The following is a 288,358-nucleotide window of genomic DNA, read 5'->3' as shown; positions in this document are numbered from 1 at the left end:
AGACATTTGGGGTGAAGCTAGGGCTCCTCCTCATAGCTTAGTCATTCCCCCAAAGGATGAGCTATCCTTCCCCATGCCCAGCATTAACTGGGTCGATACACCTTTAAAGCACGGTACCTTATTGAGCCACTGTTCTATGCCCAGGCAGTGTATGATTGCTCCTCCAAAAGAGCTCATGGCCAAAACAGGAAACAGAGAGGTAAGTGAATAATTGCTTTCACTCAAAAACCTTTTGTTAAACAAATATTTGCCAAGGACCTAGTATGAGCATGGGAAATAGGCCACTGCATGCCCCTGAGCATAGTAGCCTTTCTCCAATAGGCTCAAAGAGTAGACCTCTTTGAAAGTCATGTTTCGTGACCTGAAATACAACGATGAACAATCTCAAGGGAAACTTTTCAATTCTTTCCTTAATCAATCAGAGCTGCACACCTAGAATCCTGCCTATTCAAGTTATCTATTGCTGTATAACAAGCCACTCCAAAACTTAGTGGCTTAAACCAGCAACAATTTATTTTTTCTCATGATTCTGTGGGTTGACTCAGCTGGATGGTTCTTCTGGTCCATTTGGCATTGGCTGGAGTCACCCACTCAGCTGTATTCAGTGGGTATCAGGACTCGGAGAGAAGGCTCAAGGTTTCACTCATATCTGGCGCCTAAGTGCTTCTTCACATTGGCCCTCTGTGTGGTTGGCTTGGGCTTCCTCACAGTGTGGTGGTCTCAGGATAGTCTGAATTATTACATGGCAGATAGCATCTAGAGAGAGGATGTCAAAGTGGCCATTCCACTCAAGGTCTGGGGTCAAAAGTCCCAGAATGTCATATTCTCTATATTCTATTGGTCAAAGCAAGTCACAAGGCCAGTTCAGATACCAGGGCAAGGGAAACAGACTCTGCCCCTTGGTGGGTGGAGCAACATGCACATACATGGAAGAGAGGAATTTATGACAACCATCTCTGGAGACTATCTACCCTGCTTCCATTTAACAGAGAATAAATTCTGCCTTTTGCTTAAGGTCATCAAGTTACACCATTAATAATAATTTCAAAACTGTGTGCCAGGTTATATAAGAAAGGTAAAAATTTGTTACCATGTTGTCAGAAAAAAGGAAATAATCAATACTACTTTTGGAAGAGTATATCTGGAAATTCTTCATAAAGGTGATAACTCTTTGTGATAATCTTTAAACCCCTCAGCTTTAGCAGAGGTATTTAGGGCACCTAAAAATCTGCTTCATACAGTGCACATTTCTTAAGGAAAATAAACTGTGATTGGCTAAGAGGTCTATATTAGGGTAGGATAACTACTACAGTAAACAACTCCCAACTCAGATTCAAAGTATGAGGATAGGATAAGTGGAGAAACATTCTGGTGTGCTTTCTTTAGGATTCAAACTAAACACACGTTAAACATCTATTTCTCATACATGTCACAGTTCAATGCAGACTATCAGGTAAGCCATAGAAAGAAAGGCAAAGGTTTGGTGCAACTAATCAGACTCTGTTGCAAACTCTTACTAATCCATCGTTACCTTTCTAAAATGTAAATACCCTCTGTTATTTAAAAAAATGCTTAATTTCTATTTAATGCTTATTAGCAGCCATTTGAGAAGAAATGGATACAAGGTACATTCTGAAGAAATATCTGAGCAGGGTCCTATGAAGGGCTTTAGAGGCCCTAAGCTCTAAAAGATGTGACAGAAACTTCATCCACATCTTACCCCTTTTCACAACCTAAATAAAAACAGTACTGAACCACCCTCTCCCTGAAAAAATGTGAGAAAGTCTAACAAATTTCTGATTTTTTCCATGAGTATTGGTTTGTTTTTAAAAAATATTTAATTGCCCCAGAATGATGTGTGTGTGTGTGTGTGTGTGTGTGTGTGTGTGTATGTGTGTGTGTGTGTAGTCTGCCTATCAGATAATCAAATCTAGCTTAGTACCTAAAGAACAAATGCCAAAAGATAAAGGGCAGGAATACAGAAAACTGTTGCAAATGCACAATTTTCCATAGAGCTCCCCTATCCCCACCCCATCAAGGACATTCCTCAACACTTCATTCAGGCCAACTCTGACCCACCTTATAGATAACTTAATATTCCTGAAGAGATAGTGTTCCATAGTTCCGCATTGACAAACTACATAACTTCTAGGATCCTAGGTAGTTTGGAAGAGGAGATTATTTGAGCAGAAAACTTGAGTTTGTATTTGCTTATTTGTTTTTATTTACTTGTTTAGTTTGAATCCTAAAGAAAGCACACCAGAATGTTTCTCCACTTATCCTATCCTCATACTTTGAATCTGAGTTCTCAATATCTTTATTATATTTGTAATGAGTTCATAAAGAAGACTATGTATTTTTACAAGAATGTGGAAATAAGGTTTAGTCAGTGTAAGATTGACTATGCTGCAGTAACAAAAATTTCAAAGGCTTAGCACAACATAAGTTTACTTGCCACTTATATGAACTCCAACGCAAGTTGGCCAGATCTTGCCTCCATCTGGTGACTCAGGGATCTAAGCTTCCTCTGTTTGGTGATGCTACCATCTCAATGTGTGAATTCCCAGGTTGCCATGGTTAGGAAAGAAAGGGATGGAAGAGGCACACCAGCTCTTCACTTCCTTGGTTTATGAGTGACACATGCCATTTCCACATACAATTCATCCAGTAGCAATTGTCAGATGACCTCTACTTCACTTCAAAGGAAGCTGGAAAATATAGGGGAACACATTGTAAACTTGATGAATATTAACCATCTTTGCCTTATTAGGGGAATAAGGTTACTTTCAGAAAGTTAAACAGGCAACATTCACATATGTTGGGTGAAATTAGGAAGTCAGGAGTGTGCATGTGAATGGGTGATGTAAGAGTTTGGGAGGGATCCATGAACACCATGCTGCTCTGGAAAATTGTTGGCTAATCTAGAGATTAATAGGCATGGTGCTCTAGGTTACTGACAATGTGTCAAGTTTTCCTCCTCCTGGGAAAGAAGAGTTTTCTAAACTGACAATTTTGTTATTACAGCAAGGTGCTGCAAGACTCTTATTTGAACACAAAATATAATTTAGACATACTGCAGAAAGGAAAAAGAACTGGAGATAGGATTGTAAAATTACTGAGATAAAGCTTCCTCTGTTCCGAAATTATAACTCACTATCTTAATGATGCTATTAGAGAAAAGGGGAAGAGTGCCTGCCCTTCAGTGCTTCCCATGACGAGGGTAAAGTCATAGCAGATGACACCAATTGCCATCATTTCTGCTCCAGGTAAACAAAGTCACTGGGTCATGCCAGCCAACCTTGACTGCTGGCATGCCTCCATTTGCCCAGCTCTCCATTTCAGAATGGGCACCCTCACCCCCAGCTCCAACATTTGAAAAATAAAGAAAAATCTCACCAATTGAGGGCTTTAAAGCCCAATGTAGTTAATATGTGATTATTACTTGATACTGTCACGGGAAAAATAAGAGAAACTATAGAAAAACTCCTCTTATGTTTGCCTGCCTCTTGGTATTTTGAAGTGTCTGTCCAAAAACTTTCAAAAGCCACTGAGATAATTAGGACTATTAAGGAGAAGAAGTTATCCTTGATCTTGGTAAGATCCAGAATAACACCAGTGTCGTCTTTGAAAGGCAGCTCTGGAAAGTGATTGTAAACTATTCCATTGTGCTATATTAAATATTATTTCTAAAGGAAAGCTATTTTTTACATGTGGAATATGCTGGTTTACCTGTAGACTAGAAAAATATGTGGAAAATATGTTGGTGTTTATCCAGGAAAGAGGTAGAGGCTGAATCTGACACATATAGTTCTCTTATTCCTTAGAGATAAATACCATTGAGAGAGTTGTGGGATTTATCAGAGTCAGCATGACCTGGATGGAGTAGCCCTGGGGACCATCCACCAGCCTCAATTCTAATTTCTTGCTATTCACCTCATTGCTATTCTTCTCATTTCTATTCTCACTCCCTGGATATCTGGACACCAGGATAGAAGGCTTCAGGGTGGCTGGCACAAACACTCCAACCCTGCATAACGTTAGAGTTTGCATTTGTGCTCTGTATAATCCCTCAATCTTTTAGGTGTTTGACTAGCTTGAGTTGATTCCCAAGAGCCCAATATCTCTGGTGACATTAATAACATTTCCTTTCTGTTCTTGAAAACCCAAAACCTGGTAGCACTCCCCTGCATTGCCTAAACTGTCAGCCTACCACCTCACCTCGATGCCCCCATCTCTCCAACTGCACCAGTAAAGACCTCTGTCCTGGGTGCACCTACACCATCTCACAGCCATGGGAAAATGTTTTCTATATCTAAAGAAAGAAATAGCCTTGCTTTAAAAAGAATATAACAATGGAATATTTTGCAATCGCTTTTTAGATGTGCCTAAGATGACGCTGGTGTAATTCTGGATCTTACCAAAATCAGTCCAACTTTTATATAAAAGTCATTCATATATATGTCAACATTTATATAAAAGCTAAGTCATTCATCTTTGTTGTAGTTTGTGATTTAACAGGAATAGACACAAAAAGAACTCAACTCTTTAAAGTACAAAGTAGTAATCACATAACCCTTTGCTTGTTAACTTTTTCCAGCCACAAACATGATTGTAATAGTGTTTGCCTTAAATTTGCCCCTTAGGATCATGAAAAAAGTTTTATGACACTGCCAACAATACATACCACGAAGGGACCACAGAAAACCATTATTATTGGTATTCACATCAAATCTCAGAGATCAGAAGTCAGATTGGTGAACTAGAACTTTTATTTTGCTCCCTTGCATGTAGAGCACAAGAAGTCACTATGGGAATGCATTCTGATTCCTGTACACTCAGAAGAATACAGATTTTGTTCATTTTTTGTTTTCCTGCCAGTGAAAATAACAGCAATTTCAGCTCAGTTTCTTCATACCATATGACTTGGAATTTATGCCTTTTACTTGGCTGGCTTACGATGGCCATTTATAGAGCTATAATTTTATGTGCCACCTTCCCATAAAATTCACTCCAATTTGTAAACCCAAAGCCAATGATGCACAAACCAGGTGTTTGGAGACACATGAGACAGAGACTCAAGTCTAGGTTAACGTGTTTCCTTACTCTTTCTTGGACCTTGAATTTTCAGTTTAGCAAGTCCGACCCCCACATAAAGGAGCTCCATTCCCTTCCCCAGTGTACCTGTTGGCAGAAGGCAACTTATATGGAGGGTAATCTTTGGAATTCATATGGTTCTTCTTGAGGTTATATGCAGAGGCAATGCCTCCATGACGAGAAGCTGCCTTGGCTCCACATGGGCTTGCCTGAAGAGTGTGTGCTCTCTGTATTTATCTCCCTGGCTGTGTGGAGCCCACTGTCTTATGAAAGTGAATCCAGCTGACAATATAATCTTATATCTAGGAAATCCCAAAGACTCCACCAATAGACTCCTGCAATTGATAAATAAATTCAGCAAAGTCTCAGTTTACAAAATCAATGTACATAAATCAGTAGCATTCTTATACACCAATAACAGTCAAGCTGAGAGTCAAATGAAAGACTCAATACCATTCACAATAGCTACAAAGAAAATAAAATACCTAGGAATATACTTAACCAAGAGGGTGAAAGATCTCTACAAAGAGAACTACGAAATATTAAGGAAAGAAATCGAAGATGACACAAACAAATGGAAAAACATATCATGCTCAGGGATTGGTAGAATCAACATTGTTAAGATGTCCATACTACCCAAAGTAATTTACAGATTCAATGCAATGCCCACCAAAATATCAATGTCATATTTCACAGATCTAGATAAAAAGAATTCTACGCTTCGTTTGGAACCAGAAAAGAGCCCAGATAGCAAAAGCAATCTTAAGTAAAATTATATAGTTTCTTTTTTCTTTCTTTCTGTGGGGTGTGTGTGTGTCTGTGTGTGTATGCATGTGTGTTTACACTAGTTTGAATTAGGTCTTTTTGATTTGCACCCAAAAAAGAACTCATCAACAAAAACCCATTTTCCTCTTCTAAGTCGCCATCACCCCCATCATCATCTTCTCAACATCTCTCCACTCTCCAGTAAGGTGAAGTATCATCTCTGACTCCTCATCTATCTGCTTCCACAGGTATGGGGGTGCCAAATCTCCTTGGAGATGCCAAATCTCTTCCAAATATCAAATCTTTCAACCTATTGGTGTCTTTGAATCTAAAGTATGTCTCTTGTGGACAGCACATTGAGTGTGAAGTGCCTGAGGAACCTTCAGCTGCATTCAAACAGGAAGTTAGAGAAGCCAATTTGGAGTCCTGAAGATAGACCAAGGCCAGAGATTGGGGAGTGACGGTCAAAACCGAGAACCTGGATAAGGTAGCTGAAAAAGCTTGTGCAGATGAAAAGGCCAGGGCTGGAGCCCTACAACCATATTAATGGGTGAGAGGAAGACATTGCTCATTTTTACTCTCCTCAAAGTTACAGCCATGTTACACAGGCCCAGAAGAAACCTCAGCAGCAAAATATCAGGCCCTACAGAGGTGAAGAAGGATCCAGGAAGTAGCAGGACCTTCACTGAGTGCACCTTTCGTCACACATGGACCCCATCTGTCTGGACATTGGCAAGGATCTAGATCTGGGGGCACAAATGAGCCATTTTAGCATCTTCAGCCACGTCTCTGAGTGCCAAGCTTCCTCCAAGATACTTCCCTTGTCAGCATCAAGCAAATCACTAAAAGCTATTATTGACTGAGGCAGGAACACGGTTTTGGAGGTCTAAAAACCAATTTCTTCTCTCTTCGCTAGATGCAAATCTCTAATTTGTTGTCTTAGGTTTCCCATTTCTCCATTAAAAACCTCTGTTTCTGGTGGTTATTGATCACTTCCATGGCAGAGTGGCAGACCTGAAATTTAGTTCATTCTCAATTGGGGCACAATGAAGGATTCTGGAAAGGTCCTCAGGCTTTGCAATCAAGCTCAAATTGCATCAGCAGGAATGTAAAAGGGGAGGGGACACGAGCTGACATTCCACCAACCTAATCTAACTTGGCTGCGAGTGGATCAGTAAGTATGTATCCCATGGAGGATACAGTATGAAGTTAGCTGAATAAAAGGAGAGGTGACAGCTGGTTTTTCAGAAGGCATTTTGATGAAGTTTCTAAGCAAGGAAAGAATACTTGCTGACAGACACCAGTCACTACTGTGATAGCAGACAATTTTCCGGGGCTTTGACTTAACCAAAGCGTCCATATTGCAAATGTCAGACAGCCGGTGTGTGTGCGGCATGCAGTTCGTGACATTTGAAACTTTAGATGTTGGAGTTTGCTGCTCTTTTCTTCTTTCTAAACACACTGTTTCTAATCTTTGTCTTTGAAGATTATGTGGTAGAAGACAAGATAAATTCATTGGTCAACATTCCCAAAACATTAGTATGCCAAAACTAAACTATATATCACAAGAATAAATAGAATTTGATCCCTGGTGCTTGCATTTTTGCAGGATTATGTACTCTAGTAAGATGGTGTGGAAGGAGGAGAGGAGCTAAACTTCAAAATGCAAAGGGCAAGAACATTCCTTTCAGCTCCCTGATCCTGATTATTTCTTTGGCCCACATATTAATCTCCAAAGAGAAGCTTAGCAGTGCCTATATTTCTGAGCCTTGATGTGTTATCTATAAAAACCCAGGGACTAGCTTAGTACAGGGGTGTCAGGTGGTTCCTACTGCTTCAACATTGTGCTTTTGCAAATGAGTCATGCAGTTGGTCAAGCCAAAAAGGACTAATTGAGTATCTGCCATGTGGTCAAACCAGGGGCTGGCAAACTATGGCCCTCGGGTTAAATCCAGTATTTGTGCAGCCCATAGACCTTGCTGGAGCAGGCTGCCACTGTGAGCCGGGAGACCAGCCAGGGCATCACCCTCACCCCCATTTCCCATTCTGCTCCCACAACCTGCCTCCCAGGCCAGTGGCACTGCTCAGGGCCCATCCTGGTCACCACCTACATACACATTGAAGTCTCTGCTGTTGGCAACTGCTGGGCATTGAACAGTCCAGGACCCTCCAGTCAGCTGCCCAAGTTAAGAGGGCCCAGCTCCCCAAGAGGAGAGGAGGATTTGCCAGGACCTGGGTGTCACCAGGGCAGAGAGTGAAATTGATCAAGGTGGTGAGCCTCACCCCATTCCAGCCCCACCCCCTTGCTCCCAGAGCCTAGGGTCAGGACCCTAGGGCTGGTCTCTCTTCCTCTAGAGAAAGTATGCAGCAGATGGCAACTGGACACAAAGTTGCCTGCCACCCAGGACTAGTCAGTTATTCTTCCTCTACAGAAAGTCTACAGCAATGGCAACTGGACACAAAGTTGTTTGCCACGCCAGGAAAATCTGGCAGGGCACCGCAGGACTTCTCTCTCTTGTTATCTCAGAACCCACATCAGTGTTGCCTCTTGGCCTGCAAAGCCTAAAATATTTACTATCTGGCCCTTTACAGAAAAAGTTGGGGACCCTTGGTATAAATTCCCATAAAACACTGTATCCCAACAGATTAATCATTAAGGTAAAGAGGGTGCCAGAGAAGGGGGAAGCCTTGAGAGCCTATGTTGGAAAATCAAAGGTTCTTAATATTCATTTAAGAGAGAGATGCAAACTATAGATTTATATACGAGAATCCACTCACTTCTGAAAGTTGCATTAATTTCTTACCTTTTGTATCGTCTCCACACCAGGCTTGGTTATATGGGGTATTTGAATGCCACCTACTGGGCACACATGGCCTCCATTCACTGGAAACCATCGTTCACATTGCAGAAAGATGGAAATAACAGCCGGCATCTGACCACATTGCCTGCACTGGGTCGCACTGCACGGAGGGCTTGAGGTACAGGAAGAGGTGTTCTGTTCAACAATCAAATTTCTCACTCAGGGCAGACCACTTTGCCAACCTCTTTGTTATAGGGGCTGTCCTGTGCATTGTAATATGCTTCGCAGCATCCCTGGCCTCTACTCATGTGGTAAGTTGAATAGTGTCCTCTGAAACCATATGTGCAAGACCTAACTCCCAATACCTGTGCATGTAACGTTATTTGGAAATAGCATCTGTCTTTGCAGATGTTATCAAGTTAAGGATCTCAGGATGAGAGTATCTTGGATTTAGAGTGGGTCCTAAATCCAATGGCAGGTGTCCATATAAGAGAAAGGAGAGGGAGATTTGAGACGTAGAGACACAGAGGGGAAGGCCATGTGGAGACAGAGGCAGAGGTTGGAGTGATGCTGCCACAGCCATGGAATGCCAAGGGCTGCCAGCAGCCGGCAGAACGCAGAAGAGAGTCTGCCAAAGGGACCAACCTTGCTGACACCCTGATTTCGGACGTCTGGCCTCCAGAACTGTGAGAGAATAAGTTTCTGTTATTTTAAGCCACCAAGTTCACATAGTTTGAGATGTACAGCAACATCAGCAAACTCATACAACCCACTAGATGCCAGTAGCATCCTTCCCCAGTTGTGACAATTAGAAATGTCTCCAGATATTGCCAAATGTGCCCCGAGGAGCAAAATCACCCTTGGTTGAGAACCACTGTGTGAGAATTATGTCCTCCAATCTCAAAGGAGGGGATTCTTGAGCTGTGTGAAGGCTACCCAGCCATCACACACACTGAATGGCAGGTCGAGACCATCGACGTGTGAGGTGAATGGGGAACACAGTTAAACTGGGGGAGTGGAAATGCAGAAATAACCAGTAACCTCTTCTTCTGTTGATTAGACATTCTCTGAACCACCATGGGACATAAACAGGAACCCTCTCTAATCCGTTTTGATCACTAAACATCTTCACTTCTTTGTGAGGTGGGAGGTGAAGTTTTTTCTAGGATGCTGGACTTCAGTGACCGTCACACATGCAGGGAGTCCTTCCTGTCACATAGCTTGTGTTCAGGAGAAAGTACAACAGTCAACAGAGGGGTTGTGTTTGCCTCCCAACTCTTGACCTATTCCCCTGCCAGTTAAAGTGAGATGCTCACTTCAGCTCTGTTTCTGGGAATAAACTTGGGCCATTTCCAAAAAGAGTGCAACAGAGTTGCTGGTGAGAAGTGTGGGCTTTGGAGCAGAGCTCTGCCGGGCGCTGGCTGTGTGAGCGTCCTCAAGCCACAAAAGTTCTCCAGCCCCCATGCCCCTAATCTGTAAAATGGAGGCAGCCATGGTGCGCCCAGATCAGAGCAAGTATTCAAAAATATGGTGGACATACAAATAGGTTCAGACTAGAGTTTGACTGGCATAGTAAAAGTGTACAGGAAATATTTGCTATTATCCAAACTGAAGCACATTCAAGAGTTAGCTAATCAATCTGATAAGAATGTAAAAATTCCTGGCGCTTTGAAGGCACTACCAGAGGAGCGGAGGTACAAAACATTTGGATTTCAAGTGCCCAAAAACAGAGCATGTTTGGGCAGAGAATTTTCGATTATCTGGATGAAGGATTAGCCACACACAAAAAAATAGTTCAGGTAATCAAAAGCAGTAGTTAATCCAGAAATAACCGACCCACAATCAGCGGGTGCCATCGGCAGCAGATTTCCCTCCAGGCGATAGCTAACCTCCCTACGTGCAAGGTCAGGGTTTCTGCCCTGAGAAGCCACCAGCCGATTAATGAGAGCAGGTCTCAGAGAGTAGCCAACCCTGACCCTGATTTAGTTACAGGTAATCCACAAGCTGATTTCTGAAACCAACTGAAAAAAAAGACAGCCAAACATTACAATTCCGTTGGATCTCCAAATAGCAATTCAAAGATACATAATTTTCAAAACTTGAATGTGTGGGTGTATTAGTTTCATATTGCTGCTGTGATCAATTACCACAAACTTAGTGCCTTAAAACAACACAAATTTACTACCTTGCAGTTCTAGAGGGCGGAAGTCTGAATGGATCTTATGGGCTAAAATCAAGGTGTTGGCACAGCTGCATTTTTTCCGGGAACTTTAGGGAAGAATTCATCCTTTGCTTTTTCCAGCTTTTAGAAAATGCCCACGTTTCCCAGCTCACAGCTCCACATCACTCTGGTTGTCACATCTTCTTCTCTGACCCCAACCCTCCCACCTCTCTCTTCTAAGGATCCTTATGATCCCAGTGGCCCACCCAGATCATCCAGGGTCATCTCCCCATCTCAAGCTCCATCGCATCTGCAAAGTCCATTTGCCATGTAGGGTCACATATTCACAGGTTCTGGGGATTAGAATGTGAATGTCTTTGGGGGCAATTTTTGGGTTTAGCACAGTGCAGAAATTCCAGTAAAACATGTCTAATCCAAGATGGTCATGATCACATTGGATCATGAGAAAAGAACCCTCCAGTTATGTCATCGTTGAGATTGTGATCCAAATCATTCTTCTTATACATGAATGCACTGAAGGAAACTAACTGCATAGAGGTCAGGGTGAATATATGACTGAAGTCATGGTTAAGGGCAGCTACGAGAATACATGTGAAGTCCAGACTGAGAGGTCAGAATAAAGGAGTCAGCTCACCTCTGATGAGCACAGGAGTCTTGGTGGAGTACAGAGATTCTCAGGGACTAGGTAATGACAGAACAGAGACAGTCTGGTTGTCTGGACAGGTGATGGACATCCTAGGCATATGGCACTACACTTACCAATGACCAAAGAGAGCTAATAGATAAACACCCTGTCACCTTGTCCCTTTCTGGAGTGATCACTCTAAGTCTCTCGTTCTACACTGTCTCCCAGTGTCTCCAGCTACCCATAGTGGCAACTTGCTGGGTAGCGCACTCTTTGCTGGCTGGCTTCCCTTCTCTGCTTCACTTCTTCCCTATTTCTTCATGCCATTTCCTGGCATCACCTTCCAAACAAATGATGTGCACTTGAATCCTCATCTCAGGGTCTGTTGGGGGACCCAAGCTGAGACAGCCCCTGCTGTACTGGCCATAGCCTCCTGGACAGGAGAACAAAGAGAATGAGACACTTGCCCCAGTGCCTGTCATTCTAGAGTGCTTGGGAGTGAGGGAAGAATCACTGGGCTTTGGAGGACATCCACATGCCGATGGACCAGTGACAAGCGGTCCAGACAGGGGAGAGAAAGGAAGTTGAAGATCTGAAATTTGTAAAGAGACCCAAGACACAAAAACATATTCCTAGGCCCAGATATCCCTATTTTAGAATGGCAAAGAGTAGACTGCTCTTCCCCTTCACCGTATGCCCCATCTAACCCTAAGTATTAGCTTTCATCCTTTTATAATTTCTCCTTTTAATTTATTCAAGCCTGATCTTGAGTAATATAAATATACAATGCACTAGGTTATGAGGCTTTGGGATAAGGTAAAAAGGAAAAAGATATATTCCTAGTCAGTGGTGTGCTAGTAAATGTTCCAATGAGAGGGAAAAAAACATGGTTTATAGTATCTGCCAATTTTTGTGGTGTAAGTATTTCCACTGTGGCTGATTTCAAGCTAGGAATATGACATCAACTGGCTCACAAAATTCCCGCAAATTTAACCATCAGCTCTTATGAGCTGGTATAAGCTGGCTTCAACACACCACTGTCCAGCCTTCTAGGAATTTATAATGGTAATACCTGTGTGGTCTGGGTAGACTATGTGCTTTATCAAATTGACCCCAAAGTGGAAAATGGCTCAATACCATAAAGCTTTGTTTCTTACTCACATCCCAGTACTGGGAAGATAAATAGGTCACTGAGAAGTCCTCCACAGTCATTCAAAGGCCACATTGACAGCAGAGCTGCTATCTTCAACACATGGCTTCCAAGGTCACCCTGGGTCATCTCCATTCCAGCCCAGGAGACAGGAAGACTGCAGAAGATTGCACATGGGATCTATGGGCTTCACTTCTGCTCACATTCCACTGACTAGAGCCAGTGCATGGCCACACCTAACTGCAAGGGAAGCTGGGAAATGCAGTCTAGCTGTGGGCCCAGGGAAAAAAGGAGAACATGGATGTGGTGAGCAAATCTGCCGCAATCATATTTTTGAGCATTTATTCTATGCCAGATACTGTGCCCAACAAGTTTGTATGGGTAGATGATATATAAAATTTGTATGGGTAGATGATATATAAAATATATACATATTTTATAGAGCTTAGAAAGGTTAAGTGATTTGCCCAAAGCTATACAACTAGGAAGTAGCAGAGACTGGATTCAAAACCATGTCCATCCTACGACAAAGTAGAGTTCTTCAACAGATAATTTTTACCTGGTTTTGCCTCTATAAAAATGGTGGCCAGAGGTAATAGGCTCCTAAATCAGACACCAGCTAAAGCAATTCTCCTTTGGCAAGACACAGTTCTCAGTCTGGCCCTCTCAGCCTTCTAGCCCCAAGTGGGTAGGACTGGAATTTTAGCAAATGAACCCATCCACATGAGTCATGAGAAGTGAAGGGTTTTAGCAAACAGAGAATTATTTAACTTGTAGTTGCTTCCCTCTAAAGAATGTCAGAATCAGAGGTGACTGGGGACACTTTGGCTGGCACAGACTGGAGGGAAATTGCATTTTCTATCTCCAGCATAGAAGGGATGGTGGGGAGAGAAAAAAGGAAGAGAAACTAGGAGAGCCTGATGTTCTGGCTCAGGGCAACGAGGGGGAACATAAATGAAATGTTTGTGCTGCCTTTTGTCTTTTGAGCCTCAAGTCAGGATGGATTCCTCTGGGTACAAGATGCCAACACGAGCCTTGGCAGCCACTGCAGGACGCGAGAGCAGACATCCTCCAAGGCAGCTATGTGTCAGCAGCTGCGAAGTGGGGCCCAGGTGGTTTGTTAACAACATGAAGGACTCAAGTGTACAAAGCATTTTTTCTTTTTATAAAATATAAATTAGGACATTTATCCCTCCAATATCATTCCCTAACATTTTGTTTTTAACCTTCCTGAATCCCCGAGAAAGGAGCTGTAGGGGTGGCAAAACTGTATCTCCATCTTCTCAGGGCCCCGGCTGAGTCCAAGAATTAAATTGACATTAAGATAGTTTAACAGGAGAAAGGCATACAAATTGATTTAATGCAAGTCTTATGTAGCACGAGAGCCCTCATAAGGAAACGAAGACCCCAAAAAGCAATTAGAGTCAATCACTTAAATACTGATTTGGACAAAGAATAGTGAGTTATGCAAAAGCAAGTAAATTATGCCCGGAGGCTAAAAAGATAAGAGTTATTTTAGCAAAGTCTGTACAGAATTCTCTTGGTTTCAACTTCCCATCCTTGATGATAAGAAAGTTATTCCTTTTGTATAAGAAGGGTGTCTTTCACATGGGAATTTCATCTCCAGCTTTTAAGAAACAGAACAACAGTCAAAGTGATCTTCTTGCACCTGCTTTTTTGTTTAGTTGCCTTTAATTCAAAATAGTCCACATGACAGAGCAGCATATTTGGGGGTGGCATATTCTTAACTCCTTCAGAGTCAAGTTGCAAATGGTGTCCCAAGATTTTACAAAGCTGGAGTCTACCCATGGAAGTGTCTGCACTGATGAATTTCAGCCATCTTGGATGTCACAGCTGAAAATAATTTTTTGAACCACTTCTCTAAAGATTATGATGCTTTCTCTTATCTATAGTTATGTTTTTATTCCCCTTAAGGCCTGGTTATTACATACACATTTTGGATATTTTTCTACTAAGTCAGTAGAATCACTTAAAGTTCTTATATTTGGAAGACAGAGAGAATCTATTAACCAAATCCAGAAATACTAAAATTTAATCTCATTTCTATTCTCTCTCAACACTGAACACCAAAAGAACATTCCAGTCAGTAGGGCATTTTTTCCCTTTGATGTGACATGTTCAGTAAAGTCACCGGCATGGATTTCCTGAGCAGTTAGTCTCTACGGCATTTAGAGCCTGCCACACTTCTTTGCAGGTTCAGTTTGATCAAAGATACAGCAGGGCACGTAGAGTCTTCAGACTGCACTTTTATATTCATTCTTTGGAAGTTCAGGGTCTCTGAACTAAGCAGCTCCTCTCAGGCCATGAAACACCAAGCCGATTACCATTTTCTTTTGACACCTAGTGTTTTAGGTGACATTTTACACAATGGCAGACGGGTCTCTTTAGGGAAAATGCTCCATGTTTCCAGAAAACTCAGCCAGGATTATTTTCCTGATTTATTCTAAAAGGTCACAGCTAAAGAACAGGTTTTCAGCATTCATCCATCATTGAAAAGCATACAGTATATTGCTCGTCATCAATATACAAGATACTAGATCTGACACTGAAGCAAGATAATGGTGATATAGCTTCTTGACCTTGAGAAACTCATATATTTGATCAAAAACCCAACCCTAGCGTTTTTCCTTCAGAATTCCCACTTTAGAATCAATACTCTATATTAGTTCCAGGCTGAGGAAAGAAAATAGAACCACAAGTTACCCCATCTGCTTCCACAATTCCAAAGTGTACTTTGGAACTTAAAATTAAGCTACTCTGTAAAGCAGGGCCTGCTCTTGTTAACTCTTGGAGCAAACTTGAATGTCAAAATGCAAACTTGAAGCCATCAACGAGCTTGCATGGCCCCACCCATTTTGGAAACATCACATGCTTTGCAGTTACATTCTTTAGGTCCAGTAATTACAAAAGCAAAACCCAAATCAGATTCTGTGATTTTGCCCCACAACAGCTCTGTCTTGCAGTTTGTAGTCATTGTTTACACTTTCCCATGTCAGTCTGCCCTTGGCAGCTGGTACTGTGAACGTTTGCTTGAAACCAACATCCTTTCCCGAGCATACACATCTGTCCCCTTGCTCTGGGCGACCAGTGCACAGCCTTGAATTATGTATGTCTTGGTGTGGTTTTCAGATTGGGAATGGCAATGCCACGGAGGGGGAGACTCCAAGGGAGACTCCAAGAGAGACTGAAAATGAGGCTGGACTCTATCGCCCATGACACACGGTGGTATCCTTTTCCCTTGATGAGTCTTGACTAACGATGCCTCTCTGCCATCAGGCTCAGGGACAATTTGGAGCTCGCATTACAATATGACTTCTGGGGCCTTTGAAGTCCCAGCTGCAGGGGCAAAAGCACTGTAGTGATTAGGGGCCCTCCCTCTCCAGGAAGGGGATGGCTGCACAGTTGAATATGAAATGCAATTAAAAAGGAGCACCTGGGATGAAATCGAAGCAAAGAATGTGACTTTGGCTCCAAGCAGAAGGGGGCTCATTTAATCACACAAGAATGTTCATCTCAACAATGTGCTTGATTCAGGAAAAAAAAACAAAACTTCGAAAAACAAAAATGAAATGAAACAAAACAAAAAAACACCCTCTGACTTGCCACAACAGCAAAGGGATGCACGAATTCTTGTTAACACGTCCAAGGCCACCCATGGGAAAATGAAGTTCACGGAGCCTCACCTTGGGAGATCCTTTTTCTGTTTGCGCTACCCTGGTGTCTTCATACCTCCTGGATGCACATGGAGTCTTAGTTTTCCAAGCACTACTCACCCTCATTCTGCTCCTCCACACCCAGGGCTCATTTGCCAGAGGCAGGGCCTGTTCCAGGTGTGTGTGTGTGTGTGTGTGTGTGTGTGTGTGTGTGCACAGGGAGATGTGTGTGTTCTGGTTTTAGCACCTACCTTATCTCCATCAAAACGTATCTATCCTCTTTCTTAGGACCTTACACCAGTGGTTCTCAAACTGGAGCTGCCTCCAAACCAGCTGGAGGGCTCGATAAAGGAGGGGTGGCCTTTCCCCCTGACTTTCCCTTTCATTAGGTCCAGGGTGGGGCAGAGAATGTGCATTTCTAACAGATTGCCCCATGACCCTGATGCTCCTAGTCCAAGAGCCACATTTTGAGAATCACTGGGTTAGACCAACCAGCTCCACTGGGAGACTAACTTGAGCTAAGGTGTGTTGTCCTGTTGTAGGAACATGCTCCTAGACTTGAAGTCACCAAGAAGAGCTGAGTTTGAGCTCCCTTCGACCAGATCACCTCCTAGCTACATCAACTTGGGCAAGTCCCTGGAGCCCAGAGGTTCGCAATCCAGACCCCACATCAGAATCACCCAGTGACCTTTTATAACGCTGATGGCAGACTGCACCCAAGATGGACTTCATCAGAATCTCGGGGCAAGGCTCCAGGGCATCAGTATTTTGTAAAATCTCCACAGGTGATTCTTCTGTGCTTTCACATTACCTTTTGAACAATGGGTATAATAATTTTTACCTAACAGGACCATTGAGACAAATACACATAAATATTAAAATCCCTTTGTAAATGACACAGTACTATTCAAATGTTAACCGTCATTTTCCCTCACAGAAAACATATTTAAACGTGGACAGAGCCTATTAACACCTCTGCTAATATCTAAGTCAGGACAGATATTTCTGGCACAAGTTAAGCTCCTGGAGAAAGTTGGAGAGAAAAGCATTTTAACAAAACCATCTTATTTAACCAACACATACGTCTCTCCTTGCTGCTGTTTTTAAAGCATTCCTTCATGTTTTCCACCGGGTGTAAGAAAGTTAAATTACTCTTGGTGACTATCCAATGGTTTGGTGACCCCAATTTACTCTAAGCCAGAAGCCAGCTAACGTTTTCTGTAAAGGACCGGATAGCACATACTTTAGGCTTTTCAGGCCACAAGTCTCTGTTGCAATTATTTAACTCTGCCATTGTTGTGCAAAAGCAGCCACAGACAATAAGTAAATGGTGGGCCTGGCCATGTGCCAACAAACTTTATCAACAAAAACAGGTGGCAGGCTGCATTTGGCCATGTGCTGTAGTTTGCCGAGCACTCCTCTAAGCTTCCAATAAAGACACAATAATGTTCAAAGTCAACTCAAGAAAGCAGCTGGGAATCTTTCCAATGAGATGTAACAAGCATAGAATGATTTCTACCAATGTGCTAGCGTGCATGGTCAGAGTGGGGGGAGGGCAACTACGGAGGAAGACGGGGCGATCACAAAGACAGCATAGGGTGAAGTTATTCGCTTTAAAATCGCCAGTTGGAGTGAGACTTAAGCGAAGAAAAGATGACTGCACTCTTCCTGGGCTCACCACTGGGTTCTCAGAAAGAAGCGCTCCCTTCTGCAGAATTAGAGCGTAACGGGGGAGGGGGGAGGTTGCATATTTGGCGACGTCTAGAGACACTTTTGGTTGTCACAACTTGGAGAGGGGTTGCTACTGGCGTCTAGTGGGCAGAGGCCAGGGGTGCTGCTCAACATGCTACAGAGTACAGGACAATCCCCACTGCAAAGAGTCGCCTGGCCCGGAATGTCTTTAGCACCGAGGTTGAGAATCCCTGAGCTAAGAATGCTGCAGCAGGCCAGCTGAGACTGGGAGAGTTTGGGAGCTGGGAAATCCGGCCCAAAGGCCAAGTCTCTCTCCTCCTTGTTTCTCCTTCAGTGGCCTGATCACTGCAGCCAGTCCCTCTTCCTTTGGAAGTGAGAGAATCTTGGAGAACACTGGATCTTAGAACTGGAAGTAAACTGAGGAGATCATCTGATTCAGACCTTTGTCACCAAAGACAGTGCTTCTCCAACTTTGCACACGAATCGCCTGGGGCTGGTAAAATGCAGATTCTGACTCAGCAGACGTGGGTGGGACTTGAGATTCTGCCTTGCTGACTGGCACTGGCCCCCATCACACTGATTATCAAGCCTAAGGAAAGGTCCCTGCTTTACAGATGATGTGGTTGCAGTCCATTGAAGTGGTCAGTTCTCGTATGTCACTCAGCTAGAGATTCTGAAAAGAAACTAAAAAGGAGACTTCCTAGACCCTCCGACTCTGGCCACCAATTTAGGTAACCACAGAATCCACTTTTCTCTGGCACCTAGCAGCATCCTACAGAAACACTGTGCCTGGCACTTTGGGAAATGCATGTCCACTGCAGGCAGCCCTGCTCTTTCTCCCCAGCTCTTTGATAACCGGTTGAGAGTCTTGCCCCATGGAGCATCTCTGCTGGGCAACTCCCTGGAGAAAGTTCCTTGCTGATCATGTAAACCACCCCACAGCCATTCCTAGAAATGTCTTTCTGGGGGCCAGGCTAAAGTTTGAGAAATATCTGAAAAGGAAAACTGTTCATCAAAAGGTGGCTAGCTCCAATTTCTGCCTAGGCTCATATTGGCTGGAAACAGGTGGAAGTCCTGAGAGAGTGAGTGTGAATGTGCGAAATGAACATGGTGCCCTGGAGAAGGAAGGAATGTTCTATTACCAGAAATCGTCCTCTGCACCCAACCTGTTAGGAGGCTGCAGGACGAGAATTTATGGATGTGTTTTCAATTTCTCTGACAGAATCTGTTTGGACTGAAGACGGCTGTTTAATCTTTGAAATATGTGTTCCATAACAAATGCTGGAATCACACAGCTCTCTTCGTTCTGTGAGCCAAACCCTGACTAAAGGGGTTTGGAAATCCCCACAAGGTGCTCTTTGCTTATTGTTCATTCGAGAAGAAAAAAAACATTTCTTTAATGAAATGCGATGTTGAGGAACTGCCAGAAATAGATGCTCCCTATCTGCCTTCACATATGGTAGCTTCTTTCTGGCCAATTGACTGCCAACGAACTGGGGAAGAGCTGTAACAATGGGCACGCCAGGCACCCCACGCTCAGCCGGAGTTTGCTGTCCCGGGTGGAGATGGAAGTTTCTGGTCTTGTCTCAACCCATGAAAGCCTAGGAAGCCAAGGCATGACCCAGACGTTTATCTGCAAGGCCATCCTGGTTAGCTCTAGCTAAGCCCTCAGAATTAAAACTGATGGGTTGTCACCTTTCAGACAAATCCTATTTGTTCATTCTCCCTCTCTGGCTTTTAACTACATCATGTCGAAGGGAAATATCCAAGGCCCACAAAGGCTGTTCATTCATAAGTTTTACTAACAGACATTTCTACGTAAACACCATGCTGGAGAGATTTTTCTCTGGAAGTGTAGTACATATTGGGTTTTACAATGTCTGAAAATAAGCAAGTTACACACACTCTTGTGTTACATGAATTCTTGCTCCCAATTTCAAGCTAATCAATAAATAGTTCAGTATCCATGCATATTTATGCTTTCCTGCTCTCCAAGCCAGTATCAAACTACAGAGAAATAGAATTTTCTACCAAGTTGCTTTTCTATAATTTCCCATCAATTTGGAGTCAGCAAGAAGTTGTTTGACATCTCTTAAGAGATCTGAATTTTTGTTTATTTGTCTTGTTTCTTTGGAAAGAAAAGCAATTGGCCTATCCAATCTGTGTTTACTTTAAGGGGCCTTATAATTAAACTAAAGTGTTAAATGTCTTTTCATTAAGTGTTTAACAAAATTATTTAATAATTAATTTCCAATTACAGCTACTTTAAGGCTTTATAATGAGGAAGATGATATCTACTACCATCTGCATGGTTATATTCCATGCCAAGCACTTTGCAGGGATTAGCTCATTTAATTCTGATGGCCATGCTGCTGGGTCAAGAGCAGTAACTCACTCTACAGAGATGTGGAAACCCGGGCTCAGAGAGGTTCAATCCATAGGACAATGTAACACAGCCAGGACTCCACGGAGCTCGAATTCAAGTGCAGTCCTATTGGCCTTTGGTGTGACTCCTTGAGGATTCAATATTGAAATTCTGTTGGAAGTCAGTTCTATTTGCTCTTAGGATATCATTAGACCATGGACGTTTCCAGGCATGGCTTTAAATTCCACTTTAATTCCACTCTAAAAGCCATTGACATTTAAATTCAATGCCAATGGATTGATTTATTTCTCATACCACAATGATTCCCCTGAACTCTGAATCTGAATGTCCAACAGACATCTCTCAGTAGCATTTCCAAAACGAAGCCCGTTGCCTAGTCTATTTCATCTCAGTAAATAGCAGCTTGGTTGTACCATTTTATATCCAGTCCACTGGAGAATCTGTTGGCTCTGCCTTGGAATGCAGCCCTCCGTATCCATGAGTTCTGCATCCATGAACTCAACCAACCTTGGATCAAAAATATTCATAAAAAAATGGATGGTGGCATCTGTACTGAACATGTACAGACTTTTTTTTTCTTGTCATTATTCCCTAACAATACAGTATAGCAATTATTTACATAACACTTACATTGTATTAGGCATTATAAGTAATCTAGACATGATTTAAAGTATATGGGAGGGTGTGCATAGGTTATGTGCAAATACTATGTCATTTTATATAACTGTGCACCCGTGGATTTTGGTATCTGTAAGAGGTCCTGGAATCGATCTCCCAGACACTGAGGGACCACTGTATACCTGGAATTCAAGAACTTTTCTAGGGCAAGCCCCCACCATCACTCACCGATTTGCAATAGCCTCTTAGCCAGACTCCCAGCTGCCAGTCTTGCAATCCAACAGCCAGATGGTTTGTAGACCACAAAAGTCAAATCATATCACTCCTCTGAATTCTAGGTCTTTATGTGGCCCTTCAAGACCCTTAAGCATCTGCTTGCTGTCTACCTTCCCACCAAAGGGAAAACAAAACCAACTGTAAACACCCTCACCCCCACCCTGAGACTACAGCCATTCACCCCTGGCAGGCAGGCCCCCAGCAGGCTAAACCCATTTCTACCTCAGGACATTTGCACTTGCTGTCCCCTCTGCCGAGGATGTCCTTGCCCGAGTCATGCCCTTAACTAGTTCCCTCCCCTAATCAGCAGGGACTCCTCTTACCACCCATATTAAATAGCACAAAGCAGAAAACTTTCAAATTAAAAAAAAAAAAACCTAGTTGTGAAGGACATCATTCTAACCCTTATGGCTCCCAAAGTAATAGATAGAAAAATTTCTGTTGAAAGACAGGATGAAAGAATGAATGAATGTTAGCCCACTGCCCAAGCTGTACTCCCAGCTTCCACACGCAGGGCAGAAACACAGATGGCCTGGGGACAGAGGTCCTATCCCAGCCTTGGAAACTGATAGCCCCAGTCGCCTACCCAGCCAAGTGTGAGGGATTTTAAAGCCGACCAAATTGATGTCACAGTCTGCGTGACAATCTTAAGGATGGGTCTTTAACTTTGCTGGATATTTTGGCCAAGTCCCCAGGATCAGGTTTCCGGAGGTTCTATTGGGTAAAACATGCTGTGAAATCAGCATCTCTTCCATTTACAATATGCCTGTTGAGGACTCTGTGCTTGTTTTATTTTTAAAAATAGAGTTCAAACATTTAATTTTTAATAAGGTGCCAACGTTTACACAGAACGTTACAATAAAAAACCCAACACATTGCTATGTGGTCGTTCCAACACCAAATGCGAATATATCTCATAAAAGTCGCACGCAGGCTCATTCCCAGCACCTCTAGGATGGCAAATAAATAGTTATTACTGTGCTGGTGAAAATGGGGTCTGGTTAATGTTTCCCAAGTCAGATATACAGGCTCCCTCCTCGTGTAAATCATTTCAAAGGCTAGAAGCTCAGCCTGATAAAACACTGCCCATGCGAAATTAAAATGAAAGTGTAATATTACAATTACGTGTAATTCAATCGTTCTCCTTGGGTTTCTCATCTTCTCCAGCTCAGCATCTGATAATGAATACTAAGCAGAATTTGCACATGTTGATAATTTAAAGTAATCAGCTCTCACCTAAATGAAACAAACTGCCCTAAAATTTTCAGTTTCTGTGACTTATTAGGGCTCAAAATCTATCTATTTACACGTCTTCTCCTGTGTAAGGCCTTTGGAAAGGACTGAATAGAGAACTTTGAGACTGCCTGGTTCCAAGTAACAGCGAGCACTGAATACCGAATGGCTGACTTCTAGCACATTTACTTTTCCCTAAAAGCCACGCAAGCACCCGTATTCCCAGAGGATGTGCTGAAAAACACTTCGAAGAAATGCACATGTCACTTCCAGGATCCCGTTTATTTGGTGTCCTACTACAACACATTTCCTTAGTTAATAGCGAGGGAGAGCAAGAAACAGGCAATGGGCCCCAGTGGAGAGCTCCTCTCCACAACGTACTGATGGTTTTATACATTAAAGACTGGCTCAGAAAGAATCCAGAAAAGTTCAACAAATGTCTAAAGCCTTTGGTTCTGGAAAAGAAAACAATTATTATGAAAGATGTTTATTTTCCCTTCATGCCCCAGTTCTGTTCATCACATTACCAGGTAAAGTGGACTGAAGTTCTGCATTTGGATACAGCAAATGCCCTCAGAACCCCTACCCTTGTACAAGAAAGAGTGACAAAGAGCAAGGCAGCATGTTCCCCATGGAGTTTGAAAGAGACCGCAGGCCGCGGGGTGATGGACCACATGGCTGGGTCAGGGCCCCATGTGAGGAAGGCGATTCACTGCAGTAGTCTCCACTGCCGACTCCCCGCCCTTGACCTTCATCTGCCCACCTGACCCTGGCCTTTTGTCGAGGAGAGTCTAAACCCCACAACAAGCTAGAGGCTCAACTTGCAAAGATAAGTAAGCCTGGGTTATTTCAGTTAAGTAACTCTTCCAATTGCTTCTCACGAATTCATGGACATCTCTGCACTAAGCACTGGGGAGGACACAAATGCCAAGTTCCCCCTCGGTGACCTTGGCCCAGAATAAACTATCCCCTTGTCCCCTCCATGGCTTCAGCAGGATTAGAAGAAAATTCTGTGGTTTCACTGACCTTTGGCTATCTTTTCACTGTTTCGTGTTCCCTTTTGAGGCTACTAGCTTCAGCTAAAAGGACCTCCTGGCCTCGATAAAGCCAGGCTATGACTAATACTTTCTTTCTCATTACAGGCGGCTCCGAAGGGACCACACGGGAATAAGAGGAGGACTACACGGAGCAATCTTTAAGACTTTTTAGGATTTAAAGTCCAGGAGAATCCAGTTTCACTTGCAAATGTTCCGTGGTAACCCCAATAACAACACTAACATTAGCAGCTGTTATTCAATGCGTATGTGCTGTAAATGAGACAATGAATTTCATTCTATTATAGGACCAAAGATTAAATTCTCTATGATTGCCTGGGTATTTCCATGCTGGCATGGCTATTTTATGTCACTTTGAAGGAGGCCAATGAATTACAGAAACCAATTTTCCATAGTGTGTCAGCATGATCTGACTTAAAATTTTTTAACTCAGGGAAAATATATTTTTGCACATTAACTAGAAGTTTCATAGAAACCCACTTGGAGCTAGGTTTTTATCAAAATTGAAAATCCTTATTAGGGCTAAGAAATTATGGATTCTGATAAGGAATTTTAGGTCAAATCTGAGAGAAGGGGTGGGGAGCGGGCAGGTTAGAAGAGCATTTGCAAGGGTTTAGCAAGACAGTAGATAGGAAGGGTGATGACAGGGACACAATGATGGCCTCCAGTACGGCAGAAATCTTCCCCTCCAAAGGACCCACCCCCCCTTCCTTTTAAGAGTACTTGAACTTTGTTCAGAGAGTAATGTGCCTAGCTAAAATTTTCCTTCCCACACTACTGTGTGGCCAGGAGGAGCCACGTGACAGATTTCTAGCCAATGGACATGAGCTGAGCGCCTGTGGGAAAGCTTTGCTTTCCTGATGGAGACACTGCATCTTGTGGCTTACCTCTTCTTTCCCCCCACTTAGAAAGCAGACATGACACCCAGCAGTTCAGCAAATATCTGGCGACTACGAGGCAATAAGCCGAAGGACAAAGGGTAAGGATGGTGAAAAAGAAATACCAAAGGAGTGTGGATCCCTGGTGACATAGGAACAGTCCTGGAGTGCCCACCTCCCACACTTATTCAGCCCTTCACTCTCTGTTGGATTTTCTGCTACTTGCAGGCAAATGCACACCTAACCGATACACCACTAACCAGTGACACTGAGATCGGAAAGGATGAGGATGATTCTGTGAAAAGGAAGGGACAAAGACAAAAGTGAAAGGGCAAGTGGGATCAATCCTATTTACACAGATCACACAGTGGACCTAAGCCATAGCTTAACTCCTTCCTGCAGAAAAGACAGAGCTCTTGACTAAAAGAACACGTGTCATTAAGTTCAAATACAAAGATGCCCAATGCTCAAATTGGCTGTATAAAAGTTAATGCTGTCCTCCTGTGCTGTGATTGCTAGTAGGAAAGTGCATGCTCATACATTAAAACTGGACATTTTGCATCCTATAGAGAAGAAAATGGAACAGATAGAGAATCGATTTAGTATTTCTCTTGCAATCCACTTGGAGGAGTTCCCACTGAGAACTCGTATGCCTCACCCTCTCCACAGCCGTATCTGATAAGACCTGAGAAGAAAAATAAGTAGTAACACTGGCAGCCTGTTTTGACTCTTGCATATGCTACTTGGAAATTAAAGCACGCTTACGGCAGGCTGGGGGCACACAGGCTGCGGCCCATGGAAGTGCTGAGCTGATCAGTACTTAAGAATGCATAAGCACAGCAATAAATAAATGAAGCAAATGCAATGGGAATGCAAAGCAATGATGGGGTGTGTACACCCTCAAAATAAGGACGCGTTCCTTTGTACAGAAGGAGACAGGGCAGCACTACACGCTCCAGTAGTTCATTGTGCAGTCCCAAGATGCTGGTCTCACATAGAGAAATGATTTCTTCACACCCATCATGCCGGGTGCCCCTGATGTTGGTTCAGACACTGACGGAGAAGCCAAATAAGGGGCTAAGAACAGGAGCAAGAAACGGGATGGTCGTGAGCGGACCCACTGGCATATTTACAGCTTTCACCGTGTTCAAATTTAATTTCTTTTTCTTTTCCAACAAAGCAAGTGTAAATGTGTTTCTTATGACTCAGTAACGTAGCAGCAAAACTTTAGGAACCAATAAATAAGGACACCGACATGCTGATACCCCTTTGCCTTTTGGACTCAAAGCTTCACGTGTGTTCGTAAGTTACAAACATCAGCCTTGAGCAGAAAGGGTAAAAGTTTCCCCGCTGGGCATTCGTGTTCCGCGTCCTTGTATAGACCACAGCACCTACACCCACCCACGGGCCCCCCAGCAGTCAGGAACACATCAGGAAACACAGTTTGAAACTCATATGGGGTTAAAGCTATAAAATGCCTATTCATGGATGTTTCTGTTTTTGTAAAAAAGATTTCATCCTTCTTCCCCTCCTTTCAAACAAAACTTTTGTTTCTGCTGCCCTCAGCGCATGATTTTTCATTGGGATAATGATGCATCATTTGTTTATTTCTTTTAAAATGACATAGTCAGTGTTTTCCTCAAAATAATTGCCACCTTGTTGTTAATTAAACATGATGGATTCAGGGTCCTGGTTTGCCATCTGGGCCATATGTCTTAGAACATCCTTTTTCGTGATGATGCCAAGAAGTCTCCTAGAGAAGAAACAAAATAGGGAAAAGAGGTCAACACTGCAATATGGCTTCATCCCTGTCCCTAAGCCCTCGTGCCTTTCCCAGCTGAGCACAGGGACAGCGACAGACAATGTTTCCTAGCTTCCCTTGGGGTTGGGCAGAGCCAATGGTGTCAGTTCTGGCCAATGGCCTGGGGGTGGAGGTGACAGATGCCGCTCCCAGGTCTCCCGCGTATTTTCCCACACTCTCTCTCATCTGGCAGCCAGGGCCAGAGGAGCCAGTAAAGGACTCTGAGGTCACAGAGGATTGACTCAGGAGCCACCAGATTCAAGGACCTGGGTCCCCTGAATGACTGTGTGGTCCAGAGCCCAAGCCTGCTGCAACTCACATTGGATGTGACCTGTGAGAAAAATAAACCTTTACTGCGTTAGGCGACTGAGATTGCAAGCTTGTTTACTACAGCAGTAAACCTACAATGACTAATATAGTCTCTTAAATTTCAAGACTATAATTAATTTAAAAAGTGTTTATGAAAGCCACTGTCAAAAATTGACCACACCACAGAAATTCCAAGTATAAGGTATTTTATGTATAAAAAATTTTAAGTATAAGGATAAAAATTGGTGCTATTTTTCATTCTATCTTTACTGGAAGGATAAATTTTGACATTCATCTCAGACCCTATATGTAAAATTGCTTCCTCTTCCAAAATTCCATTGCTTTCAACTTATAAAAAACAATGACACTTACCAGGGTCCCTTGTATAAGGCCACCTAGACTGTACGTCACACAACTCCAGGGAACACTGTTCACAACACTGCAATGTAAATAGTGCCCCCTGGAGTGCACATTTATACAACCTTTCACAGCAACTCTTCATTGTTTTATTAAACGACCACCTTTAGGGGAACAAATCATGCCCCTTGGGTAAAGTGAAAGGTTTAAAAGAAGGGGATGTGCACAACTTCTTTGGAAAAAATGAAGTTCCACTGCCAAGAAAGTTTGCAAAATACTGTTCACTGTATTGTCCCCATATCCAGGAAAAGGGGAATGGGGACCCAAACAACGGCAGTGTCACTTTGGAATACTGTATAGCTATTAAAGTGATGGTTTCCACTCTGTGTTTATGTAAAAGGATATACAAAAAAATTAGAAAACATAATTGTAATACACTGTCATTTAAGCAAAGCCAAATTAGTCGAATTTAGCTCTAACAGGTAGTGACTACTAATAGGGGATGTAAATATTCAAAGTGGTATTCAAATCAGTTACACCTGGTGAAATGGATGCTGATTAGTGAAACAGGACAGAATTCTGACAGTTTTGTCTCTGACCACACTAGACCTTAAACAATCTTGGAAAGTTATTTATTTCTTATGCTGCCCCTTCCCCTCCACCTCACAGGAACATGTTCAGGAGGGAGGAAAATAGCAAAAGGGGTCTTTAAAAGCAGGCAAAACAAAAAGATTAATGATGATATGGATCAGAAAAACATTAAAAGAAAATGTCCTGACTCTACAGTGATTATTTTTTTTAAGAGATAGGGTCTCACTCTGTTGCCCAGGCTGGAATGCAGTGGCCTGAGGATAGCTACACCGTAACCTTAAACTCCTGGGCTCAAGTGATCCTCCTATCTCAGCCTCCCAAGTAGCTGGGACTATAGGCCTTCCCTGTTTTTTTTTTTTTTTTTTTTTGGTCATGACAGGGTCTCACTCTGTTGCTCAGGCTGGTCTTGAATTCCTGGCCTCATGTGATCCTCTAGCCTCGGCCTCCCAAGCTGCTGGGATTACAGATAGGAGCCACTGTGCCTGGCCTATAGTGAAAATTTTTTAAATGGGAAGGAAATAATAAACATGGAAAGAAAGATAGAATTAGACAATCAACGTTTTGCAACCTCCAATGTAATAATTAGTTTAACCAATAATTATCAATGGATACCCTAACTATTGAGTAAACAGCTGCTGGAATACAGAAAATTCGTAGTCTCAAAGTACTGCTATACAGATTATGCACAAAGAGAAAAATGTCCCTTTATGATGGAGGGATCTGGCTATCACCATCTCATCCAGGTGATGGGGCTTACCATCAACAGAGTCAGAAAAGCTGATGCTGTAGTATCTCCTATGTTGGAATGCTGCCAAAAATTACTTAAACGAGATATTAATAGAATCATGAGGGAGCAACTGAACAGATCACAAATGCAAGACTACTGGTCTGGACTCTTCAAAAAAAATCTATGTCATAAAAAATAAACCAAAAAAGGCAGGGAACCGGCCTACACAAAAGATCAAAGAGGCAAATCAACTCAACACAATTCATGAATCTTGCTGGAATTCTGGGTTGAAATTTGAATAGAAACTGGATACTGAATGACATATTGGGTTATTGTTAATTTTATGTAATTAGGGGCTGGTGGTTACGTAAAAGAATGTCCTTATTCTTAGAAGATGTACACCTCATTCACAACTGCCAAAACTTGTAAACAATCAACACGCCCTTCAATAGGTAAATGGACAAATAAACCATGGAACATCCAGACAATGGAATATTCTTCAGTGATTAAAACAAATGAGCTAGCAAGTCACAAAAAGACATGGAGGAACCTTAAATGTGTATTGCTAAGTGAAAAAAGCCAGTACTGAACCATTCCAACTACATATATGTGAGATTCTGGAAAAGGTAAAACCATGGAAAGAGTAAAACAATTAGTGGTTGCCAGGGGTTGGTGGGGAAAAAGGGAGGGATGAATAGGCAGAGCATAGGGGATTTTTAGGGCAGTGGAACTACTCTGTGTGATACTGTAATGGTGGACACCTGACACTATGCATTGGTCCAAGTCCACAGAAATATACAACAGCAAGAGTGTATTCTAATGTAAACTGTGGACTTTAGCTTATAATCATGTATCAATATCAGTTCATCAATTGCAATAAGTATGACACACTAAGATGGCAGTGACAGAGGGACTGTAGGGGAGGAGGGGATATATGGGAACTCTTTGTACGTTTTGCTCAATTCTTCTATAAACCTAAAACTGTTCTAAAAAATTACAGGCTATTAAAAAAAAAAAACTTAAGGAGAAAAAAGTGGTTGCCTGAAGGGAGAAGAGAGCTAATGAAAAGGGACAGAGCCAGGAATTACTGGTGTTCACTCAAGCTCTTAGGCCCACTTGACTTTAACCATGCCCATGCATTACTTTAAGTATATTTCTATAATAAAACTTATCAAAATGCAGTAAAATTGAAGATGCCCCATAAAAACAAGATGCTGTTCCACTAACCCTACCAGGCAGAGTCTGCATCCTTGTGTCAGTCTGCTGGACTGCCATAACAAAGTACCCCAGGCTGGGTAGTTTAAACCATAGACACTTACTTCCTCACAGTTCTGGAGGCTGGAAGTCCCAGATCAAGGTGCCTTCTCACAGTGTCCTCATGTGGCCATTTCTCGGTGTGCACACACCCCTGCTGTCTCTTCCTCTTCATGTAAGGACACCAGTCCTATTGGATTAGGGGCCTGCCCTTACATCCTCCTTTACCCTTATTATCTCTTTAAAGGCCCTATCTCCAAACACAGTGACCTTGGGGGTTAGGGCTTCAACACAGGAATTTGGGAGTGGGGGTCACTCAGTCCATAATAATCCTCACGCTCCCTCTGCATTGCACAGTTGCAGTAAAACCAGCCCTCTGCATGCCTCACTTTGTACACCATGCGAAATTCGAAAACATATAGTAAGATGTATAGAACTGATTGAAATAAACCTAGTTTGTTCCCCACACATTGGTACGATCAAGACAGCAAGACACACCTAAAGGAGACATGATATCACTCTTCTTTGCAGTGAGACACTCGGTTTCCCTGGGAAGCCCGTCTGCAAGTATGAACATGGCAGATGGAATCAGGGCCCACGCAGGAAAGTGGCTGGGTCCAGCTGGCAGATCCTAGAAATGCTTCTTTCCATCCCGATTTGTCTTAGTTGCTTGGGGGGCAACTGTCATAACAAGGACCCATCACATTCAATCAACTAGAGAGAAAAATGTTCTCAAGGGCACTATTACCCAACACTTGGCCGAATCACCATGCTTCTACGGCTGCAGAAGCTTCAGCGAGGCCCTGTCTCGTTAGAGTTGCCCTTTGGCCTTGGCAGCCACACATGGCTGCCGCGAAGGGCAGCCCAGGCCTGCGGACCTGAGGCATGCTGGGGGCTTAGAAGCCCCGTAAGGAAAAGAGGTTTCCTCCCAAGGTCAGAGGGATTTTGTTCCAGCTCTGATGATTCTAATTAATTGCAAGGAAGCAGTGATAGCATGGAGAGGTAGCTTCGTTACAGGGCGGGGCCTCTTATTTTGTTCCACCTTGGCACTAGTGACATTGGGGCTGGATAATTCTTTGTTGTGGGTGGGCTGCTCTGTGCATTGCAGAACACAGAGCGGCATTCCAGCCTCCACCCACTAGATGCCAGCAGCATCCCCATGCCCTACTGCAACAACCAAAATGTCTCCAGACAATGTCAAATGTCGCCTGTGGACTGCGGGCAAAATTGTCCCTGGTTGAGAACCACTGCCCAGATTAAAAAGTACTGAAATATTTCTATGCCAGTTGGTTCACAGCCACTGAGCTGGACACCCCAGGATGTCACTGCTACCCTCACGTGACTTCTAGAACTCCACTGAGCTCCCCAAAAGTCATAACTGGCACAAACTGGTTCCAGTTAATATCTGGCACCCCTCCTTTCACTGTCAGTCCTGGCTGGAACTTTCAAACAAGAGTAAACCTCTGTGGGTGAACAACACACTATCGGCGTGGAGCACAGAAATCCCAGTACGTGGCCCCATCCTCAGTATTTTATTGAGCAGGTATTGCAAAGTGCAGACATTCCAGGAACCTGTAAATTAAAAACACTGCTGCATAACCTCCATCACCCCCAGACCCACTCTTCATGGCTGTTGGCCCCAGCGGCTGCAGTGTGGAGGGTACTGAGTCCTTGGGGGCCAGGGTCGGCTGGCAGGGTGTCCACCAAAGGCCCTTGATGGCACTCTCTCCACACCACTCTGCCCCGGTGCCTGGCAGCTGACTGCATCTCAGGAAACAGGAGACCTGGAAGCAGCCCAGATGGGCCTGGCTCTGCTGCCCACTTCCTTCAGCCCGGAGCAGTGTTTGGCCTCCTCAGGTCGCATATCCGCATTTGAAAAATAAAGAGAAGCCAAAGGTCCATCTGCTAATGAGCTGACAAGCAAAACGTGGTCTATCTAGACAACACAGATTATTCAGCCATAAAAAGGAATGAAGAACCGACATATTTTCAACATGGAAACTTGAAAACGTGCTGCTCAGCAAAAGAAGCCAGACCCAAAAGGCCACACAGTGCGTGACTGCATTTACACGAAAGGTCGGGAACAGGCAAGCCCGCAGAGACAGAGTACACTAATGGCTACCAGAGGCTGTGCAACAGGAGGTAATAGCTAAGGGGCGCAGGGTCTCTTTCTGGGGTGATGAAAATGTTTTAAAAGTTTGGTAATGGATGCACAAATCGTTTTCCACCAAAACCCACTAAATTGTACATTTTTAAAGGGTGAATTTACAGTATGTGAATTATTTCAATAAAGCTGTAAGATAAATAGATAGCTAGATAGGGCCGGGCGTGGTGGCTCACACCTGTAATCCTAGCACTCTGGGAGGCCGAGGCAGGAGGATCACTCAAGATCAGGAGTTTGAAACCAGCCTGAGCAAGAGTAAGACCCCATCTCTACTAAAAATAGAAAGAAATTAATCAGCCAACTAAAAATATATAGAAAAAAAATTAGGTAGATATCCCAGGGTTCCGCGCAAGGCCAGCCCTTCCGGCGTGGCCGCCATCGGGGATTCCAGCTGTCAGCAGCCATGGCTTTGCGCTACCCGATAGCCATGGGCCTCAACAAGGGCCATAAGGTAACCAAGAACGTGAGCAAGCCGAGGCACAGCTGCCACCGCGGGCACCTCACCAAACACACCAAGTTCATGCTGGACATGATCCAGGAGGTGTGTGGCTTCGCCCCTTATGAGCGCTAAGAGGAAGCGGGAGGAGCTGAGCAATGTCCTGGCAGCCACGAGGAAAGCAGCCACCAAGGACTGAGCTTCCCCCTCCCTGCACAAAATAAATCTTTCTAGACACACACACACACACACAAATTAGCCAGGCATGGTGGTGCACACCTGCAGTCCCAGCTACTCGGGAGGCTGAGGCAGAAGGATAGCTTGAGCCCAGGAGTTTGAGGTTGCTGTGAGCTAGGCTGACACCACAGCACTCTATCTAGCCTGGGCAACAGAGTGCGACTCTGTCTCAAAAAAACACAAAAATAGATAGCTAGCTAGATAGAGGATAGACAGAATAAAGATAGTGCCCTATATGCTATATAAAGTTCCACTCACCATCCAGAGGCTAAGAACCTGGTGACAGGAACGAAAGTGACTTCACTCTCAGAAAGTATCACAACAACATGAAGGGCAGGGGAACAGCAGAAGGACGTTTAAAGAAATGAGCATGTGCAAGTGTTGAGATTTCAACCGACCTTTCAAGTAAAAAAGGAATAATGATAAGGCCGGCAGCTTATACCTTTTAAATGCCACTAAGAAAGCCATGATCAGAAGAGAAATCAAAGCAGGTCTGAGCAGTTCTGTGCACACGGGCAGAGCGCCGCAAGGTGTGCTCGTCTCAGGCGGGGAAGGGCTCTGCTGCTGCCAATGAGCGGACAGTCCCTCAGCTTAAACCTCTCTTTCGCCCTCTGACATTTACTTTCCACCAGAAAGCCTAGCTCAGGATGTTCCCCTCTAGAGCGCCCGCCTTGGGTAACACCACTTAAATTGGATTACGTCCACGTTTCTTAGTAGATGACAAGCTCCTTGGCTTTTTTAAAAACATGTTTGGAACCTTCTCTAGTTCTCAGTCAAAATAGATGCTCCGTAAGATGTTGGTTAAACTCATGTCACTTTGAAAAAAATAAGACTTGTTAGTGTTTGCAAAGTGATGAGAACACTACTGAAACACACACACACACACCCCTCCCATATCTATAAAGCCTGGGTTTTGTTTCCTTATCTTCACCCTGGAGACAGTATCAAAAGATCAGGCATTTGCAGTTCTGAAAATCTGCTCCAAAAGCTCTGTGACTGTAATATCTAAAAGTTAAGTTGGTTACCCCGGCACTGGGGAAATATGAATTCAGGAGCTGCCTTGGGTTCATGCATAAATTGTGGCCTGGCCTGCAACAGTAATTATCGCAAAAGAAGAAAGCCGAACATCAACCCAGAAGGAGGCAACATCAAATCCAGCAGGCTTCGTTAGTGGCATGAAATGTCCTATTTGATTTAAATCAAATGTTTAAACCTCCAGCCCCTCTGGGTACCAGTTCAAGTGAATCCATTGAATTATAAACAGCCAGATCAATGACCAGGAACATAATTCAGATTCGAGCAACTGGGCTCTTCTGAGAAAGCTACTCAGCCCAGGCCCCTGCGGACCACCTAGCAGGACTTGGGGAAAATCTGACACCATTTCTCCGACTCACTTTTCCTTTCTAGAACCTTCATAGGGAAAATCTCACCCAAATTCACTCTTAGCCACTGGAGGCTTCCTAGACTCCAGCATTCTGGGGACAAAGAATTCTCTGGTTCCTGGTCTAGGTTTACGATTATCCTGGACCCCAGGCCCCGAGAAATCCTGCAGATGATCCAGGTCATCGGGACGAGCTCAGGCTCTAGGCCACCTCGAGTGGGAAAGGCACATGGCGAGAGAAGACATGAAAACAGCAAGTTGGCCAGAGACGCGCCTGCCCTGGCAAAAAGCCCAAGGAGATGAAAGGCCCCGCGAACGAGGCTCCCTTGCCAGCACTAACGTACCAGCATCTGTGTTTGTTTAAAAGATGCAGAGCGAGAAAGTGCGATTTTGCTTTCTCGAAGAACATTCAGAGCCAGTTTCAGCACCCAGATCTTCACAAGAAGATCTCATGGGGCTCTGTGAGGTGTGAGCGGGCGTTAAGGGCAGAATTTCCTGCCTGAACTGGAAATTCCAATGATAACTGACACTGGGTTGTTGTTTTAAAGGAAAGGAGAAACTGCTATACACATGAGATGGCACAGGCGATCACAGTGGTATTTACGGCAAGCACGGGAAACTCAAATGTATAAATCGACTTCAGTGGTTCCCAAAGTGGGGTCCCCAGACCAGCAGCAGCAGCATCACCTGGGAGCTTGTTAGAAATGCACGTTCTTGGGCCTCACCTCTGACCTCAGGAATCAGCAGCTCTGTGGTGGGCCCAGAAATCTGGATTTAACCTGGAGGTTTAATCCTTCGGGACATTTTGATGCATCCTCAAGTCTGAGAAGCGATTTGAGCGCCTTTAAAAGTCACCAGCAGAAATGACCTCTAGCCTCAAACACAAGGACTCATTTATTTGTTCCCTACTGGTTGCACCTCCAGTGTGCGAGATATTGCTCTGGCTGCAGTCAGAGCTAAGGAGGACACTGGTCCTGCCAGCCAGATACTCTCTGGGTAAATGTGCAAATATAGTGCCTTGCAGGCCTCATACCCCTGTGCTCATGTTACCAGGATAGCAAGGAGAAAGCTGAATGAACAGGATTGTTCATTTAGCTATACATGGACATCTAGTTTGGGGCCACTCAACTGCAGCACTAGTGACATTCTGGGCCTGATGTTTTATGATGGGGACTGTCCTATGCATGCAGGACGTTTAGCAGCATCCTGGCCTCTGCCAACTAGATGCCAGGAGCACCCACTCTCCAGTTATGACACATAAAATTGTCTCCAGACATTGCCCAATGTCTCTGGGAAGTGAAACCACCCTGATTGAAAACCACTGGTTTAGCCGGGCGCGGTGGCTCACGCCTGTAATCCTAGCTCTCTGGGAGGCTGAGGCGGGCGGATTGCTCGAGGTCAGGAGTTCGAAACCAGCCTGAGCAAGAGCGAGACCCTGTCTCTACTATAAATAGAACGAAATTAATTGGCCAACTAATATATATATAGAAAAAAATAACCGGGCATGGTGGCGCATGCCTGTAGTCCCAGCTACTTGGGAGACTGAGGCAGAAGGATTGCTTGAGCCCAGGAGTTTGAGGTTGCTGTGAGCTAGGCTGACACCATGGCACTTAAGCCTGGGCAACAAAGTGAGACTCTGTCTCAAAAAAAAAAAAAAAAAAAAAAAAAGAAAACCACTGGTTTAACTATAGTGTGCTGGCTGCTGGCTCTAGAAATGTGAACGATGTTAGATAGTTAAGCCTCTGGAGTCTATAAAGGCCTAAACTGTATGGGTTATCAATGTTCCCAAAACCCATTCCCCATCTCCTACCCCCAACACATAAAGAAAAACATGAGCAGATAACTCTAGGTTCCAGGGTACCCTGACTGAGCCAATACCCGAGCTTCTGAGGTTGTGGAACTTGGGACATGCCTCAGAGCCCAAAGAATGGCCTTCAGGGACCTGCACGCTGGTGCTGTCGTAGACCCTTGATCATTGCATTGCTGGTTTCTTAGTTTATGATAACACAAAGCATAAGGAATATAGTGGCAGTACAGACAATACCGTGGGGTCATCAAATCTCTCAGTTTTCGGCTGGGTGCGGTGGCTCATGCCTATAATCCTAATACTCTAGGAGGCCAAGGCGGGAGGATCACTTAAGTCAGGAGTTCAAGATCAGCCTGAGCAAGAGCAAGACCCTGTCTGTACTAAAAATAGAAAAAATTAGCTGGGTGTGCTGTGCATGCATGCGCCTGTAGTCGCAGCTACTCAGGAGGCTGAGGCAGGAGGATCACTTGAGCCCAGGAGTTTGAGGTTGCAGTGAGCTATGATGACACCACTGCACTCTAGCCGGGGCAACAGAGCGAGACTCTGCTTCAAAAGAAAAAAAGTCTCTCAGTTCTCCAATAGTGTTTGTTTAGAAAACATAAAGTTGTTTCAAAAAGATTGCTATATTAAGGAACATTATGAACTAAACATGAGTTTCACCTTTGCTTATGCATTTTATCCATAAGAAACTCTAGGTGAATGCAGAAAACTGCACCCAGGAGAACCCAGTGGCATTGGAATACACAAAATGGACACATGCACACCCCCAAACATCCACGAGCTCCCTCCGTTCACACGTGTGTGAGCAGCCACATCCGTCTACACCTGCAGTGACAACTTCCCCTCCGTTTTCAGATAACCCTCCTTCCAGCCCTTCCCCGTAACTCCCATACTGCAGCTCTGCTCATGCCCACTCCACAGCCAACCTTGGGCCTTTTCAAGATAAAGTGATATATTTATTGTTGTGTTCATGTATTTCTTTTTTTTTTTTTTTTTTTTTTTTTTTTTTGAGACAGAGTCTCGCTTTGTTGCCTAGGCTAGAGTGAGTGCCATGGCGTCAGCCTAGCTCACAGCAACCTCAAACTCCTGGGCTCAAGCGATCCTACTGCCTCAGCCTCCCAAGTAGCTGGGACTACAGGCATTCGCCACCATGCCCGGCTAATTTTTTTTATATATATTAGTTGGCCAATTAGTTTCTTTCTATTTATAGTAGAGACGGGGTCTCGCTCTTGCTCAGGCTGGTTTCGAACTCCCGACCTCGAGCAATCCACCCGCCTCAGCCTCCCAGAGAGCTAGGATTACAGGCGTGAGCCACCGCGCCCGGCTGTGTTCATGTATTTCTTAACCATTTAGCATGTGTAAAATGGCACTACCATTCTTATTAGGGTCCCATCTCTTTTTGAAATGTAACACTGAGGAAGTTTTTGAGTGTTGTGCACTTAATCCTATTTTTCCCAGAAGTCCTGTGGTTTGCATTGCTCATTTTTGTACAGTGCTGTGATTTTGAGGAATGCATGTAGCATGTTATAGGAAGACTGGCTGTATCTTCTCCCTGAGCCAAGTACCATCTGGATGGAGGAAAGAAATGCCAAGCCTTTCTCTGGCCCCCTTTTGACTCAAGTGTCCCGGCCCAGACAGCAGTCCAGCATGGAAGCCTCTCCCCTTTCCCAGGCTGCACCGCTGCCATGCTTTTGGTCCAAAGCTTCCTGTATATTCCTTCTCGACACATTCACCACAACTTACTGACATCATTTGTCAAGGATTGGTCCGCCCAGCAGACCTCAAGCTCCTCAAAGGCTAAGACCGTGTCTTCTTTGTCTTTTTCTCCCCAGAGTCGCCACAGGACACATTCTAGCCACACTGCCCAGCTACTCACCCGCTCCGCGTCACCAGGCACTGCCGGAGCCCCAGCTTCCGGAAGATGTCCACCACCGTCTCCATGGGGGTGTGGTCTGTCACCGTGAAAGGGCTGAGGTTCAGGATGCGCCGGAGCTTCAGGGGGTGCGGGCTGTTGGCCGGCAGCTCGGGGGGCTCCTCCGTGAAGTACATGATGGAATTGCTCACGATGCCCTCCTGCCTCTGTCTGGCGTTCTCTAGAACAGGGTGAGCAGGAACAATGAGCCACACAAAGTCCCTTGCTGAGCAACTCCCTCCCAACCCCCCACACAGCATCTAGAATCCCACAGAAGAGGGGTTCAGAGGACAAACCACACATTCTTAATGAGGGGCTTCAGCCGAACATCTGTGAAATTGGCATCTGTCTTCAGCTAATGCCGTGCAAGAGTCCCCCTGCTGTGGCAAGATCATGTGTTGCTAAGTCTTGCAAGATGGGCCTGAGCAAGATGGTCCTTTGGGGCCCCTCCCTGCTTCACCCGGACTCCAGAGCACCCAAGCAGCCCAGGGCCTCCTAACACTCTTTCACCTCATCACCTCATCACAGGCTGGAGTCTGACGTGACAAGAAACCCACTTAGCTGCTCAGTGACCCTAATCCATTGTTTTTCTTTTTACAAACTAACTTCTAACTGGCCCGAATGGTATTATGAATCCTGAGAGGAAGAAGAAACCAATACGACCAGCCCCGGCTCACAGCCCAGAAATGCAGCTTGATTCCGAATATGATCCTCGAGAGTGAAGAAACAACCCCAGAAAAGCTGCACCCCCACTCCCAGGATCTCCCGCCTTAAAAATGGGCCATTTTGTGGATGTCTCAAAGAAAGATAGTAAAACTGTTATGGTAGCAATTAGCCTATTTCTGTCTGTCGAAAAGGCCGTGTGAAAGAAAGCTGAAAAAAGTAGGGTAACAGGAACTCATTAGAAATACAGCTTAGCACAGTGCTAGAAACCCAGGCTATTTTAAGTCACACGTGAAATAAATCCATCGGTCTCAAGATATTTCTCCAAGGCGATTTTCCTTCTGTTGGAATTTTAATCTTTCTTTTGGTTCATGGGAAAAGGTTAGGAAAAATGTACAGCAAAGCTTGCCTTAAAATGGATCCTGGTTTCTATAATACATTTCTTGCCTTCTCAAAGACTACTATTCACCTATATCGTTCTTTCAAAAATAAAATTCTAACCGCCGCCTCTAAGGCCGTTAAGTGCAATAGAGTCCTCTAATGGAAAACTGGTGGCATTTGGGGTCAGGCTGAGTCTGAAAAAGGGTCTCTGTTTAAGAGAGGAACGGAGGGCCTGCTGGGCAAATGTGCACATTGTATGGGTCAGGTTAAATCCACTTACATCAAATGGGATATGATTCAACCACAAATACCAGACGACACTGATGCACATCATGTTTTCAAATGTGGATTCTGCATGATACACACTGTACACTTCTAAACCAAGATGGTTCTGTCCTTGAGCACTAAGGCAGGGAGGCAACAGTCAACACATACTTATTTGCTCATTTTCATAGACCGATTAATTCTCTTAAAGTCCCATGTAATAGGATTTCCATTCATTTCAACAATCAGATTGCATGTCAAGATGGGATCATCTCAAACTCTAATCAAGAACTGAACACATGGATTTGCTGAAACCCTTATAAAACCAAATACAACTTAGTAAACCATCAATCCACTTGCTAAATAAATAACAAGCTTGTACCGCCCCCCCCAACCTACTGGTTAGGTTAGCCCTGATTCTAACCACCACTAGCTCAATGAACTCTTGCTCACCAGTGCATTCCCACTGCCTGGACAATGCCTAGCACCCAACAGACACAAAACAGATATTTGCAAATACACACATGAATGAATGAATGAATGAGTAGGTCTACTAAATGTCAGCATATCTGGTTCTGTCTGCCATGTAGAACAGAGAGCCTATTTCACTTAGGCATTAGGACAGAAGGCCCCATGAGCTATTCACTGCCAAGCAAGAACCATAGCCATCAGCTGAGATTAGAGCTACAGATCTGAGTTGTTGCTCCTGGCAACTGCTGCTCTCTTCAGAGGGGCTCTGCTAGGCCACTTTAGAACTCTTACTGCAAAGACATACATTAAGGCTTTAAACTTTGGAAGTGGAGGTGCTATGTACAAGCCAAAAGCTGATGAATGGAAGATGAACCAGCAAGAAAGCTATTTGCAACTCTCTACTAGGGTGAACCATCTATTCCCAGTTTGGACCAGAAATCTTCATCAGTCACTAAAATGCCTGCAACAAAACTACTGCAGGTAAGTTCACAGAGGGCAGAGATAGTATACTGTCATCCCTGGGCTCCCAGCTCCTAGGATGGCACCAGTACATGGTAAATGCTGAAGAAATACTTGTTGTATGAAAGAATAAACCAAATAACTCCTCACCCATGGAATGAGCCAGTACTGTGAAAGAACAGACTCACAGACTGCAGGAACACTTGGAAGCCTGTGTTGGAAAAGAAACCAAAACAATACAGCCCCAAATCTACCTTTTTAAAAGACAAAAAGGAAATGCACTAAATATTAACCATGGCCTTCTATGTTGATGAGAATGTGGGTGCTTTTTTTATTTTTCCTTTTGCTTCTGATTTCCCCAATATTCTATGAGTGTGTATTACTTTTACTTTAAAAAAATGTAATAAACTTCACTTTTAAATGTTTTACAAGTAGTTAAACTGTTTTTAAAACTGTCTTTAATATAGGAGGTTTGTCATATATTCTACTATAACTGGTCTCCGTGGCCACAGCTGCTGAAAAATAATGTAGATTTTGTGAGCACCTGCTAAGGTTATTCAACTTGACATTTCACTTCCTAGCAGTCATACATTCATAATGCCAAATACAGAGATGATAATTAATAAAGTGTTGGTAAGAGGAATTTCACAAACTATGATAGGCCAAGACATTTTAAAAGATTGGAAATCATCACATATCCTATAAGCTACTGAGTAGCTTTAGAGCAATGGTTCTCAACTGGGAGCAATTCTGCCCCCACCCTTGGGGGGGCATTTGGCAATGTCTGGAGACATTTTGGTTGTCCCAGTAGGGAAGGGCAAGTGCTCCTGACATCTAGTGGGTGGGACAAAGGGATGCTGCTCAACACCCTATAGTGTACAGGACAGCCTCACCACAAAGAATGCTCCAGCCCAAAATGTTAACAGTGCTGAGGTTGAGAATTCCTACTTTAGAGTAATTGTGTCTTTATGGAGGTAATACTCCATTATCCTGTTAACTAAAAATGCTTCTGTAAGACAGATGTAGTAAACGAGAAAAGTTAAAATGGAAAGTTGGAAGCAATCATAATAGTGGTTAATACAAAGATAATATAATTAAAAAGTAAAGACTATATAGAAGAAAGAGCAGACTATTTTATGACAAGTTATTGTCTACTAAAGCATGGGGAAGTCCCTCTGCATATATATTTACATATATTTTAACATCCCCAGCAGAATAAAACAGATGACACCACTGTTCTCCATGACCTAGTCCAGTAATTAACAGCCCTCCCAGGCAGAAACTTCTTAGTCCCTAAATAGCTCATCTGACAGAACTGACACTTTTCTTCATGTTCAGTCTTGGTTGTAGATCCCTTTCTGCAAGTAAGCATCTTCCACATGCTGGAGAATCATTATTAAGTCATCCGCCAGACAAAAAACCACCTGTGAGTTCCCTTAACTCTTCCCTGAAACTCTAACTTGCCTTCCTTTAATCATCTCTGCAGCTCTCCACTGAGTCCTCTCTGAACCTCTACTGGCTTGACTGCAGAACTTAAAACAAGAGCCTGGGCCCTGCTGAGTACAGAAGGACCCTCACATTTGCAAAGAGCAAGGTAGGTGAACGCCCATTCACTGGGAACCAAGAACCCCACGTGCTATCTGTGATAGCTAAGAGGGCCGCACTGCCTAGGTGGGGCTCTTTAACGAAGACAATGGCTATGTTTTGACATTCCAGAGATGGATTGAAAATAAAACATTTTCAGCTTCATGTGAGCAGTTGCTGCAATTTTAAACATGATGTGTATGAAAAATCTTTATTTACCTCACTTACCATTCTTTTCTTATCCACACTATCTTGGCTCTATTTATAATCTTTGCTTCTAGTTCCCTTAAAAAGTGAAATTGGCATGGGATAGTTTCTAGCTAAATGCTGTCATTTTTCTATATTCATAAAATGGCATAAAATTCCTCACATGCAAGTCATGAATTTCTCCACCAGAGTACAAGGACCCTTCTATTTCCACAGACCAGGAAAACAGCTTTTTTGATTCCTCAGAGCAAAACACTCCTTGCCTTTCTACAAACCACATAAATAGCAGCTTCTATACTATTGTCGGTCTGATTGAAAGTATATGGGTATTATTTACACTGTGTGGTGCCTCTTCAGACATTCCAAACATAGCTTCTGGGAGAGTGCTCGGCTGGCAAGCTTCAATTTCTTCTCTAACCAGTTGATGACAATTACTGCTTCCCACTTGATTACAGTAATGGGTTTCAGCAAAATTAGTAAGCTCTTAGCAGGTGTGCCTGGAGCTATACAATAGATAATGGATTCTGTGACATTTATTCCTTTAGTTTTTAAATTTCAACCTTTGCTTAAAAGACTCTAGGGATTGAATAAATTTTTTAAAGGCTGCTGATTACACTATTTTAAAACAAACCTAACCCTACTTAAACAACTTAAAAAAACTCACTATTTATTAAGGCAATAATTACACCTAAAGGCACCTACCTGTTAAGCAACAGGCCCTACAATAAAAAGAAGTATCACTAAACACTTGAACACAAACTTGCTATGGTGTCTAAAATATTAAATCAATTTTGCTTTGGAGGAGGTAAAAATAAGTGTCAAGCTAAAATTGGAGAACATAGCTTATCTAAACTTATAAAGCCTTTGATCAAGATACTTTAAAGATATTTTGAAAGCTATTTAACATTGGCAAGAGGTTTTAGAAATTGAAGGAAGGTGCCTTAAAAATGAGAAACAAAGAGCAGGAAGAAGCAAGCAGTTGTCTGCTGAAGATGTGTTCATGTGGGGCATTCCACAATCAGACTGGGGAAGGTCCCACTGACAAGCTTCATGAATACTCTGGAAGATGGAATGTATAGCAAAATCATCACATGCATGCACGAGCCATGCCATAGGCCCTGGTCTGCCACTGGATGCTGGGATGTCGTGAGGATCGCGGAACAAGGATGCAGAGCGGGGTGGCATTTGCGTCTGCCATGTGCCAGAGGATGGGCTCTGCCAGTCCCTGCCCCTGCTGCATCTTGAGGTCCAGCGGGATCTCACCCCCTGAGGATCACTGCTCCTCCTTGCCTGGGGCTCTCGAGACTCACACCCAGGCCTCTGGCCCTCAGCCCCTCTGTCTTTGGAATCCTCCTACCTCCCGCTGCTACCCTTCAAGGCAGGGCAGCCATCCCTAGGCTGATGGGACCCGCAGGCTTGCTTCTCTGAGCCACCTGTCTTTAGGATCTCCCACCTGGGTAGCATTTCCTTCTCTCCTCCTGCAACTCAACAGCTGTCCCCATGCAGCTAGCTGTAGTTCAGACACAAGGAAGGAAGTCATCACCTGCTACTGACTTCTAGTGATGACTTCTCATTCACCCACACGGGCCTCTAACTGGCAGAATCAGACATGATGTCAGAAAGTGAAGCAAAAGACCTGCACGGTGGCAAGGGATTGTCTGGGCAGAGCCTGGCAATCTCGGCCAGTTGGTTAGTCTGCCTGAAAGTCTCTCTGAGATCGGCAACTCTGAGCCCAGGCAACTCCAGGGTCTCACACCGTCTCTCCCTTCTTAGCTTCGTATAATAATTCCCTAAATAGGCAGTGGCAGCAGCTCACTTCCTAGGTCAGGAGTCCCCAATCTACGGTGAGTTGTATAATTATTTCATTATATATTACAATGTAATAATAATAGAAATAACATGCACAATAAATGCAATGTGCCTGAACCATCCCAAAACCAACCCCTCCACCCTCAGTGTGTAGAAAAATTACCTTCCACGAAAATGGTCCCTGGTACCAAAAGGGTTGGGGACCACTGTCCTAGAGGGAGTGGGGCCCAGGCGGCTGCTTGCAAATATGCAGTCACTTTCCAGCCAACAATGTCTACTCCAAGACTTGGTTAAACCCTGTCCCTTGGTGTGACTTGGGGACTAGCGGCACCAGCACACATGGGGAGCTCGTGAGAAACGCAGGGTCTCAGGTCCCAGTCCAGGCCTGATCAACCAGAACCTGCACTTTAACCAGACCCGGCACAGATACATTAAAGCTTGATGTACATTCTCGTGAACCTCTTGGGTGATTTCAGGGGTACAAAGGCTGCCACTCGACTCTTAGGAAAGCCTGAGCACCCCACTCTTTACTCACTTATCGCAAGGATGAGCTCCCTCCTCTGCGCAAACCCGATGAGGCGCTCGGAGTCTCTGGAGACCACCACGGGGAAGCCGTTGTAGTCAGTCTCCTTGATGAGCGTCTCTACGTCCTCAACTGTCATGCTGTCCTGGGTGAGCACCGACAGCGGCGGCTCTCCCCGCCGGGGCCGCATGACGTCGGTGGCCAGCGTGCGGTGCGTGAACTCGTCCTTCACGTCGAGAAATGGGTACCCGTTTAAGTGGATGTGGGCCTCGTAGATACCTTCTTTCCCAAAGGCATCCGCCACCCACTTGCTGGTCACGGCCGCCGCCATCAGGGGCACAATGTACTCCAGACCACCCGTTAATTCAAACATGATGACCACCAATGACACCGTCATCCTGGTAACTCCACCTGCAAAGGAAGAGAGCAGTGGGATTCTGAAACACAACCCCCGCCCCTCAGGAGGGCAGGATTTAAGGACACTGACAGGCGGGCTGTAAATTCTCCTCACGTTGGTTCCAAGGAGATGTTCCCACATGCTGACCGAGCTGGGCCTCTGGAACTGTGGCCAGGCTCTGCTAAATGCGGCTTTGAGTGAGGGAGCTGTAAGTCGCATGTGACTGGGGGCTCTGCTCCAGTGAGGCACTTGGGCTGTCTATTCCCCCAGGCCACACGCCTTGCTTTTTGGCAAGTAGATCCTACGTGGGTTCTGCAGGCTTCTGAATAAGCAAGCATGGCGCTTTCCCAAAACCCTACACTCTGGAAAATTATAGTGATGCTTAGAACTATAGACAGGAGAGGGACCCACCTTTGTGTCCCTGAATGGGTGGAGAAGAGCCTTCTGCTAATCCATGTTCTTTATTTACAGACAGCCCCTGACTTACAACGGTTCAACCTACAATTTTTGGACTTTACGATGGTGCAAAAGCCATACACATTCAGTAGAAACCTTACTTCAAGCACCCATACAACCATTCTGGTTTTTACTTTCAGTACAGTATTTGACAGATGACATGAAATATTCAATACTGTAATATAAAATAGGCTTTGTGTTAGGTGATTGTGCCCAACTATAGGCTAATGTAAGTATTGCAAGCACATTTAAGGTAGGCTGGGCTAAGTTATGGTGTTTGGTAGGTTAGATGTATTCGATGCATTTTTTACTTTGTATATTTTCAACTTACAATGGATTTATCATGCTGTAACCCCACTGTAAGTCCAGGAGCACCTCTCTCTATATATATGTCATTAAATGTGAAATGTCCAATTGCAAATCAAAAGTTTAGTTTATTATATCTCAAACAACAAGAAGTACAATTAATCAAAGTATGTGCCTAAACTGTCAATACAATTTTGCCATCTTAACAGAAGCCTGGAGAGTGAGTGGTGATGAAATCATGAAAGGCATTCTCCACAGCTTGTTGAGAATTGAATATTTTTCCTTGCAAGAAGTGATCCAAAGCCTGGAAGAAGTGGTAGTCAGTTGGTGCAAGGTCTGGTGAATACGGTGGATGACAGAGACTTTTTAAGTCCAGCTTCTGTAGTTTGAGCAGCATTGTTTGCGTGACATGTGGTCGAGTATTGTCTTATGTGGTCGAGTATTGTCTTGCAAGAGGATTAGCCTGTCTCTATTGACCAATCTTGGCTGCTTAATCACAAGCATCCAATTGGTTGCAGGAGACATACACTGTAATCGACTGACCAGGTTTCATGAAGCTGTAGTGGATAACACCAGCGCTGGACCACCACACAGACATCATTAGCTTTTTTTGATGAATGTTCAGTTTTGGACTATGTTTCAGCACTTCCTCTTTATCCAGCCATTGTGCCAAATGCTTGTGATTGTCCATTTTTCATCATATGTAACACTATGGTGTAGGAATGGTTTGCCTTTATGTCATGGCAGCAAAGAAAGGCAAACTTCAAGACAATTTCTCTTGTGACGCTTGTTTAATTCATGAGGTACCCATCTATCCAGCTTCTTTACCTTGCTGATTTGTTTTAAATGATCCAATATTGCTGGAATAGTAATGTCAAACCTTGCTGCTAATTCACACGTAGGTTGAGATGGATTCGCTTCCACTACAGCTTTCAGCTCATCATTATCCACCTTGGTCTCAGGTCACCCACATGGCTCATTTTCAAGATTAAAATCACCTGAACAGAACTTCTCAAATGATCAACATACTGTGCATTCATTAGCCACATCCTTCCCAAACACTTCATTGATATTTTGGGCTGTCTGCACATCTTTAGTTCTAAGATGGAACTCATATTTAAAAATAACACAAATTTTTGACTTATTCATGGTTTCACAAAAATGGCTCTAAAAAAATTTTTTGAAAGATAATCACAAGCCAAACTGTGCATCTGAAATAATGAGGATGTACCTTCACAATAAAAACAAAATAAGAAGTGTCAAAGGGAAATGTCAGACATAACTGTCAAACTTGGTACTTAAGGAAATAGGACATTTCATACTTAATAATTACATATATTATATATAGAGAGAGAGAGAAAGAGAGAAAGACAGAGAGAAAAAACAGGCTATAAGCCTTGGTGTGTTAAGCCACTGAGATTTAGGGGTCTACTTGTTACAGCAGCAGTGCAACCTAGCCTATCCTGAGTAATGCAAATGTTCAAATTCAAGTTCCTTCTTCCCAGTCCTCTGAGCCAGATCAGCATCCCCCACCGCCTCCCTGGCCCCACCTGTGGTCATACCTAGGCAGGCTGCGGCTCCCACCATGGCATAGAGTCCTGGCGTGACACAGTCTGCCCCAGGTCTGCACCAGTTCCTGAAGATGATCCAGTCGTGGTGATGGTAAGCCAGCTGCTCCACGCCGATTCCCACCATCCTGCCCGCCATCGCTCCCACGGCCATGCTGGGGATGAAGAGGCCTGACGGGATCTTGAGGCACACAGAGAAAAGCAGTGTGAGGGACGGAGGCCAGGTTCCTGCTTCACAAGCCCCGGGAAGCACAGTCCCCCTCGACAAGCTTGCATTTTGCATCGGTCTTCAAAGGATGGGCACAACTCTGCAAAATAGGTCAGCTGGGAAAAGGTAGGACAAGTGATCTGACCTGCTTAGTCAGTTGTATATACTGCAAGTTGGAGAGAATGCAATTTTACAGTTTCATTCCCTCTCCTTCAAAAGCTGGCCCGTCTGCCTGCTGTGGATTAAAGAATGATAAGCCCCACTGCAAATCACATTCAAAGTGAGTATCTGTCACTTGAGACACCACTTTCTCTCTCCCCTTGCCGTGTCATTCAGACTGGCTTTTAAAATTAAATGTCAAGCCACAGCATGAAATGGAAAAGAAGGACCTGAGACTGCTCCCAGGTAAAATAAAGAAGCTGAATGTGTCACCGCAGCTGCCCTGGATCTTGCAGAAAGCTCTTCAAGGGCTCCCTGCCCTCTGTAGTAGGTGGGGGCGGAACACCTATCAGAGAGAGACGAGGGAGGCAATTCCCTCTTCCTAACAAAGTGCATTTCCCAAGAAATATTTTCAAGCCAGGGTAGGGGAAGCAAAGAAATAGACAATGCAAACTAAAAGATCTTGGTAGTAGCGTGTTTTCTACTTTGCTGAATGAAAATACATTTTTGTTTATCTAGTGACGATGCGTGTGCTGTAGAACACGCCCGAGGCCCTTGTTCACTGAAATTACCTGTGGCCACTGATGCTGAGCAGCTTCCCTTACCCCTGCCCACCTGGTCACCCATCTGAGGGTGGCAGTAGACCTTTAGCCTAATTCTAGTTAAATTTACATCCTCGCGTGTGATTTCTAGAGTTTAGAACATTCCTTAGGACATTGTTTCTTTCTGAGTTTCTCCTCATTCCACAGTCATTTAAACCCCTGTAACTCCAAAGTAGACTTTCCTCAGTAAGCACCAAAAGATGCTACTAGCATCTTCCTTGGACACAAGAATAAATCCCTCTGCTAGGAGATGATGGGTCAGAGACAGTGAACTGTTTCGTAAGTCCACACATCTTGTTCTTGAGGCACAAATTCAGGTTTGTGTTTGGCCACTACACACTCAGGTGCACCATTTCTTAGACTTTCTTAAAAGAGGAAATTAATAGAAATATCACACCAAAGTAACAGGAATGGAACACAACAGGGGGCTCTGGGGGTGGGCAATGTTCTGCTTCTGGTCCTGGGTGCTGGTTACACAAGCGTGTGTGTTTTGCTCAAATTCATTGAGCTGTACACATGTCTCCATGAATGATATACTCTAAAGTTTTTGGAAGTAATCAATACTAGCACTATTAATAATAGCCAAAAGGTAGAAATAACCCAAATGTCATCAAAGGATGAGTGGGTAAACAAAGTGGGAGACAGCCACAGAATGACATACTATTGAGTCATGAAAATGAAGTACTCACACATGCTACAATGTGGATGAACACTGAAAACATTGTGCTATGAATACAAGCAAGTCCCAAAAGGCCACACATTACATGATTCTATTTATGTGAAGTATCCAAAATGGGCAAATCCATAGAAACAGAGCAGATTAGTGGTTCTTAGGGGCTGGGGTTGGGGAGAAGGCAAGTGACTGCTCATGGGGAATGATCTCCTTTTTGGGGGGATGAGAAAGTTCTGACACTAGATAGAGGTACTGGCTACACAACATTATAATTGTAGGTAATGCCACTGAACTGTACACTTTAAAATGCTCAATTTTATGTTTTGTGAATTTTACCTCAACTTTTTTAAAAAAGCAAATAACTTAACGCCAGTTTCCATAAAAGAAAGCTCTTGAAGGGTAGGATTCTCTCTTGGATTCTAAATCCCTCAGACTTAGCACAGTGCCTAAGGTACAGGAGATGCTCAGCACACGTTACAGATCCAAACTGGGCCAAACCTGGGCTGTTTCCACCACCCGGCTTCACCCAGCCAGAAGGCAAACCTGTGGCTACGAAGTGGGGTTGATGCCAGCTCTGTCTCCCATGGGCTGTGGGTCTGATCAACCTCTATTTCATAAGCTTACTGTTTATTAAAAGAGTTGTTTCCTGTTAGCTAAAAGAATGCCAAGTGCCCAGCACATGAGAACATCCAAGAAAGGTCAGTTCTCCTTTTTTTCCCATCACAATTTTATTTTGGATAGTAGGTGCTGTGCCCAGAAGGACATGGGTCCCGACCCCATCTTCCTTCCCTTTCACTTACCTTCATGCCAAAGGTAAATATGGTAACAACGATTTTGAAGATCAGTGCCAAGGCCAGCTGCCACATGGCTGTGTAAACCCCAACTCCGGCTGGCCGGTCTGGAATGTCATCCACAGGCCGGGTCATGTTGGGGTCGTTGATGTAGTCACAGAGCTGGGAGGACTCAAGGGCCCCACAGTCATTGAACAGCTCGGAAATGAGCTCGCTGGTGCTCTGGCGCGTGTAGGGATTGGGGTAGGCGATGATGGCGGTAATGGCGGTCACCGCGATGACCTCCAGCACCGGGTACTTCCCCAGCCTGGTGGTCTTGCGCCTTCTGCACCAGGCAATGTTGCAGCGGATGAAGAGGGTTCCCCACAAGCCTCCGAAGACTCCAAGCAGGATGAAGGGGAAGAGTTCAGCCATGTACCAGGGCGTGTGATATTCCACGTAAAAGAGAACAAGGCGGCTATTCCCAAAGGGATTGATGGATCGCAGTGTAAAGGCCGCCACCAAGGCCGCAAAAAATGACCTCCATAAGGTCTTCAAGGGAAAGTAGTAACTGACCTGGGACAAACAAGTAGAAAATGAGAGGCTGGCCAGAAAAAGAGCTACTCGGAGCCCAGCCCCCTTGGGTCGGCAGCCACCTACTGGCACTTGGCATGAAAGACACATTGTGAGACCAAGAGTGGACACACCAACTCCTTCAGCCTGGGTTTAATATGACCAAGATGCACCAACAAAGATATTTAAAGGAATCTATGCCTAGAAGTAGAATAGATACTAATCAAGGTAGGTTTGAGCTATGCTTTTAAGAGGAATAAAAATATGTAATCATAATTCTGTTCATGGCACAGACTCTTCTAAAAGCAAATAAACCTCTGGATTTGATTCTACAGACAATAGAATAGATCAGGGGTTTCAAAACTCTGGCCCGCAGGTCAATTCCAGCCCAGCAAATGTATTTTTACAGCATGATGAGTTAAGAATGTTTCTTTTTACATTTTTAAATGGTTGGAAAAAATTCTTTTGACTTGATATATTCAAAAGAACCATAATACTTTGTAATATGTAAAAACTATATAAAATTCAAGTTTCAATGTCCATAAGGAAAGTTCTATGGGAACACAGGCCACACCCATTCACATACATGTTGTCCATGGCTGCTTTCATACTACAATGGTAGAGCTGAATGGTTGTAACAGAAATTGCGTGGCCCACAGGACCTAAAACATTTACTACCTGGCCCTTTAGAAAATGTTTGTCAACCCCTAGAATGATCCACCTGCATTACCAAAACCAAAAATGCTTAATTAAGTTGGTTATGAAAAAGAGAAGGGATACTGGAAATCTTCCCCAAAAGCTATATTGGAAATTTTTAAAACAATATTTGAAAACAGATATAGCTGGGCATGGTGGCCCATGCCTGTACGCCCAGCAACTCGGGAGGCTGAGGCAGGAGGAGTGCTTGAAGCCAGGAGTTTGAGACCAGCCAAGGCAACACAGGGAGACCCCATCTCAAAAACAACAAAAAAGAAAACAGATCTCTAACAGTGGAAATTGTGGCTCCTTAACTAACCATAGGGACCTTATTCAATACTTCTTTGACTCTAATCCTCAAAAGGCAGGAGATGTAAGCTTACTTCTATGCCAGCCACCCACATGTTCCCTCAGCTGCCCAGTCTCACCTCTTCTAGACTGAAAAGCACACCCCCAATCGGCGCACCAAAGGCGACGGAGACTCCAGCAGCTGCTGCAGCTGACAGCACCTACAAGGCAAATAGTTCTAGGTAAGCTCCAAGGCCTTCCATGAAAACAAACATGTGCCAGCATGTGCAGGTGACATGGGAGAAGGGGGCTGTGGGAAGAAAGCTCCACTGCACATGGAAGCTGAGCCAGCTCACCTCGCGCCTCTTGCCCTCGTTCTTGCTGTACTTGGAGAAAAGGCTGCTGAAGAAGTTGCCGCAGCAACAGGCCACGTGCACCAGCGGCCCTTCTTTCCCAAGGCTCAGGCCGGAGGACACTACCAGCACCAGGGTGACCGTCTTGATTAGCAGAGTCCACTTCCCCAGGTAGCCCCTGATGATAAAGCCACTCAAAATAGTCTTTATCTGAAACAGGATGGAGAACGAGAGGGAATGAACTGCTTCGATCCATGGCTAGGAAAATAGCTGCAATTCCTCTGAGAGGCATGTTAAAAGTTTAGATTCACTAAATCACATGGAAGAAAGGATAGTTCCACTTTTTAATTTATCTGTAATTTTATATTGTATTAACAGAATTTTATATTAATATATAACTTTATATTATATTAACAAAAACATTAAAATTCAATACATGGTAAAAAAAAAAAAAGGATACTTAAAGAAAAAATGATGATAAAGAGGCCTGAAATCATTAAATCATTATCAAGGTCTCATTTTATTTACGGCATGTTATCCTGTTCACTTTACCCTTTGTTGTACTGAGAAGAGACATATACCTATTGATCTTAATTGCTAACTCTTAACTCTTGAAATATATCCAAAACAAAGAGATGGCGAGCTGGCCAGCTACGTGACCAAGCACAGAGAGTGAAGGAGTGAAGAATAAGTGACCCCAAAACATGCCACTGTGGCAAACTATGTTGAGTTAAAGGAATCTGAGAAACAACAAGTACAAGAGTATCACTCTGACCTTCATTATTTCTTAAAGGCAGAAGATGAAATTCCCACGTGAAAGACACCCTTCCTATACTAGAAAGAATGTGTCATTATTATCAAGGAGGGGACGTCGAGGCCAAGGGAAATCCGTACAAACAAATGTTGTTAGACTAACCTTATCCTCCTGGCCATTCCTCCACCCGACTAACTGTCCCAGCCCAAGCCCCTGGGCCTTCTCACACTTGCATAGCTTACTCCTCTTTGTCCAATTCAGTATATAAATGTTCAACTCCAACTGCTCTTCAGGCCTCCATTTTCTTATTAGGGCTCCAATGTCATGTAAAACTTATATTAGATAGGTTTATATGTTTTTCTCCTTTTGATCTGTCTTAAGTCAATTTAATTCTCAGGCCCAGCCAAAATCCCTAAAAAGGTAGAGGTCATATTTTGCCTCCCCTACAACAGTGAAATGTCAGTTGAACCTTCAGTCAGAAGTTGGCAAACTATGGCCCATGGGCCAAATCTGACCCACTGCCTATTTTTACATGAACCACAAGCTAAGAATGGCTTTAACAGGATTTTTTTTTTCTTAAGTAACACGTATAAAACACTACTAGTCTTTTGGTGAGAACAGTTGCCTCATTTTGCCTCTTGGGCCCTGAGGCCTAAAATATTGACTCTCCCTCTTTTATAGGGAAAGGTTACTGACTCCTGCTGGAGGCAAATAAGTGGGTGTTTATTGTCCAGTTCTTTCAACATTTCTGTATGTTTGAAAATATTCTTACTGCAATGTCAGAAAACAAAGATGTTCAACTTTCTAATAATGCACCTTTGTGGGGGTATAAAGATGTTTGAATCCATGACAACCCCTTCTCTTCCATCAAATCCTCCCTTAGTGTATCAAAGAGGACTTTGACTATAGGGAGACTCGTCTTGCTCCATTTTCAGACCTGCTGCACTTTGTAAATGCCAAATAATGGCTTTCTTCCTACAGATGCCCTTGAGTCTTTGCCTAATGCTTTTAGAAATCAACTGGGTGCCAGTCTCACTGACTAACTTCATATACTGAGGTCCTCTTCCCCAAAATGGTGTTCTTTTAGATACAGAAGCATCACCAATGGCTAAATAACTTTTCTACCTCCAACCACTTCCACATTGGCTACAATGGAATGAATGCTCACTGCTGAGCTAGCAATAGATTAATCAGACACTGAGTGAGTTAGTCAATGAAATTCGTGGTCAGTTCCTCTTTTCCCAATGGTATTTCTTTCTTGTCAGAATAATTTGCATAACTTGAAAATGCCTCCTTATGCTCTGCCAAGTGCTCAATTTCCCAAATAGCTACTACAGTCCTCCTCAACCTTGGTGCTCGCTCATCAGAATCACCTACGGAATTAGGAAAGCTTTCGGACTGGCTGTCGCCACAGAGATTTGATGTAATTGGTCTGAGGTGCATCCAGGGTATGAGGATTTTTACAGCCTCCCCAGATGAGTCTAAAATGCAGCTCAGGTGGAGAGCAGCCACTGCTCCATTCCTGGAAAGAGTATTATAGATAATCCTAATTTCTTAAAAGAGTATTTAAGAGACAACCCTGAAATACTCTTTGTTCTTTCACCAACACCTGCTACTGAGCATCATGTCACCTTTGGCAATGTGGGGAGGGTCATGGAGTCAATAATTCAAGTGTGTGTTGGGGGGAGGGCACACGTGTGTGCTCTCAAAGGACTCAATGAGCTCCTTCCTACTGAATATGCATGAGATCTCCTAGCTACACAGTCAGATGGTTTTTCTTAAACGAGCCTTTAACTAGTGGCAGACAAACTAGCTGTGGTTAAATCTATCCTTAACTAGTGGTATTAATAGTTGGCCTAATTGAGCCTGTGCTCTGGGATTTCAGATCCCTTTATTTAAGGGATGTTTTATTATGCCTGCCACAATCCTGCCCTTTTGTGTTGCCTCGAATAAAATTATCTATAATTTTTTGTCAGTTAGTTAATGTGGATTTGGACCCCAGGGTGCAGTTTAAAAGCATAATAGCATTTAGAAAATTACAAGCATCTAAATTACCTGAGCCTTTGCCAGCCATGACATGTGGTGAATTGAACAATGTAATAGGTATTTTGTAATTCTCTAAAATGATTTTATAAAATTCTCATGATCAAATTAGGGACTAAAGAAGGCAAATTCATTCCCAGCAGATGCCAAAATCCAATCACTCACTTTAATTTGAATTCACAGAGACTGAAGTAAGCAGGGCTTTAACAAGATATATTACAGCAGATTTGTGACTTGCTGATGGTAACCTGAAAACCAGAACGCTTTCTGGTAAATAAATATTTGCAAGAGTGTTTGTGTTTTGTAATAAACTGAAACGTCAACACAGAGTAAGTTCTGAGAGGATGTGATTTCTTATATAGCAGACAGTGGGTCTACTGATAAAACAAACAGAAGTAGAAAGAGGATACCCTTACCCAGTTCTCTCTAAATCCCCAAGCCCAACAAACTATGAGTATTCTGTTTTATTTATTTATTTTTGAGACAGTCTCACTCTGTTGCCCCAGCTAGAGTATAGTAGTGTCACCCTAGCTCACTGCAACCTCAAACTCCTGGGCTCAAGCGATCCTCCTGCCTCAGCCTCCCGAGTAGCTGGGACTACAGGCTTGCACCATGATGCCCAGCTCAGGGTCTCACTCTTGCTCAGGCTGGTTTCGAACTCCTGACCTTGAGCAATTCGCCTGCCTCGGCCTCCCAGAGTGCTAGGATTACAGGAGCAAGCCACTGCACCCAGCCTGTTTATGGACTTTATGTTAATAGTATCATACGTTCTGTATTCTTCTGCAACTTTTTTCACTTGGCACCAATCACATTTTTAGTTTCATCCATGTCAATGTGTCCTTTGTACTTCTGTCACATAACAAATGCTCAAGTCACTATTTTATTCCTTTAAGCTCAGTTGCCACCAATAAAGATGCCTGCTTTAGGTATGGGCAGGGCTGTGCTCAAGCTGGTGCAGGCTGACAAATGCCACTGGCCACAGATCTGAGTGGAGTAGCTCTCAAGCTGGCTAGGCTTAATAATCACTGCTGCTTACAGAACTAGGTGGGGCATTCACTCACTCTGAAATGCAGGGACCACCAGTGACAACCACAGGGGAATGGTGAGGCAGGAGAGCAACAGTATTAAATGTTCACAGTGCATTTGCCCACCTCGGGCCAGGTCAATCCTCCATAGCAGGACACAAGTGTACCATCCAGGGACCTCTCCCCTTCTTTGCCTTAAGGAGAGTTCCCAGCAGAGGAAAACAAGTGTATTACAAGTTTATCTGTCTTGAGCTGAGAGAAGAGATTTCAGATGAGAAGGAACCAGAATAAGAACTCTGGCAACATGAAAAAACAAGCTGTTTCAACACCTCCAAAGGATCACAATACGTCTCCAGCAATGGACCACAACCTAAAAGAAATTGCTGAAATGTCAGAGAAGGAATTCAGAATATAGATGGCAAATAAGATGAATGGGATTGAAGACAAAGTTGAAAACCAACACAAAGAAGCCAAAAAAATGTTTCAGGACATGAATTAAAAAAATGAAAAAAATGAAAAACTCATTAAGGAGATAAACAATATAAAAGATATAACAGAACTTAAAGAAATGAAAGAAATTGAAAGAAAGAAATTCAAATTTAGGGGATTTCAAAATATAGCAGAAATCTTCAAAAACAGGCTAGACCAAGCAGAAGAATTTCAGAGCTTGAAGACAAGGCTTTCAAACTAACCCAGCCAATCAAAGATACAAACAAAAGAATAAAGAATGAACAATCACTCAGAGAGGTATAGGACTATGCAAAGTGGGCCAATATAAGAATTGTAGGTATTCCTGAGGGAGAAGAAGATAAAGCAAAAAGCATGGAAAACCTATTCAAGGGAATTATTGAGGAAAACTTCCCTGGTATCCCCAAAGATTCAGATATCCAGATACAAGATGGTCATCAAACACCAGGAAGATTCACAGCAAGTAGGACATCTCCAAGACACATAGTCATCAACCTGGCCAAAGTCAAAATGAAGGAGAAAATTCTACAAGCTTCAAGACAAAAGCAACAACTAACCCACAAAGGAAAACCCATCAGGTTAAGAGCGGACTTCTCAGCAAAGACATTGCAAGCCAGAAGGAACTGGGGCCCCATTTTTGGTCTTCTTAAATAGAACAATTGCCAGCCAAGAATTTTGTATCCTGCAAAACTGAGTTTCATAAATAATGGAGAAATAAAGACTTTTCCAGACAAGCAAACATGAAGCTAATTTGTCACTACCAGACCTGCCCTACAGGAAATACTCAGAACTGCATTATATATCGAATAGCAAAATAGATACCCATCCATGTAAAAACACCCAAAAGTTAAAGCTCATAACTCTAATAAAACAATAGCACAAGAAGGAAAACAAAACAATAGGTATTATCCAGCATGATGAACAGAACACTACTGCATACATCTATACTAACACTGAACATGAATAGTCTGAATGCCTCACTTAAAACACACATACTAGCTGAATGGATGAAAAAACACCCCCCAAGTATATGCTGTCTACAAGAAACACATCTCACTCACAAGGACTCGGATAGACTCAAGATAATAGGAGGGAAAAAATATTCCACATAAATGAAAACAAAAAGTGAACAGATATAACCATTCTCATATCAAATAAACTTTAAATCAACAGCGGTAAAGAAAACACAAAGATGGTCATTTTATAATGGTAAAGGGAGCAATTCAACAAGAAGACATAATAATCCTAAATATATATGCACCAAACACAGGAGCTCCCAGATTCATAAAGCAAATTTTACTAGAATTTAGAAAAGAAATAAATACTAGGTTTATAATTGCCAGGGACTTCACCCCAGTGACAGAACTGGACAGATTACTGAAGCAGAAAACCAATAAAGAAACACTGGACTTAAATGGAACTCTAGAACAAATGGACCTAACAGACATTTACAGAACATTCTACCCCAAACTACTAAATAGACATTATTCTCATCTTCACTTGGGACATTTTCCAAGATTGATTATATCTTAGATCACAAAAAAAGTCTCAAAAAATGTTTAAAAATCGAAATCATACCAAATACTTTACCTTCTCAGACCACATGGAATAAAAACCAAAAATCAATTCTAAGAGAAACACTCAAATCCATACAAAGTCATGGAAATTAAACAACCTGCTGCTGAATGATCCAATGGTGAAATTAAAATGGAAATCAAAAGATTCCTCAAACTGAATGACAAGGGAGGCACAAGCTTTCAAAATCTATGGGATACAGCAAAAACAGTCCTAATGGGAAAGTTCATAGCCTTAAATACCTACATCAAAAAGATAGGAAGGGCTGGGCGTGGTGGCTTACACCTGTAATCCTAGCACTCTGGGAGGCCGAGGCGGGCGGACTGCTCGAGGTCAGGAGTTCGAAACCAGCCTGAGCAAGAGCGAGACCCCATCTCTACTATAAATAGAAAGAAATTAATTGGCTAACTTATATATAGAGAAAAAATTAGCCGGGCATGGTGGCACATGCCTGTAGTCCCAGCTACTCGGGAGGCTGAGGCAGCAGGACTGCTTGAGCCCAGGAGTTTGAGGTTGCTGTGAGCTAGGCTGACGCCATGGCACTCACTCTAGCCTAGGCAATAAAGCGAGACTCTGTCTCAAAAAAAAAAAAAAGAAAAAAAAGGAAGACCACAAATTAACAACCTAATGTCACATCTCAAGGAACTAGAGAAAGAAGAGCAAACCAAAACTAAAACTAGCAAAGAAAAGAAATAACAAAGCTCAGAGCAAAACTAAATGAAATGGAGACCAAAAAAAGAAATGAAACAAAAAGTTGGTTCTTTGAAAAGATAAACAAAATCAATAGACCACCAGCCAAATTAACCAGAAATAGAAGAGAAAGGACTCAAATAAGGTCAATCAGAAATGAAAAAGGAGACATTACAACTTACACCACAGAAATACAAAATATCACCCACAAACACTACTACCAAAACCCCTATGCACACAAACTAGAAAACATAGAGGAAATGGATAAATTTCCAGAAACACACAATCTCCCAAGCTTAGATCAGGATGAAATAGAAATCTTGAATAAACCAATAACAAGCAGTGAGATTAAAGCAGTAATAAAAAAAAAATCTCCCAACAAAGAAAAGACCCAGACCAAATGCATTCGAAGCTGAATTCTAGCAGACCTACAAAGAAAAATTGGTACCTATCCTACAGAAATTATTTTATGACATCAAGAAGGAGGGAATCCTCCTTAACTTATTCTATGAAGCTAGTATCACCTTGATACCCAAATCAGGAAAGGACACAACAAAAAAAGAAAACTACAGACCAATATCCCTTATGAACATACATGCAAAAATCCTCAACAAAATACTAGTAAACCAAATTCAACAGCACATCAAAAAGAAAATTCACCATGATCAAATGGGTTTCATCCCAGGAATGCAAGGATAGCTTAACATATGCAAATCAATAAACATGATTCACCACATAAACTGAAGCAAAAACAAAGACCATATGCTCATGAAGTATGGAGTATGGAGATTCCTCAAAGAAATAAATGTAGACTTATCATTTGATCTAGCAATCCTACTACTGGGTATCTACCCAGAGGAAAAGAACCGAAAAGTCAAAAAGAACCTGCACTCAAATGTTGGTGTAGCACAATTCACCATTGCAAAGTCATGGAATCAACCAAAGTGTCCATCAATTCATAGGTGGACGAAGAAAATGTGGTGTATACACACACACACACACATTATGGAGTACTACTCAGCTATAAAAAGGAATGAAATAATGTCTTTTGCAGCAACTTAGATGGAACTGGAGACCATTATCCTAAGTGAAGTATCTCAGGAATGGAAAACAAACACCATGTGTACTCTCTAATAAGTGAGAGCTAAACAATGGGCACACATGGGCACAAAGAGGCATAAAGGACATTGGAAACCAAGAAGGTAGGAAGGCAGGAAGGGGCGAGGGGTAAAAACTTACCTATTGGGCATAGTGAACACTATTCTGGTGATGGGCACACTAAAAGTCCCAACTTAGGCCTTATATGAGGTATCCATGTAACAAAAACATTTGAACCCCCTTAATATTTTGAAATTAAAAAAAAAAAAGATGCCCACTTTGGATAATGACAATGTCCAGGCATCCCCTCAAAGACAAAGCTCATATTTGAGCTCCCTGTCTGTCCATAAGGTCACAAGCTGAGCGTATCCCCAGAAGGGGAAGATGGGACTGCCAGGCGTGCCTCTTATCGCTGCTTTCTATTTTCCACCATTGCCCTTGGCCGTCTCCTTATTCTGGAAATGTTCGACTCAGAAACGCCTACTGTTGGGCAACAGGATCGTAAACTGAAATGCCAACGATGGTCTGTTCTTTTCATTGTCCAGGGAGCCTTAGGCTTTAGATAGCAAATAAAATAGTCAGCTCTGCTATAACACTTGGTTTGAAAACACATATTTGTCCCAATGCCATTCATACATTAGGGAGGAATTTGAGCATAACACAAATTCTATGTCTGCTCATATACATTTCCTGTGGGAGAAATACTAGGTGAATGCATAAAATTGCACCCAGCTGAACCGAGTCATGTAGAAAAAGAAAAAACATACACATGCACATCTTGAACACCTACCAGTTCACACATGTGCCAGGGTACCAGGCCCCTCCATGCCTGCTGTCACAGCTTCCCCTTGATTTCAGACAGCTCTCCTTCTACCCCTTCATAATAACAGAAAAGCTGCAGCCCTGCTGACATCCACTGCCAAGCAAACTTCAAGTTCTTTTCAAGAAATGACACACTCATTGTGGTATTTATATGTTTCTTAGCCATTTAACATGTGTAAAACTGTGCTACTGTTTTTATTAGGTTTCTATCTTTTTCATATGTACCCTTGATGAAGTTTTTGCACATTGTGCCTCTAACTCATTTTCCCCTTAAGGCCCTGTGGTTTTTATTGTGCAATTCTGCATGACATGGTGACTTTTAGGAATGCATGTCGCATTTGGGCAGAACTGGCTGCATTGAGAAAACAAAATGGTAATAATAGCTTGTTTTTCAGGTTCCTAAAGCAATATGTTAGCATAAACCATCAAAAATTCAGCATGACATTTTAAGACTTCTTTTTTCTCTCTTTCTTACAAGACCATGTTGGATTTTGCCTTTGACCATCCTTCAATTACTCTAGCTCTTTCCATGAACTGTCTGGCCTAGTGTCAGGGTTGAAGGGCATCCCCAAAGGGTGTGCATCTACTGCCATAACCAGCCCACAACTGTATCTTCAAACTTGCTAGCTCACTGCCTACGGGTGTTGCTGAAGCAGCAACCTGAAGGAGAACTGAACCAGATTAGAGTGATATCAGAACTTTAAAATCACTTCCTGCTAAAATTTTTGCTATCCGGGCTTTTTGGGAATCAGCTTAATTATCGTTCTTCTGCCCTGCAGATCCTCCTGGATCTCAAGCCTGGTCTTCAGCATTCCCCTTAATCAATGAGGTGACTTCGCCTCATACTTTGGTTGGATGAAAGTCCTAAGAACTATTTATAAGAACTCCAAATGCACAGGGGTACGTGCACAGTGCAGGCACTGAAGGTGGAATTAAGTTTTTTAAAGATTGCTATTACCTTGTCATCAGAAGAGCAAGACATGGCAAGGGAGTTTAATCCTCAGCAAACTTTCTCAGCAACAAACCTCCACTACTGTCTTTTTTCACATTACATCATAGATGCACTCATGAGGGAGTACAGTGCCACGTTTATATGTGTGGTTAATGAACTCTGATTCCACAGGCTTTAAGAGTTATGCCTGGTTTACAAAGATAAGGCTTTAATCATCTGAGAAATAATAGAGCAGAAATCTCAAGTATAGAGTACAAATAAATCCTGAAATCAGACCCCTGGATTCAATTCACAGCTTACCTTAAGCTTGGTTACCTTAAGCAAGTTACTTACCCTCTCTGCGTTTTAGCTTCCTCAGCTATCAAATGAAGAATAATAGCACCGGGGAGTAAATGAGTTAATACATGTAAAATACTTGGAACTGTGCTTAGTACAACAGTGCCAAAGAAGCATTTGCTGTTCTTACCATTGCACAAAAGAACCCAGCCACGACTCACCTCTGGTATACCAGAGCCACAGGCATATGGCGCAAATACACGCACCAGGGAGACGGCCAAAAATGCAAACAGCAGCGCCCACAGGATGTACATTAAGTAATTCAGAATGTAAGCACTGGCACCCTAAACAACAGATATAAAACAAGAAAGGAAACATGAGCCATAGCAGAACTGAGCAATGTACCCATCCCTACCCCCTCTGTCGTGACAACAAAAGCTTTGATGGCACTGGGCAGGTTTGGTCCCCGTCCTATGTAAACAAAAACGCTGGTGTTGGTTTTATCAGCTGTTGCTATTGCTACAGTCAGTAAACACAAACAGCGCACTGGGTGTTTCTCCAGGAGCTATTTACACGTAGCTTCTACTAAGTGAAATCTCAGCAGTAATGGAAACTGTGAATGCTGCTTGGTTTTAATCACCACTTGCACCAGAGTTAATGAAATGTGGGATGCAGAAAAGTCTGCCTTCGAGACCCTGGCAGATTTGTTTTGTCTTGTCTGCGGTGGATTGGTCTCGCTCAGCTTTCATTATGACCACACCCATACCACAACAAGCAGCTGCAGTGCCAATGAACAAGGGTTGGAACCATATTTCAGAATATGCTCCTCAAAGTGTGGTCCGTGGACCAGCAGCGGCGGCAGCAGCATCGCCGGGGAGCGTGTTAGAAGTGCTGACTCTCAGAACTCAGGCCAAAGCTGCTAAGTCAGACACCATGGGTGGGGCCCACCTAAGTGTGTTCTAACAGGCCCTCCAGACGGTTCTGATGCGTGCTAACATTTGAGAGGCACTACTAGAGGAGACAAGCTTGATCTCCTTCAGAATAATTCATTGAACCATTTATTCCAAATTACCTGATGTGTGGAGAACGTTTCCTCAACCACACACACAGTCTGAGGCCTTTTAGGCCAAGGACCTAATCTGCTGCATGGAGGCCACGTTTCTCTGGGCCTTAGCTTCTCGCTCCCATCTGGATTTCCCAAGTGAGGGGGGAAGGAAAGAAAGGTCACCTACAAGTCAGGCCACGGCCGTGGCCACGTGTGTGCCTATTAAATGCAAAAACAGTTCCAGGAGACTGCGCTGCCTTTACAAGCACATATATTCACACCCTATGTGGTGAGAAATCAGACTGAGAAATACCTTTCACCCACTTAAATATGTACTTTTTTTGGGAGGCTAAAAATAACTTCTCACTCTTACTAACAATAATTCCTTGCATCAAAGAATAAATCTTAAAAACAGCTGAAAAGATGGACAACCATATTTCCCCAAAACACACACTGCAAGGAGAGAAGAAATAAAACATGGCACGCAGCCAATTCCGCCTGCCCACGCCCATCAACCCAAGTAGAGAATTTCTTTCTCGAAGTAATGGAGAGCACTGAGAACGTGTGAGATTTCAAGATCTCTGTCTATTTCTGAGATTTGAAGGAATTAATTTTCAATTCCACCGAGAAAGAGGTTTAGCAAAATGGCAAAGTGCATTCCAAATGTCTTCAGCTGTGGTAAGTCAGTCGGGCAAAAAAAAAAGAGCAGGGAAAGGAGGAGATGTATAAACAGATTACATACATCTTCCAAAAATAGTTCTAGCTCGAGCAAGCCTCACATTACCCCTAATGTGAAGCTTGGCAGCCCGGCTCCCCCTCACCTGGTGTTCTGATCGGTCACTGAGTTTGGTTAGAAGTTAACCCCTTCCTGAGTGAAGGTCTTTATAAAGATTGGAAATTCTAATTGCCATGAGGGCGGTCCCTACGTGTGTGGTTCATACTACATCTCCTGGGCCTGGGACATTCCCTTCAAGGAAGGCCCAGAACATCCTCTGAAATATGCTCATAAAATGCAATGGAAAATGATAACTAGGCCGGGCGCGGTGGCTCACGCCTGTAATCCTAGCACTCTGGGAGGCCGAGGCGGGCGGATTGCTCGAGGTCAGGAGTTCGAAACCAGCCTGACCAAGAGCAAGACCCCGTCTCTACTATAAATAGAAATTAATTGGCCAACTAATATATATAGAAAAAATTAGCCGGGCATGGTGGCGCATGCCTGTAGTCCCAGCTACTCGGGAGGCTGAGGCAGGATGATTGCTAGAGCCCAGGAGTTTGAGGTTGCTGTGAGCTAGGCTGACGCCACGGCACTCGCTCTAGCCTGGGCAACAAAGCGAGACTCTGTCTCAAAAAAAAAAAAAAAAGAAAATGATAACTAAAACCACAGTGAGGTAGCACTTCACACCCACTACGAGAGCTATACTCAAAAACAGACAATAGCAAGTGTTGGTAAGGATGGGAGAAATTAGAACTGTCAATCACTGCTAGCGGGTGTGTGAAATGGCGCAGCCACTTTGGAAACAGTCTGGCGGGTTCTCAAAAAGTTAAACAGAGTTCCCATCTGACCCAGCAAGTCCTCTCCTAGGTATATACCCAAGGGAAATGAAACATATGTCCACACAAAAACTTGGACACAAATGTTCACAGCAACATCATTCATAATAGCCAAAAAGCACAAGCAACTGACGAATAGATAAATAAAATGTGACATATCCATACAACAGAATGTTATTTAACCATGTACAAGAAGGAAATACTGATCCATGCTACGACGTGCAGGAACCTGGGAAACATCATGCTAAGTGACAGAAGCCAGACACAAAGTCCGCATATTGTATGATTTTATTTATATGAAATGTCCAGAAGAGACAAATCTACAGAGAAAAAAAGAAGATCCGTGGTTGCTTAGAGCTGGCGGATTGGGGGAGCATAGGAGTGACTGCTAATGAGTACAGGGTTTGGGGGGCAGTGATGAAAATGTTCTAAAATTAGATTGTGGTGATGGGCACGTAGCTCTGTGAATATACTAAAAGCCATTGAACTGTGCACTTCAAACGGATGAACCATATGAACTGTAAATTTTATCTCACTAAAGCTGTTACTTTTTAAAAAAGGATAACTAATCTTTTCTCCCCAATTAGAAGGTAACTAACCCTATTTCTTCAGCATGATCAACAAACCACCTTTGCTAAGAAAAATAAAGCCAGACATGAGGCTTTAAAAGACACACATTAGTACATACTGTGCACATGAAACAACAGGGAAGGGTTTTCCAGATGAGGTTTGAGGGGTAGCATGAGCTAGAGCAAAGAAAGTCACATAGTATTAAGTATTAAGCCGTGCACTATGACTAGAACAGACACTTGAAGGTGAAATGACAGACATTCCCAAATTGCCCGGCAGCATTCTAAAGTGCATGTGGAATGGGGACCAGGACCCTGCCTGACACCCACCTCCGACTGATTCACCAGCAGCTCTGACCATTTCTGCCACAGGGGACACTTGTCCCTGTCCTCAAAAGTGGTCTCGTTGGAAGTCCAGCAGCATTGCTCGTGGCTGTACCAGAAGGCAGATAGGCAAACCCCTTCCTTCAGATCTGTCATCCAGTCCACGGCGAGATCGATGACGCCAGCCAGAGTGCCTGGAAGAAGAGGAATTGCCCCATGACGCGACAAGGAGAACAGCAACCTGGTGGCCACACACGAGCACTTTGTCAATGAAGGCCCAGATACCAGAACAGGCAGTGAATGGGATGGGGACTGTCACTTACACAGGAAGTTTCTTTCATTGACCCCGAGTCACTTGAACCTTTACGGTGTGGCAAGGCAGTGCCAGCCCAGTGAGGGATGCGAAGGGCTCAGTGGCTTCATTCAGGTAGGAGAGAGAGACATACGGGTTTACACTCCGATCTCAGGCCCTGGGGCCAAGCAACTTTTGAGACTCGTCCCTTTCCAAATTTTTGAAACAGGGAATACACACCATAAAAGATACAACCCTCTCAACAGCTGGGACGGCATCCTGGAATCACACATGTTAATGTTAATATTTCTCAGGAAGTCACGATAATCCAGGCAAAGTGAAGGCATGACGACTGTGACAGCCTCACATCATAAATGAGTGAGGTCTTACCACCAAATGGCAACCACACTTGGGAAAACCCTGTTTATTAGAACTTTCTGTATTTTTAAAATTATGGCTAAAGGATTACGGGTCTATATAATAATTACTTTAAACGCCAACAAAAGTGGGATATAATAGAATGTGTGGTTGAGTGGGCCACAAAAGGCTGCCTTGGGTTTCTTTCCAGAATAACCCATTCTAGCTTCTTACAGGGGCAGGGACTGCTTTAGGGCTTCTTATTTTTTCAGACTTTTTACTGGATCTTTATTACAGTATCGGTCCTGTGCCCGCATTTCTACCAAAGGCGCCCACACGCCATCAGCACTCACCCTCCCTCCTCTCTTGTCTTTATGTGGGAAGCCACCCAGCTCAGCTCTAGATCAGCTCAAGATCACCTTCCTCCTTAGGCCGCCTTCTCCAAGTTCCCCTTTTTGTATCCTCAACCTCTCCTTTTTCTGATGGTTCCTTCCCATCAGCATTTAATCACTAAAAAAAAAAAAAAAAAAAAAAAAAAAAAATCATACCTTCCCTGGTCCCAAGTCCTCCCACCAGCCACGATCCTCTCTCTTCCCTTCTCCTCCCAGCCTCACTTCCCTCAGCCCACCAGGAGATGCCTGCGCCGCTAAGGGCAATGGCCTTTGCTCAGTTCTCATCTTCTAGAACAGGATCAGCAAACTATAGCCCCTGGGTCAAATCTGGCCCACTGCTTGTCTCTGTAAATAAAGTTTTATTAGAGTACAACCACACCATTCAATTATATGGGGTCTGTGGCCACTTCCATGCTGCGATGGGGAGAATTGAATAGTTGAGACAGAAACCACATGGTCCACAAAACTGAAAATATTTACTCTCTAGCCCCTTTTAGAAAGTTTGCTGACCCCAGTTCTAGACCTCTCAGAATCATTTGATACTGCTGACCACTTCATCCTTCTAAAAACACCTCTTTCCATGGCTTCCACAGCATTATACTCTCCTGGTTTCCTCCTACCTCTCCAGTTTTCTCTGTCTTCCCTGATCTTTCCTATTCCTCTCCTCAACTTCTAGAAGGCACATTTCCTCAAAGCTTGATCCTAAACCTTTTTCTCTTTTTACACTATACTCTCCACCCTGACAACCTTATTGATGTCCTTCTATTTGCCAATGAGCCTAGCTATGCCTTTTCCAGACACCTAGAACCCCCCTGCCTACTGCAGGGTAAATGACCACATAGCCCAGCTGCCAGCCTCCAATGCCCACGGCAGACATTACCAATCAATTGTGACATGCTCTACTGGATGCGTTTTCACAACCCTTTTGACATGTCCATGGCAGACACCACTAATCCATCATGACACAGTTGTGTGGACTCAGCCTCCCAAACCTTTTTAACCCAGCCAAGGGCAGTCAAAGCCCAATGAACAGGAATTGTCTAAGGACACGAGTCTCTTTGTCTTCTTGGGTCTCCTGGATTTCTCCACTCTAACTCATTGCATCCAACGCTGCACTAAAGTATCCAGCACTGTGCTAGCTGGGAGAGAGCCCACCATCTAAGTACAGTCCTGTGCAAACTAGAAACCTGGGTAGGCATCCCCCTTCCAGACTACCCCTACATCCCAGCAACTCCACCTCTGAAATCTCTCGACTCGCTCCACCTCCCACCTTCCCCACCTGGGCTGCCATGCAGACCGCCATCTTGGAATGGCTCCCTGACTTCTCCACGCTGTAGTCAGACAGGCTTTCCAAAATGCCAATCTGACTCGGGCTACTGCCCCATGGAAAGCCCTGCCACAGCTGCCCATTGATCTTGAGAGAACACCCGAATCCTCACCACGGCGCCAATTCCGACAGCCAGCCCCGTGTATAGCTCCAGCTTCATCTTTTCCCTCACTAACGCCTGCACTCCACCTGCTCCATGTTCCTGAAATGTGCCAGGCTCTCCCTCTCTGCACCATCTCAGCACACACTGTCTTCCCCCCACCGGGCACTTCTCCTACTTCTCTTCCAGATTCCAGCATTTATATTAATATCACTTCCTTCAGAAAGCCTTCCCTGATTTCCTAAGTCTGGGTTAGGTGTACTCCCCAGACATTCCTGTGGCTGCCTGTCCTTCCTCAACACCACACCTCTCATACTCTGACATCATTATTTGCTAGATATATACATTTGTACTTCCACTGGCCTATAAGTGGCAGGGGGAAAGTTTCATTATATAGTTTTTGTGCCACAGTGGGGGTCAGGCCAGGCATCCAGGCCCTGTGTCCAGTCTAAGTGGGCAAGGACACTATCTGCCTTGTCCACTGTTGTATTCATGTCAGGTACAGAGGTGGAGCTATATATCCTTGCTGAATGAATGAGGGCAATAAATAGATGACTGAAAAATCAGAAAACTCAGGCCCACTCGTTCATTCAAGGGATATTTCTTGAGCACATACTCACTCTTTGCCAGTTACTAGTCCATGCCCTGAGGATACAGCAGTGAACAAAGCAAACCCAAGTCCCTGCCTTTGTGCAATCATACCTTATAGCTGGGAGAAAGACACTAGACAAAATAAGCAAGTAAATTAGAGGCTCTGTTAAAAGGCGGTATGTGCTAGAGAGAAAACATAGCCCATTACATAGGTACAGTCACCTCAGAAAACAGTCTGGCAGTTCCTTAAAAAGGTAAACACAGAGTTACCATTTGACCAAGCAATTCCACTCCTCAGCATATACCCAAGAGAAACGAAAACATATATCCACATGAAGACTCATACACAAATGTTCACAGCAGCATTATTCAAAATAGCCAAAAAGTGGAAACAACCCAAATACCCATCAATGGATGAGTGGATAAATAAAATGCGGTCTATCCAAATAATGAAATAATATTCAGCAGTAAAAAAGGAAGAGGCACTGATACTTGCTGTTTAACACCACACAGGTGAGCCTTGAAAACATTATACTGAAAGAAGTTAATCACAAAGGACCACACATTGTAAGATTCCATTTATATGAAATGCCCAGAATAGGCAAATCCACAGAAACGGAAAGCAGGTGAATGGTAGCCTAGGGCTGGGAAGTGGCTTGGTGCGGAGCTGGGGCTCGATAGCTAAAAGCTACAGGGGTTCTTTCATAGGGGTGACAAACTTATTCTAAAATTGACAGTGGTGATGGGTTGCACAACTCTATAAACACACAACTCTAAAAACCACTGAATTGTACACTTTAAATGGGTGAATTGTATGGTATGTGAATTATTTCACATATATTACAACATTACAAAATATTGAATATATTATATAATTCAATATTGAATATATTTACATAAAATTGTTACATCCATACGGTCGGTCAGAGGATGAGATTCAGAGAGGGGATATAATTTTCTTTTAAATTTTGCATACCAGGCAGGTTTTAACTTTTTAAAAAGCAATTAAATAATGAAATACCTCACTACAAACACAGAAGTACATATAATTAGTTTCATTAAGGTAGATCTATTATTAGCTATTTCCTGATTTATTTTTATTTTTAAAATTGACAGATAACATTGTATGTTCTTATCATGTGCAACATGATGTTTTGAAGTACACACACCTTTTAGAATGGTGAAAAACATTTCCTAATTTAAAGTTGGAAACTAAAACCCAATGAAAAGAAATCACGCATACTCAAAGGGTTTTCTCCGGATCCAGAACGCCTGCTTCAGCCCAGGGGGCCTGCACAAAGGTAAACACTGCCCCCTAGTGGCAGCAAGCAAGAACGTAAATTTTAGCATTTCGTGAGTTTTTCCACAGGCTCTGGTAATGTTGAATTTAGAAATATCATCAGGACAAAGGCAGAGGGCTCATTATCTTGATCTCTTTTTACTTTCTGAAATTGAAATTGATAAAAGTGTCTATGGAGTACAATGTCATGTTTTGATTTTTGTATACATTATAGAAAGATTCAATCAAGCTAATTTACATAGCTTACTAATTGATTTTTGTGGTGAAAACGTTAAAAATATATTTTAGTAATTTAGAAATATACATGATTATTAATTGCAGTCACCATGCAATGCAATCGCTCACTGAAACTTATCCCACCAGTCTGAAACTTGTACCCTTTGATCAACATCTTCCCTTTCCCCATCCCACCCAGCTCTCCCAGCCTCTGCTAGCCACCTTTCTACTCCCTCTTTCTATAAGATCAGCTGCTTTAGACCCCACATATCAGTGAGATCTCGCAGTATTTGTCTTTCTGTGCCTGGCTTATTTCCCTTAGCATAATGTGGAGGGATGTAATTTTAGAGAAGGTGGTCAAGGAATGCCTTGAATGGAAGATGACATTTGAACAAAGGCCTGAAGAAGGTGAAGGAGGGGTCTTGCAGATATCCAGGGGCAAGCTGCAATGATCACCCAAATTCCATCCTTATCCATTCATTCACAATCCCACTGTTCCCACCTGATCTTGGCTGTTTCTGGTTCTGAGCGTGGCCAGCGGTCCTCAGCTTTGTTCCGTGGTCCAACAGTGACACCTAGTGGTGACTCCTGATAAACGCCCTGCCGAGGAGCTGCTGCTGGGCCTCTCCATGAGAGGGACTACATACAACAGCCATGGTGCAGCTGAGGGGACCCCAGAGCCCTTCCCAAGGTCAGTCCAGCAGGGAAGGGGAAACTGAATGGGGCCACAGCACGCTGGCTTCCCTTCAAGGTGCTTCCAGGTCGAGAGAACACCTGAGGCCGCTTCACACCATTCACGCCCTGCTGCTGTGCCCGAGGGCTCTCCACTCTCCAGTGGTCCTCACCCCTGGCTGCAGTTACAGTCACACAGGGGACGGGAGGGGGCTTTACTCAGTGCCAGGGGTCCTCTCCAGAGATGCTGTTTAAGTGAAGCTTGGGGCACAGCATATATTTTTTTGACAAAGAACTGATAGAAGTTGAGCTGCTAGTGAAGCCAGCTGGTCAAAATCACTTTGAAGTCAGCCCATTCGGGCTCCTGGATTAGTGAATAAATTTAAGCTGTGCCATTTACTCAGGCAAGCCACCAGAACATCTATTCCGAGTTTCTTGATCTACCCTATTTACTTCTCCTTCCTAGGAGCCAAGAATAATGATACACTGTAAGGTTTTCTAATCTGTTCTAAATGAGGACATTAAAATTCATAGCAAACTCCTACCCTGCCCACCTTCAATAGAAACAATCAAGCAAAATTGGTGACCGAACACCACCTGTCAGCAAAGTCGAATTCCCTGCCCTGGTTGCTGCCAGTGTATGCTGAGAAACGCCTGCCACTGGAGGAGGAAGGACAGAATCAGAGAAATGGGTGGACAGCTGCTGTGACTAGCAGGAAAGGACTCTTCCTCCAAGCGTTCCTCTTGGCTCTTTATGGGATGCCGAGGCAGGTGAGACAGATGGAGTCTGTCTCCTGGCAACCACGCCCCTCCTACAGTCATCTACGGAATAAATGAAACATCCTCTGGAAATGGAAATCCCCTGTAATCACAAACTTGTATCTATGCTCCATTAGTATTCTTTCTTGAAGTCCTTATTATACATATTCTGCCTAGATTACAGTCAATTCCATGATCAAATCTGCTAAGGAACTGAACTGCCACGTTCTTATACGTAAGGGCTCTCTCTCTGGCATGCTCAAGTTTTTATTCTTAGACATTAACCTTCACAGTTTTCTAAAAGGAAATAAGTTTCAGGAAACAATTTCCACTAAGAGCTGGTGTGTTTGATATTAAAAAGACAGGTTTTCCCTCTAGGTATTTATCCATTTACTCTGGAAACATCTACTGCTTGAGAACATGGTGTCAGCACTATAAAAAAGGAAGGGTGCAGAGTCCCTGAGGGTCAGACCGATGTAGGGACTGGGCCTGCCTCAGTCCTGTGGGTGTCTAGCATCATTCTGAGTGTCACGGGATATTTACAACTCATCCCAGGGCCTGCCAGTAGTAGTAAAAGACAATCTCGAATGTTATTTTCTTACTAGAGATCAAAACGGTCCCCCATTTTGTTGCCAACTACATTAACGGAGTACAGTAGAGTGTAAAATGTGTGCTTTCAGTAAAATGCACTGTGGTGATAAACCTTTGCCCCGAGGGGAAAGGGCCGACCAGCTTGATGATGATGACAGCTCTCCAGACGCCCGTGTGTGGCCCATGCCTTGGGTGTCCCTTACTGATGACAGATTTTAAGTTAAATATTACACATGGTCGTGTATTTTGCTCTTAGATATTTCAGGTACCAAATCCCTTGCATGGGGGTCAAAGAGCAACACTCCATATTGTGAATGTCATCGCAAAGGCCAGCGCCGTGGGGTTCCAGCATCTCCAGCCTGTCCCAGGAGCACCGCGTGCCCGCCCACATACCCGCCAGCAGGCCGATGAGCAGCATCACCACCCATCCTGACCAGGCATCCAGCAAACTCTTGATGAACTCCCACAGCGACTCCTTGCTCTTGCTGGTTATCTAGAAACAAAGCAGACACGGTAGCTCGTCTGAATACGTTTTCCAATTCATGCTTCTTTCCCTGAAACTGTTTCCTTGGGAAACAGGATAATTAGAAAATAAAACAAATGTAATCAAGCCACTGAATTATCCCATCACATCATTCTTTCAGTAATGTCCCACAATCATAAAATGCACTTTCTAGTTCATAGGGCGGTAAAGATGCCATAATAGTCCCCGAAGAAACAGAGCACAAAAAAACTTCACTTCATTAAAAAACATAATAAACGTGATTTGATCTTTGATTATTTAATAGCCATGCTGAAGGAGGACGTTGGTGTGGTGTCCCCATTTGGAGGACACCAGATAGGAGTTACTATCTAACTTACATTGTTAGGTCTGTTCATTAAAAAGCCCCTTCAACGAAGATTTCATCTCCTACTTTGGTATTGCAGGTTACATTTGAACAGCATGAATTTAGAATTAGCTAGCACAGATCATGCCTACCATAGACAGACACATCTGCACACACTCCGCACACTGTGAGAATAGCCCTTGCCTCCCTGTGCTCACAGACTCCTACTGCCCTGAGATCACCATTCCCCTCCCAGCCCTTTAGAGCAGAGGTCAGCAAACATTTTCTGTAAAGGGCCAGAGAGTAAATAGTTGGGGCTTTGCAGGCCAAATGGTCACTGCTACAACTACTCAACTCTGCCGCTATAGCACGAAATGAGCCCTAAAGAATATGTAAATGAATGGGCATGGCTGAGTTCTAATAAAACTTTATTTACAAAACAAGGTGCCAGCTGGCTCTGGCCCCAGGGCCATAGTACAGGCTGAGCCCAGCTCTGGAGTGCAGGCCACCCCACCCACACTGCCCTGGACCTCACCCCCTACACACCTCTCTTCCTCCTTCCCACCACCTTTCAGGAAATAACACAGTCACTCTCTCCTCAGCACTCCTCGTCCTCCTGGGGAGCAGCTCTTCCAAGGTCACCGACATCCCCTACCTAACCGCCCTGCAGAAGGTGACCCTGGGAGGAGCCCCTCCTTGACTCTCTCTCCTCCTTACACTGGGGACACTCTTGGCCGGTCCCCCTCCCCTGTCCCTCATAAATGATCCTAAAGCACTTGTTATATAAACTTTATTATGGCCCATTAAAATATATGTATGATTGCCGACTAGATGCCAGGCACTATATATAATGTGTGCTCTCATATATACACAATCTCATTTAGTCTTCAGGTATAATGACCTCCATCCTTATGGATGAGAAAACAGGGTCCAGAAATGGCACCCCCAAGTCCCCTCCTTGCCCTCCACACTGCACTCTCCCCATAAGACACAGCCTCCCACCCAAAGCGCCTGGTATCGTAATGATCTGCCCATATCTCTGCCTCTCCCACCAGCCCTCCTCTTCCTCAGAACCTAACCCAGTACACGACACACGATCCTAGGCCCCAGCTCAGTGACTCGAAGGCAAGCATGGTGTACCATCTGCAGGGATCCCCTTCAGCGTGTCCTCTCAGAATGCCACCTACCTTCCTGTGTCTGTCAGTATCCCGTGACTTTTCCCTTAGCCAGTCGATGGTGTGGAAGTCTTCATACGTCCCCACATCAGGGAACGGCTCATCGAGGAAATCCATCAGGTTTCCAGAGCCACTCATGGCTCCTGCACTGACCATGCTAGTTACACCTGCGGAGAAAACCGGTCATTAAAAAGGTAAGCAGCACACCTCCACGACGTCCTGGCAGAGGAGGAATCCACTTGCTCTATTTTCTTGTATAAGAAAAAATTATTTCAGCACAGGCATCTCTGCTGTGATGAAATACAGACACAGTCAATTCTCATAATTCATGGAAGTTATGTTCTATAAAGTCACCTCAAACACTGAATTAACAAATACTGAACCACTGCTCCTAGAGGATACAGGGTTAGGTTTCTATGAGCCGCTGGTCACATTTTTGTCAACCTATCAATACATAACCTTGTCGTCTGTGTTTCTGTTTAAAGATACCCTTTTAATATATATTGTTGATTCACTGACATTGAACTCACGGCCAACAGCACTATGACTCATGCCTGAACGAAGCTTTTCTAACACATGTATCTTCTCCATAAAACACGGCACACAGCCTTCTTACACGTAAGAACACGAGACAGCATTCCAGCACTGCGTTTGAGGGCCATTTTAAATGCAAAATTACTGACCAAAAAACCCCACAAAAATGTGAAAAATGTGGCACTAAATAGAACACCAAAAGGACATGCATTTACAGCCAGAGTGGAAACAAGGAGGCAGGGCATCGCCTTCTTAGACTTCAGCTAGGAACGTGCACGCTTCTGGCAAATCAAAACTTTTTGCCACTCTACACGTGCACGTGTCCATAAGTGACCTCAAAAGCACCATGAGTACTGATTTGGGCATTACAAATAAATTTTAGTAAGTAGGCCAATTTGAAAATACAGAATCTGCAAATGAGGATCAACTATAAACATTTCCGAAAAACCTCACATTCTGCAAAAGCGAGGCATTAAAATGAGGGAGTTGGAGGGACAAACGGGGCAAAGACGGTTCAGATTCAAATAATTGCAACAAAACTGATAATTGCTTCCCACATGAGATAACGCGGACCACTCAGGCAGGCAGCCTATGTGGTTGTGATCATGGATATTCAAGATGTGCAGCAATGGCAGAGTGAAAATGCTGGCAAGACTCTAAGTAGCTGGTGGGAGCCAAGGCAATCTGCAGATGGCAGCTGCCCTCTGCATCAGTGGGCCACCATGGAGATGGACAAGGGATGGAGGACAACCTGCCCATGAGCCAAGAGCCACGCAAAGTTGGTGGCACACTGCCCTGGGTAAGGAGCTCCGCATGCAGATACTCATTTTTAATTTATCTTAAAATATAGCCAAAAGGGCTCCGGCTGCCAGGGCAGTAGCAAAGTTGAATGTCTCTTCCTTCTTTGTCTAAGACAATTCTACACGCCTATTCCAGTTCCCCTTACCTGGAAAACAATAGCAAATGAACCGACACATCTCCCATGCTCTCCCGCCATCAGAGCTTGATTTACAGCTTGCATAGGAGATAATTTGAGATGTAGAAAATGCTTTTGCAGCAGGACCTGCGCTCTCCAACAGGTTAGCAGAAAAAATAATACACTCTGTTATAGAGACAAGAAGTTGGAATACGCACTAAATAAAAATTACTTTGGCAAGGAGCATGGAAATTTGAATTATAGGATGAGGACCACGAAAGTGCTGGAATAGATAGTTAAAAAGTTGAAGGGTGGTTATAAAAATTCAGGCTTCTGTCATTGCTTATGTATTTATGTATCTGGATGACTCAGCCATGAACTGATGAAACTGCATTTTAATCAAATTGAAGAGTTGGTATGGGCAAAGTAGGGTAATCACCTTACAAGCAATAAAGTGGCCACAGTGATTCATTTATTGACCATCTGTGTAACCCAGCTGCTTTAAAACTTTAAAAGTTTGAGCTGTGCCAAGACAAAAACGATACCCACTGATGAGTACCCAGGGAAGAATCACGTTGCATAGGTCAGTAGCAACCAATAACATAGCGAATAATATAAGGGAAGGAGTAAAATTAGAAGGCAAAGGCTTCATTTCTCATTTCTACACAAACAAAATGATAATAATCTTATTATATGTGACAAAGAAAATCTCTGATGGGAAAAACAAGACAAAAGGCTATTGACCCTCAATGCAAGCCCTCGTCAGAGAAAACAGAAGATGGAAGAAATGCCGAATCTTGGACAGTCCACTAAAAAGGAGTTGCTACAAACCTGAGATTCAACCATATCTCTAGTCAAGCAACTACTCCAGGCAATAACACTCGAAATAAACAGTCCCTCTGGAGAACAATTACATCTTTAAACTTTAATGGCATAGGTGGTGGTTCTAAGGCAAATAAACAGGAGCTGATCAGCAGAGCCTTGGGGCAGGGATTGGGGGACTTCCCTGGGATATGTCTCTGGGGTCCCAGAAGGAAGTGCTGGCATCCTTCTGAGGTTGGGGTTAAAAGATCATCTAGGTCCAGCTGACCACAGATTCAGGAGTGAGCCCAGCCAAGATCAGCCAGCCTTGGCCCAATCCAGCCTGTAATGGTTACTGTTCTAAGCCATTGAGTTTACTGAAGGAGTCATCATGCAGCAGCATCGTAACAGCGAATAACAGGTGGAATGTACTTGGGCTCTGAGGGAAAAGAGAAAATGGGTCTGTGGAAGACATGGGGCAGGGACAGCTAGGTCTTTTGTCCAATACCTCAAGGCAAGAAAGTATCTGTAGGTTTGGTGTGTAAGCATGAAGACCCCAAGAGGCCAGGGTCAAAGTCTTCAATAGCAGGTGGTAACAACAGATCCTGTCCAGTAAAACTCACTTCACCCAGGGCCCAACAAAGACAAGCATGTGTTAACTATGATAGTATCAATGATGCAATTTATGGCTTTGATGTTGAAAGCAACTCTGAATGGGCTGGTTCACCCTCAGAACAAGGATCTGTACCATTTAAAGGAAACCTAGACTTCTTTTTTTGTTGTTGTTGTTGTTTTCTAGGCTAGTCAAGTGAAACAGTGGGAGTGGAGAAGGAACAAAGTAACTATAACTGGTTGTGATCAATTAGTTGTAGACACCACTGCACTTGGACCAGCGGGAAACCTGGACTTTAAATAGTTGGGTGGTAGCAATAACATAATGGGTTCTAGAAGATGAAAGAAAACAGGAAATCACCCGGATCGAGATCAAGAAGGATGGATTCTAAGCATAATCAAGGCTTGACTGAATATAGAATAAGCCACCACAGCCTAATCATGGTTATCAGCATGTCTGACCAAAAACATCAGGCAGAAACCCCTACCTTTGAATGTGCTGTTCCTTCTACATTGAAGAGCTTTCCTCTCCTCTGCCTAGAAAGCTCCTATTCACCCTCCAGAACCTCGTTCTGTTTCATCCCACCTGTGCAACTTGCATTAATTTCCCCAGAGAGAGTCCTGAGGGCATCCTCCTTAGCCATCCCAAAGCACTCTTGATCAGAACTCCTAATCGCATTATGGTAACAAATATCTTCTCACTGCACTGTGACCTCTGCAGTCATGAACAATGACTTCCTCATTTTTACATCTCCATCGCTGTTCCGACATGTAGTCAATGCTCAATAAAGTGTTTTGAGTTCATTTAAATGTGTGCATATCTCTAAACCACTTGGGCAACAAAGGCAAGGCCCCCATTACAGAATTTTTATAGGCTTCATCTATATAACCACCAAAAACATGTAAGTCTCAGTTTTATCATAAATACGATAAACAGACTTTTTAAAAAGTGTAAGGAGAACAGACAGCCTAGAACAAAGGAGAGCAAAGCGAATGGGTTTGTCAGCGCAGCCCCTGCTCAGTCCAGGGCAGTCCCAACCAGTCCCCACAGGACATCCTCAGGATGATTTTTGAAGACTTCAGACTCCCAGAACAGGATGGCAGGAGCCACCAAGATGATCCCAAGAAGTCCCTGACTCTGTGCCCAGGGCCTCTGGGAACACTCCCAGGTACAGAAAGCATGGACTATAGCTTTCCAAAAACTCTAGTCTGTATCTTATTTTGAGTTAATAAAGCAGCTTTTGGGCTTACCCCAAAGTATCTTAACAGTTTTCAGTCTACCCTCTTAAGCCTGATTGGTTCTGCTTCCCAGAGAAACCCGGACTTCTGAACTAAGGACTAGGCCACATGCAGGAGTGACAGTCCCAACTTACGGCCCACCTCGGGGCTCTGCCTGGGCTTTAAGCTTTCTGTGCCAGTTTCCTTATATGTAAAACTGGTATAGTAATAGCACACACCCTTCACACGCATGTGAAGATTGAGTCAACATAGGTAAAGCACTCAGAATAAGTACTATGTAGCTATTCTTTTGACAGCGGAATTTTGTGTATTATGCCAACTCCTTTGAGAAGAGTCTAGGAGAAATATGGTAGGCTGTCTTCCCCTCTGCCTCTAAGGTCACAAAGTTGCCATTCTTTTCACCTGCAGTGCAGAAAGCTATTTGCCAAATCTCGGTTCCACAGCTGACTTTGCCTCTAACCAGCTGTGGGACAATGGAAAAGGGCCTCCTGACTGCCATGGGCCTCAGTCTTCCGATCTATAAAATGAGTGGTCCAAGGACCCTCCCAGCTCTGGAATTCTGTGACTCTGATTGTAAAAAGAGCTCAAGGGCTTGAATACACACTGTCAGTCAGGAGAAGGGGCTCAAAAGTAATCTTTCTCTGACTTGTGAGTCAGTTTTCATGATAGTCTATAATTCATCTTTCCAGAAAAAAGCAAAATCTGTTTGTACTTAAGGGCCCAGAAATCACAGGGCTCACCATATTGGAGTAATTATCAGGTTCAAGCTCAAGGAAGTAGCGATAGTAGCAGTAGTAATAGCACCTGACATATAAATAGCCCTTCATATTTCTCAGTGTTTTCTTACACTCTATTTCATTTCCAGAAGGCAGGAAGTAAGCATACAGCAGGATCCAATGGACTAATGAGGCATGTTCCTCTTTGCTGACCCCTAAGGTTTCTGGGTCAGTCTCTTGACCTTGAGAATCTGATCCCAGCAAGAGACCACTGTCAGCAAGAACATGTGTCATCAACTTGGTCAGAGATGTGGTACAAGGAGACCAGGGCTGGGACCTCCGCCTACTACTATTATCCGAATGCTCAGGGCAGGATGGCTAGGAGCAGCCAAGACCCACATGGATTGGGTAGAGACCATGGGGAGGAACCCTCGAGCTCTTAACAGCAGCCTGGGAGTGCAGCTGAAGGTCAGGCAGACTAAGAGCACAGCTCCAGGTCGAGCAGCTTGTTTCTCTCAGCCTGAACCAGCTGGGCTAAGCACAATTTCTCTGCCCTTTTTTCTCTACAATACCATTGTGTATGTCCTGTTATTGTAACCATAAAAATAACACAAGCTGTATCAGTTATCTATGGCTGACACCAAAACACAGTGGCTTAGACAATAACAATCATATCTTTATCTTTCCTGATACTGGGGTTTGACTGAACTCAGCTAGATGGCTCTAACCCAGGGTATTTCACGAATTTTCAGTCAGACAGCAGCTGGAGCTGCAGTCCTCTGAAGGCTTGTTTACTCACATATCTGGTGCCCGGGCTGGGAGATTCAACAGCTAGACACTAGAACAGCTGGGGCTCCCCGGGCATCTCTCTCTCTCCATGTGGCATCTCCATGTGGTCTCTCAAGCATGGTGACTTTGGGTGGCACAACTTCTCACCTGGAGGCTCTGGGCTCCAAAGCAAGTGCATCGAGAGGAAGCCCAAGTAGAAGCTGTGCCAGCCTCAGAGCCAGGCAGCGTCCCTTTGCCACATGCTATTCATTAAGGCAGTCACAAAAGCCCACCCAGATTCAAAGGGAGAAGAAGTAGATTCCGCCTCCTAATGGGGGAATGGCAAGGTTCTAGAAGAGCATCCAGAAGTCAGAAGTATTACTGTGGCTATTTTTTTTTAAAATGCAACCTACGACCAACTTACAAAAAATCCTGGCAAATATAGAAAAGTATCGAGAAGAAAACAAGGATTACCTGTCATCATACCCTAGAGAACTGCTATAACATGTTGGCATATTTTCTTCATGGATATATTGCACAACAAATTGGCAGTATAGTATATCTGCTTCTGTAATATTGTGCTTCTCCCCTCTACATTCCACGCATTTATCACAAGAGAGGCAGCACTGCATATTGGTTAAAAACAAAGACTCTGGAGCAGCACTGCCTGGGTTCAAACCTCAGCTCTGTCACTTTCTAGCTGTGTGACCTCAGGCAAGTTGCTAAACCGGACTGTGCCTCACTTTCCCCATCTATGAAGTAGGGATTGATGGGGATTATAAAAGCACCTGCCTCGGGGTATTGTGACAAAGACTGAATGAGCTGACATTAGTAAAGCACTTTGGGCCTGGCTTGTGGTTAGTGCTTCCAGAATGATTGTTAAAACAAAAGGCCTGTTTCATGAAAACACACTTTTCCTTCCCACCCTGCATGTTGCCTCATTATAAAGTTTATCTGATCACCCTGCTGGTGTCCGTAGCTGACACAGGGACCTGAAGGACTCCAGTTCTGCGCAGGGAGACCACAGTAGTCCAACTGAGCTTTTGGGGAACCTTCTGTGGGCTTCTGTTTACCAAGAATCAGTGAGGCCATTCACACATGAATCTATATGACATTTTAAATATCTTACTCTAAAAGCTCCTCAAAAGCATTTACATTTATTAGAGACTGTTTTCTTTCAAATTTGAAATACCTCTATTGAAAATGGCAAGACCAGTAACTGAGAGATTTGTGTGACTCCCCAGTTTGGCTGGCTGATCTCAGCTGACCCTCGCCACCCCCCTCTCAAGAGCCTGGGTCCTAGAATGGGCCATTCCTCAGGTGACGTCCAGCACATGACACAGAGACTGAAACTGAATATCAGCCCCTTTCACCTTCTCAGGGAAGAGCCAATCGTTTTTCATTAATCAAACTATTCGTCTCTGCCACAGATAATATTTAGGCCTGTGGGACTTTCCAGAAATTTCAGAGCTATCTTTGCTACCAGATGTTTTATCAGTCATTACAGAGCAGAAAATCATAAGAAATATACTCTGGGCTGGGTCCAGTGGCTCACGCCTTTAATTCTAGCACTCTGGGAGGCCAAGGTGGGAGGATCGCTTGAGGTCAGGAGTTCGAGACCAGCCTGAGCAAGAGTAAAAGCCCATCTCTACTAAAAACAGAAAAAATTAGCCAGGCATGGTGGTGTACACCTAGTCCCAGCTAGGTGGGAAGCTGAGGCAGGAGGATTGCTTGAGTCCAGGAATTTGAGGTTGCTGTGAGCTAGGCTGACGCCACAACACTCTAACCAGGCAATAGGACAAGGAAAGGAAAAGAGAATGGAAAGGAAAGGAAAGGAAAAGAAATATACTCTTCATCATCAGTGAAATTAAAACTTTGAGATACTCTGCGTGATCATCTCACATCCTCAAAAGGGATACCCTCAAAAGCTATCAAGATATCTGAGATCATTATTGCCCTTAATACTTAGAAGGGGGTGGGGGCAAAAAGTTTAATCCAGAAGAGAGTAAGTATATACAAAAAGCAACCTGGAGGTAAGCAATGGAGTCTCGCAGTCACCAGCAAGGAGCCGACAGTCCCTGCTTGGCCATGGGAACGTGACTACTACAAAGATTCCTGTTTCTCTCCAGTCAGACCAAAGGAAAACAGACATTAGGGAAATGGGGCTGAAGTTGGGCATAATCACAGGAAAAGTCCAGGAAGCAAGTTATCTATGATTTTTCAGTTTGTCCTGCTTTTCTGGGAACTGCAGTTTTAGTAAACAAAAAAGTAGCAAAATTAATAGCCCCATTTTAGCTAAATTCTAGAAACTGCTCTGCACTACTCAACTGGCCTGGATCCAGAGGACGGGTCTGGATTAGCTGGTGGAAAAGTCGGGCCTTTCCCTTGTCAACCTTTAAGTTACCTGCACTTGGAAGAGCAGCGGAAAGAGCAGTCCCAGAAAGAGCCAGACTGTGGCAGCAATTTGTTTATTTTAAGCATTTTTTTAGAGGTAGCTCACATACCATAAAATTCACCTTTTCAAAGTGTACAATTCAGTGATTTTTAGTATATTCACAAGGTTGTACAACTATCTTCATGGTCCAACTCCAGAACATTTTCAGCCCCCTAAAAGCAACTCCTACCCACTAGCAGTCACTCCCCTCTCTCAGCCCCTGGTAACCACTACCCTGCTTTCTGTCTCTACGGATTTGCCTGTTCTGGACATTTCATAGAAATGGAATCATGCAATAGGTGGCCTTTTTGTATCTGGCTTCTTTCACTTATAATAATGTGTTTAAGGTTTTTCCATGTTGCAGCATGGATTGGTGTCTCACTCCTTTTTCTTGCTGAATAAGACTCCATTGTGTGGCCATATCACATTTTGTTTATCCATTCATCAGCTGACAGCCATGTGGGCTGTTTCTATTTTGGGACTATTATGAGCAATCCTATTATGAACATTTGTGTACAAATCTTCATACAGACATGTTTTCATTTCCCTTGGGTAGACGCCTAGGAGTGGAGTTGCTGGGTCAGATGGCAACTCCATGTTTAACCTTCTGAGGAGCTGCCGGACTGAAATCACTTTTCTCAAGTAAGCTCACTGAAGTAAACATCTATCCATAAAAATGCAAAAATCACAAGTATACAGCTCCACAATTTTTTTTTTTTTTTGAGACCGAGTCTCACTTTGTTGCCCAGGCTAGAGTGAGTGCCGTGGTGTCAGCCTAGCTCACAGCAACCTCAATCTCCTGGGCTCAAGCGATCCTCCTGTCTCAGCCTCCTGAGTAGCTGGGACTACAGGCGTGTGCCACCATGCCTGGCTAATTTTTTTGTATATATATATTTTAGTTGGTCAATTAATTTCTTTGTATTTTTGGTAGAGACAGGGGTCTCGCTCAGGCTGGTTTCGAACTCCTGACCTTGAGCAATCCACCCGCCTCGGCCTCCCAGAGTGCTAGGATTACAGGCGTGACCCACCACGCCCGGCCCAGCTCCACAAATTTTTGCAAAGGGAACCCACCCATGTGATCAGCACCCAGATCAAGGGACAGAATGTGAGCAGCTCCCAGTCCCTGTGCCACCCCTAAGGGTGACCACTATCCTGACCCTCACACCATACATTACTATTGCGTTTCTCAACTTTAAATGAATGAAACCTTTTGTTTCCAGCTTCTTCTGTTCTACATTATGTTGGAAGATCTACCCATGTGGTTGAGTATAATTACTGTTTCTCTGTTTGTTCATTTTCTTTGCCCTATAACAGGGTCAGCAAACATTTTCTGTTAAGAGCCAGACAGTAAATCTTTGAAGCTTTGCAGGCCATGCGGTCTCTTGTAGGGACTGCTGAACTCTGCCATTGTCATTGGAAAGCAGCCTGAGACCATGTACACATTAATGATTGGGGCTGTGTTTCAATAAAACTTTATTTATGGACACTGAAATCTGAATTTCATATCATCATCATATGTCACAAAAATTATTTTTCTTTTGGTTTTTTTCAACCATATAAAAATGAAAGCACCATTCTTAGCCCACGAGCCGCACGAAAGGAGGCAATGAGCCGGATGTGGCCCGCGGGATGATGTACTTTGCCAACTCCTGCTCTACAGTACTTGACTGTGGGAATGAGCCCCAGTGCAGTTATCCACTCTACTGCAGATAGACACTTAGGTAATTTCCCATCTGGAGCCATTATGCAGTGTGTGGCCACCATCATTAACACATGCCCATAAAATGCTGTGGTTGAAGACCTTCCACCTGTTCCCTGCCCTCTCTGCCCAGCAGTGGCCAGGTGCCATAGAAGCCACCAAGTTTTATGCCAGTATTCCTCTCCCAAATCAGACCATGTCATATTATTTGCCAACTTGCTGTATTAGCTAATCCCCAGATGACTTGGGCAGATGGAACATAAAGTCATAATTCATAGTAAAAGATGAAAAGTCTCCAATGAGCAAGGAAGGCCAGCCACCCCAGGGGTAAGGACCAGCAGTGTCCTCAACCAATGTGGGCACAGTGGAAACTGCTATTAAAATCTCCTCCGGGTCTCATGAACCTTTCTGACAAGCTGTTCTTGCCACCTCCTTCTGTCCCCTCATAGTAACTAATCTAACTGATAGTCAGGAGCTAGTAAATATTTCCAAAAAAGCCAGATGGGAAATATTTTCAGCTTTTCAGGCTATACAGTCTCCCTTGCAATTACTGGACCCTGCTATTATAGTGCAAAGCAGCCGCAGCCAGTATGTAAATGAAGGGGTGTGGCTACGTGCTGATAAAACTTTATTTATAAAAACAAGCTGGATTTGGCATGCCGGCTGTGGTCTGCCAGCCCTTGCTTTATGCCACAAGCATTTATTGGACATCTGCTACCTGCCAGGCCACTGTCCAAGGCATGAGAGCTACCAGAACATTTACAATTCTCACCTCCCAACAGAACCCAGCAATCAAATCATTGTGATCCACTGGGACAGTACAAAGATAAGTAGCCACAGCTATTTAAGGGAAGGAATAAGATCCCAGAAATGTAACTAAGGACCTTGCTAGCAACATTTCAACTTTAAAGCTTTGGGAAAATAAAAAGTAGTTCCTATTACACATACACACACAGATACACTGAGGTTTCTATGAGACTTTACAATCAGAAATATTTCTCCAACTAGTTAGCTATCCTAATTCTTCAAGATTCCTGATGCTTTAGTTCAGGAATAAAAATACAATCAAGCAAGTGTAGTGGTGCACACCTGTAGTCCCAGCTACTCAGGAGGCTGGCTTGAGCCCAGGAGTTGGAGGTTGCAGTGAGCTATGATTATGCCACTACACTCTAACCCAGTCCACAGAGAGAGACCCTATCTCGAAAAAAAAAAAAAAAATTATACCATAGCGCTAACAAAGTGTTTAAGGTCATTATAGCCAGAGGTTACCATAGTGTTTACATGACACCGTGAAAAGCATAAGACACAACAGAAATTTTAGAACCACACAGCCAGAGGAGAGGACCCAAAAACATCAAGTTCAGAGACAGGCCTTGGTTAGGTGACATCTAAAATTAAACACCCAAAAACTTCATTTCTTACAGATTTTACAGAAGCTCCAATGACTAATCAGCCTTTACAAAGTTCCTTTTCTTACAACCTACATGAATTATAAGAGGCACTGAGCTCAGAGGCTGGTGTCTGCTGGCTGCCAGCCTCTTGGCGCTGTCCAATCCCCTAAAGGCCCCTGGTCTCAGAGGGCAATCCACTGCAGCACGTGGCCACCAGGGGCTGTACCCTGGAGTCCACTAGTTTAGTTCCTGCTGGTCCAGCAAGCACGTGCCAGGAGTGCCTCCGCCTTTGTCCATCTCACTCCAACCTGTAACTCCCAGGCCAACTCCTCCCTAACCTGCCCTGCCTCACTGCCATCCTCCCCTCAGTCTTTAGACTTTAACCAGAGCTCTAGTGCCAATAGTGCTGAGGTGGAGACATTCTGTCTTAATCCAAAATGGATCAAATGAGACTTTCAGGCACTTCTCTGTAAGGGATATATTTGGGGTGCCCAGAGCCAACTGGTGGCCTTTGAACTATGTGGAACCACAGGTCATTTCTCCCCAATAAGGATTTCCATAGTGGGAAAGCTTTGTTTTAGAACTGTGGCACTCACCATGGGTGACTGTGTCCCCTGGGATAGCTTGACAATGCCTGGAGACATTTTTGGTTGCCACAACTGAGCAGGGGGCTGCTACTGGTATGGAGTGGGTAGAGGCCAGAGACGTTGCTCAACATCCTGAATGCACAGGACAGCCCAACAGCAAAGAATGACCCAGCCCAGATGTCAACAGTGACAGGTTGAGACACCCTGAGAATGAACAAGCAAGGGCTGCAGAGGCTCCTTCCAGCCCCAAGCCCAAGTTCCCTGGGTTTCATCAAATGCTATGTCACCTAGAGCAGCGGTGACCAGCGTTCCCACATGTCAGTGTGCCCCACAAGTCAATGTGCGTCTGAATGCCCTAGGCACCTGGGTCAAGTGCAGGTGCTGACGCAGCAGGTGTGGGGCAGGGCCTGCGCCTCCCCATTTCTCACGAGCTCCCCCAGCCAGGCTGGCACTGCTGGACTGACACCTACTGACACCGCAGATCTACGGGCCACACTTTGAATGGGGAGGAGGTAACAAATAAAGAAAAGAGACAGGGCTGAAGTCAGAAATCTGGGGAGACAGGTGGGAGGACAGGACAGAGACAGAGCCAGGAGAGTGAGGAGATTAAGAAGTCACTAGCAGGGGCAGAGGCAGAGGCATGGGAGGATGAAGAAGGAGAGCGTGAGGGGGAAGGGGTCAGCAGGGCCGGGCTGGAGCTTCTGGAAAGCCCACCGCTCAGCCCCGCCAGGCTGATGAAGCAGGGCTCTGGGGTGGAGTCCAGGTAGCAGCCACTTTTTTTTTTTTTAATTTCAGAATATTATGGGGGTACAAACATTTTGGTTACATAATTTGTTTTTGTACGGTTTGAGTCAAACTTACAACTGTGTCCTCACTCAGATAGTGTACCCATTAGGTGTGAATTTCCCCATCCCCTCCGCCCTCCTCCCACCTGCTTGATTTCCGTTGAGTTTTACTTCCATATGTGCACACGAATGCTGATCGATTAGTTCTAATTTAGTATTGAGGACATGTGGTGTTTGTTTTTCCACTCTTGCCATACTTCACTTAGAAGAATGATTTCCAGTTCCATCCAGGTTGTTACAAAAGATATTAGTTCACCATTTTTTATGGCTGAGTAATACTCCATGGTATACATATACCACATTTTATTAATCCACTCATGTATTGATGCGCACTTGGGTTGTTTCCACATCTTTGCAATTGTGAATTGTGCTGCTATAAACATTCAAGTGCAGATGTCTTTTTTATAGAGTCTCTTTTGTTCTTTTGGGTAGATGCCCAGTAATGGGATTGCTGGATCAAATGGTAGATCTACTTGTATTGCTTTAAGGTATCTCCATATTGCTACCCACAGAGGTTGCACTAGTTTGCAGTCCCACCAGCAGTGTAGGAGTGTTCCTATCTCTCCGCATCCACACCAGCATCTGTTGTTTCGGAACTTTCTGATAAAAGCCATTCTCACTGGAGTTAAGTGATAGCTCATTGTGGTTTTGATTTGCATTTCCCTGATGATTAGAGACGTTGAGCATTTTTTCATATGTTTGTTGGCCATTGGTCTATCTTCATTTGAAAAGGTTCTGTTTATGTCTTTTGCCCACTTTTTAATGGGGTGGTTGAATTTATTTATTTATTTATTTTGCTGATTTGCTTATTTGTAGATTCAAGGTATCAGCCCTTTATCGGATATATAGCATGCAAATATTTTCTCCCATTCTGTAGCTTTCACAATAACAACATAGAAAATAAAATACCTAGGAATATATTTAACCAAGGAGGTGAAAGACCTCTACAGGGAGAACTATAAAACATTGAGGAAGGAAATCGCAGAGGATATAAACAAATGGAAAAACATTATCATGCTCCCGGATTGGCAGAATCAACATTGTTAAAATGTCTGTACTACCCAAAGTGATTACAGATTCAATGCAATCCCCATTAAAGTACCAACGTCATTTTTCAAAGATCTAGAAAAAATAATTCTATACCTCATATGGAACCAGAAAAGACCCGGTGTAGCCAAAGCAACCTTAAGCGAAAAGAACAAGCAGCAACTTTTAAAATTCCCCAGGTGCTGTCAATGTGCAGCCTCGGGTGAGAAGCTGAGTCTGCCCTGGGCAAGCCATGAATCTCTAGCGGATCTCATTAAGCCGGATCTCATTAAGCCACAGATCCTGATCCTGGAGGGCAGCAGTGGGGCCTGAGACTCTGCATTTCCAGGAGGCTCTGGGAAGACTGGTCTGCAGCTGGCAGTTAGCAGGGCATTGGAGACACCGACAGAGGAAGCGGGAAAAGGCAGCCAGCCTTAAGGGGAAGAGAGCAGCCTTGCAGTTAGTTGCCTTTGAAGAATGTCACCTTGGTGCAAGGGCTGCATTGCCATGTCATCGCAGTCTAATTTCACTCCTTCCTGCTCCAGGCTCGACCCTTCCCCCCAGCCCCTCCTCCAGGACGGCCAGGCCAGCGGGGCCCCTGCTCCCAGCTCTCCACTCAGTTCTCTGGCAGGCGGGTAACAGGAGCTTAAATCCAGGGGGACATCCACTGCCTTTCCTCAGACCCGCGTCCCTGTGCACATGACGTGCCACACCCGAGGAAGACAATCCAATGCAAATTAACAACTATCTTCAAATTATACAACAGAGCACTGTTCTCTTAATTTGCTCATGTGGACAGAGGAAAAAAAAAATTTTTGCCATGACTGTTTGAGGCTAGAGCAAACATTTTTTTTTTATCTGCCTATTCATGCTGCTCAGAATTGAAAGATTCAAAGTGGAAATTTAAAATATAAAAAATGTACCAGGATTTTCTGCCCCAGAAATGCTCACACACACATAACATGCACACATATACTTTACCATTCCTCTGATGGCAGACACCAGAAGGAGGTATCTATCTGTGGCTGTCTCGGCCCCTCCAGGCCCAGCAATGTCCTATACCAGGCATTCCTGCCACACCCCAAGGAAGTTAGAGGGACACCCCGACCTTGGTTCCTTCACCCACAGTTGTAATACTGCCTCACGACCACAGGCACATGAAAACTGCCCTGTACACATGGCTTTGTTGTCCCCACCCAATTCCTGGAATACCTACTGTGTCCTATGCTGCCAGTGCCCCACTCATATCATTTAAAACCTTCTGGTAAGCTCCAGCTAATGTCCAACCGTATCTCTGTGCCTGAGGTCATTGATATAGGACCCACAGAAGGTGGCTCTACTCACATGGCTTGCCTCAAGTGCATTACTGGGAATAGGTATTAACTGATGACACTCAAGACCTAGTGTATACATACCCCCACTCCCTTGTCCCTTGGATGGGATAATTCCAAGGCATGTGCTTTGGTATCTATGCAGAAAACACTTGACATAGCAGGCCTGAGACTGCTCTCCTTAGAAAGGCCTGCTTGCATCTGGGAACCTCGATTTCAGGAGGGGAAGTTCCCACCATTCCTGGAATCGATAACAATGGTACACTGTGCCTAAACTGTTCATCCAAATAATGTGATTTGAGCTGAATAACCACTTTCCTTCTGAGACTCTGGAATTTTGATGTGTGCTCGGCAGAAGGTGCCTAAGTGACCAGCCCCTAATAAAAACCCTGGGTGCTAAGTCTCTAAGAGCTGCCCTGCTGGACATTTCACATGTTTTGTCTCGGTCACTGTGGGAGGAATTAAGCACATTCTGTGTGACTCCACTTGGAAAGCACTCTTGGAAGCACGTGCCTGGTTTCCTTCAGACTTCACCTGGTGCCTTTTCACCTTGCTGAATGGCTCTAGATCCTTCCGCTGTGATAATCACAGCCATGAACACAGCATGTGCTGAGCCCTGTGAGCGCTCCTAGGGAATCACTGGACCCAGAGGTGATCTTGGGGGCCCGTGACACAGCAAGTCCATTTCCTAGAGCTTCCAAAGTGTGGCGTTAAGCTCCAGTTGCCCACTATGTGAGCTGCATTAATAGCCCAGCCTTTAATGACTGCCTTGCTTTCCTGGTGGCACTTCTCCACCCACTCCCAGGAGTCCCTACACCTCCCAGCTAAACTCCCTGCGTGCACTGGAAACCTCGTCTCAGGTTCCACTCCCGAGAGAACCCAAACAAAGGCAGTATCTCGTGGCATTTTATATTTCATCAACCAGGGATGCCTTCACCTGTGTAAAACCCATGTGAGTGATCTTTATGGCTTCACAGAAATGGGCAAAATCTTTGTGACATAGGGCTAGAGAAAGAGTTACTAGGAATGATACCAAAAGCACAATCCATAAAAGAAAAAAAAATGGTTAAATTGTCCTAATGGGCAAAGTAAAAATTTCCCCCCACGTAAGAATTCAGAAAAACTCCCTGATATTGTCGTTTAATGACTGCAATGGATGATCAGTCCCCCAGCAAAAGGAAGCAAGCTGTGTAGAGGCTTCCGGCAACTGCGAAACCACCTGAGCACCAAAACGGCCTGTCATAGGCTCCCAACAGAACACTGGCTGGTGTCTGCTCATCGCCTGGACCAGTGGTTCTCAGCATTACCAGGAGAGCTGGTGGAACACAGATCACCAGGCTCCACCCTCTGAGTTTCAAATTCAGCATGTCTGGGGTGGAGCCAGGACCTCTGCATTTCTACCAAGCTCCCAGGGAAGCTGCTGCTGCTGCTGGGGGCTGCACTTTGAGAGCCATTGTCTAGTGTGACCTTTTGTTCCCTTCCTAGTTTGCACTCTATTTCATTACCTGCATCCTGTCCATTGTGTTTTAATCACTAATATTTTGTAATGTCAACCTTACTTATAAACTGCATTTTGTTGGAATAATTATTTACAAACTTGCTTCCTCCCACACTTGACTGGGAGCTCCTTGAGGGCAGAGGCCTGTGTGACTCATGTCTATTTACTGTCTGCACCTGCATAAAAGGAAGTGTTTGCTGAACCCTGCTACCAAAAAAGCTTAGCCAGCCACATATACCCACCTCTATTCTACAAAGAGTGTTATTAATACTATAGCTATCTCTAGGGACAAAACTCTACCAAGCAGTCAGCTAAATGCTTTGGATGTCACTGCATAGATGCACTCAAGAATCGATATAAGAAAGATGTTTTATCTGCACATATACAAAGCACAAAAGACTAGGAAACCAAACTGATGTCACTGGACATGTAAAATGTGAGTGATTTTGAAACATGCACCATCATCCATCAGTTTTATAATTTGTGGCAATGCATGTGTGAAGGGCATACTTACTTTTCCCTACTGTTTTTTAACTTCTGAATTCATCTTGATTTTTCTCTTACTACTTTTTATCTGTAAAAAAAAGTTAGGCTGACAAACAGAGACAGGTATCCTCTTAAGTGCAGCAGGTGAGCATCTAGCTGGCTGATAACCAACCACAGGCACTGGACACAGAGTCGCCGGGGCCCCAGGGAGCGGACTTTGAATCCACAACAGCGGCTAAGAGCACCACAATCTGGCAGTTCCTTCAGCAGCCCTGCAAGACAAACCCTTCTTCACCATTCTTAACCAAGTGACCTTAGGAGGTGAAAGCTCAAGAGGGAAGCTGGCTTAACAATCCCTTTAAACTCTCTCAAGAAGTTTCTCTAAAATACATTTTGATATTCTGACCAGAACATTCACTATAGGAACTCCTCTTCTACACAAAGATTTAAACTATTAGACTTTAATCCCACAGACACAAGAAGCTCAATGAACCCCAAGCACAAAAAAATGAGGAAAATGACACCAAGGCATACCATAATCAAATTATTTTTAGAAACTAGTGAAAAATAGGATATCTTAAAAGCAGTGAGAAAAAGACACGTCCAGAGAAAGTTATTAGACTATAAACAACTATGAAAATGAATGAAGTACCACTCCATCCAGCTCACAAACCTAATGTCAACTGAAACAAGAACACAAAGACAGAAGCCACAAAGGAATCCATGGTCCCATTACGATAAGTTTCAAACAAGCAAAAGGAATCTATGGAGCTATTCAGAACAGGAGTTACCTTTGGAAAGGAACATGAGGGTGGCTGGGAGCTGGTCATGTCCCGTTTCTGGGCCTGGGCACTGGTTACCCAGAGGTGTGTACCTTGTGAAAATTCATCAAGCTGCACACTTACACTGTATGCACTTTCTGCACATATATGTCAATTACAAATTTACTGAAGGTAATCCACAAAGCCATCAGCTAGAATTAAATCACACTGACTCACTTTACAAAAGTTGGGTTTTTCGTTGGCCTCTTGCAAGACTTCTTTGAAGTGTTTGTGAAATACCTTCTTTCTTAAAATATACATTGCACCTCCTCTTATAAAAATGACCTCCCACTGAAATAATTCAGGTCAGAAGTCTGTACCCTCTGACAAAGCAAAGGCACTGGGGCTGGCACCCCCACGCAGTGTCACAGGCTGGGGCATGTTTCCCTGGTGCTGGAAGAAAAGGGAGCTGCTCAGAGAGAAAATGTCACCCCACACTTGCAAATGCTGGGGGCTTGAAGCAATGGCCAGATGGATGCCATTGGCATTTGGGGGACATTTTACTAAAGTCTCCAGGCTATGAAGATATATGTGTGGATACATATTTTTGTGAAATATAGACAGTTACCCATTTACTTAAAAATCAATGTACCCAAACTCATTCTCAATATGCCCTAACTTATAATCAATATACCTAAACTTTGCATGGAGGTCCTCTCCTCCCCAATGAGAGAGAGAGAGAGACAGAGAGAGAGAGAGAGAGACAGAGAGAGATAGAGAGAGAGAGAGAACACCATGAACAAATATGGAATAATCAGATAAAAGCGGAGCTTCAGAGGGGCAGGCAGCCATGGCCACAGCCTGGGGAGCTGGCACCTCCCCGCTCAGAACACCATGGATGCTTACAGTTGTATTAGTTATCTAACTCAGCATAAGAAATTACCCCAGAACTTAGCTACTTACACCGATAAACATTTATTATCTTACACAGTTTCTGTCGGTCAGGAATTTGGAAACAGCTTGGTTGGGCGTGTATGACTCAAGGTCTCCCAGCAGGTTATAGTGAAGATGTCAGCCAGGGCCGCAGTCATCTGAGAGCTGGCAGGGCCCACACGATGCACTGCTAAGGTGGCTCCTCACATGGCTAGCAAGGTGGTGCTGGCTGTTGGCAGGAGTCCTTGGTTCTATACCATCTGGGCAGCCCTACACGACTGCTTGAGTGTCCTCCTGATGTGGCAGTTGGCTTCCCCCAGAGGGCGTGACCCGAGGGAGCAGAGCAGAAGCAGGAGAGTCTCTAATGATCTAGCCTCAGAAGCCACCCACCATCACTTCCACAGTGTCCTACTGGTGACACAGGTCAGCCCTGAGTGGTTCAATGTGGGAAGGGACCGTGCCTAGGCACAAACAGCTGGAGGCAGGACCGTGGGGGCCCATCTCGGAGACCAGCTCAACACCAGTCAAAGCTTTCACCTCCATTTTCCTCCCTGCTTGAAACCCCAGCAATTTCAAATTCATTTGAGATCAGAGAGTCTTGCTTTTAAAAACGCAGACAGCTTCAGGATGGCGAGAGGGCCGTGATTCATTCGCCCCTTCCAGCTAATCCTCCAAACAGCAGGCTGGGCTCCCCAGAGGGGAGACAGTGGGGAGGCATTGACAATACAGGAGCCCACTGGTGGCCAACCAGCAAGGGCCGAGGGCCACGGGACTAGGGAGTTTCAAAGAAAGGGAAGCTCAGAGCAAAAGTACATGCAGAAAGAAACTGCTTGTTCCAAAATTTCCCCTCGAGCAGGCAGAGACACTTCCTCCTCCCACTTCCTCCCTGGCTCCAGCACCCTCCTTCCTCCAGTCTGGCCAGCTGGGGCATGACCATGGCAGGTTCCTACCGCCCCGGGGCCACACAGCTATCCCTCCCATTTAGAAACCCAGCCAGTAGGAAACAGGATGAGGCCAACCACATGTGCCGTGGGTGATGCAATGGACTCCGTGTTCTCACACCCCCACCCCGGGGGCGGAGAGTGGGGCCAGGAGGGCGCAGTGGTGCTGCTGCCAAGGGCGAGGATTTAGAATTTCCCCAGAGCCTCCTTCCCATAATAACAGCAACAACAAGCTTGGACAGGGCTGTGCCAGGCACCATTCTAAGCACTTCACACATATTAAGTCGGTAGGGCTCCTGTCACTCTAGGAATGAAGTACTGTCACCTGCAGGCCCATGTTACAGATGAGCAAACTGAGGCAGAGGAGAGGTTACGTCACACAGACAGTGAGCGGGGAGCTGGATCAAACCCAGGCCCGAGGTCCTCCCTCCACACCAGCCAGGCAGGCCTCTGTCATCTCACGACCCGAGAGCTACTGCCTTCCATTGAGAGGGTGTTGGTGGCCACCACGCTTCTCCTAAACTGTGCCAGAGAGCTAACTTCACTAAAGGCTCCCGGGCAGGGAAGGCTCACACACCCACTAAAAACGCTGCTGTGTGAGTTTGCTAGGGCTGTCATCACAAATGCCACAGACTGGGTGGCTCAGGTAACAGAAATGTGTCGTCTCATAGCTTTGGAGGCCAGAAGTCTGAGATCAAGGTGTCGGCAGAGTTGGTCCCTTCTGAGGGCTCTGAGGAAAGGATCTTTTCCAGGCCTTTCTTCTCTTCTCCCTACATCTCCTCATGTGGTCTCCCCTGTGTCTGCCTGTGTTTCAATTTCCTCTTCTTCTAAGGACACGAGTCACATTGGATTCGGGCCCACCCTAATGACCCCATTTCAGCTTGACTACCTCTGTAAAGACCTTATCTCCTTCTGAAGCACTGGGGGTTAGGACTTCAATATATGAATTTGGGGGGACATAATTCAACTCCTAGGAGCTGTAAAGACAGTGCTGCTGGGAAACACCACCCTGTGTCCCTCAGTCTCCTGGGACCTCCTCAGACTGGCCTTCCCTTGACCATTTGCTGACAGGTTTTTCTCCACAACAACCTATTCATGTTTTCTGCTTGCCTGAGGTACACTCCCCCATGGATAAAAACAATTTAAGCAGACACCCATGACAAGCAACTTCGTGAAGGTGAAACGCAGGAAGGCATCATGGCCAGCTTTGATGTGTTCCCCTGGTGTCCTTAGACTGGCGGCGGCAAAGAGAACAAGGCGCCATGGCCAGGTGAGGGCTGACGTTTCAGTCAGTGCGCATGTCTGGGGGAAAGGGGTGCCGCCACAAGGCATGACTCAGCTGGGAGGAAAAATAGCCCGTCTGTCATTGCGGTGGTTGGCGCTCCTATCTGCTAACCACAAAGCCCTTTTAACGCAAGCAACGCCTCCAAGGGCTACGGCGGAGGGGAAAAAATAACTCTCGTGTTTAGCCAAAGAAACCAAAAGGGAAACAAAGAACCAGGAGGTAGGAAAACACGGTCAGGCCATCGAGAAGCCTCGTGAAGCTGCTAGGCAAGCCCATGTATGGGCAGCAGTGGCAGCCACAGAGATGAGCCACAGGCCACAGTGCCCAGTGCAAGGAAGTAGCTTTCCCAGGAAGGGCACAAAATGAGACACGGGGGTGGCTGTCACCAACTGCCACTGATAGGATGAGGGGGACACCATCCTCAAAGGAAGGCACCCACCCTGCAGCCTCATCCCTGGCATGGGTCACACAGGCCTGAACCCAGCCTTCCAGAACTCTCCTCAGAGGACAGGCAGTCCTAACATGTCACTTTCCAACACAAGAGCACCAGTGGCTTTCCATCACACTAAGAACAATTGGGGGCATCCCCATGACTGCCAAGTTCCCAGATGGCCTTCCCCTCACTTCCCTCTGAGCACCTTTCCCACCATGCGTCCTCTGGGCTGCTCTTTGAACACACTGACCTCCCCTGCTGTTCTCAAATGCACCGGCCCTGCTCTGCCTCAGGGCCTTTGCACCAGCTGTTCCCTCAGGCCTGGCCGCACACTCCCCTCCTGTTCACACACTGCTCTCTCGCTTCATTCGGGCACCTGCTCCAGTGCCAGCCGCTTGGAGGCCTCCTCGACTTCCCTATCTAACTGGCATTCTCAGTCTATCGTTGCCTCCTACTATATTTCACTTAATAGCACAACCCATTAAACAGTTATTTCTTCTTTCCTCAACACAAATGACAGTTCCATGAGGGCATGAACCTTGTCCATTTGGTTCCGCCATGTATCACACTGCCTGGACTGGTAGGTCTCAAGTGGGGGCAATCTTATCTGCCAGGGGGCATTTGGCAATGTCTGGAGACAGTTCTGGTTGTCACAACTAGGGGAGGGAAAGGGGCTGCTCCTGGCATCTACTGGGCAGAGGCCAGGGATGCTGCTCAGCACCCTACAGTGCCCAGAACAGCCCCCGTAACAAAGAATCACCCAGCCTCGAACATCCGTAGTGTCAAGGTTGAGAAACCCCAGCCTAGACACATAGCAGGGACCCCAGGAACATTTGCTGAATGAAGAAATAATGAAGAGTGAATAAGTGAATGAATATTGAGGCTCATGTCTTACAGAAATGCCTTTGCAGTTCTCACAATATTGACGATCTTTTCTCAAGATACTACTGTTTCACTGTTTTCATTCAACAAATATCTAATGAGTACCTACTATGTGCTATGTGCTGTGTTTACAGTAGTGAATGAGGCAAACACAGCTCCTGCCCTCCCAGAACCTAGGGTGGAAGAAAGAAGATTCTGTACAGGCCATCAAGAGACCTCGGTTGTCCTGCAGCTCTGTCTCTATGGGTCACATGACCGAGAAGTCACTTGACTTCTCTGGACATCTCTTCCTCTATGTAAAATATAAAGGTGGCGTTGACTTTGAAGCTCACTTCCAACATATAAATTCTAGAGTTTTTCCCTTCTTATAATGCCATCATCACTGATGACAAAAGATTGGCTAGTCCTCATGTCCATCATCAATAGGAGACTGGTTAAATAACTGACTGTCCTGTCCCCACAATGGCACATGCTGTGTGCAAAATGGTCTCCAAACATTTGTATTAAGAGAAAGAGGGTATACTGAGTGCTCCCAGTTTATCTCTAAAAGTGCTATTTGTGAGAAAATGGAATGAGTTACTGCTACATGAGCAACATGGATGAATCTCAAAATCATGCTGAGCGAAAGAAGCCAGATATAAAACTGCACACATTGTGTGATTCCATGTGTACGGAGTTTAAGAACACGCAAAAACTGTGCTGACAGATCTCAGAATGGGGGCTACTTCTTGCCAGAGAGTTTGGCTAAAGTAGAGCAAGATGAGACCCTCTGCAAGTACTGGTAATGCTCTCTATCTTGATTTGTCACCAATCAAATTAAGACCCATGCATTTCATTCTGTGTAAATTATATCCCTATAAAGGCAAAAAAGAAGAAATTAATATATATAATTATATAGATGAGGGTACATTTGCACAGATAATTTCTGAAAGAATATATAATAAAGGTATCAGTAGGTGCCTTTGGAAGGGGGATTAGAAGACCAGGATGAGGAGACCCATTCCTGGGTCTTTGTATAAACTTGAAATTTTCACTATGTGCATGTATTCCTATTTCAATGAAAAAAAAAGTACAAGTCATTAAAAAAATATTTATCACAGCCTATAAAGAAAACCCACAAGGCCAGGCACAGTGGCTCATACTTGTAATCCTAGCACTCTGGAGGCAGAGGCTGGAGGATTGCTTGAGCTCAGGAGTTTGAGACCAGCCTGAGCAAGAGTGAGACCCCATCTCTACTAAAAATAGAAATAAATTTGCCAAACAACTAAAAATAGAAAAAATTAGCCGGGCATGGTGGCGCATGCCTACTCAGGAGGCTGAGGCAGAAGGATCGCTTGAGCCCAGGAGTCTGAGGTTGCTGTGAGCTAGGCTGATGCCACGGCACTCACTCTAGCCTAGGCAACAGAGTCAGACTGTCTCAAAAAGAAAAAGAAAAAAAAAAAGAAAACCCACACCTGCACACAGAAGAGAAAGTCTCTCTCCAGCCACCCACTGAAGATGTGGTTAAGCCAAGTTTGATAACAAGACCCTCCCCACGGCCAACAAGCCAGAGTTTGCTGAGGAGGTGGGAGAACTGTCCTGTCCCCACACAGCTGCCCCTACCAGTGTGGGAGGACAGATGAGCCATAGCCATTAAGCCCCCTTGGCCTGGTAGGTTTGGCAGGCCTCGCAGGCAGCGGGGAAGGCCAGAAGCCCAGGTTAAAATACTCCCCTGGGCCTCACCCCCAGACCCACCCAATCAGAACCCCCGATGCCCAAGAGTCTACATTTCTTTTCTTTTCAAAAAACTTTTTGTTATAAACATTTTCAACCACACAGGACGTTACACAGAAGAATCCAGCAAGCACCAGCAATCAGATTCAATTGTCCACATTCGGCCATATCTGCTTCACCCTTTTCCCTCTCTTCATTGAACTGAACCATTTAAAAGTGAACTTTCTCTCATGAGCGTACAGTGGAATTTTCCACGGGCTACAGGACACGTGATATCGCAACAGATTAAATGTAGAACAAGGTATGAGAGCTCATCTGTCTTCTATTCAGCCATAGATGAAAGAGCTATCAAAAACATGTTTAAAAAAAAGAAAAGAAAAAAAATAAATTACTGATACCATGACACTTCATCTCTACATACTTCAGCATGCATCTCCAAAAAATACGACTCTTCTGCGTAAACACATGTATTAGCTATCTATTGCTGCATAAGTACCCCAAACACAGAGGCAGGAAACAACGTGCCTTATCTTCCTGTTCCTGTGTCAGACCCAGGAGTGGCTTAGCTGGGCGCCTTTCTCTAAGGCTGCTCATGACATGGTAGCTCCCTCGTTCCGTGAGCACGATCTAAGAAAAAACACACCCAAGGCAGAAGCCAGAGTCCCTTTGTCCCCTCATCTCCGAAGCGCCATCTCATCACGGCTGCTGTGCTGCACCCATTAGAAGCGAACCACTAGATCCAGCCCAACTCAAAGGCAGAGAATTACGCCAAGTTGTGGCTGCCAAGGGGTGGAGGTTGCTGGGTCCACGTGAGGGGCTGCCGGCCACACCATAGATGCTCACGTCTCATCAAAGCAACAGTAGTCTCCTCGTATCATCTAATAGCCTGTCACATCAAAATGTCTCCAAGTGTCCCTGAAATGCCTACTACACATTTGTTCAGGCCAGGATCCAATCAGGGGCCACAGGTTATATCTGACTATTCAGTCTCTCAAGCCTTGTTTGATGTAAAATGCTGTACCTCCCTTTTTAAAATATTCTTTCTTAATATTGACTTGTTGAAGAGACAAGGCCAGATGGCTCACAGAGAGCGCCAAGCCATGCCAAGGCATACAGGAGGTTGAGAGGCCTGTTGTGGGATGGCATGCTGCTTCCAGCACTTTCTCACTGGAAGCCAAGCCTCTCCCAGGAGGGCTTTCCTAAGCTCTCCCAGGATACCAATTTTTATGGGGCCAGGAATGGGGAGAGGGTGAGAAGAACAGAGAAAGGGAGGGAGAGAGAGTGCCAATGGCCAGGGAATGTGGGGAGGAGCACATCAAGGTCCCGGGCCTGTGGGGCAAGGAAATGTTTTCTAGCTGTTCTAAGCAGCCCCCCACATACCCACACACCCTAACATGTCCCACACCTTGCAACACCACTGTCAGGACCACTTCATGTCTCTCGGGAGTTTCCCAGCTTGCAGACGCTCTTCCATCTATCCGGTCCTCCCAAAAAGCCAAGGAAGCAGGACCAACAAGCACAGTGGGCCCCATGTGACAGATCTGGCAACAGCTCAGAGAGGTGACATGATGCAACCACAGTCACCCTCCCAAGTGTCTCAGCCAGATCTTTAGACGCAAGTCCTATACTGAAGCTTAGAGCAGGCGACCATCACTGCCCTGAGGGAGTGGCCCTGTCTCAGTCGTGCAGGCAGTGTGTGTTTGCCTCCTCCTAGCTGCGGGGCCACCGCCACCACCTTGCACTCATCACATTCAGTGCCAGACGTCATCTCATTTCATCCTCACGACACCTCCGAGTGGACACTGTTATTTCCACCCTTACAGACAAGGAAATGGACTCTCAGCCGCCAGGTCTATCCCAGGGCCAGAGATAACACATATAGTGACATTCTCCAGGTCTGCTGAGCACAAAGTCCCAGCAGGCTTCATCACACGTTCATCCAGTGCTTTTTTTTGCCTCTTTCCCCGACACTCTCCTTTCTGCCAAGCCAGCCTCTCAGCTACACACAGCATACAAACAGCCCCCATCCTTGGCGATGCAAGCTATTTCTGGAAACCCACAGCATAAAAAGGCCTTCACGTTGTATTTTCCAACATATACGACACTATGAAAGGGGATCAGATTTGTGATCAAGGGCTCGGTATCAAACAAATCACAGGAAAATGAATTTTAGGATGTTGGAGCCATAAAAACATTTAGAGGTCATCTAAATCAGTGGTTCTCAATCAGGCACAATGGAGCCCTCGGGACATTTGGCAATGTCCGGCAACATTTTTGGTTGTTACAACTAGTAGGGGGAAGGGATTTGCTACTAGCATCCAGTGGGTAGAGGCCAGAGATGCTGATAAACATCCTACAATGCACAGGACAGCCCCCACGACAAAGAATTATCTGGTCCCAGATACCAATGGCTGAGGTTGAGAAACCATGCCCTAAATCCCTTTGTTACTTAGAGGATGAGAAAACTGAGGCACAAAGACGAAAAATGACTTGCCCAAGGTTACAGTCACAAAGCCAGAAGTGGAATCCAAGTCTCTGTTATATCCACCTCTATCATCCATCTGCTTTGCTCTGTCTAGGTTTGGGCTGGGGGAGAAGGGTGGAGACCTTAATTCTCATAACCAATCTGAACCAAAGAAAGAAAACTGCAATAAAATAAATTACCAAATTACTACAGCAACAACACATCAGGGTGTCCCAGACCCTGAAAGAAATGCCTCTTCAATTATGGATGAAAATAGCATTGCTTTTCCAGTTCCCCAAAAGTTGCTGACAGTAGGTCAAATTGATCATGATGTGAGTTCCAGTACGGTTTACTGATTCTAAGGCAGCCAGAGGGGGCAGGTTTTACAGGAAAGAATGCCACATTCTCCTCTTCTAAGGGTGCCCACACGTGTCCTGGCTATGGTTTCCTTTTGACTCTGAGAAAGGAATATAAATGCAGGTTGGAAACTGGAAAATACCCCCCACTGTCATGCAAGAACTGAAGTCACCTGACACCCCCCCCCCAATCTGCCGCTGAGTCACCAAGTCCCTTCATTCAGCAAGCTAATTATTCAGCAAGGGAATTAAAAAGAACGCGGGGAATTCTTAGGTTTTGGTGTTATTTCCACCCCCAGCCCCTGCTAAAGATCATTTTGTTCTTAGAGATGTAGCTGTCTCTTACACTCAACATGTTATCTTTGGGGGCTGCAAATTATTTTATTTTATTGGATACTGTTATTTTAAAATCTACTTAAAACGTCTGCAAGAAAAAAAAAAAAAAGAATACATCTCTGACGTATGCCCTGTAAACGCTGGAACCTTGCAAAATAATGCAAACCGATTTAGGTTGCACATCTAGTTCTTAAATTGCTAACCAAGAAGTTTCCATTCCCCAGCACGCTTTTGCTTTGAAAGAAATGAGGCTAACTACTGAGGGCCAATCACTGTGATCAGTAAACATGTCATCATTTGAGAAGCACAATGACAGCGGGAAGACAGTCAATAGGTATCTCTTAAAAACCTCTCTCTCTCTTTAGAATGCACGAAGGGCGGTCACTATTTTTTTTTTCCCCCTTCTGAGCAAGACGCCCTGCCTTCCTGTCTGGCCTCTGCCCGCTTTCTCGGGGTGGGCACGCCAAGCCCCAAGTCACGCGTGTGCCCGCATCAGGCCACCCCCTGCCGGGTGCATGCAGCAGCCCCAGCTGTGGGCAGCAGCCGCCGCGGCAGCCCGAGGCCCCGCTTTCGGTTCCCGGGGGCCGCCAGGCTGCAGACCCGGGGCCGGGGGCGCCAGGGAGGAATGCGGGCGCCGCGAGCCCCTTACCTGCAGTGCCGCATCGCGCCGCTCGGCCGCCCACCTGGACAGCATCCTAGAGCATCCTTTCTTCAGCGCGACGGCTGCGAGCGCCGTGACGTCACGGCGGGGCGGGCCCCACGCTGCCACGTGACGCCTTCGGGGCGAGGCGGGAGGTCGGCGCGGGGTCGAGGGAAAGACCCTGGAAGCCCCCGGAGGTGCGGGGCTAGTGGCCGCAAATCCTCGCTCGGGAGGGCTTTATGCTCGACGCGTGCAGCTCGCCTGGCCTTCCTCAAAGAATTACAAAACACAAACAGCACACAGGAGAAATCCAAATTATTACAGGCTCCAACGCCTAATAGGATTTCAAAAGAACTAGCAATAAGGGGATTATAGTGAAAGGAAATATAATGTAGTGTTTTATTTTAAAACCAGCATTTAACAAATGCAGTGGTGAAATCTATTTTGTGCAAATCAAAATGACACTTAAAATATAGCGTGCGTATTCATGCTGTGCAGATGTCCAGTGTTTCAATCGTATATCAAATATTATATCAAATACTTTAATTCAAAACAATTCATTATGGAACATTATACTAATTGCACTGATGAATAATGCTTTACTCCCAATAGCTGCATTCCAATATTAATTTGTATTTGCCAAAGAAAATAATGGTACCACCACATATGTTTACTACTTATTTGAATATTTGATGATTTAAACTAAAGCACTATTGTTTTTCTACTGCTTCATAACACACCAAAAAATGCACTATTGCGTGAGCATGGTTGTAGTTGTGTCTGTGTTTGTTTTCTTAAACCTTCTGGCAAGGCATTTAATGTCTCAGACATGAAAGAGTTAATTTGCAATAACTCATTTCAAATTTTCTAATTTTTATTACATTCTGAAGAAGTGAGTCATTTTACTATCACAGAAAATATGCACAATGTCAACATTTCTCATTCACAACTGAAACAGCCCTGTCTAGAAAGCATTTAGAAAATTCCAACTGATCATTTCATAAATTTGAAATAGCATATTTCAAAATTAAGCAATGCACATATAAACTTTTCTTTGGCCAAACCACATAAACGTCTTTGAAATGTAAAAGAACAAAAGCAGAAATTGTTTTTATTTGTATTCCAGTTTCAAATAGATTAGTTTACTTTCACTGAAGTTAAAATCACAATTTTAGCATTCTCTTTGCTCACACAGCTGAAAGAGATGTGAAATAGATTGTTTTACAGGCAGCTGGAGTTAAGTTTACTTGCTATTTATTCCTGCAGCTTTCCTATCCTATATTTAACCCTGGCCCTTACACCACCATTCCCTCCAGATTAACCAAATTTCTGTTTAGAAGGTTAATCTCTAATCTGGGGATAAATACAGCCCTTGTCTCTCACAACGATCTATTATTTTCAACAGCAGGTTTTTAAAATCAACAAAGTGGCAGTGTGGTTTTCTAGGTCACTCCTCTCGAGTTTGTTTTTCTGAGTGATAAGCAACTTACCTTCCGCTTTTAGATCCTGAGATACAAAGTTAAAATGTTACCAAAATCCCCTGCTTCTTAGGGTTGAGGGTCTGATGGAGGCGGAAACTGACAAGCTCATTTTCCTGCCAGAGGCAAATGTCGATTTCAGCCTCGGGCACCCAGAGGGCCGGGGAGGCAGGCTGGGAGTATCACGTGCTCCGCCCAGCCACTCAGCCGTGCCCAGCTGGCTGGATCACCTCTTGGCTTCGGAGGCCTGCAGTGCCAATGTCATTGGCCTCCTACCCTCAGTGCATTCGTGGCCAGAGTGAGCCCAGCGTCCCCGAGACAGAACGCTCCACCCTCAGAGGCTGGGCTGCCGGGTCCACTGAGACCCGAGTTCCCAGAATCTATGGGAGGTGGGGGCGGAGGGGGCGTATATAAAATGCCCTTGCCATCTGAAGAGCACGGCCGCAGGTACAGTCTGGCTCTGTGTTCCGGCCGCGGAACCAACTAAATACAGGCACCTTCCTCATCCTGGGGCAGTTTTTTTGTTAATAGGTTAGTTCACCTTCTCTTTTTCCAAGTGATTGCTCAACTGTAAAAAAACGTTACAGCAAACAGGCAATTCAGAAAAGACCTAAAACCAGGCCTTGCAAATTTTCAACAGAATGAGGTAACTCTCCGGACACCCTCCAGCCTCCCCTGTCACTTTGTCAATTTGGCAAAGATTTAAAAAACAAACAAAAAACAAAACCCGATACCACCTGTGAGAATGTAAATTGAGCAGTCTTTCTGGTGGGCTGTTGAGCAATTCCTACAAATGCCTCACAAGTATGCATAATTTAACCAATTACTCAGGGCCCCAACAGCTGTTGTTGCCACTTTTGCTCCCGAAATTTTATATCCAGGAATTTGCCCTAGGAGAGAAAAAAGAAGGTGTGCAAAGAACTGACCAGGGAAAGTTGGCTGCAGTGTTGTTCATGATCTCAAGGCACCGGAAGTAAGTGTAATCTCCCCAGAGGATCTGTTAAACTAAGACATCTGTACAATGGAAGAATTAAAACTAATATGGTGGTGAATACTTATGGACAAAATGAAAAAAGGAAGCTCCAAAAGCGTTATGTGCTGAGTGACCCATTTTTTGTATGTAGCTGTAATATACTTAGATCTACACATATACTTTTCTATATGAACACAGAAAATAATTAGGAAGTTAATTCACTAAGGTATCAAACCTGGTATTTCACCGATTAGTGGGATTAAGAATGATTTAAATTTTTCTTTTTTAGTTTAGCTACATTTTCTAATTTCTAACATGTATAGCTTTTATAGCAAGAAAAAAGTTACTATTTTCTTAAAAGCACTACAGTAGACATGATCGTGGAATAAACATTTTTGGCTGATTTTTAATGCAGATTCCATTACTTGAAGATTCTCAAATCTTAACCACAAAGCCCCGAGAGAACAATTCCTAGCCGCCTGAGCTTATTCCGCTCACACAACTCTTTAAGGAAGAAGATTCAGGAACCAGTATAACATTTAACATCTGCATGTCCACTCTGTTTCTCTTCCATGTAAACTCGCTTCCTATTCTGCCCCCTGTGGAGAGAGAAAGTCAGTCGTTCCTATCCGTTATGAAAAGATTCTTCAAATAGTTATGGAATAACCTTTGAGCTTTAATCTATCTATGCTGGCGCCTTCTAGTTTCTTCACAGATTTCTTTTTTATCCCTTTGAATCTTTTACATTTTTTTTCTCTTGATTATCTGCCACTTTTCTACAAATGTCACACAAAATATAGAACAGTGGTTCTTAATGGGAGGTGATGTTGCTCCCTTTCTCCCAGAGGACATTTTTGGCTGCCACAATAGGAAGGTGGCAGCTGCCTATTTCTGACATCTGGTGGGTGGAGGCCAGGGCTGTTGCTCAATTTCCTATGGTGTACGTGACAGTCCCCACCCCCACGACAATGAAAGATCCAGCCCAAAGTATCCATAGCGCCGAGGTTGAGAACCCCTGGCTTAGAATTACTTGTAAAGTATAATTTGATGCCCCAAATGTTCCATTTCCCAGTCATTTTTAAGAGTTCCCCATTGTATAATGTGCTGGAAGCTCTGTTTCCTTATGAATCCCTTAAATGTAGTACTACTGGCATGTGGGAAGTGTAATTGCCCGTCTGCGCATACACCATCTCTGAAAAGAGACACAGGAAACTGCTAAGGGTGTTATCTCTGGGAAGAGAACTGTGTGGCTGGGGCGTGGAGGTGGGTGGGAAGTTTTCATAGATTTGGAATGCATTACATACTTAAAAAACAGACAGTTTTCAAGCCCCCTTTATATATACATATTTGAGACGGGGACTTGGCTCTGTTGCCCAGGCTGATCTTAAACTTCCAGCCTCAAGCAGTCCTCCCGCCTCAGCCTCCCAAAGTGCTGGGATTACAAGCATGAGCCACTGAGCCCAGCCAAGTCCCCTTACATTAAAGCAGCAAATGCACTTTGTACGAAGCACGTTCATCTCCAGTACATCGCCAGTTTGTTAACAGGAGTAGGGCAGGTCTAATGCTCAGCTCCCATTTTGCAGACAGGCTCAGAGACAGCCCTGACACTCTGACACTTGAATTCCCTGGCTGAATCACCCTGTGGTCAAGCTGGGTCCCTGGCTTCTCCTCCAGACACCTCTCTGACCATCCCCTCCATCCCTCTGCCCAGCCACAGCTCCCTGGGACCCTCCTCGGAGCACTCACCAGGTTAGACCCAAACCATTTGCTCACATTAACCTCTGAGTTCCTGGACAGGAGAGAGGGGAGCTGGATTTACATGTCTGAAAGCCCAGCATGTAGTACTGTCTCCAGGGTACAATGTTTGTTACACCAGAACTAAAATTATCCCAAATGTTCTCAACCAAAGATTAGCACCTTTAATTGTAGACCATCTTGAAACATTACATGACTGTATTGCAACATTATAGTCTGTGCTATTTTACCACACCTCTGCAAGCCACTATTTTCCCTTCTGTAGAATGGGGAGAAGACAGTAATAGTATCCACTATCTGGGGGCATTGTGAGGGCCCCCTCACCTTGGGTGCAAAATTTGAAGGGACACTAAAAAAATCAGTAATCAAGATACTATTTATAAAAATCAAAATTAATGCAAAAATTTGCAATGCACAAAATATCAAATTTTGTAAAGGCAGGCTGTTGTTTGTTTGACAGCCTTGCATTATTATGCAAGGGGACCAGTCATTTCCAGTCAGCTGGGGACTAGTGGCCAGCATGTCTCTGAAAGGTGGGTTTCTGTGGGTTGACAATGGCATGCAAATAAATTGGGTCACGTGAGGCTTAAGTGAGAGATCCAAAAAGAGTAAGCAGTGCCTTATGGGAACCTGAGACACACGGAAAAATGTGTGCCCCTAGACACAATTATGAAAATGTCCTCTTACATTTTGAACCAAGTGGGAAAAGCTAATAAGGACTCTACAATCAAAACACTCACACACACACAGAAACTACGTATAAAGCTCTACGTGGCCCAGTTTATTTGCAGCCTTGATCTGTAGCGCGTGCTTATTCTCATGGCTTTGAACTCCTGCGTGGAGAGTTGGACAGGGATGCTCAGTAGCCATGGTTGTGCAGTGTCTGTACCGTACGCAGACAACAGAAGGCAAGTGCTTTATTGCACCTGGACAAGGAACAGCTTCTCTCACCCTGGACCTGGCCTTTGAGAGAAGCTGTTCCTTGTCCAACTGCTTTGGATTGGAAATATGATTTTTCTAAAATTGCACTGCTCTGATATGGTAGCTACCAGCCACAGTTGCTATTGATGTTGAAATTAATTTAACTTAAATAATGGTTAAAATTCAGCCCCTCAGTCATACTAGCCACATGTCAAGTGCTTAAGAGCCACATGTGGCTAGTGGCTACAGTAATTGAGTGCAGATATAGAACAATTCCATCATCGCAGATAGTGGTATTGGACAGTGCTGTAAAGCATTTCTTTTAAACTAATTCTGTTGCAATCAAATAATTTATGTTTATTACCCATGGGATTCTGCCTGCAATTGCAGGGTAGAAAAGGCAATCTGGCCAGAGCATCTGTTGGTGGGAAGGATGGAAAGGCATGGATTCCAGAAGGCTGTGTGCCTCTAGCCACGTCTCAGGCAAGATGCTTCCAAATGCCAAGGAATGTGTAGCCTCTGCCTTTGGACTTCACCAGGAGCCTGCAAATCTTGTCACGAGGAGAGAGGCGCATCCGATCATTTGTTCCAATGCCAACGGTGAGATGCGTGCAAGAGCACAGACATACGGGAACTCAGGGACAGGCCTTTCAAAGGCGAGTGTTTCTGTGGGAGGATGGGTAGTGACCTCCCCAAAGATGTCCACCCGCTAATTCCCAATATCCCAGGAAGATGTTACCATACATGACAAAAGGGACTTTGCAGATGTGATTAAATTAGGGATCCCAAGATGTTGGGGAGCTAATCCTGGGTGATCCGGGCGGGTCCACTGTCATCACGAGGGTCCTTATAAAAGGGAGGTGGGAGGGGAGGAGTCAGGGAAGGAGATGTGAGGATGGAAGAAGAGGTCAAAGGGACAGAGAGATCTGAAGATACTCCACTGCTGCCTTAAAGATGGAGGAAGATATGCGAACAAATGTAGCTAACATAGAAAGACCACAAATAAAGGGTGTACAAAGATATGCAAGGAAAAAACAAATAAAAGGAAAGTGGTTACCACACTGTTGAAACCTGACGTGGTGGAATTGCAACCAAAGAGCACTGAAAGAGACAAAGAGGCACTTCACGGGCTCAAGGCTGCACGTGCAATGAGGATTTAAGAGTCTACTTGTGCACCTCATGACACAGCAACAGCTTTCAAAAGCAGAAACCACCAGTCATGGGAAGAAAAATAGAAACACTAACACACACCTGTCAATGCATGCAGGACGGCTCAAGTAGACAAGACCTGAGCAAAGACGTAAAAACCCAGACAACGTGCTCCATAATCAGTGGAGCTCAGGTATGTACATCTGTAGGGAGGTGTGTGTAGCAGGTTGAAACGTATGTGTAATGTGCTCCCAAAATTCATGTCCACTCAGAACGTCAGAATAAATATAACCTTATTTGGAAATAGCATCTTTGCAGATATAATTAAGGATCTCTGAGATGAAATTTAGGGTGGGCCAGAAGTCCAATGACTGGTGGCTGCATAAGAGAAAGGAGAGGGAGATTTCTAGGCAGAGACACAGGGAGAAAGCCATACCAAGATGAAGGCAGAGATAGGAGGGGCGTGGCCACAAACCAAGGGACAATTGCAGCCACCAGAAGCTGGAAGGATCCGCCCCTCGAGCCTCTGGAGGGAGGCTGGTCCTGCCAATACCTTATTTTTGGACTTCTGGCCTCCAGAACAGTGAGATAAAATTCCTGCTGTTTTGCCACCCGTTTGTGGCAGCCCTAGCACTAGCCATACGTATGTATGCATGTATCAGCCTCTGAACCCTAAGCATACACAATGCGCCTGCTTTTCACAGAACAGTCAGAAAAACTGACTATATTACAGGCCATGAAGAAAACCTCAATAGATTCCAGAGAATAAAATTCACACAAACAGGATTTTCTGACAGTATTGCAATGAAACTACAAATTAATAAGAAAAATTTGTAAAGACCTTTGCATCTGGAAAGAATTAAAAGACATGGTAATAAACATCTCTTGGGTTGAAGGAAAAATGCAAAGTGAAGTGATAGAATTTCTTAGGAATCATGATAATGAAAACTCAACATATTAGTTGACAAAGGAAACTTTTTAGCACTAAATTAGTTTAGCAACATAAATCTTAAAATGAAAAAATAAACACACCCAACTCAACTACAAAAAAAGCAACCAAGACACAAGAAAGCAGAAAGAATGATTCATAAAAATAAAAGCAGTATTTCATGAGTTACAAAACAGAAAACAGGAGCCGCCCAAAATAAAACCAAAAGCTGGTCCTCTTTTTTAAAAGGGTGAAAAGTTTTTTTTTTAAGTCCAATAACTAACCTAATCAAGGAAAAACAAGAGAGAAAAAACACAAGCACAGAAAGTTGGAAATGACAAGAGGAAAAAGAACCATCCCCAAAAGAAGAAAATTAGAAAACAGATTTAATTACCCTGTACAGCTTTTTACAAATAAATTGAGAAAAGTAGACGAAATAGATACTTTTTAAGAAAAACACAGCTTACCAAAATTGACCTAAAGAGACAAGTTTTAAACTTGTTTTCAAAAGACCAATTTCCACAGAGGAAATAGAGAAAGTGATTTAAAGAGCTCCCCCCTGTGGGCAAAAAAGCACGGGGCAGGCCCAGATGGTGGCTTTCGGGCAGAATTCTCCCAAAGTTAGCCCCCAGCCAAGAAAAAGGAGAAAACGCCCACATTTGTTTGATAACATTGATCCCCCACCTGGCAAAGATTTCACTAAAAAAATTTCCAGTGTATTAATGCAAAAATCATAAATACTAGTAAACCAACTTCAAAGCACCTTAAAATATATACATCATGACCAAATGGAGTTTATTTTACAAAAGCAAGAGTGATCCTCTATAGGAAACCCAGTAATATAATCAATCATGTCTTTAGAGATAATAAGGAAAATCATATGATCATCTCAGTAGATGGAAAAAAGAAATTTGGAAAAAATCCAACACCCATTCATGTTATAAATACTCAGGAAGAGATATTGATGGATGCTTCCTTTACATCATAGTGCAAAAGCATGTGTGTGTGTGTGCGTGTGTGTGTGCACGTGTGCATGCGAGATTCACTCCCTAAAGCCAACATCTTATTCAAGCCTTTTGACTAAATCCAAATTTTACAGAACAAATCATTTTAATAAAGGGATTTGCTCTGTGAAGTTTGGATTCGGTCGAGGGGCCACACTTGGGGATCTGGAGGGCCATATGTGGCCTTGAGGCCACAGGTTCCCCACCCCTGCGTGGCACAACACAAGCTTTCTTGCTAAAGTCTGCAAAAAGATAAATAGCCTTGTGGGAATGTGTTCATCTTATCTTTATTTCCTGCCTTTATGCAAAGACAGAAAACAAAATGGCAAAAACTTATCAAAATATCCAAAATATATATGAGTAAAACTGTAAAGTATCCCTGAAAGACACAAAATTAGTCCTGAGCAAATGGAAATATATAATACATTCTCAGATAAGAGGATGCAACATCATAAAGATGTCAATTCTCCCAAATTTGTAAGTTTAATGCAATTCTAGTAAGGTTCCGTAATTTTTTTTCCTGGAGTTGGATAAGTTGATTATAAAATTCATTTGGAAGAAGAAACAAGCAAGCATAACCAGGAAACACTGAGAAAGAAGAGAGGAAGGAGGGCTGGCCCTCGCTGACAGTAACAACAAGCCTCTATGATTACAGCAGCTTCGCCCATAAGTAAGCACAAATTCAGACTGTGCTGTTTTCCCACCTCTGTGAGGGGCAAAGGCTCACAAATGTGACATTGTATTGGTGAGGTTGTAGGAAACTGTCTCACACTTTTCTGGTGAGGATACAAACGGTACAGCCCCTAGGAGGGAAATGCAGTGATGCCCAGCAAGATGCCATGTGCATTTATGCGCATCTACCCTTTGATCCGGCGGTCCCACTTCTAGGGACCTATGCCACAGAAACCCTGGCAAAAATGTGAAAGGATGTCTGCAGGAGTCTTTCATGGTTGAGCTATTTTTAATAGAAGACTAGAAACAACCAGAAGGTGGTTGAATAAACTATGGCGCATCCACCAACGCAGTGTGAGAGAGTAAGATGGAATAAAGAATGCCCACGCGTAGCACTTTGGGGGATGTGGGGTGGATGTGAATTTGGGGGCCCAGAGGGCATACTGTGGTGGATTGAATGGTGGCCCTAAAGATGTGTGCACCTGGAACCTGGGAATGTGACCTTACTTGGAAAGAGTCTTTGCAGAGGTAATTAAAGATCTGGGGATGAGATCATCCAGGATTAACCGTGTGGGCCCTAAATCCAATGACAGGCATTCTTGTAAGAGACAGAAGCGAAGATGGGGAAAAACAGAGGAAAGGGTGATAGGAAGGTGGGGCAGAAACTGGAGCCATGTTTCTTGGACAAGCCAAGGAACGCCAAGGATTGCCAGCAACACCAGAAGCAGGAAGGGGCAGGAAGGACCCTCCCCTAAAGCCTTTGGAAGGAGTGTATCCTGCTGACACCTTGATTTAGGACTTCTGGCCTCCAGAACTGCCCAAGAATAAATTTCTCTTGTTTTAAGCTACCAAGCTTGTGCTAAATTGTTACAGCAGCCAATACAGATTTTGGTGGTCTCTGGGATAGATATATATATCTCTATATATCTCTCTCTATATATATATATCTGGGATATATATATATGTCCATATATATATCTATATATAATCTATCTATCTATCTATCTATCTCTATATATATATATAATTTTCCTTTCTTTTCTTTAGAGACAGGTTTCCCTATGTTGCTTAGGCTGGTCTCAAACTCCTGGGCTCAAGTGATGCTCCCACCTCAGCCTCCCAAAGTGCTGGGATTACAGGTGTGAGCCACCGCATCCAGCCTAGGATATATTTTTAAGTGGAAAAAGCCAGGTGGAGGCCGGGCATGGTGGCTCACGCCTGTAATCCTAGCACTCTGGGAGGCCGAGGTGGGCGGATTGCTCGAGGTCAGGAGTTCGAAACCAGCCTGAGCAAGAGCGAGACCCCGTCTCTACTAAAAATAGAAAGAAATTAATTGACCAACTAAAAATATATATACAAAAAATTAGCCAGGCATGGTAGCCCATGCCTGTAGTCCCAGCTACTCGGGAGGCTGAAGCATTAGGATCACTTGAGCCCACGAGATTGAGGTTGCTGTGAGCTAGGCTGATGCCACAGCACTCACTCTAGCCTGGGCAACAAAGCGAGACTCTGTCTCAAAAAAAAAAAAAAAAAAAAGTCAGGTGGAGAAAAGTGTGTTAATTGTGCTACTGTTTATCCAAGAAAGGAGAGAAATACAAATATAGATGTGTACATATTTGTGTATATAGCCACATGTACATGTGTACATATGCATATATGTCTATTTTAAAAATAGATAATGCAAGGAAAAACATTATTTCTTAAATGGCTACCTGTAAGGAGAGGAAAGGAATAGGGAGACGGGCAAGGATAAAAGTTAGACTCCTTTAAATATATCTTGTTTTGTATATTTGTCTTTCAAGTCATGTCAATATTTTACATTAATATGAAAAAGATCAATCCATAAGAATCCAAAATAAAATGAAACACACATTGATAGCTTAACCACACAGAAAGGAAATATTCCAAGTTACTTTACATCACAGTAATTTGCACACTCCTAGTGAGATAAATCTTAAGGACTGAAATTAACAAAAATGTCAATAGTTTTTCAGTAATTACTGTATATTGGTGGTGGTACTGTTGATATTGCTATTCTGAAACTCTTGTGTATGTGTGTGTTATGGGATTAAGCAAATGAGTAATTATGTGATAGTCTATCAACTTTTTTCTCCTTAAAAAAGAAAATATTATCCAACTCTTTCCATTGAAAAGGTCTGGCCAGGTGCAATCCCAGCACTTTGGGAGACCAAGGCAGGAGGATCTCCTGAGGCTGGGAGTTTGAGACTGGCGTAAGCAACATAGTGAGACCTATCTCTACAAAAAATAAACAAATTAGCCAGGCATGGTGTCGTGCCCCTGTAGTCCCAGCTACTCGGGAGGCTGAAGCAGGAGGATCACTTGAGCCCAGGAGTGTGAGGCTGCAGTGAGCTGTGATCAAACCACATTGCACGCCAGCCTGAGCGGCAGAGAGACCTCATCTCAAAAAATAGAAAAGGTCTGAAAGACAATGACCATGCCAGTAGTAACCTCGAGTACCCCCAGCACCAAGAAACCAGGTGGCCCAGAGGAAATGACCAATTCCAGGTAAGACATGTCTGGTCACATGGCTGTGGGTGGGAGGGAGGAATGGGGAGTGGCTGCTAATGGGTGTAGGGGGCATCTTTTGGGGTGATGAGAATGTTCTAAAATTGATTGCGGTGATATTTGTACAACCCTGAACATACTAAAAACCAGTGAATTGTATGCTTTAAATGGTATATGAATTATATCTCAAGAAAGTTACCAAAAGACATAAAGAAATCCCAATAAGTGAGATTTAGATTCTGTTCAAAGGGTTAAAAATTGGAAAAGTATACCTTGGATATTTAGTACCAGTAAGAAATTAAATGCTAAGATGTGATGAGGGCTTTGTGTATGTTTTTCTTGTTTACCAATATATACTGAAATATTGAAGGATGAAATGATAAAGTGTATGGGATTTGCTTGAAGTCACAAGAAGGGGAAGTGGGTGGAGGAATAGATGAAACAAGATTGGCCATTTGAAGCTGGGGAGGGTTGCATGTGCATTCATTTTACTCTTCTTTCTGATCTGAGATCTCTGGTCTTTTTTCTTTTTATTTTTACTCCCTCCCTCCCTCCCTCTGATATCTCTGGTCTTTTTATTTAAAAAGTACATGGTTTTGACTGGGCACAGGGGCTCACACCTGTAATCCCAGCACTTTGGGGGGCTGAAATGGGAGGATCACTTGAAGCCAGGAGTTCAAGACCAGCCTGGGCAACATAGCGAGACCCCATCTCTATTAAAACAATTTTAAAACTTAGCAGGGAGTGGTGGCACATGCCTATGGTCCCAACTACTCAGGAGGCTGAGGCAGGAGGATGGCTTGAGCCCAGGAGCTCGAGGTTGCAGTGAGCTATGACTGCACCACTGCACTCCAGCCTGGGCAACAGAGCAAGACCCTGTCTCAAAAACAATAAATAAAACATGTTTTTATATATTTAAGTCTCCATAATTAAACCTTGTTTCCACAAAACACACATTTCCACTCTATTCTTAAGGCAAGTTAGTTTAATTTTATAGAAGAAATATTTTCAAACAATACAAATGACACAATTAGAGAGAACAGTGACAAAAACAAAGAGATGAATACTGATTATAACTTATTCCAACAGAAGGTTACTTATTTCTGCAATTATCAACCAAAGCCTGACAATTCAGTGACTCAATGAAGGGAAAGCCAAATTCTCTTTTACATGCAGTACTGTTTCCGAAGAACGCTGGGGGCAGAATTCTGACGGTTTTTGGACCAGAAGTGCTGTACAGCCTGGCAGAATTCTCATTACAAGGCCCACTAGATGGCCAAATTTAAACCTCAGATGAAAACCCCCCTTAAGCCCATAGGACTTCCATTTTCTGGTGTGTGAGATATTTGAGGGGGGTGGGCAGTGGTAACTAAGCAGAACCACCTTCTGAACGAGAAGCACCGCGGGGTGCACCGCCACCGGCCTGCACAGACCGCCACTCTCCGCTGTCACTCACTGGCCCCAGAGCGGACACGGGCAGGGGCCAGGGGAGGCAAAGGGAAAGGTGGCAAGCACAGTGCTCTCGGACTGCCCCCAAAGCAAGGCTGCCTTTGCTTCTTGCGGTGCAGCGGTGGGATTCTTCTAGAAAACCCTTAGTGGGACAGGGAGGGCGGCACTCCAAACAGAAATCGGCATAAACTGGGCAGTGAAACTGATTGAAAACACTTGTGTGGGGCTTTCTGTACTGGCACAGTGGGTGCTCCCCACATTGCCACTTGAAGGAGCTTGGCGGAAAAGGTGCCTCAAAACCCCAGCTGGCTTACAGAGCCGACATAGGCTCGGAGTCCAGGGGCTCGCCCCACCCCCGAGGCAGAAAGGAGCTGTCCCCACACACCCTGGGGTGCAGCGCAAAAGGGTTCTTTGCTGGAGTTGAACATTTCAACAGCTGGGGGCCTAGACAGACTTTGAGGCTGTCTATCTACTTCTGTGGTGGGCACATATAAAAAGGAATTGGCAAGAAAAAAAAAAAAAAGAAAAGAAAAGAAAAAAGCAAGACCAGAGGCAGAAATATATAGCAAGAGACACCAGCTGTGAAAAGCATAAAGTTTTCAGTCTTACCACCACTGACAAATGCCATTGTCTGTGATAGGTCGAGTGTCAATGAAATGCTTTTACAAAATTCATTTTTAATAAATGTAAAAAGGAAAGTGGGTTATACAAGGGGAGGTTACAGACCAAAGGGAGAGAGGAAAAACCTGATTAAAAGGGACATTTCAAAAAAAAAAAAAAAAAGGGACATTTCCAAGGGAGGAAAGACCCAGGAAAAGAGAGTTCTGTTTTCTTTGACATTTCCTGTGACCCACCTCGTTCACTCATGCGAGGTGTCATAAAACAGAGTGCATTTCATGGATAATAAATACGTATTAGGCAAAATATTTATATCATTTGGCATTTAAAAGAATAATGGCATATTTTTATTATATTAAAATGTATTTTTTCCTCATGAGCTAGTTCTCACATTTCTTGAGGAACATCGGGTAAACCGCAGCACGGGGGCGTTCTCATTTAAATCAAATTTAAATCAGATCCTACAACTGCTCACCGGGTAACTCCAGTTACCCATGTCCTTCCCTCCCCCTTCAAAGGTGATCGTGTCTATGTTGTAAGTGCTATGTTCACCCACAGAGTCACTGAAAACGGGCATTCCCAGTTCCTTTTTCACTTTCCTTCATGACACAGTGGCATGGCCGGAGTTCCCCACCACCCTCCTAGTCTGTTGCCATCAGACGGGGTGGGTGGGAAGCAGGCTGCACACGGTCAGAGAATGGGCAGCGTGGACAGCCACCGTGGACAGGCAGGCTTGTCAAGCCCGGGACATGGAGGCTCTGTCACCTGCTTCAGACCCATGGGGGGCACAGAAAGATGCATCAGAAGACAACACAGAAATGAGGAGCAGTCAAGCGTGCAGTCCGCACGGGAGACTGGCCCTGCAACGCACACATGCTCGTGAACTATGATCAAACTGCTGAAGGTGACATTTTGACATAACACGAAGAAAGTGAACGTTTACAATATACGTGGTAAATGCACATATGAGAAACTGATACAAGTGACAAATTTAGCACAGTGTTTGCATTTCAGGTGTTAAAAACAAAACCGGCCCCAAGCTCCATTCTATTGCATGACAAATACTGAAGAACAAAATTTCAGTCTTAAAATACATCTTAAAGTCAGTATTTTCCTTCAAGGAAAAAAAAGTACTATAAATAAATTACGATACAGTGAATTTGCCTGAACTCACTTCGTTTCTGTCTTCCAGCCTTTAAGTCAAATAAAACAGCGTTAAAAACTGTACATTCTTAACACGATAGTTGATCTTTTATAAAATTACCTGTCTTCAGAGATGTCGATTTCACAACAAGGAAAAACCAAGCCTTGTTGCCGTCACTATTATAAAATATATATGTATAGATATATGTGGTTTTCTTTTTTTTTTTTTTTACAAAATGTGTATATTAATAGCTTTGCACAAATATTTTAAAGACAAATTTAGCTAGTCTAAGAACTTCATGAAAATAAACAGGCAGATAAATACTTCATGTGCACAATGCACTACATCAAACGTCGTCGGCTGGGAGAGGAGGTATGTTAATCCTTGGTCGTGTAAAAAATGCTATCTTCTCCCTGGGATTGGAAAGAATGACAGGTTAGTGGCAGATCTGAAGATACCGAAAGCTGCCAGCTTTCACATCAGTCCCCAACAGCACAACTGTTTGTAGAGATTCTCCAAATTTTAATATAGGTTATGAAGCCCCATAATGGCAGGGGTTTATCTCCAGTGCCTAGAACAGTGCCTGGTATATATCGGGTCCTCCAGAAATATTTATTAAGAAATGATTGAAAAAGTGGGAAACTATATGAATATTAAGGGTATATAAAAATTAAGGCTAAAAGTCAGGCATATATTATTCAGCCATAGAAAGGAGTGAAGTTACAATGTGGATGAACACTGAGAACATTCTGCTGAATGAAAGAAGTCAGACGCAAAAGGCCATGTACTATATGATCCCAATTCTATGAAACAGTCAGAAGAGGCAAATCCCTAGAGACTGAAAGCAGACTGGTGGCTGCCAGAGCTGGGGAGGGTGAGAGTGACTGCTTAATGGGTATAGGGTTTACTTTTGGGGTGATGAAAATGTTTTAAAACTAGACAGAGGTAGTGCTTGCTTTTGAACTGTCACTTTAAAATGGTTCATTTTATGCTATATGAATTTCACCTTAATTTTGCAGACACAAAAGAATACAGATATATCTGTACAAATCCCCTGATATAAAAAACAAAAACAGGCAAAACTACTCTATGCTATTAGAATCCAAGGCAGTGGTTACTTAAATAACCACTGAGTGTTGGGAAATCTGGGGGTGCAAATGATGTTCAATTCTCACACGTTGAGTTTTCGACAACTTGCAAAGGTGACATGTATATGTATGTAAATCACTGTTATTTATAAAAGCAAACATTTACAAAGCAGCAGCATGTTATAAAATAGAGCAGTTGAATAAATTGTATCTACTAAAGGAAACATGACAGTCAAACAAGATAAGGGATTATGTTGCAACAGGGGATCTTTTAATTTGAAAACGCTAAATGCAAAACTGAACCACGTTATGATCATAGGTGACATGAAAAAAAGTGCGTAGAAAAAAAGATCAGGAGAAAATGCTACCGGTAGTGGGGATGCTGGTTACAGTGGACTCCTGTTTTGTTCTCGATCTCCCATGGGTTTTTTCAACACTTCCTGTATTTGCTGTCATAGCAAAGGTACAGGAGTAAGAAAGCGGTGACAAGCGAGCCAGCACAACTCTGCGCCTCTCCCATACCTGAAGGTCTGCACCGGGATGGGCTCTTTGTTGTTCTGTGTCCGCAGCTGGTAGATCTCCTTAGAGGCCTTCTTCAACATCTTCTCCGCTGCCTGTTCCTGATGGTAGTCGAGTTTGGTCTGCCGTGTCTGGAATGGCAACGTTTCATGAAAAGACGTTTTTATTGCTATGTTTTAAGCAAGAATGAATGACTCCACTCCCAGTCCTGGGGTTGGAGTGGGGGGAGAGGCCCCTCCCCCAGCCCCACGGGGAATTCTTCACAGGGATGCTAGGGGTGGCTGGAGGCAGACTCGGGACCCAGAACATTCCCCCCACCACATGGGGAGGGCCCGAGCATCCTTCATCCAGTTCCCAAAGCGCACGTGGGCGCCACTGCAAACGGCAGCCTCCCGCCCCACGAGGGAGAGCACAGCTCCATAAGACAAGTTCCTGGACCGTTCAAATTGCAATTTCATCACCCCAGACGCTCAGTTCCGAGCCCACGCACAGCTGGGCGAAAGGCCGTGCCGCGAGCAGGCTGGCGGGCACTCACCTGCCTCTCGGCCTCCTTCAGCAGGCTGCGGAAGCGCTCGTCCCGCAGCACCCAGTTCGGGAGGTCAGTCTGGCCTCGCAGCTGGGCGTCCTCCAGCCGCTGCCTCAGCTCGCGAAGGGCGCAGAGCTCCTCGTTCAGCTGCCTCTGCCGCGTTCTCGATGCCTGGAGATCCAGCTCCAGGTCCAGGGACGTGCGGGCCACGAGCTCGGCCAGGGAGGACCTGCAGGACTGCACGAGACAGAGGCCATGAGTGGGCGCCCAGCACCGCGCAGGGCAGGCTCAGCCTTCTAGAAGGCTCTTCTACAACCAATAAGTAGGAGACGCGTGAGGCACAGGTATTTCTCTAAGCATGGTTCAAGGTTAGAGAAACACCTGGATTTGGGTAAGATAAATGTAAATCTCTAGCTCAATATCAAGGTTAATAAATAGCAAATTGTTTTGTTTTTAACGATGACCTATGTATTTGCAAAAGTGTGGAGCAGTAGATGCTCTTATATGGGGCTGGCCGGATCAAAAATGGCCCCATTTTTCTGAAGTACCATTTGGTAATATATGTCTAAAGCAAACTTGCATCTGAAAGGCACAACTGTCAACATGCGAAGTGGTCCAACTAAGGTTTATGACAGAAAACAAAAACCCTAAATCTATAATAACAGGACATATATACTCTTTTCTCAAGAAAGAAGAGCCAGTTACATAGACATGGACAAATGTAAATATTTACATAGACAAATGTAAATATTTATTACATTTAACAATGTAAACACCATGAATTATCTGAAATCATGATATGATCTGAAGAAGTACTCGTGACATTATGACATTATATTTGTTAAGTAAACAACTAAATTAAAATGTTTCCTTTTAATTAATATGACTATAAACATTACCTAAAATATTATCTTTTTTTTTTTTTTTTTGAGACAGAGTCTCGCTTTGTTGCCCAGGCTAGATAGAGTGAGTGCCGTGGCGTCAGCCTAGCTCACGGCAACCTCAAACTCCTGGCTCAAGCAATCCTCCTGCCTCAGCCTCCCAAGTAGCTGGGACTACAGGCATTCGCCACCATGCCCGGCTAATTTTTTGTATATATTAGTTGGCCAATTAATTTCTTTCTATTTATAGTAGAGACGGGGTCTCGCTCTTGCTCAGGCTGGTTTCGAACTCCTGACCTCGAGCAATCCACCCGCCTCAGCCTCCCAAAGAGCTAGGATTACAGGCGTGAGCCACCGCGCCTGGCCTAAAATATTATCTTTTAACGTTTGTAAAAATAATTCCCAGGGCAAACATAGATTCCATATTTCTTTACACGGCACACACCTGCTTATAGCGAAGGGTTCGTCTTTCCAAAGTATTTCGGACAAAGGGGGACTTCCGGGGCAGCGTCGAACTGTCACTGTCACTACGATAAAGCTGCACCAAAAAGAATGATGTTCAGAAACAATTTCTCAGAAATTCAGCATTCATTCTGTGTGTGTACTCGGAGTGGGATTATTTCCTTTCTCCTTCCCAGGCGCTCAAACACACTTAGGACTTTTGGTATTTTTACAAGGTCTTTGGGTTTCAGTTATAAACAAGAATTTCAGGTAAAATGAAAAAAAAAAAAAAAAACAAAAAAACAAAACCTCCACCCCATTTCCAGGCTAATCGAGTCAAGATAATCTTTGTTTTGTGAATACCAACGCCGATTGGTATCATGTGTGGCTCTCAGGAAGGCCCGCACTGCCCTCAGCACATTTTGTTTTTTTTGTTTTTTAAGAGACAGGGTCTTGCCCTGTCACCCAGGCTGGAATGCAGTGGTGCAATCACAGGTCACTGCAGTCTTGAACTCAAGTGACCCTCCTGCGTCAGCCTCTTGAGTAAGTGGAACTACAGGTACACACCACCATGCTTGGCTGATTTTTTAAAATCTTTTTAATAGAGGCGGGTCTCACCATGTTGCCCACGCTGGTTTCGAACTCCTGAACACATGTGATCCCACCCCCACCTCCAAAAGTGCTGGCATTACAGGCATGAGCCACTGTGCCCAGCCATGGTTCACTTTTTATCAACTGTTCTCATTTGTCATATTTCTAACTTTGGCCAGAACTGGAAAAAAATGGCTTTCCAGAAAAGAGAGACTCACTGCGGTAGTAAGACAAGCTGACATCACCAAGTGCCACTGTGTCAGTTAAGGTACAAGGTCTGCTTTTAAAAAGGAAAATGAAGAATGCCTTCTTTATGGGAGTCAAGTCATTACAGACTTCATTTGGTGGCAGGGTCTCACCTCAGGATCGGTGTGTTCTTGTGTGAAAGCGACATCCTCACCTTGTGGCCTCGTTTTCTGGGCCAATGAACCCAACACACTCGAAATGCACAGCCTGGCAGCTTCCCTGGCCTGCATTCACACCCGCATATGTAACAACAATGCAGCCTCTAAAAGCACGGCCACCAAGTGCGGAGGACCCCGCCATCTCTCTCTAGGTAAGCAAAGCACTGGCCTCTTTCCCAGCCCCTCCTCATAAGCCACCGTGAGCCACGCCCTGGTGGCCCTGCAAGAGCCCGGGATGAGGAGGGCCAAGGGGACAGTCTTCCATCTATATCTGGCCGTTCACTCTGGCATCAGCCTCCATGGGGCCGAAGTGTGACAGGATGGGACCTTGTGCTAGCAGGCCAGCTGCCAGCAGGGACACTTCAGATCTGCCAGAACAGCTGCGGGTCTCTCGAACGTGGCACAGGGGCAGTTCAGGCCATCTAGGTCCCCAGCTGTGGTTGCTCATGCCGGTGCAGTAAAGGGGTCACCTTGCCTGGCTCCTGAGGGCAAACTAAGGCCCCAGAATGTCCTGCCTGGTAAGTGTCTTGGTTAAGCGGAGGCAGGGGGGCAGGCCCGCAGTCTAGGTTAACAGTGTGATTTAGGTGGGGACCTTGGCCCATCAGCTTGACCTCTGGAGGGGCTGGAAACTGAGGTGAGCCATGCTGGCCACCACTATGCTCCTGTGACCAACACCCCATAAAACCCTGGACACCAAGGCGCAGGTGAGCGTCCCTGGATGGCAATACTCTGCGTGTGCTGTCACCATCGTGACTGGGGGAAACAAGAGCCATCTACTCAACTAGGCCAGGAGAGAACTGGAACCTGCCACCTCCTGAACACGCTCTCTACACCTCTCCCTCCACTCCCTTCAGTCTGTGCCTCTCACTGTCACAAACCGTGCCCGTGAACACGACAGCTTTCTGAGCTCCATGTGTCCCAGCCAATTTCCGTGCCTCAGGTGGGATGGGGGGTTGGAGACCCCTGAACTGTAACTCTGATGTCTCCTCCGAGGGTCTGAGGAGCTTTTTCGCTCCAATGACCTGGCGCTCGCTCTGCCCGCCGCACAGAGCCAGCTCCTTGGCAGCCCCAAGGGCAGGCGCTTTCGGCAGCAGCCCTGATTCAGAGGCGCAGGAGGGGTCAAGGCTGCCCTCAACCCAGATGGCCCATCCAGGCCACTGCATCACGACCAGTCATCCTTAAAAGCCCTCTCTGTCCAAGTCTGTGCCATCGCCGTCACACTGCCACTGTTGGCCGTCCTGCCCCACGCTGTCCTGCCTTTAATGACCACATGGCTCAGGTCTCCCCTCCAGCTGCTTGGGGCTCTCCACCTTGCATTAGATGGCTGGGTGGTTCTCCCACGTTAGAACCATCTGGGAGCTTCCAAAAGCTTTGCTGCCCAGGCCCCACCGTGACCCATGGCGAATCTCTGGGGTGGGCCCCGGGCGCCAGTATTTGGCGAGGTCCCAGCACAATCTGACTGCACGGTGCAGCCAACGCTGAGAACCGCTGAGCGTGTCCCACCTTCACCCACAGGCTGCGAACTTACACGTGGCCGAGTCCCTGCCTCAGCGCCCAGAGCCCCCTAGGCTGCCGCCCACCCTCCTACCAGCGCCTCGGCTGCACGTGAGGCCTCCTCACCACCCGGAGCTCCCGGCCTCCCAGACCTCAGCACGCTCAACACAGTCCCTGTTTCGACTTGCTCCTTACAGCGATAGGGAAAGAATTCGCCCCACTTCCTGACCATGTGAAAATCTGGGGGAAAGTGAATTGGAATCCTGAAGAAACGCAGAATCTGCTGAGCATGCGAGAGAGCAGGAGGTACCTGCACAACACGGTTTCATCCCACGTGCCCAGGGTGCTCGCTCGCTGCTGTTATTTGTGTGACTGCATGTGTCTTTTAGCATAAATAGTAAAAGAGAAAACACAACAAAGGGAATAAAAAAAAGAAAATGTTCCAGACAGGTGGCAAAGGAATTCCAACTTACTCTGCAAACATACTGGCTTCGTGCTCCAGGCGAGAAGGTTTGAGATCGCACGATTGTGCTACTCCGAACAAAAGGGGCCCCCCGGGCCCGGCGGCCGGGCCGCTCCTGCAGGACACTCGCTGCTGCTTCTGGGAAGAGATCTTCTGTGTTGGTTTCCTTGTCAATCTAGGGAGTAGCGCACCATGAGCATGGCTTCTTCCGTAACACGAGCACTGAACTCAGGGGGAACCACTCTCACTTTTCCACTTGGAGGTTTAACTGGCGTGTCCCATGTCTCACATGCAGAATGGAACCGCTGATATTCCCCCCCAAAAGAGCCCCCCACGGGGGTCTCTACTTCTCCATTTGTTCATGCAAAAAACATCTCAGTGTCATCCTGACTCCTGATCTCTTTGGCACACCCCATCTCTGGTCCAAGAGCAAATCCCAATGGCTCTAGGTTTAAGATCAAGTGGGTTTTGACCACTTGTCAGCAGTCCTTCACCTGAGTCGTCATCATCTCACGCCCAGATCAGTGCACGGGGGTCTCACTGGTCTCCCCTAGTCCACACCCCCTGCCCCTCATTCTGTTCTCAGCACAGCAATCAGGGAGATCCCAGGAAAACCAAAGTCAGGCCCTGCAATTCCACTGCTAGGTACATACTCCAAAGAGCTAAAAACAGGTGTTCAAACAAATGTCTGCACACGAATGTTTGTAGCAGCACTATTCAAATAGCCAAAAGGTGGAAATAGCCCAAATGTCCATTGACGGGTGAATGGATCAACAAAATGTGTTCTGTCCTTACAAGGGAATGTCATTCAGCCATGACAAGGAATGAACTTCACACATGACACCATGTGGATGAGCCTCGAAAACATTATGCTGAGGGAACGAGCTCAGACACAAAAGGCCACAGGTTATATGATTCCATTTACATGAAACATTCAAAATGGCCAAATCCACAGAGACAGAAGGGAGATTTTGGTGGCTGCCAGGGAGGGGAATGGGGAGTGACTGCTGAATGGGGACAGGTTTTATAGTGCTGTGGAACTAGACAGACGTGGTGGATGTGCAACACTTGTGAGTGTACTAAATGCCACTAAATTGTACACTTTTAAATGGTTCGGTTTATGTTATGTGAATTTCACCTCAATAAATTATTTTAGAAAAAAACTAACCAAAAAACCCTTAAGTCAGATCATGTCACCACTGGGCTCAAAACCGCCCACCAGTGTTCCACACCTCTCAGAGAAAAGCCAGGGGCCTGAGTGGGCCCCACGCAATCCAGCCCCTTTAGCCAACTCCTCAATCCTCCCTCCCCGGCCCCTGGCAACCACCATTCCACCCTCTGTCCCTGTGAATTTCACTACTCCAGGTACCTCACATGAGCAGAATCACATAGCATTTGTCTTTTTGTGCTTGGCTCTGAGAGTGGAAAAATCAAATTAAAATGTTTTTTTCTATCCTTTTGGAGGACAATCAATCATGGAGGCGTCATGACTGATTAAACCATTGGCCATTGGTAATCAACTCCAACTCTACCTTCAGCCCCTCTCCCCTGCTTGGGAGCTGGGGGTAGGACTGAAAGTCCCAACCCTCTAGTCCTGCCTGGGTCTTTTCAGGTGACCAGCCTCAGCCTGAAGCTACCTAGGGTTGCCAGCCAGCAGTCAACTTGTTAGCATACACACAGACATTATTTTGGAGATTCTAAGGATTTTAGGTGCAGTATGCCAGAAAACAGGTCAAAGATCAAATACATATTTTACAATATCACACTGGCTTATTTCACTCAGCATGATGTCCTCAAAGTTCATCCATGGCATAGGAGGTGACAGAATTTCTTTCCTTTTAAAGGCTGAGTTTATCCATTCATCCACTGATGGACACTTAGGTTGCTTCCACCTCTCGCTCACTGTGAATAACGCTGCCATGAACACGGGTGTGCAAATATCTCTTCGAGATCCTGCTTCCAATTCTTTTGGATACGTATCCAGAAGTGGGATTGCTGGATCACAGGGTAGTTCTATTTGTAATGTTTGGAGGACCTGCCATACTGTTTCCATAGCAGTTGCACCATTTTATAATCCTGATCTTTCTAAAATGTCAATATAAATTTACATCTCTAAATGTAAACCCTTTCTAAAATTGCAAGCCTCTCTAAAACTGAGAACCCCCCTTACCACCCATCTTATTGTCCAGCAGCCCCTTTGACTATCTGAAACACTCTCAGACGCTAATGACCCATCCTCGCTGTCTTGGCTTCCCTCTTGAGGATGGGAGGGATGTGTGACGCCCACAGAGACAGAGCGTGATGTGGTAAAGGACACACGATTGGGGCATCTAGGTGATGGGTATACAGGTTTCGTTGTGTTATTCTAGCAACTTTTCCATTGATTTAAAGGTTTTTGAAATTAAAATTTGAGGGAGGGGGAAACACCACACTGGCCTCCCATGGCCACTCACCATGATTTGGACTGCTGCTTGTCAAGGTCTAAGAGAAGAGAACAAGGACAGTCACTGGCAGCCTGGTACAGAACAACTACTCCGGGCCTGCCGTAGGGGCTGCAGCTTGGGACGCCGCCTGAGGCGACAATTTTACTTTGTGTTTCAGGGTGAGGGCAGGGGCCAAGGTGATAACATGTTCTTGTAAGCTGAATAGTCTGGGAAACGAAGTCTCAAAAGAGCACTGGTACAGTGTCTTCCAACCTCACTGGGCCCCGACATTTGTCACTGGGGACATGACAGATTTCCTCCTTGAAGATGTGGTGACAAGCACAGCTAAGATCAGACGACGAGAAGGGGCAAAAGCACGCTTTGCTGATCGCAATGTTACAAAGGAGGAAGAGTAGTTACAAGAGTCCAAAACCTTCCGGACTCGGGAAACTTCCTGAAGACAGGAGTGGATCAGCACATGCAGGCATGGGAAGGAGTCAAAGTCCACCTTTTTAGCATAGCTGGCCTTTCCTTGCAATCTAAAGTGCAGACATTTCTACCACAGCTGCTGTGCTCATTTTAAGGCCTTTACAGACCGTAGACCATTCACTTCTTTTCCTCAATTCCCAGTAAAATATGGACTTCCCCACGTGCCACAACCCCACGTCACCGGGTGAGTTTGCAGGCCAGCCACACCGTTCCCCTCCTGCCTGTGAGCCCACCGGCTCAGGCGTCCTTTACAGCATCTCCTCTGCCCGCCCCCTCGTGCCTGCCTTGAAGGATTTGGGGGCAAGGAGCCCCTCCTTCCAAGGCAGTGCCTGCTATCCTACAGCAAATGCCGGGGAGCTCTGTGAAACCCCTTGACGTTTCCTACTCACCTTAAGAGGCGGGGGCTGAAGTTTCTCAGGGCGGTAAGGATCTGCCTGGCCAGCAAATGCATGTCCCTGGATGGCGTTGACTCCGACACAACAGGGCTCCGGGTACGGGGGGCTGGTCTGGGTGCAGTTGCTGCAGCCACTATCCACCGAGTCGGCCTGCCAGCTCCTAAAAGCCCACAAAATGGTCATTCAAGGGGCTTCTTTCGTGCAGCATGCATTCATTCATTCATTTATTTGAGACAGAATCTCGCTCTGTTGCCCAGACTAGAGTGAGTGCCGTGGTGTCAGCCTAGCTCACAGCAACCTCCAACTCCTGGGCTCAAGCGATCCTTCTGCCTCAGCCTCCCGAGTAGCTGGGACTACAGGCATGCGCCACTATGCCCAGCTAATTTTTTTTTTCTCTGTATATTTTTAGTTGGCCAATTAATTTCTTTCTATTTTTAGTAGACATGGGGTCTCGCTCTTGCTCAGGCTGCTTTCGAACTCCTGACCTTGAGCGATCCACCCGCTTCGGCCTCTCAGAGTGCTAGGATTACAGGCGTGAGCCGCCACGCCCGGCCTCGTGCAGCTTTTAGAGCACAGTGGTAGAGGCACGTGATAAAACCTATTTCTTTCCAAAGATTGAAGACGGTTGCTTCTCTCATGAAGTAAAGGTGCATTTGTCTGTCCTGAGGAAGACAACACTTCAAGGACTTTCTTTAAAAGGGGTCTCTCTTTATCACCAAGTACAGCTGCTGAAGATACCAGAAAACCACTTCCTGTCCATCCCTGAACACGACGCCCTCCCTCTCTGCCGTGCGCTATCCCTTTTGAAAATAAACTCCCCTCTAACTACATTCAGGCAAAGCCACTGGGAGGACGCGGGAAGCTCTGGGAAGAGGCTGCTCTTTCTGGGACAATGTGGAAGCAAAGCAACATGACAATGCTCCGGAGAGGACCGACAGGAGCCGGTCCCAGAGCAGCTCGTTCTCCTGAGCTATTCGGCTGCTTCGTGCAGGTCTCCCCAGAGCGAGGGCTCGCCCACGGGCTGCTTTAGGTGACATGATCCCATCTTGAGGAAACATCCAGAACGGCCAACTCCAGAGACAGAAAGCAGGTTCATGGCTGCCAGGGGCTGGGGGAGGGGAATGGCAGTGACTGCTAACAGGTGTGGGGTTTCCATTGGGAGTGATGAAAATGCTCTAAAATGGACTGTGGTGACAGCGGTGACTGTGACTGTCCTAAAAACCGCTGAATCACACAGTTTAAATGGGTGAATTGTACGGCAGATAATTATATCTCAATAAAGCTGTTCATAAAACTCCCCAAGAACTGCAAGGGACCTTACCGTATCTGACGCTGGCAGAGCAAAGTCACCCCAGAGCCCACTCCTGAGGGAAACTCTGGGACAGGAGGGGGTGGAAAGCCCGCATGAGTGCTAGGGGACAGCCCGGGTCAGCACTAAGTGCCCCGCCAGAACCCCAGCTTCTGGGCAGGGGGACGGAAGAACCGCCCGGCACGTCCTACAGAGATGTGTGGCTGAGAAAAGCAACCGCGCCTCGAGGAGGGCCACGGCTGCCCGGCTCTGGCCACCTCATCTCCCTGCAGGTTTTCAAGAGCTTATCGCCCGGGGGTCGCCGCGCCTTTGACGCGGGGAGGATGGCGTGGCCCGGGCTGGCTCTTACCGCTCCGACACGGCCTCGGCCTGCTCTTCCTTCTGCGCCATCTCCACGGTCTCCTCCTCGGTGCGCCCCAGCTTCACGCGCTCCTCGGCCAGCTCCCTCTCCACCGCCTGCAGCTGCGCCGTGGTTTTGGCCAGCAGCGCCGCCACCTCGTCCTGCAGGAGACAGGCCCTCAGCCGTGCAGCGCTGCCCCAGCCCCGCCACGCGGCAGGTGGGCCACCACCCAACCGCCAAGCCCCTAATCCCCCCTCCCCGGCCCTCTGTTCAGCAGGGGGGCATTTATGTGGCCTTTTCCTACAGCTCTCAGGGCCCAAACGTAAAAGTGACCAACATGCCACCCATGACCATGCACAAGTTTGCGTGAAAAAGGCATTCTCATGCAATGGCCATGAGCATGAACGTGTCCCACGCTTATCACCTCCCTTGATGCTCAATTATCTTCATCACCACGGCATTCTGCCTTTAAGTCTACACAGATGCTTCTTGGACATGAATGACTTCCCCAAATAAAAGCCAGTCTCAGAGCCACGAAAGCAGTAGCTCCTTAAAGCGCAGCCAAGTACCGTCTTGCTGGAGGCGGGGTCCCCTGCCGAGCTGTCGCCTGCACACCCGCTCTCCCTGGTCCTCGGCGGCTCGGGGCTGGTGAAGACCTGGACGGGGTGCCAGCGCAGCTGCATGTCACTGGAACTGTCGTAGTCAGCCAAGTTAATCTGAGCAATGCCCTAGGGGTGTCAAACAAAGCCAGAACAGGCACGGCATGATTTCACCGTAACAACTGGAGTCCTTTAAAATACCAAGCTCACCCTTTAATCTTAACCAAAAAAGGCATAAAATATTTCATTCCTGTTAAAAGGACTGCAGCACAATGAAAGGGGTCTCAGAAGATCCTAATGGGGGTGGCACCCCGGTCACTTGTTCGGCCCAATCAGAAAGTGCTCGAAAGAGAACAGGGGCAGAACAGGGGCAGCCTGGAGCGCTGGGTCAGGCCCAGGGCTCTGCCACTTGAAGAGCCACTGATTCTCTCAGGGACTGTTGAAATGAGAAAGCACTGCTGAACTCTCACCCCGTAATTCTGGGGCTCAGGGGATGGGACTAAAGGGGAAAACTCCAGCCATGGAGAGAAATCACCCCCAGTTTCCAAACCCTGGCTGGGCACCGGACGGCTGGTGTACCCAGGACATACCGCCAGCTCTCTGCAGCCCTAATTCTATGGTTGCCACATAAAATACAGGGCATTTAGGTAAATCTGGATTTCAAATAAAAAATGGATTTTTTAAAAGTCTAATCAAGTCTCAAATAGACATGGAATATACTTAAAGAATATCCATAATTTATCTGAAATTTAAATTTGACTGACCACCCTATATCTTTATTTGCTAAACCTGTTAGCCCTGCTGAAAGTGGGGATAACACGGAAGCTATCTCATGGGGGTTTGCAAGTATTAGCTGAGATAATATACATCCCTTTCTGTGTTCCTAGCCACAGAGATTACTTAGCATAGTGACAATGTCAAAGCAACCCGCCACGAGGAAAAGGGAGGATGGGAGAGAGGGAGGGAAGCAGAGATAGAGACAAAAGAGAAGAGAGAGAAAGGCAGAAAGACAAAGACAGACAAAAACTGAGAAACAGAGGGTGACGACAGCACAGAGAAGAGACAGGTGGGGGAGGCCCGCAGCCCGCGCCTACCAGCAGCTCCTCCTGCAGCTGCAGGCTCACCGAGCACACGTACAGCTGCAGAGACTTCGGCGTCAGCGTGCTGGAATGCACGGGGATTCTGAAAACTTCGTTGAACACCAGTGGCGCCTGGAATTCCAGAGCTTTGGAACAGTATGTGCTGGGCGTGCCCGAGTCCAGCGGGGGCAGGTAGACACGGATGTGGCTGGAAGCAGGAGGAGGAGGGGAGACAGGCAGTGCTCCCTGGGGACGCACGGACCCACACCATTGCCCTCTTGGGTGCCCATGGGCAGAGTGTCAAACCCCTTTGGAGAAAGCTCCTTTCCTGACCAAGAGTAAGCCCAGAGGCCGGGCCTAGTGGCTCACATCTGTAATCCTAGCACTCTGGGAGGCCGAGGTGGGCGGATTGCTCAAGGTCAGGAGTTCGAGACCAGCCTGAGCAAAAGCGAGACCTCGTCTCTACTATAAATAGAAAGAAATTCATTGGCCAACTAATATATATAGAAAAAATTAGCCAGGCATGGTGGCGCATGCCTGCAGTCCCAGCTACTCGGGAGGCTGAGGCAGGAGGATTGCTTGAGCCCAGGAGTTTGAGGTTGCTGTGAGCTAGGCTGACACCACAGCACTCACTCTAGCCTGGGCAACAGAGTGAGACTCCATGTCAAAAAAAAAAAAAAGAGTATTCCCAGAGAACTGGCAAGTCCTGGAGATGGGTGGAAGTCGCCTGCAGAGACAGACTTCGCAGGCAGGACTGAAGGTGGCAGAGGGCAAGAGCGCCTGAGCTCTCGGCACAGCTCCCCTGCTGGGTCACCTTGTGTTTCCTGCCCTTTCAGCTGCCAGCCTGGAACTCGCCCAGGAAGGCTCGGATGTTTGTGAGCTGTGCGAAGGTACCAGCAGGCCATGCCGGACCCCAGGGCGGTCCTCAGCCACTCACAGCAGGGCCTTCCGAGGCCTGTAGAAGACTAGTTTGCAGAGAAGACGCCCAGAAGGGGCCCCACTCTGGGATGTGAACGGGCCATTACACGTGTGGTCACCCGCCTGAGTAAGTGGGACCCTCTGTCAGGCACCTCTCTGGGGCCATGAAGCCCAAAGAGGTAGCGATCCCACTAGCAAGGCCAAAGTCACCAGGTGACCCCAACTGGTCCCACTACATATTTCCTTTTCCTTCTCCTCCCGTCAGCTGAGCACGCCCAGGGCCCAGCCAGAGGCCACTTAGCGCACATCAGGACCACAGGGCCAAGTGTGGCTGCTTCATTGCCACCCATTGCTGGGACCTAGGAGGACATTTTCAGCCCAAGTACTACCAATGACAGGTAGGGACTTCCTTAGCGTCAACGGCATGGGACTAGCCTGATTCTGTTACCTTCACCTGCCTCAAATGTTACTCCTGCCTCAAATATGTACTCCTCCATACCTCAGGTAGACACTTATCCCTGGTGTTTTCCTGTAAACTCAGGTTCCCAAAGTGCCCCTTCCCTCCCAAGCCGTGCACCGCCCGGGAGGCGGTGCGAGGCCCCGGGGTGTCACTCACACTTTGCAGTCTTTCTTCACCGCCAGCCCTGCGGGGCTCTTCAGCTGCAGCACGTGCACGAGGAGACACTCGCTGGCGCCGTCGTGCCTAGGAAATGGACCAGGAGTTCACGGACAGCAAGTTCCCCGTGGTGGAGGCGTCCTTCTGACTGAGCTACCATGGTGGCCGCCAACTGTGGGGGATTTGCCCCACCCTACCCTAGGGGACATCTGCGACATCTGGGGACATTTTTTATGGTCACAAGTGGAGGGAGCTACTGCTGGCACCTAGTGGGTGGAGGTCAGGGATGCCCTCATAACAAAGATTGATCCATCTGGCCTCAAATGTCAGCTTCGCACTGCCCTGCTCGCAGGAGCTCGCGGCTGCTGCCTTTATCGAAACTGCAGTTAGAAACCAAACAGTGCCGCGTTGCAAACCGCCTGGGCATCTGTCCTGGGGATGAGGGAAGGACCCCACTAGCTGTGAATTTCAGAGCCTGGGGTGGGGCATGGGTGAGGGAGCAGCACGCAGGTCACGTGGGTCCCCCATCTCGCCTGGCCTGTGTGCAGAGGTGTGAGCCACTGCGTGGGCCCCCACCTACCACAGAGCATCTGTCAGAACAGCAGGGAAGGAGTCTTCAGTACTCACAGGATGCCCACGTGGATCTGGGGGTCTTCGTTACCGCACACGTCCCCGCAGGCACACTCCTCGGCATCTTCGCTCCTAGCACAATCAGAAACCCACCCTGCTCGGTCCACAGCGAACTGATTACTGCAGGTTATGCAGAAGCTCTCTTGTCTTGAGAGAGAGCTTTATTAAAATGCAACATAAATAAAGACATTAAGTGGCTGAAAGGACATGACAGGTCCCCGGAATCCATGGAGGTATCTCATTGGGTACCTGCCTACAAGCTGGTGTTTCTTTTGTATTTTTGTTTTAAGAAAATAACTCTGGGCTGGGTGTGGTGGCTCATGCCTGTAGTCCTAGCCCTTTGGGAGGCTGAGGCAGGAGGACCGCTTGAGCCCAGGAGTCTGAGGCTGCAATGAGCTATGATCTCACCACTGTACTGCAGCCTGGGTGACAGAGCAAGACCCTGTCTGTTACAAAAAAAGAGAAAAGAACTTCATATACCTTTCAAAACCACATATAATATTCAGGGAAATGTTTAAGAATTAACTTTTAAAAAGTTTGCAGTGAGTAAAATGTCCAATCAAAATAAAGCACAGAATTCCAAAAAGTGTCTTGTCATTGCAAAGTGATTCCTATATCTAAGGAAAAAAGGGCAGGAGGGAGTTAATTTCTAACGAATGTCCTTTCTAGAACAGCAGGTCTCTCCCATACATTGATCCACCTTGTTCAGCTCTATCTTTTTCTGGGCCAGGGAGAAAGAAGTCATCGTAGAACTGTGACATGACAGCCAGCCTCCAAATGCCACATAGAAGCCAGAGGGGTTTGCTTTGCAGGTCTCTAAAGCCCAACCTCTCAAAGTTGAAAGAAAGTAGAAAAATATTCTACCCCTGGATATAGAAACAGTTTTGATACATAAAAGTTTCATTATGGACCCTTGGTTTGTACTCGATGGTAACATTGTGCTAAAAGTCTATGCCTGGGGAAGGGAACAACAAGATCAGCTTCTAACCTCTTGGTTAGGGGTTCAAACACCCCGCTGTCGGTGGCCAGTGAGTAATCCGACAAGCACGCGGACACGCGGCGCGCTCTCCTCTCCAACCTCTTGGCACTGTCTTCTCGAAGAGTCACTGCTGCAAACAAGGGACATACCCATGGTCAGGAAATGACGGCACAGGGGACCAGGGACCTCTAAGGTAGAGCACATACTAAGTCACCAAGTGTTCCAAGTGACACACCACAATGTGTACATACATATAAACACCCTGCACTCGACTCTCTTTTTTTAATATTGAAAAATCGAAGAAATGGATTTCTGGCTACTTCTTTAAGAGCTTTCAAACTGTCTGGAAGACACCTGGATGTCTAAATCTCTTTCTACTCCTTCAGTGAGCCCAGAGAACGAAGATGATGGTGAGAAGCCCATTTGAAAACGCACTGTGAGAAGGGCTCTCATGCCACGAAATACACGCCAGCCCAGATGGGGACACGCACTGCGCTTGCCAAGCGGTGGCACTTCTGACTCCTTTATGCTGCTTGGCACTTTCCACATTTATAGAATAAAATACTGTCTTTATAATCAGGAAAAAATTTAATTTCCCAAATAAACCCTAACAAAATTTAGTGACCTTCAAAACAGAGGACACAGTTGGACCCGGACTCATTCTTCAAAAACATGTCCCCAGATTTCTGTGGCCCTCAGGGGAGGAAGGAGGGCTCAGACTGGCTGTCTCAGTAACTGCAGTACCCTCCCCGGGTCCCTGGGGCCAGATTTGCTTCCAGAACTGGCTTCCTGGGAGAGGATGCACTAGGGGCAGCTTAGTGTCATGCTTCACATCTATTTTAGTCAAGAGCAAAGACAGCCATTGAGATGTTCCCTTTCAACATTACAACAACTGTTTCTACCCCTTACCTCACAGCAGTAAGTTCCTTTTAACAAAACCAATGGAAATGCACACGTGATCTTTCTATGGTAAATGTGGATGTGTGCACAGAAATCTTAGCGTTTCATAGAGGGGCAGGCTCGTTAGAATGAAGACTGAGACAGGAAGCCCCGAGCTGGCGACATCCTGCCCAAACGGGTCTGCCACTAACAATGTAGGGTCACTGTGTGGTTGCTGCACTTCTCTTGGGCTATCTAAGCTCCATGAGTTCCAAGTCTTGACATCTGTCCATTCCTAAGTTGAAGGAAATGGTGAGTCCATGGATGACCACCATCTTTTTCACCAAGTTATCATTCATGACAAGTAAACACAAACACGTTAAACAGAGCAAAAAACAGGCCTGCCCCATGGCCACTGGTCTCACAATGTCACCTAGAGACAAAAGTTGGCAATGGCAGCCTGGGGGCGTTACCTACTTCTCTCCCGTTGGCCCGGGATGGAAGCGGGCTCTCTCCTCCAGCTGTCACTGCAGGCAGGGACTCCCGAGTCCAGCCCTCCTCTGCCTCCCTGCCACATGGAGCGACCCAAAGCCCCGGCCCGGAACTACAGATGGAACCTGCCAGTCTGCTGACTCAATCCCAGCAAACAAAACCGACCTCTACTCCTTCCATTCCACGTCCTGACCCTCGGCACACTGCCTTTCAATGCCTCAGGTGACAATCCTCAGCCCCTCCAGCTCACCCGACCTGACAGTGTAATTCTGACCACACTTCCCCCTCGCCTTTACAATGGAAGTCAATGAAGACAGACAGGAAATTAAGGAACTAATCCGCATGGAGCCCAGGCCGAGGCACTGAGCTCACAGGGCAACCAGAAGCCGGAACTGCCGAGAGGAAACGCGTGAAGACCCCACCCCACACACCCGAGTCTGCTCTTGGGCCCCACGGCAGTGAGGTTGACGATGGGGAGAAATGCCAAGGAAGCAAGACATAAAAAATCTTCCAATGTTCATCGCAAAAATCCCTGAGCTACCCATCATTACAGACAGACAAACACTGAGACCCAAGGACATGAACACTGTTTGAGAAAAAGGAAAAAAGTACAATGAAAACCACACTGTGGACAAAGCCACAAGCTGGCATGTTAAAATAGTAAACGCCATTACACTCTGGAAACAAACATACAGAGGGAACAAGTAGTTAAAGGTCTACACAACTTTAGCAGTCATCGTGAATATCAATGGTAAAGTAATGACAATAATGACAACAAGTTACATGAAAGTGAAGCTATATGATATGCCCTCCTTGGCCACACTCCAGCCATCCTAAGCACATCAATTCACTGCACAAAGATGTCCCCACAGCTGGAGCAACAAAGGTGAATGAGGGAATTCCAAGGCCACTTACGGTGAACGTTTCTGTTGAGCCGCATGAAAAGAGATTAAAAAAAAAAAAGTACAAAGTGAAAAAACTGTACAATTTAAGCCAATTGTTTTTAACAGAGTATGAATATAATACAAATATCAATAAATAGATGAGCAAAGTCAAGATTTTTATGGATTCTGATTAGCAAATACTAACATGTAGATGAAAATAGGAAAGTCTTCTAAAATCATCACACATCTGACTTGCAAACCAAGAAAAACAAAACTAGTAAAAATGTAAATTGTGTTCCAGGTTACAGCACACTGCCTACCTCTGTCCTGCCTTCTGGCCCCAATTTAAACCCTAACGGAAGAAATCATTCAGAGCTTGTTTTGCAGGTTTGGGTGATTCTGAGTTTTATCTTACTAAAACTTGCTTGGGGCTCAGCTTAACCTGCACTGTTTCCAACATGACTGATAAATGACAGAGTGGGGTAATATGATGGGTACCAAGATCTAACTTTATGAAGCTATCACGACTCAGGGCCTAGGAGTTCCAACAAGAATCAAGAAAGGCAAGGAGCCCCCTGTGTCCATGCCTGAAGCTGGTTACTCAACCTAGCCCTCTCGAAGCACCCAACAAGACCCATTAACTGGGTCAATTATTTCATTTTTTAAGGATAAAAGTCAATGCGTCCTTAGAACAATGTCTTACAGGAATCCACCACCAGGCGGCAGTGTTGTTTAAAAAAATCTACCACGAGTGTAATCTAACAATCCACCACCAGATGGCAGTGTAAGACAAGAATTCACCACACGTGTAATAATAAGAACTGGCCACCAGATGGCAGTCCAACACAAGAAATCACCACAAGTGTCATATAAAAAACCACCACCAGATGGCAGTGCAACACAAGAAATCATCACCAGCAGCATATAAAAATTCACCACCAGATAGCAGCATCACACAAGAATTCACCATAAATGTCATACAAATATCCACTTTGCTGGTGGCCAGGAGTCCTCAAACTTTTTAAGCAGGGGGCCAGTTCACTGTCCCTCAGACCATTGGAGAATGTGGTGCACATTCCACACATGCGCACTGTGGGCCCGGGACAAGTTGGCTGCTAAGCAGGATAGGCAGCGGCAGCAAAAGCACCAGGTGGGCCGGATAAATGTCCTCAGTGGGCTGTAGTTTGAAGACCCCTGGAGACTCTAAACGTTGTGCATGCAAATATGTTCCAGCCTAAGAAGTTTGAACCAATAATGTCCACCACAGAGTGGGAAGGAAAGATAAAGAAATCAGGATAAGAAATTAGTCTGTTCTTCTTTCCACCCTGTTTTTCCCCTGGCCCAAAGGGTCCCTTGGGCCTTGTGTGGATTTTATGCATAACCAGACTCATATTCTTAAATCTCATCCTTTAAAGAGAAGTTGGTGATGGGGAGAGGAGGGAGACTAAGAGAAAAGTAAGCTTAAGCAATGACAGATGTGCAGTTCAGTCCTTAGTGTGTATTTTCTTTTTTGAGTGAAGGGAATGAACATGGAACAATGGCTCTAAGATTATAAAGAACAAAGCCAATGAAAGTTACTTGTATATGAGAATTATAGAAACAATGTATATGGGGATACCAAAATGTGCTTGCAAACACAGAGAGAAAGACACCAAAATAATAGAGATGCCATAAAGCCATGGGGCAGCCCCAGAACATAATAGCTTCTGTAAGTGCTAACAGACTACTATTTTATAGATAGATCAATCAGCCTGTCTCTCAATCTACCAATCAGCCAATCTCTCAATTTATTAATCAGTCTATCTCATGGATAACAGAATGGTGGCGAATGGAAGAGACCATAATGATCACCTCCTTTAGGGGCAGGTAAGGTGAGACTCAGCGAGTTCAAGGATATGCACAGCGAGTAGTTGACAGGGCAGGGGACAGAATCTTGATCTTTAAGTTGCTAGTCTCTAGCTGTTTCCACTACACCACACTGGTTTTGTATTCTAGCTTTATTTCTACCCTTTGCTGCATAAATACTCAGTAGTATGTTACTAGGGTTTCTCGGCTTCAGCACCATTGACATTTTGGGCCGGATCATTCTTTACTGTGGGGCTGTCCTGTGCACAGCGGGATGCTCAGCAGCATCCCTGGCCCCTGCTCACTAGATGCTTGTAGCAACCCCTCTTCTCCCAGCTGTGACAACCAAAAATGTCTCCAGACACTGCCAAGCGCCCTCCCCCACTCTGGCAGGAGGCAAAAACACTCCTGGTTGAGATTCACTGTATCAGCCAAGATATACACAAATTATCTAGTGTTTGCCTAAATGGGGTGTCTAAAACATTTTTGCTGTGCAAATAGAAGTTGATTAAATGAGCTGAACTTTAGGAATGGGAGACCTTGTTCTTGATCCTCTTTAAAACCGAAGGAAGTTAAAAGTTGCCAGAGGCTGGCTTGAAAAAGCACACAGGGTCACTATTCTCTCCAACAGTAGTTTGGTTTTCTAAGTGGGCTATAAGCTGAAAGATTCTGGCATCAAGGAGGCTGAATTAACACCAACCAGATAAAGCTCCATGTAGCCACGTGTTCCTCAATTTACAGAATCCCAGAGAAATCGATCTGAATAGACATGACCGGTGCCTACAGGCACATCTCTTGAAATGACACAATTACTTTCACTTTTGTATTTGAAAGAATGACATCCTCAAAAACTATGAGGGGCTGGGCACAGTGGCTCACACCTATAATCCCAGCACTTTATGAGGCTGAGGCAGAAGGATTGCTTGAGGCCAAGAGTTTGAGACCAGCCTGGGCAACATAGCGAGACCTGTCTTTATAAAAAAACTAGAAAAATTAGCCAGGCATGGTGGTGTGCACTTGTAGTCCCAACTACTCGGGAGGCTGAGGCAGGGAAGATCGCTTGAGCCCAGGAGTTTGAGGTTGCTGTGAGCTACGATAATGCCACTGCACTCCAGCCTGAGCAATAGAGCAAGACTCTGTCTCAAAAATTTAAAGAAAAAAAATTCTGAGGACAAAAAAATTAAGAGATGAAGTCAAAGGGACAAACGAAATAGAGATTTCCACTGGGCTTGAACCAGACACCAGTCCAGTGCTGGTTCTAGGCAGGCACACAAAGAATGTTCCATGCTGGCACACAGCCTGCAGAGTTCTTTAAGGTCCTAACACATCTTCATCAGCCTCTGAATGTGGAAGACGGTTTGGGTCTTACCCTGGTTTTCAACAATTAAGTACATTCTAAAATCCAAATACCCCGAAAAGACCACTCTGTCTGCCAATTTCAATTGTCTTTCCCCAGCCCAGATTGGAAAGACTAGAGCAGATGTATTCCCTTTTCCTAATCCTATCAAATATTCCTAAACTTAAAGCTCACTATGTACCTGAAAGCCAGCCAGCCTCAATGTGGTTGCCCACGATTTCTTCCCTGGATCGAAACCTGCCTTCCCTGGAGGATCCATTAACACTTACTTCCACCCATGGGAGTCCCGGCCAATTGGGGTCCTCGCTCGTGTGGTCCTTCCCTGTCCCCAGGGAATCTGTGTGGCTGAAGGGACACTGTGGCTTGCGAATCTTCGTCCCCCAAAGCGGAGGCCTGAGCCCGCAGTCTGTCCGGGGCACCCAGGCCTGGCACCTCAAAGCCATCCGTCAGCTGCGCCAGAGGCGAGTCCCGCGAGGCGGGGAGGAAGGGCGTGTCCAAGGGCGAGCTCGGGGGCGACAGAGAGGACAGGGAGGAGCGGGAGGACAGCGAGGCCAGGGACTGGGGCGTGTCGAGGGACCGCCTCTGCCTGTGGAAGCCTGGGGGGCCCGGGGGTTCTGAGAAGGGGGCATCCCGTCCCAGGCAGTCGAAGGGGACGAGGTCGAAGCGCAGGAGCTGGCCGCACTCGGCGTCGGCCTTCTCGTACTGCGGGAGGCCGTAGATGTCGGTGAAGCTGATGGAGCTCAGGGACCCGCGGCTAGAGGTGAGCGAGCCTCGGCTGGAGGCCAGGGACCCGCGGCTGCTCCCCGAGGACATCGTCAGGGTGCTGGCAGACAGGCTGAAACGACAGAGCACCGCGGTCTCAGAGACGCAGCCTGCACCCGAGCGGGGACTTCCCTGCTGCGTGTGAGTGACAGGAGCGGGCAGAGGGCAACAGCAAAGACCGGAGCCTGAGCTCGAGGCCCTGGTCAAACACACGCTAGTTGGGCACACGGGGCACACTTGCTCAAGTTATTCAGCCTCAGCCCCCCTCGCCCCCGGGGACTGGGTGGTAACAGTCCCCCCTGGCCGCACTGCTGGGAGGAATAACTGAGAAAACGCCACAGAGACAGTCCTGACGCTGCGCTTCCCACCACAGTGAGCACTCGAACACGGAGCTATTGGCGAGCACCCACATCTTACTTATCTTAAAAGTATTCATGTCCTTTAAAAAACCCAAAATAAAAATGTGCACGTGCCTATATGCACCCTCCTGAAGCTATTGATTTAGATTATGCAATCCTTGCATAAATCTGACTTCGCACTTGTCACTTATCCCGAAGCCAAAGTGGGTACTCCTTACGTTCCCCGAGTCCCAAGTTAGCATCTTAAAATTCTGTGTCCACTTTTCCATCCTGCGTTTACCACCACTCGGCTTCCACACCCCAGCAGGAGAAAATCCAAGCTAACGAGTACTCTGCAGTTCGTGCACGTGGCACTGCCACCCAGGAATCGGGGCAGTTTGCTCACTTCAAAGAACCCACCTCTTTAACTGGGACTGGAGATAGGATGTTAAGCGGGTGGCTTCTTCTAGCTGCATAAGTAGACAATTTCTTTTTTCCTGAAGTAGAATCCTGTAGGAAAGAAAACAGCCAATGGGTGGATTTGAAAGATAGGGAGAATATTTTCATAATAAGACATTCAACTATAAATTCCCCACAATTGATTTAGGTTGGCATGACTATCAATTCTAAAAGTACCTAGGTCCTGAATGCCAAGATAACAGACTGTTTGTGTCCTATTTGGAAAATACACCCTGGGCCCCCTGAGCAGTGCCTGTAGGAGCTCGACCTGCTGGTGCACAGGGCAGTGGGTGGGTGGGTGAACCGCCGCAGGCAGATGGACAGATGGATGGGTGAGTGGATGGGCGAGAGGCTGGGTGGGGTGGAAGAACAGATGACTGGCCTAGATGACGGTTTCAAATGCAGAGCACGTAGGAATTCCTTGTAACAAATCAGATTCCCTCATCCTAAACTCCTTTCTAGGTAAAAATAAATCTAACTCTAAAATCTATACAATTAAAAGATTAGAAGCAAATAAAATAGCAACAGTGGCTATCTCTAGGTCATGGGGTTGGAAATAATTTTTTTCCTTCCTTCTATTTTTTTCTACTTTCTAATTTTCTAGAATAAACTTTTGTCCCCACTACATTAAGTCCTCCACCTAGAATAGAGCCCGACATGTATAGGCACACTTAATAAACAGTTGTAGAATGAGCACAAGAATAAATACATTGGCCTCTAGAATAAAACACTCCTCACTTACAAATCAAAACCGTGGAGTCCACGGTCTCTAGCTCAGAGAACTGATGCTGCACAGACAGTGTGTGGTGAATGACAAGTGATGGACAGAGAGCAGCTGTCACCAATAAAGGAAACGGACATGCCAACAGTTTCTACTCCATCGAATATCGGTGTAACTTAGAGCCACTACCCAACCCACTTTCAAGTCAAATATATTAAAACTGATGGTTTTCCAAGTGTGGCCCAAAGACCCCCAGAGATCCCTGAGACTCTTTCGGGGCCCCCCTCTTTCCCAGCTGCACGGCGGTAGGCAGCAGGCTCTTCATACATTCACCCCAAATGGCCTATCGCGACAGCTGAATGCCCAAATGCTGCCTTCTAGGAAGCCAGATGCTAAAGAGATTAATAGAAATGTAAAATAATACGACTCTTCTCACTAGTTTTTTGTTTCAAAAACGTTATGAGTCAGAAAAATGCTATTAATATTAACACATAATGGGGGTTTATTTGTTATCTTTAATAAACAAATATTTTGGGGGCACCAATCTTCAAGCAAATGAAGGGAGCAAATGACATGGAGAAACGGTCCCTGCATCCAGCAGGCCCAGGAAGGGAAGAGCTGCAGGAGCCTCACCTCCTTGCAATGCAGTGGAGGTCACGGACAGAGACGCCCACAGGAGCAAAGTGTTAGACTCGGCATGAACGTGCTTAGCATATGTGTATGCTCCTCCTTGGCCAAGGTCATTTAGTGGCATATTCAGGAAACACGTCTGGGTCAATTTGGTCCAGTTGAGGGCTGAGTGCCAGGACTTAGCACCTGGGCTGGTCCCATAAGAGACCCATCTGGGTCACAGCTGATCCAGCTTTGGTGTCCCAGCCCTTGAACCCAGGCATCAGGGTAACCCTGGCTCTGTAGAGTCCTGCGGATTTGTCCCCTAGGATCACAGTACTGGTGCATGTTGGGCAGCCACAGCCACACAGTATGGGTATGGGGTCCTGAGGACCAGGTGGCACTTGTGGGACAAAATCCACCCCCTTAACTGAGAACCAACAGAACTCTCAGGCCCTCCTATGCAGAACGTACACACGAGAACATTAAGGGCAAAACAGGAGGTAACATTTAACTAAAAAAAATACAAATGCGCAAGATCATAGAAGAAAACTTTAGTTGTATGATCCCTTTCCAGACTCAGAATCAACTCTTGGTTGAGAGTACAGGCCATGCCGTCATCTCAGGCAAAATCAAATTCACTCCTCTCTGAACGCCATGGCATTCCCCCCACCAAGGCTGCTGTGAGCCCCTCATGCCAAGCCAGACTCATCCACTACAAAGATGACCAATGAAGCCAGGCAGTGGCACAGGAGTGATCCTGTTAATCCTAGCACTCGGGGAGACCAAGGCAGGAGGACGGCATAAGGCTAGGAGTTCAAGACCAGCCTGAGCAACAGCAAGACCCCATCTCTACAAAAAATATTAATAGAAAAACTTGCCAGGCATGGTGGCATGTGCTTCTACTCCCAGCTACTCGGGAGGCTGAGGTAGGAGGATCCTTGAGCCCAGGAGTTTGAGGTTGTAGTGAGTGAGCTAGGATGACACCATCCACTCTAACCTGGTGACACGGTGAGACCCTGTCTCAAAAAAACACCCCAAAACAAAGAGAACTAAGGAATATCCAAGCATAAAGAATGCCAAACAGATATAGAGAATAGTCATAAGATGTGACTAAACACTAGTTCTAGGAGCATCTGAACAGATGACACTATTCAGGTGTCCTTTACGCTGTATGTAGACAATGCTTATCCACAGCCAGCTTAGGATCAGGTTAACACACTGAGCTTGAGGGAGCCAGGGCACTAACATGCGGGGGTCTCCCAAGCCTGGCAGCTATCCACAGGTAACCTTCCGTCAGCTGCTAAATGTGGACAGCAGACCCAGCCTTGCCACGGCAAGATCATCATGCTCGGCAAATGGAAATGTGGCACACTATGAAAGGCTGAACAACTTGGTGCTAAAGAATACAAAAGACACCACGCTGGCTTCAAATGCCTTGAGCAGAGAAAGAGCCTCAAGATCAAGGAAAAAGACCCATACCGGCCTGCCGACTTCCTACTGCGGAGGAAAGAGCAGGCTTTCCTGGCTGGCAATCAAAGTCGGAGATAAAAGCAGTAGGCAGGTGTCCCCTACGCTGCCATGTCAGCAGCAGGGACTTGTTCCCCAGGCAGCAGAGCTGCAGCGCCGCCTGCCTGCCCACCTTCTGCCCGAGGCCCAGCCTGCTCAGGGCAAAGCACCCAACACCTGCACTGCCAAGGGTGGGTCACCGGTCTTCCTGCTCCTTCCCCCTTTTCCATCACCGCTCACTTCTCAGCAGGCACCAGGAGCCTCGCCTAGAGAGCAGCTGGTCCCGGGGGCGGGGGTGGGGTGGGGCAGTGCTCAGGCCTCCCCCCCAGCCTCTGCTTGGCAAGGGGCTGCCCGGAGAGTGGCTGCACTGAGTAATAATCCAGACCCTCCTCAGGCCCCATCGGCCCTTCCGGCCCTTCCAGCGAGCCCGCCCACCTACCTCTCGGTGGCGCCCTGCGCGGAGGTGGCCCGCGCGCGCTGCAGCTCCTCCTCCAGCCGCCTGCGCTCCCGCTCCAGCCGCGCCACGTCCTCGGCCGGCCGCCGCTGCTGGATGATGAGCTGCAGCTCCTGCAGCAGCGCCTCCTTCTCCTTGATGAGCTGCAGCCGGTCCCGGTCGGCCTCGGCCATGCCGGGCCAGGACTCGTTCTCGAGCTGGGCCAGCTGCTGCTGGATGTTTGAAACTCTGCAGGAGAGAGAGAGACAGGAAAATCAGCGGACTGGAAAAGCCATCCTCACACGCTCTTGGCGGCCCGGCGCTCTGATTCTGTAAACTCACTCTGCTGAATAGAGAAGTGACTGCACCAAGTGAACCTTCAACTTAAAAGGACTTGGGAACGTAAAAGTGGTGCATAAGTCCTTTGCGGACCTCCCCCAGCCTGCGGTTCAAGGTGATGATAACCACATCATGCCTGTTTCAAAGAACTGACAAAAAGCCCAGCGGCCCTCAGCGCGCCCATGCACTTGTGCTGCTCAGTCCTGGGTTCCCACGACACTGTCCCAGAGCAGGGGGAACCGGCTCTCCCCCGCCCCCCCAGCCCACTCCCATCAGTGCTAAACACTGCTCAGCCGGAGGAGATGCTGTCGGCTTTCTGGCTCCAGGGCTGTGCCTAACCGCTGACAGCAGCCTTGAGAAAATAACAAGAGACAAACACACCCAGCAACTGGGCTTCTGAAGAGGAATCCTCTGAGACCCAATGCTCCACGCCTTCTGCTTCTGTGTGCCCCTTCCTGCATCAGAGACCCTGGCCGGACACGAATGCAGGACGCCCTGCAGAGAGCGGGCACTCAACAAAAGCCGAGTGACTGAACAGTGACGCCTGCGACTACATGAGAGGCAGCCTCCCAAGCGTGGATGTTGGCGTGAGACATCCCAGGCGGATGCAAACCAGTCAACCTCACCAAATGCAGCGGCACCACAATCCTCAAGGTGGAAAAACAGAGACTCTTGTCAGTTTCCACGCCCCTAAATTTCCCAGTGCTTGCCTGGCAGACTGCATCACTTTTTGTGTCCTGAGGTGTTGCTGAATGCAGATCAAGTGAAACAGATGTGGCTTGTATTTTTAAAGCGTCCTTTAAAAATGGGAGTAGAATGTTTTTAGCCGTGTAAGCAGGTTAAAGATGAAGGATATGTTTCCAGGCAGAAACTAGGAATGCCAGACTTGACCTGAACCCAACAATGTGTAGGACAGACTTTGGCACGCAGGCCCCAAAACAAAATCCAAAGACTTGTCTGAGATCACAGAGAGCTGAGAGAGCAGGGAAGCGCAGGCACGCATATCCCTGTAGCCCCTAAGGTAACAGTCCTCAAAGTGGGGTCCCCAGACCAGCAGTCTTAGTAACCCCTGGGAGTTTGTTATAAATGCAAGTCTCAGGTCCCACCCTAGACCTGCTGAATCCAGCACTCTGAGGATAGGGTCCAGCAATCTGGGTTGTGACAAGCCCTCCAGGTGCTAGGTGCTTCTGATGCTCGCTTTTGCTGGACACTCACTGCTCTCAGACAGCTGCCTGCCCTGCAGCCTGGCCTGGAGATTGCTAACTGGCCTCAGAGTTCTTAAGGGTTTGCACTAGGCACCAATATGATGCTCTTCACTACAACAGGCATGGCAGCTGCAGGGCCAGAGTGCTCCTGAGACTCCCCCTCCTGTGCCCGGGTGCATGGCACTAATAAAGGCTGGCTTCCTGCCTGCCGGCTCCTCAGAATCCTTCTCAACGCTGCTCCACGTGGATACCCCCAATTGACTAGCATTGCCACATGTTAAAACCCGATGCCCAGCCCTGTGCCAAGTCAGGTTCCACCTGAACTAGACATGAGCACAGGGATTTATCAGCCTGGCTGGAGGACTGGGCACAACTCCTTCTCCAGGTTATTGAACCAATCTGAAAACCCACAGTTATGAAAAGAAAAGGGGATATAAGTTATAGTTTAAATGTATGCATTATACTCAAGTCCCGTTCTCCAACAAGGTAAAGAAACTAGTTGAATGTCAGTAGTCTTATTACACAAGTTCTTTTCTAACTTAAAACTAATTTCCGGGAAATGTGTTCAAAAACGGTGCCAAATCATGTCATTGAAAAAACTAATGACACAGGCAGCTGAACAGGGTTAGGAATCCAACTGGGCTTAGGCGTCCACCTATGTCTAATTAGTGTAATTAAAATTTATGGCAGTCATATAACTGAAGCCCAAGGAAAATATACTCCAAGCAGACCCATAAATAAGTTAGTGCCAAATCAGATATTATACCCAGTGAAATTTCTGGAACATTTTACTGTAGACCAAGACAAGTTAAAGGTGAAGAATGACTAAAAAAGACTTGGAGAACGATCAGCAAATCTTCTGTGTCTGCATACTTTTTTAAATTTCAATTTATCTGATCCAAAGGAAAGTCGATCTGAGCCTAGCTAAAGTTAGCCAGATCATTTTGTACTTATACTAATTATTATACTTTTAATACAAACAGACATATTTTTAAAAGCACTTCTTTTGAGTTCTCTGAGGTTTAAATGTGAGGAGATCAAGATTCCATTTGAGTCTGCCAGCTCTAGGTTAGCTGCTAGTCTACGATGATTCAAGTTGCTGAGGGCCGCAGAAGATCCAATTCCAGATAATCACAACCTTTCCAGGAAAATCTCAAGTAGTATGCACTATCAGAAATAAAAAATGAGGGAAAAAAATGAATTACAGGAGGGAAAGGCACAGGGCAAGTTTCAGAAGGCCTTCCCACTGCGGGCATAAATAAACGGAACAGCAGCCAAAATTAAACCATGTACTGTAACTTTCCACGGCTAGCAGGAAAACTACACAAGGACATATGGCAAGGGACAACCTCTCCAGCAGAAGCAAAATCTGGATGAGGCTGACTTCTTGTAACCCATCTGGAAATGTTGTTTGAGCTGTGCTGAACTGACCAACATTTCTGTGCTTAAGAATCATGTTTTTTTAATAAAATTTCACAACAATGCAAACTATTTCATGTTCATTTTAGAGCTATATGTGAATCTAGAAGATTACTGGCATATACTGGAAAGTGTCTCCATACTCCAGATATAGACAATTGGGGCCTGGCTCAGCTAGGCTGAGAGACGCACATCTGTCTGTCTGTACTGGAAGCCAAAAGCACTGGAAGGATTCCTTCAACAATTGATTGCTCCTACATCCCCGTCGGATAGACAAGACTTTAAAATACTATGCCATGTCTACCGTGCTGCAGGCCGGAAACAAGCCATCTGCAGGGAGTATCTTTAGTATGTTAGGTTTACTTGAAGAAACAGACTTCCTGCCTGAGGCTAAACACAGATGTACTGAGTTTCAATGCACCTTCTTCTACATCCCTGCCAAGCAGCTGATGTGCTGGTTGGAACCCCACGCCTGTGAGTGCCATCATTCCAATTCTGGGTTTTAAAGGAAAAACAATTTCCAGAAAAGCTTTTCTTTGAAATATCATTTCAGTGAAATTAAATACATGGAAGCAAAGTAAGATCATGATTAAAATTTGCAAAAAAAAATTTCCCAAGGTCATTTCTAAAAAGAACTGAGAGCAACTTAAAATCAGAGTTGTTTTTTTTTTTTCCTACAAATCAACTATAGTCTTTAGTGATTCTTGTTTCTGATAGGTAATACATTTTAGGCCTATACATAATCTCTTACAAATGGCTTTAAAAGCTTTGAAATATATGTCACCATGCCCTGATAGTGAAGAAATGAAAGCAAATGCTCAATCAAGCCTTCAGGTTACATATTTATTATGTGATTCCTAAATTCTAGTCCCTGAGCAGGTCTAATGTAGACAGATATAAAATATGAATCATTTTTCCCTTATACTTTTTGCCCAAACATCTTTTCTGTTACAACCCGGGCACCATTAAACCATGAATGGAAACCTGCATTTATGCTGCAGAAACTACTCTCAGTTCCTCACAATCACATGGACATTTTTAAATATGATTTGCATTTTTTCTAGGAAAAATATGCATTCAATAATAATAATTTCTGAGCCATATCATGGATAAGCCCCAATTATTTGAATTTATACCTAAAATCTGCACTCTGCTGTACATAATTTCTCATGTTCCTAAAATCCTGCTGCTTTCTGGATGAGCAAACAGAACCGCAAGCAACCCACGGTCCCACCTGATGGTGATGAGTTGGAACACATCCCAGTGCCGTATTCCAGGACGTGGTGCCAGCTTACAGCCTGGTGCCGTTGGATTTCAATTACAGCTACAAGTTTGATACTTCTTACGTTTTCTCTTAGCTTTCTTTTTGTAAATAGCCATTTAAATGAAAAGCACCCTGACTTCACCACAATGAAATATATCAACGTAGCAAAACTGCACTTGTACCTAATAAATATATACAAATAAATAAATAAAAACAGCAGCTGAGATCTAAGTCAGATGGACAATGGAATCATCTTAGCTGATTAAACACTGATAAACCAGCGTCCACTCAACTCTTTATGTAGGAAATTCAAGTCTGACTCTAGGCTACATGGTGTAAGAGGGCTCTACTAATACACCAATATCCTACCACATCCTCAGCTTCCCTGCCCTAACATTTTCTCCCCTTGGAATGTACAGATCTTTAGAGAGCAGCTTCTTTGTTGAGGGGGTGGTGTTTGTTTTTGAGAGGAGGACTCGCTATGTTACCCAGGCTGGTCTCAAACTCCTGGGCTCTAGGGATCCTCCTGTCTCAGCCTCCCGAGTAGCTGGGACTACAGGTATGTGCCACAACACCTGGCTAGAAGGCAACTTCTTTAAATAAAAATCAGAAAGTCCACAGGCTTCTTCATCTGGATCCAAATAGGGAAGACAAAGCTACAATGGCAAAGATGCTTTTTCTTGTTTCTCACAGCTGCGCCTCACCCCCAAAACCCAGATCCAAAGTCACTGGAGAAATGGAGGAAAAATCCATGTGACTGATCAAATTCAACCGCCATCATAACACTACACTGATTTCTGACAACTGATGAACAGCAGGACTGATCCTGGCAACAAAAACCAAGACACAGAGAAACTGGATGGACCGAATGTTTTGTTCCTATCTGGACTGAGTGTTTCTATGGCAACAGCTACAGTTTGTGCACAAGTGCTGGAACAAGTGCTCTTGGGTTAAAAATAAGGAGCCATGTGCGTCATTGGGATTGCTTCAAAAAGGCTTGCTCTTTCGACTTTACTTTAAGAAATTCTAAAATTTTAAACCAGTAATGTGAAAATATTCCTATCATAAGGTCCGCCTTGGGAATCTGAAGAGGTGCTCCTGAAGGGAAAGGTAGAAAGCAGTCCTTTTGGTACATTTCATGTGGCCCAGAGTTGAAAGCACAAAATCAGTCACCATGATAGTGGTAGTTTAGTCAGAGAGTTCTCTAGAAATCATACCACCACTTGGAATTATGAGTTCCACATCCATAAACTTCCTTTAAATATGAATACATATGAAATCCCTCATTGTCCAAAACTCTGTATTTTGATACTTTCCCACATCTTAAAAGCAATCTCAAATATAGATATACAAGGAAAGATTTCTCCAAAATGCATAAACTTCTCCACCATTTAGAAGTGGCAAAGTATAGCATGTTATACAGAGGACAGGCAAGATGATTCATTTTATGTGTCACCTTGCCTGGGCTAAAGGATACCCATATAGCTGGTAAAACATGATTTCTAGCGGTGTCTGTGAGGGTGTTTCTGGAGGAGCTTAGCATCTGAATCAGTAGACTGAATAAAGAAGATATAGCCTCCCCAGCGTGGGCACCATCCAATCCATTGAGGGGCTTAACAGAACAAAAAGGTGGAGAAAGGGTAAATTCTCTTTCTCTTCTTGAGCTGGGACATCCACCTTCTCCTGCCTTCAGACACTGGAGCTCCTGGTTCTCAGGTCTTCAGACTCCAGGACTGACACCAGCACTACCCACTCCCTGGTTCTCAGGCCTTCCGACTTGGACCAAAATACACCACCAGCTTTCCTGGGTCTCTAGCTCATAGATGGTGGGACTTCCTCACCTCCATAATCACACGAGCCAATTCCTATAATAAACCAATCTTTCTCCCTTCCCTCCCGGCCACTCTGCCCATTCCTATGGGTTCTGTGTCTCTGGAGAACCCTGAACAACATAGTAAGGAAGCTAGACTTTGCAGGGTGAAACAACTTCAGAAATGAGAGCGGGGAGGCTGACATCCAAGAGTGAGGAGGCAGTGAGGAGGTCTTTTTGTTAAAGACCAAACGCTGAATTGTGGCGCTAAAATAATAGAAGTCCACCTGGGAAAAAGAAAAGGACACATTATGTCCTTAGCCTTGGCGTGAAAGAGCGAGGAAAGACACATTATTCTTTGCTAATGCTGCTACAAGAAAGCAATGCATTCTTTTTCATGCTTTGCGGGGTGGACGGGGTACATGATGCTTTCCTGTACGTGGGACACTGCTTCCCCAGTGATGCTCACGGGGGTATCAGGGACTAGAGTTCCAGCCTGATCAAGGGGGCCAAGTGAAGATTCCACGGACAGGATCTCAAAGCTGCCGTGCTCTGGCTGTGGTGCTCGTCACTCAGGTCCTAGAATGTTAATGTGTGTTCTAGATTTAATTCTTGCCAGAGAACTGTTTGCTGCTGCTCTCTTCCCTAGTCTGTATTGTTCTAATTGTGTGCCTCATTCAGAGGCAACCCAACAAAACACTCAGAAAAAACAATTGTAATAAAATCCCTGATCTGATGCTGGGTGAGACCCAATGACATTAACCCTCCCTAACTTTCAACCTGTCTACAGGGATGGGACAAAAGTGGGGGTGCGAAGGTAAGGTTGCCCTGATGGTGCCACAAGATGTATAAAATCTAGCACCAGCCAGTGCTGCTGGCGACCGTATGACCCAGAGCTGAGAAATTAGAAATCAGCCATGCTCCTCCTTACTGGTCAAGCCTTAATTCTAAGAGCCAACTTGGAATGACTGGAAGCAGAAGATAACTATTCCAGAGGGGGTTGCAATCAATGACTTAGTGAACTGGGATCACCATTAAAGACTCCACTGATAAGAACACTTCAAGGGTGTTTTTGAGCAGCTTTAAGTCCATTAAAAGTACCAAATTCATTGTCAACATCAAGCTCTACCTTCCAAATGACCCTCAATCCTAGCGTGGGGCCATTCTTCTTTAATCGCAGGCAGAGCACCACCTCTGTCACACTTCCCACAGGCCAGTATAATTTAAGAAAGGGGGTATGGTGGGGGGACTAATTTAGAACTGCCAATTTTTTATTTTGCCAAGTAAAGACTTTGAAAAAAACCAACTTGCATCAACTACCATCATTTCATAAGAGAAAGATGTTTTAACAGAAAAAATCCAGCAGAGTTCTTTAAATGGACAAGAGCAAGTCAGCCTTATGCAAATCTGCCACGCTCTCCCCTTCCCAGGGCTCCGTGGACCCGGGACGCCTTAGCCTGGTGGCCAGCTGCGCTTCTCCAACCGTTCTCTTTCTGTTCCTTTGCAGCTCCTCTCCTCTGCTGCCCGGCCCTTGGAGGTAAGTATTTTCTAAGGTTTGCTTCCTCTTCTTTTTCTCCTCCCACCCCAGCCATCCTATCTTGGACTTCTTACTGCACCCCTCTGGCCAGTCCCATCCTCACCAGGCCTTTTATTGGCCTTTCTCATGGCTCAGTCTTAGAGTCCCTTCGTTTCTCAGTGCATTCTCTCTCCTGAGGTGAGCTCAGCCATTTGGTGACTTAATTTATGTGCTGAAGATTCCTATACTGGTACCTACAATTGCCCCAAGAGACGTACCACCGTTTGAATGGCTCCCACTTAACATTCCCAATTCAAAAGACCCAGTGTGCCCGGGCAATTCTAATTCCTTTCCAAGGCACTCATGGCCCTCATAATGTGGCCTGCCTCCCTGCTCCTGGCAGCCTCCATTCTACCCCCTGGCTTGCCTTTGTTCTGCAATTCCGGGCCAGTCCAGCTGCTGCAGACTGACGCCCCTCCCCCACCTGACCCTGGCTCCCCTCTTTCTTGAGAAAGCCCTTCCCCAGTGTATGGGCAGCTGGAATCCCAGCACTCCTTTGGGGCTTAGCTCCAATGCCATTTTCTCTAACCCCCAAGAAGAGAATTTATTATAGAGAGTTTAAAGACAACTAGGCCTTTCTGAATATCCATGAAGGCCCAGAAAGTATGAGCCACTCCAAGGCTCGTACCAGCACGGGGGTCTTGGGGATGGGAGCCAGGAGCAGAAGAGGTAGCCTGGAGTTGACCTGGGCCCTGAGATTCCTCTGATTCACCCACTCCCAGGGGCAAAGGTCAAATAGCAAATGGGACCAAAAGGGACCTTCACATATTCAATCAATAAATGTTCACTGATTATGTAGCTACTGGGATTATAGCAATGACTTATAATCCCTGCACTCATGAGGTTTATTTACATTTCACAGGCAAAGACAGACTATAAGAAAGCAAACACCAGCTAGGCAGTAACATTTGCTCAGCCAATCAGGGTATCAGGGTGATGGGGTGAGGATAGAGTGGTACGGTTTCACTCAGGATAATCAAGGAAATCTCTCTAGCAAGGTGACCAAAAGGAGAGCAGAGGCCATGTGACAATCTAGGGGAAAGCATTCCATTCCACGCAGAGGCAGCAGTTTGGCCAAGGGCACTGCGTGGCTTTGCTCTTGCTGCTGCCAACAAACTACCACAAACTCAATGGCTGAAAGCAACACCCAGTATCCTCTTACACTTCTGGAGGTCAGAAGTCTACAACGGGCCTGAAAGGCTGCTTCCTTCTAGAGACTCTGGGAGGGAATCTGTTTCTTTGCCTCTCCCAGCTCCCAGGGGCTGCCCCCTGCTTCCATCCTCATGTGTCCATTTCTCTCTGCCACCGGCCCTCCTGTCTCTCTCGCCTATAAGGACCCTTGTGATGACACTGGGCCCGCCTGGGTCATCCAGGATCCTCTCCCCATCTCTGGATCCTTAACACCATCCCATCTGCAAAGTCCCCTCTGCCATGGGAGGCAACACATTCGCAGGTTCAGGAGATCAGGACGTGGACACCTTTGCGGGGCCATTATCCTGCCAACTGCAGGCACTGAGGCAGGAATGTGCCTGGCAGGTTTGAGGCCCAGCAGGATGCTGGTGGAGCTGGCCGGTGGAGGCACACTCAGTATATCTGAGGAACACCGAGGAGGCCAATGTGGCCGGAGCAGGTGAGCAAGGAGGACTCGGTGGAGTGAGCTGACGCCCGTGAGTTAGCAGGCGATTGCCCACGTAGGCCCCTGTTGTTCATGCACAGTGACGATTCGGGAGTAAGACAGGAAGAAGCCCCAGAGGAAGCTTTCTCAACCTTGGCTCTGGTGACATGCCGTGGGGCCGTCCTGCACACCAAGGATGCCTAGCGGCCCCCTGGCCACTGCCCGCCAGATACCAGAAGCACCTGCCTCAGACCTGCGATAACTAAACATGTCTCCAGACACTGTCAGAACTCTCCTGGGGGGTAAAGTCCCCACTCTTTGTGTTGAGAACCACCGTGATGATGGGAAAAGAACAGGCAGTGCCTGCGCGAGCCCACTCAGGTCAACTTCAAAACTCGTCTCTGATTTTTAAATGTTCCAATGCAGCCCAAAAGGTGGTTTTCTGAAAAGCCCCTACTATCTCACAAAGGTTGAAACCCTGGGGACAGGACCCTCCTTGGTAGCTGCAGCGCACAGGGTTCTGGCAATCTTCAAATAATACAATACTTTCATTCAAAAGTATTGATGAAGTGCAGTGCCTACCCCCCAAATAATTTCTTAAATATTCGACTTTTCCCCTCAACATCTTAGCACAACATTTAAAAGGTTACTCGCTTCATACTGACACCATCTCTAGAAAACAAAGAAATTACTTGGTATGTTGGATAAATGTCACAGCCAAACAAATAACAATTATGTTCCTAAGTGTAGCAATGATCTATTTGCTATGTTTAATACAGCACAGCAAATTCTAGCACCCACACTTTGCGGCTCCACTAGAAACATGCAAGAATGAGCAGAGGAATATTCAGCAGAGACAATCGCCCTTCACAAAACTCCAGCAAACTAAAGAGAAGGAATGCATGATAAATGAAGAATGTGACCACAGAGACAACCAGTTTTGATACATGAACTTGGAAACATTCCATGGAGAAATTTAAAGCCCACCACGAGGCCATCTTAAAAAGCCAGGAGGAATTGAGTGTAAAACCTCCTAGCAAACAGAAAGCCTATGTCTGTTTAAGTTGGCCTTGTAGCAGGGAGTCATATGATTTGCTTTTGTTGCTATTTTTACATTTTCTAAAAAACCAACAAAGTAGATTTCCAGACATCCATGAATGGTACAGTGTACTGAGTAGGCCCAACTGTTTAGCTTCCAGAAAGGACCCCTTCACCCCACCGGCATTCTGTTCTTTCCCAAGATAATATTTCACTTTTCCACTAAAGAAACTTTTTTAAAAAAAGATATGCTTCACACTTTTCTGAAGCACATATTTTGAAATAATTTGGTTTTAAGACTCTTTCCAGAAGGCACAAAAAAGAAAATCTCTAAAAAAAGGACATGAAAGCCAGCGAGGGTCAGAATATTGAAAGCGGGGGCCCTGAGCACTTAAGGAGAAATGCAATGTGCTCAGGGTTTTGGAAGCCCCGTAGCTTCACCCATGTCCTAGGAAGAAGACTGGGAGGGAAGAAGGAAAGAGAAACACAAAGGCACAAACTCAGTCAAGTCATGATTTGCCGAAGGCAGACGATTTACAATATAGGTCAACATAAACCACTTGGTGTCCATTCTCTCCGACAAAATGAAATTGATTAGGTCCTGCTCACCTGTTGACCCAATACTTGTTAAATGTCCTTTAACCAAGACATGTAGCTTTGCCCATTAACCTATGGTAGGGGTCCTCAAACTTTTTAAACAGGGGGCCAGTTCACTGTCTCTCAGACCATTGGAGAGTGCGCACTGTGGGCCTGGGACGAGTCGGCTGCTAAGCAGGACAGGCAGCGGTGGCAAAAACACCCGGCCGGCCGGCGGGCGGCATGTGGCCTGCAGGCTATAGTTTGAGGACGCCTGACCTATGGAGTTAGAAGCCACATATATAAAAGATGAAATGGTTTCCCTGATGCTGGTCTGAGGGACTGATGCTCAGGCTATTGGAAGGAGGGAATGGGAGGAGGGACATGAGTTCTGAACTATCTTGTAAGCTAAAGAAAGCCAAGAAAGTCTCTATTCTTATTGAATCACATTATTACAACTGTTTGCAATATTGAGAATTTCACATTTTAAATGCACTTGAAATTTTTCATATGTATTAAGAAACTACATATAAATGAAGATCCTTTACTTTGTATTCTATCACACATGGCTTTCCAATAAAATGTGGACACACATTGGAACTCTGCCAAACCTCTTTCCATGGGAGAAAGTAAGTAAGCAAAAGGCAAGATTGGAAAAATGCATTTCTTACCTCTTTCTGGCTTCTTCATACTGCCAATTAAGTCTGACTCGGTCTACGAGCCTTGTTTTATCATCAAAGACAAACTTTCCGGAACAGAAGAGAAAAAAAGAAAGGAAACACGTATTAAAAACATATTTTTAAAAATAGAAAATTCATTTACACTTTCAGCAACAATGAAAAATACTCTTATTTGTCTTTCACTTTCAATTTTTCAAAGGTCTGGAAGGAAACACACCAAATAATACTCTGCTGCCACCTCTGGCCAGTGGGGGTTAGGAGTGGGGCTAGGAAGACATTTGCTGTCCTAAAACGGGTGGTTTTTTTTTTTTTTTAAAGTGGCAGTATATCCATCTATTATGTAATTCCAAACAACAACAAACCAAGTGTTAAATAGGGAATTACTCTGTAAAAGTTGATACAAAGGCAACAACAACAAAAAAAGTCATCCCATTTTCTGCAATACATTCTCTAATTGCTCAATAATAAATATAAAAGGTCTGAAAAAGTTGGACCAGCTGTGTGAAGTACGGGCTAGCAGACACCTTCTGATGCCATGAGGCACATTACAGAACCAAGGGCAGGAGGCCAGGAAGCAAGGTCTCGAAAAGCCTAGGATTGGAGACTTTCAATGTGGTGCTCTGAATGTGATCAGTGGTTGTACTTAAATATTTTCATATTAATTACATTGAAGGCAACAAAATCCTACACAAAATAAAAAAGACATGTGCAAAAAGCAATTATAGGCCGGGCGTGGTGGCTCACGCCTGTAATCCTAGCACTCTGGGAGGCCAAGGCAGGAGGATCGTTTGCGCTCAGGAGTTCGAGACCAGCCTGAGCGAGAGCAAGATCCCGTCTCTACTAAAAAAATAGAAAGAAATTAGCTGGACAACTAAAAAAAAAAAAATATATATATATATATATATATATATATATATAAAGTTAGCTGGGCATTGTAGTGCATGCCTGTAGTCCCAGCTACTCATGAGGCTGAGACAGGAGGATCACTTGAGCCCAGGAGTTTGAGGTTACTCTGAGCTAGGCTGATGCCACGGCACTCTAGCCCGGGCAATGAGTGAGACTCTGTCTCAGGAAAAAAAAAAAAAAAAAGCAATTATAGCACGTGGTTAATTCTTCACTCATGGAAATATCATATAACTTTAGTTTCAATAAATGGGCTCCATCTGTAGATCTGACCTTACTAGACCATATATTATGATCACCAAGTCTTTATGTTTTTGAAATAATCTCATGTCAACAAATATTTGAAAATATTTGACTTGAATGATTAGTAATAAATTTATTAATATGAGTTTTGATCTATGTTGATGGGGAATTTCTTTCTTGACAACTGTATTGCCTTGAATGGCAAGATAAAGAAGTACCTTTATGATGGCCGGGCGCTGTGGCTCACGCCTGTAATCCTAGCTCTTGGGAGGCCGAGGCGGGCGGATTGCTCAAGGTCAGGAGTTCAAAACCAGCCTGAGCAAGAGCGAGACCCCGTCTCTACTATAAATAGAAAGAAATTAATTGGCCAACTGATATATATATGTAAAAAATTAGCCGGGCATGGTGGCGCATGCCTGTAGTCCCAGCTACTCGGGAGGCTGAGGCAGAAGGATCACTCAAGCCCAGGAGTTTGAGGTTGCTGTGAGCTAGGCTGACGCCACGGCACTCACTCTAGCCTGGACAACAAAGTGAGACTCTGTCTCAAAAAAAAAAAAAAAAAAAAAAAAGAAGTACCTTTATGATGGACTGAGTATTCTCCAATGAGATGTGTCACAATTTCACATTTAAATAGCCTTGTCCAATGACCTGTTCACAGTTTCCTCAATATGAATATACTCAGGCTGTAGCACCCCAGCCCCCAAAACTGTTTCCAGTGGAGGTGAGCTAGTTGCCACCTCCATCCCCTCTTCATTAGTGACCTTGCAGTCAACCGTTCATTAAGACCAATAAACATCATCTCTTTAACCTCTTCTCGAAGCGATTTATGGACCTCTAAGCTTTGTTTTTGTATTCTTCTTTGAGAACCAAATGGATGTTTTAGTCAAAAGAATAGACAACCAATCAGATCCAAAAGGTTATCATTTCACAGTTGCTATGCAGCCTTACAGTATGTACAAACCTGTAGCTGGAAATCCCTCGTCTTAAAAAGCATGTCTGATATATGCCAACACCTACCCCACAAAATTGACTCAAAACAAGAACTAAGTGAGGTAGGCAGACTTCTAAGATGGTTCCCAATGGTCTCCACCTCCTGGGATTCATCCCATGTGAAATACCCTCCCTTTGAGAGTGGGCTGGGTCTATGACTTGAATCTAATTGACAGAATACAGCAAAGGGGGATGGGAAGTCATTTCTGTGAATAGGTTTTTACAAAAGATTGTGACTTCCATCTTGCTAGTAGAGTCTCAGGGTTGGCATACTTTCATTAAGCAAGCTGCCCTGCTAGAGAGACCCACATGCCCAGGAACTGAAGCCCTCAGTCCAATGACCTGCAATTGGCAACAATCACGTAAGCTTAGGAGTGGATCCTTCCCCAGGTGAGCCTTCAGATGAGACTGCAGCCCTGGCTGACACCTCAATGGTGAGTTCCTGAGACCCTGGAGAAGAAGACCCAGCCCAGACTCCTGACCCACATAAAGTGTGAGATAATAAAGGAGTGCTGTTTTAAAATGCTAGGTTTGGGGGTAATTTGTTATATAGTAATGGCTAAAGTAATATAGTTATAGCCTTTTGATATATTTTTCTACAATAATGTGATGTGGTAGAAAGTGTAAGGGTTTAGGGATCAGAGATGTTGACTCAAACCCAGACCTTCCTCTCCTCAGCTATATGACCTTAGGTAACCTGGCACCTCAGTCTTCTGCATGTCAGAGAGGATGGGAACAACTACTTCAACTGAGACAACAGCTGTAAAACTGTCAACCCAGAGCCAGCCCCAGTAAAAACTGCAGGGGCTCATAAACAATGACAAGTTACTGCTAGAGTAGCATAACTGGCCACCAATCTCCACCTGACATTTTAGAATGGTTTACCTACATCATTAGGGAACCTTCGATCTTACCCGTTTCTCTCAAACTAGTTAAGAGTCTCTAAATTCTAATTCTAACCTTACAACAAACAGCAAGCAGCAGTGAATTATTCATGGAAATCAATGAGTCTTGTACTTCTTTCCTTCCCTCCCTCCAAAATCTTTAGGCAAGAATGCCAAAGACATAAAGAGTCATTATTTACTACATTACACTCCCCTCAAAGAGGCATTATTTGCCAAAATTTCAAAATATAAGCTAATAATTTAAAATCCAGAGTTTTCCGTCAACTGTTTTTCCCCTTTTTCCTTTCTTTTCGTTTATTTAATTTTGGAGGGTGGCATTGTGCATTCCTTTGATACCTCACCTTTACTTAATAAGCTTAAAGAGGAAAAAGCCCTCTAAACTGCTTTTCCATTTATAAATTAATTTCAGACTTCATTCAATGCATTACAATAGTAGTATCTTTGAATATCCAGCACCCTGCTTCAAGTGGTGGCTTTCTCAACTTTGTTTTTGTGGCTAACTCAAGGCTTCACTAATTATCAAAAGGAGCATTATGAAATTCTTCCAAGTCTCAAACAAAATTACTTTTAATTCAATTCAATTTCCTGACATTCTTTTAGAAGAATAAGAAATAGCAACAAAGTATAACCCAAGGTGGCACAGCTACAAAGCCTTTTGGAAATCACTGGTCTAAGGCAGGGATCAGTAAACACTACAGCCTGCAGGCCAAACCCGGCCCACTGCCTGTTTTTGTAAGTGAAGTTTTACTGGGGCACAGCCACGCCCACCCCTCATACATCATCCATGTAATGGCTGCATTTGCACAATGACAAGAGTTGAATAGTTTTGCATGGCCTGCGAAGCCTGAAATATCTAATATCTAATATATTTACTATCTGGCCCTTTACCAAAAAAGTTTGCTGACCCATGCTCTAAAAAGTCATATGTCTGTCAAAAAAACATTTAAGCTCAACTCTCACAAGGAGCCTGGAATTTTTAAGAATCCAAATCACGAGGACAGAGGTAATAAGCAATTCAATTGCATCACATGGCTGGATGTGAGAGGTGATGTTTTCTTCTTCAAACTCAGTGGCACAAACGTGAAACCGATTCTGAAGTGAAAATGGAAAATCAAAGCAAATGAGTGACGGCAACACAAAAGCAGCCCTGGTCTCTCTGGGCACACGCGTTCATTCGTTGCTTCTCCCCGGGCAGCATACCTCGGTCTGAGAGCCAGCATCGCAGAACTGCGGAGCGAAACCAGAGTGGCCGAGCACACCTGGATTGTGTGGGAAATCTTGCAGCGAGTCGGTGATGGAGCAGCTGTTCTTGAAGCCATCAGTCAGCTTGACCAGGCTCTGGAACGGAAGGAGACAAGCTCTTTGAACAGAGATAGCAATGCTTCCCTTCCCTTTAGAAGTGGGTCTTTCATTCCGGTTCTAGGTCTGCAACTTCATGTTTTACTGGAGAGTCCTCCCACCCCTAGTGCCCCCCCCTCCCCGTGCTCATTAGCTTTTCACCCATGCACCTTTAATAACATTCTTAGTCATTTAAATCAGATAGCAACTGAGTCCTCCTGGCAGCACGTGAATAAAGTAGAGAACAATTACAGTACCATTTTTTACTGGTTTTTGAAACCTTTCTGTTTCCTACAGAAAAAATAAGCATTGCTATGTAAAATGTTCAATTAGCAAATGAGTCTGACAGAGATGAATGCCACCTTGAGACTGTTATTGAAAAGGTGAAAATAGCTCCCAAACAATGCTTATGTATTTTTATAACCTGATTTTGCAGTCATAATTCTACATGCTCAAAAGTAATCTCATAGGAATGTTAGTTTGCCAAAAATTAGAGCAAGTATATATTCTGGCATATGGTACCCTTTTGTGTGAAAAGTTAAAGAGAAATCAAATTGTTGACCATTTATTTTAGACTTCTGAGTATGTTCACCTTCAGCAGATCTTATTGCAGACACAGAACCAGCACACCCAAGTGCAGAACTCATGTAATTGGCTCAAGATTGAGACAAAGGCTTGGAAGGTGTCAATGTTGTGAAGTTTATTTAAGAAAGACAAAACAACTCATTCAATTTTGATGGAAGAGGACTTTGCCTGTGCCTCTTCCTGGAGTTTCTCAGAGTTTGAGAGGTTGTGGAGACCTCAAAGAAGATGCTGGGGCCTGAAGCTTCTTCCAGAAATTCTATCTCCTGCCTCCATGGGGGGGAACTCAATTGAGGCGATTAGGTGGCTGGCTCTAGCGTTGCACACTGTGGCCTCAGAGAGGCCAAGGCAGGGAGCCCTGCTTAACTGTCACTGTGAAATACCACCTGGGTCACCCTGGGGTGTTGGCTAGCATGATATGGGTAACGAACATAGAGCACCTTGTCCAATGCCACATATACAGAAATCTCAGTAAACGGGCCCTCAAAACCTAACAATTGACCATTTACCTAGCATAACCTGCAGAGGTCATCTGAAAATACAGATTACTGGGCCTCACCTTCAGAGATTCTAATTCAGTAAGTCTGGGGTAGGGCCCAATAATCTGCATTTCCACGAGCACCATGAGACAGGCACTCATGGCCTTGACCTCAGGAAGCACTGTGGAGGCAGGGTAGTTTTCTGCACATCTGCCTCATTTTGTTGAGGAGCCTGAGCTTTGCTTTACATGTCCTCTGTGTCGTACATTCTTTAGAATCTAAAAAAAGGCCTGCCAGGTGTAGGTGTTCACTTAGGGTGTTGAGTGAAAAATTAAAGCTGTAACAGAAAGCACTGAATGCATTCCAGCACCATGTGAAAAGACCAGTGTGTGTCCATTTGCAAAACTTCAACTTTTTCTAAAAATACTGGAAACTGCAAGATTCAAGGGGCAAAAAACATAAAGCAATATAAAGTTGCAACGATCCCAGCTATATAATTCATAGTAAAATACTATGCAACTATATAAAGGAATGAAGAAGCTCTTTGTGTGTAGATATGGGAAAAGGTATAGGATATTATCTTCTGTGAGGAAGCCAATGCAGAACAGTAGTACAGTCCTGGCTTTGTGTGCGGGCAGTTGGACATGTATTCATATTTTTGTGTGTCTGTATAAAAACTGGAAGAGTATACAAGAAGCTAATAACAGTAGTTATGGAAGGTGGGAGGATGGAGTGATAGCAAGCCTTCTTATCTTTATCATAAACTTTTGGACTTATTCTGATTATTAAACAATATGAATGTATCACCCACTGTTGTGGTTTGAATTGTGTCCCCCCAAAGATACGTTCAAGTTCTAAACCCCAATAATCTGGGAATATGCCCTTATTTGGAAATAGGGTCTTTACAGATGTAATCTACTTAAGATGGGATCATGTTGGATTAGGGTGGGCTATCATGCAATGACTGATGTCCTTATAGGAAGAGGAAATTTACCCAGAGACACAGGGAGAAGGCCATGTGACCATGGAGGCACATGGTTGAGTTGATGCATCTACAACCCAAGAAATGTCAAGGACTGCCACCACCACCAGAGCTGGAGGAGGCAAGGAAGGACCCTCTCCCAGATTCTTCAGAGGGTATGTGACCCTGTCCACACCTTGACCTTAGACTCCTGACCTCCAAAACTGACAGAGTAAATTTCTGCTGTTCTAAGCCACTCAGTTTATATTTTATGGTGGCAACCCCAGGAAACTAAAACAGTTGGCCCTCCATGTCCAAGGGTCCCACATCTGTAGATTTGACCAACCTTGGGGGGGCCGGGTATGGTGGCTCACGCCTGTAATCCTACAGCTCTGGGAGGCCGAGGCGGGTAGATCGCTCAAGGTCAGGAGTTCGAGACCAGCCTGAGCAAGAGCGAGACCCCATCTCTACTAAAAATAGAAACAAATTAATTGGCCAACTAAAAATATATAGAAAAAATGAGCCGGGGATGGTGGCACATGCCTGTAGCCCTAGCTACTTGGGAGACTGAGGCAGTAGGATTGCTTGAGTCCAGGAGTTTGAGGTTGCTGTGAGCTAGGCTGACGCCACAGCACTCTAGCACAGGCAACAGAGTGAGACTGTCTCAAAAAAGAAAAAAAAGAAAATATTTGGGGGAAAAAAACAATAAAAAATAACAATACAACAATAAAAAACAATATAAATTTTAAAATATAGTATAACAACTATATATAGTATTTACATTATATTAGGTATTATAAGTAACCTAGAGATGATTTAAAGTATATGAGAAGATGTCCGTAGGTTATATGCAAATACTACATCATTTCATATCAGGGGCTTGAGCACCCTCATAAATTACTATCCGAGGGACGTTCTGGAACCAATCTCCAGAGTACACTGAGGGAAGACAATAATACACTTATTTAAATATAATGTGGTGTATGTGTGTATGTATTGTATGTTAACATAATATTATATATGAACTGTATATACAATAAATATATAACATATGTAATAAATAAGTATTTAAAACATTTTAAAGTAAAAGACAGGCGAGCAGGTAGGCAGGTGGCCCCCAGGCTTCCTACCTGCATCAGGTCCCGCCTCTCCTTCTCGCCTGTACAAATGGCTTTCTTGATGGTCCGGAGCTCGGTCATGATAGCCTGGGCCTCATCCAGTTTGTAGGTGGTGTGAGCACTTGACATCTTCCGATCGATTCTGGTTCAAACAGAAAAATAAGAGTCATTCCACACGCAATCATAACATTCCATTAAACAACAACAACAAAACCCAAAAGCTTCACAGAAAGGTGGGAAACAGTTAAAAGCAATGTTCTGGCAAAGAAAAATAAAGGCCCCATGAAACCTTCCTTCCTTGTAGTAAATATGACTCCTCCTGTGCCAGGAGCATCCCGAGCATGTGATGACTATGTCCCCTACTGCCCCTTAGGGAATGAAATTACAGCCTTGAGTAATTTCCTAAGATTATAAACTGCCCTTTCTGAAAGGAGGACCATGTCTCATGTATCCCCAGCATCCAGCTTTGTGGTCAAACTGTTGATGAAATAAACATAAGAATGAGATTTGTGTGCAATGAGGATATATGGGAAACAGCAGTAAGCAGTGAGCTTCCAATAATGGTGCCTTGTGCAAAGGCTGGAAACTCCTTTGTCTCATCTCCCCCCCCTCTCCCCACCCCTCACCTTCCCTCCCTCCCTCCCGCCAACCCCTGTGTGCACCAGGCCTGGCTCTGGGTGGTGGAAGCAGAACACAGAACAAGACAGGACTTGGCTCTGCCTTCAAAGAGCAGGCAGCCTCTGGAGCATGTCCTCTGTCACGTCTTCCATACCTACATCTCGAGCCTTGGAAGCCCTCAGGGATAAGGAACTTGGGAAACTTTGGTCCAGTAGTGGAATGAATTCTTTCTCTGGAAAGCAACTAGCTTGCTTTTCCAGTTCCAGGTCCACCAGGACACAGGCTCTGGTTCTAATATTTCCCCCTACGTTATCCTGAATATCTGCAGCGTTAACAGCCAGCCAAAACTCCCTTCTGTGAGTTTTCCACTCACAGAAACCTCTGGTGTGCTGGTGAGCACGAGTGGCACCCAGCTCTGCTATTCACTGGCTGTGGAACCCTGGGCGAGTCACTTCACCTCTTTCTACCTGCTTAATCATATCTCAACTGGGGACACTGAAAATACTTTTCCCATGACAGGCGTGTGAGATTTAATGAGAAAATGCAAGGAAAGGACTCACTCAGCAGGAGGCCTGGCATGCAGTGTCTGTGTAGGTTATTATTATTATCACGATAGTGTGGAATCTACTTACTCGGGGGAGAAAAACGTAAATAATTTGCCAAGTCCGGTACTTTATTATCATTAATAAATTCCTTGCCAAATATGTCATAACTCACAGCAAAACTCAGCACCAGAGCTGACCTGAGCTGTCAGCATCCTTGGAATAGGAGAAGGACACATGAAACAAGCAGAAACCGTTCCCTCCCTTTGGAATAGGGCTGTCAGTCTTGGCAGTATTGCTGGGATTGCCATCAGCTCCCAATAAAACATTTATGAAAACGGGTCCTGAGTCCTGTCCTGCGGAGAGCAGATGGAGGCACACCGTGGGAGCCCATGCGTTGAATGTGACACCCCTGAATCCCAGTGTGGCCTGACCTCGTAGGCACTTCCATCATGGCTAGGTCACAGACTTGCAGGTTTCTCAGACACACACTGCCTAGTCTGTTCCTACAAAGCAGAATTATTTCTTTATACATTTTTATAAAAAGGTACATGTATTTTTAACTACAGAATGTTCCATGCAGAAAGTTAAAATGAGTGAGCATGAACTAATGTCTGGCTGTGGGCATGTTTTTTTTCTTTTTTCTCTGCTCTCATTAAGTCCCTTCCTTCACAAGCACCCACGTGATGGCGGTGGTGGGCTTTAACTCCATCACCTGACAGCTCTCACAAGATTCAGCAAGAAAATATAAAAAGTTCCTAGCACAGTGCCAGCTAGCCACTTGGTGGCTACTAAAATGTGGGAGCCCATAGCAAGGATGGCGGCAGTAGGCCCATAAGCCCTTTCTACATATTCAAAACTCTTTTGTTTGTCATTCAAAACCAGCCCCACTTCCACCAAAAGGGCTTTCTCCCTCACTGCAAGTATCTTACCCAGACCTATATAAAGTCAGGTGCCATAGTCGCCAATGGTCTATCTTATACTTTCTCACCCGTCACAGCTTCACAACAAAAATCAGTGTAATTCACCGAAATGCTGCACAGGGGGTGCTGTGTGGCTAAATGGTGTGATGGAAAGGGAATGGAACCAGAAGTCTGGGGACAGAACAGGGCTCCCAAACCCAGCTGATCACCAGAACAAATACAGACTCCTGGGTCTCGGTTGAAGGTGGACTTCTATAGGTGGAACTAAGAAGTTTATCGATCCATCAACCAAGTCCCAGAGCCACCAAGTCGAAGGAGCCTCTTCTTACACTATTTATTATGCACTGAGGGACATCATATAATAGTTATAATTAAACTGAACTCCATACCACATGTACTCACAAGCAAATTGGTATTAACGAATCAACACCTTAGTGGACATATAGGAGTAACATTTATCGGATGTCGGGAGGGTGGGAGGGGGAGGAGGGGATGGGTATATACAACCACAACGAGTAAGATGTGCAACGTTTGGGGGATGGACACGCTTGAAGCTCTTACTCGAGGGGGGAGGGGGTTATAGGCAATATATGTAACCTTAACACTTGTACCCCCATAATATGCTAAAATAAAAAAATAAATGAATAAAATAAATCTAACTACAAAAGGTTAATAAATACCTTTATAATGAAAAATAAATAAATAAAAAATAAATAAACTGAACTCCATGATCTCAATATACTTGTAAACATCCAGAAAACTGACAGAAGAAATTGTATAACAGAGAACCGTTTGGGCATAAAAGGACTCAAGGAAAAAGCAATGCCAGAAACAGAGATGAAATTCTTCCGCTCCATGTCCAGTTCCGGAGCTCAGGCTAGGGGTGAGGTCTCTTGCAGAGATCTCAGAAACACCAAGATACAAGATGTAGGAAAACATAAAACAGAAGGAAAGCCTGTATGCTTTTCCCCTTTTAAATGCTGTGTGAAGAACCAAGAATCTCTAACACGAGCAGAAATAAAAGGCCATACATCTCAAAGCACTAACTCCGCCAACGAGTTCGCTAAACTTTTCTTGTAGACAAAATCTACACATGCTGATGTAAAAAATGTCTCCTTGCATTCATCTTCTGATAAAAGGCTTTCCAAACATTTTTAACATCATAAACCACAATCCACCTAGCCTGATGAAATCCATAGAAAAGGGTTACAGCAACTCCAGACAAAAACCCTGCAGCCAGAAAAGCCTCATTGTTCTCTGATAGTCACGACAAGCGCCTGTGCTAACTGGGCCCACCGGCTCTTCCACAGTGAAAAATACAGCAAGTCAGTCCTCACCGGACATTGGCCCTAATATAGAGAAATGAAACTCTACTACACTAAACACAGGTTTTTTTTTTGGTGCACCCAGAAATCAACGCTAATATCCACAGAAAATAGACACATGCCCATTGTTAAAGGCTGCAATATAAGAGGCTAACCATGTCCATAGCAGTTTTATACTTAAATGTTGTGATTTCCTTATGACTTGTGGCGGCTATAAATCCTAAGTGGGTCCATCAGTGAACCCAGGAATTGAGCCAGCAGCCTCTAAAGGCTCCAAGTTCTATGATGGGAACAGCTGCCATCCCAAGGAAAACAGGTCCCAGTTTCCACCAGGGAGAGGATCATCAGTACCCATAATTGACTCCATCAGTGGACTCTGCGGAGTACTGCAGAAGGAAAAATGGCTTTGAGGCCAGGGACCTGGGCTCCGGCCTTAGCATTCCCAACGTGGCTCTGAGATCTTGAGGACGAACACAGAAGATTGGACTAGAGTGGCTGTGTTGACCCTGCTCCAAGGGCACCCTGGGGTGGCCAGCTTGAGTAGCTGTGGGAGGAGCCCCTCACCTCTGCTTCAGCAGCAGTTCTCTGTGCTCTGTCTCAGATATTCCAGTTCCACATAAGGGGTTGCGTGCAGGGAAGGAAAGGGAGAAAGACTCCACTGTTACAAAGTATGAAAACCATTAGATAACAGGATCTCAAAGCTAGGAATCTCTGAAATATTATTTTTAAATAGTTATATATTATAATATATAATATGTAATATATAATATGTAAGTATTACTATATAAAATATATTATATGTTAATATTTTATAGCATATATTATTTGATTATATATATTATATTATATAAATATTATCTGAAAACAGTTCAGTATATCAAACACCTATTGGGGACAGGGTCTTGCTGCATGCTTTATACTTGTCACTTCATTTGACTCTCTCAGTGGCCTTATAAGATGGGCATAATCTTTTTAGATTTTATCATGAAGAAGTTGAGGCTCAGAGTGATTAACTAAGTGGCCGAGATGACCAGCAAGTATCTGGCAGAGAGGGGATTCAAACCCACATGCTCTGACTCCAAAGCCTGCACAGGGTCATGAGGTGTGGTGGTGGCCCTTCCTGCTGAGCGTGACATCCGTCACCTCTCTGAGTGGTCATGGTGGGTCTGGATGTTTTTACAAGGGCAAGCTATGTTTCAAACCACCTCCATTTTTCAATTGTAATCAATTTCCATCTAACGAAAACTTCAAAGGACAGGAAACCTTTTACTTCTGCAAAATTCATTTATTTGAGAGCTCTCTCTCTTTTTAAAAATACTCCATAGATTCTCTGGTGCAATGGGGTAAAAAGAAAAAAAATAAAAAAAGATTAAAAAATACTCCATAGAATTTGGGTCAAATTTAGATGATGTGCTCAATGATTTGGTATTTTCTAAAATATCAATGTATTCCAGTTCATTTAAAAAAAATCATAATATCTGTGGCTGCCAAAGAACTATCTTAGTCTGTTTTTAAGCTTAAGAGTGCAGGCCTTTTTTTGTTGTTATTAAGACAAGAGGCCCATTTGCCGTTCTCTGGTGAACATATTTTGCTTTTACTCTGTAAACCTGTATCTTGCTCTTGCTCTGTAATCCTATCCTTCTCTCCTCAATAAACCTTGTTTCATGGTTAAAAAAAAAAAGAATGTAAGGCAGTGGTTTTACCATACATCAGAAATAAAATGACAGAAAAGTGGTGACTGCACAAAAAGAATAAACAAGGATATAAAGTTATTATGCAGTGTGAAAAAAATTCAGTGTGCAGACTCGCAGTCTTTACTTTTCCACCCTCTACATTTTGCACGCAACTTCAGGAAGGTTAAATGACTGGTTTGAGGTCACACAGCCAGTTAAGAGGTACAGTGAGGTTCACAGCCAAGGGCCCCAACGCCAGTACTTGTCCTCTTCATTGCTGGGGTAGCTCTACACTCAAAGTCAAGGCCTCCAACTGCCCACTGTGTCAAAACCTGAAGGCCACTCACAGCCAGTCAAAGGTCATCCCAAATTAAACTGGTGCTCTTTATGGTTTGCTTTTGAAAGAAACAGCTTGGAGAGAAAAGGAGAAAATGTAGCTTCAGATAAGGAACCTAATACCACTGAAAAGGCATTTTTGAGATGTTTACCATCAGCCCCTACCTCTCGCTGCCCTACAGTTTCCATATTTGTTGTTCAACTTAAGATGTCAAGAGAATTGCAATGGTAAAAATAAAAGTAAAATCACACAACTTCTTAATCCCACATCTTGAAGAAAAGAGCTGCCAGGGCTCTAAAGATATTCCATGTTAATACCACAGATTACGGCCCAAAAGAATGTAAAGTTTTATTATAAATTCTACCTTTTACATCAGCAGCTCTGGCAGAGGGCCTTGGGTGAAGCTTAGAAAGCTTCCGGTGGCTTTCTATCAACAGCAAGTCCTGTATGGAACACCAAACCTGCCCCACGACCAAGAACAATGCGCTTTTTGTTTCTGCCCCCATTTCTGTACATTTTACTATTATCTGAGTGTCGCCAGGGTTTGCGAATGGGCTGTACCTTACATGATATGTTAACGGGGGTGGTTAATCTAAGCCTGTACTGACGGTAAACGAGCCCATTCACTTTTGAAACTACTAAATCCTCTCAGACAGAAAATGCTGATTCTATTAATAATATCTAGTAATGACTTGCTCTGGCACTGAATGCTTAGAAGTGCGTAGCTGCTCTTACTGAAGGAGATGACCAGGTTTAAGTTCACTCACACCACACCAACGGGGAAGCTAAGCAAACATTAAAAGGCTTGAGACAAAGAGGCTCACCCAGTGGCTGAGAATGTACCTGGTGGAAGCTGGTCATTGGAACGTTGGGTGAACGCCCCTTTCTGGGATTTGCACAGCAGTAACAAGTAACAGGATTCCTTATAAAACGGAGGCCAAAGCACAATAAAACACAAAACACAGAAGAGAGGCAATGCTGGAGGACAGTTAAGAAGAAGGTGACTGGGCCAATGTAGAGAGACCTCCCTGAGTTCCTCACAGCCCGGGCAAAGCTTCTGGCCCAGGAAAAAGCTGCCCTCACTCAGAGCAGCCCAGTGCCCAAGAATGAAGTGACCTGGTGACAGCTACCAGCAGGCAGGAGCAGCAACACCAGCCACTCCAGCATAGCACCCAGGTGGCCTCCATCCATTCTGCCTCGTGCTGGGAGCCATCAGGGGCCTCAGGATCAAGCAGGGAACAAGGCAAAGTCCTTGTCCTCATGAGTCAGGGAGATAGACAATAGAAAGCACTGTCAGGTCAGGCAGTGATCAGTGTTTAAAAAAAATGAAGCTAAGTTTGGGGCTGGAGTGTGACAGAGAGAGCACCTTTTCAGACAGGATGGTTAAACAAGGGTCTCAGTGAGAGTCACTGGCCGGAGGCCTATGCAGAGGAGGGAGCCCAGGCGCACGAGAACTGGGGACAAAGTGCTCCAGGCAGAGGAAGCTGCAAGTACTGAGCTAAAGGCAGAGTGCCCACGGCATGCTGGGCAGCAGCAGGTGGCTGGCCTAAGCAAAGAAGGGTGAAACCAGAGGGAAGTGAGATTGGGCCAGGGGGCCACCTCATCTAGAGTCTGGCTTGTGTTCTGAGAGAGAAAGAAAGCCACAGGAGGGTCACAAGCAGAGGAAACATCTTAGAAGAATCCCTGTGGCTACTGCGTGAGAATGGTGAGTCACAACAGCGCTTGGCCCAGAGTGGTCACGGTGGAAGCTGTGAGAAGGATCAGGTGCCGGGTGTGGAAACATCACACACCATGATCTGACGGATGTAGTGACAACGCAGTCAGGGCAGTGTTCCCCCAAAGCGCCATCTGCCACTGAGCCAGTACTCAGGGACGTGATAGGTGGCATGGCAGGAAAGGGTTTCAATGTACCATAATCATGGGAAACTCAGGGTGAGTCAATGTTAAATGAGCTTTCTAGCTGCAGGACAACTCAGATTCTAACACAAAGAATATTCTAGGTCTCCAGGAGAGAACTAGTGAGGTGAATCGGCCCATATCTATTGGTGTGTTCAGCCTGATCTCATGGATCCCCATTTTGGAAACCCTGTATACATCCTGGTTCTGAGTCCTTCCCTTTGCCTCGGGACACTAGTGATGATTTACATGAAGGTAGCTTTTCAAAACCACCTTCAGAAACTTCAGGGCAACAGAGTCTAGCAGATCTTTCACTGGGTAGGCTCAATTTTTCTGAAAACTTTAATTACTCATGGTAAAAGGTGCTCCTATTTTCTGAAGACTTTTATAAAGGGCCTCAAGAGGAATGCAAATTAAAATTACACTGAGATACTATCTCTCACCTATGAGACTGGCAAAATGTAAAAGCTTATCAACACATTCATTTGGCAAAGCTATGGGAAAAGTGAAAACTCATGTTAGCAGCAGGAATGCAAAACAGTGCAATCCCTAGAGGAGGGAGTTTGGCCATATCCAATATAGGTTGAGCATCCTTAATCTAAAAATCCAAAGTGATTCAAAATCTGAAACTTTTTGAGTGCTGACATGATGCTCAAAGGAAATGCTCATTGGAGCATTTTGGATTTCAGAGTTTCAGATTAGGGATATTGAACTAGTACTTAGTATGGTGCAAATATTCCAAAATCTGAAAAAATCTAAAATCCAAAATGCTTTGGTCCCAAGCATTTTGCATAATGTTGACTATTCCTTAGTAGTCAACCTGTAATACCAAAAACACATTCAATCCTTCGCCCAGCAAGCCCATTTTGAAGAACTTATCCTGAAAGATACACATGCACAACATTAGGTGAAAAGCTGATGGGAAATATGATAACTGGAAGCATCAGGCCAACAAGGCCAGAACCCACCAATAATCTTCACACCACGAAGAGAAAACCAGAGAGTATGAGCTTCCTGACGGAAATAACACCAGCACCATTTCCTACAAAACATTCTTACGGAAAAAAAAAAAAGAAAAGAAAAATAAATCGAACTTGAATCAGAGATCAACCCTCTCAAACTAATTACATCCATTTGCATAAATAACGGAAGACAGAGGAACATGTTCAATTCACCATGTGAATTCAGGCAGCAAAACCTAACACCAGGGAAATTCTATAGGACAAGCAAATTAGTTTCTTCAACAAATAAGTTGTCATTAAAAAAAAATGAGGGGAACAGATATTAAAAGACTTAAGAGACACATCAACCAAATGCACTATGTAGGCCTCTTCTGAATCTGGACCCAAACAACCAGAGAAATGGGAATGTTCACCGCAAACAGGATGTCTATTAAGTGAGGTATGGCCATTATACTTATGTTTTCAAAAGGAGCCCATAGCTTTAGGAGAGATATTTATAGATTAAATGTGATTCTGGGATTTGCTTCAATTAAGGCAGCAAAAACTCAGCAGATCAGGCAGGGTCACAGATGAACCAAGATTGGCCACTGTATGGGTAAAATGGGGTGAGGGGTACCCCAGGGTTTCATTATACTATTCTACTTTTATGTTTGACATTTGCCATCATTAAAAGTCGATATGTATACTTTATATATGTATAGGTATACAATACACATACACGCACACATGCACACGCTCCATCATTAACTCAGAGAATACATCATGGCCAGCTCCCCTCTGTGACAATTAACAACGTATATAGATTTAAAATAAAATACAAAAGGTTCTTTTTTCCTCACTTGGATCCAAGCATAATGATGGATTTCCTTGCTAGCCAGGAAATTCACCAAGGTAAACAAGTCAAGTTTAAAATGTTATAAGGAGCCAAACTCCTGGTGAGGTGCTCTGGAAAAGAATACACTGGATGTTCTGGGAAGCAAGAACAGCAGAAAATTTTCTAGAGGAAAGTCCAGGGCCACTACCTTTAATCAATGTTGATAATAAAATCAGAGAAGCATCATGTGTATGTACAACAGTTCAAGTGCTGTCTGTACTTATAGTCAGGATTTCACAGTAGAAGTGGGATAACCACATTTTCAATGCTTAAAAAGAGCATTCGAAATTTCTCAATAAATGATATAAATTTGCATGATTGGATCCAAACATAAAAGCCCAATTTTCGATACCAAAAAAATAATGCTATTTTCATCTTATAGCCTGTGGAACTCAGAGAAAGGCTACTAGATTTTTTTTCATTTACAGAGAATTTTGAGGGTAGCAGAAGTGCCCATGTTTCTCTTCTTCCAGGGAGGCTGTGTCACAGAATAAAGTAAACATGAGCAGTGACAACACAGCATCAAACAGAGGGGAGGCAACATACCTACGGGCGCCTGGGAGGCTACTGCAGGGGATGGGCCCCTCAGGACCAAGGCCAAGTGCAGGGCCTTCCTGCACGCCACTCCTCAGCCTCCCCAGGGAGGGCAGGCACCAGAAGCCTCCTTTTGGCAAGGCACAAGTTTACAATCACTGCTCCCACGCATGGGATCTTGACAATGAAAGCAGAAAGAAAATACAAACAGCACTGGCCCTTCTGCCTTCCAGGAGCACAACTCATACTCCATTTGACTGTAGGTGTAAGTTAGAACACTTCCTGTACTGCCTTCTGCTTCTCTCATACGCCTGGAGAAACAAAGGCCGCCTTTTCCTATTCTTCAAACTACTGCAACTGCAGAAGATGAATTTACTTCCTAGCAATGCCAAGGAAAAGGGGGGTTTCTCAGTCACTAGCACATTTTATTTTCTAGATTATTCAGTCTTAGGCTAACATTGCAATATAACCTTTGTCTTCAAATAAGGAAATGGAGTTCACAAGAATGATGGAGCTCGGGTGAAGGAACAGGCACTGGGCCCACAATCCCGCTACAGAAGCCACAGGCAGCCGGGAAAAGTGCCAGGCTTGGCTCTCCTCTGATACTCAGGGGTCTCATGCACAAACCCTGACCGTTCCTGAACCCCAGTCACCTTCCTCAGAGCTTCTCCAAGTGAGAATTAAATTAACTGCAACCTCCAGCACACACAATGCCTAGCATTAAAACTACACATTATTCACAGACACTGTAGAGTAATGAGAGACAGCTATGGTGTGGCCCAACGACAGTAGGAAATCAACCTCAAATTTAACTAGGCAGTTCTGGTCACTTTTATGACCTGTCAAATGATTTGCTTGTGCTTGTTCCTTATTTAAGCCACCCAGTCTATGCTATTTGTTATAGCAGCCTAAGCTGACTAAGACAATCACCATTTACAGATGAGAAAAGGCACAGAAAGTATAAATCCCATGCCCAAGTTCAGCAAGTGAAGCCAGTGAACCAAGAGAGGGTGACTTGGGCAGCAAGCAGACAATACCCTTTATTAAGAAAATGAATTCTTTCAGACCAGCACTATTGCCATTTGTAAAATAGCTTTAGTTCATTAAGATTGCTAATTTAATATACAGTTCACTAATTATAAAAAATTCATCTCTAAAGTCTTAGTAGGGCTAAAGTTCTCATTGTAAAGATGAGAACAGGAGAAAGATCTACAGACCGGACTGTCCAAAAGAACTTTCTGGGATGATAGAAATCTATCACCTGTGCTGTCAGTAGCCTCAACTGTAAGCTGTCAACTAGGGGCAAATACGTCCTCTAGGACTGCAGTCCCCAACCCCTGGGCTGTGGACCAGGACTGTTCTATGGCCTGTTAGGAAACCAGGCCGCACAGTAGGAGCAGTGGGGAGCGAGTGAAGCTTCATCTGTATTTACAGCTGCTCCCAATCCCTTGCATCACCACCTGAGCTCCATCTCCTGTCAGATCAGCGGCCACATTAGATTGTCACAGGAACACGAACCCTACAGTAAATTGTACATGCGAGGAATCTAGGCTGCGCACTCCTTATGAGAATCTAATGCCTGGTGATCTGAGGTGGAGCTGAAGTGGTGATGCCAGCGCTGGGGAGCAGCTGCAAATATAGATTATCATTAGCAGAGAGGTTTGACTGCATAGAGACCATAATAAATCAATTACTTGCAGACTCATATCAAAATCCTAACAGTGAGTAGCAAGTAACAATGTAATAATAATAGAAATAAATGAAATGGGCTTGAATCACCCCAAAACCATGCCCTCCCCCCCCATGGAAAAGTTGTCTTCCATGAAACTGGTGCCAAAAAGGTTGGGGACTGCTGCTCTAGGTGACACTTGACAATGTGTGGAAACATAATTGGTTGTTTGGGGCAGGGGTGCTACTGGCATCTAGTGGGTAAAGACCATGGATGCCATTCAACATCCTACAGTGCACAGGACAGCTCCTCCAAGACAAAGAATGATCCAAATGTCACTAGTGCCAAGATGGAGAAAATCTGCCCTGGCTACATGTGACTACTGAGCACTTCAGATGTGACTATTGAGACTAAATTTTTAATTTTACTTTAATTAATTTAAATTTACAAAACATTCAGGAGGATAAAACCAACAAAAAAACAAATTTAAATGTAAATAGACATAAGTGTCTTGGACCGTGCAGCTCTAGAAAACGTGCATAAGTATAAAAATAAAGGTCTTGTTTCCCAAGTGTTTCCATTTAGAGGACTGAAGTATCATCAAGGAAAAGAGAGATTCTGATACTTAGGACTAGGAAACAATGAGCATAAATAAAGGCATAGAAGCAAAGGTGATAAAGTTTTCAGACCAGTGTCCAGGCCCCAGATGGGTCAAGACAAGAGGAAATCACAGGAAAGTGCTCCCGTCTGTGAGCACAGGCAACTCACTCTTGCAGGGTCTCCACCCCCTTCTCTTTGTACTGCAGTTCCTGCTTCATCTGGGTCAGCTCTCGCTTTAATCTGGAAAGCTAAAGACAAATCACATTTTTTTCCCAAAAACAAGCTGTGAAAAATTGTTTCTATAGTTGTTATTAGCTTTGTCACCTAAGTTTCTAATTGGCTTGCAATTCAGTGGATCATCCATTCTCTTCATGAATTTCTATTCACATACATAATCCCAGATTGCTGACAGGCTCTTAATCAAGTGGGGAACCAGTAACCATTTTCTTTTTCAAGATAATGATTTACACATTCCAATTAGCAAACTTTGAAATACTTTGTTCATCTTTCCTTCTACTTACTACTCTGGATCGCACATAAGAAATTCTGTTTCTGAAAGCGTGGTCTCGGACTACCTGAAACTCAACCAGGCCTGGAGTGCTTATTTAAACAGATTTTGGGATCTGCTCCAGGCCTGCATCAAAACTCAGGGGATGGGCCTGGAATCTCACACTTTAAACAAGCGCCCCAGGTGTTTTTCCTAGGTGTGCTAAAATTTGAGAGCCACCGCACCAAAAGGTACACCCTGGTTCAGGGAACAAAACACCAGGAGAGGAGGAGGCTTCACTGCCAGATGTTTGCTTTGTCCCAAACAAAAGTGTGCCCCTTCCCAGACAACCAAGACAAGGCTCTGAAGAGAGGAAGCAAGGTAACCCATAAATAATGCAGGCGTCACCAGGGAAGGATCATTGATCTTCTGGCCAAACGCCACTGTAGGAGCGAACCAGGGGAGAAGGCAGCTCCAAGGCTGCCGAGGGCCACGGCTGCATCCTGCTGACATGGGGAAGCAGTCGTTTGAGACCCAGCCCTGTGGTCACTAAACCTTTCCAAATGGTTGGTGAGTCCACCCCTATGAAACATGCACAGGGATACAAGCTACTTTTTGTTAGATGCACTAAGGTTTTAAAATAAAACTTTTTCCTCCTATTGGAAAAAAGTGGAAAATAAAACAAAATGCAATAATAATCCATGAAATTAAAAATTTTACTAAAATATGAGCGTCAGGCACAGTGACTACCATGAAATGAACCATGATAAGTGATGTGACACAAAAAATACACGTGGCACTTCCAGTTGTGAAAACACTGGTTTTACTTACCCTGTCGCGACGACTTGCTATTTCTGCTTTAATTTGGTGTGGGTCATACTTTGTATTTGTTGAATATCCAGAGAATGCTAAACAGAAAGAAGATATTTTATTTTATAATGGATCCTTTAAAATAAATACATATACATAAGGAACTTCTGATGCACTGTATTAAATAATTAATTCTAAGTCCCAGATTTACAAGTGGGCACTGGCTCCTAAAGAATAACATTTCATTCACATCCTCAAATCTTCTTGATGTTTGGTTTTTGCATCAGGACTTTATTATATAATCCCATATAATAAAATACATGGCTGTAGATAAATCAAAACTTGGTTTAGTTCTACTACAAAACTACTAGGGTTAAATACCCTATATATATGCAGGTATGATTATAGTATAAAAAACTGTTCTTAATATGTGAGTAGTATATGCAGTATGAACCCATTTTTACTTCCTTTTAACATACAGACACAGAAGGCACTGGAAAGGTAGAACCAAAAAGTAAGCTGTGGTTATTCTCAGTGGTTGCATTACAAATCATTTTATTTTTATTTTCTCCACATCTATATTCTCCAGATGAACAATTTTTGACACAAGAAAAAAACATTAAATATTTGCAAAATAAAAAAGACAACTTTCTAGTATTGTGTCAGTACCTGGCAGGCTTGAGAAAAAGCTGTGCCCACAAGTTGTTTGTCCCATGCAAACTGGAGTGAGGCACTCACACTTTCATTCTCACAGCTGGTTTTTGATAGATGTTTAGCTAGCTAAAAGACATCACATAGCTCAATGCTTTCTTAAACAGTGTAGTGCACATGTTTTAAACTCTTTTTATAGACATAGCATCATTTTCATGATTAGCCAACACCTAGGGGTGAATAAGACCCACAGATCTGTTTACACACTAGGCGCAGTCAGCCAATTTCTGTCCAAACAGAGAGCTGAAGGCCTTTTCCAGTGTTCCAGCAGCTGGAGCGGTGAGTGGCTGTTCCTAATTTCTACCACCCCATCCACTTCTCTGCATTGCTTTTTCTTGATGTTACTATCTCCTTTCTTTAGGCTTCTTAAGCCATGGGCTTTTACACTACTGCAACTTGGCTTCCATTCTCTTCTGTACCTGGTGGAATGTTCCTTTGTCTTCATCTGTGAATCACCCCACACTGGTGTCATCTGCATCCTGATTATTGCCATTAACATCACCTGCTCAGAAGGCACATCTGCAGGGCCAGTATCCTTTCCTTTACTCCTTTGGTCTGGGTACCAAAGGCTGGCTGTCATTTGCATAACTTAGGTGCCAACAATTAGAAACTAATTCAAAACCATTTCCTGATTTTATATTGGAAAAAGATGGCTCAAAGCCATCAAGTAGCTTAAACAGCAAAATTATTTAAAATCTCAATTAGAACTACATCCAAAATTAATTTGAGCAGCCAGATCTCCCAATTTAACAACAATTCTATGGAAAATCTATTTCTGCCCTATTCAGTCAGAATTTCAAACAACTGAATCTACTGGAAATAAATAACTAGAAGAGGTAAACGTTTGCCAACTTTATCTCAAATCTTCTTAGAATTGCGATCTCTCCAAGACATGGAGTAAAATATTTTTAAAACAAATTATTTCTTAGATAAGACTGCCTATTTCCAAATCCTTCATCTTTCATCTCGCCTGACTCTGGTTTCATTTAACATTAGTAATGAATGGAATGGGCGTGGTGGCTCACACCAGTAATCCCAGTACTCTGGGAGACTGAGGTGGGAGGATCACTTGGGGTCAGGAGTTCGAGGCCGTGGTGAGCTATGTTTACACCACTGCACTCCAGCCTGGGCGACATAGTGAGACACCGTCTCTACAAAAAATAAGAAAAATTAGCCAGGCATGGTGGTGCATGCCTGTAGTCCCAGCTACTCAGGAGGCTGAGGCAGGAGGATCGCTTCAGCCCAGGAGTTCAAGGCTGTTGAGAGATGTGCTTGTGCCACTGCACTCCAGCCTGGACAATAGAGTGAGACCCTGTCTCTAAAAAAATAAGTAAATAAATAAATAAGATCAGTAAGAAAAGCAACATCTCAATGCCCTTAAGAAGCACAAATCATTTAAGAAAATCTCCACATTAAACTCCTGGGACTGAAGTTTCCCAGACCTGAGCTTAAAGGCCTCCCACTTTGGATGGAGAGAATATGCCACTGAGGCAATGAGCCTAGGGCTTGCTGACTCCTGGCTCACAACACTATAACACGTGTGTCGACTTGTCAATTTGCAGTGGGAGGAAGACAGGAAGACAATGCCAAGTTACCACCTGGGATCTTCCCCATTAAAGGTAGAAAACACCACCACCACCAAAATTCAACAAAGTTACCTGCAATGTTAACATCAGTAACAATGACCTGAAATCACCACCATCACAATTTTTCTGTCTGTGCAATTTCATAGGAAAAATTAGTGAAGAGATTTGAAATATACGCAGGAGGTGTAGTAGATACTGTCAGACATCTATGTACACAGCAACCTTTCTCCCATTTCTCTTCTTTAACTAATAGAACCCCGATGTTGTTGAGTAGCCACCTCTCCGCCAGGATCCTTGGCGTGTACCCACTCCTAGAGGGAGAAGCTGATAAGCCAATGACACCACCTAGCCACCAAATCCACCTATGAGAGACCCCGCCCCACCTCCAGAGGCCTCTGTTATGTGACAATGAATTTCCTTATTATCTATGCCTGTGGGATTTAGTTTTCTCTGTTACAGGTGAAATCATCCAAAATGATAGAATAGGTTTTACTTCTATTGATCCCATTCATATTACCTTTACTATGGTCTCTATGAAATTCTGGGACTGAGACTAGGCACGCTGGTAATCCTAGCAACTTTAGAAGGCTGAGGTGGGAGGATGGCTTGAGGCCAGGAGTTTGAGACCAGGCTGGGCAATATAGCAAGACCTCATCTCTACAAAAAATAGAAAAATTAGCCAGCCATGGTGGCATGCATGTATTCCCAGCTACTTGGGAGGCTGAGGTGGGAGGATCACTTGAGCCCAGTTGTTTGAGGTTGCAGGGAACTATGATGATGCCACTGCACTCTAGCCTGGGTGACAGAGCAAGACCCTGTCTTGAAAAACAAAACAAAAATTCTAAGACTGGGATGAGGGAAAAGTCCACTCAAGTACCTAAGACAATGAATATATTTTCTCTCTAAATGTTAAGGAGAGTTGTGAACACTGGCATCACTTTTAATAATATAATTCAATTTATAAATAAAATTCTCAGTTCCTTCTATCTGCCAGTGAGTCTAACAGAACCATTTACAGAGTCCTCCAGACCCCATTTTGAACAGCATGCACTCCATAACATAAAAAAAAAGAAATATCTTCCTCTATTAAGAGAAGTCTCCAATCTCAAGGTTTATGAGAAAGACCAGACTTTCAGCTCTGAAGCTTTCTTCTCTCTTGAAGAGTTGTGTGGGCAGAGCTATTAAATAGTTGAGAGTCTGCTTAGCATATAATACAGCTTCAGATGATATAATAACAAGGTTACAGCTTAGCTGGGCCACAGCAATGTAAATTATTATACTTTGCTATTATAGGGTGCCTTTCACATTTATTTCATCTATTCTCATAAAATCTTTGTGAAGGTGAGATGACGCTTATGTTTCCTTGCCCATTTTATAAATTAAAAGACAGTATGTAGTGGCTTGACTGACATTATGCCATCATTCATAGAGGAATTTGTGTCTAAAATTTGGGCTCTGTAGGTCAGCTGCCCAAGATCCTTTAATCAGACAAGCTTTCCCCACATAAAAAGGAAAGGTCCTCTAGCTCCCCAAGGCCCATTGCCCAACAAGTATACTTGACCTATGTATTTGCACTCAAAATGCTGCAAACCCCAGTACTTATTCTGGATTTCAATTTTATGGGTTATTGAAAAACAGAAACATGTGTCTGTGTGCCTGTCTCCTGTACAGGCTTCCTCTGAGTTGTGGGAATCTAACGTCACCCCAGGGAGATGACATGCTTTAAAAGACCAGCAGTCCTACTCGAAAGACGTGCTGTAGGGCAGGTTGCTCCTTAGGACTGGGTGTCTGCCTCCAGGGAACAGAGCTGTTTGGAGTTGCTCAAGGAACCCACGAAGGACTCTGGGAGAAAGGCCGGCAAGCCCCAACAGATTCCAGGGTGACAGGAGAGGCATACATATAAACAACTACGGCCAGCAAAGGGAAGGTGATTTTTGTTTCAAAGGACCAAAAAACAAAACAAAACAAAACATCAAATAAGGCCACTTGGAGGTGATCTACAGAAATAACACAAGATACCACCAAATCCTAACCAATTATCTTCTCTCCAGGACAGACTGGGGGATTATTTCTCAGGAAACACATGTCTTCTGCTACAACCTTCAAGATCGAGGTTTATCGAGTAATACTCGTTTAAAATGCTACCTGATCCATTTTTCTCCTGCCTGCTCCAACACGCTTGGGTGAAGGAAAACAAAAGACTGAATGGAATGCGTGTAGCCCTTCTCCTAACCAAGAGAGCAGATGAGAAACCCCTCAACAGAGTACCAATGGAAGACAGTCTTTGTGGGATGGGCTTGGAGCTTCAGAAAGAATGTTGGCAGGACTGCTTGCTGATAAGGTCAAGCTTTACCACCACCTAGCCCAAGAATTCCGGATAGGCTGGCACATTCTCACCAGATAAGGCTGACCCTTTTTCCCAGCCACCCAAAGAGACTTTCAGTATAGACTTTGGGTAGCTCCTAAAAGCCAGATAACAATGTCTAATGTCTGCAGCTACCAGGGCCATTCTAAGTTAATCTAGACCAGTGGATCTTAACCCTGGGAATCACTTGGGGAGCTTAAAAAAACAAAAACCATGCCTGGCCCCACCTAAGGCCTATTATATCAAAAATCTCTTGGGGTGGGGCCCAACCAGCAGTTTTTAAAAGGCCTCCAGGAGATTCTAACTTGCAGGTAGGGTTGAGAACCACGGCTATAGACCAGAGGTTGGCTAACTTTTTCTGTAATAGGCCAGATAGCAAATATTTTTGGGTCTGTGGACCATACGGTCTGTCTCAAATACTCAATTCTTCTGTTGTAGCTGCCATAGACAAAGGTAAGTGAATGGGCATGGTTGTGTTCCAATGAAACTTCATTTACAAACACCCACAATGGACAGGAGTCAGCCTGTGGGCCTAACATAGTTTGCAAACCCGTGGTTTAAACTATAATTCTACCCCATGCAAGAATTTCTTCCAAAAGATCCTGTAAATGGTCATATAGTTCATCTGAATGTATCTGGGGATAGAGTTTCCCAGGAAGGATGAAGGAGTAACTCCAGAAAAAAATGAATGTATCCAGTGTTAAAAGGAAGGCAAATAGAATAACATGTTGCAAGGAACAAAGCAGGAGAAAACTCTACAAAACGGAGCTGTAGGAAAAGTTCAGGGTATATCTCAGAATGAGTCCATTGTCGAGCAGTTTCACCCCAGTAGTGTCAAAGCATAATAATAAGAGGACTGGGCACCAGGCAGCTAGCTCAGAAGCTCATAGAATTAAGCAGAGTTGGGTTTCCTAGGCTCATGGAGACATGGGTGCTTGAATTCAGCAAAGTATCTGAATTTGCTTTGGACAGGGACAAAAATGGTCAAGACCTGGATATTCTTAGATATCAGATGGCCCAATACTGACATAAAAATCTTTCCTCTCCAATGAATGGAGTTTTATTCGGTGATTTTCACAGCTCAGGGGGAAATGTGTGAAGGGTGTGGGCCAGATGCACTTTCCCTCCTTCTGCCCTCCCCCACACCCTTCGCCAACATTAGAAATAGCTGTTCCAGTTAGTTCCTTCTTTTACCATTATTGCCTTGTCTTTCCCTTTCATCAGCCATTAGAGATAAGTTATGTCCCCAACACTTAGTATATACCAACAGCAAGTGTTAAATAAATATCTGTGGAAAAGTAAATGAATAGTGACCCTATCTGGACCACAGGAAAGTCAAGAAATAGAAAGCGGTCTGCCTTCCACCAGCCCCCATTATTGCTGCAAAATTGCCAGACAACTTGTCAATTTATAACTGGTCTTGATTTTTAGATGACCTAAAAATTGAGGGGGTGGGTAGGGCAAGGGGTTCCAAAGATATGATCAGCTCTTCTGAGCTGCCTCTTCCATGTCTAGGATATAGTACAGAGTAGTGAAGGCCACCAACACAAATAGATCTGGGTTCAAATCCAAATTCTATCATTTACTGGGTATGTAACCTTGAAGAATATCATTTAGCCTCTCTAGTATTTGATTTCTCATGTGAACAATGAAGAGAACAGCACATGCTTGACAATGTGGTGATCATAACAATTCATATAAAACCACGAGCTCATTGAATAGTGGTACCTTTCACTTCAAGCCATTACCAATGAAGGAAATGGTGTGAAATAAGTCCAGATGTTGTTCTGTTCCCAATACCAGAAAAAGGAGACACCTCCCTGCTTTAGATGACTAGCACTGAAAGAGATCTGGGTGGGACGAGACCCATGGGGCTGAGCAAGGCTCAGGTGTGCTATGGATACTGCCACCAGCAGCTCCCAGCATGAGCCCAGCCCCTCTGGTGTGACTATACAAGCCATCTATTAGATCACGGTGACTTAAGCCAATAGGATCACTGTATTAAACTTTATCCGGTGGCCAGAAAGAATTCATCTGAGTCAATTCTAGCACAGTTTTCCTCATTGTAATTAGTAGTTCAGGATAAATGGCAGATTGAAAGGGTTTGGTGGAAGCCCCAGGGACAGCAGCAAGTTGATAAACCACTTGGATTGACTCCTAGATTCCATTCATAGTTGGCTTTTTGCCTGATGAGCTGATAGGCCCTGGGAAGATCTACTGGCATGTCCAGCCCTTTTGTGAAAACAGGCCCAATTCTAGCCTTGAAGGCAACCCTCACAAGTGGAAGAAGAGACCGTATCTACACAGAGATTTCTAGCAGGGCAGGAAATGGAATCTGGTGAGCATGTTAGAATCTGATAAAGCCCTGGGAAAATTCACTGGCATGTCCAGCCCTTTTGTGAAAACAGGCCCAATTCTAGCCTTAAAGGCAACCCTCATAAGGAAGAGACTGTATCTACACAGAGACTTCTAGCAGGGCAGGAAATGGAATCTGGTGAGCACGTTAGAATCTGATAAGCCCTGGGAAGATTCACTGGCATGTCCAGTCCTTTTGTGAGAACAGGCTCAATTCTAGCCTTAAAGGCAACCCTCACAAGTGGAAGAAGAGACTGCATCTACACAGAGACTTTTAGCAGGGCAGGAAATGGAATCTGGTGAGCACGTTAGAATCTTACATCAACACCACAGTCATCCCCTTCCCTCTACTGAATAAATAGACACCACTTCAAAGAGAGCATCTTGAGTATTTCTTTTTAATGGGCATTAATCAAATTCCATGGGGCACAGGACGGAATGTAATTGAGTAGAATTCCCTATTTTCCCAAATGTTGAAGGAGTGAAAAGCCCATGGAAATATAAAACCTGATCCCATGGGATGTCCCAGATCCAAAGGACTTCAAGTACCAAATACCTTTAACTCACAGGCTTGGCACTGGATTGGGGTTCCCCTCTTACTCACCCTCAGGGTGGGTGTGGAATTAGACAAGATGGTCTAAGGTCCCCCTGTGTCTGCATCCTCAAGGGCACACAGTCCAGAGTCCTCATGGTTATAGCAACTGAAGTCCCTTTCTCTATACTCGATTTTTCTTTTCAATCACTGGCAAGAAACTTCCTGCTAAGTTTTTCTGATATGTACTTCTTCCATTTCATTACTTGGAAGACTGATTTGAGAACCTCTTTGGAGACCTACCCAAACCCAAGCCTGTAACAGATAAAGCACCTGAAGGCTACTAGAAGGAAACACATAACAAACTGCCAGGCACCGGGGCAGGAGAAGGGTAAAAAAAAGTAACAAACTGCCAATACTCAGACCTTTTTTAGCTATAAAAATGATAACTTTATATGGGTCAACCTAGCTTCTTCAAGGAGCTTTCTGAAAGATTTAAACTTGCTGACTAATATGATCTCAGAACCAGTTATAAGCCAATGCTTCAGCTAGGGGTGACCTGGAGGCATCACGCCTATAGGCTTCCAGTCCTACGAGATCACCAAGAAAGACCATATTCTGACCCATCAAAGTCATCTCAATAGACTTCAAAAGATTGAAATTTTACAAAATATAGTGTCTAACCACAATGGAACTAAATTAAAAATCAATAACAACATATTTTAAAATTCCCAGTAACTTACTTCTATAGAATCCATGGGTCAAAAAATAAACCACAAAGGAAATGAAAAAATAGTTTGAACTGAATGAAAATGAAAATACAGCAAACTAAAATTTGTGGGATGCGGTTAAAGTAGTACCTAGAGGTGAATTCATACCTTTAACGGCTGCATGAGAAAGTAGGAAAGGTCCAAAATCATACACTTTAAGAAGCTATAGAAGGAAGAACAACTTAAAGCCAAACTAAGTAGAAGGAAGGAAATAATAAAGAAGAGAAACCAATAAAATTGAAAACAGATAAGAAATCGGGGGGCGGGCAAAAGTCAGTTTTGTTGATAAATAAAATCAACAAAAGTTTACCTATAATGATTAAGAAAAAAAGAGAAAAGACACAAATTATTAATATCAGGAATTAAAGAGAGGATACCACCTCAGAGCCTACAGACATTAAAAGGATAACAAGAATTCTATGAAGAACTTTATAGACATGACAACTTAGATCATGGGTTGGCAAACTCCCTATGAGCCAAATCTAGCTTGTTACCTGTTTTTATGCTTTTATTGAACACAGCCACACACATTTGTTTACATATTGTCTCTGACGGCTTTTACGTGATAACCACAAGGTTGAATAGCTGTGACTGAGATTGTAGGGCCTACAAAGTCTAAAGTATTTACTAGCTGCCCCTTAATAGAAAAGTTTGCTAAATTTAAGATTAGAGGAAATAGACAAATTCTTTGAAACATATAAATACCCAAACTGATTCAAGAAGAAATAAAACATCTGACTAGCTCTGTATCTATTAAAGGTACTGAATTTGTAGTTAAAGACATTCCCACAGAGAATTCCAGGTCCAGGTGGCTTTTCTGGTGAAGTCAGTTAAGAATGCATTGATACTATTAATAATCCTACACAAACTCTTTCAGAAAAGAGAAGAGTAGGGAACACTTCCCAATTCATTCCATGAGGCCAGTATCACCCTGATACCTAAACCAAAGACAGTACAAGAAAACTGTGGAGATAAGAAACTAGCCTGTAAATCAGCACTGAGCTGACCTATCACATTCTGATGGAAAGTTAAAAGAAAAAAAAGAACCAGTATGTACCCACATCTGAAGAATAAGAGATAAGATGACTTGCAAGCAACACGCCATGAAACCTGAGTCCCCCCTTCCCTTAAGGCACATGGTAATACAAATATCTTAAATTCCTATTGCAGAGGCTAACCCTCACCGATGTCTACAGCTTCTATGGCTTCTTCACCTTCAATAGTAGCTGCAGTAAGACAGAGCACAAGACATATGGCACCTTGGCCGTAACTACATTCTGACTTGCAACACAGAACAAAACTATGGCTACATCTTTAATGTCTGCCCTGGTAACAGGACAGTAATGTCACAGGAAAGTTCTCCCATGGCTCTAATAGACTTACATTTTTGTTTTTGTTTTTGTTTTGTTTTTTAAGACAGAGTCTTACTGTGTTGCCCAGGCTAGAGTGCCGTAGCATCAGCCTAATTCACAGCAACCACCAACTCCTGGGCTCAAGTGATTTTCCTGCCTCACCTCCCAAGTAGCTGGGACTATAAGCGTGTGCCACCACACCCGGCTGACTTTTTTCTATTTTTTTTTTTTTTTTAGTAGAGAAGGGGTCTCACTCTTGCCCAGGCTGGTCTCGAACTCCTGAGCTCCAGCAATCCTCCTGCCTCGGCCTCCCAAAGTGCTAGGATTACAGGCATGAGCCACTGCGCCAGGCCTAAATTTAGGTTTTTATAAAGTACAACCTAGTCGTACCAACTTCATACATTTTCTCCAAGCTCACTAGCACCCAGGCCAGTGGTGGCCATGTACACCTGTGGTGGGCTATCAAGTGTGACAGTTCTGCTGGGAAAGAACTGGCTCAAGCAGTGGCTGACTGTGTCCATAGCAAAATGCTTTGACTTCTGAGACCAGACCTGGTTCCTTTAATACCTGAGCATTTGATGAGTACTAATGAAATGGAAGCCCACTCTGGCAGCCTCCAAAACTAAGGAAGGGTCCCTGTGGAAAAGAGCAATGGACAGTCCTCTTACTTGAAGGGCATAAAGAGTCCCCCAACTGTCTGGGTTTTACTGCATTCCTCCTCCAGGGTACTGCCCAATAAAGCCTAAAGCCCAAGAAAGGTCTCTGCAAAGAGACTGGTACTTGACAAGATTGAAGGTTCCTGAGTTTCTCCACCCAGGATTCATGAAACTACCATGTGGATTTCCCAAGAAACCATCCCAGACGAGCAGCAGTAACTGTAGAGGATCGCCAATGGAAGCCCTCTTCAAAACTGACAAACTTGAGACAGGAGGTTGCTTAATGTCACTACCTGCAATTTTATTTGTTGGCTTGCTTATTTTTTTACCTTCCCTACCTGAATGTGAGCTCCATGAGGCCAGGGACCTTTCCTTTCTTAGTCATCACCATATCCCAGTGCCTGGGCACAAAGTAGGCACTTGATAAATCTTTGCTACAGGAGTGGCTACCGGATGCCCATCTGACTCTCGTACAGAATACTGATTACCAAACAGTATGCCATTAGAACCTTCGTGAAGTTGCCCTGCCCAAGGAAAGTTCAGCATTTGCAGACAGCCTACCAGAGAGATGGCTTTTAAAGTCACACGCTAAGTGAAGGAAACAAGTCAACTCACAGCTGGCGTAGGAGCGGCTGTCATCCTCGCACATTTTGTGCAGCTGCTGGTATTCCTCCTGAGCCAGCTCGAACCGCTGCTGCTTGATCTGGTAGATTTCTTTCTTAGCATTGAGAGCCTCCTGGGCTACAATTAAATATTCCTTCAACATGCGCTCCTGCTCTCGCCTCCACTGCTCTCGGGGGTCCTCAATCTGGGTAAGCTCTGAAATTAAAAGGGCAAGAACACAAGTGACTTAAAAGTAAAATCTTTTAGTGGACCAATAGTCATGCATATCAGCCAATATGAAAATTAATTAATTACCAGGATGCACATTAGGGACAATTCTACACCATGAACCTTTCCAAAGTATGGAACACCTTCCATTTATATATCTACAGTTTGAGAAGAAAACTCTACAGAGATGAAATAGTCCACTAGAAGAGAGAAAATAACACATGACTATTTTGTCACCAATAAAGACCAAAAGACCACACTTTAAATGTTGGAGGAGATGAACCCAAGTGAGCTTGGAACTATCATACCAATAGCTACTTACATCCATCTTCTCACTGACTCCGTGAAAGTGGGGCGCTATGAACTGACTTGCTGCCTCCCTGCTGGGCCACCTCCCCTGCCAGGCTGTGCAGTTATTGCTCACTGCTCACTGATGTCCTCTCCTCCCACCTGGCTGCCCCACGTCCTGCTCCTGCTTTCTCCCTCTCCAGCTCTCTTGCCTACCTCCAGCTCCAACCTTTCTCCCAGCCCCAGCCCAGCAGGCCTTCTAGAAGGTTGTGTATGAAGATGCCCATGCGGCTCAGTAAGCATCCCTACCACCTGGCCCTGGTAAGGACAAAGCCTGGTGATGATGCCATGGTACAGGTGTGCCCAGGCCCACAATGCAGCAGCCCTGAGCAGCAAGTGGCTCTCATGTGTCTAGAGCTGTCCCCCAGGCCATTAGCTGGGAAACTAAGCCCCAGATGGCCGCGATTGCCCAAACATACTGATGCAAGGTGCTGGGCCAGCAGAGGGCCACCTGGCGAGCTGGAGCCCCTCGGCTTCTCTTCTGCTAAGCACCCACCCTGTCCATTGGGTGGTGGATCCACCTTGAAGCTCTCCTGTCCCTTGGATACCTGCCCGGGAGGACAGCGGTCAGGACGGTACTCATGCCCTGTCTCCAATCACCACCACCCAGTCTTTGGCTAACAGCTGCAATCACGCCCAAGGCTGGGGACAGGCATCAGAAATCCTACTGCCCTGAGATCTGAGGCAGGAAGACTCAAAAACTCAAAAGGTTGCTGGCAACTGACAACGCAGGAATCAGCCCTGAAGGTACCAACCTGGGTCACTCACACTAAGGGGACACAAGGAGCCACAGGACCAGCATATAGAAAGAGCTTCAAACCCACTCAGGTGGGGAGTATCACGCCTCTTCAGACCCCCAGCCTCCCCACATTTAATATATCGAAGGGCAGAGAGTAAGCCAAGGGGAGCCATGCTTTATGTCCCCAGTCATTAAATAACAATGACAAAAACACTGAGGAAAGCTAGAATGAAAACAGGAGAGAGTGAGAAATGGATCCCTGGCTGCTACCCGATCCAGGAAGGCTGAGGAAGAGGCAGAAAGCCAAGAGTGAGGGGCAGAGAGCACACCTAGAATAAAACAAGGCCTCAGAATCAGGAGTCCCCCACCTCAGCACTACTGACACTTGGGGTCAGCTCACTCGCTGTTGGGGAGGAGGGGGCTGTCCTGTGCCGTACAGGATGTTTAGCAGCACCCCTGGGCGCCACGCACTGGATGCCAACAGCACCTCTCCCAGGCACGGCCATCAAAGAAATAGTCTCCAGACATTATCAAGTGTCCCTAAGAGGCAAAATCACCCCAGGTTGAGAACCACTGCTCCAGACAGTCCTACAAAGGAAGCTGGCATGGTCAAATATCCATTATTTTAGCTATAATCTTTATACCATTTCCTCCCTTCACACATACACACACACAAACACACACACACACACAAACACACACACACACAAGCCCAAAAAGGTTTGGTGTATTAAAGTTACATGTACAAGAAAAAATGAAGTTAAGGTAACCACTTGGGCACTTATCGTTCCAAGAATGTGTAAGTTCCATTTGCAATAAACAACTTTTTCATTATGAGAGGTATTTCTATTTCAACTGCCAGGGGAATTTATTCATTATATCAGATATTAAAAACTCTTCATCAAACACATTACATGCAGTCCTCAGCAAGACATAAGCAAAGTACAACTCTATAACTGCTTCACTAAAGAACTCAGCTAATGAAAACTTCAGATTACATTTATAAACCCCAGTTTAATGCTGCATTGGCCATTAATGACTGTTTTACTCTACACAAAGCTTTTAGCATCTTTGAGATTTAACATGAAAACTCATTCACATATAATGCCACAAATTTGGCAATCTACTTACTATTTATGTGGTCCATGTAATAAATTCCAATTTGTTTATCATACACAGTTTCCCATCCTAAAGGAAGTTCGTCCCCAACACAATCGGCAAAGGTCAATGGCTTTGTTATCCTGCAAAATAAAATTATGAAAACAAATTTGAAAGTCAGGTCAGTATAAGTTTGCTGACTCTAGAATTAGGTTTTAATAAAAGAGTATACAAGGCCGGGCGCAGTGGCTCACGCCTGTAATCCTAGCATTCTAAGAGGCCAAGGCGGGCGGATCGCTCGAGGTCAGGAGTTCGAAACCAGCCTGAGCAAGAGCAAGACCTCATCTCTACTAAAAATAGAAAGAAATTAATTGGCCAAGTAATATATATAGAAAAAATCAGCCGAGCATGGTGGCGCATGCCTGTAGTCCCAGCTACTCAGGAGGCTGAGGTAGTAGGATTGCTTGAGCCCAGGAGTTTGAGGTTGCTATGAGCTAGGCTGACGCCTCCACACTCACTCTAGCCTGGGCAACAAAGCAAGACTCTGTCTCAAAAAAAAAAAGAGTATACATTATCTTATCTAATTGACTGCTTTTGCCCCAATTATTTGGTTGGAAAATTAATTCACCAGCTTTGCCTAAATAATAATCAATATTAGTACACTCAAAATTAAAAGCATTGCTATCTCCAAGTGCAAATTTAAATACCAGCCAAAATAGATATTCACAGTTACTAACAAAACAGGTAAAACAAGCATCTTCTTCCAAGCAGTCCGTTTAATGAGGTGATGACAATGGAATGCAGCTCTTCCAGAACAATGGGAGAGCACCTGTGCTCTGTTCTTCCCTGAGAAACATCCCCCACTGGGAACTTTCAGTTTCCACACATTACACATGAACACCAGCTTAAATCCATATAAAATGCATTTATAATATTTTCATCTACCAGTGGTCACAAGTTAATGAATTAAACATCTACCATTGACCAAATGCAAAGAGCCATGCAAGGAAACAATACAATGAGATCCTTACTAAATACTTCCTGCATTCCTTACACAGTAGGAATCAGAAATTTCAAAGGGTCCTTATTTGGTTTTCGGGAGAACAACAACAAAAGCACTTTGTCTACAGGTGTCTCTCCTTGAAGCAAATCTGATTAAAGAAACCTGGGCTCCACAGGAGAGTGAAAGTAAAGGGTTTTCAGATTCTGTAAGTAGTCCTCCCCTCCCCCACCCCGCCATCACACTGATGACAAGATAGTGTCAGGACAGCAGCTGGTGTATAAAATGGGACACGCCTATAATTGTCTGAGTCTGGGCAGCTATCTGCTGGGTTGCCCCTATAAATGCACACTGACTGGTATGCATGGGAATCTGATAACCTAAATTTCACTAACTCAATCCTCCCACTTCTGTTCAAGTCCCCGGCCCCAAGAAAGTGAGACACAACCACAACCAAGCCCCATGAGACCAGTATGAATTCTGAACATGTGATTTCCCCAAACTGGTTGGACAACAAAGCTGTCTCTGCCAGTAGCAGTTAGAAACTGGTAAACACCACCAGAATGACACTGATTTTACTCTTCTTCATTTAATCTTCATTTTAAACATAAGGTTTTAAGAAGTTAGAGCCAATATGAAAACAGAAATATGTAGAAGGTGAAATAGGTTGCAGATATCCTTCCAGACATAATGCACTCAAAAAATCACAACACAAGATGAACCTATTGCACACTGTCTCATGCCACAACACTGATGTCTGCAGTGTGACAACTTTACCAGTAGAGAATGGTATGCCCATGGCATGGTTCCAAGTCAAGCAGGTAAAGGCAGGGTGTTTTGCATGACTGAAGGCCTGAATGGGACCAAACCAAAAACAATCCTACTTTGACACAAATTAAGTCCTGAGCATAAAACACTGGTATTCTAGCATAACAAGAAAAACAAATAAGCCTAGAGAAAAATGCCCAAATGCAGGCACATTCTAAGCACATTTACATACATGATCTCATTCAATCAACAAATATAGGTGGGAAACCCATCCTTATAGCAATGCTGAGCCCAATCCACTTAATTTACAATTCAGAACTGTTATAAAATTATTAAAAGTTCACCTTTTTCCATTTTCTCTCTAAAAAGTAACCAGGTTATCTGAATAACACTTCTATACTACTTGCTCGAAAAATAAACTGACTGCTACTTCTATCATTTTGGTGAGTTTTACTTTAGCTTTATGTAGAATCCATATGCCTCGTGATTCCACTTCCTTTCTGAACAATACATGGAATTTCTGGGATCATGCACAGAAATGAGTGCCTCAAAGCAAGGCAAGGAGGAATCACACTTCTCAGAGGCCAGTTAACTCCAAGAGCAAGGACTCTACAACCATAAAAAAGTGATCAAGTTCTTGCAGTGGGTCTCAGAAGTCCACAGGGCCCACCTGTTCTCTTGGACCACTGGTTCTGGAAAGAAACCAGCAGCCATGTCGCAAGAACATTCAAGCAGCCCTGTGGAGAGGCCCATACGGAGAGGCACTGCGGGGTCTTGCTGACAGCCAGCACCAACTTGCCAGCCGTGTGAGGGAGCCACCATGGACATGGATTCTCCACCCCTCGTCAAGCCTTCAGATCACTGCAGCCCTGGCTAGCACCTTGACCACAACCTTATGAGACCCCAAGCAAGAACGGCCCACCTAAACCACTCCCAAATTTCTGCACCACAGAAATCATGTAAATGCTTACTGTCATTTGAAGCCACTAAATTTCTAAGTAATTTATCATGCAGCAACAGATAACTAACGCCTAAGCCCTGACATCCATTCACAGTTGATCAGACACTGTAGCAGACATTTGTGGTGATGATCCAGGCTGTCCTCTAGTGAAATGCATAGAATATGTTTTGGTCCTATTTAAGAATATTAAAATAAACATCCATGCCACTCTTTTGATTCATCCATCCATCTATAAGGATGATGCATTCTCAAGATGGTCAGATAGTTGCAGCTTCATTTACAGACAAATTACGGCAAGATTTTCAACAACAGCATTGAGAATGTCTAGATTTATTTTCCTAATTTTCATTCCAAAATATTTATGGACCAGGCACTTCAGGATTTCTTCTTGCACAGCACATATTACCTACAGCGAATATTCTATACTGTATCAATATCAAATGATGTTTTTCTCCCAAGAAAGCTGTTGGTGGGTAACACGACCACAGCAATGAATAATCCCTTCAGAGGAGTTATTCAGTTTCAGAATCTCTTTGGCCAAATCTCTACATTGAGGAGAGCTGAGCAAATCTTAGCTCCTCTTTTATTGACACAAGGGCAATACTGGCGGTTGAACACTGGAGTTCTTTTGATGTTAACTTTTCAGCAAGGAGTGTTTTTTTGGCTGCTGTTGGCTAAAAAGCATTGTTCCTGCATGTCAGGGTGAGGCCAGAGCCACCCGGGAGAGATCTCAGACTCAGCTGGGGGACAGCCAGCACCTCAGCAAGGTGGTAGGCTTCATCCTGCCAACAACCATCCCCCACTTGTGCAGAGACGCTAATGTCCGAAGACTCTTCTTCAAGCACAGCGGCTTTCTGTGCAAAAGTTCATGGCACCGAGTTTGCCAGGGCAAACTCCCTGGGCTGGTGTTAAAAGTTCTCCCCAAGCCAAGCGCATACAAAGCTTCTGGCTCTTTCTGCTTTGACTCCCTACCACCACCAGCACCACCACAAGCACCCAATCTCTTTTCCAGAAAGATAGGGTCCGTTCACCTGCCTCCTGAAACATCACACCCACTCCAGATAAGGCGAAATTGGAATGTTTAAATATTTTTCAGTTCTCCAGGAAAGGAGCCCCTTCCTCCCCTCTTCCCCCAATGCATTTACGTCTTTCAGCTTCCCCACATTTGTTCACATATTATACAAAAGCAAGGGAATAGCAATATTACAGCTTATTCCCCTTACAATAAACCAGAGGGGAAAAGTGGAAAAGAGGCACCTGATTACAAGCAGCAGCATAGAGAAAACAGTGGCTTATTAATAAATGGAAGGACACAGGAAACTACAAACAATAAAACATAAGAGCTCAAACCACCAAACTGGTCATCAAATGAGGCCATTTAGTTTAAAGTAAAAAAGACCTTGATGTCTCAGTATCTCCTCAACACTCCTATCACAGCACTATCCAATGGTCCATACTCTCAAAGACCAGCATGAATTTATTTATGCCTAATTTTAATTCCCCAAGCTATTTTTGCACCTACCAAAGATATGGGACCTGTAATTCTATGATTAAATTGTCACTAGGGGAAATATTGCCTATTTTTGTAAATATAGTTAATTTTCATTATATTTGCTTTTACTGGTTCAAATGCTGAACATACAATTATTTAATAAAAGTAGAGCTAAAAAGGAAAAGCACTCTGTTCTAAGATCCCTGTTTCTCCAACCATGGTACCCTCAACTCCCTACTTCTAGTTAGTTCCAACTGTGATGGGATTCCCACATTGAGAGTCCAAAAGTAGAGTGTTCTGGAATAGTGAGGGCCAGTAGATCAGCTGATTAGAGTAATTTCTCATTTCTGATCTTAGAATCTTTTTTAATACATGGAAATAAGAGTAGATAATACAATTTGAGCAAATAAATTAGCAATTCAATTTTGTCTTCTTACAAAAGCATCATTAAGGCTTTTAATAAATTTGAAGAACCATTTTCTTCTGAAAATATTAAAAATCCAACACCTGGCACAGTCAAAAATCCACATATAACTTGACTCCCCCAAAACTTAACTACTAATAGCCTACTGTTGACTGGAAGCCTTATCAATAACTTAAACAGTTGATTAAAACATATTTTGTATGTTATACATATTATATACTGTATTCTTACAATAAAGTAAGCCAGAAAAAAGAAAATTTATTAGGAAAATCATAAGGAAGAGAAAATATATTTACTATTCATTAAGTGGAAGTAGATCATAAAGGTTTCCATCCTCATATAACTAGGCTAAGGAGGAGGAGGAAGAAGAGGGATTGGTCTTGCTGTCGTAGGGGTGGCAAAGGTGGAAGAATAAGTGGACCTATGCAGTTCAAACCTGTGATTTTCAAAGGTCAATTGTACTGATACGGGCCGGGCGCGGTGGCTCACGCCTGTAATCCTAGCTCTCTGGGAGGCCGAGGCGGGCGGATTGCTCAAGGTCAGGAGTTCAAAACCAGCCTGAGCAAGAGCGAGACCCCGTCTCTACTATAAATAGAAAGAAATTAATTGGCCAACTGACATGTATATAAAAAAAATTAGCCGGGCATGGTGGCGCATGCCTGTAGTCCCAGCTACTCGGGAGGCTGAGGCAGAAGGATCTCTCGAGCCCAGGAGTTTGAGGTTGCTGTGAGCTAGGCTGACGCCACGGCACTCACTCTAGCCTGGGCAACAAAGCGAGACTCTGTCTCAAAAAAAAAAAAAAAATATAAAAAAAAAAAATTGTACTGATACATGCTACAACACAGATGAACCTTGAAGTCACTGTGCTGAGTGAAAGAAGCTAGACACAGAGGCCACATGTTGTGAGGTTTTATCTACAAGAAATGTCCGGAATAGGCAAATCCATAGAGACAGAAAGCAGATCAGTGGTTACCAGGGGCTGGCAGAAAGAGGGGATGGAGAGTGACTGCTAATGGGCACAGGGTTTCCTTTTGGGAGGATGAAAATGTTCTGGAATTAGATAGTAGTAATGGTGATAGCATACTTAGTTGTGAATATAGTAAAAACCAATGATCTGTAGACTTTAAAATAGTATTATGGCATATGTGAATTATATCTCAATTTTTAAAAAAATAATAATGATCTCCCTCTCTCCCACTATCGCCTCTCTCCAGGAAAATAAAATGATGAAAGGAATATCTGTGTGTATAAAACTCACATACTATATTTCCATTTTTGAAAAAATTCCTAGAACTAAATTTCAAGGCCAAACGACATGAAGCTTTTCCCCTCATATCTTAAATTCAATGTAAAAAAAATTCAGACATTAAAGTCTAAAAACCAGGGACTAAAACCGCTCATGATCCAGAAGCCCTGGATTCACAATTTAGCTTATCTTGCACCCTTCTTTTTCTTACAGTTTTCCATAACTGATATAATTTCAAATACTGATTGTTTTTTCAGTTGGGCATTTCCTCACATGTTTTAGCTCTGTCAGCATCACTTTCTACAATGCTTGAATCTTCCAGCACGTGCAGAAGAGCACAATTTATTTACCAGGCACCTGAGATCATCCATTTTGGTATGTTCCAATTTTCTGTTCTTTATTGTAAGTAATAGATATGAGCTTACGGTAAATGTTTAATATATATCACCAAAGTGCTTTACCACCACCCGATACCCCCACCCATGAAGTAAGGGGTGGTATCTTTAATGCATTCATTCACAGGCTTGGGATGAATCCACACACTTGGCCTTCAGAAACAAGCTGGCAGGGAGTACAGCATAAGTCAATAGCATTTTCAGATGGTGGGAGACTGGGAGCAAACTGAGCAGCACAGCACCCAGCCCAGCAGCCACCATCTGCTCACACCACCCCCAGCAGCATCAGCCACCCCCAGAGAGCTGCCCAGTGCAGATTCTTCCCTCGACAAATCACGTTTCTTGGCCTTGGCAGAGCAAATGAATACATTTTTCTTACAAAGGGGGCCAGAGAGCAGAGAGGATGATGGACGGCACATATGTAGGCTTCTTCTTGTTCCCTTTCACCTTATCACATCCTGCTGGGCTCTTAAAAGGTGGCACTGGGTCATCTCAGCACCAGTTCAGTGAAAGCCATTTACTGCCATGAAACCTCAAGCGAGTCATTCCATCTGTCTCTGGGCCTCAGTTTCCTAATTGTTAACATGGAGATAATCAGAGCTCCCGGTGTCACAGTGCTTGGATGTGGCCTCTTCGGTGCAGCATGGAGACCTGCTCCCTTTCACTCCCCTCTGCCACCTCTCACTTCACTAGACTGGCCATGCTGGTTTCCTATGGCTGCTGCATAAATTACCACAAATTTGGTGGCTTTAAACAACACAGATTTCTTTTCTTATAGTTCTGGGGGTCGGAAGTCTAAAATGGGTGCACAGGCCTGCCTTCCGTGCAGAGGCTGTAGGGCAGACGCTCCTGTGAGAGGCTGCCCGCAGTCCCCAGCTCATGGCTCCTTCCTTCAGTGCCAAAGCCAGCCATGGCTAGCCAAGTCTTCCTCAGAATGTCATCTCTCTGGTCTTTCCTGCCTCCCTCTTCCACTTAGAAGGACTCTTGTAATGACACTGGGCCCATCTGGATCATCCAGGAGGATCCTATCCCCATTGCAAGATCCTTAACTGAAGCCCATCTGCAAAGTCCCTTTTGTCACACAAGGCAACACATTCACAGGTTCCAGGGCTTAGGACATGGACAATTTGGGAGCCATTATTCCACCGACCACAAGACAGCAACCAGGGAGACTGCAGGGCCAGAGAGGGTGGGCAGAGCAGTCAGTGGCAGTTCTGTGCCTCCTTCCCCAACACTAACTAGACCTAATTGTAGGAAAGCAGAGGTGGGTAGCAGAAGGACAAGTAGAAACGCAGATTCCTCACACATTTTCTTCATCTAAAGGAGCCCAGGGTAATCCTTTGGTGCTTAAACTACACTTTCCAGTCCCTGAGAACAAGATAATCTTTATATTTCCAATTCATGCTTGTTTTTAAAACGCTATTCAGAGAGGATACTATTAATGTTGGTTTCAGTTCCAAACCAATCCTCAGGAAATTATAACGACTTCCTTCACCTTTTCTAAGCTACCTGGCTCACAGAGAGTTTCAAAGCCCGCCAGAACTTGGACACCAGCCTGCTTGTGGTTACTTATGTGGTGAATTCGACCATGTTTGCTGTGCTAGTTGCTTCTCCAAGCTTTTGGTAGCATGACAATTACACTCCAGAGCCAGGGTTCTCACTCGGCAGTGAACGGGTCCCTGAACTCCCTGAAATGGTACAGCAATGTTGATAAGCACAGTCCATGGCATTGAGCAGATTCCTGGGGAGGCTCATCACCCCAAAAATGAAATTGAGAAGCTCTTTTAGACGATTCCTCATTTCTCTATCAAAGTTTAAATTAGTAGTGAATGTACCACAAACCCGCCACCCTAACCCTGAAAAATCGTTTGGAAAAATCACTTAAAATTTGTGTTTTTGCCCCAGTTTTTATTTAGAATATACATAGGAACTGAACTGGCTCTTGTCATCAAGTCCCAATTCTAGAATTTAAGGTAAAGAATAATTACACCTAAAACTCAGCCTAAACATTGCATCAATGTATTAACGTAACCTGAGTGCCCCAATTGTCAGTGATAGTCACTGAACCAGTCATTCTTAAATAATGTTTGTGATTTCCATGTGAAAATGTTGTCTTTCTGATAATCAAAAAAAAATTATACATTGTCAGTCTTTTCACTGTCTCTAACACAAAACTATCACAATTCATGGATAAACTCTCCAACTAATATAAAAAGCAAACAGCTCCTGAAACTTATCTTAAGGAAAAAGGATGTTTAGAGGTTTTCTGAATAGCAATAAATCCATAAGACAAATGACCACAGAGAATCGGGTGCAGGTAAACCTCTTTGCCTGAATAGCACAGAACCATATTTGCAGACCTGTGGTCTCAAAGTCTTCAATGTGAAAAACAAAAGGCACACCACCAAGATCGATCTTGCTGCCTCAGTCGTGACAGGTTATAGCACTATCCTTTAGCCCTCAACCAGGTACATCTTACTAAGACTTTTCCAAATTACCATATCTCTCTTAGGAACACAACTTCCTATAGGGGTACATACATCTTCCTGAACCTCCACTTGGAAAGCCAGGTGCTAGCATGTTCTGCAGGGCAGAGCTTTTCACGGTGGAGCAATGGGCCCGCCAACCTGAGGGAGCTGAGGGAACCTGTTCACGATCAACTGACCTGAGTTCAAAAGTCAGTGTTATTGATATCCCAGCAGGAGTACCACTCAAGTCACAAAACCCCAGTGAGAAACATGCCACATGCCTCTCTTTCAATAGTCACAATAAAAATGGTACTGCTCTATCAATTGGGCCAATATTCAAAGGCTACCTCCTGTAAGTTGGCATTTGTTACTCAAAACAATGGAGTAGCAGCAGTGCTCCGTGTTCCCCAAACCCCCGCTTCATTTTCTTCTTGGGCCCACACAAAGATCACACTTCCCAGCCTCCCTTGCAGCTGGGTGGGGCCATGTGACTACATGCTAGCCAATGGAATGTAGGCAGAAGAAACGTACACCCCATCCAGGCTTGTCCCATAAGCTTCTGGCTGGATACTCCAGACCTTGCCCTCTTTCCTTGCCTGTTAGCCCAAAGCAGAGGACCCAGTGGAGGATGGCAAAGCCTCAAAAGATGGGTGAGCCACACCACGATAGAAGCCTGGGACCCTGAATGCCAGTGTGGATCAGAGGGTCTTGGAAGCCTCTGTCCCACCCATACTGAACTGACATGAGTAAGAAACTTTTATTCTGCCAAGTACCTGAGACGTTGGAGCTGTTAGTTAGAGCAGATGGCTGGCTGACATAACTGGAGATCTGGACAAAGGAGGGAAATAGTAGGAATTTGTGAAAAGTCTAAATATTTAATCTTATTTAATGATGTGAGCATCTTTAATGATTCACAAAAAAGTCAGCCAAGTATAGACATGTTTGGAGAGGACTGATTTGTCTCTTCCCACTACAGAGTCTTAGGAGGAAGGGGTAAGAAGGGCCACGGCCCATATTCCTATTATACACAGAGCTTCTCGCTTTGTAGCAAAATCATTATTTGACACAGCTAAAGACCTCCCCTATCCTTTCGTTCTGTTCTCTACTGGCCGTGCCAACTTCTGATCTATAACACGGTTTCCTGAATGTATGCCTGTCTTCCAGAGATGAGAAAGAGACAAGAGCGAGATGTTCCACCCTCCAGCAAAGAATAAACTGTCCTACAACAAATCAGCCCAGAAGGTATTCAGGAAGATCAGAGAATCTGCCCAGGCTCTGCTCCCCCACGAGCCTGCGCCTAGCAGTTCTCAGGCGCTTTGGGGCACTGGGGCGATGGCAGTCAGTCACACCTGACAAATATAGCAGCTAGTAACTGAATAAATGTAAGATCCCTCAGTATATATTTTGTTAAAATATAGACATAGATGGCAATAATTACTTAAAACGTTAAGGGGAAAACATTTTAAACTGAGGAACCTATACTTGAAGCACTTACTAGTAAGGACAAGCCTGGGCAAATGACTCAGTCTCACTGTGCCTCAGTTTCCTCATCTTTACTATGGAGTGGTAAGGCAGAAAGCCTGGGACTAACGTCAAGGTTTCTGGAATCTATAACATAACTCCAATGATGTCTCTTTTCCTTCCATGTTATTTTTTCCCCCTCTAAAAACTGGTAGAATGTCGTTATCCTGATTTAGCAGCATAATACTGTGGGAAGGGAACATAATTTAAAAGTGAGCTGACCTCGGGCCAAGATGCAAGTCTACCAGCCAAAGGAAACCACACCCAGAGGGGCGCCCAATCGCAGCCATCATCTGAGCACACCACCCAGCCAGGGTCCCTCTGACGCAAAACAACAGAGAAAAGGAATTTCTCAGCAAGCCCATCAAAGCCACACTCCTATGCTGACATGAAAATACTTTGTTTGCTTCCATATATAAGATCAAGTGATATGAGTAAAATGAAGACAAACTTTAGCCTAGCTGGTAAATAGAATTTTCTAGGGTAGCACTGTCCAATGGCAACACAATGAGAGCTATATACTTAATTCAAAAATTTCTAGTACCCGCACTTAAAGGAGTAAAAATAAACCAGTGAAATTAATTTTAAAAACATATTTTATTTAACCCAATGTATTGAAAATACTATCTATCATTTTAACATGTAACTACTATAAAAATTATAAATGGGATGTTTTACATTCTTATTTTGTAAAGTCTTTGAAATCTAGTGTGTTTTACACATAGAGCTCATCTCATTTGGGGCTCACCACGATTCAAGCGCTTACTCGCATGTGCTGTGGCTACTACATTGGACACTACAACTCTAGAGCCTCCTCTAAGTTCTACCATCATCTGACTCTACCAACGATCACAGCGAAATCCAACCCTGCTGAGACTGAGATCACTTAAGACAGACCTGGCCTGAGACGTCATCCTCCCTCGGGCCCTCGGCATCCATTCGCATTCCCAGCAACCCACAGGAGCTGCTACCCCCAAACTTGGATTGTCCTTTCTCTTTGCCATGCCTCCCTCCCACCCCCTTCCCATTCAAATCCTGATGCTTCATCTAAGATGTGGTCCAGATACCCCCTGTCCAGACCCAGCCCAGCCCAGTGGGAAGCAAGCTGTCCTTTCTTTGGCTAGCCCCAGAGCTTGATCTTTTGTGTAGCATTTATCAAAACCGTAAGTGTAGAATGTGGTTATTTACTCATATCGTATCTCCTCAAGTAGTTCAGTTCCTTCGGGGCAAGACTGGCATCTCCCCCAATTCTGACCTAACCCCCATAGGGCTCCAGGGCATGCCTAGAAGGTGCTCCACTGTGTAAACAGGATGAGTCAGATTTCCAGATCAATGCTGGCTGAGTCTGCCACCCAAATATACATCACCTATGGCAGCAGCTCTAGAGCGATTTGTAGATGGTGCTAGTCTCAAGGGAATAAGCTCATGAGCAGGTGTGCAGAACTGAGGCTGGATCGGAGGGAGAGTGGTCTGTAGTGTGATGGATGCACAGCTTCCTCTCTGGGGACGGGGCAGAGCAAGTGCTTGGGAGCTGTTTAGCAGAGTGTAATCAGAAACTCGGGCTTGTCGAGTTAGGAACGGCATCTGGATGCACAGTGATAAGAGGAGGAGCCCTGCAGGCTGGAGGGACCCACAGGAGGCCCCTGAGTCAGCTCTGAGCCTTCATGAGCCCACCCCACACACGCACAGGGCAGACCTCAGTACCCAGCCCACTCCAGATGGACCCGAATGGGGTCCCTTCACTGGGCTCCAGACCCGGCTGACTGGCCACCAGGGACAACCCCAGCCACTGCATGTCATTCATCAGGGAGGGCAGAGGAATGACAACACCCAGAAGGGTCTAACTTCTGAAACATGCCTTTCTCCAAGAGGAACCAGAAAAGTGAGTCAGTGGTAGTCTGGGGCTAAAGCAGGGCTGGGGACAGCAGATGACAACAGGAATGTTCTAAAATCTAATTGTGGTGATGGTCGCATAGCTGTATAAATTGATTAAAACTCCTGGAACTATACTAAAATGGGTGCATTTTATGGTAGATAAATTACACCTCACTAAAGCGATTTTTAAAATATACACACACATTGAGATTCCTATTGAATACTTCATTTACAGTGGGAAGAAGGAATTTCAGGATTCCAAGTCATATGAAACACTTGGGAGAAGAAAAAAAAAAATCAGAGGGCTTGGATGCTATTGCTAGCTTCACTGTCATCTCACTCAAAAGCTGTCAGACGCATCTGGTGAGTTTTATTCATAAACTCCAAGTCATGGCTGATAGATGTTCCAGAACATCTTCCAAATATCTGGCTAAGTGTTGAAACATTCTCTAAACTAATTATTTCCAGTCCCCCGTATTCATTCATCACAATTCTCTGTGTATCAGGGCTCTCACACTATAGTCACAACCCATTAGTGAGCAGTGAAATCAAGTGAGTAGGTCCCTAGAAGTGTTTTACTTTAAAAAGAAAATGCTAAAGCACACCACATTCCCTAAGGGTAGTACAGCACATATATGTCATGTACTTTTGTTTTGGTTGTATGTATGATATAAAATAGTCTCCTTACTTTTGGTAATACTCCGTAGTACTTGGAAAGGCAATGGTCCAGGACATATGTGTACATAGACGGACGGACCCAGTTGTATAAGCACTAACGCACCTAGTGCGCATGGCCGCTGCACACGGCCCTGCCAGGTTTGCAGACACAGCTACACGGTACAGCCACACTTGCCAGCCCCGCAGCAAAGCCCAGCATTGTGCTCAGCCAAACAGGGAGAATTTCATTTAAGCATGACAACAATTTTAAGAGGTGGATCCATTTTCACCACTCCCATTTTACCCAGAAGGAAAGTGAGCTCAGGGACACACACTTAAGAAGTGGTGGGACCCGGATGTGGCAAGGGCAGTCAAGGATTCAGAGGCCTGTGCGTGGGACCAGCCGGAGCCCTGCACTTCCACGCTGGGCTCAGGGAAGGGATTCCAAGCAAAAGCAAAGGGCTCTAAGAGCCCTATATAAGAATAAATATAACATGCACTGCATTCTGCTTTTAAATAATTTTTTGTCTCCCTTACACTCTTGATAAATTTCAAATGATGATTACTCCGGTGAGAATATAGTTAGTCAATAACCAGCTTTTTATTTTATTTCATTTTATTTATTGAGACACGATCTCACTATGTTGCCCAGGTTGGTCCTGAACTCCTGGGCTCAAGCAATCGTCCCACCTCAGCCTTCTGAGTAGCTGGGATTACAGGCGAGCCAACATGCCCAGCAGCTTTTTATTTTTAATACGGCCAAAATCGCTACGTGAGAATCTTAACATAGTCCTGTGAAAATAAAATACAATATTATATATAATATTTTTGTTCTTAATTTACTACTGAATATAAGAAACAGGAAGGGATATTTAAAAATTAAAAGGGAGGTTTTAAGGAAGGATTAGGGGGGAAAAAACAAATAGTAACAATGGGCGGAAGAAGTAAATACAACTGAAATGGGTGAGGAAAACCACACCGGCCAAGGAGAGCAAAGGGGCTGAACAATAACATTCTTTAGAAATAGCATCACAGGGGAGGCGACCCAGGACGGTCTCAGCCATCCATGCAGACAAGAGGCACACAGGGGCAGAGACATCACAGTCCTTTGGGCTCTGTAATCTCAATTTAAACTTTTCAAATACTGCCAAGTTCAAGTTCTCCTCCCCTTTGTACGGGAGCCCAGTTGCAGAAAGTCCTGCATTAGGCTTCTAAGAATAAGAGCAAAAGGATTTAAACTAGCCTGCCTTTTTTTACATTAACTACAACCCCTCCCCAGCAAAAATGCAACTTTTCAGCAGTCACTAAACCCATTTTCTCTGGGGCATGAGAATTCCACTAATTATAGATGTGTCCTTGCATATATCACCAACTGAATCCATGAACAAAAGCACAGGGGAGAAATGCCAAACATCTATGCCCTCCAGTCATCCAAGAAGCACATTAACCACAGGCCAGGAAAGGATGCAGAGTAACCTCCCAGGGACAGCGGTTCGTTTTAAGCCGTGGATCTCTTTGGGAATCTGAGACAAGTCATCGATCTCCTCCCTAGAAAAATGTGCCTACACTACACCCAAGATGCTGCCCTCATACATTGACAAAATGCTGCCAATCCGGGAACTCCAGTTTCAGGAACGCTGTTCCCAAAGATGGGTGGCAGGAGAAGAGCCAACCAGGTAAACAAGCACAGCTCGATGTGGGAAGGGCTGGTTTCAGCAGCGGTGGGCCCAACAGAAGCACAAAGGCTGCTTCTGACCTGCTTGGAGAGGGCAGGGGAAGGGGAGGGGGTGGTGCTTGAGCCTTGATGGGCCAGCCCCAGATGGACTGGGGACCTGCCCCAGCCCTGTCCAGGTGGGGCAAGGGCGAGTGTGGCAATAAAAAAAGCAAACTGGGATGTGCAGGTGGCAGGATGCCACTGGGAACCTGAAGCAGGGCGTGTCATCAGCATATCTGCTTTGTCGAACTTAGGCTGCAGGGAAAGTGGATGGCAGGGAGAGGCTGAGGTGTTGGCACGAGGGAGCCCACTGACTGAGCAGGGCCAGGGATGAGGAGGCCTGAGCTAACGCTGGGCCCAAGGAACAGCCATGGGAGTGGGGGCATTCACCAGGACCTTGACCAAGGACTAGCAATGCTAGTGCTTATTCTGAAACTATTTCTGCTCCATCAAGAAGTCACTGGGTGCAAGGTCTTTTGCAGTGTAACTGCACTAGTGCATGCCCATCCAAGTGATAACTTGTGATTAGTGTAAAGATTTCTACAATGCTAGGCCCCCTCCAAGAAGGCAGGAATAGGGTCGCTGTTGCCTTTATCACAGACCCCTAGCAGGGGCCACTCAGTGTGTCAGATGAATGGGTGAAGCAGTCCAGGGGTCACTGGGCTGGACCGAGGATGTCACTGGGATTTAGGAAGCCACCCCAAATAGTGGGAACTAGAGCAGGGACTCTGCTATTTTGCTCAATATTGAGTCACAAGAATCATTTTTTAAAATCCTCAGAGCAGGACCATGGGCAACAATACCTGATTCAAAACACCTGGAGGCCAGACCCATCAATAGCCCCATGAGGTGGCTTAGTATCGAGCCCCAAATTCTCCTTTAGAACCGAAAAGAAGCTGAAGTTCCCCACCTGGAGAAGCATAGTAAATATTCCACATCATAACAACTATTCCAAACTCTATACTATGTAGAACCAAACCAGTATACATCACCATATGCCCCTGCCACTCTGGCAGAAATTTCTGGACCCTAAAGAGTCTGAAAGGCCATTAACATCCACAATGACCCTCTCAAGTACCAGCACTGAAACATGCATGCACCCTCAGAGAGCTTGGCAAATCCTTGGCCACTGGGTCAAGTCCACCGAGGCTGGCTGTGCGGGCTGGATTAGAGTGAGTCCCCCCAGAGGACACACTCTGGGCCCTCCCCAGAGGCTCCTTCTGTCTTCCAACCACCACTAGGAAGCCTGGGAATCATCCATCAACCATGCAAACAGGGAGGTCCTGTGGCTGTGCCCTGAGTTCCTTCTCTCTGCTGATGCATGTGGCCATGAGGCAGGAATGGAAGTCACACCTAGAGCCACGGCCAGGACTGCTGTCTGGTCAAAGCAAAAGCACAACACCCATTTGTTTCCATAACTGAAAGCAACACTTAGAACAAGTAACCTACCATTTTTCTGAAATACATATGCTCTCTCAAACGTGTCAACGCATATCCCAAGACCCAGCCCGCAGCACTTGGAGCCTGAGGCAGTCAGAGCAGGGTTCCGCACTGTCATCAGAGAGAACCGGGCAGGTAAATTGGGCCTGCTTCATTAGGTGCAGAACTGCCTGGCCACCCGGACCACTGCAACAGTGTTTAACAGCACTCCACAACGAGTTCCTTTTGCTGATGCACACATCCTGTGCCCGAGGTCTACTTTGTGACATCAGAGGGAACATGACAGAAGTAAGGAGCAATCCCCAGGTACAGAGACCAAGGAAGGCCAGCCTGGCTTTCAGACACATGGCCTGGCAACCCAATCGCAGGGAACAATACTGCAAGGACACAAGACTTTTGTCTTTACATCCTACAGAAGCCAGCCCAGTGCTCTAAACCCAGAAACAACTTTAACTCACGGTATCCTCTCACTACAGGCTTCCACACCCCCCTTGCCCTGGAGAGGCTGCCTAACCACATGCCCAGGCCGTCCTGACCCCAAGACTCTGCTCAGCTCTGAATTTTCACTGAAGGGCAAGTGTCTTCAGATGCCCTTATAGACTATGCATACCACAAGGTCAAGGATCAGAGAGGTCTTGTCCCCCCAGGACCTAGCACAGACCTGGAATGCACTGTGCTCAGATGAATGGAAGGACAGAGGGAGAAAAGGAAAGAGGGATGAATGGCTGGAGAAATGAACAGATGGAGAGATGCCAAAACTGAGGGAGCTTGCTCCAGAGAAAACACCGAGGGTGTGGCTAGACAATCACTGCATAAGGAGGTTACCCATGATGTTAATCAGCCATCTCAGCAGAAGCCAGGAATAGAGATGGGACTATGCCAGCAGAGACTGCCAGAGTGAATTACAGGGGACAGAGAAATTAGATGGAATTAAAGGAGGCTGTCGGACTTCTTGGATTCTACAGGATACAACCATAGATATTGAGATGAGAATGTGCACTATTCTTCAAGAAAATCAAAGAGTGACCCTGAAGGTGATTCATAGACCATCAAGGCTGCCACTCCCACCACAGTCCAGGGGACAAGGCTATTTCCTTCTTGGTTTCAAGTGATGAGGCCATTGCAGAGACAAGTGGGGGAGTACCCCCACAGAGCCATGGGGGTGATGCTGCCACCCCAACAGGCCTGGAAAGTGGCACATCCAGCCAAAGACGATTATTCTCAAGCCTTAAGACCAAATAGAATTTGCTTTGCTAGGTTGTATACTTGCTCGGGATCCATAACCCCTTCCTTTTTTCCTACCACCTTTTGGAATAGGAATGTCTATCCCATGCTTCTCCCAACACTGTATTTTGGAAGCACATAACTTGTCTGGTTTTACAGGTTCACAGCTGGAAAGGAACTCTGCCTCAGGATGAATCAACCTCAAGTCTCACCTAAATCTGATTTTGATGATATTTAGATGAGGCTTTGGACTTTAAAGTTGATGCTGGAAGGAGTTAAGACTTTGGGGGCTACTGGGATCAAGAGAATGCATTTTGTATGTGAGAAGGACATGAGTTTTAGGGGGCTCGGGGTGGAAAGCTACAGACTGAACTGTATCCCTCCAAAATTCATATGTTGAAACTGTAACCCCCAAAGTATTTGGAGATAAGGCCTGTGAGGAGGTAATAAAGGTCAAATGAGGTCATAAGGGTGGGGCCCTAATCCAAGGGGGCTGGTGCGCTTATAAGAAGAGAAAGAGTCACCAGAGCTCGCTCTCTCTACATTGTGAGGACACAGTGAGAAGGCCATCTGCAAGCCAGGAAGAGAGTTCATACCAGAAACCAACCCTGCCAGAACTTGATCTGGGACTTCTAGCATCCAGAATTGTGAGAAAAGAAACATCTGTTGTTGAAGCCCCCAGCCTGTGGTATTCTGTTAGGGAAGCCCACACACATACAGATAGACTGTACTGTTCCAGAGAGTCAAGGGCAGTGAGAGGACCTGAGCCCTCAGGGGAAGAAGAGTGGCTGAAACAAAGGAGCAGACCGAGGCCATGAACAATAGCTCACTGGAATATTTTCCCCAAGCAGCATATATTTTAAGGTCTTTTAAAATCTTAAAAGACATTGACATCCTTCAGTTCACTAATCGCACTAGCCCAGCAATTCTCAACCAGGATCCATTTTGCCTCCCAGGGGACACTTGACAATGTCTAGAGACACTTTTGGTTGTACTACTGCAGGGGAGAAGTGCTCCTGGCATCTAGTGGGTGGAGCCCACGATGCTGCCCAGCACCCTTCAGTGCACAGGACAGTCCTCACAGCAGAGCATGGTCCATCCCCAAATGCCACCAGTACCAGCTATGATCATTATCAAAAATACGTTAAGAGCTTGATGTACAAAGAGGTGCATCAGAGTACTATTTACAATAGCAGGAAAAGAAAACAATCCAAATGTCCAATAATCGGGATGTGAGCCAGCCAATTATTGCATGCCGACAATTGTAGATAGTTATGTCTTGAATAGCTGCTACATGGGAGGCTCTGCTTGGGTGCTGTGGATGGAGCGAAAACCAAAACAGAATTCCTGGCCTTGTGAGGCCTACCTGGGATAAATTTTAAAGTCTGCTTAATAAGATACTGTGGTAACTTGGAAGTGCTTTGGCTAAACAGGGAGAAAAGATAGCTATAAAATTACTTGATATATGATCACATTTCCTTTGTTTGCAAAAAGAAAAAAAAAAAAAAACTAAAGAAGACACCTAAACACAGCTGTAATCTTCATTAGGGGAGTGGATGGGATTGTGGTGTGTGCGTAAAAATAAAAGAAGCCATTTTTTAAGAGGAAGAGTTTACCCAGAATCTAACGTGGCCTCCTCCTCCCACGATCCCTGAGGACAAGTGGGGCCCATCACTGAATTCTTTCCAAGTTCTCCTTCTCTCTGTCTCAGAGAGCAGCAAGCCAGGTGGCAAGAGCTGGAGCCACTTTGCCTACAGAAGTGTTCTGTCCGGCTTGCTAGGCTGGCCCTCAGGGTGCTCTACCAACACCTCAACAGGTTACCAACATTAAAGACTCGTTTTCGGCCGGGCGCTGTGGCTCACGCCTGTAATCCTAGCTCTTGGGAGGCCGAGGCGGGCGGATTGCTCAAGGTCAGGAGTTCGAAACCAGCCTGAGCGAGACCCCGTCTCTACCAAAAATAGAAAGAAATTAATTGACCAACTAAAATATATATATACAAAAAATTAGCCGGGCATGGTGGCGCATGCCTGTAGTCCCAGCTACTCAGGAGGCTGAGGCAGGAGGATCGCTGAGCCCAGGAGTTTGAGGTTGCTGTGAGCCAGGCTGACGCCACGGCACTCACTCTAGCCTGGGCAACAAAGCGAGACTCTGTCTCAAAAAAAAAAAAAAAAAAAAAAAAAAAAAAAAGACTCGTTTCAAAATCTGGAATGGATTTTTTCTTCTGAAAATCAGAAGACCTAGCGCACAGGTAATACAGTCCCCAAAGACAGAAACTAACACTGACCAGTGCAGTCCTTGTAGAAGGGGCTGCTTGCTAGCTAGCCACAGTCCCCACCACTCCCTGTTACCTCTGACATCTGGCCATCTGGATGTGGGCCCAGCCCTGGTGGGCATTTGTCTATAATGACCACACCAAGGCGCAAAAGTGGGAAAGTTCTTCCTGGGGAACGGGAAGTAAGTAAGTAGTTGATATGCACAGAGAGCTCCTACTAGGCAAGGCACGCATGAAGCTTGGTCTAAATCATGCTCGTAATTCTCGGGCATGCAACCTTGGCTAAGGATGAGAGAGCTTGGGGACCCCACCCTCGGAAAAGCTCTATGAAAACTGCAAAGTGCTATTCATTTGTTTAAATATTCACTGCAGGAAAGCTACGTGAGATGTTCAGTGCCAGGAGTTAACCTCAAGGAATTCAGCTCACCCAGGGAGCAAATAAATAACAAATCGCCACTACCCGACAGGTTCACTCAATAGTAGGGGACACAGACAGAGAAGCTACAGGAGCTGAGAGGAGGAAGCTGTTCAAAACAAACAAATTATTTCATGGTCAGCAGAACATCAACCCTTATCCCCATCCTCATTCCCCACCCCGACTCCGCAGAAATAATACGACGGCATTTACAGCCATCCACCTTTCTTTCCCCTTTACACACCCTGTTTCTAGTTTCCAAGGTCAAGACTTACCCGCTCCAGCTTCATGAAGGGGTGGAAATTATCAACAAATATTCACTGGTTATTGTGAGCAAGATGGGAGTCCCACAGCCCCGGATCTCCACCCTGGCCGGGGACGTTTGGATCCAGACTTAACTGGTCTGTGGTGGAGAAAGGGCAATGGCGTTCCCAAAATGTTCTTTAGAGAATTCCAATTTCAAGTCCAGGTTGAGAAGTATAAGTGACACACACAGCTAAATATTCATGTCCCCTGCATGCTAGGTATCTAAATAGACAGGGAAGATTCCGGGTAAGCAGGGTCAGGAAGTGTGACATTGTGGTATACTATCAAATATATATTTGGTTTCTGCCCCGGGGTCCTGGCACAGAGTTCCTAAAACCCTTGGGATTTCCTGAGCAATAGGGGTGCTAGGCACACCTTTTATTCTGATATTTGGTCTTTGACCCTGGTTCCTGACACAGAGCTCCTAATCCCTTGGGATTTCCTAGGTGATAGGAGCCTCTTTTGTCCTAAAGAGGCCTCTCTTGGATGGGGGCTGGTCACCAGAAAGACCAAGCCATGATTAGAAGATTGGAGAGGGGCTGGAGATGGAGTTAATAATCAATCATGCCTACGTGATGAAGCCTCCATAAAAATCCCAAAAGTACAGGGTTCAGACAGCTCCTGGGTTGGTAAACACATCCATGTACACCCGACCCCACAGGGGCAGAAGCTCCTGTGCTCAGGACCCTTCCAGACCTTGCCCTATGTATCTCTGGCTTTTCTTCTGTATCCTTTATCATATTTTTTACTAATATAACAAACTGGTGAGCGCATTTTCCTGCGATTTGTAAGCGGTTCTAGCAAATTAATCAAAACCAAGGAGAGGGCTGTGGGAACCCCGATTTATAGCTGGTCAGTCAGAAATAGAGGTGACAATCTACTACTTGTGACTGGCATCTGAAGTACGGGGCAGTCTTGTGGGACTGAGCCCTTAACCTGTGGGATTTGACTCTAACTATAGGTAGATAGTGTCAGAATTGATTTGAATTATGGGACATCAAGCTGATATCCACTGAAGAACTACTTGGTGTGTAGGGAAAAACTCCCACACATTTTGGTGACCAGAGGTAAAGTATTTATTCTGTGTATTTATTCTGCATTCTGCATTTATTGTGCATTCACATAATAACTGCACAGCTCAAGGTCTTACGCATGAATGCGAAGGTGCCCTTCAGGTGGACAAAATGTTACCTTCTGAGAGGTCTGACAAGTCTTGATGGTACTGTAGGGGGGCTAGGCAATCATGACAAGCCAGAATGCAGAAACAAAACAGTTTGTTTTTCCTATACTATACACAGGAACCATATATGGAGAGCACGTGATCAGTTATTTTAATCAGCTTCTGTTCTTCAAACTGAGAATTCCACCTTGAATATATAAAATATCTTCAGAAATGTAAAAAAAAAAAAAAATAACTATTTATTCATCCACCCAGCAGTGAGAGACTGGGCTTTGCCACTTGCCAAATGCAGGAAAAGCTCTGAGAAACAAGACGAGCGAGAGCAACCCCCCAACAGCACTGTCTGGCAGAGAGGATAGAAAAGAAAAAAGCCAGCCAAATAAATACACGAGTTAAATATGTTTCCCCACGATATGCTTCTGTATGCAGTAAACAGTAAAATGCAACAATTACACCAGTTAGTCTCTCCTTTTCAAAGGGAGGTGATGGTTTTGAAATAGCAATCAATTTTTAAAACTGATATAGGACACATGAGATGTATGGCTGACCAAGAGGTTATTCGAAACATTTTCTTTTGCCTTCTTCTCTGTAACATTGAATATGATGTACATAAGATAATCCTATAGAAAACACACAGCAAAAAAATACCTTTTGCCCTAAAAAACAAAAACAAATACCTTTTGCCCTAACATGGAATTTAATAAAACACATACACTTCTTTGGAATTGAAGCCTTCTGAGATGATCTTTTTCTCCTTTCACACGAATCAATATCTGGTCTTAAGAATCCCTATGTTGTTCCCAAAGCCTGTCGGGAAGTAAATCACTTTAGCCCAGCAGGAGACATGGGTGGGGAAAGGGGAGTCCAGATCGTGGACTGGAGCAGAAGGCCACAGGAAAGAAGAATGACTCACACAGACTATGATAGGCTCTCCAGCCCCTATGGACCCAGGAGCCAGAAGGGAACCACCAGGGTGACAAAGCATGCTGTGAGAAAATGGATGCCACATCTGTGGATGGGGGTTGCTCTTAAGAGATTCCTATGAAACAGAAAACCTTGGGGACCCTGTCTCTCCTGCCCCCAGGCCCAGCTTCCTGTCAGATAAGAACTTCTTTCATCACAAAGCTCCACCAACAGCCCCAGAACCATCCCATTCTCAGTGTTGAGCCAAGCCCTCAGCCAACCTTTGGAATTAAGGGTGCTCAAGGTGGGAGCAAAGCAAGCTGAAGATGCTATTCTTCATAGAGGAAAATCTCAACATTCCACATTAACATGACTGAAGTATCATTTCAAGCAAGCACCAATAGTGCTCTCCCGATCAGAAGAAACCCAAAAGAGATAATAATCATACAGCTCAAGGTCTTACGCAGAATGCTAAGGTGCCCTTCAGGTGGACAAAATATTACCTTCTGAGAGGTCTGACAACATGACAATTCTTGACGGTACTTTAGGGGGACTGGGAAATCATGACAAAGAGCAGCCTACTACACATTTATCAAATGGCCTACACAGAACATTCTGGGGCCGGGGGAGTAGGGAGCTGATGCGTGCTGATTCTCTATGGAACCACTGGATTGTCGGTTTTGATGACACCAACAGGTCAATACATTCAGTTAGGTCATCAGTCACCTTTGTTAAAAAATTGCTTTGCCATGTAGTTTTATGTCCAGTCCCTTTTAGGGGTGGGACTGTGTTGTCTGAATCACCTGGTTGGCTTTTTGTTTTTGTATTTTAAGAAAACTTCCCAGGTGTTTTGTAAGAAGCCCCAGGGAATCAATCACTGGTCAAGATCAGTAATTCTTGAGCCTGGTTGCTAATGGAACCCACTGGGAGTACGTTTCAAAAAAAGGATACCAGTTGAAAATCATGTATCTCATAAAGGTCTAGTCATATTTTAATAATATTTATATATTCTAGTCTGAATGCATAAAGAACTCTGAAAACTCAAAAACAAAAAGGCAATCCAAATTTAAAACGGGCAAAGGACTTGAATAGATATTTCACCAAAGGTATATTAATACAAATGGCCAACAAGCACATGAATAGATGCCCAATATCATTAATCACTGAGAAATGAATATTAACACCACAATGAGATACCACTTCACATTAACTAGGTTAGCTGTTTTTTTTGTTTGTTTTTGAGACAGAGTCTCACTCTGTTTCCCAGGCTAAAGTGCTGTGGCTTCAGCCTAGCTCACAGCAACCTCAAACTCCTGGGCTCAAGTGATCCTACTGCCTCAGCCTCCCAAGTAGCTGGGACTACAGGCATACGTCATCGTGCCCGGCTAATTTTTTCTATATATTTTTAGTTGGCCAATTAATTTCTTTCTAGTTTTAGTAGAAACGGGGTCTCACTCCTGCTCAGGCTGGTTTCGAACTCCTGACCTTGAGCAATCCACCCGCCTCGGCCGCCCAGAGTGCTAGGATTACAGGCGTGAGCCACCGCGCCCGGCCTAGGTTAGCCGTTTTAAAATTAAAAAAAAAAAAAAAAAAAACACTAAGTAAATATTTGCAAGGATGTAGAGAAGATAGAACCCTCCTACATTGCCAGTGGGAACGTAAAACAGTGCAGCCGCTGTGGTAAACAGTTTGGCAATTCCTTAGAAAGTTAAGACAGAATTACCATATGATCCAGCAATCCCACTCCTAGTATATACACTAAAAAACTGAAAGCAGGGACACAAAAAAATACGTATACAGGTATGTTCACAATAGCGCTACTGACAACAGCCAAAAGATGGAAACAATCCAAATGTCCATCAGTGGATGAGTGGATAAACAAAATGTAGTCTATCCATACAACAGAATATTACTAAGCCATAAAAAGGAATGAAGTACAGGTACATGCTACAACGCGGAGGAATTCTTGAACACGTTGTGCTAAGCGAAAGAAGCCAGACACGAAAAGGCACGTACTCTATGATTCTCTTTCTATGAAATGTCCACAGTAGGCAAACCCAGAGAGACAGAAAGTCTCAGGGTGCCTGAGGCTGGGGATAGGGAGGAATGGGGAGTGACTGCTTCACTGGTACAGGGTTTTCTCTGGGGGATAAACATAGCGGTTGCACAACACTGTGAATATACTAAATGCCACCAAATTGTACACTTCAAAATGGTCAGTGATTAATTTTATATGAACTTTACCTCAGTTTCTTTAAATGGGGGAAAATAAATATCAAGGGGCTTCCTGGGCCCTGCAGATCAGAATCTTCTGGGGTGGGGCTGTGTGTATGTGTGTGTGTATACAAGAACAAACATACAAATATATAGCTCCCAGGTGAATCTTACATGCAGCTAGTATTGAAAAGCACCAGGTTACGATGTTGTATATATACATACACAACCTTCAATTAATATAAAAATGGAGCACTTCTGTGGCTAAGACCTCAGGGTTTTACCTGACACTACCCTCATAATGGACAGAGTATGACATTTCTGACTCCTCCCTCTCCCTGAAAAAAAATATATATGCATTTTAAAATAATGAAAGTAGATGTGCAACATTCAGAAAAGGAAGGTAATGGCAAAATAACAGCTAGGAGGCACTCAAGAGCAACTTATCCAGAACAGTGAGTGGATTTCAAATCAAGCCCCTAGGTGATGGAAGGGCCTAGAGACAGTTTAGTCTGCACAGATGAATGCTTCAAACAAACTGAAGAGCTGTCATCAAAAACCAGCGGACCACTGTGTGCTGATTATGAACACCAAGTAAGGGCAAATATTAATGGGCTCAGGAGAACTAACAAGGACCAAATAAAGCTTTGTGGCCAGCTCAACAAAAGAAAGAATGGTCTAACTTGAAGCTGGCTTACCACCTTCGGTCGGAAATGTGGTTCCGCAGGAAGGACCTGGCCATGTGACTGCTGATGGGCCAATGCTTTGATGTGTGGAGGAAATCTGAGGAACAAGACTGACCTTGAAACAGAAATGATGCCACTGGCTTCCAGCCTACAATGTTCCAACTCTGTTTACTGCAAAGAGTTTACAGGTACTTCAGAAACCGAGTATTATAATAGTAATATTGATTAGAGATGGTGAGACATTGTTTTACTAAACAATTCCATTGGAGTACAGGTGGCTACTATGAAGGATTACTGCACATAGCATTCATTTGCTCCTTTGTAAATAAACTATGCTGCAACTGACCCCTTTCTCCAGTACCTTCTCCTTCCTGCTTCTGGAGATTTCTTACTTTGATCCCATCTTTTTAGTAAGCATAAGATCTAATTAGTAACAGAATGATGGCCTAACAGTCACATTTCTGTTTCATCTTTACTTTCATAGCAAGTCATGGGAGGAAAAAAGAACTTAAGGACATCGGTTTCTTCAAAACCCATTAATTAATACAAGAACTATAACTTTAATGTAGGGCTGGCTGTCTTTTTGGTGAGAAAAAAACCCAACCACTTCTTATACCTTCCAGCTTTGCAAACATTACCAGCCAACCACTCCTCAAAACCAATTCCGGTAACTCCTATGCTTGAGGTACAATTACATCATTGGTTTGCTTCATGGAAAACTTCCTGATTTTCATTTATTTCTGTAGTTTGGAATATGCCAAAGCATCTTCTTTAACTCGGGGTGGAGAGGTAAAACAACCCAACACCAATGAGACATACGAAAGACAATGGAAAAGAGAAGAAAGACACAGAGGCATGCTGGATTTTTTTTCTGTTACACAATCAATGAAGATCTCACCATTGACAATGAAGAGCTCCTGAGGAATCCCAGTTGTCTGTGAACTACCCATGGGTTTGGACAGCATTCATCCACAAACTAATCTCATAGGTCATGGAGGTGAAAAAAACAGCTTACCTCTGGCTCCCCACCAACTGGTTGGGATTAATCCACATGGTTTTATAACTTCAAAAATGAGATAAAAGTAGTGCTTGTGCCTGAAGTAAAATGCTAGGGTGTTATTTTCACTGATGCAGAAAAGGGATGACCACTCCAACAAATGAAATAGTAGCTATTAAAATACTAACCACTCCTAAATAGGTGGAAAAAAAGCAATATGTTTCTCTACTTTATATAACAAGAGAAAAATTAGCCCATCTGAAGGAAATGCAGACTTTGGATTCCATCAAATATTTACTGAGCTGGCACTAGGTTTGGAGCTGAGACACTGACAATGACTCAGGAAAAATAAGTATTTTATCAGTCACATGTTTTTGTGAAACTTTAGTGTCATCTACATTTTTAAAGGAGTTACATGATAAGTGGCATAACAAAAAGAATTCTATTAATAATTTTAAAAGCAATAAGTACATGTGTTCTTATTTAAAAATTGAAAGCAAGTAAGTCTAAAGCCACAAGGTAAAGCTAAGCATTGGGAGTTGTTCAAACAGGAATTGTTGGTTCTGGCCACTGCAGTGGAACTTAAAATGCAAAAGCTACTCTATCCTTCTCTTGTAACTACATGTGAACGCAAGAAGCTATTCTTGGTAATCCTTGACATTTTTGTCAATATGCCATGTACACGGTGACATTTTGGAGGTTTATGATATGGGGTGGGAGTGTTGGTTTCTGGTGCCTTGGCTTTTAATATTGAGATTAACAAGATGACAATCTTGGGTTAACCTGGGCCAGGTCAATCACAGAATGATTTATCTGGGATGCCATTTGAATCAGTATATCTACAGTAAACAAAACAGTGCCACAATACTTCTGAAGAAAATTCATGTTCTCCTGGGGGGAAAAATGTGAAAAGCTCTGTAGAGTTGGCCACCATGAACTTGAGCCCTATCATTTTAGATTTCAAACTGCTCTGGCCATTAGAAAGCAACTGATTTAAAAGCAACTGATTTTTAAAATATTGCCATTTTTTAAAACAATAATAAAAGATCAGTTTCTAAACACAAGAATTGATTATATGGGCCTGCAAAAAGCACATATAAATCTTCTGTAAAGACACTATCTTTAAGTACACAGCCCAACTGCTAAAATAACAAAAACATAATGCATGCACTACACAGCCTTTCCTATTCCACGGAATTCCTTACAGCACTAGCAGCAAAGCTGAGAAACAGTCCAGGAAAAAAAATTCAGCTCCTCCGTACAGATCCAAGCATGACAGCCTTGATATCCACTTTGGCAAAACCCTTTATTCCTCAAGCCAGCAAGGATTCTGAGGGAGGGCCCCAAGAGTAGGAGTGAATCAGACAGGGGACAAATGGCAGGGTCCAGGTCCTTAGGAAACCACACCCAGGTCTGGGAGTATCCTCAGTGCCTCCTCCTCGGCCTGCGCCACCATCGCCTGGCCCTGAGGACAGCCGCCTTCCCCTAACCAGTCTTCTTGCCTCAGCTCCCGCCCTCCTAATCCCCCACAGCAGTCAGAGATAAAATGGGATGTTAAGTCCTCCCAATAGAATCGCTCCCCTGCTTGCTCAGAGTCACAAGCAGAGTCCCTGCAATGGCCCACAAGGCACTTAAAGAGCTGCCCCATCCCAACCACCCTCCTACCAGGCCCATGGCTCTTGCCTCAGCACCTGCAGTTCCTTCTCCCTGAAAGCCTCTGTCCCCAGACACCTCCCATTCCCTTCTCACCCGCTGCAGACACTGGCTCAAGGGGCACCTGAATGACCAGGCCTCCCCTGATGCCCTCCACGAAATGGCCACACACTCCCATCAACTTCACTCTGCCAGCTTTCATCCTATAACATAGTGACACACTCAGTTATTGCTATTTGCCATCATTGTGATGGAACCCCGCAAAGGCAGGGGCTGTCCACGAATGCTTCATTGTTGGAGCCCTAGAGCAGGTTCTCAGCCTCAGCACTGCTGACACTGAGCCAGCTCATTCTCTGCGGAGGGGACCATCCTACGCCCCATAGGATATTGAGCAGCAACCCTGGGCTCCACCCACTAGATGTTAGGAGCATATACTTCAACCCCGTCCCCAAGTTGGGACAGCCAAAAATGTTTCCAGACATTGCCAAATGAACCCTGGGGAGCTAACTCACCTCTGGCTAAGAACCACCAGTATTTCAGTGGAACCTAAGGGTGGGAAGATCTTCTCCAGCTTCAGGCACATGCTGCTAGGAAAATATCTAAGCTAATGTTGATGTTAACTGTTAACTGTTCTCCACTGCTCTCTAACCCTGTTTCACCCACTTTCCCATCTCCCACAACTGGTGCATGAGCCCCATAAGAGCAAGAACTTTCTCTGTGCTCTGAGAGCTTCCTTCCAAGACCCAAACAGCACAGTGATCTGGGCAAACTTCATTTTACCCCCAAAGTTCACCTACACTTATAAATGTACGTCCAAAGCTGATGATATACATATGAAAAGAAAACTGCCTCATAGACATTGTACAAGAACACTGAGAAGATGTGGCTGAAGATCTTGACCTTGAATTAGCTTCTCCTATAACATCTGCCCAGTACTAAATGACTATTAGTTGTGGAACAAGGTTTAATCATATAATATGAATGATCATGGGGTGGCAAACTGCCCTCAGGCCAAATCCAGCCTGCCTCCTGTGTTTGTAAATAAAGTTTTATTGAAATACAGGCAGGCCCATTCATTTACGCAGTGTTACGGCTGCTTCTGCACTATAGCAGCAGAGTTAAGCAGTTGCAACAGAATCCTATGGCCAGCAAAGCCTGAGATATTTACTATCTGGCCGTTGACAGAAAAATCTGGATGGCTCTGCGCTAATCTGCTCTAATCTGTTGTATCTCTGTAGTAACATTTCATTTTCAGCAACTTGACTTCCCCAGCCACAAAACCAAGAGAATACAAAGAACAGCTGCAAGCAGAGAAGAAAAATAGTTATGAATTCTGAGCACTTACTTGTCTTTACACTGATGAGCCTCCAGTGCAACCTAACTAAGAGGAAGCTAATGAAGCAACTCAGCAGAAGTAACATAATGGAGGGAGAAAAATTGAAAAGGCAGAAGGGTAAAGACACTGGAGAATCCCAAAGGTGAATGATTGTTTAATATGACAAGAACAAGTAACATGTGAGTGCTTGTTCTATACTAGACACTGACCTAAGCGCTTTGCCTAATCTGATGAATCTTCGAAACAACCTCCAAGACAAACACTTTGTTCCCATTTTATCAAAGAGGAAACTGAGGCTCAGAGAGCCCAAATAACCTGCCTTAGGGGACACAGCAAATAGCAGTGCTGGGAGTCAGACTCAAGGTTGTCCATCTCTGAAATCAGGACTACCGACACTTGGGTTGTCCCTGTGGTTAGTGGTACAGTAAGTCCTCATTTAACGTCATCAGTGGGTTCCTAGAAACTGCAACTTTAAGAGAAATGACGTATTTAAAAAGCCAGTTTTACCATAGGCTAATTGATATAAACAAGAGTTAAGTTCCTATAGCAAATTTCTGGTCACAAAAACATCACCAAACTTCTAAATAAAGACCAAAATAGTTCTAATATTAAATATTGAAATAAATGTGGGCTATCTATACAGTTAAGAAAGATTGATAAAAACAAGTAAGATAATGATTTCCCCAATTTTTGGTGAATCAGCGAGTGACAGAGGTCACAGTGGTGATGGATTAAATCAAGGAATAAATGTTTGCAAAGCAAAACTGTCAGGAGTACCTCCTACCACTGCGCAGTTCAAAAACAATCACAGGATGGGCACGGTGGCTCAAGTCTGTAATCTTAGCATTCTGGCAGGCCAAGGTGGGAGGATCCTTTGAGGACAAGAGTTCAAGACCAGCCTGAGTGAGAGTGAGACCCCGTCTCTACAAAAAATAGAAAATTAGCCAGGCATGGTGGCATGTGCCTATAGTCACAGCTACTCGGGAGGCTGAGGCAGGAGAATCACTTGAGCCCAAGAAACCAAGGTTGTAGTGAGCTGTGATGAGGCTACTGCACTCTAGCCTGGGTGACAGTCCGAGACTTTGTCTCAGAAACTAACAATCACAAATATGGTGGCTTCCTGGAGCCCTTTCATGCCACATCGTTTATTGTCCTGCACTTGTGCAATGATCATAGACTTCATGAATTTTAATTTGACAATAACTTGTATTCATTCATTCATTCATTTTCCAACCCACTTATTTCAGTTCAGGGTCATGGGTGGCTGGAGCCTATATGCCCTGGCAACTCAGGGCACAAGGTGGGAACCTGCCCTGGCCAGGATACCATGCCATTGCAAAGCATGCTTACACACACCAGACTCGCTCACACTGGGACCATGTAAACACACCAATTCACATAACGTGCACATCTTTAGGGTGTGGGAGGAAACTGGAGTACCTGCCCACACAGACATGGGGAGAACATGCATACTCAACACAGACAGTGACCCTGGCTGGGAATCAATTTTTTTTCTCATCAATGTCATAGCAAAACAACATTATTCAAGGACCTGTTGTAAATTCCAGGACATATCAACTTCGATGTTCACCTGTACAAACATAATCAAGAAAACGTTACATTATCTTAATATATCTAAGAAGAAACAAAAAGTATGTAATAGAATTTTAAGAGGTTCTTCCAAAAATGTGTGAAAGAAAAAAAAGTTGATATTTAAAGGCCCAAGTATCAATTGGTCCTTTATCCACAAAATTCATTTGACTCCAAATACTGCCAGGTAACCAGATATCGCTTCGACTTTATTAAAACAAACAGTGGTACTAATGAGTCATCCTATAAGAGAAATGCCTCTGAATGAAAAAAAAATAGTTGCCTTACTGAAAACCAACTATATTCTTAATCTAGTAATAATTATCAGGTTGTTACATGGTAGTATTTATTCTCCCCTTACAGTTGGCAAAACTCCTGGGCAATGTTAACATGTGGCTTCTTGGCAAGCTTCCCTGGCAATTGTGTGGATGTTTCGAGAAGCCCAAAAAAGCTTTTAGCATCATTACAGGCTGCCAAGTCTAATCTACATAGTCTGGTCTCTCTAACTACCAAATCAAGGTAACCACCTAAATTTAAAACCAAGTTTGCTTTAAATTTTGTTTGTAAACAACTTTATTGAGATATAATCAGCATGCCATAAACCCTTCTCATTTTACGTGTAAAATTCGATGATTTGTAGTAAATTTACTGAGTTGTGCAACACACAATCCAGGTTTATTAGTACATTTCCACCACTCCAATAAAATCCCTTAGGCCAGCAGTCCCCAACCTTTTTGGCACCAGAGATAGTTTACATGGAAGATAATTTTTCCACACACCAAGGAGGGGGGGGATGGTTTTGGGATGATTCAAGTGCATTACATTTATTGTATACTTTATTTCTATTATTATTAAATTGTAATATATAATGAAATAATTATACAACTTACCATAGGTTGGGGACTCCTGCCTTAGGGCCATCTGCAGTCACCACCACTTCCTACTCTCTAACCTAGGCAACCACTAATCTACTTCCCATCTCTATAAATTTGCCTCTTCCGGACATCTTGTGGAAATCAAATCGTACAATTATGTTGTCTTTGCATCTGCTTCTTTCGCTTAGCATCGCATTTTTGAGGTTCATCACATAGCTCCCCTTTTCATACAAAACCTATCTAGTATAGTACTTAGGGATTGTATGTAGTGGCTGCACATCACAGTGTAAAGCAGGATTGGGTGTGAGGCCAGGAAAGAGTTGGAGAAAGTATGGAAGGATCTCCCAGAATCACTGTTGAGCGAATCCTTTATGACGTAGCCAGGCTAGTGATGATAAATACGTGAGCATGTATTCATTCAACAATACTTACAGAGGGAGTGTGTGGCAGGCATCTCTGGGGGTGTCTGCTCATTTCAAACCAAGCTTCCACTATTTTGGGAACCACAGCTGGGCTTCCAGAGATCTACAACCCTCCTGAAAGCATATGCAAGCTTCCATGTACTAGCGCCTTTTTCTGCACAGAATCCTTACTTTGTGTCAGATTTCCCCGGGTCTATGATCCCCAAATCCTCTAGAATCCCTGTACTCCACCATGAAGCCTTGGAGCAAGTCTAGTAAGGCTGTCAATTGTATGAAAGAATACCCACAAAACAGATATAGGACAAACTTACAAATATTCGGTTGAACCATACAAATAACAATTTAATAGTTTCAGAAACCACTAGAACAGAAAAAGAACATTAGTGGAAAAGCTGGGGAAACCCAAATGTCTAGAGTTTGATTAACAGCAATGTATCAAGGTTGGCGTCTTAGTTTTCACAAATATACCATGGTGATATGAGATGTTAACAATGGGGAAACTGACCAGTCTTCGCAACTTTTCTGTAACTCTAAAACATTCCAAAATAGAAATGTAGTAAAACAAATCAAAAAACACTAGGTTGCATTTATCCCATGCCTAGAACTGTCTCCTAAGGCAAACATGAAAAAAAAATCTACAGAGAAAATAACTGCACATAAGCAGCATTATAATTACAGTCTTATAGAATCGTAAATATCAGAGGGCAATCTAAATGGTGAGAAATAGAGGGTTATTTAATAAGCAAGTGTATAGCTGCTCGGTGGCAGCCTACACCCCCAATAAGAATGGCAATGATAAAATCTATGGGGCAACAAAGGATGGAAAACACATGAGTGAGAAAGCCTTAGCTGGCTTCAAAAAAACAGAAACTCTGATTCAGCTGGCTTTAAAGGATAAGGAGATGCTGTTATCTCACATTTCACATGAGAAAAGGTACTGAGGGCAGACAGCTTCAGAAGCTTAATTCATCCATCCACCCACCCTATCAAAAATGCGGTCTTTCCACTCCACCACCCTCAGCTTCTCAGCCAGCTCCCTCCTGGGTTTTGTGGCAGCAACGAGGGCTGCCTAGCTCCAGGTTTACACGGAGACAGAGCAGCAATTAGCAGGGGTTCCCTCCACGTAGGTCTGTGGGAACAAGAAGCCTTCTCCCCACCCATACCTCCCACAAGTCCCCTCACAGCTCACTGGACAGGTCTGGTCATGTGCCTCAGCCAATTGCAGGCCTAGATGCCATATGGCTGGCTTAGAGCCCTCTCAGGCACTATTGATATTTGAGGCTGGATCATTCCTTGTTATGGTGGGGACTGACCTGTGCATTGCAGGACATTTAGCAGCATCCTTGACCTCTACCCACTAGATGCCGGTAGAATTCACCCCAAGTTAATAATAACCAAAAATGTCTCTAAATGTTGCCAAATGCCCCTGTGGTGGGAGGGAGGGGATCCTCCTCAGTAGAGACCCACTGGCTTAGAGCAATCAGGACTTCTTCATTAATCCTAGCACTCTGGGAGGCTGAGGCGGGCGGATTGCTTGACGTCAGGAGTTCGAAACCAGCCTGAGCAAGAGCGAGACCCCCATCTCTACTATAAATAAAAAGAAATTAATTGGCCAACTAATATATATATACATACAAAAAATTAGCCGGGCATGGTGGCACATGCCTGTAGTCCCAGCTACTCAGGAGGCTGAGGCAGCAGGATTGCTTGAGCCCTGGAGTTTAAGGTTGCTGTGAGCTAGGCTGACGCCACAGCACTCACTCTAGCCTGGGGAACAAAGTGAGACTCTGTCTCACAAAAAAAAAAAAAGGGACTTCCTCAGGAGCTGCAAAGAGAGTCACATCCCTAGAGTAAAGACAAGTAGTGACCAATGGGCGTTCTGACAGCTTGCAAGGAGAGACTGCTCTTGAGAACTCTAGAATGTTGTACATGAGAAAAACTCAGTGAAATACAGTATTCAAAATGATCATTATAAATAAAACCTATCTCTACATGCATAATTACATTCAGCAAACATGTATTGAGGACCTACTACATGCTAAGTACTATATAGACAAAGCAGAATAAAACTGAAATGAGTTAAAGAAAAGGAGATGATTCAAAGGTTTATTTTTTTAGCTGTAAACAAGTGGATCTCTGCTTGGTTCCTTCATTCTCAATTCCTTTTTTAAACTTTTTATTTTGAAATAATTAGATTCATAGGAAGGTACAATGAAATATACAGGGAAGTCCCTGTGAAATGTCCAGAACAGGCAACTCTATAGAGATGGAAAGCAGATTCGTGGTTGCCAGGGGCTTGGGAGCATGGGGAGTGACTGCTAATGAACACAGGGTTTCTTTTCGGGGTGATAAGAATTAGATAGTGATGATAGTTGCACAACTTTATGAATATGCCAAAACCCAATAAATTGTAACTTTTATAGTATGTGAATATCTCAATTTTTAAAAACAGAGATAATTTTCAGAGCAAATCCAATTGACCCCACACTCTGAGGCCTCCCCTACACTACGGACAGGCACCTGTCCATGGAACAGAGCTCTAAGTGACAGAGTCTCCTGCAGTGGCTATGTGGTTTCCTGGCCGAGCTCCAGGAAGCCTGGAAATGGCGGCCTGGAATGGAAATGCTCACTCAGGTTGGTGGGTGCTCTCTCCCCAGGTAAGATCCACCCACTGACGCTACAGGGCAGGTAGCCTGGGGGGTGGTGCAGTCACTCCCCATACTCTCTCTCAACATCATCATTCCTCCCTCATCCCCACTCTCTCCTTCAGCCCCTTCTGCTTTAAAAAAATAAAGAGAACCCTCCAGATGGAAAATGCTGGAGACATCATAGCTCCATAAGCAGCCTTTAGAAATGTCCTTGTTCTGTATGTCTAGATCTTCTGAGCAAAGACAGAAGCACTCCTTTCACCCCTCCTTCAACCACAGAAGGGGGCAATGAACGGCTCATGGCATCTTAGGCAGCCTGATCCCCATCCCCACCCCACACATCGGAGCATGCGCACACACGCGCACACGCACACATTCAAAAGGCCAGGCCAGCTCTCTATGTTGCTACAGAACACTGAAGTGTAAACAGATGCATTTTCTTCTGTTGCACTGCATACATGTATACTCTTGACAATCAGTAAATGCCTACGAATTTAGAGTATTCTAAGAATTAAGAATACACACATATTAATATGTTCCCAGTTTCGTATACTGGTTTTTCATATAAATGTATTTAACATCTGTTCTTCATGGAATCACAGAAATCAGGCCTTTGTGTAGCACCTCTGAAATAACAATCTTCTTGAAACAAATTCAGCTGCTAAAGATGAATCATTGTAACCAGGTAGATAGAGGTAGCTCAGGTTCTCAAGCAGGAGATATTATCCCCCAGGGGACATCTAGCAATGTCTGGAGACATTCCTTCGCTCAAGGCTCCAACCTGACTCCAACCTCCTGCCCCCACCACAGGGGCATTTGGCAACATCTACATTCCATCAGAACTTGGAGGGGTCGGGGGAAGTTTGCTACTAGCATCTAGACCTACGGGATAGAGGCCAGTGATGCTGCTAACCATCCTGTGCTAGACCTGACAGTCCCCTATAACAAGGAATTACCCCACCCCAAATACCAATTAGTGTGGAGGTTGAGAAACCCTGGTCTAAAGTAACATTTTCTTGGTTTAGATACCTTTTAGGACAACCTGCATCAGCAATATAATAACTTTAATGGCTCGACATGTTTCTCCACGTAACCAAGTTATTGAACACACAAAATGACAGCAACAAACAATGAAGACTTCTGAGTGAGGTTAACAGAAGTTAGGTTGGCCCCGTGAGTCTCAGCCTCTCCACAGATGTTAGCAAGATTCCTTTGGCCCCTTCTGGTTTCACCCGCATTAGTTCAAGCACTAGATAAATCCTCTGCACTTCTTGTTTCCTTCACAATTTCTCTGATATAATCCCTGCCTTTTCTAGCCCTGGTGCCCTGACCTCTCTAGCTCAGGGCTGTCACCACCCAAGAAAACCTTCAATGGTTTCCAACTGGTCTCTTCTCTCAGAAATCTAGCCTGCACCCACCCCCATATTTGGCTAGCTCATCAGATTGGATTTGGTGCATACCATCTGATGTGAGTCCCAACGTGATGAGACTCCACGCTCAGTCCCCAGGAAATGAGGACCCACTATGGGTATTGTGAAGAACCAAGCAGAGAAAATGCACATAAAATGCTTGGCACAGGACGTGCCTACGCATGTAATAAATATCAGCTGTTGTGATTGTTATCAAAGACACCAAGCTGTCCAGAGGCGTCCATTCTCACTGGGAAAACACGGTGTGTTAGTTTCCTACTGATGCCGAAACAAATTGCCACAAACCAAATGGCTGAAAATAAAACAAATTTATTATCATACAGTTCTGGAGGTCAGAAGTCCAAAATCAGTTTCACTCAGCTAAAATCAAGGTGTCAGCAGGGCTGCCTCCCATTTGCAGGCTCCGGGGAAGAATCCATTTCCTCGCCTTTTCCAGCTTCTAGAAACCGCCTGCATTCCTTGGCTCATGGCCACCTGACTCTAACCTCTGCTTCCACTGTCACATCTCTGTCTCTGACTCTGATCTCACCCTCCTGTCTCTCTCCTAGTAAGGCCCCCTGTGATTACACCGGCCCACCCAGATAATCCAGGTTCTTCTCCCTAGCTCAGGATCCTTAACTTAATCACATCTGCACAGTCTCTTTTGCCATGGAAGGTAATTTAGCAACAGGTTTCAGGGACTAGAACGTGGACATCTTTGAGGGACCATTATACCATAGGAGGGATTAAATATCAAACAATATGAACACAAGATAAAATAACCAGTGAGGAAGGGGAGAGGCAGGGGAAAAAAAGAATATGAATGTATTTATTACCACTGATCTGTACACTTAAAAATGGTAAGGATGGTAAATTATATATGTATATTTCACCTCAATAAAAAAAAAAATTTAAAAACCTAACCAGTGAGTGTAACAAGGTGCAAGGGGCACACAGTTACCCAGGAAGGGAGGGGCCAGCACAGGCAGGGGACCAAGGCTCAACTCTGGAGTCAAAAAGATGCTGTCCCTCATTGGCTGTGGGCAGTGAGGCCACTAAGTCAACCCCCCTTGGCTTCAGTTCCATCACAGGTCCGCCTACACCTCATGCAGCCATCTTGGATGTTCCATGAAAACATCCACGCAAATGCAGAGCACTCAGCATATATCCGCCAGTCACAGAGCCACGGGATTCCAGCTGGGAGAGACCCGCAGGCAGGGACAGCACAGTGAGGCCTCATGGAAAAGGACACGAGCACAGGGGTAAGCCCCATGGAGGCAGGGGCCTGTCTGGTGCTACTCACCACTGGAGTCCTGAATCCTGGAAGAGTCCCTTAGACCACTGGTCCCCAACCTTTTTGGCACCAGGGACCATTTTCATGGAAGACAATTTTTCCATTGATGGGGGGGGGGGGAAGAGGGACACGGTTTCAGGATGATTCAAGTGCATTACATTTATTGTGCACTTTATTTCTATTTCTTTCTATTATTATTACATGGTAATATATAATGAAATAATTATACAACTCATCACAGGTTGGGGACCCCTGCCTTAGACTGAAAGGCTACGCCACAAAGAGTTGTTGAATAAATGAATGGAAGAATGAATGAACAAATCAACAGAGGCATGATGCTTAAAAAATGACTGGGGGCTGGGCGCAGTGGCTCACGCCTGTAATCCTAGCACTCTGGGAGGCCGAGGCGGGTGGATCGCTCGAGGTCAGGAGTTCAAAACCAGCCTGAGCAAGAGCGAGACCCTGTCTCTACTATAAATAGAAAGAAATTAATTGGCCAACTAATATATATAGAAAAAATTAGCCGGGCATGGTGGCACATGCCTGTAGTCCCAGCTACTCGGGAGGCTGAGGCAGGAGGATCGCTTGAGCCCAGGAGTTTGAGGTTGCTGTGAGCGAGGCTGACGCCACGGCACTCACTCTAGCCTGGGCAACAAAGTGAGACTCTGTCTCAAAAAAAAAAAAAAAAAAAAGACTGGGGATTGGGCAGTTAGGTGTCATACTGGATTGGGGGTCAGAAGACCCCAGTTCAAGTCCCTACCCTTCTAACACTACTGGCAAACACGCTCCTTAGTTGTGGCTCTCAAGGGGGAAAGAAGAGTTTGAACTTATGATCCTAGCTCTTCCAACCCCAAAGCTGTGGGATTCTGAGCTACATGGTATTGCTCAGGTCTTACCACTGTTATGTGAAAACCGTGGGTCACACTGCCAATTCCCTCACTGACTGCAAACACACCCATCACCTCCTCACCCCTAGCACCATTCTCCTGTTCCCCTTTATCTGGCCCTGTGCTGCTGTAAAAGTGCTAGAAACCCTCACCCAGGGAGATGAACGGACAAGGAGAAAAAACACCCCAGGTTCAACTGAGCCCTCCCTCCTCTGCTTGGAAGTGATCACCACCTGAGGAACTGAATTAATCCTGGGATGCCTTGTGACTATTAGTGTCTCCATTTTATATGTCTGTCTCCTGTCTCCCAGAGAAACTTGGTCTTCACATACTGTCCCAGCACACAGGAGGCCAAGAATCTCCATAAATATTTCTTCACTTTTTTAGATTTAAATGGGGATAAATGAACTCAGTAGAATTTAACTTTGATTATATTCCATCAGACTAATTTTAATGAATTTATTGGAAAGACAGCCAACATTAGCAAAAAGGACCCAGGCTAGAAGTCAAAAAGCCCACCCTAGGCTCACCAAGTGACCTTGAACATGTCGCTTGACCCACAGGCTCCCGAAGTAGAACCTAGCAGAGAGGGTGATGTGTGTTATTTCCACTTCCCAAATCAGAGTAAAAGGACAGAGAAGGAAACTTGGAGATTTCCAAACATCCAGGAGCTATTTTTGGAAATGACTTTTCCATTCACTTTTCTTTAAAAAAAAAAAAAAAGGTAAGGAAAAGAAAGATATTAGACCAACAAGTGGGTGTTGATGATTTAAATGGAAGCAAGACAAGATTCTTCCAGGGGCTGACCCTTATGTTTTTAAAACCAAGATGCTCCCTTATGTTCACACAAATGCTACCTATAATCTAAAAAATGGAGAAATGGAGAAATCATTACTTGTTTTTCAAAAAGCTCCACCAGGACAATTTATATAATCAAGAAATAGACTCTGTGGGATAAATATAGTAAACCTCCTATTAGTTAATACTAAATAAAGGTTCCAAGAAGGCAGCAATGATGTTATCTGGCTCGGTTAAATGGGGCTCCGACCTGGCAAATTCCAGAGTCATGGATTGTTTTCTCCTTAAAGCAAAAGCCTGTTCAGAAGACTTGTAAGATACCACAGAATTCCTCCATGTCAAAACCCATCTAGTGAACAATTGGGCCCCCAAAAGTTTATACCATGATTTAATCTTGGGCTTCCACCATTATCATGATTATTTACACTCTGCTTTGGTCTCAAATGTGATATTTTCCACCATTCTTAAGCTGCCAGCAGCTGGCTTGTTCAGTACTGTACAACTCCAACTGAATTATAGGAAACAGAACATTAAGTTTCAGCCACTCAGCCTGTCTATAGGATAATATCCAACCAACCTAGCAGGAAGCACACATATACACAACTGTCGAAGGCACTGCAAAAATGTTCTCACATTTTCTGCCCAAATGGCAAAAACCTTTTTATAAGGTGGTCATTGTACTCTGAGTTAATATATGCAGAATACATGTGTGCCACTCCTGTAAACCACACAAGACTCATGAAGGAAACTACCAACCATAGAAATGGCAGGTTAACTTTATATTTGTTAACAAAGTTTTTGGGTATGATTCCCAATAAACCATGAAAATCATATGCACAGTATTGATACACAGAAATAGTGAATTTAAACGTCAGGTAGGTTCATAATCAAACTAAAAAATTCCATTTTTAAAATACTGAGATTTTTTACACATCTGTAAAGATGTTTCCTTAACCTTTTGTCTCCTTTGTGGTAACTTTAAAAAGTAGAGTTACAATTATTCACCAACATGCTCTGAGCTGGCAATATCAAATGTTGTTAAACAGCACTGAATGGAATTACTATAAAACTCTAGAAGAGATTTTGTATACAACCCTTGCCCCTCGGTTACTTTGCTTACAGCAGCATATTTTATGCTATACAGTTTTTACTAAATTATATATAAAATGATGTTTAACATCAATGACTTTCATCTAACCTACTACATGCATTTATTTATTCCTCCATAATTGCATTTTCTTTTTTAAACCTCCTATTTATTTGCCTCTCTCCTGTCAGTTCCCTATTTGGAAACTGGTGAAAGTCCTCATTTCTTGAACAACATTTTCTGGTTGGACTTAAAAAGGGTTTTAACTGTCAGATACACATAGAGAAAACACTGCACTCTGACATACAGTTCTTTGCATATAATAAAAGTTAATTACAACTTTAAAGGATAACAGGTCACCTATAAAAATCGGCAAATGTTCTGTTTTGAAATAGTAAGAAGAATGACTATTACAGCCTTTGGCAGAGTCCACTTAAATGTTTGTGGCTTGCTGAACATTCCATACATATTTCAGGCAAGGTATTATGGGAGCTGAAGTTCAAGCTGTCCCCTGCTGAATTTTCACTCACTATAAAAACAATGTCTCATAAAAGTACACACATGTTTTTACTTTACAAAAAACGTAAAATATTCACTTTTGTTCACTCAATCAACACTTTTAGCATTTGAAACAGGACTTTGTAAAAATCTGTAACATAAGTGATGTCTGAAAAGAGTCAAAAATTTTATTCAGTAACAAACAGATTTCTGGAAAAAGGAACATAGGAAATGTGTATGAAATACATGGAAACAAAGATTCTACAAGCTGACTTCTGTAGGGTCGGCTCAACTATGTCGCAGGTTATATACCATTCAAACAAAAATACTTACATTTTTATCTTTTAGCATGAATCTACACACATACACACAAGTGTTTTACCTTCAGAAAATGAGCCTTAGCCTTTTCTAAGCAAAACACTATTTTTTAATTGGTTCCTTTTCCAGTTTGGGATTTTAACAGACATATGGTATAAAAGGACTGCATTCCAAGCAGTTCTACCAATTCCAGAACCTTCCAAGGCTTGATCAAACAGCTGGGGCTCTAGCCTTGGGTTAAAATTATAATATGATCTCACCTGATTTTCGAAATAACTAAACATCTTTTTAACCTATGAAATTGGCTTAGGATTTATACAAATTTCTGAGTCCAGAGGTTTGCAATGGTCAGGGAGAAAGTTAGGGAACCATGATCCTTTTGTTTTGTTTTGTTTTTCCCTATCTGAACCCAGAGAAATCTTCAAACACTTCAGCAGCTTCTCTCCTCAAAAGTTTATTTTCAAACGCCAGTGCCATGCAGGCTGCCTTTCCTGTGTAGGTAGAAGGAAGCAGGCACAATGTCACCACACTGGGCCTTTTCAAGTCTTGAAATCACTGGGAAGCCTCCGGTATTTCCTTTTTGGCACTCAGGCCCTGGACTGAGAGAAATTGCTCTAGAGAGGACAAGATATCAGATAACCAGTGGAAATACTTGGTTTCCACAGAATTCCCAATTTCACAAAAAATACGTCTCTCTTTAAGCAGCTGAACCATTGAAGCCAGTAGACAATCAAGCAAAAAGTTAAGGAAAAGTTTCACTACATGAAACTAACCAAATGAAATCTGGTAGTGCTTTTAGAAGAATCCGTTTTTATTTGATCAGATTTTTATACGTGAATAAGACAGCTTTGTACCCCATGCATATCTTGCACAAAAAGGAAATTTAAAATACAGCTCTTGTTTTTCGTTTATTCCAAAAGCATATGGGACTAATCATATTCCATGCTGGCTGCAGTACAGAGGCTATTTCAAACAGAACTTTAACTCGCTTGATTTTTAAGGCACTAAAGAGCAACCAACAGAGTTTGGAAATAGATTAGCCTAACTCCAAAAGGGTTGGGAATCCCTCAAGTGCCTGTCTGTCATCAGGCTTTGGATGCAAACCAGGCTGAGCCCGCCAGGCAGGGAACCTGCGTCCCTAAGGTGGGGCGCACGTTTGTGATCCTAGGTGACAGCCTCATCTTGCCACCCCGGACCAGAACGGCTGCGGAGCCAGAGCCCCGGAGGTGGGCCGCAGAGGCCCTAGGCAGGGATGGGCGAGGCTGCAGCAAAAAAAGGAAAAGAGGGCCATCTGTCAGCCCCAAGAGAGGAAATTCCAGGCGCCCAGCTCCTAGGCGCCGGACAGCGGGTGACGTGAGGGAACCAAGTCAGAGTGTCCGCCCCGCGGTGTGGGACCGGGAGGAGGCCTGACCTCCGCGCTCTGGGGCCTCGAGGCCCAGAGAGGGGGCACCTTGATCCTCGATTAGAGCCCTGGGTGTAGGGGTATGGGGGGTGGATTCTTGCCCGGGCTCCTGGGACGCAAGATCTTCGCCCAGACCCAGGACCCCTCCCTGGTGTCCTCGATCCCTCCCTGGGCCCAGGGGATGGGGACGGCCACGATGGTAGCCTGGACAGGAGGGTTCCAGGCGAGTCCTGGTCCCGGGGATGGAAGCGCTCTATCCTTGCCCGGGCCCCAGGGCTTTTGACGGCCCCGCGCTGAGCGGGGTGTGTCGCCAGCTCATCCGCGGTGGCGCCGGCCGGCTGCACCAGAGGTAGTGCCACCCGCTAGCCCCCTTACCGGTCGCGGGGGTCGATCCACGACGTCTGGCGTGTGTTGTGGTCGATGTAGAAGACGCGGCCGTCGTAGTCGCGCGCCTCCTCCCATCCAGAGGGCAGCGGTAGCTCGGCGCTCTCCCGAGCCCTCGGTGGCTGCACTGGGGGCGTGGGGGCTGCGGCCGGGGGCGCCGGCGGCGGTGGCTCCCGCTGGGGCTGCGCGGGCGGCGGCGGCTCCCGAGAAGCCTCGGGCGGCTGTCCTCGCCGTCGCCGCCGGCCGCCGCTCAGCCAAGGCATGACGGCGCGGGCTCCGCCGCCGCCCGGCCGCCCCGCACGCACCGCCTCCTCCGCCAGCACTAAGGCCCGGCGCCCGGGGCGCGGGGGCGGCCGCGGGGAGCCACCCGCCGCGCCTGGCGCATCCTCCGCCCGGCTCCCGCGCACCAGCGCCCGCTCGGGCTTGCGCACCGCTGCTCGCGCCGCCCGCTCTGCTCAGGTCGCTGTCGCGCGCGAAGTCACAGACTGGGAGTCTCAGCTGCAGCCGCTGCTACCGGTGGCCCCTCTATTCCCGCGGCGCGCCCGGCCATCTTCGATACCCCGCCGGCCGGGCCAGGAGGGGCGGGGTGCGCGCAGGCCCCGCCTCCCCCGCTGCTCCGCCCCTCCCCACCCTCCCCTCCCGCCGCGCTCGCTGCTCCTCCTGTAGTCTCCCTCGAAGGCTCCTTCCCCTCCCTCTGCCTCGGCCTCTCCACCCGCGCCGTGGCTCCGCCCCCTTCCCACTCCCCCACACCCCCCCCCCTCTCTTGGCTGCTTCTGGATGCGGGCTGCTCCTCCTCCAGTCTCCCGCGGGGGCTCCCCCTCCGTTCTCTGTTACTCCCCAACCCTTTCCCCATACCCCCTCCAGCTGCTCCCCCTCCTCCTTCATCCTCCTCCTCCGCGCACTCCTCCCTCCTCCCTCCCGCTCCACCACCTCCTCCGGCCTTGGGAAAACCGCACCGGCCAGGATGGGCGCCGCCGCGTCAGTCCGCCCCCGGACCACCGCGGAGAGGAAGGAGGGCGTTGAGAACTACGCCTCAAACGAGCTGCGGGCGCGGCCTGCCTGGGGCTGACTCTTGGGGCCCTAACAATTCCCCAGGGAGTGGGCAGTCACCTCGCTTCACTCTCTCTCAGGCCTTGGGTGTCTTGGGTCCTCCACTTTGCGCACTGAGGGGATGGAGGCTGCGTCCTGGGCCTCCCAATACCCAGGCTGGTCCCGCGAAGGCGGGTAAAGCCCGGGAGAGGAGGCCAAGGGAGCTCTGTAGACGGAGGAGGACCCGGTAACCGGCCCTCTCTCTGGGAGGACTCACCTGGAAGCGGCTGCTGGAAAAGTGGCCACTTTGCGTCCCTACCAGGAGAGCCCCAGAAAGATGGAGGCCGCTTGACCTTCCCTGAGCTTTTCATCCAGTCTGTGGGATCTGATTCTTTGAGCAGAGACCCAAGTAGGCCACCGCTGGGGAGGAAGCCGGGTCAACTCCTAAAACTTTAAACCTACACGGTAACTTCTGTTCCACTCTGCTCATGGCTTGGGAAACTGAAGCGCCAGAGTTGGAGCTGTGTCCTGCCCAAATCTCTCATCCTTAAGACATTATGCCAGGAAATGGCAGGACGGTATCAGGGAGGCTTTTAAACTATCGGTATTATAGTGATACAAAAATATCTAGTAAAAAGTCTAAATGATTCAAATCCAAATACTAAGGGAAGAGACTCAAGGAAAATATCCCAAAATGCTCAATGCTCATAGTAATTTGTATTTCTTTGGTGGAATTTTTTTTTTTAAGAGACAGGATCTGGCTCTGTCTCCCAGGCTGTAGTGCTGTGGCATGATCACAGCTCATTGCCTCCTGGAACTCCTGGGCTAAAGCAATCCTCCAGTGCCTGGGACTACAGATGCGTGCCACAATGCAGGGCTAATTTTTTTATGACTTTTTGTAGCGATGGTGTCTCACTATGTTGCTCAGGCTTGTCTCAAACTCCTGGCCTCAAGTGATCCTCCTGCCTCAGCCTCCCAAAGCGCTGGAATTACTGGTGTGAGCCATGGCACCTGGCACAAATGTTTTGTAAAATGGTAATCTTACTTTTATAAAGGGAAAATTTGGTTTTTAAAAAAGGATATGAGGGTATAGAGTCTTCCAGGAAACTACAGAAGGTCATTCCTCCCCACCTCCCACTATGACACAGAAACTTCCTTGCTTCCCAAGTATCTACCCCTATCCGAATGTGCTATGCTAAAAATTCCACCACTTGAGTCATTTTAGTTAAATATGGAGGGAGAGGATCAGACAAGCAAATACTTTGTGATGTCACATGTGCCAGGGAATGTCCCCAGGTGCTAGGTGTTCCAGCTATGACCCTTTCCCTTCTGATTGGCGTGATTTATCACCAATAGGGCTGCCGCTGCCTTCTTTTCCCCCTCCCTTCCTGCCCACTATGCAGTCACCTCACAACCCAACATGGCCATTCTGAAGCTGCATTTCAACATTCTTGGGCACCTTGTCATTTCAGAATCTCACAAATCTATTGCTAGAAACTACCCTGAATGGGGTTGGAACATGTTGGAATGAAACCAACCCCTACAGAGAGGTGGAAAGAGAGGGCAATACCACACATCAAAGGACTTGTGGAAGAAAGGGCAAGATGAAAAGAGCATCACATAGAGCAAGGGCTGGGGGAAGCCGAATCCACTTAGGAGCTCCAGGGGGCCATCACTGATGGGCCTTCGCGAAAGTGAGAGATCTTCTGCACCCATTCGGACTACCATAGGCAGACTTTGTTCTGAGGGTGGAGATGCTGTCGAGAACAGGATAGAGTCTGTGCTCCAACCCCCCACTCCCGGGACCAAACATAGAAATAGGCAAATGCAATTGTGACTTATGCACAAGTGAAGCCAGGGTGCCAATCTCAATTTAGAGGCTCAGGAAAAGCTTTGTGAGACCAAAGGGAAGATGGCTTGGATAAGGAAACTGAGGCTCAGGTCTTCCGATTCCCAAGTTCTGAGCTCTCACCCCTTGGTACATAGAGGTGCTGTCATCAAATTGTTGATTTGTGTAGCAGGTGCTTCAGTGTGCCACCCAGATCCCCTTGGCTGGGGCAGGCTCCCTTCCTTGGATAATGAGAGTAACTTTTCATCGACAGATGTAGGAGAGGTTGCACCCATTGCCCCAGGAATTGACTGTGAAGTAGCACAGCCCAGCTCCCTTGCCTTGGTGGGACAAACTCTAATGCCCTTGACACTCCAAAGCTCCCCATGGGACCAGGCTGCGGCTAGACTTCTCCAAAAACCATAGCTTTGCCACCTGCTCCCCTGTCCAGCCTCCCTTACTCAGGTAAGCACACCCCCACTCCGTCACTCACAGGAGAAACCCCCATCTCAGGCACTGCTTCTAGAGTGCCTGACCAACAAGGATCTCCTGTGCACTTGCTCCCAGCTAAACTCAGCAAATATGACCTCATTTAACCATCATAACAGCGCCTAGAGGCCCTCCTAATTTCAGTTGCACATTAATAGATGTGACAGGGGTGTGACTAGACATGCCAGTGAAAAGAGATTGCAGACCCTCACTGAAAAAGCTTAATCCACATGCCCACCCACCCACCACCTCTGGGCCACTCTGCCAAAGACAACTGAAGTGGGGCTTTGGTATTTGTCTTCCTAAAATGAACTGGACCAGAGAGGAAGAGGCCAGTGCTTGGGGTGACCAAGCCTTCTTTATTATACCATTGTATGCATGGTTCGCCTCAGGCATCTGCTCAGTGCCCCTAAAGACTCGTGAATGGAAGTGAGGAGGAAGAGAAGCTGGTAGGGGAATGAAGGGACTCTTGACTTCCCAGCTTTGCCATAAATTAGTAAGTCGTGTGTGTGTGTGTGTGTGTGTGTGTGTGTGTGTGTGTGTGTGTGTGTTGTTAGGGAGAATAAGGCCTTTCTTAGAGCAGAGCTTTCCATGTTGGACTAAAAACCACATGCACACACAAAACACTGCAGGGTAAAGGAGTCTTTAGCCTTAACTGAATGCACAATTATGCATTCTTTATTTCCTCCGTATTAAAACCACAACTGTGCCAACAACAAAAGCATGAACATTGTAGTGACCCATCCTCCCAGCAAGATTTCACATGGAAATGCAGCTCAGGAAAAATCCACTTAGGCTCCGAGTAAAGGAGATGCAGATACTTTTGTTCTCCTCCCAGGCCTTCTGGGAAAGCCCCTTTCTGAAGCTGGAAAAATGCGCTGATGTGCAACTTGCAAAATGCTTTATTTAAAATCATTGCTAAGGAGTAACTCCAACAAGGACAGAGTTTGAAGACTTTTACTATTAGATTCTGCCTTCTCACCCCTCTCCCCAAAGGATAACCTTTATTTTTAAAAGGGAAGTACAAAATTGGATCTGTACACATTCAATACTTGACAAGCTTCTAAAAAAGGAAAATCTGTGAAGGCTGCAGTCACCAAGTCTCAAATGAGAAAAAGAAATACTGCCAGAGAAGTCGTGCCTACCTTGTGTAAACAATCAAGCTCTAGGAAGTGACACGTCGGGTAATTCTGCACATTGTGCTAAAAGGAAACCGGAAACGGGTGGGATTAAGTCTGAAGAAGAAATGGTTCATTGTTTGGCATTCTTTAGATGTTGGGATAATTACTCAATTATGGCTGCTTCTCATATATTTAAATAATGCAAATCCACAGGCTGTGGAGGAGATTAGAAGATGTTGTTCTTGTTCATTCCTGTCTTGGTTTAGAGGCAAGGGAAATGCAATGATCCCTAAGGAGACCTCTCCCTGGGCTCAGAAATTGGAATGGGGACAACGTGGGGTGACTTGTGGATGTTTTATTTCAGGACTTTATGTAAAGAATAAATTTTAGACACTTATTGGACTCGTGATCAAAAGTCATTGTTTAGATTTTGTGTGCAGACGGGGACTCTGGGAGCACTTTTCTCAAGTGGGACTCCCTTGATTTGTGTAGATGTGCCCAGTTTTAAAATTAAGGCTTTTCCCTTTTCCTAATCTTCTACTCCAGAGAGAGGCAGGGTATCCCCAAAGAGTCAGCTGCATGGAGAAGCCAGACAGTCTGGGTTTGATTCATTTTGGCAACTTCATCCTGCTCTGTGTCTGGGTGCTCATTGCCAAACAACGTTGTCCTTGGAATCAGTGAATGGCTGTCATGTTTTAGGCAGACTGCATTTGTACCTGGGTTACTAAAATTCAGATTTCATAAAATTTTAGACCAATTTCTCTCCCAAACTTAGAAAACTTGGAGTCATCCACTTCCTTCCTCTCTAGATCCCCCTTCCAATGCTACATTTTTACTTCTTTTCCTTCCCTTCCCACGGGTTCTGTTCAACAAAATGCTAATGAGCCAATTTAAGATTTATTCCAGGCAAACCATAATTTTAGGACGACGTAGCTGCCATGAGCCAGCACACTACAAGAAGCTTCCTCTTAGCTGGACCCTTCTATTTAGGATTATGACTCTGGTCCCCTGCGTATTTGGAAAAACAGCTTCTTAAAACTGCAGACCTCTGCATATGAACCAAGCAGAGCAGCTCAGAAGGCCCAGGCTTGCAGAGACAAGCAGGAGGATGTATCTGACATAGAAATGAGCGATCATTTTTTTATTATTATTTGGTGACACTAGTATTACAAATTAGTCTCTTTGACAGCATGAATGGAACCATTTCTGGCCACGGGTAACCTCACTGAATCCTGAAGCAACAACCCCAAGATGATCGTTATATATCTGTCAATGACCCTCAACTAGGGGGATGATTGTGTCCCCCAGGGGACATTTGGCAATATCTAGAGACATTTTTGCTTGTCACAAGTAGGAGAACGGTGCTACTGGCATCTAGTGGGTGGAGGCCAGAGATGCTGCTAAACATCATGCAGTGCACACAACAGTAGCCAACCACAACAGAGGATGATCCGCCCCAAATGCCAAGGGTTCCCTCTGGAGACTCTAGGGGAGATTCTGCTTCCTTGTCATTTCCAGCTTCGAGAGGCTGCCTGCATTTCTGGACTTGGGGCCCCTGCCGGCAATTGCATCCCTCCTTCAACCTCTGCCTCCATCTCCCCATCTTCTTCTCTGACTCCACCCTCCTGGTTCCCTCTCATGAGGACCCTTGTGATGACACTGGGCCCACCTGGATCAGCCAGGATCCTCTCCTCATCCCAAGATCCTTAACTTTATCATGTCTGCAAACTCTCTTTTGCCATGTGAAGTGACATATTCATAGTTTGGGGGATTTGGACATGTCCAGACATCCTTGGGAGGATATTATTCTGCCCATCACAGTTGTGATTCAGACCAGGTCTCTCAGATTGGCAAACACTTCTCAAACATGTGTCAATATTTCAAAAAAGAGACACCCTGTTATGATTTCTGCATGCTGTTAAAATAAAGGAGAAAATTCTCAGTTATCATCTGCCTGCCGTGTGTGAAACTTTTCACATGTATCATCTCATTTGATTTCTTTATCTTAGCACATTCAGCCTGCTATAACAAAGAACCATAAACTGGGTGGCATATAAACAACAAACATGTATTTCGCATGGTTCTGGAGACTGTGAAGTCCAAGATCAAGGAGGCTCAGGCAGATTTGCTGTCTGGTGAAGGCCCATTTCATAGACAGCGCCTTCTCACTGTGTCCTCACATGGTGGAAGGGCTGAACAAGCTCTCCAGGACCTCTTTTAGAAGGGCACTAACTTCATTCATAAGAGCGGGGCCCTTGTGAACTCTTCACTTCACAAAGGCCCCATCTCCTAATATCATAACATCACCTTGGAGATTAAGGTTTCAACTTAGGAATTTTGGGGAGAAACAGACATTCAGACCGTAGCAGTCTTCACTAGGCAGATGGGAAATTGGGATTAGAGAAGTAAAGTGCCTGCACACATTAAGTCCAGAATCCCAAGCTTGGCTGTATAGCACGGCTCCTCTCGGAGTTCTCCATGAGCTCTGCCTCCTTGGGTGGGGTGCTGGTGCATCGTATTTCTCGACCTGGGTGGAATTACACAGTATGCATATGTGTAAACGTTATTCACGCTGTACTCTTAAGATCATGCATGTGTGTTCTGAGGTGAGCTCTGCCCACTCTGTTTCCAACTAGCCCACCTTAGCTGTAGCTGTCGGATACCCTGAAGGCACAATTTTGTACCTGTATATAATTGTTCTACTATATTGATTAGGGAATAAGGACAAGAAAAAAAAGTCTGTACATCTTCAATACTAATGCACCATCCTTTTTTGGAGGGGGAATATTTCTGATCCAAGGTTGGTTGAATCCATCGATGTGGAACCCACAGATGGGGAAGGCCAATGCTACTCATCTCTGCCATTGTAGTTTTTTAAAAAATATAATTTTATTTTTTAAAATAATTGACACATAATTGTATATATTTATGGGGTGCATAGTGCTGTTTTGAGATATACAATGTATAGTGGTCAAATCAGGGAGCCACTACAGAATTGGCATTAGAATAAGGTTCTAGTTCTGACTCATTGGATGCTGTAGCTGTGTGAACTGGGTCCCCACACAGCTCTAGGCTTACCTTATTCTACAAAAGAACAGAGCTGGCTTCTCCACACTGGCCTTTGTATGTAAAAGCATGGCAAAGGACTCTGATTCCCAGCATTTACGCCATGGGTCCAGTCCACAATGTTCCAGCCACATGCCCACCCCCTAGCAGGAGTGAGGGTGCTAGGTCATTGATGAAACCACATGGGGATCACACAAGCCCATGGGGGCTCCCCAAAGGAAGGGAGATGTCATATTAGTAAAATATGGGGGATGTATGATAGATAAAAGTTTCAGTGGACCATATAATAAGGCATGTGAAAATCACCTTGGCATCTATAACACACCAAATAGGCATAAAGTACCTCATTCCCCTTTGTCTGGCTGCCTTCCATTAATCTTTTAGATCACAATGGCCTGCAGGTCAAATTTTGCATGTTGCCTATTTTTATAAATAAAGCTTTATGGGAACAGAGCCATGCCCATTCATTTATATATCGTCTATGGCTGCTTTTGGGCTACAGTGACAAACTTCAGTAATTTCGACAAAAACCGCATGGTCCCCAAAGCTGAAAATAATTACTATCTAACCCTTTGCAGAAACCATTTACTGCCTCCCGGGCTAGATCAGAACTTGAAGACCATTTCCTCAGAGATGCTTTTCCTCACCAGATGTTACTAACTAAATGTTTGTGCACCCCCAAAATTCATATGTTGAAATCTTAACCCCCAATGTGATGTTATTAGGAGGTGAGGCCTTTGGGAGTAATGTGTTCATGGGAGTTAATGCCTTATGAGAAGCACATTTAAAAGAGAATACTCTGGCCGGGCACAGTGGCTCACGCCTGTAATCCCAGCACTCTGGGGGGCCGAGGCAAGGGATTGCTTGAGCTCAGGAGTTCGAGACCAGCCTGAGCAAGAGCGAGATCCCATATGTACATAAAATAGGAAAAATTAGCTGGGTGTGGTGGCGGGTGCCTGTAGTCCCAGCTGAGCAGGAGGATTTCTTGAGCCCAAGAGTTTGAAGTTGCAGTGAGATTCGATGATGCCACTGCACTCTAGCTGGGGTGACAGAGCAAGACCCTGGCTCAAATAAATAAATAAATTAAATGGCATAGTATTTGCATATAACACACATCCTCCTGTATATATATTTTAAACCATCTCTAGATTACTTAAAATACCTAATACAATGTAAATGCTATATATATATAATTGTTCTACTATATTGATTAGGGAATAAGGACAAGAAAAAAAAGTCTGTATATCTTCAATACTAATGCACCATCCTTTTTTGGGGGAGGGAATATTTCTGATCCAAGGTTGGTTGAATCCATCGATGTGGAACCCACAGATGGGGAAGGCCAATGCTACTCATCTCTGCCATTGTAGTTTTTTAAAAAATATAATTTTATTTTTTAAAAAAATTGACACATAATTGTATATATTTACGGGGTGCATAGTGATGTTTTGAGATATACAATGTATAGTGGTCAAATCAGGGTAATTAGCATACCCATCACCTCATTTATCATTTCTTTGTGTTGGGAACATTTAAAATCCTCTCTTCTAGCTACCTGAAAACATGATAAATTGTGGTTAACTATAGTCATCCTACAGTGCTATGGAGCAGTAGAACACATTATTCTATCTAACTGTAAGTTTGTATCTGCTAATCAACTTTTGGCTCTCCCTCCCTGCCTCTGGTAACCACTATTCTACTCTCTGCTTCTATGAGATCAACTTCTTTAGCTTCCACATATGAGTGAGAACATGTGGGATTTATCTCTCTGTTCCTGGCTTATTTCACTTAACATAACGTCCTCCAGGCTCATCCATGTTGCCTTGAAACTGCCCTTGTAGTTTGAAAGCTGCCTTAGACAATATGTAAAATAAATGGATATGTTTGTGCTCCAATAAAACTGTATCTATCAATGGCAAAATTTGAATTTCATATAATTTTTGCATGTCACAACATTTTAGTTTTCTTTGTATCTTTTTCTTCTTTTTTTTAGAGATGGAGTCTTGCTGTGTTGCCCAGGCTGGCCACTTACCCCTGAGCTCAAGCGACCCTCCCACCTCAGCCTCAGGAGCAGCTGGGACTGCAGCCATGCACTACCGCACCTGGCTCTTGATTTTTCTTCTAACTAGTTAAAAATATGAAAAATATTATTTTCACACTGTATATTTTTTCACTCTATATTTTTTATCTAACTAAATGGCAATTTGTTTTAAGTTTCCAAATGTTGGCAAGGGCACAGGAAAGCAGGAATTCTCAGGGAAGGTAAAATGGTGCATTCCTTAGAGTTGGCAATGGGGCATGATATTAATATATTTTAAAAAAACCTTAAAAATGTTCGTACTCTTTGACCATTTCTAGGCATTTATCCAAAGAAAATAACCAGAGATGTGCATAAAGATTAATGGGCAAGGATATTCATCATGGTATTATTTATAGTATTGAAAAATTGGAAACAGACTGCAACTTGTAGTTTGGCAGTTGGGCAGATTGAGGTAATGCATCTCATGCCCTCTATATTTCTCCAAACATATAGACATGCTACATAAAGTATAATACAAATATTAAATACACAGACTAGCTAGAAAGAAACGTCCCTTTCTTAAGTCAGAAGGAGATTGTTCCCAACACAGATACTCACTGTTAGGGCCTGAGATTTTTAACACCAGTGTAGGAGTTCAAAGACATGATGTTGATGCCCTAAGACAGGAAGCTGGATGGAACTGAGACCCCTGCATATAGCTGCGACAGGGACCGCCTACCTTCTTCATGAAAAGGAGGACTAGGTAAACTTCCCATCCTCCCAGGGAAGTTGCAAGGAAGCTTGTTTCTGTGGATACCCCAAGGGAGGAAGACGGAAATAATCCCATGAGAAAACAAAATCTAAGCCTGTGCAACACGGTTGTGGAGTGTGAATGCTCAACAGGCTTTGTGGTTTCACTTAAGATAGTGACCTCCAGTTCCATCTGTAACAGAAAAGACATGATTTCATTCTTTTTAATGGCTGAACAGTATTCCATTGTGTATATGTATACCACATTTTCTTTATCCAGTCATTGGCTAATAGACACTCAGGTTGATTCCATATCAACAAAACAACAGGGAGAAAGTTAGCAAGGACAAATGAGAACTTCTAGGGGGAAAATGTATGTCACTGAAATAGTCAGTGAATGAGTAAAACAGCTAAAGAGAAAATTTGTAAAACAGAAAAATAGATTTGAAAACTTTACTATGAATGTACTATAGAAGTAAGAGGTTCCAACACTTGTCTAAGGAGCTCCAAAGGAGAGAAAAGAGAGGATGCAGACGCGGCAATAGAAGAGAGAGTAACTGAGAATTTTCTGGAACTGATAAAAGACAAATTCTCAGAGCAGATAAACAAAAACAAATCTATATCTGTACATGTCATATTAAAACTTCGGAACACAAAATTCAAGAGAATTTTATTTGTTTAGAGACCTGTCTCTTTTACTCTGTCACCCAGGCTAGAGTGCAGTGGTGTCATCATAGCTCACAGCAGCCTCAAACAATTGGGGTCAAGCAATCCTCCTGCCTCAGCCTCCCAAGTAGCTGGGACTACAAGTATGTACCACCATGCCCAGCTAATTTTTCTATTTTCTGAAGACCTGGGGTCTCACTCTTGCTCAGGCTGGTCTTGAACTCCTGAGCTCAAGTGATCCTCCCGCCTCAGTTTCCCAAAGTGCTGTGATTACAGGCATGAGCTACTGGGCTCAGCAAAGCTAGCATAATTTCAAAAGCATATTACTGAAGTGTTAATAAGCAGATTGGCTAATGGAGAAACAGATTGAAATTAGTACATGGTATAAGAAATGACAGGACAACGTGATAGTGCAAAGGCATATAGAAAATGGCACTGTGCGATCTATAGCATCGAGCAGCTCTGTAGCCACGTGGGAAAAAAATGCGCTGGATTTTGAATCTGGGACAGTTAGTTGTCACTAGAATCCATTCTTCCTTTTTTCTAGGGCATATGGATACATTCAGTAGCTGCATCTGGGGTTGGGGGTAGCCACACGTCAAAGTTGTTAATGGAGTGTGGGTAGAAGTAAGAGGTGCGGATTCTGGCCTAGGACTTAGGACACCTTGTGTGCTTCCTCCATGCTCTCTCAGTCACTTTGTGAGATCTGCACTTTATTTAAGCCACTGAATTTTTCGAATGTTATTTCTAAAATGGGCTGGCCTCCACTCTGTCTCCTACAGTTGAGTCATTTCTCAACTAAACAAACTCTAGGTGGATCAAAATATAAATATAATAAATAATGTTTGGGAGATTTAAAAAACCTTTTCGATTAAAAAAATTTTATTATATATATTTAAGGTATACAATATGATGATTTGATACAGGCATCCATTGTGAAATAATTACCACAATTAAGCTAATTTAATACCTATCTTCCCCTCACCTCAAAGAAAAAAGTGACCTTTTTAAAAATTATTATTATTATTTTTTTTTTTGAGACAGAGTCTTGCTTTGATGCCCAGGCTAAAGTGCCGTGGCATCAGCCTAGCTCACAGCAACCTCAAACTCCTGGGCTTAAGCAATCCTCCTGCCTCAGTCTCCCTATTAGCTGGGACTACAGGCATGCGCCACCACCATGCCCAGCTAATTTTTTCTATATATTTTTAGTTGGCCAATTAATTTCTTTCTATTTTTAGTAGAGACGGGGTCTCCCTCCTGCTCAGGCTGATTTCGAACTCCTGACCTTGAGGGATCCACCCACCTCGGTCTCCCAGAGTGGTAGGATTACAGGCCTGAGCCACCGCACCGGCCCTTTATTTTCTTTGTGGTCAGAACACAAGACCTACCGTCTTAGCCCATTTCAAGCACACAGGTATTGTCACCTACACTCACTGTGCCATAAGACAGATCCCCAGAATGTGTGCATCTGGCACAACTGAAATCTGTACCCATGCACCAACATCTCCCCATTTGCCCCTTGCCCAGGCGCTAGGAACCACCATTCTCTGTAGTATCAAGGCAATGTTGACCTCACAAAAAGAACTCAGCACTACGGCCTCCACCAGCGCTCAGCTCTTACAAGTGGAGGTCACTTCCCTGGTTCTGATCATTCCTGTAAAGACAGACTCTGTAAAGAAGCTGAAATGTCTTCTTTATTCTCTTTTTTTAGAGACAGTATCTAGATCTGTGGCCCATACTGGAGTACAGTGGAGTCCTCATAGCTCACTGTAACTTCGAACTTCTGGGTTCAAGAGATCCTCATGGCACGGCCTCACCTGGAACAGCTGGGATACAGGCACGGCCCACCACACAAAGCTGAGTTTTGCAGTTTTTGTACAGACACTTTCTCACTATGTTGCCTAGACTGGTCTCCACCTCCTGGGCTCCAGCGATCCCCCGCACCTGCCATACCCATTCCGGCTCTAACGTGCTGGGGTAATAGGCATGAGCTACTGCCCTGGCTGGAGCTGAGATTTTACTCTCCTGCGGGCTAATCAGGCAGCTGCCCTCATTGTCAAGAACATATCCTTACACAAGACGCCATAGGCCCCAGTTCAGAGTCACAGGCGGTTCATTTTTCACAGAAAGAAACAAGTAGCAGCCTGAGTAATCCTTTGGGAATGTACTGGACACCCCCATACCCCACAGGCAATGCCAGCATGGCCACGTGTTCCCCTGCATGTGCGAGGGTTTCACCACAGGACAGGGGCCCTCAGTTAGGACAGGGAGCTTTTATCAGGGCTAGGAGCGACCTGCCCGTACTCCCCTGAACAGACAGGATCCAGGACCTGGAATGCCACTCGCTGCCTCAGGGGCCGCCGGGAGGCTGTCTAGGGCTGCAGCACTGGGAGGGACCCAGGTCCCCAGGGAGGCAGGTGTCCCTCCTTATCAGCTTCCCACACAGCTCCTCAGTGCCCTTTGCTCCCAACTCCCAGACCCTGCAGCAATGCCGAGAGGACAGGGACAACTGTCACCCAACACTTCTCTCGCCACTTGAGGCCTGAGGTGCTGGGCACTGCCCACTGTTGCTGTCCGTGGGCACACAACAGCCCACGTTGTCTGTCCCCAACGTGCCCGTGCTTGTGGAAACACAGTCGTCCCTCGCTATCCAGGCGGGATGGGTCCCAGGACACCCCTCCAGGCCTACATGCATGGGTGCTCAAGGCCCTGATACAAAACGGCTCAGTGTCTGCATAAACCTGGGCGCGTCCTCCTTACATCCCCCCACGGTACTCAGAGTTCCTCATGCACCGCAGCTGCCATGCGCGTAGCCCCTGCACTGTACTGCTTAAGGAACGGTGACAGGAAACCTAGTGTGTCCTTGATCGGGGCCGACGTGTGGTCACCAGAGGCCTAACGACACGACACACCCCAGCAGCGACGTGACGACTTATGGCATTTCAGCAGCGTGATTTTCAGCCACGGGGAACCTGCAGGGAGGGAGGCCACCGCCATCCCTTTACTGACCTCTCCCCACATGGCCGGGTGTGGCACGCCACGGGCTTCCCGCTCTGGATCAGGGACAGAGAACGCATCTCACGCAGCAGCCCGCAAAAGACTAGCAGCCCGACGGACGGAGCAGCCAAAGCTCTGGAGAGGAGCCCGCGCAGCAAACCTTGTGGCCCATGCGCACGAGCAGGGCCTCCACCTGGAGGACGCGGAGGCCCCGTCTCCCAGCACACGGCAGCCGCCAGGGCGGGAGCAAAGGGCCTCTGGGTCCCTGCTGGCGGAGTCGTCAATCGCGGTGACTGGAGAGTGCAACGTGGCAGCATCTGCTGGACTGAGGAGGCTCCTGCTTTGGAGCCCGCACGCCACAGCTCGCTGCTGCCCATTCCTGTCCCGGCGCGCCCCCTGGAGGAACTCATGCGCACCTGCGCCCGCACAGGCGCCATTCCCAGGGATTGGAAGCAATCTAAGGGATTGTCCATAGGGCAATGTCTTGTGATGAATTACATCATATTCACTAATTATATACTCGAGCAGTTAGAATTAGCCAGGTCTATATTAACATTGGAAGATATTGAATCATAATAGTAGGTGAGTAATAGATGTACCTTTGTGAATCATTATTTTAAACCTCAGAACGATGCTATGTTGTCTATGGAACATACTTTCATAGTTAAGGTCTGAGATGAAGGATAGCAGGGGTAAACACCAATTGAGATTGCAGGTTACTTTTAGGATGGAAGGATAGGAATTAACTGGTTAGAGGGAACCTTCAGCTGTCCCTGTAAACTATTGTCTCTTACAAACTTCTGAAGCAAAGAGGGCGAACAGTTAGCACATATCCAACTTGGTAGTGATTAATTAGGTGACTGGATTATGTTTCTCAGCATATTGTGTATGTGGAGAATGTTTTCTAGTTTCAAGACAGTGATAACAGCCTAACGACTCATTTCAATCTGTTCGAGAAGTCACAGTGTGGAACACAGTGACTCTTCTAAAAATGACCACATCAAAGAATGTAGGGATACAGGAAAGAGGCTCAAGATACATTTGATATGAAAGGAGAGGTCAGAAAACAATCGTATTGGTGAGGGACATGGTTTTGTCAGATTGTTATCCTTTGCAAGAAAATATTGCACTACTGGAGTCACACAATTTTCTTTTGGCGTCCGGTGCACATAAAAGTTGTGCCTACACTAAAGTGTACCCTATACGGTGTAAAATAGCATTATGTCTAAAAAATGCCCATAGCTTAACAAGAAATACCTGACTGCAAACTAAAAATACAACAGCCATCCAGTGAGAAAATTCAGATGAGTGCCACCTGAGGTGACCTGTGTGTTTCTCCTATAGTGTATACCAATTTTGCAAGGTCTATATAGTCACTTTCGTCAGAAAAGTAAACAATCTAATGAATATTTTGTGCAAGCAACATGTCAAAATACACTGAGTAATTAACAGTAGAAATGGCCGATTTGAGACCAAAAACTGCACTCTGAAACTGTTTTCTGCTATTTGATGTGTTTATGCTGCCATCTGGTGGACAAATGAAAGAATGCTTTATGAAAGAACAGTAATGGGTAAAATCCATGTGTGCTGGTTACATACTGAAAAAAACATTATTTGTAACTTTTATTTTAAAGATTAACTCACACTCATCATAGAAAATTTCAAGAATCCAAAAAAGTACAAATAAAGGAAAAAATTACTCATAATTTCACTGTAAACTGACTCAAATGTATGCATTCCTAATCAGTAGAAATATAATGATCAGGGTACAGGAATTCTCTCAGTATAAAGTCAGCTTTTCTACAACTGGGTGCTAACTTTGGACTTGGTTCTGACACTTGACTTCTCCTTTGTTTACCTATAATCTAGTTTCATTTGTAAAAATATCTAGTATATTTTTCAAAGTCTTGCTTGCATTCAGTTCATTCTTTTTACTATAACAAAATACATTCAATAAATATCATATATATATTTGTATTTATATATACATATGTATGTATCTATATACAGGCATATGTCAGAAATATTGTGGGCTTGGTTGCAGACCACTGAAATAAAGCAAATATTGCACTACCGGAGTCACACAATTTACTTTTGGTGTCCAGTGCACATAAAAGTTGTGCCTACACTAAAGTGTACCCTATATGGTGTAAAATAGCATTATGTCCAAAAAATGCCCATAGCTTAACGAGAAGTATCTTATTGCAAACTAAAAATGCAACAGCCATCTAGTGAGAAAACCCACTACTGGATATCTACCCAAAGGAAAGAAATCACTGTATCATACCTGCACTTGGATGTGTATTCCAGCACTGTACCAGCATGGGTAAATCTGGAAATCATAATGGTAAGTGAATAATAGATGTACATTTATACAACCGTTGTTTTGAAACTCAGGACAATGCTATGTTGTTTATGGAACATACACTTCAAGTTAAGGTATGAGAGCAAGGATCGGAAGGATAAACACCAACTTGAGATTAGGGGTTACTTTTAGGATGGAAGGATAGGCATTAGTTGTATGGAGAGACCCTTGAATTCTATCTGTAAACTGTTATTTAAAAAAAATATTTGAATCAAAGAAGGTGATAATTAGCGTATGTGAAATTTGAATAGTGCATAATCGGGGCATTAAGGTATTTTTCTCTGTATACAGGGAATCTTCTATAGTTTAAAGATAGTTACAAGAGCCTAAATGACCAATTTCGATCAGTTAGAGAAGTCACAGTGAATCCACAGGATGGAACACAGTGCTCCTTCTAAAAATCACCATATCAAAGAATGTGGGGATGCAGGGAAAAGGCTGAAGATACATTTGATGTGAAAGGAGAGGTCAGAAAACAATCGTATGGGTGTGCAGACACATTTATGTTAGATCGTTAATCATGCCTGATTAGTGCCAGGCGAGGTTATTAGAATTTTTCCCCTATACTGTACACCAATTTTACAAAGACTATATAGTCACCTTTGTCAGAAAACAATCTAATGAACATTTTGCGCAAGTAACATGTCAAAATACACTGAGTAATTAACAGCAGCAGCAAATTTGAGACCAAAAACTGCACTCTGAAACTGTTTTCTGCTATTTAATGTACTTATGATGCCACCTGGTGGATGAATGGAAGAATGCTTTATGAAGGTACAGTCATTGATAAGATCCAACTGTGCTGTTTACATATTGAGGAAAATATTATTTATAACTTTTATTTTAAAGATAAACTCACACTCATCATAGAAAATTTTGAAAATCTAGAAAAGTACAGAGAAAGGACAAAATTACCCATAATTTCACTTTACTACTGACTCAAATTTATGTGTTCCGAGGCAGGAGAAATATACTGCTCAGGGTGCAGGAATTCTCTCAGTATAAAGTCAGCTTTTCTGCAACTTGGGTGCTAATTTTGACTTGGTTCTGACACTTGACTCCTCCTTTGTTTACCTATAATCAAGTTTCTATATTTGTAAAAATATCTAGTATATTGTTCAAAGTCTTGGATGCATTAAGTTCTTTTTTTTTGTTAATATAATAAACTACATTCAATGAATATCATATATATCTTTGTATCTATATATATATGTGTGTATATATTTATGCATGTGTGTGTGTATATATATATATATATATGTATGTATCTATATACAGGCATACCTCACACATGTTGTGGGCTTGGTTGCAGACCACTCAAATAAAGCAAAGATTACACTACCAGAGTCACACAATTTCTGTTGGTATTCAATCCACCTAAAAGTTGTGCCTACACTGAAGTGTACCCTATATGCTGTGAAACAGCAGTATGTCTAAAACAATGCGCATACCTTAAGGAGAAATGTCTTATTGAAACCTAAATATACAACTGCCATCCGGTGAGAAATCGCACTACTGGACATCTTACCCAAAGGAAAGAAATCACTGTATCATACCTGCACTTGGATGTGTATTACGGCACTATACCAACATGGGGAAATCTGGAAATCATAATGGTAAGTGAATAATAGATGTATATTTATTCAATCATTATTGTAAAACTCAGGAGACTGATATGTTGTATATGGAACATATGTTTGAAGTTAGGCTGTGAGAGCAAGGATCGGAAGGATAAACACCACCTTGAGATTAGGGATTACTTGTAGGATAGGCATTAATTGGATGGAGAGACTCTTGAAATCTATCTGTAAACTGTTATTTCTAAAAAATATATGATGCAAAGAAAGTAAATGTTAGTGTATATCAAATTTGAATAGTGTATAATTAGGACACTGTAGAATTTTTCTCTGTATAGAGGGAATCTTCTATGGTTTAAAGATAGTTACAACAGCCTAGATGACTCATTTCGATCAGTTAGACAAGTCACAGTGAATCCACAGGATGGAACACAGTGCTTCTTCTAAAAATAGAAGAATGTGGGGATACAGGGAAAAGGCAGGAGATACATTTGATGTGAAAGGAGAGGTCAGAAAACAATCGTATGGGGTGTGCAGACACATTTCGGTTAGATCGTTAAATATGCCTGGTTAGTGCCAGCAGAGGTTATTAGAGTTTTCTCCTCTACTGTACACCAATTCTACAAAGACTATATAGTCACTTTGGTCAGAAAACAATCTAATGAATATTTTGCACAAGTAACATGTCATAATGCAATGAGTAATTAAGAGCAGCAGTGTTCAATTTGAGAGCAAAAACTGCACTCTGAAACTGTTTTCTCCTATTTGATGTACTTATTCTGCCACCTGGTGGATACATGGAAGAATGCTTTATGAAGGTACAGTCATTGATAAGATCCAAGTGTGCTGCTTACATATTGAGGAAAATATTATTTATAACTTTTACTTTAAAGATTAACTCACACTCATTATGGAAAATTTCAAAAATTCAAAAAAGTACAGAGAAAGGACAAAATTACTCATAGTTTCACTTTACTACTGACTCAAATTCATGTGTTCCTAGGCGGGAAAGATATAATGATCAGGGTACAGCAATTCTCTCAGTATAAAGTCAGCTTTTCTGCAACTTGCGTGCTAACTTTGGACTGGTTCTGACACTTGACTCCTCCTTTGTTTACCTATAATCAATTTCTTTATTTCTAACAATGTCTACTATATAGTTCAAAGTCTTGGTTGTATTAAGTTCTTTATTTTTCTTAGTATAACAGAATACATTCCAATGAATATCATATATATGTTTGTATTTATAGATATGTGTGTGTGTGTGTATCTATATACAGGCAGACCTCAGACATGTTGTGGGCTTGGTTGCAGACCACTCAAATAAAGCAAAGATTGCACTACTGGAGTCACACAATTTCTTTTGGTGTCCAGTGCACATAAAACTTGTGCCAACACTAAAGTGTCCCCTATACAGTGTGAAATAGCAGTATGTCTCAAAAAATGCCTATACCTTAATGAGAACTATCTTATTGCAAGCTAAAAATGCAACAGCCATCCAACGAGAAATCCCACTACTGGATATCTAGCCAAGGAAAGAAATCACTGTATCATACCTGCACTGGGATGTGTATTCTAGCAGTATACCAGCATGGGTAAACCTTGAAATAATAATGGTAAGTGAATAATACATGTACATTTGTACCACCATTATTTTGAAACTCTGAAGAATGCTATGTTGTTCCTGGAACATACTTTTCAAGTTAAAGTGTGAGAGCAAGGATCGGGAGGATAAACACCGACCTGAGATTAGGGGTTACTTTTAGGATGGAAGGATAGGCATTATTTAGATGGAGAGACCCTTGAAGTCTATCTGTATACTGTTATTTTTTAAAAATATATAAAGCAAAGGAGGTGAAAATTAGCGTGCATCAAATTTGACTAGTGTATAATTCAGGCACTGTAGTATTTTCTCTGTATAGAGGGAATCATCTATACTTTAAAGATAGTTACAACAGCCTAAATGACTCATTTCGATCAGTTAGAGAAGTCATAGTGAATCCACAGGATGGAACACAGTGTTGCTTCTAAAAATCACCATATCAAAGAATGTGGAGATAAGGAGAGGAGGCTGAAGATGCATTTGATGTGAAAGGAGAGGTCAGAAAACAATCGTATGGGGTGTGTGGACACATTTCTGTTTAATCGTTAAATATGCCTGGTTAGCGCCAGCAGAGATAATTAGAGTTTTCTCCTCTACTGTACACCAATTTTACAAAGACTATATAGTCACTTTCATCAGAAAACAATCTAATAAATATTTTGCGCAAGTAACATGTCAAAATACACTGAGTAATTAACAGCAGCGGCCAATTTGAGACCAAAAACTGCACTCTGAAAGTGTTTTATGCTATTTTATGTACTTATGATGCCACCTGGTGGATAAATAGAACAATGCTTTATGAAGGTACAGTAATGGATAAGACAAAGTGTGGTGCTTACTTGGGTCTTATCCATTACTGTACCTTCATAAAGCATTGTTCTATTTATCTACCAAATTGAGGAAAATATTATTTATAACTTTTATTTTAAAGATTAACTCACACTCATTATGGAAAATTTTGAAAATCCAAAAGAGTACAGAGAAAGGACAAAATTACTTATAGTTTCACTTTACTATTGACTCAAATTTATGTGTTCCAAGGCAGGAGAAATATACTGCTCAGGGTACAGTAATTCTCTCAGTATTAAGTCAGCTTTTCTGCAACTTGGGTGCGAACTTTGGACTTGGTTCTGACACTTGACTCCTCTTTTGTTTACCTATAATCAAGTTTCCATATTTGTAAAAAAAAATCTAGTATATTGTTCAAAGTCTTGGTTGCAGTAAGGTCTTTTTTTTGTTAATATAATAAAATACATTCCAATGAATATCATATATATATTTTTGTATTTTTATATATATATGTGTGTGTGTATGTGTCTATATACAGGCAGACCTCAGACATGTTGTGGGCTTGGTTGCAGACCACTCAAATAAAGCAAAGATTGCACTACCGGAGTCACACAATTTCTTGTGGTGTTCAGTCTATGTAAAACTTGTGCCTACACTGAAGTGTCCCCTATATGGTGTGAAATAGCAGGATGTCTAAAACAATGCGCATACCTTAAGGAGAAATATCTTATTGAAAACTAAAGAAACAACTGGCATCCAGTGAGAAATCTCACTACTGGATATGTACCCAAAGGAAAGAAATCACTGTATCATACCTGCACTTGGATGTGTATTACGGCACTATACCAACATGGGGACATCTGGAAATCATAATGGTAAGTGAATAATAGATGTATATTTGTACAATCATTATTGTAAAACTCAGGAGACTGATATGTTGTTTATGGAACATATGTTTCAAGTTAGGCTGTGAGAGCAAGGATCGGAAGGATAAACACCACCTTGAGATTAGGGATTACTTGTAGGCTAGGCATTAAATGGATGAAGAGACTCTTGAAATCTATCTGTAAACTGTTATTTTTAAAAACTATATAAAGCAAAGAAGGTGAATGTTAGTGTATATCACATTTGAATAGTGTATAATTAGGGCACTGTAGTATTTTTCTCTGTATATAGGGAATTTTCTGTAATTTAAATATAGTTACAACAGCCTACATGACTCAATTCGATCAGTTAGAGAAGTCACAGTGAATCCACAGGATGGAACACAGTGCTCCTTCTAAAAATCACCAAATCGAAGAATGTGCGGATACAGGGAAGAGACTCAAGATACATTTGATGTGAAAGGAGAAGTCAGAAAACAATCGTATGCAGTGTGCGGACACTTTTGTGTTAGATTGTTAAATATGCCTGATTAGTGCCAGGACAGTTTATTAGAATTTTTCTCCTATACTGTACAGCAATCTTGCAGCGATTATATAGTCATGTCGTCAGAAAACAATCTAATGAATATTTTGTGCAAGTAACATGTCAAAATACACTGAGTAATCAACAGCAGCAGTGTCAGTTTGAGACCAAAAACTGCAGTCTGAAACTGTTTTCTGTTATTTGATATACTTATGCTGCCTCCTGGTGGATACATGGAAGAATGCTTTATGAAGGTACAGTCATTGATAAGATCCAAGTGTGCTACCTACGTATTGAGGAAAATATTATTTATAACTTTTATTTTAAAGATTCACTCACACTCATCATAGAGAACTTCGAAAATCCAGAAAAGTACAGAGAAAGAAAAAAATTACCCATAATTTCACTTTACTACTGACTCAAATTTATGTGTTCCGAGGCAGGAGAAATATACTGCTCAGGGTGCAGGAATTCTCTCAGTATAAAGTCAGCTTTCCTGCAACTTGCGTGTTAACTTTGGACTTGGTTCTGACATTTGACTCCTCCTTTATTTACCTATAATCAACTTTCTTTATTTCTATCAATATCTGGTAGTTTGTTCTAAACTCTTAAATGGTTTATATTTTTTCCTGAATATGAAAAAATACATTGCAATAAGCATCATATATATGTGTCTATATATATATATATATGTATGTGTGTGTGGGGGGGGGGTGTGCATATATCTCATGGCATACCTCAGAGGTATTGTGGTTTGGCTCCAGAAAACCAAAAGTAAGCAAATATTGTGATAAAGAGAGTCACACAAGTTTTTGGGTTTCCTAGTGTATGTAAAGGTTATGTTTACAGTAAACTGTGGCCCATGAAGTGTGCAATAGCCTTATGTCCACAAACTGTACATAGCCAAGTCAAAAATACACTATGCAAACGAAAAATAGAACTATTCAACCCAGCAATCCGACCACCTGATATCCACCAAAGGAAGGGAGATTATATCACAAAGATATCTGCAGTTGTACCTTCATGGCAGCGTTATTCACAGTAGCAAAGATATGGGATCAACCTAAGTGTCTAGTACCTATGACTGCATAAAGAAAATGTGGTACATATGCGCATGGATACTGTTCAGCCACGAAAACGTTAGAAATAGTGTCTTTTCCACTGTGGATGGAACCCGCAGGGAGGGAGGCCACGGCCACCCCTTTACTGACCTCTCCCCACATGGCCGGGTGTGGCACGCCGCGGGCGTCCCGCTCTGGATCAGGGACAGAGAACGCATCTCACGCAGCAGCCCGCAAAAGAGGAGCAGCCCGACGGACGGAGCAGCCAAGGCTCTGGAGAGGAGCCCGCGCAGCAAACCTTGTGGCCCATGCGCACGAGCAGGGCCTCCACCTGGAGGACGCGGAGGCCCCGTCTCCCAGCACACGGCAGCCGCCAGGGCGGGAGCAAAGGGCCTCTGGGTCCCTGCTGGCGGAGTCGTCAATCGCGGTGACTGGAGAGTGCAACGTGGCAGCATCTGCTGGACTGAGGAGGCTCCAGCTTTGGAGCCCGCACGCCACAGCTCGCTGCTGCCCATTCCTGTCCCGGCGCGCCCCCTGGAGGAACTCGTGCGCACCTGCGCCCGCACAGGCGCCATTCCCAGGGATTGGAAGCAATCTAAGGGATTGTCCATAGGGCAATGTCTTGTGATGAATTACATCATGTTCACAAATTATATACTCCAGCAGTTAGCATTAGCTAGGTCTATATCAACATTGCCAGATATTGAATCATAATAGTGACAATAGATGTACATTTGTGAATGATTATTTTAAACCTCAGAACGATGCTATGTTGTCTATGGAACATACTTTCATAGTTAAGGTCTGAGGTGAAGGATAGCAGGGGTAAACACCCATTGAGATTGGAGGTTATTCTTAGGATGGAAGGATAGGAATTACCTGGTCAGAGGGAACCTTCAGCTGTACCTATAAACTTTTATCTATTAAAAACCTTTGAAGCAAAGATGGCAAACAGCACGTATCCAAATTGAGTAGTGATTAATTAGGTGACTGTAATATGTTTCTCAGAATATTGTGTATGTGGAGAATGTTTTCTAGTTTAAAGACAGTAATGACAGCTTAAATGACTCATTTCAATCAGGTAGAGAAGTCACAGTGAATCCACAGGGTGGAACGCAGTGCCTCTTCTAAAAATCACCATATCAAAGAATGTGGGGATACAGGGAAGAGGCTCAAGATACATTTGATGTGAAAGGAGAGGTCAGAAAACAATCGTATTGGTGAGGTTTTGTCAGATTGTTATCCTTCTCTATACCTGAGGAGTGCCACCTGAGGTGACCTGTGTGTTTCTCCTATAGGGTATACCAATTTTGCAACGACTATATAGTCATTTTCGTCAAAAAACTAAACAATCTAACGAATATTTTGTGCAAGTGACATGCCAGAATACACTGAGTAGTTAACAGCAGAAGTGGCCAATTTGAGGAAAAACTGCACTCTGAAACTGTTCTCTGCTATTTGATGTGTTTATGCTGCCTCCCGGTGGACAAATGCAAGAATGCTTTGTGAAAGAACAGTAATGGGTAAAATCCATGTGTGCTGGTTATATGCTGAAAAAAATATTATTTATACCTTTTATTTTAAAGAGTAACTCACACTCATTATAGAAAATTTCAAGAATCAAAAAAATTACATAGAAAGGAAATAATTTCCCATAATTTCAGTTTACTATTGACTCAAATTAATGCATTCCTACACAGGAGAAATATAATGATCAGGGTACAGTAGTTCTCTCAGTATAAAGTCGGCTTTTCTGCAACATGAGTGCTAACTTTGGACTTGATTCTGACCCTTGATTCCTCCTTTATTTACCTATAATCAAGTTTCTTTATTGGTGAAAATATCTAGTAGATTCTTCAATGTCTTGATTTCATTAAGTTCTTTATCTTCTTACTATAACAAAATACATTCCAATGAATATTATATATATATTTGTATTTATATATATGTGTGTGTGTGTATCTATATACAGACATACCTCAGACATGTTGTGGGCTTGGTTGCAGACCACTCTAATAAAGCAATTATTTCACTACCGGAGTCCCATAATTTCTTTTGGTGTCCAGTGCACATAAAACTTTTGCCAACACTAAAGTGTCCCCTACACAGTGTGAAACAGCAGTATGTCTACAAAAATGCCTATACATTAATGAGAACTATCTTATTGCAAACTAAAACTACAAAAGCCATCCAGTGAGAAATCCCACTACTGGATATCTACCCAAGGAAAGAAATCACTGTATCATACCTGCACTGGGATGTGTATTCCAGCACTGCACCAGCATGGGTAAACCTTGAAATAATAATGATAAGTGAAAAATAGATGTACATTTGTACCACCATTATTTTGACACTCAGAAGAATGCTATGTTGTTCCTGGAACATACTTTTCAAGTTAAGGTGTGAGAGCAAGGATCGGAATGATAAACACCAACTTGAGATTAGGGGTTACTTTTAGGATGGAAGGATAGGAATTAGTTGGATGGAGAGACCCTTGAAGTCTATCCATATACTGTTATTTTAAAAATATATATATAAAGCAAAGAAGGTGAAAATTAGCACGCATCAAATTTGACTAGTGTATAATTTGGGCACTGTAGTATTTTCTCTATATAGAAAGAATCATCTATAATTTAAAGATAGTTACAAGAGCCTAAATGACTCATCAATCAGTTAGAGAAGTCACAGTGAATCCAGAGGATGGAACACACTGCTCCTTCTAAAAATCACCATATCAAAGAATGTGCGGATACAGGGAAGAGGCTCAAGATACATTTGATGTGAAAGGAGAGGTCAGAAAACACGTATGCAGTGTGCGGACACTTTTGTGTTAGATTGTTAAATATGCCTGATTAGTGCCAGGAGAGGTTATTAGAGTTTTTCTCCTATACTGTACACCAATTTTACAACGACTATATAATAACTTTCATCAGAAAACAATCTAATGAATATTTTGTGCAAGTAGCATGTCAAAATACACTAATTAACAACAGAAGTGGCCAATTTGAGACCAAAAACTGCACTCTGAAACTGTTTTCTGCTATTTAATGTGCTTATGCTGCCACCTGGTGGATAAATGGAAGAATGCTTCATGAAGGTCAACTAATTGATAAGATCCAAGTGTGCTGCTTACATATTGAGGAAAATATTATGTATAACTTTCATTTTAAAGATTAACTCACACTCATCATGCAAAATTTCAAAAATCCAAAAAAGCAGAGAGAAAGGAAAAACTTATCCATAATTTCACTTTAAACGGACTCAAATTTATGCGTTCTAGGCAGGACAGATACACTGATCGGGGTGCAGTAATTCTCACACTATAAAGTCAGCTTTTCTGCAACTTGGGTGCTAACTTTGGACTTGGTTCTGACACTTGACTCCTCCTTTGTTTACCTATAATCAAGTTTCCTTATTTGTAAAAATATCTAGTAGATTGTTCAAAGTCTTGGTTGCATTAAGTTCTTTTATTTTTCTTATTATAACAAAATACATTCCAATAAATATCATATACATATATTTGTATTTATATATATATATTTGTATGTATCTATATACAGCCATACACCAGACATATTGTGGGCTTGGTTGCAGACCACTCAAATAAAGCAAATATTGCACTACCGGAGTCACACAATTTACTTTTGGTGTCCAGTGCACATAAAAGTGTGACTACACTAAACTGTACCCTATATGGTGTAAAATAGCATTATGTCTAAAATGCCCAGAGCATAATGAGAAATATGTTATTGCAAACTAAAAATACAACTGCATCCAGTGACAAATCCCACTACTGGATATCTACCCAAAGGAAAGAAATCACTGTCTCATCCTTGCACTGGGATGTGTATTCCAGCACTATGCCAACATGGGTAAATCTTGAAATCATAATGGTGAATGAATAATAGATGTACATTTATGCGACAATTATTTTGAAACTCAGGACAATGCTATGCTGTTTATGGAACATATGCTTCAAGTTAAGGTGTGAGAGCAAGGATCAGAAGGATAAACACCACCTTAGGGGTTACTTTGAGGATAGAAGGATAGGCATTAATTGGATGGAGATACCCTCGAAATCTATCTGTAAACTGTTATTTTTTAAAAATATATGAATCAAAGAAGGTGATAATTAGCGTATATGAAATTTGATTAGTGTATAATTGGGGCATTAGGGTATTTTTCTCTGTATATAGGAAATCTTCTATAGTTTAAACATAGTTACAACAGCCTAAATGACTCTTTTCAATCAGTTAGAGAAGTCACAGTGAATCCACAGGATGGAACACAGTGCTCCTTCTAAAAATCAGCATATCAAAGAATGTGGAGATACAGGGAAAAGGCTGAAGATGCATTTGATGTGAAAGGAGAGGTCAGAAAACAATCGTATGGGGTGTGTGGACACATTTGGGTTAGATCGTTAAATATGCCTGATTAGTGCCAGGAGAGGTTATTAGAGTTTTTCTCCTATACTGTACACCAATTTTACAAAGACTATATAGTCACTTCCATCAGAAAACAATCTAATATTTTGCGCAAGTAACATGTCAAAATACAATGAGTAATTAACAGCAGCAGTGTTCAATTTGAGAGCAAACACTGCAGTCTGAAAGTGATTTCTGCTATTTGATGTACTTATGCTGCCACCTTGTGGATAAATGGAAGAATGCTTTATGAAGGTAAAGTCATTGATGAAATCCAAGTGTGCTGCTTACATACTGAGGAAAATGTTATTTATAACTTTTATTTTAAAGATTAACTCACACTCCTCATGGAGAATTTTGAAAATACAAAAAAGTACAGAGAATGGAATTAAATACCCATAATTTCAGTTTACTACTGACTCTAATTTATGCGTTCCGAGGAAGGAGAAATATAATGATCAGGGTGCAGTAGTTCTCTCAGTGTAAAGTCAGCTCTCCTGCAACTTGGGTGCTACCTTTGGACTTGGTTCCGACACTTGACTCCTCCTTTGTTTGCCTATAATCAAGTTTCCTTATTTCTAACAATATCTGGTAGTTTGTTCTAAAGTCTTAAATGGTTTATATTTTTTTCCTGAATATGATAAAATACATTGCAATAAGCATCATATATATGTGACTATATATATGTGTGTGTGTGTGTGTGTGTGTGTGTGTGTGTGTGTGTGTGTGTGTGTGCATATATCTCATGGGACACCTCAGAGGTATTGTGGTTTGGCTCCAGAAAACCAAGAGTAAGCAAATATTGCGATAAGGAGAGTCGCACAAGTTTTTGGGTTTCCTAGTGTATGTAAAGGTTATGTTTACAGTAAACTGTGGCCCATGAAGTGTGCAATAGCCTTATGTTCACAAACTGTACATAGCTAAGTCAAAAATACACTATGCAAACAAAAATAGAACTATTCAACCCAGCAATCTGACCACCTGATATCTACCCAAAGGAAGGGAGATTATATCACAAAGATATCTGCTCTTGTACATTCATGGCAGCGTTATTCACAGTAGCAAAGATATGGGATCAACCTAAGTGTCTAGTACCTATGACTGGATAAAGAAAATGTGGAACATATGCACATAGATACTGTTCAGCCATGGAAACGTTAGAAATAGTGTCTTTTCCACTGTGGATGGAAGTGGAGGACATTCTCTTGGGTGAAGCAACCCAGACACAGAAAGACAGACAGGGAAAGTTCTCACTTACAAGTCGGGGTGTGCACTGAAAGACAGTGGAGGTTTGGAAGGGTGCCAGGGGGACAGGGAGGATGCTGAGAAATGACCAGACCAGGGCAATGTACGTCATTCAGGTGATGGCAACACTACCAGGCTGACTTCATCACTGTGCATGGAATATGTCCATCGAACAAAATTACACTTGTGCCCCGTAACTGTATACAAAAGATGCTTTATTGCTAAAACACGCTAATGATCACCTGAGCCTTCAGTGAGCCTTTTGCCATCTTTTTGCAGGTGGAGGGGCCGGCCTCCCTGCTGATGGCCTCAGACTGAGCAGGGTGGCGGATGTGGAAGGCCGGGTTGGCTGATGCAATTACTTAAAATAACACAACAATGAAGATTGCCACACTGATGGACTCTTCCTTTCATGACACATTTCTCTGTAGCATGTGATGCTGTTCGATAGCATTTACCCCACAGTAGCAAAATTGGACTCAGTCTTCTCCAACCTGCCACTGCTTTATCAACTAGGTTTATGTCATATCCTGAATCCTCCGTGTCAGCTCAGCAGTGTCCACCGCATCGTCACTAGGAGTAGGTTCCATCTCAAGATCCACTTTGTTGCTCCTCCATAAGGAGCAAGTCCTCATCTGCTCTGGTTCAATCCTGAGATCGCAGCAGTTCAGTCACATCTTCAGGCTCCACTTCTAATTCCTGTTCTGCTGTTTCCACCACATCTGCGGTGACTTCCTCCACTGAAGCCTGGAACCTCCAAGGCATCCATCAGGGTTAGAATCAACTTGTTCCAAACTCCTCTTATTATTTATTTATTTTTCTTTTGAGACAGAGTCTCACTGTCACTCTGGCCAGAGTGCTGGGGCATCAGCCTAGCTCACAGCAACCTCAAACTCCTGGGCTCAAGCAATCCTGCTGCCTCAGCCTCACAAGTAGCTGGGACTACAGGCATGTGCCACCATGCCCGGCTAATTTTTTCTATTTATTTTTAGTTGGCCAATTAATTTCCTTTCATTTTTAGTAGAGACAGGATATCGCTCTTGCTCAGGCTGGTTTCTAACTCCTAACCTTGAGCCATCCACCCGTTTCGGCCTCCCAGAGTGCTAGGATTACAGGCGTGAGCCACCACTCCCGGCCCAAACTCCTCTTAATGTTGGTAGTTTGACCTCTTCTCATGAATTACAAATATTCTTAATGATATCGAGAATGGTGAATCCTGTCTATTTAATGGAACGTTTCCAATTTTCTTTCCCTACATTCTCCTACCAGAGAAATTACTGTGCATGGCATCTGCATCGTTATGAAGTGTATTTCTCGAATAACAAGACTTGAAGGATGAATTTACTCCTTCATGCAAGGGCTGCAGAGGGAATGTGTGTTAGCAGGCATGGAAACAACATTAATCTCCTTGTGCATCTCCATCAGAGCTCGTGGGTGACCAGGTGCATTGTCAATGAGCAGTGATACTTTTAAAGGTATCTTTTTGTCCTAAGCAGTAGCTCTTAGCAGAGGACTTCAAATATGTAATAAACCATGCTGTAAACAGATGTGCTGTCACCCAGGCTTCGTGTTCCATTTCTAGAGCACAGGCAGGGTACATTTAGCGCCGTTCTTAAGGGCCCTAGTGTGTTTGGAATGATGAATGAACATTGGCTCCCACTTCCGGTCTCCAGCTGCACTGGCCACTAACAAGAGAGTGAAACTGTCCTGGGAAGCTTTGAAGCCAGGCACTGACTTCCCCTCTCTAGACATCACAGTCCTAGATGGCATCTTATCCCAATAGGAGGCTGCGTTGTGCACACGGAACCCCTGTCGGTACTGACGCCGCCCCCATCAAGGATCTCAGCAAGACCTTCCGGATGACCTGCCGCAGCCTCTGCGTCAGCACTTGCAGCTTCACCCTGCACTTTTATGTCCTGGAGACGGCTTCTTTCCTTAAACCGCAGGACTCAAGCTCTGCTCGCCTCCAGCTTTTCCTCTGCAGCTTCCTCACCTCCCTCGGCTGTCAAAAAGTGGAAGAGAGTTAGGACATCGCTCTGGATCAGGCTTTGTCTTCAGCCAATGTCGTAGCTGCTTTGATCGTCTGTCCAGACCACTCAAGCTTTCTCCATCTCAGCAATAAGGCCGTTTCTCTTCCGTATTCGTGTCTGCACTGCAGAAGCACTTTCAATTTCCATAGAAAACTGTTGCTTTGCATTCAGAACTTGGCTAACTGTTGGGGCCAGAGGTGTAGCTTTCAGCTCATCTCAGCTTTCAACCTCCCTCCCGCGCTAAGCTTGACCACTTCCTGCTTTCGATTTGACCAGAGAGGTGTGTGACTCTCCCTGTTGCTGCAACACTAGGAGGCTACTTTAGGGTGTTTAAGTTATTTCTTACTTCACCATATTCCGGGGATACAAATGTTCATGTTACTTTTATTGCCTTTGCCCACCTGAGTCAGAGCTTCAAGCGTGTCCATCCCCCAGACGGTGCGCACCGCATCCATTAGGTGTGAATATACTCATCCTCCTCCCCTCCCCACCCTCCCCCACCATCTGCATGATGAATGTTACTACTATATGTGCACCTAAGTGTCCCGCAGTTAATACCAATTTGATGGTGAGTAGGGTTAGTGTCTAAAACAGTTGCAATAATGCTTATTGCTACGTTGAAGGAGAGAAACCAGACAGAACTGAATACTGTCAATCTGCATCACATGGATGATGAAAACATCTCATGAGAGCAGCTCCTGCCCCGGTTGTCACGGGCTCAGCCAATGAAGGGCTTGCAGCCTTCTACTTCTACTGCTGAAATGGAGCAATTTTTGTTTGTGTTCTCTGGGTATAGACTGTGATTTTGCCATTTCTCATCTTCTAGATTCAGTGAGGGGTGATTGTAACTGGAGGCAGGAGTGGGGCAGCCAGTTCCCTTTCCTTCCAGGGGTCTTCTGCAGGCCACGTCCTTGAGTTCTTGTTCAAGTCAGGGTGACTTAACCAGGAATAACAATAGATTCTGAGGAATGTCCCGAGCATGGCCATAGTTGACTTCTCTGTTATGATGGACTTGGGTTCCAGAGGGCAGACTCTTAAGGAACCAACACTGAAATCACTACAGTTTTGGAGATTACTGTGATGTCTCTCAAAAGCTCATGGTGTGGCATCAATCAGCTGATATGGTCGGATGACCTCTTGCTGTGTGGGTCATCTTGGTGACTTTCCCTGAGTCAGGCAACAGGACGCTCCTAGGACGGCAGGAGCCCGCAGTGACAGGTGCATGGCACACCCAGCCACAGGAGCACCATCCAATCACCTTCAGGACAGCCAGGCTCTCTGATAGGCTCACCTCGTGACATTCCATCCAGTCAATGGCCACGTGGCCCGTGACGTTGGGAAGCCCAGCGCGGGAAAACGGGTCCCCAACGGCCCCAAGCCTCCATCTTCGCTTCTCCAGAGCCCCGACTGCTGTCTCCGCCATGGCCGAGCCCTCGTCCGAGCTGTCCTCTGAGGCCTGCCCCGGCGCCCAGGCACCTGAAGAGGCCGAATCGGCCCAGGCACCTGAAGAGGCTGAATCGGCCCAGGCACCTGAAGAGGCCGAATCGGCCACGACGACCCAGAAGCAGAAGCAGCCGAGGCGTCGCAGCCGCCGCTCCAGCCGTGACCGCGACAGCTTCGCCACCTACTTCCCCAGGGTCCTGAAGCTGGTGCACGACGACCTCCGCCTGTCCCCTGCGGCCGTGAGGGTGATGGATTCGTTCGTCCACGACATCTTCGAGCGCATCGCCGAGGAGGCCGGCCGGCTGGCGCGCTACACCGAGCGCTCGACCATCACCGCCAGAGAGGTGCAGACGGCCGTGCGCCTCACGCTGCCCGGGGAGATGGGCAAGTTCGCCGTGTCCGCGGGCAACAAGGCCGTGCTCAGATACACGCGCAGCAAGTACGCCGCCCCCGCCCCGCCGGAGCAGCGGCCCCCAAAGGCTCTCGTCAGAGCCACCCCGGACGGCCCGGAGCAGCAGTAGCCGGCGCGGCCCGCACCCCGTGCTCCTGGCAGTCGGCGCCAGGCCGCTTCGGGGCCAAGTGTTCAGTTCAGAGACTTGTTTGGTTCAAAAGTTTCTTTTCCAGCCCTCAGATTCTTCCTGCGTTTGATCTGCCCTCGTTTTGAGGCTTTCCACTCTGTTCTGTGATTCCCTCAATAAATTGTTCATTTTGAGAAGTTCTGTTTGATTTTTCTTTAATATTTCAATTTCTTGTTCCTCTGGAGAGGCACTGTGCTGCCTCAGCTGGTGGGCTGGGCCTGGGATGTCCAGGTGTGTCCTTATTCTGCACCTCAGTGGGGCAGGTAGGGGAGTGAGGCTGGGCGGAGCTGGGTTGGGTGAGCCTGACCTCAGGCTCCACAAATGCTGTAGGCTGGGATCAAAGGTCTGTTCTCTGCTTCTGTGCAAAGCTGCCAGGGAGGGGCTGAAATGACCCAACTCAGCTGAAAAGTCTGTGTGTGGGGGTGGGGCTGAGAGCTGCAGTCTGGAGCTGGCCTGGCTCCTTTCCACCCTCCCCTGTTCTGTGGTTTCTCCTGGGCCCCTCCCATCAGGCAGGTCATCAAGCCAATGGATCTCCCCTGCCTGTCATGCCAGCCAGGAGGTTCCCTGCCCCAAATCGCAGCCTGAGCTGTGTGCACGGCCCTGCTTTGGGAGCAGGGTTGCACCTGAAGCACGCTGACCTGTCCCTGAAGGCACACACGCCTCAGTAGGCTGCTTCCCAGATATCCCTTCTTTATCCCCCAGCAATGCAATCAAGAGCTGGGTGAACGGGATATGGCCTGCAGGCCTGTCCCCTGTCCCCTGTCCCCTGGGCCCCAGAGATCAATCCCTGACCCTGCCAGGGAGAGGAGTGCTAGTCTCAAGTTCCCCACAGGGTGCCCAAGCTGGATCAGGGTCTCTCTGCCTCAGGATTTGCCCCACTCTGCTGGAGTCACCAGGCAGGCGGCACCTGGGAGGGCTGGCAGGTAGGGAGCTCACAGTCCAAGTGCCCCTCAGTTTGTCACAGAGCCCCAAAAGGAAAGGTCCTGTTCCCCATGGATGCCTCCAGATGGTGGCTAAATAGTCTCTCTCCACAGCCCCGGGGAGGGGAGGGCAGGGGAGAATGGAGCTATATGGCGCCTGACCATGGGCCCGAGTCTGCAGGCAGGGAGGTGCCCGGGGAGCTGGGAGCCTGGTGTCCCGTCCTCAAGAGGCTCACGGCTCCCGGGCGCCGGCCGTCTCTGGGCTGCTGTCGGCAGGTCTCTCCAACCGCTCAGGAGCCCACCAGCAGTCCGACACGCAAGGGAGGGGAAATGTCACTACTTCACCTACCCTTGTCGCTGGTCTCCACGCCTCTTGGTGTTAGACCCTGCAGACGCCTTTCTCCTTCCACTTGTGGCCCGCAACGTCTTCCCGTGGAGCCTCCTGCGGTTTCAGGCACCTTCCTTCCCTCCCTCATGCGATCTGTGTCTGTCTGCCTGCTTCTTTCTTCACTTTCTTGTAAAATCAATCTTACTTGCAGAGCCACTCTGGCTGGCGGTTTCTCTAGTCCGCCATCATCCCCAATCTCTAATTGAGGGTGGTTAATTGGCGTAATTTCAATAGTGTTGCGACTCAGGGAATAGTGAGGCCCAAGGACAGGGAGACAGAGGGGGAACAGCAGATCTGTGGAGCATGAGAACACACACAGCGTTTGCCAATTACATTTTCTGTCTGCTGTGGCTGTAGTTTGTGGGGCCCAAATAGTGCAATAGCGACATCAGACATCACTGATCACAGATCCAAATAACAAACAGACTAATAATGTAGATAGATACCTTCAATATTGCAGGAATCACCACAGTGTGACGCAGAGATAAGAAGCGACATGTGCTGTTGGAGAAATGGCATTGATAGGTTCACTCCATGCTCAAACCTTGAAGTTATAAATGTGCAGCACCTGTGAAGCACGATGGAACAAGGCGTGCCTGTGCACACAACATATTTAAGGTGAAAATAATGTAAGTGATATAAATTTAAAACAAAGGCTTGATCAATGGCTATCTGCATTTAGAAATTGAGTCGATGCTGCCCAATTGCCCTTCAGAACGTTGCCTGACTTTATGCTTTTCTGACAATGTGTGAGCACTCATTTCCCAGTCCCCTGGCCTCAGCAACATCAGGTCCCACCCAACATTTTCATCCAACTTTTGGTAGTTTGCAAGGTAGGAAATTATAGCCTCTTGTTGCCTTTGTTAGCATCTCTTTCATTGCAAGTGAATTTTGAATTTTTCTCTTGCTCAGGGGTAAGTTATGTATCTTTGTACCCCGTGTGGTCCTTGATGCTTTTTCTATTGGGCTCATTATTCTTTTTCTTTTTTCATGATGTTACTTTTGCTTTGTTTTTTATTGTTTTGTTTTGTAGTATGCATCTCATCTACTGCTCAGCCTGCAGTGTAGCAGCTTCATCATAGCTCACAGCAACCTCAAACTTCTGGGCACAACCGGTCCCCTTGCCTCAGCCTCCCGAGTAGCTGGGACTACAGGGGCACACAACCACACGACATTAAGTTTTGTGTTTTTCGTAGACACAGGTTCTTGTTGTTTTGCGTGCTGGTCCTCAACTCCTGGGCTCAAGCCTCCCCCATGACCACTGTTCGGCCTTCCAAAGTTCTAGGACTACAGGTGACAGCCACCACACACGGCCGGGGCAGAGATTTTACTTTCCTGCCGGCTACCTGGGCAGCCTGTCTCACCTGCATGTCCTGCAGAGCCCTGCCCAGAGACACAGGCTGCTCATTATTCTCAGCAACATCTCAGCAGCCCAAGCAATGCCTTGGTGGATACGCAACAGCCCACAGCCCACAGGCCACGCTGTGAGGACCACGGTTCCCCTGCACCTGTGAGGACAGGAGTCCTGACTCAGGACAGGGAGTTTTTATCAGGGCTGGGAGCGACCTGCCCGTCCTCCCCTGCAGACAGGACCCAGGACCTGGAATGCCACTGGCCGCCTCAGGGGCTGAGGGGAGGCTGTCTAGGGCTGCAGCACTGGGAGGGACCCAGGTCCCCGGGGAGCGGCAAGGCTTAGCGTCTGAGAATGCCTCTGGGGACAGAGAGGTGCCCTGTCTTTATCGGGTCTGCTATGCCAGGTCCCAGGGCTGCTGTCCGTCCTATCAGCTTCCCACACAGGCCCTCAGTTCCCTTTGTCCCCAACACCCAGCCCCTGCAGCAATGCCGAGAGGACAGGGACAACTGTCACCCAACACTTCCCTCGCCACTTGAGGCCTGAGGTGCTGGGCACTGCCCACTGTTGCTGTCTGTGGGTACAGAAAAGCCCACGATGTCTGTCCCAAACGTGCCCGTGGTTGTGCAAACACTGTCGTCCCTCGCTATCCTGGCGGGATGGGTCCCAGGACACCCCTTCCTCGCCAACATGCATGGGTGCTCAAGGCCCTAATACAAAACGGCTCAGTGTTTGCATAAACCTGGGCGCGTCCTCCTTACATCCCCCCACGGTACTCTGAGTCCCTCATGCACCGCAGCTGCCATGCGCGTAGCCCCTGCACTGTGCTGCTTAGGGAACAGTGACAGGAAACCAAGTCTGTCCGTGGTCGGGGCGGGCGTGCGGTCACCAGAGGCCTCACGACACGACACACCCCAGCAGCGACGTGACGCCTTATGCCATGTCAGCAGCATTATTTTCAGCCACCGGGAACCCGCAGGGAGGGAGGCCACCGCCACCCCTTTACTGACCTCTCCCCACATGGCCGGGTGTGGCACGCCGCGGGCTTCCCGCTCTGGATCAGGGACAGAGAGCGCATCTAACGCAGCAGCCAGCAAAAGACAAGCAGCCCGACGGACGGAGCAGCCAAGGCTCTGGAGAGGAGCCCGCGCAGCAAACCTTGTGGCCCATGCGCACGAGCAGGGCCTCCACCTGGAGGACGCGGAGGCCCCGTCTCCGGGCAGAGGGCAGCCGCCAGGGCGGGAGCAAAGGGCCTCTGGGTCCCTGCTGGCGGAGTCGTCAATCGCAGTGACTGGAGAGTGCAAGGTGGCAGCATCTGCTGGACTGAGGAGGCTCCTGCTTTGGAGCCCGCACGCCACAGCTCGCTGCTGCCCATTCCTGTCCCGGCGCGCCCCCTGGAGGAACTCATGCGCACCTGCGCCCGCACAGGCGCCATTCCCAGGGATTGGAAGCAATCTAAGGGATTGTCCTTAGGGCAGTGTGTTGTGATAAGTTACATTACATTCACAAATTATATACTCGAGCAGTTAGCATTACCTAGTCTATATCAACGTTGGAAGATCCTGAATCATGATAGTAAGTGAATAATAGATGTACTTTTGTGAATGATTATTTTAAAACTCTGAACAATGCTTTGTTGTCTATGGAACATACTTTCATAGTTAAGGTTTGAGATGAAGGATAGCAGGGGTAAACACCCATTGAGATTGGAGGTTACTCTTAGGATGGAAGGATAGGAATTACCTGGTCAGAGGGAACCTTCAGCTGTCCCTGTAAACTCTTATCTATTAAAAACCTTTGAAGCAAAGATGGCAAACAGCACGCATCCAGCTTGAGTAGTGATTAATTAGGTGACTGTAATATGTTTCTCAGAATATTGTGTATGTGGCGAATGTTTTCTAGTTTAAAGACAGTAATGACAGTTTAAATGACTCATTTCAATCAGTTAGAGAAGTCAAAGTGAATCCACAGGGTGGAATGCAGTGCCTCTTCTAAAATCACCATATCAAAGAATGTGGGGATACAGGGAAGAGGCTCAAGATACATTTGATGTGAAAGGAGAGGTCAGAAAACAATCGTATTGGTGAGGTTTTGTCAGATTGTTATCCTTCTCTATACCTGAGGAGTGCCACCTGAGGTGACCTCTGTGTTTCTCCTATAGGGTATACCAATTTTGCAATGACTATATAGTCATTTTCGTCAAAAAACTAAACAATCTAATGAATATTTTGTGCAAGTGACATGTCAGAATACACTGAGTAGTTAACAGCAGAAGTGGCCAATTTGAGGAAAAAACTGCACTCTGAAACTGTTTTCTGCTATTTGATGTGTTTATGCTGCCTCCCGGTGGATAAATGCAAGAATGCTTTGTGAAAGAACAGTAATGGGTAAAATCCATGTGTGCTGGTTACATACTGAAAAAAATATTATTTATAACTTTTATTTTAAAGAGTAATTCACACTCATTATAGAAAATTTCAAGAATCAAAAAAATTATATAGAAAGGAAATAATTTCCCATAATTTCAGTTTACTATTGACTCAAATTAATGCATTCCTACACAGGAGAAATATAATGATCAGGGTGCAGTAGTTCTCTCAGTATAAAGTCAGCTTTCCTGCAACATGGGTGATAACTTTGGACTTGATTCGGACCCTTGACTCCTCCTTTATTCACCTATAATCAAGTTTCTTTATTGGTGAAAATATCTAGTAGATTGTTCAAAGTCTTGATTTCATTAAGTTCTTTATCTTCTTACTATAACAAAATACATTCCAATGAATATCATATATATATTTGTATTTATATACATGTGTGTGTGTATCTATATACAGACATACCTCAGACATGTTGTGGGCTTGGTTGCAGACCACTCAAATAAAGCAATTATTTCACTACCGGAGTCCCATAATTTCTTTTGTTGTCCAGTGCACATAAAACTTTTGCCGACATTAAAGTGTCCCCTACACAGTGTGAAACAGCATTATGTCTAAAAAAATGCCTATACCTTAATGAGAACTATCTTATTGCAAACTAAAAATACAACAGCCATCCAGTGAGAAATCCCACTACTGGATATCTACCCAAGGAAAGAAATCACTGTATCATACCTGCACTGGGATGTGTATTCCAGCACTGCACCAGCATGGGTAAACCTTGAAATAATAATGATAAGTGAAAAATAGATGTACATTTGTACCACCATTATTTTGACACTCAGAAGAATGCTATGTTGTTCCTGGAACATACTTTTCTAGTTAAGGTGAGAGAGCAAGGATCGGAATGATAAACACCAACTTGAGATTAGGGGTTACTTTTAGGATGGAAGGATAGGAATTAGTTGGATGGAGAGATCCTTGAAGTCTATCCATATACTGTTATTTTTAAGAAATATATATAAAGCAAAGAAGGTGAAAATTAGCACGCATCAAATTTGACTAGTGTATAATTCGGGCACTGTAGTATTTTCTCTATATAGAAAGAATCATCTATACTTTAAAGATAGTTCCAAGAGCCTAAATGACTCATCAATCAGTTAGAGAAGTCACAGTGAATCCACAGGATGGAACACACTGCTCCTTCTAAAAATCACCATATCAAAGAATGTGCGGATACAGGGAAGAGGCTCAAGATACATTTGATGTGAAAGGAGAGGTCAGAAAACAATCGTTTGCAGTGTGCAGACACTTTTGTGTTAGATTGTTAAATATGCCTGATTAGTGCCAGGAGAGGTTATTAGAGTATTCCTCCTATACTGTACACCAATTTTACAACGACTATATAGTCACATTCATCAGAAAACTATCTAATGAATATTTTGTGCAAGTAATATATCAAAATACACTAATTAACAACAGAAGTGGCCAATTTGAGACCAAAAACTGCACTCTGAAACTGTTTTCTGCTATTTAATGTGCTTATGCTGCCACCTGGTGGATAAATGGAAGAATGCTTCATGAAGGTAAACTAATTGATAAGATCCAAGTGTGCTGCTTACATATTGAGGAAAGTATTATGTATAACTTTCATTTTAAAGATTAACTCACACTCATCATGGAATATTTCAAAAATCCAAAAAAGTACAGAGAAAGGAAAAACTTATCCATAATTTCACTTTAAACGGACTCAAATTTATGCGTTCTAGGCAGGACAGATATACTGATCGGGGTGCAGTAATTCTCACACTATAAAGTCAGGTTTTCTGCAACTTGGGTGCTAACTTTGGACTTGGTTCTGACACTTGACTCCTCCTTTGTTTACCTATAATCAAGTTTCCTTATTTGTAAAAATATCTAGTAGATTGTTCAAAGTCTTGGTTGCATTAAGTTCTTTTTTTTTCTTATAACAAAATACATTCCAATAAATATCATATATATATTTGTATTTATATATATATTTGTATGTATCCATATACAGGCATACGACAGACATATTGTGGGCTTGGTTGCAGACCACTCAAATAAAGCAAATATTGCACTACCGGAGTCACACAATTTATTTTGGTGTCCAGTGCACATAAAAGTGTGACTACACTAAACTGTACCCTATATGGTGTAAAATAGCATTATGTCTAAAATGCCCAGAGCATAATGAGAAATATGTTATTGCAAACTAAAAATACAACTGCATCCAGTGACAAATCCCACTACTGGATATCTACCCAAAGGAAAGGAATCACTGTATTATCCTTGCACTTGGATGTGTATTCCAGCACTATACCAACATGAGCAAATCTTGAAATCATAATGGTGAGTGAATAATAGATGTACATTTATGCGACAATTATTTTGAAACTCAGGACAATGCTATGTTGTTTATGGAACATATGCTTCAAGTTAAGGTGTGAGAGCAAGGATCAGAAGGATAAACACCACCTTAGGGTTACTTTGAGGATAGAAGGACAGGCAATAATTGGATGGAGAGACCCGCGAAATCTATCTGTAAACTGTTATTTTTTAAAAATATATGAATCAAAGAAGGTGATAATTAGTGTATATGAAATTTGATTAGTGTATAATTGGGGCATTAGGGTATTTTTCTCAGTATATAGGAAATCTTCTATAGTTTATATATAGTTACAAGAGCCTAAATGACTCTTTTCAATCAGTTAGAGAAGTCACAGTGAATCCACAGGATGGAACACAGTGCTCCTTCTAAAAATCAGCATATCAAAGAAAGTGGAGATGCAGGGAAAAGGCTGAAGATGTATTTGATGTGAAAGGAGAGGTCAGAAAACAATCGTATGGGGTGTGTGGACACATTTGGGTTAGATCATTAAATATGCCTGATTAGTGCCAGCAGAGGTTATTAGAATTTTCTCCTATACTGCACACCAATTTTACAAAGACTATATAGTCACTTCCGTCAGAAAACAATCTAATATTTTGCGCAAGTAACATGTCAAAATACAATGAGTAATTAACAGCAGCCAGCAGTGTTCCATTTGAGAGCAAATACTGCAGTCTGAAAGTGATTTCTGCTATCTGATGTACTTATGCTGCCACCTTGTGGACGAATGGAAGAATGCTTTATGAAGGTACAGTCATTGATGAAATCCAAGCGTGCTGCTTACATACTGAGGAAAATGTTATTTATAACTTTTATTTTAAAGATTAACTCACACTCATCATAGAGAATTTCCAAAATACAAAAAAGTACAGAGAATGGAATTAAATACCCATAATTTCAGTTTACTACTGACTCTAATTTATGCGTTCAGAGGAAGGAGAAATATAATGATCAGGGTACAGTAGTTCTCTCAGTATAAAGTCAGCTCTTCTGCAACTTGGGTGCTACCTTTGGACTTGGTTCCGACACTTGACTCCTCCTTTGTTTACCTATAGTCAAGTTTCCTTATTTCTAACAATATCTGGTAGTTTGTTCTAAAGTCTTAAATGGTTTATATTTTTTTTCCTGAATATGATAAAATACATTGCAATAAGCATAATATATATATATATATGTCTATATGTGTGTGTGTGTGTGTGTGTGTGTGTGTGTATGAGTGTGTGGGGGGGTGTGTGCATATATCTCATGGCATACCTCAGAGGTATTGTGGTTTGGCTCCAGAAAACCAAAAGTAAGCAAATATTGCGATAAGGAGAGTCGCACAAGTTTTTGGGTTTCCTAGTGCATGTAAAGGTTATGTTTACAGTAAACTGTGGCCCATGAAGTGTGCAATAGCCTTATGTCCACAAACTGTACATCGCTAAGTCAAAAATACACTATGCAAACGAAAAATAGAACTATTCAACCCAGCAATTCGACCACCTGATATCTACCCAAAGGAAGGGAGATTATATCACAAAGATATCTGCTCTTGTACCTTCATGACAGCGTTATTCACAGTAGCAAAGATATGGGATCAACCTAAGTGTCTATGAGCTATGACTGGACATAGAAAATGTGGTACATATGTGCATGGATACTGTTCAGCCATGAAAAAGTTAGAAATAGTGTCTTTTCCACTGTGGATGGAAGTGGAGGACATTCTCTTGGGTGAAGCAACTCAGACACAGAAAGACAGACAGGGAAAGTTCTCACTCACAAGTCGGGGTGTGCAATGAAAGACAGTGGAGGTTTGGAAGGGTGGCAGGGGGACATGGAGGATGCTGAGAAATGACCAGACCAGGACAATGTACGTCATTCAGGTGATGGCAACACTACCAGGCTGACTTCATCACTGTGCATGGAATATGTCCATCGAACAAAATTACACTTGTGCCCCGTAACTGTATACAAAAGATGCTTTATTGCTAAAACACGCTAATGACCACCTGAGCCTTCAGTGAGCCTTTTGCCATCTTTTTGCAGGTGGAGGGGCCGGCCTCCCTGCTGATGGCCTCAGACTGAGCAGGGTGGCGGATGTGGAAGGCCGGGTTGGCTGATGCAACTTCTGAAAATAACACAACAATGAAGGTTGCCACAGTGATGGACTCTTCCTTTCATGACAGATTTCTCTGTAGCATGTGATGCTGTTCGATAGCATTTACCCCACAGTAGCAAAATTGGACTCAGTCTTCTCCAACCTGCCACTGCTTTATCAACTAGGTTTATGTCATATCCTGAATCCTCCGTGTCAGCTCAGCAGTGTCCACCGCATCGTCACTAGGAGTAGGTTCCATCTCAAGATCCACTTTGTTTGCTCCTCCATAAGGAGCAAGTCCTCATCTGCTCTGGTTCAATCCTGAGATCGCAGCAGTTCAGTCACATCTTCAGGCTCCACTTCTAATTCCTGTTCTGCTGTTTCCACCACATCTGCGGTGACTTCCTCCACTGAAGCCTGGAACCTCCAAGGCATCCATCAGGGTTAGAATCAACTTGTTCCAAACTCCTCTTATTTATTTATTATTTGAGACAGAGTCTCACTGTCACTCTGGCCAGAGTGCGGGGCGTCAGCCTAGCTCACAGCAACCTCAAACTCCTGGGCTCAAGCAATCCTGCTGCCTCAGCCTCACAAGTAGCTGGGACTACAGGCATGCGCCACCATGCCTGGCTAATTTTTTCTATTTATTTTTAGTTAGCCAATTAATTTCTTTTCATTTTTAGTAGAGACAGGGTATCGCTCTTGCTTTGGCTGTTTCGAACTCCTAACCTTGAGCCATCCACCCGCCTCGGCTTCCCAGAGTGCTAGGATTACAGGCGTGAGCCACCATGCCCGGCCCAAACTCCTCTTAATGTTGGTAGTTTGACCTCTTCTCATGAATTACAAATATTCTTAATGATATTGAGAATGGTGAATCCTGTCTATTTAATGGAACGTTTCCAATTTTCTTTCCCTACATTCTCCTACCAGAGAAATTACTGTGCATGGCAGCTGCATCGCTATGAAGTGTATTTCTCCAATAACAAGACTTGAAGGATGAATTTGCTCCTTCATGCAAGGGCTGCAGAAGGAATGTGTGTTAACAGGCACGGAAACAACATTAATCTCCTTGTGCATCTCCATCAGAGCTCGTGGGTGACCAGGTGCATTGTCAATGAGCAGTGATACTTTTAAATGTATCTTTTTGTCCTACGCATTAATTCTTAGCAGAGGATTTCAAATATGTAATAAACCATGCTGTAAACAGATGTGCTGTTGTCCTGGCCTGCGGGACCTTTTGTTACTCGCGGGGGGCGAGGGGGACCGTGCCTGAAAGAGATGGGCGAGAGAAAGGAATGAGACCAAGTAAATGGTTGTCAAGGTCTACTTTACTTGGATTTTTAGTAGGTTTTATATACAGAAACAAGGAAGTAGAAACAGAAAAATAGAGTGAGGGGATGATGAGGCTTGGGTGGGCTAATTAGCCCCAATCAGCATCCCAATGGCACCAGAAGCTGTTTGTGATGGATCACTCAACCCCAACCTGGCAGGGGGTCGGGAACAATTGCAGGTGGCATGCCCTGGAGCAAGCATGTCATGGAATGCATTCTTCTTGGAACTATAGCTGGAGGGCTGGGTGCTATTTTCATCTTAGGCTATTTTCCGGGGCGAGGCCCGTGCATAGGACAAGTCGTTGGGATGTGGAGGGTCTTAGTCTCCAACATCTCCCCCTATCTTTATTAATATGAGGGAGATTTACACAGGTTGGTGGAGAGCCTGTCTTAGGCTACGTGATGGGCTTCCGCGACCAACACCCCAAATATAAGATGGGGAAATAAACGTGAACGTGAGGCCTCTGTCTTAGGCTATGTAGGTGGCATCCAGCTCCGGCACTTCTGATTAGGAAGTGTGCCCCCGGGCATGGACCTATAATATTCCCGTCATGGAGTTACCTCACTGCTGGCGGGGCGTGCACCTGGTACGCGGCATCGCGATAATCCCGTCATGGGCGTCTCCACAGCCTTTGGAACCAACTGCGTTCCATGTCTGAGGCAAGGTTAGAAAAATTTAGACCCTCTGTGGCTGAATGGGGAGACTCTGTATGGAGGTCTTCTCTGGAGCCTCTTTGTTCTAGCCGTTGGTAAAACACGGAGACCGATTTTTGTGTGGCTGCGTCTACCTGCGACTTGACAAAGTTGGTTAGTTTTTTGGATGACAAAAATGGGGGTGTTCCATGGTGAAGTAGAGGGCTCTATGTGTCTGGCAGCTAATTGTTCCTGCACCAACGCTGTAGCTCTGGCTAGCTTGTTAGATGGGAGGGGCCGCTGATCGATCCAGACAGGTGAGTCACTTTTCCAAGTGATTTTATCTGCCTGAAGTGCAGGGGGATCAATGGCCCTTACAAAAAATGTTCTTTGAACCCTAGTCCTGATCTGTCTGACTTAGGGAGGGTGGTCAGGGGTGCTCTTAGTCCCTGACCCTCCTTGCCTAAGCCCTGCCCTGGGAGGAATCCCTGCTTAAGCATTTGGCTGGCTACAACTTCATTGGGGCTGCACATAATGACATTCATTTGTGCAAGGATATCACGCCCCCATAAGTTAACAGGCAGGTTTGGGACTACAAAGGGTTGAGTGGTGCCTTTGTTTCCCTCAGGGTCTTCCCATGTTAAAATTTTTGAGCTCTGGAGAGTATTATTAGACTGTCCTATGCCTTGTAAGTGCATAAGGGAAGGCTGCAGTGGCCATGATTGGGGCCAGGCGTCCTGGGCAATAACTGTGGAATCGGCGCCAGAATCAAGAAGGCCCTCAAAAAGTTTACCATCTAACTTTAACCACAGGGTGGGTCGTTTTTTGGTGATAGCTTGGACCCAATAAAGATCAGAAGAGCCAGGGCAGGAAGCACCTCGGTTAGAGGCGATGGCTGGGAAGGATGTATTAAGGGGCAAGGGCAACGCCTGAGCTAAGCGCTGTCCCTTAGAGACACACACAGGGCCGGTAAGCGTGCTGGCTAAGATGTTAATCTCCCCGGTAAAGTCACTATCTACTATGGAGGGGTGGACTATGAGCCCCGCAAGAGTAGAGGAGGCTCGGCCCAAAATAAAAAAGAATATATTAGCCGGGGGGGAGGGGGGACCACAGGAGCCAGTAGGCAAAATTTGAACACCATCCTCAGGTCTTAATTATTGTGTCGGAGGAGGCACACAAGTCCACTCCTGCGCTCCCTGTGGTTGCTCGGAGGAGTCTAGGGGCTGGGGATCCTCTTGTCGGCTGTTCCCCGAGGCCGACTGAAATTGAATAGGACGAGGGGCCTGGGGCTGGCCCCTCAGGCCGTTTTATGAAAGGGGGGGGGCAAGGGATTTCCAAGGGCATCGGTGTTAGAACGGCACTCATTAGCCCAATGGTATCCCCTCTTGCAGCGAGGACAGAGGGAGGGGGGCCGAGTTGGCCTGCCTGGTGGTCCACTGAGGTTAGGGGCAGCAGAGGAGGTGGCTAAGGGGCACTGCCTCGCAAAGTGCCCTGGCTGACCGCACTTAAAACAGCCTCTCTGTGCCGCAGTGCCTTGAATGGCAGCCCCGAGCGCAAGCTGCACAGCCTGCGACACCTTATGGGCGAAGGGGTCAGCATCATTATACATCCTAATCATGTCATTAAGGTCTTTGTTTTTAAGTTTGCCCCTGAGGATGGCCCTGCAAGCGCTGTTGGCATTTTCATAGGCCAATTGTTTAATGAGTTTATTATTGCCATGCTCTTGTCCGAGGGTCCTCTCAGCAGATTCTAAAAGCCTACCTACAAATTCACTAAAGCCCTCTTGAGCTCCCTGGGTGATTTTTGTCAGGGGAGTGAGAACAGATCCCGTAGAGGGAAGTGTTCGCCAGGCGCCGAAAGTGGCTGCGGCGGTCTGAGACAAAAGCCCAATCGGGAGTCCCCTTTGGCGCTGTTCAGTGGCAAACTTCCCTTGTCCGCTAAGTTTTTCAAGGGTCCAAGAGGCAGAATTGGGGTTTTTTTAAATTATTAGCAGCCGTAAAGGACCGCCTGTGACGTGAGACTGGGCGGTCTCATGACGTGGGTGGCTAATGAAAACCGAATCTTTAAGTGTATCTTGGAGGGAGGACAAGTCTTTGGAAAGCTGGGCAAACTCTTTTTGAAGTTGTAAAACATCTCTTAATTGCGTAACCCTTTGACTTAAGTCTTTTTTGGTACGCAAAAGTAAGGGCATTGTAAGGGGAGGCATTAACGAAGGTGCGTATATCTGGGGCTTGTAAGGAGGAGGCCATTTGGGATCGTGATATTGGGCCGCTTCCTCTCTGAGGGTTGCCTCTTCGGCGGGGTCGAGGGACTCTTGGAGGGGTTGTTTTTTGAATACCGGGTAATTAAATGCATGAGGAGCCGTACCCTCGGGCAAGGGAGGGTAGAGGGTCTTGGTGTCTGGCCTACTAATCGGGGGCTCGTCTCTAGATGTCTGGAGCTCAGCTGAGGGGTCCTGAGGGGGCATATTAATACAAACTGAGGGGCAAGGGGAAGGACATGTTGGTCTCTTGAAATTATTAGGAGAAGCTGGCCCTTCGGCCGTCTTTAAAGACGTTCTCAAAGCGGACCGCGACACGGGTCGGAGGCAGAATTCTGCTACTGAGAGCAGCTGCTTTTTATTGGGTTCTGAATCTGCCCCTTCAACAATATCTCTGATTAGTCCCCAGTACGAAAAAACAGATACGGGGACGGCATCTGGGCCCTGATTCAGAAGTAAATCGTTTAAATCTCTACCTACTTTTTGCCATTTGTGTGGGTGAATCTCAGGTCCACCAATAATAAACCAAGGACAAGCACGATCAATGAACACAAAAAACTTTACTAAGTCTTTTTTCTTAACTCTAATTCCTCTCTCTCTGAGTGAGGCCTTGAGATCCTTGATAAAAACGGCCTCTTTAGACAATGAATGGCCCATCTTGATGGGATGACAATGTAAAAAATCTACTCACCAGACCGTCGATTCTGTGAGCGGCAGAACGGAGGTCTCTCTAGGGGTTTCTCGGCCAAGGAGCTTACTGCGGGCGTCATCCGACAAAGGTCCGTACCTCGAGCCCCACGTTCGGCGCCACTTGTCCCGGCACGCAGGACCTTTTGTTACTCGCGGTGGGGCGAGGGGGACCGTGCCTGAAAGAGATGGGCGAGAGAGAGGAACGAGACCAAGCAAATGGTTGTCAAGGTCTACTTTACTTGGATTATTAGTAGGTTTTATATACAGAAACAAGGAAGTAGAAACAGAAAAATAGAGTGGGGGGATGATGAGGCTTGGGTGTGGGCTAATTAGCCCCAGTCAGCATCCCAATGGCACCAGAAGCTGTTTGTGATGGATCACTCAACCCCAACCTGGCAGGGGGTCGGGAACAATTGCAGGTAGCATGCCCTGGAGCAAGCATGTCATGGAATGCATTCTTCTTGGAACTATAGCTGGAGGGCTGGGTGCTATTTTCATCTTAGGCTATTTTCCCTGGCCAGGCTCCTGCCTAAGACAAGTCGTTGGGATGTAGAGGGTCTTACTCTCCAACACTGTCATCCAGGCTTCGTGTTCCATTTGTAGAGCACAGGCAGGGTACATTTAGCTTCGTTCTTAAGGGCCCTTGTGTGTTTGGAATGATGAATGAGCATTGGATTCCACTTCCAGTCTCCAGCCGCACTGGCCACTAACAAGAGAGTGAAACTGTCCTGGGAAGCTTTGAAGCCAGGCACTGACTTCCCCTCTCTAGACATCACAGTCCTAGATGGCATCTTATTCCAATAGGAGGCTGCGTTGTGCACACGGAACCCCTGTCGGTACTGAAGCCGCCCCCATCAAGGATCTCAGCAGGACCTTCCGGATGACCTGCAGCAGCCTCTGCGTCAGCACTTGCAGCTTCACCCTGCACTTTTATGTCCTGGAGACGGCTTCTTTCCTTAAACCGCAGGACTCAAGCTCTGCTCGCCTCCAGCTTTTCCTCTGCAGCTTCCTCACCTCCCTCGGCTGTCAAAAAGTGGAAGAGAGTTAGGACATCGCTCTGGATCAGGCTTTGTCTTCAGCCAATGTCGTAGCTGCTTTGAACGTCTGTCCAGACCACTCAAGCTTTCTCCATCTCAGCAATAAGGCCGTCTCTCTTCCGTATTCGTGTCTTCAGTGCAGAAGCACTTTCAATTTCCATAGAAAACTATTGCTTTGCATCCAGAACTTGGCTAACTGTTGGGGCCAGAGGTGTAGCTTTCAGCTCATCTCAGCTTTCAACCTCCCTCCCGCGCTAAGCTTGACCACTTCCTGCTTTCCATTTGACCAGAGAGGTGTGTGACTCTCCCTGTCGCTGCAACACTAGGAGGCTACTGTAGGGTGTTTAAGTTATTTCTTATTTCACCATATTCCGGGGATAAAAATGTTCATGTTACTTTTATTGCCTCTGCCCACCTGAGTCAGAGCTTCAAGCGTGTCCATCCCCAGACGGTGCGCACCGCATCCCTTAGCTGTGAATATACTCATCCTCCTCCCCTCCCCCCCCTCCCGCACCATCTGCATGATGAATGTTACTACTGTATGTGCACCTAAGTGTCCCGCAGTTAATACCAATTTGATGGTGAGTAGGGTTAGTGTCTAAAACAGTTGCAATAATGCTTATTGCTACGTTGAAGGAGAGAAACCAGACAGAACTGAATACTGTCAATCTGCATCACATGGATGATGAAAGCATCTCATGAGAGCAGCTCCTGCCCCGGTTGTCACGGGCTCAGCCAATGAAGGGCTTGCAGCCTTCTACTTCTACTGCTGAAATGGAGCAATTTTTGTTTGTGTTCTCTGGGTATAGACTGTGATTTTGCCATTTCTCATCTTCTAGATTCAGTGAGGGGTGATTGTAACTGGAGGCAGGAGTGGGGCAGCCAGTTCCCTTTCCTTCCAGGGGTCTTCTGCAGGCCACGTCCTTGAGTTCTTGTTCAAGTAAGGGTGACTTAACCAGGAATAACAATAGATTCTGAGGAATGTCCCGAGCATGGCCATAGTTCACTTCTCTGTTATGACGGACTTGGGTTCCAGAGGGCAGACTCTTAAGGAACTAACGCTGAAATCACTATAGTTTTGGAGATTACTGTGATTTATCTCAAAAGTTCATGATGTGGCATCAATCAACTGATGTGGTCGGATGACTTCTTGCTGTGTGGGGCATCTTGGTGACTTTCCCCGAGTCAGGCAACAGGATGCTCCTAGGACGGCAGGAGCCCGCAGTGACAGGTGCATGCCACACCCAGCCACAGGAGCACCATCCAATCACCTTCAGGACAGCCAGGCTCTCTGATAGGCTCACCTCGTGACATTCCATCCAGTCAATGGCCACGTGGCCCGTGACGTTGGGAAGCCCAGCGCGGGAAAACGGGTCCCCAACGGCCCCAAGCCTCCATCTTCGCTTCTCCAGAGCCCCGACTGCTGTCTCCGCCATGGCCGAGCCCTCGTCCGAGCTGTCCTCTGAGGCCTGCCCCGGCGCCCAGGCACCTGAAGAGGCTGAATCGGCCCAGGCACCTGAAAAGGCCGAATCGGCCACGACGACCCAGAAGCAGAAGCAGCCGAGGCGTCGCAGCCGCCGCTCCAGCCGTGACCGCGACAGCTTCGCCACCTACTTCCCCAGGGTCCTGAAGCTGGTGCACGACGACCTCCGCCTGTCCCCTGCGGCCGTGAGGGTGATGGATTCGTTCGTCCACGACATCTTCGAGCGCATCGCCGAGGAGGCCGGCCGGCTGGCGCGCTACACCGAGCGCTCGACCATCACCGCCAGAGAGGTGCAGACGGCCGTGCGCCTCACGCTGCCCGGGGAGATGGGCAAGTTCGCCGTGTCCGCGGGCAACAAGGCCGTGCTCAGATACACGCGCAGCAAGTACGCCGCCCCCGCCCCGCCGGAGCAGCGGCCCCCAAAGGCTCTCGTCAGAGCCACCCCGGACGGCCCGGAGCAGCAGTAGCCGGCGCGGCCCGCACCCCGTGCTCCTGGCAGTCGGCGCCAGGCCGCTTCGGGGCCAAGTGTTCAGTTCAGAGACTTGTTTGGTTCAAAAGTTTATTTTCCAGCCCTCAGATTCTTCCTGTCTTTGATCTGCCCTCGTTTTGAGGCTTTCCACTCAGTTGTGTCATTCCCTCAATAAATTGTTCATTTTGAGAAGTTCTGTTTGATTTTTCTTTAATATTTCAATTTCTTGTTCCTCTGGAGAGGCACTCTGGTGCCTCAGCTGGTGGGTGGGGCCCTGGGATGTCCAGGTGTGTCCTTATTCTCCACCTCAGTGGGGCAGGTAGGGGAGTGAGGCTGGGCGGGGCTGGGTTGGGTGAGCCTGCCCTCAGGCTCCACAAATGCTGTAGGCTGGGATCAAAGGTCTGTTCTCTCCTGTGCAAAGCTGCCAGGGAGGGGCTGAAATGGCCCCACTCAGCTGAAAAGTCCGCATGTAGTGGTGGGGCTGTCTGAGAGCTGCAGTCTGGAGCTGGCCTGGCTCCTTTCCACCCTCCCCTGTTCTGTGGTTTCTCCTGGGCCCCTCCCATCAGGCAGGTCATCAAGCCAACGGATCTCCCCTGGCTGTGATGCCGGCCAGGAGGTTCCCTGCCCCAAATCGCAGCCTGAGCTGGGTGCTCGGCCCTGCTGTGGGAACAGGGTTGCACCTCAAGCACGCTGACCTGCCCCTGAAGGCACACACGCCTCAGTAGGCTGCTTCCCTGATATCCCTTCTGTGCCCTCTGGCAATGCAATCAAGAGCTGGGTGTACCGGATCTGGTCTACAGGCCTGTCCCCTGTCCCCTGGGCCCCAGAGATCAATCCCTGACCCTGCCAGGGAGAGGAGTGCTAGTCTCAAGTTCCCCACAGAGTGCCCAAGCTGGATCAGGGTCTCTCTGCCTCAGGATTTGCCCCACTCTGCTAGAGTCACCAGGCAGGCGGCACCGGGGAGGGCTGGCGGGTAGGGAGCTCACAGTCCAAGTGCCCCTCAGTTTGTCACAGAGCCCCAAAAGGAAAGGTCCTGTTCCCCGTGGATGCCTCCAGGTGGTGGCTAAATAGTCTCTTTCTGCAGCAGCGAGGAGGGGAGGGCAGGGGAGAATGGAGCTATATGGCGCCTGCCCATGGGCCCGCGTCTGCCGGCAGGGAGGTGCCCGGGGGAGCTGGGAGCCTGGTGTCCCGTCCGCAAGAGGCTCACCGCTCCTGGGCACCGGCCGTCTCTGGGCTGCTGTTGGCAGGTCTCTCCAACCGCTAAGGAGCCCACCAGCAGTCCGACAGGCAAGGGAGGAGAATTGTTACGGCCTCATCTACTCTAGTTGCTGGTCTCCACGTCTCTTGGGGTTAGACCCTCCCGACGGCTTTCTCCTTCCACTTGTGCCCCACAGCGTCTTCCCGTGGAGCCTCCTGCGGTTTCAGGCACCTTCCTTCCCTCCCTCATGCGATCTGTGTCTGTCTGCCTGCTTCTTTCTTCACTTTCTTCTGAAATCAATCTTACTTGCAGAGCCACTCTGGCTGGCGGTTTCTCTAGTCCGCCATCATCCCCCAATCTCTAATTGAGGGTGGTTAATTGGCGTAATTTCAATAGTGTTGCCACTCAGGGAATAGTGAGGCCCAAGGACAGGGAGACAGAGGGGGAACAGCAGATCTGTGGAGCATCAGAACACACAGCGTTTGCCAATTACATTTTTTGTCTGCTGTGGCTGTGGTTTGTGGGGCCCAAATAGTGCAATAGCGACATCAGACATCACTGATCACAGATCCAAATAACAAACAGACTAATAATGTAGATAGATACCTTCAATATTGCAGGAATCACCACAGTGTGACGCAGAGATAAGAAGCGACATGTGCTGTTGGAGAAATGGCATTGATAGGTTCACTCCATGCTCAAACCTTGAAGTTATAAATGTGCAGCACCTGTGAAGCACGATGGAACAAGGCGTGCCTGTGCACACAACATATTTAAGGTGAAAATAATGTAAGTGATATAAATTTAAAACAAAGGCTTGATCAATGGCTATCTGCATTTAGAAATTGAGTCGATGCTGCCCAATTGCCCTTCAGAACGTTGCCTGACTTTATGCTTTTCTGACAATGTGTGAGCTCTCATTTTCCAGTCCCCTGGCCTCAGCAACATCAGGTCCCACCCAACTTTTTCATCCAACTTTTGGTAGTTTGCAAGGTAGGAAATTATAGCCTCTTGTTGCCTTTGTTAGCATCTCTTTCATTGCAAGTGAATTTTGAAATTTTCTCTTGCTCAGGGGTTAGTTATGTTTCTTTGTACCCTGTGTGGTCCTTGATGCTTTTTCTATTGGGCTCATTATTCTTTTTCTTTTTTCATGATGTTACTTTTGCTTTGTTTTTTATTGTTTTGTTTTGTAGTATGCATCTCATCTATGCTCAGCCTGCAGTGTAGCGGCTTCATCATAGCTCACAGCAACCTCAAACTTCTGGGCACAACCGATCCCCTTGCCCCAGCCTCCCGAGTAGCTGGGACTACAGGCGCACACAACCACACGAGATTAACTTTTGTGTTTTTCGTAGACACAGGTTCTTGTTGTTTTGCGTGCTGGTCCTCAACTCCTTGGCTCAAGCATCTCCCATGACCACTGTTCGGCCTTCCAAAGTTCTAGGACTACAGGTGACAGCCACCACACACGGCCGGGGCAGAGATTTTACTTTCCTGCCGGCTACCTGGGCAGCCTGCCTCACCTGCACGTCCTGCAGAGCCCTGCCCAGAGACACAGGCTGCTCATTACTCTCAGCAAAATCTCAGCAGCCCATGCAATCCCTTGGCGGGTACACGACACCCCACATCCCACAGGCCACGCTGTGAGGACCACGGTTCCCCTGCACCTGTGAGGACAGGAGTCCTGACTCAGGACAGGGAGTTTTTATCAGGGCTGGGAGCGACCTGCCCGTCCTCCCCTGCAGACAGGACCCAGGACCTGGAATGCCACTCGCCACCTCAGGGGCTGAGGGGAGGCTGTCTAGGGCTGCAGCACTGGGAGGGACCCAGGTCCCCGGGGAGTGGCAAGGCTTAGCGTCTGGGAATGCCTCTGGGGACAGAGAGGTGCCCTGTCTTTATCGGGTCCGCTATGCCAGGTCCCAGGGCTGCTGTCAGACCTATCAGCTTCCCACACAGCCCCTCAGTCCCCTTTGTCCCCAACACCCAGACCCTGCAGCAATGCCAAGAGGACAGGGACAACTGTCGCCCAACACTTCCCTTGCCATTTGAGGCCTGAGGTGCTGGGCACTGCCCACTGTTGCAGTCCGTGAGTACAGAACAGCCCACGATGTCTGTCCCCAACGTGCCCGTGCTTGTGCAAACACAGTCGTCCCTCGCTATCCAGGCGGGATGGGTCCCAGGACACCCCTCCAGGCCTACATGCATGGGTGCTCAAGGCCCTGATACAAAACGGCTCAGTGTTTGCATAAACCTGGGCGCGTCCTCCTCACATCCCCCCACGGTACTCAGAGTCCCTCATGCACCGCAGCTGCCATGCGCGTAGCCCCTGCACTGTGCTGCTTAGGGAACAGTGACAGGAACCCAAGTCTGTCCGTGGTCGGGGCTGACGTGCGGTCACCAGAGGCCTAACGACACGACACACCCCAGCAGCGACGTGACGACTTATGGCATTTCAGCAGCATTATTTTCAGCCACGGGGAACCCGCAGGGAGGGAGGCCACCGCCACCCCTTTACTGACCTCTCCCCACATGGCCGGGTGTGGCACGCCGCGGGCTTCCCGCTCCTGATCAGGGACAGAGAACGCATCTAACGCAGCAGCCCGCAAAAGATGAGCAGCCCGACGGACGGAGCAGCCAAAGCTCTGGAGAGGAGCCCGCGCAGCAAACCTTGTGGCCCATGCGCACGAGCAGGGCCTCCACCTGGAGGACGCGGAGGCCCCGTCTCCCAGCACACGGCAGCCGCCAGGGCGGGAGCAAAGGGCCTCTGGGTCCCTGCTGGCGGAGTCGTCAATCGCGGTGACTGGAGAGTGCAACGTGGCAGCATCTGCTGGACTGAGGAGGCTCCTGCTTTGGAGCCCGCACGCCACAGCTCGCTGCTGCCCATTCCTGTCCCGGCGCGCCCCCTGGAGGAACTCATGCGCACCTGCGCCCGCACAGGCGCCATTCCCAGGGATTGGAAGCAATCTAAGGGATTGTCCTTAGGGCAGTGTGTTGTGATAAGTTACATTACATTCACAAATTATATACTCGAGCAGTTAGCATTAGCTAGTCTATATCAACGTTGGAAGATCCTGAATCATGATAGTAAGTGAATAATAGATGTACTTTTGTGAATGATTATTTTAAAACTCTGAACAATGCTTTGTTGTCTATGGAACATACTTTCATAGTTAAGGTCTGAGATGAAGGATAGCAGGGGTAACCACCCATTGAGATTGGAGGTTACTCTTAGGATGGAAGGATAGGAATTACCTGGTCAGAGGGAACCTTCAGCTGTCCCTGTAAACTCTTATCTATTAAAAACCTTTGAAGCAAAGATGGCAAACAGCACGCATCCAGCTTGAGTAGTGATTAATTAGGTGACTGTAATATGTTTCTCAGAATATTGTGTATGTGGCGAATGTTTTCTAGTTTAAAGACAGTAATGACAGCTTAAATGACTCATTTCAATCAGTTAGAGGAATCACAGTGAATCCATAGGGTGGAACGCAGTGCCTCTTCTAAAATCACCATATCAAAGAATGTGCGGATACAGGGAAGAGGCTCAAGATACATTTGATGTGAAAGGAGAGGTCAGAAAACAATCGTATTGGTGAGGTTTTGTCAGATTGTTATCCTTCTCTATAACTGAGGAGTGCCACCTGAGGTGACCTCTGTGTTTCTCCTATAGTGTATACCAATTTTGCAACGACTATATAGTCATTTTCATCAAAAAACTAAACAATATAATGAATATTTTGTGCAAGTGACATGTCAGAATACACTGAGTAGTTAACAGCAGAAGTGGCCAATTTGAGGAAAAACTGCACTCTGAAACTGTTTTCTGCTATTTGATGTGTTTATGCTGCCTCCCGGTGGATAAATGCAAGAATGCTTTGTGAAAGAACAGTAATGGGTAAAATCCATGTGTGCTGGTTACATACTGAAAAAAATATTATTTATAACTTTTATTTTAAAGAGTAACTCACACTCATTATAGAAAATATCAAGTTCAAAAAAATTACATAGAAAGGAAATAATTTCCCATAATTTCAGTTTACTATTGACTCAAATTAATGCATTCCTACACAGGAGAAATATAGTGATCAGGGTACAGTAGTTCTCTCAGTATAAAGTCAGCTTTCCTGCAACATGGGTGCTAACTTTGGACTTGATTCTGACCCTTGATTCCTCCTTTATTTACCTATAATCAAGTTTCTTTATTGGTAAAAATATGTAGTAGATTGTTCAAAGTCTTGATTTCATTAAGTTTTTTATCTTCTTACTATAACAAAATACATTCCAATGAATATCATATATATATTTGTATTTATATACATGTGTGTGTGTATCTATATACAGACATACCTCAGACATGTTGTGGGCTTGGTTGCAGACCACTCAAATAAAGCAATTATTTCACTACCGGAGTCCCATAATTTCTTTTGTTGTCCAGTGCACATAAAACTTTTGCCGACATTAAAGTGTCCCCTACACAGTGTGAAACAGCATTATGTCTAAAAAAATGCCTATACCTTAATGAGAACTATCTTATTGCAAACTAAAAATACAACAGCCATCCAGTGAGAAATCCCACTACTGGATATCTACCCAAGGAAAGAAATCACTGTATCATACCTGCACTGGGATGTGTATTCCAGCACTGCACCAGCATGGGTAAACCTTGAAATAATAATGATAAGTGAAAAATAGATGTACATTTGTACCACCATTATTTTGACACTCAGAAGAATGCTATGTTGTTCCTGGAACATACTTTTCTAGTTAAGGTGTGAGAGCAAGGATCGGAATGATAAACACCAACTTGAGATTAGGGGTTACTTTTAGGATGGAAGGATAGGAATTAGTTGGATGGAGAGACCCTTGAAGTCTATCCATATACTGTTATTTTAAAAAATATATATAAAGCAAAGAAGGTGAAAATTAGCACGCATCAAGTTTGACTAGTGTATAATTCGGGCACTATAGTATTTTCTCTATATAGAAAGAATCATCTATACTTTAAAGATAGTTACAAGAGCCTAAATGACTCATCAATCAGTTAGAGAAGTCACAGTGAATCCACAGGATGGAACACACTGCTCCTTCTAAAAATCACCATATCAAAGAATGTGCGGATACAGGGAAGAGGCTCAAGATACATTTGATGTGAAAGGAGAGGTCAGAAAACAATCGTTTGCAGTGTGCAGACACTTTTGTGTTAGATTGTTAAATACGCCTGATTAGTGCCAGGAGAGGTTATTAGAGTTTTTCTCCTATAGTGTACACCAATTTTACAACGACTATATAATCACTTTCATCAGAAAACAATCTAATGAATATTTTGTGCAAGTAGCATGTCAAAATACACTAATTAACAACCGAAGTGGCCAATTTGAGACCAAAAACTGCACTCTGAAACTGTTTTCTGCTATTTAATGTGCTTATGCTGCCACCTGGTGGACTAATGGAAGAATGCTTCATGAAGGTAAACTAATTGATAAGATCCAAGTGTGCTGTTTACATATTGAGGAAAGTATTATGTATAACTTTCATTTTAAAGATTAACTCACACTCATCATGGAAAATTTCAAAAATCCAAAAAAGTAGAGAGAAAGGAAAAAATTATCCATAATTTCACTTTAAACGGACTCAAATTTATGCGTTCTAGGCAGGACAGATACACTGATCGGGGTGCAGTAATTCTCACACTATAAAGTCAGGTTTTCTGCAACTTGGGTGCTAACTTTGGACTTGGTTCTGACACTTGACTCCTCCTTTGTTTACCTATAATCAAGTTTCCTTATTTGTAAAAATATCTAGTAGATTGTTCAAAGTCTTGGTTGCATTAAGTTCTTTTTTTTCTTATAACAAAATACATTCCAATAAATATCATATATATATTTGTATTTATATATATATTTGTACGTACCCATACACAGGCATACGTCAGACATATTGTGGGCTTGGGTGCAGACCACTCAAATAAAGCAAATATTGCACTACCGGAGTCACACAATTTATTTTGGTGTCCAGTGCACAAAAAAGTGTGACTACACTAAACTGTACCCTATATGGTGTAAAATAGCATTATGTCTAAAATGCCCAGAGCTTAATGAGAAATATGTTATTGCAAACTAAAAATACAACTGCATCCAGTGACAAATCCCACTACTGGATATCTACCCAAAGGAAAGAAATCATTGTCTCATCCTTGCACGTGGATGTGTATTCCAGCACTATGCCAACATGGGTAAATCTTGAAATCATAATGGTGAGTGAATAATAGATGTACATTTATGCGACAATTATTTTGAAACTCAGGACAATGCTATGTTGTTTATGGAACATATGCTTCAAGTTAAGGTGTGAGAGCAAGGATCAGAAGGATAAACACCACCTTAGGGGTTACTTTGAGGATAGAAGGACAGCCATTAATTGGATGGAGAGACCCGCGAAATCTATCTGTAAACTGTTATTTTTTAAAAATATATGAATCAAAGAAGGTGATAATTAGCGTATATGAAATTTGATTAGTGTATAATTGGGGCATTAGAGTATTTTTCTCCAGATATAGGAAATCTTCTATAGTTTAAATATAGTTACAACAGCCTAAATGACTCTTTTCAATCAGTTAGAGAAGTCACAGTGAATCCACAGGATGGAACACAGTGCTCCTTCTAAAAATCACCATATCAAAGAATGTGGAGATACAGGGAAAAGGCTGAAGATGCATTTGATGTGAAAGGAGAGGTCAGAAAACAATCGTATGGGGTGTGTGGACACATTTGGGTTACATCTTTAAATATGCCTGATTAGTTCCAGCAGAGGTTATTAGAGTTTTCTCCTATACTGCACACCAATTTTACAAAGACTATATAGTCACTGGGGGTGTGTGCATATATCTCATGGCATACCTCAGAGGTATTGTGGTTTGGCTCCAGAAAACCAAAAGTAAGCAAATATTGCGATAAGGAGAGTCGCACAAGTTTTTGGGTTTCCTAGTGTATGTAAAGGTTATGTTTACAGTAAACTGTGGCCCATGAAGTGTGCAATAGCCTTATGTCCACAAACTGTACATAGCTAAGTCAAAAATACACTATGCAAACGAAAAATAGAACTATTCAACCCAGCAATTCGACCACCTGATATCTACCCAAAGGAAGGGAGATTATATCACAAAGATATCTGCACTTGTACCTTCATGGCAGCGTTATTCACAGTAGCAAAGATATGGGATCAACCTAAGTGTCTAGTACCTATGACTGGATAAAGAAAATGTGGAACATATGCACATAGATACTGTTCAGCCACGAAAAAGTTAGAAATAGTGTCTTTTCCACTGTGGATGGAAGTGGAGGACATTCTCTTGGGTGAAGCAACCCAGACACAGAAAGACAGACAGGGAAAGTTCTCACTTACAAGTCGGGGTGTGCACTGAAAGACAGTGGAGGTTTGGAAGGGTGCCAGGGGGACAGGGAGGATGCTGAGAAATGACCAGACCAGGGCAATGTACGTCATTCAGGTGATGGCAACACTACCAGGCTGACT

The 288,358-nt window shown here is 44.7% G+C and overlaps 3 protein-coding genes across 8 annotated transcripts; 1 reads left to right on the top strand and 2 right to left on the bottom strand.

Moving 5' to 3' along the window:
* Positions 1 to 22,759: 22,759 nt before the first annotated feature.
* Positions 22,760 to 102,114, bottom strand: CLCN4 (chloride voltage-gated channel 4). Of its 5 annotated transcripts, none has more exons than XM_012784850.3 (13): positions 101,724 to 102,113; positions 100,243 to 100,503; positions 72,619 to 72,773; positions 70,998 to 71,097; positions 64,014 to 64,201; positions 60,740 to 60,862; positions 50,819 to 51,025; positions 50,603 to 50,683; positions 48,936 to 49,481; positions 46,488 to 46,674; positions 43,779 to 44,177; positions 37,370 to 37,586; positions 22,760 to 26,182 (listed from the first exon to the last, which is right to left on the bottom strand). In XM_012784850.3, exons 3-13 carry the CDS (start codon positions 72,760 to 72,762, stop codon positions 26,092 to 26,094), a joined length of 2,283 nt encoding a protein of 760 aa, XP_012640304.1. In that variant the 5' UTR covers positions 72,763 to 72,773; positions 100,243 to 100,503; positions 101,724 to 102,113; the 3' UTR covers positions 22,760 to 26,091. The 5 variants fall into 5 exon arrangements, with proteins under 5 accessions (XP_012640304.1, XP_012640303.1, XP_075855273.1 ...); XM_012784849.3 differs by having other exon boundaries at positions 100,243 to 100,499; XM_075999158.1 differs by lacking the exon at positions 100,243 to 100,503 and having other exon boundaries at positions 101,724 to 102,114.
* A 10,492-nt stretch (positions 102,115 to 112,606) lies between these two features.
* On the bottom strand, positions 112,607 to 230,284 carry WWC3 (WWC family member 3). 2 transcript variants are annotated; one of them, XM_012784852.2, is made up of 23 exons: positions 229,707 to 230,284; positions 186,990 to 187,099; positions 184,556 to 184,759; positions 173,635 to 173,711; positions 172,485 to 172,564; positions 160,376 to 160,505; positions 157,086 to 157,223; positions 152,836 to 152,909; positions 141,329 to 141,571; positions 138,012 to 138,101; positions 136,761 to 137,326; positions 131,044 to 131,164; positions 130,053 to 130,127; positions 129,426 to 129,512; positions 127,907 to 128,099; positions 126,783 to 126,941; positions 126,223 to 126,374; positions 124,559 to 124,724; positions 121,268 to 121,432; positions 118,310 to 118,402; positions 116,993 to 117,220; positions 116,461 to 116,588; positions 112,607 to 115,263 (listed from the first exon to the last, which is right to left on the bottom strand). In XM_012784852.2, exons 1-23 carry the CDS (start codon positions 229,976 to 229,978, stop codon positions 115,197 to 115,199), a joined length of 3,618 nt encoding a protein of 1,205 aa, XP_012640306.2. In that variant the 5' UTR covers positions 229,979 to 230,284; the 3' UTR covers positions 112,607 to 115,196. The 2 variants fall into 2 exon arrangements, with proteins under 2 accessions (XP_012640306.2, XP_075855549.1); XM_075999434.1 differs by having other exon boundaries at positions 131,044 to 131,161.
* A 48,828-nt stretch (positions 230,285 to 279,112) lies between these two features.
* Positions 279,113 to 279,628, top strand: LOC142865814 (histone H2B type 1-F/J/L-like). Its single transcript, XM_075999167.1, has one exon. It carries the CDS (start codon positions 279,113 to 279,115, stop codon positions 279,626 to 279,628), a length of 516 nt encoding a protein of 171 aa, XP_075855282.1.
* The last annotated feature ends 8,730 nt before the right edge of the window (positions 279,629 to 288,358 follow it).

This window comes from Microcebus murinus, chromosome X (assembly GCF_040939455.1).
Source record: "Microcebus murinus isolate Inina chromosome X, M.murinus_Inina_mat1.0, whole genome shotgun sequence".
Lineage (NCBI taxonomy): Eukaryota > Metazoa > Chordata > Mammalia > Primates > Cheirogaleidae > Microcebus > Microcebus murinus.
This window is presented reverse-complemented; position numbering and strand designations above follow the sequence as displayed.

Bases quoted from the DNA above. Each gene is read 5' to 3' on its own strand.
- CLCN4 (XM_075999158.1), bottom strand. From the start codon at position 72,762: ATGGTCAGTGCAGGAGCCATGAGTGGCTCTGGAAACCTGATGGATTTC. The intron at 50,684-50,818 runs GTGAGCTGGCTC...TTTGCCTTGTAG, and splicing joins ACGAGGGCAAGAGGCGCGAG to GTGCTGTCAGCTGCAGCAGC. The intron at 44,178-46,487 runs GTATGACCACAG...CTTCCTTTGCAG, and splicing joins GGGAGCCGCAGCCTGCCTAG to GTGGAGTTACCAGGATGACG.
- WWC3 (XM_012784852.2), bottom strand. From the start codon at position 229,978: ATGCCTTGGCTGAGCGGCGGCCGGCGGCGACGGCGAGGACAGCCGCCC. The intron at 172,565-173,634 runs GTAAGTAAAACC...ATTTGTCTTTAG, and splicing joins TAGCAAGTCGTCGCGACAGG to CTTTCCAGATTAAAGCGAGA. The intron at 126,375-126,782 runs GTACTTGGCTGC...TGTCTCCTGCAG, and splicing joins ACCCCGCCTCCAGCAAGACG to GACGAGGTGGCGGCGCTGCT.
- LOC142865814 (XM_075999167.1), top strand. From the start codon at position 279,113: ATGGCCGAGCCCTCGTCCGAGCTGTCCTCTGAGGCCTGCCCCGGCGCC.